We start from the raw sequence: 288,358 nt of genomic DNA on the forward strand, positions 1-288,358 counted from the left end.
AGTTTTCTTTTTGTTTACATTTGCATGTAATATTCTTTTCCATCCTTTTACTCTCAGCCTATGTGTATTTTTAGATCTGAAGTAAGCCTGTGATAGGCAACACAGAGATGGGTCTGGGTTGTTTGTTTTTTTTTTTTAATCCATTCAGCCACCCTACGTCTTTCGATTGCATCATTTAGTTCATTTTAAAGTAATTATTGATAGGTATTATTTATTGACATTGTGTTAATTGTTTTTTGGTTGTTTTTGAGGTTCTCTGTTCCTTCCTTCTTCTCTTGGTCTTTTTGTGGTTTGATGGTTTTCAGTGGTTTGTGTTTTTTTTTTTTTTTTTGCTGTGTTTTTTCTGTCCCTATTATAGGTGTTTGTTTTGTGGTTATAATGGTATATATATACATATATATGTATACATATACCTATACACACACACACACACACACACACACACACACATATGGCAATCTATTTTAAGCTGATGGTTATTTAAGTTCAAATGCATTCCAAAAGTATGGGACCCTTCATGAATTTGCATGTCATCCTTGTGCAGGGGCCATATTAATCTTCTCAGTATCATTCCAATTCCAAAGTGAAAACTTGATCAGTTATTGTCAAAAATGACAACCCTGAGTGAAAAGTACATTTTATAATAGGACCCAATATAAATTTAATTTATATATTTTATTTTAATTGAATAATTATAGTATGTACATTAAATCACTATACTGAAGTACAAAATTTTATAAAACAGTACTTACCCTTACTACCAGCAATATGCTTCTTTTCTCTCTCTTTCTATTGCTGACGGTTGTGAGATTAATTTCATGACCTGCTAAGCGGGTCACAGTGCACAGTTTAAAATCTCTGATCTATATCATTAATCCATTTAAAAGTATTTATTCAACACTAGCATGTACCAGGTTGCTAGGCATTGTTCTAAGTACAGCAGAGAACTAAAAAGAAATTTCTTGTCCCCATAGAGCTTACATTCTGGAAGTGGGAATACACACAGACACACACACACACATGCTATAATATGTGATAACATATGATATATCTCTATAAACTATATGGTATGTCAGATGGTATAGCAGATATTGGTGCTGTACTCATAACCCTGAATACCATATCGTATTATCACTTTGGTGTGCATCTTCCTATTCCAGGAGCCAAGACCTGCATGTCTTTGCTTTGAGACTTTTTCCAAAGTCACCAAAAGCTTATTTGTCCACCTTGAGTAAAGCAGAAATTAATATTTCATCCTCAAGAAGCCTACAGCCAATGACTAATGGAAGTTAGGATAAAAATACCCCAGCTTCTTCTGCACTTGAGTGGTGTAACTTTGAGTGGTGTAACATCTCCCAAGGAACCACTTACCCTTGAAATCTTGGCACAATGTCTACTTCTGGGGTAACTCAAAACTGTGAAAGAAGATGATACATGTAGTGATAAAAAATTAAATAGGAAAAGAGGTTAGGGAGGTCCATAGGGGATAATTTCAAATGGGGAGATCTGGGAAGGCCTCACTGATAAGAAACCAGTGCTATTTGAGGAAAGGTCTGAAGACGGGAAGGGAGAAAATATGTGGATATGGAAGAGAGAGTATGTTTCAGACAAGGAACAACAAATGTAAAGGCCCAGAAACAAGAATAAGGAGACCAGTGCAAGGACTAGACGTTCGTATCATCTCAAATTCATACGATGAAGCCTTAATTTTCAACCTGATGGTATTTGGAGATGGGCCTTTGGGAGGTAAATTGGTTTAAATGAAGTCATGAAAGTGGATCTTCCATGATGAGATCAATGCCCTTTCAATGAGAAGAAGGCAACCAGTCCTCTTTCAGTCATGTAGGGATACAGCAAGAAGACAGCCACCTAAAAATGAGGAAGAGAGCTCTCACCAGAACCTGACCATGGTGATACCCCAATCTTAGACATCCAGCTTCTGGAACCAGAAGAAATAAATTTCTGTTCACACCACCCATAATATCTAGGTTATTTTGTTAGAGCTGCCCTAATTAACTAAGATGACCAATGGAATGACAATAGGAAAAGACAGGAGATTCATGGTAGAGGTCTGAGATATAGGAGGCATATCTAAGTAGTCGCTTTTAACCTCACTATTTTTTTTTTCTGTTGATGTATTACTGATTGAGGGTTGTACATCTAGAAATCTGATTCAAAAGTATAGCATGTTATTTAAAGTCAGGAAATGTAGTAATAGCAGGCAGGCAGAGATGCTGACAGAGGTGTCAGGGGTTGTGTGGGAACATTTCAGAACTTCTACCAACACTCATATATGTTTATTTTTTTAAGCAAGCTTTCTAAAAATAAAGAATAAAGTAAGCTTTCTATATTGACTTGCATGGTTTCCCATTATTAATTAGGTCTTACTGCCAGGCTTTAGGCGTGCCCTGGAAGCTTTCACATTTCCAGTCATTAGATGATCTGGACTTTTTCACTGGCTGCTCTTGGCACAATGCAATTGTCTTTCAGCAATAGTTTTCTCATCTAAAAAATGCTTTACCAGCCTTGAGCACTACTGACACCATCACACCTCTTTGGAAAACACTCATTTGTTCCCTTAAGGAAGGGGAGGGGTCAAAAAAACAGTAAGAAAATAAAGGGGGATGAGAAATAACTTTGGGGTTGTTATGGGGAAAAAGGACTCCTCCAACTTTTTTATAGTCCATTTTAGAGAAGGGAATCCCTTTTATGCTAATCCAAACAGAGAGCCCATCTTTGCTTAAACTCTTTCAGTGATAGACAGCTCACTGATTTGCAAAATGGTCATTCCAATTCTCATGCCCCATTGATTATATTAAAGTTCTCCATTATTTTTAATTAAGCTCCAAAGAACTTTCTAAACAATTCAGAAGACTCTCTTTCATGTGACAATCATTTTTATGATTGAATAAAGCCAACCAGTTGTCTCGTTTTTCCTCTGCCAAACATCATCAGTTCTATAAGACATTCCATAAATGATTGCAAGCACTTGAACATAACTTAGGTGGTTGACTTGTCAACGGTTATACTAACCATAAACATTACCACACACCCAATGTTGTTCTAAGTGCTTTTAGTTCAATTACCTCATTTAACATTCAAGCAGTCCTGAGAGGTAAATACAATTATGATTCCTATTTTATAGAAAAGGACAATATGAAATATAGGAGGTAAATAATTTACCTAATTATATATAACCAATAAATTGTAGAGCCACACACTCAAACTTACTAGTTTGACTCTAGAGCTCATATTGTTCCCTCATTCTGTTCTACCACCTATCAGAAGTTCAGAAGTAACAGAAGTAAAACCAGTGAATCACTGAAGTACTACCTAGTAAAAGTTAATTGTGCACTCACCAAAAAGACAATTTGCAAACCAGGAGCACTCAAACCAAAGCATGGAAAGAGGCTCAAGAGTACACTGTTATAAAGCAACTTATATCATGGGAAAGCTGTGGTTTTATTCTTCACAGTTATTGGTTATAATATTAGAATTTTCTTAAATAATGAGAAATTGGTCAACGGTTACCTTATATCCACCTTGAGAAACAGTTTAAGTTTTGCTTGTGATTTTTAGAGGCACAAGCAAAAAATGACCCAGGTCAAGTTAGTCTTGCAAAAATAAACCAAGTTAAGTTTTGTATGACTTAACTGGTTTTGTCTACTCAGGGAATTTTCAAAGCAAGTATCTGTTTTTTTAATTTTAACACACCTATTCACTAACAAACCCATGGTTGGTTAGTATGAGTCCAGTCTAAGATTCAGACCTTCTGGCTCCTCATCCAATGCTCTTTTCGCCATGTCACTTTATCCTGAGTGTGGATGGAATGCCCTTGGGAGAAAGTAAGGGAGTTCAGGGGAGTGAGAACTGGGTATGGAATTTCCAAATCTGAATCCCCAGAAGAACTGGTTATCTGTTGATCTTTCACTTCAGTTACCAAAAATAACCTTCCCTATTTCTGAATTTAGTTGGGAAAAGTACACATTGGCAAAGACAAAAAGGTAGTCTTGCTCTGGAAAAAACTTCCAAGATTCTGCCTAATTCTCACACCTTTGTCCCCAGTGAAGACAAAGATCAGGGAAGTCTTCACTTCTAACCAGGAAGGAAGCAGTGGCCTCTAGCCACAGATCCTTGTCACCTGAGGCTGTGGAGATGGTGAAAATTCAGTGGTGAAAGCTTCTTTTGTGTGGTGTTTTCCTTCTTCCCCAAAGAGCTAAGAGGTGGAATAAGGTGAAAGGGATGGCCTCAGCTTATAAAGCTGCATCTGAAAGATTTCATCAAGAAAGGGAACTCTCAGGAAGGGCTCATGAAACAAAATCTCAGAGAAAGGAACCAGGGAAGGAGACCGAGATGACAATTGTCAATAGCGTAATTAGTTGTCAATAGCACATGGCAGCAGGCACAGTGATCTACCCAACGTGAAAGTCAGCTCAAGCTATGTTGCTCAATGTCCCAGTGGCTTCCCTCTTCCCTCCCAACAAGACACTTAATTCAGAAAGGCATCGCCGAGTCCTCATTCAGAACTCTGCTGAACTTACATGACCAGAGAGGGTCCTCTGACTTAATTCAAATTCTCTCTATCCCATTTCTCTGCTTTGTTTTACTTCTTAGCATATACCACGACCCTGACATAGGGTTTGTTTGTTTTTAGTCTCTCCTCCCCCCAACTCCAGAATATAATTCTATGGAAGACATCTCAGACTGAGTCTAATTTTTTTTTCCTGCTATAATCCAGCATTTAAAACTGAAACTGGTAATTGTTGATGGATGAATGAATGAATGAATGAATGAATAAAATGAATGAACAAAACTCGGAGGAAAAAATGAAAGATAAGTCAAGAGAATAGCAAAAAGATGAACGATTTCTATAGTAAGGAGACCTGAAAAGTGAAGTTTGTAACCTAAATGTGGAACAGGAAGATAAGACAAGATGAGAGGAACTGAATGAGTCTTTAAGGGTTTAAAAAATAGGAATGTTCATCTTGTCTGCAAACCAACCAAAGGCCTATTTTAATAGCTTTTTCTCTGATCTCACACATACAAAAATGATTCCAATAGTTTTTACTGAGTACTTATTACTTAGAGCCAGACATATGACCTGTATTAGCTCCAGTCTTCACAGTGACCCTGAGAGCAAGGAATTATTATCCCCACTTTGCAGATGAGGAAAGTGGGGGCAAAAAGTTAAGTAATTTATTCACAATAACCAAAAGTTGAACACCACTCAAATGTCCATCAATGGATAAATGGGTAAATAAAATATATATTATTCTATCATAGAAAGGAATGAAATATTGATACATGGATATAACAAAAAAAAAAAAAAACTATGTGAAAGTAGCCAGACAAAGAATGTCACCCATTGTACGATTCTGTTAAGATGAAATAAACAGAATAAATAAATCCATAGGAACAGAAAGCAGATTGGTTGCCAAGGACTGGGAGGAGAGGGATGGGTGCTTAATAGGTATATATGGGTTCTCTTTTGGGGATGATAAAAATGTTTTGGAGCTAGATGATAAAAATGTTTTGGAGCTGGGGCTTAATGGGTGTATATGGGTTCTCTTTTGGGGATGATAAAGATGTTTTGAAGCTGTAATGGTTGCACACATTATGAATTTAATAAATGACACTGTGTTGTACACTTTAGAATAGTTTATTTTATGTTCACCTCAGTAATTAAGTTAAATTAAATTAAATGGTTAGTAATATGCACAGTGTTAAAGTGAGTTCCTCAAGTTTAAATGAAAGGACCTCAAACAGCAATAGGAAAACATAAAAAAGTATAGAATTCATTGGTAAAAGTAATTATACAGGTGAATACACAATACAGTAATAATGGAATGGCAGCATGTAAATAATTTTTTATTTTAATATAAAAGTTTAGGGATTAGTATTAAGAGAAGTATAACCACAAATATTTGGATACACAAATAAATGGATATACAATATAAAAAGATGTGAATTGTCATGATAAAGCATATGGGGGGAGAGGTCAAAGTGTAGAGTTTTTATATACTATAGAAGTAATGTTGTTATCTGTTTAAAATACTCATAGCTATAAAATGTTTTATGTAAGCCTCATGGTAACCACAAAAAAATACCTATAAAAGATAAACAAAGAGAGGGGCCCCTGCGTGGCTCAGTGGGTCAAAGCCTCTGCCTTCGGCTCAGGTCATGATCCCAGGGTCCTGGGATCGAGCCCAGCATCGGGCTCTCTGCTCAGCAGGGAGCCTGCTTCCCCTTCTCTCTCTGTCTGTCTCTCTGCCTACTTGTGATCTCTGTCTGTCAAATATAAATAAAATCTTAAAAAAAAAGGTTTAAAAAAAAGATAAAGAGAAAGAAATCAAACATATTACCACAAAAACCCCCAACAAAATACAAAAGGAAGAAAACAAAAGAAAAATCACGGAACAAAAGAACTACAAAACAGACAAAAACATGGCAAAATGTCAATAATAAATTCTTTCACATCAATAATTACCTTAACATAAATGAATTAGACTCCCGAATCAAAAGGATGAATAAATTAATACAAAAAAGATAGAGAGAGAGAGAGAGAGAACCAACTATATGCTATTGACAACAGACTCACTTTAGCTTTAAGGATAAACGGGCTAAAAATGAAGAGATGATAAAGATAGGCCATAAAAATGGTTAAAAAAAAAAGAGCAGAGATGGCCAAACTTATATCAGACAAAATAGACTTTAAGTAAAATGTCACTAAAGGCAAAGAAGGACATTATGTAATGACAAAAGGACCATTTCATCAAGATATAACAATTATAAATATATATTCACCTGATAAGAGAGCACCTAAATAAATAAAGCAAATATTGACAGATCTGAAGGGAAAAACAGACAGTAACATAATAATAGTAAAAGATCTCAATAACCCACTTTCAATAATGGACAGAATATCCAGACAGAAGAGCAGTAAGGAAACAGGGGACTGGACAACACTAAAGACCAGGTGAACCTAACAGAAACAGACAGAACATTCCACTCAACAGCAGTAAAATACACATTTTCTTCAGTCATACATGGAACATTCTCCAGGAAAAAGCACTTTAGGTCACAAAACAAGTCTTAATTTCAAAGGTAAGAATATTGAAATCACACCAATTAGCACTTCAAAAGCAAAGTGGAATGAAACCAGAAATCAATAAGAGAAGGAAAACTAGAAAATTCACAAATATGTGGAAGTTAAATAACACACTCTTGAACACCATTGAGTCAGAGAAGATATCAAAAGGGAAACCAGAAAATTACTTGAGACAAATAAAAACAAAAGTATAACATACAAAAACATATGGGATACAGTGAAAGGAGAACCAGGAGGGAAGTTTAAGTGATAAACACCTACATTAAAGAAGAAAGATCTAAAAACAAAACCCAATCTTAAACCCCAAGAAACTTGAAAAAAATAAGAAAAAAAAAGCCAAAACTTAACTGAAAGAGTAAACAATAGAGATTAGAGAAGAAATCAATGAAATAGAGAACGGAAAAACAAATAGAAAAAAATCAACAAAATCAAGTTATTTTTTTTAAAGAAAGAACAGACAAATCTTTCACAGACTAAGAAAAATTAGAAGAATCAAATAAATAATATCGTAAGTGAAAGGGGAAATATTACATCTGACAGGAGAGAATAAAATGGATCATAAGGGACTACACAAGAGAACTCTTGCGTGCTGTTGCTAGGAATTCAAAATAGTGTAGCCGCTTATGGAAAATACTATGAAGGTTCCACAAAAATTAAAAATAGAATTAACATATGATCCAGCAATCCCACTTTGAATATATATTCTTGAAATTGATGTTAGGATCTCAAAGAGATTATCTGTGCTCTCAAGCTCATTGCAGTATTAGTCACAATAGCCAAGATAGGGAAACCTAAGTATCCATGGACAGATGAGTGGATAAAGAAAATGGATATCCACACAATGGGACACTATTCAGCCTTTGAAAAAGGAAATCCTGCCATAGGAGAAAACATGGATGAACGTGGAGGACATGATTCTAGGAGACATAATCCAGCCACAGAAAGACAAATACTGCATGCTTTTACTTCCATTTGGTATCTAAAATAGTCAAGTTCACAGGGATGCCTGGGTGCCTCAGTCAGTTAAGAATCTGACTCTTGATTTTGGCTCAGGTCTTGATCCCAGGGTCTTGGGATCCAGCCCCATACTGGGTTCCATGATCTGTGGGTAATCTGCCTGAGACTCTCCCTTTCTCTTACCCCGCCCCTTGCACATGCACGTGCACACGTATGTGCGCGTGCATGTGTATATGCATTCTCTCTTTCTCTCTCAAATCGATCAACCAATCAATCTCTAAAAAATAAAATAGTCAAACTCATAAAAGCAGAAAGTAGAATGGTAATTCCTAGGGACTGGAGGAAGGAGAAAATGAAAAGTTATTGTTCAAGAGGCGTAAAATTTCAGTTCTACAAAAAGAATAAGTTCTAGGAGAGCTACTGTACAACATTGGGGCTATAGTTAACAACATATTATATATAGCACACTTAAAATTTTGTTAAGAGAATAGATCTCATGTTAAGTGTTCTTACTGCAATTTAACATAAAATAAAATAAACCAATATTCATCCTGTATCAGAAATGCAGTTGGAAATTCATCTGACAGCATGTTTCCAATCATAGGATTTCTCGGTTTTACAATCTGGGAAGTGGAATTTGCAACACCCGGTTGTCCTTACATTTCCCTCCATCCCTTCCCAAATACACAAACAAGATAGAGATGGAAAAAGCATGTAAGTCAAAGTCAATTTTTCCCCCTGGGACCAGTCAGGCACTTCAGGAGGAACACTCCTTTTACTGTCCCTTGGGCTTTACAAACTCTAGTCCTGAAGCAGCAGATAGTATCAAAATACAAAGTCAGATTCAGAAGGTATAGGTAGAGTCTGAGATCTTGCACTTCTAGCAAGTTCCCAGGTGATGCCAATGCAGCTCATCTAGGGACCACACTTTGGTTAGTAAGAAGCCCATGCTTCTACGGAAGAGACTGACAACAGTTGCATTTTATTCAACATTCTCAGTTTCCCTCTTTGAGGTTAGGAGACATGGATCCTCATCAGCCAAGAGAGCAACTCTCTTGGCATCTTCCACCTGGAGAAAAATATTCCCATTCCCACAATGATAAAGGCTGATTGTACTTAGCCTAACTGTTTATCCACTGGTGAGGGTTTCCTTGGAAGGAAGAAAATATTATCTAATAATAGTAGTGCCTTATATTTACACTTGGTTTATAATTTACCAAATGTACTCACATATGTCAGTTCCTATCAGCCTCACAATGATTCTTAGAGGTAGAACAGAGGAGTATATTTTAAACCAACTTGACAGAAGCAAACCGATAGAAGCAACTGCCTTCAGAGTTGGAGCTTTCTGGGAAAACTTTTAGAAGAAAGTGACTTTGAATATGAAGATGAGAAATGGGTACAGTTTTGAGTAGGTGAGGACTGGGGGCAATAACATGCCAAGAAGGGAAGATGGTATTCAAACACACTATAAATATTTATTGAGCTACTACTCCCCAAACCAGTAAGGTCAGCAGAAGCAAAGACATTTTAACTTTAGTCCCGGGGAAGTAGGCACCATTAAAGAATTTTGATTCAGGGAGTAATCGAATCAGATTCTGTGTGGGAGCATTTGAGTTTCACACAGCCAAGGCTGGTGAGAGTGAGGCCATCCAGCAGGGGGCTACGAAGGGAAGAAGTAAGAAATGATGAAGGCGTGACCTCCAGCATTAGCCGTGGAAAGGGATCAAAAGCTTTTGTGCCTGATTGGATGTAGATTGTGACAGAGGGAACAGTAACAGGTGAAGGCTTCAGAAAGATAAGCTTTTATATCTCAAGGACCATAAAAATGTGCATGCCCTTTGACTTAATTACGTCTCACTGGGATTCTGGACTGAAGAAGTAAATTCCCCAAAGGCAAAATGTCTTTTTACAGACATGTTCATTGTAATATTATTTGTAACAGTGAAAGTTTGGGAACAACTGAAATGTTCGTAAGATGGTATGATTAAGTAAATTATTGTGCAAAATGACATTTAAGATTAAAGAAAAAATTGAAGAATATTTTTAAAAGACCTAAATAAACACAGACATATTTCCTGGGTGGAAGAATTAATGTTTCAATGCTATAATTTTTTTTTCAAATTAATAAATAAGTGCTATGTATGCCAAAGAAATTTTTTCTAATTTGAATAAGTTGATTCTAAAATTTTATGAAAAATACATATATCACATTTATCAAGAAAATTTTTAAAGGAAAGGCTATTATAAAATACTTGCACCAATAGGTATTATATTATGTGATTTTTATAATACAGTTATCAATTATTTTTGTAATTTTTATAATACAATTATCAATTGTGTATTATTGGCATGCAAACAGAACAGAATAGTACTCAGAATAGATATAAATATATATGTAAATGTAACATATGATATTGACATTAGAAATCATTGGCAAAATCATGGTTTTTCAGTAAAGGGTAATGGGATAACTGACTATGCATTCAGAAGAAAGTTAATATTTATAATATTTATAAATAAAATATATAATTATATTTAATGTAATTCACATATATTTAATATACTAATATGTTAATTAATATATTGTTTGATCACATTTTGATTTAAATATATTATAGTTAAATATCAATTATGGGGCGCCTGGGTGGCTCAATGGGTTAAAATCTCTGCCTTCAGCTCAGGTCATGATCTCAGCATCCTGGGATCGAGCAGGGAGCCTGCTTCCTCCTCTCTCTCTGCCTGCCTCTCTGCCTAGTTGTGATTTCTCTCTGTCAAATAAATAAAATATTTTAAATAAATAAATATCAATTATGTAGTTAATATATGTGATATTTGTATTTATAACAGCTATAAATACAATATAAAATATAATAAATGTAATGTTTATAATATTTTTTTAGAATTCCTAGGATGATTAAAAATCTACTGTTAAAAAATTAACAGTATTAGAAGCAAAGAAGCAATAGAGAAAACCCAGAGCCTTAATCGAGAATATAATGGACAGATTTGACAAGGTGAAAAATCAAAACTTACGTGCATTAAAATAGTCCATAAACAAAATCAAGAGAAATAGGACAGAGAAATGTTTACAATAGATTTCACTAGGTGTTAATGTGTATCATAGAAACAGAACCGCAAAATTGATTTTTAAAAAGACAAGCATACCAGAAGAAAAATAGGCATAGGATTGAACGTCACAGCATAAAAAAAAAATCAAATAATAAACATATGGACTCAACCTCCCAAGAATTAAAGCAATAAGACACCATATTTTGCCTCCCAGGCTGGCAACAATCAGACTGATAAAACCCAGTGGCTGTAAGAATGTGAGAAAACATCCTTGGTAGGAGGGTATATCAGTAAGAAAGTATATTGCTAAATATTTGGGGAATAGTTACCTACTTTATGATTCAGTAATCTCACTTCCAGGATTTTCTTCTATAACAGTTTTGGAGAGCAAACTTGGCAGTGTTCAGTTCTCATTCCCTCTGACCCAAAAATGCCATTTCTAAATGTCTATCCCAAGGTACATGCAAAGATAATCATGGCAGCATTTTTTACAATAAAAAGCTGAAATTACTGAAGATCTAACAAAGGAAGAATGATAGAATAAATTACAAACTAGACAGCCCTTAAAAAGAGTGAGCTAAGTCTGTAGCTAATAAAACCTAGAATGTATAATTGCACTAAACTTAAAAAAGACACGTCACAAAAATTGTTACATTTTTAGTTTAAAGAATATTTGCATATGCATATGGAGACCTGACAACACACATGTAGGAAAGGGAGGAAAGGGATAGATATGCTCAAATCTGTTCATGGCAGTCACCTCTAGAGATGAGATCAGAGGAAAGGAGGACGGTGTGTGATCTGAGAAGGTTATATCTGACTTTAGAGATACAGATTTTTTTTTAACAGTGCTGTGATGTGAGTGATTTTTTTTCACCCTTGTTTTGTTTTTAGCATTTTTCTTTTCCTTTGTTTTTTTTATTTTTGAGAAAGAAATATAATCCTCAAAGAAGAAAGATGGAGAACCAAAGGGAAGGTCTATTCCCAGCCATGAAGGAGGAGAAAGAAGAGAGACATGGCAAAAGGCAATCCAGAGAAGTCAGAGACAGAAAAGATCTGGGGAGGGCAGGGGCTGAGAATCAAGGAAGGACAGCTTCAGGAGGAGGGAGGGAAGGAGGCAGTGTTGCCAGTCGGGGTGCAAACGGGGATCAGGCAGCGGTGTTCCACTCTGCCTGTGCATCTCTGGAGAGACAGAGAATCAGGGCCTCCTCCTAAACCTCCTGAATTAGAAGCCTTTCAAGGGACACCCAGACACAGTAGCTTTGAAACATGCTCCACACGCCCCCACCATGATGGTGGTGTGCGGTCAAGGTTGACAACCACTGACTGAAGGCACTGAAAGGGTAGTGAGTCAGGGAAGCAAAGGAGTGTAGTTTATTCTTTCCCACTAATTTTGACAGGTGCAGAAAGGAGTGAAATTTAAATTAATAAAAGTTAATGAGAACATGGTAAAGCACAAACGGGTCACCAGGGTCAAGGACGATAGGAGCACGTTGTAGGCTAAGATGAAGCAGCCCATGGACAGAAGAGATTAAATATTCGAGGAAGGTGGTAAAAAAAAGAAAGAAGAAGAGGGGGAAAAAAGAATTTGTTTCTAGGCTTTCTGTTATTTGTCAGATATTTTACATATGATATCACCATTATTATTTCTTTTACTGGTGATTAGTAACCAGCATCATTATTATTCTTTTTGAGGCCCGTTTTACTGTATCCTAGTATTTACAGTGAGGCAACTGAAGCTTAGGAAATGCATATGAAGAGCAAGGACTCAAACTCACACCCAAGGCAATCAGCCACAGAGCAGGGTCTTGGAGGCACGGTGACTGCTGGTGGCTTAGGGACAGGGTCTGTGCACCGCACCACGGAACAGAAAGCCAGCCTTGCCTTTCTCTCCTGGTGAGAGGCCCACTAGTCACTCAACAACCAATCTGTCACCTACTAGAAGCCAGGAGCACAGCTGAGAGGACCGGCCTGCAGCTGACTGGGAACCCCAAGAAGAAAAGTGAGGTCCCCACCTTCCAAGAACTGACAGTCCAGACTTACCTAGTGTGCTCTTTTTCACCAACTGTGAAAACTGTCTGACTAGAACAACTCCAAGAAAACAGAGTAATCCTTTGCCTTGCAAAGGTCATATAGAAATATTCTGTCATCGACGATCTCATGTCACCCAGCGGTTCAGGAAATAAATAGGAGTTGCATGCTTTTGTGATCCCCAGGAGCAGAGGCAAACGTATCTGGAGTATCACGGGAAGCATGAAAGATGCATCTCTCCCTGGACCCAGAGAACAAGATGGACTCTCTGGCCATGTTACTGAACAGGAAGCATCAGGTCATGTCTGTGGGCTTCGGGTCCAAAAAGATCACCAAAGCATCCTGGGATTTTCAGCATCTTCCTGAGACCTGGCAAGTGGCTGCCAATGAATATATTATTTGCCAGTTACTCTGGGGTGACAGGAAAAGTGGCATCAAAGGGGGAAAGCCCAATGTTCCCATAACTTTTTATTTCTGAAACTCGAGAGGCTTTGTTTAGAATATCTCCTTGATACCCACTCTGGATTAGGATGCAATCAGCTGCAGCAGTAATCAAGGGCATCAAACACATTAGCCACTTAGTAATCGGTGATAACTGTTTGATTCAGACAGTTACTACAGGTTTCAGTACTTTTTTGCAAGAGAAAAAGTTGCAGTTGTACATGGTTTTGTTATGACCAAATTAAAAAAAAAACCTATTAGAAAAAACAAACAAACAAAAAAAATTCTGCATTTGCAGAAAATAAGAAAAGGGTGCCCCTACCACTGTTTCTGTTTTATTCGAGCTGTGGAAACACTGCACCCTGGAAATTTTGGGCTTTGGGGTATCATAAAAGAAAGCGAAACCCTACTCAGATCACTGACTATTTTCTTTTGCCCCTTTCACTCTGACCCCTCCTTCTTGTCAGAGAAGGGGAGATTCAACTCCCTGGAGCCCCCATCAAATGTTGTCAAGCTGTTGTTATTCAGAAATAAGGAAAGAAATTTGACATGGGGAAGCTCCCTATCTTGACTGCCGGGAGGAATATCATCTTCGAGGCGATTCGATGTATTAAGCCATTTTTATGATTGTTTTGCCTCTGTGTTTTCTGGAGCAGTCTCCGTGGAAGCTGTGTGGCCCGATCATGCGAAACCAGTCTGGGATGATCAGTTATCTCCAGGTCTGCGGGGTGTTCCAGCTCCCCCAAGCACCTCCCTCACCTTGCAACCCTGGCAGGCTCTGGACATTTTGCATGCTGAAGAAAATCACTGTTTTGCCTCCAGCAAGGAACATAAATGTTGCAACACTGACTCCTCCTCTAATGAAGAAAGAGTGAACAAGTGCACCGAGTTGAGCTTCTCAGAGAGCCACCAGGCTGGAGACCGTGGCGCTCGGGCAGCTACTGAGAGCCCAGGGTCTGCTGGTCTGCAGGGCTTCCCCCACCCCGCCCCCGCCCGCGCCCCCGCCCCCGGCGCTTTCCCTCCTAGTGGATCCACTCTCTGTCTGGATTTTACCCGCTGTCCGCCAAACAGCTTTACACACAATGGATCTCCACGTCCTTTTGCAGGAAGTGCTGACGGACTGATATGGCAGACTTCGCTCCCAGGCAAAAGTGAGTAGCCACCGCCGGGCTGGGCCTGTGGCAGACTCGGGGGCTGCGGGTTCGAGGCCCGCTAGGCGCGCGACGCTGGGGGCTGCGGGTTCCAGGCCGGCCAGGCGCGGGGGGCTGCGGGTTCGAGACCAGCCAGGCGCTGAGGGTTGCGGGTTCGAGGCCGGGCTGCGACGCGGGCTGCGGCTCCCGGAAAGCACCAGAACACAGCCTGAGCGGGCAGAGCCGCTGCCGGGTGGCGGCCGCAGGTGCGAAACCCGGGGCTCTGACCGCAGGCATCAATGCTGCCCCCTCGGAGAGAAACTAAAAGTGCCCCCTCCCCCCATACAGAGGCACACCTTGGTCTTTTGTAAAGGCGTCGTCGGATGCGCCCTGGAGAGTGAGTTTCGGCGTGACCGTGGCATTCTCGCAATGTAAATTATTTACGTGAAACTGAAAAGAAAATATAGCGGGAAGGGGCTCGGGCAGGTGAGGTGATGCCCGCGGACTCGCGGGGCCTCCCGGCGGCGGCGCCGCGGACTCCCGGGCAGCGGGTGGGGAAAGTTGAGTGTCGCGGGTGCTGGCCCGAAAGGCGGGGCTCCCGCGCGAAGGCAGTGATTGCAGCGGCAGGTCCGAGGCTCCCGCGGGAACCGTAGCCCCTAGCGGGAGCGGGAGGGAGGCCTTCCAGCCCGGGAGGCAGCGGCGAGCCGAGCCCGCCCGCGGCGAGCGGCACACTCGCGGGGCCGCGGAGCCCGGCGCCGTGCGGGGGACAGCAGGGCGCGAGTGCCAGCCCTTCCAGCAGGAGCATATCATTGTAGTGACCTCTACCTGTGTCCTGGGGAAGCCGCGCACCTTGCCCTAATAAGCAATTTAGGGTTTTCTATGATCGGACTTGAAAACGGTTGCAAAATAGTATTATTAATCTGGAGAGATTCGTTTGTTTTCATTCATCGCGTTGGCTGGTAAAGATTCTCCCCCAGTCTCCTGCTTCTTGGTCAGCGGAGTGCTGCTATTCCTAGCCGTGCCTCTGGCTGTGCAAACTCGGTCAAGGCTGTGATCCTCTCTGGGCCTCTGTCTTCCTTGCAATATTTAAGCAAATTAATCACCCCATATATAGATATACATATATACACGTATGTATATATATATATATGTGTGTGTGTGTGTGTGTGTGTGTGTGTATGTATCATTAAACATAATATGTGTATATACATAGTGTATTTTATACATAATTATATATACTATATACTATACATTATACAATGTATATATTCTATATTATATATAATATATAGGGTAAATATGTTGGATGGTATAAGGAAGAAGCAGATGAAATTTTTAATTTTAGTGGTTCTTAAAAATTGGGACTCATGGGTCCTTTTGAGAATTAGATGTGAGTCTTCTCCCAAGAGGGAAAAATGTTCTTATGTAATGTACATAAAGTTTTGCAAGCAATCCCTCGGGGTTTGTGGACGCTCCCTGAAGACCCTGCCTTGAACCCCAGATAAACATTCATTTCCTTCCTTCTGAGGACCTTTTGTATTAAGACCACCCAGCTAAACCTCTGCTGGCCGCTGGGTGGGCTCTGGAAGTAATCTATAGCCCTCCCTTGGGGTCTGGAGCCAGCCATGCTGCTGAAGGAGAAAGCACTCCTGTCATGAGTAAGCTCCTGGGATACTGTTTCTCAAAGGTTTCACCAATCTCTGCCTCCTGGGGAACCTTCCTCATAAACTCTTTTCATGACTTTCCAAAGGTGAGGTCCTCAACCCTGGAGTTTTCAGTCCTGTGCACAAGACTCAAGGGCCACCTGTAGAAAGTGACGGTCTCAAAGATAGATCTTCAGGTCACCTAGCTGGATGTCAAACAGTGAAGCCAAAGCTTTGTTTTGGAACAGAGCGCTGTTCACTCCCCTGTGTGTAGTAAGGATAGTAATCGTGTTCTTTTGGACCTATGCACTTTTTTTTTTTTTTTTTAAGATTTTATTTGTTCATTTGACAGAGAGAGAGATCACAAGTAGGCAGAGAGGCAGGCAGAGAGAGAGGAGGAAGCAGGCTCCCTGCGGAGCAGAGAGCCCGATGCGGGGCTCGATCCCAGGACCCTGGGATCATGACCCGAGCCGAAGGCAGCGGCCTAATCCACTGAGCCACCCAGGCGCCCCTGCACTTTTCTTTTAAAGTACTAAGGACTTGTATTGGGGTACCTGGGTGCTCAGTTGGTGAAGGGTTCGACTTAATTTTGTCAGTGCTGGGCATGGAGCCTGCTCAAGATTCTTGCTCTCTCCTTCTGCCCCTTACCTCTCAAAAAGAAAAAAATAATTAAGAAAAATAAAATTAAGTACTAAGGACTCCTGTGTTGTGGGACCCAAGTCTTTCATTGCCAGTGCCAGCAGGGTACAGCAGAGGACACACGGAGCTTTGGAATCCGACAGACTGGGCTTCAAATCTTGGCGCCCACACTTGGGCAAGTCACTGAACTACTCTAAGCCTGTTTGTAAAAGGGGAACAATACTGTCTTTCTGGCACACTTATTAGGAAAATGGAAAACGAGAACTGGAAATGCCTGGCTTATAGACAGTAGGAAGCTGGTAGTATTAATGTTGACGTGAAGTTATCAGTAAGTGTTAAATAGTTTTATGCTTTCCTAGAGCAACTTACTCGTCCATGGGGCTTATGTCAGCAAGAGAAGGAGTGAAGTCAGTTCTGCTCTAATTATTCTCAGAGATGAGGGGTGGGTTCAGAATACACAGTTGGCTTTACTGCTTCACCTGTGTCAAGCAGAGCACTCTGTGTGGCCAGCAAATAAAGTGTGTCTAGACTGACGTGTGTTCTCGACCCTTCCTCCCAATTCTCTTTTGGCTCGTAATCTTGAACATGACATAGGTAGCTCTCTACTTGTAGTGACAGATACTGCTGCGTGGACACTGGAGAGGTCTCATGGTTGCATTCATCCCCAGATACCCTAGAGACTGTCTCTGTACAGAAAATCGTCTTCACTGTCAGTGTTCGAAGGGTGGCATAGATATAGCCAATTCAGTTTACCCGGTCTCTCCATCTCTCTCCACGTCTCTTTCTCTCACTTTGGTACTGGCCTTTTGGTTGCAAGAAGCTGGATGACATTGAGATGTAGGAAAGAAGTATCAGAATCCTAAAAGGAAATCGGATACCCTCAAAGTGGCCATTCCAAAGATGGACCAGGATATTCTGGCAAGGCAAAGATGACTATACTGATACCAACTTTCCATCAAGCCTTCAAGATGGACTAAGCAGTTCGCTATATGATCTCAATTAATTCTCATAGCAACGCTGCAGGGTATGAGTTATCATGTAAAGCTTTACAGATACACTGAGACTTTAAAAAGTGTACACAACTTGTCCAATCTGCATAGCTGCTAAAAGACAGAAGAACCAGGATCCAAACCCCAGGCCTGTGGGACTTGGACGCTCACTCTTTTTGCACTGCCTAGTGCCCCCAAGCTCCCTGGCATCAGAAGGTTGCCTCATGCCAGTTGGGTCCCAACCCAGTTCTTCTTCTTCAGAGCGTTTAGAGCAGGAATAACCGAATCTTCTAGATGATTTAAGCGGAGTGAACATACACTTTGCATGCGATACATATTAACAGGCAGCGACAATGAAATGGCCTATGAAGAAGTATGTTCCCAAGCCTTTCCAGACCGAGCTGGGTCAAGTTAGGCAACACCAGGCCTCAGCAGGCAAGGCTGGCTCCCAGCCACTAACTCCCGAGCCTCTCTTTTAGATTGAAAAGAGCTCTGTAATGTTCACTCTTTACTACTTTGAGAATCAGGACACTATTTACAGTTACCTCCCCATGTGAAGTATTTATTCATTCATTTATTCATTTAACAAACACTTGCTGAGCTCTGAATAAGGCAGACAAGGTCCCAGCTCCTGTGGAGCTTCTGGGGTAGAGAGAGTGACAGATCAGAGGCAGGTGAGCAAATGCAGAAATAAGATAATTGCAGATACCGAGAAATGCCATGAAGAAAGTAAAGAGAGGCCGGGGGCTCAAGAGAGCGGGGCCTGGAGGCAACTTGAGAGGCCAGGGGCTCAAGAGAGCGGGGCCTGGAGGCAACTTGAATAGGGCAGCCGAGACGATGTCCACAGAGAGGTCACTCTTGAACTTAAACCTGTATAAAAAGAGGGAGCCAGCCTGATGACGGTCTGGGGAAAGGGCTGTCTTAGCAGAAAAACCTCCAGAGAAAGAGCTGGAAGTGGAATCAATGAGACATTAGAGCCTCAAAGATAGTGAGATGGAGACTTGGAAATCAGTTTGAGTTTTATGTAGGAGAAATTCTTCATGGACTGCCTATCGCACTCTTCGTGGCTGTGCTGTGGACTTACCTCCTATCTTATTTAACCTCCCCAACCATCTGGCAAGTTAGCTATTTTTGTCTTGATTTGATAGTGGAGGAAACCAAGATTCAAAAAATGTAAGCAGCTGGGGCGCCTGGGTAGCTCAGTGGGTTAAGCTGCTGCCTTCGGCTCAGGTCATGATCTCGGGGTCCTGGGATCGAGTCCCGCATCGGGCTCTCTGCTCAGCAGGAAGCCAGCTTCCCCCTCTCTCTCTGCCTGTCTCTGCCTATAAATAAATAAAATCTTAAAAAAAAAAAATGTAAGCAGCTAGCACAAGGTCACAAAGCTGGTCTTGGAACCCGACAGTCTGTTTTGCTCCAAAGCCTAAAACCTTTTGCTAACACAGCATGTGGCCTTTGAGATAATCTCTTCCAGAAGATAGCAAGGAGCTAATAGAAGGAAAGCGTCAAAAGTGAATTAGGCGACTAAATGCTGACAGGAGATTTGTATCTCATGCCCCAAATTCCAGTGAGTGTGTCTAAACTTGCTCAGTGCTGCACACTAGCCCTAGCCACGAGTGATGACTGAAAAGTTGAAATGTGATTAGTCCAATCTGAGAAGAGCTGTAAGTGTAAAAATACACCCCAGGTTTCAAAGACCTAGGTGGGGGGGGGACCCACCTCATTAATTCTTACACTGATCATATGTTAGAATGGTAACATTTTGCATGCATTGGTTTAGATGAAATATACTATTAAAATTAATTTCATCTGTTTCCTTTTAATTTCTTAATGCAATTAATAGGAAAACTTAAATTGCACATATAATTTGCATTATATTTGCATTTAACACAACGGGTATAGACCAATGAGTTGACAAATATATGATAGGAAACTTTCCTCCCTTCTTTCTAACATCATTTCTTCTCATTTTTGGCTCAGACTTCTCAAGTCTTACCCATTGGGCAAATCTCAAGAAGCTTTCTAACATCCTCAGACCAAAGAGTCATTTTGAATCTAAATTTAGATTTACCTTAAAGTTACTTCCCAGGACAATGTCTTTGTCATTCTGGCACTCCTAAAATCAAATTAGGAGATAGCTAGGGCTTCATGTTTGTGTGCAAATCCCATCAAATAAGAGGTCTCACTGGGGTGATGTTTCTTCCTCTCTTCCTTTCGCTTAAAGCAGCCTGAACAACATGCAGTCCCAGTTTCCAGAAGGACTGCTCCAAGAATATAACAGAAGGCCATTTTGGTTTTTTTTGTCTGCTAGCTAAAGTGGCCCTTCAAGATCATATCACCAAAGTAAAGATGTGTTTTTTTCTTGCAGTTTCGTGTATGCCTAAAGGAGAGCAGTCCGATTTCTGAAGTTGTTAGAGGATATCTAACTTGAGCTATCAGAGGCCTGGGTTCTACTTTGTCTACTGGTTTGTGTGTTAGCCCTCACCCTGCTTCCCCCAGCAATACTGTAGGAAGTTCAGAGATGATGAGATAATGCCACATAAAATGCTCATGAAGAAATGAGCTGTACAGATGTTGGCCATGGATACCGCTGATGACATGAGGACTGTAGGCATTCATCCATGGGGAAAAGATTCCTTTCTGTAGCTTGAGCGAAGCACTATATGAGATGTTCTGGGACGCCTGGGTGATCAGTCGGTTAAGCATCTGCCTTCGGCTCAGGTCATGATCCCAGAGTCCAGGGATCAAGTCCCGCTTCTGGCTCCTTTCTCAGCAGGAAGTCTGCTTTTCCCTCTGCCTGCTTCTCCCTCTGCCTACCTCTTCCCCAGTTGTGCTCTTTCTTTCTGACAAATAAATAAATAAAATCTCAAAAAAAAAAAAAAAAAAAAAAAAGAAGAAGAAGAGATGTTCTTTCGGATATCCAAACAGTGTGTGTTCATTTTCACTTGAAATCTAAATCTGGGGGTGGGAGGATGACAATGTGAGGCTGAGCACAAGTGAATTTTAGTATATCTACATCAACAGCAGCCGCATCTTTCAGCATCTTCTAAGCCAAGAAGTCTGTGCCAGACTCCATAGGGAAAATAACAGAGCAAAACAGGGGTCCTTGCTCTGGGGAAGCAGGTTATCTTGTTGAGAAGATGGGCATAAACAGAAAAACAAACACCAGGAGCAACGTCAGACAATATTCTCCAAGTGTTATGTGAATAAAAAAGAATTTGGAGATTCCAGAGGGCAGTGTGCCTGAGAAAGAGAAGGTATGAGATGGATGTCGAAGAACATAAACTGAGGCTAAAGACAAATGGAGCTGGGGAGAGAGGGTATTTCCAGTAAGAAAACATGTAGGTAGTCCCATGTCCCATGTAGGCCCATGACAATAGGAATGTGCAGGGAGGTTTTGGCATTGTGAAAAAGAACAAGTGGCATCGCTGGAGAAACTTTTACAACATACTGATGCCTCAACGCACTCCCACAGTTTTCATTTAATCAGTTTAGGAGTGGGGACTATTGTTAGGTATTATTGTTGTTTTGTTTTGTTTTTAATTTAAAAAAATTTTTTTAAATTTTTTTTAATTCTTCAGAATATTCTAAAATGAATATTCTGAGTCAGAGTTGAAAACCACTGAGCAAAAAACACAGGTTTTTAGATCATAGTCATAGGAAATAAAATTTAAAGGGTAATATTTTAAAGGGGAGTCAATGGACAATCAAGAATTGTGGTCTTTATGGAAATTGACATACATGTATATTTCTTTTTTTTTTTTTTTCCTTTTCTAAGTAAGCTCCATGCCTAGTATGGAGCCCAGCACGGGGCTTGAACTCATGACGCTGAGATTAAGACCTGAGCTGAGATCAAGAGTCTGATGCTAACCAACTGAGCCACCCAGGTGCCCCTATATATGTATATTTCTATGTAGTCTTTTTAATTCACTAGTAAATGTTATCCATAGTGATCCTATCCACTTGGGAGTGGCTAAAAGTTGTAATTCGCTCCCTATTACCTTACTCTATATGTTCTTGCAGTGTCCTGGAGTCAGTCCTAGCTAAGTGTGTGACAGCTGGTATGTCACAGCTGCTCAGATCCACCCGGCTTGGTGTAATCTTTGCAAAGGGCTTTGTCATCATGCCCAATTGTGCCCCCAGTAGCTAATTTTACAATAATCTGTACACTTCCCTCACCTCTCCAACTTGACAAATTGGGCAATAGAGTTTAATTACTTGCCTTGGGCCTTGAGGCTAACTGGCAACGGAGGTGAAATTAGAATTCTCAGCCACTGCATTCCCCATATCTTATTTGGCTCCTAAAGCAAGGCAGCCCAGCCTTCTGCTGCTGTTAGAATACTGTGTCCCGGCAATGCTGTTTCTTCAATGAATGAGCCAGTGTTACAGATCAGTAAGTGAAAGATGACAGGTTGGCCCGAGCTGCAGCACTGGGATGATGAGTATCAGCAGAGGCAGAGACAGCCACAGCAGTCTCCGGAGGACCATTCCTATGATGTGGGAGTTCCTATTCCAGTGAAAGTCTGGCCAGGCCTATGATAGCAATTCCAGCTCTACCTTTGTGTAGTGAAGTCTCCTGGGTCCCATAGTTTGTGGGCTATTCTAATTCCTCTCCAGAGCTCCCATTCACTGAAAGGATATTGATTTTTGTTACACACCTGAAAAGAAGAGAAGAAAGCCCAGCCACTTTTACAGCTGCATTTTTAAAGGAATTCTTTATGTGTTTTGGGAACTTCTGGGTTTATTGGCAATGGTGAGGCTGGGCTTCTTTATGAAAAGTAGCAGAAAAAAGCTAGAGTCTGAGCACTAGACTCTTTCGAACAAGAAGAGCAGTTAATTTTGCACCCTCCCCCTATGGTTATTTCCTTTTCCATCTCCAAGTCCATTACTGATTTAAGAACAATTTCCAGTATCTTCTGTTATAGCAAAAAAAAAAAAAAAAAAAGTCTCTAAAACAGTAGTCCTCAGCACCGATTCCTTGTGACAGGCTTCTCGGAGCTTTAAGAATACAGATTCCAGGCCTCACCCATAGACCCATTGAATCGCGATTCCAGGAATGGAGCCGGGGCATCTGTATTTATTTACAATCCTCCAGGTGACTATAATGTGCATCAGTATGAGGTGATCTTACTGTGCAGCTAAAATCCAAATCTTAATTTCTTATTTGTATTTCTCCTTTTGTCTTATTTTAGATCACATGACCCTAGAGAATCATCCAAACTATATCTGGGTTGTCATTCTGCTCTTTGGGAAACATGGTTTCCACCATAATATTAAGTCTTCTACCTATCTAAACTAACTCCAAACTCCGAATGCCCAGCATAGCCTCATGACGAAAATTTCTGTTAAGTGCATTTGGGAGATCAGATTGCCAGAAGCTTGATAACTATGAGATTGAGAGGTAGAGGTTAAACATCCCTGCCACCCATGCATTAAATTGCCCAATTGCTATGTTGATCTTTAGCAATACTTGCTTTCCTCTCTCAGCCATTTCAAAGCCAATTAACTCCATTCTTGTTCACACCCTTATTAAAAATATAATTACAACAGTATTCTCTAGGGATTATCATTGGATAGACTTTACAACGTGAAATGGCCAAGAACTAACTAGGTTGTGTAAACCGTCTCGGCCCCGAGAAATCATATGGGATGCAGGGGACTCCCAGCCCCAGGGTAGGCTAGGTGAGTCATGAATTTTAGTGTGGAAAGAAACAGTTACAAGTCACCCAAATATAGCATAACCTAGGATACAGAAAATGGGTGTGGAATCAATCTGAGAATAATTATTTGAGAATAATTATCCAGGGTCTAATTAACCATTCTCAGAAGGTTGTATTAATGCCAAAAAGCAGCCAAGTTTTGGGCGCCTGGATGGCTCAGTCAGTTAAGCACCTGCCATTGGCTCAGGTCATGATCCCAGAGTCTCGGGATTGAGCCCCACACTGGACTCGCTGCTCAACGGGGAGTCTGCTTCTCCCTCTGCCTCTCACCCTGCCCATGCTCACTCTCCCTCCCTCTCCCAAATAAAAAATGGTTAAAAAAAAGAAGCAACCAAGTTTTTATACTAGATTTGGAGGGAAGGAAAGAAAGGGAGTGATGTACCATTGTAGTTTTCTGGAGTGTTGAGGTTGCAGAGTTAGAAGATAAGAAATTGTGAAGGAGGATGCAGAGAGTAGGGTCAGCAGAGCCCTCCTGGGAGCCAAGCATCATGGATGGAAGTTTTCATTCACTCAACTTTGATGGAGGTCCCACTACAGCCAGAGACTGCTACATGACCTAGAAGGAGAGTGATAAAGTTCCTGCTCACATGGAATTTATACTCCAGTGAGAGGAAACAGATACTCCACATTGAGAAGCCAATAAGTAAAATCCAGTAAGTTGGTTAATGCTTTGCGGACAAAGGAAGAAAGGTAAAGGGCATGGCGTCTGATGAGGGCTGCTTTGAATAGGATCACAAGAGGTGTGCTCTCTGATGTGGTGGCCTCTGAGCTCACACATCAGTGTCAAAGCAATACAGAGGTCAGGAAGAAAGAAGGCCAGGTAGAGGGAACAACAAGATGCCCTGAGGTTGGAAAAGGATTGTCACGTTCAGGAAACAGAAAGGAGACCAGTATGGCTGGATCTCGTAGAGGAAGAAATAGAGTGTTAGGCGGGGAAACAGTCCAGAGGGTGGAGGTCATGGGATGAAGTTAGGATTTTAAGTGCTTTAAAGAAATCATTGGGAGATTTTAAGGAGAGGAGTGATGTATTCTTTTTTAAATTCAATTAATTAACATATAGTGTGTTATAACATACCTTATAACATGTATTATTAACACAGAGTATAGTTTCAGAGGTAGAATTTAGTGATTCATTAGTTGCATATAACACCCAGTGCTCATCACATCATGTGCCCCCCCTTAGTGCCCGTCACCCAGTGACCCCATCGCCCCCACCTCCCCTTCAGTGACCCTCAGTTTGTTTCCTAGAGTTAAGCGTCTCTTAGGGTTTGTCTCTAGAGAGTATTATGCTAAGCGAAATAAGTCCGTCAGAGAAAGACAATTATCGTAAGATCTCACTCATATTTGGAATTTAAGAAGCAAAACAGATGATTATAGGGGAAGGGAGGGAAAATAAAATAAGACAAAATCAAGTGTAATGTGTTCTACGTTGCATTTTTAGAGCTCTCTTGGGCTTCTGGGTAGAGAATGCAGGGTAGACTGGAAGCAGAGAGGAATGTGGCAGGTACAACAGGAAAGGATGGATCAGCTAAGGCGGGAGCAGGCGAGTAGAAGAAGGATGGGATTCAGGAGTGATTCTGGAGTTAGGGTCAGCATGCCTTCTTGGTGGATAAGGCCAGCAACCGTAATGGCAGACCTAGTCCTGTCTGAGATCATTGCTCCCACCCCATCCCTACTCAGGTCGTTGATTTTGAGCCAAAATGGAGTAACATCTAATGCTATTTAGAAACATTAGGGATTTTACCTTAGCTTATTTAGGCAGGAAAAAAAAATCAAATTCCTGTCCAGGGGGAAATTTGTTTGCTGCTTTTTACCTCCTAACGCTTAAAATGTCATCCTGTCTCATAAGACCGTTTTGTTGATTACTGTACTTTCTGTAAAGGCTAGAAAAGTCACATTCACATTCCTAAGTTTATCTTTTTTCCAAGTATTTTGAGACTCTGGTTGCATTTACTGAATTCTTCATGCCATCAGACATGTACACATGGCTTTTGCCGTTGGTCAGTTTCCCCAAGTAAATGCTGACATCATAATAGCAAGCATGTAATGAGCACTTACAATATCTAAGGCATTGTTTTAAGAATTTCACATTTATTCTTCCCAGCCACCCTTTGAGTCAGTATTCTTATTACTATCACTTTATAAAATGAAGAAACTGAGGCAAAAAAAAAAAAAAAAGAGATAAAGTCACCTGCCTAAGTTCACACAGCTGGTAAGTCACAAAGCCAGGTCTTGCACAAGTCTGGAAGCAGAGTCCCAGGTTCTCAGTCACTAAGCTGTGCTGCTTTCCCTCTATCTCCTTTTCGCTCTTTCCTATGTAACTGAAGCTGCTACCTTCAGAATCAGACTTGTTTCTCCTGCAAAAACCCTCATGTGCCACTAAGAGGCACTTTGGTGAGGGCAGGGCTTCTGAAAGCGGAACTGGAGAGGCTGGATGATTCCAGCTTCTGGAAGCAGAACTGGAGAGGCTGGATGATTCAGCCACTCTCCCTCCAGGAGGACTCTGCATTTAAGCCATCCAGCCAAGGTGGGAAGAGAAACCCCCCGCCCCAGGGAGCTGCTGGACAAATGCCCCCTCTTCTCCCTACCTCATCTTCTGCTAACCACTCAGTTCCTGTGTTGTGCCCACCTACTGGTCCCTTCCCAAAAGATGAAAGAACTCAAAGTTTCTCAATAAGTTGTGTGACAAATTCTGGTTGCTCCTCAAGATCATCTGTGGCTTGCCTTTAGAAACTAACAACAGCAAGGGTGTCATCAGATGTAATGCTCAATAATTTACCAGTAATTTACCAGTTGCATATAACACCCAGTGCTCATCACATCACATGCCCCCCTTAATCCCCGTCACCCAGTTACCTCACCCCCCTACCCACCTCCCCTCCAGCATTCCTCAGTTTATTTCCTATAGTTAAGTGTCTCTCATGGTTTTTCTCCCTCTCAGATGACTTCTCATTCAGTTTTCCCTCCCTTCCCTTGTGATCCTCTGCATTGTTTCTTATATTCCACATAGGAGTGAAACCAAATCATAATTGTGTTTCTCTGACTGACTTAGTTTGCTCAGCATAATACTCCCCAGTTCCATCCATGGCAATGTAAATGGTAGATATTCATCCTTTCTGATGGCTGAGTAATATCTCATTGTATATATGAAACACATCTTCTTTATCCATTCATCCGTCGATGGACATCTAGGCTCTTTCTAGTTTGGCTATGGTAGACATTTTTGCTATGAACATTGCAGTGCAGGTGCCCCTTCAAATCAATACATTTGTATCTTTGGGGTAGATACCTAATAGTGGAATTGTAAACTCATGGGGTAGCTCTATTCTTTTTTTTTTTTTTTAAGATTTTATTTATTCGACAGAGAGAAATCACAAGAGAGGCAGGCAGAGAGAGAGGAAGGGAAGCAGGCTCTCCGCTGAGCAGAGAGCCGGATGCGGGACTTGATCCCAGGACCCTGAGATCATGACCTGAGCCGAAGGCAGCGGCTTAACCCACTGAGCCACCCAGGCGCCTGGGGTAGCTCTATTCTTAACATCTTGAGGAACCTCTATACTATTTTCCAAAGTGACTGTACCAGCTTGCATTCCCACCAGCAGTGTAAAAGTGTTCCCCTTTCTCTACATCCTTGTCAGCATTTGTTTTTTCCTGTCTCATTAATTTTAGCCATTCTGACTGGTGTGAGGTGGTATCTCATTGTCATTTTGATTTGTATTTCCCTGATGCCAAGTGATGTGGAGCATTTTTTCACGTGTCTGTTGGCGATTTGTATGTCTTCTTTGGAAAAATATCTGTTCATGCCTACTGCCCATTTCTTGACTGGATTATTTGGGGTTTGAGGGTTGAGTTTGTTAAGTTCTTCATAGATCTTGGATACTAGTTCTTTATCTAATGTGTCATTTGCAGATATCTTCTCCCGTTTCATAGGTTGCCTTTTAGTTTTATTGACCATTTCCTTTGCTGTGAAGAAGATTTTTATTTTGATGAAGTCCCAATTGTTCATTTTTGCTCTTGGTTCCCTTTCCTTTGGAGATGTGTCTAGCAAGAAGTTGCCTTTGGAGACGTGTCTAGCAAGAAGCCTAGATCAAAGAGGTTGTAGTCTATGTTCTTTTCTAGGATTTTGATGGATTCCTATCTCACATTTAGATCTTATATCCATTTTGAGTTTATCTTTGTGTATGGTCTAAGAAAATGGTCCACTTTCATTTTTCTACATGCGGTTGTCCTAGCAATCAGACAACAAAAAGAAATAAAAGGCATTTAAATTGGCAAAGAAGAAGTCAAACTCTCTCTTTTTGCAGATGACTGATACTTTGTGTTACCACATTTTTACTTTAAAAATATTGAAGATTCTCTCCACAGTTTCATTATTATAAGTGAAATAAGCCTGAGGAACACAGTAGTCCATACTATTTTCTCTACCCTCCATTGCATACCTTCTTCCAGAAAATTCTCTCAAGTTACTTGGTTTTCCAATAATCAGCATGAAAGTAACAGACCTTCCTCCTTTCCTAATGGTAGTATCAGCAATGAATTTAACAGAATTGACATTTATACAAAGAAATGTATTAAAGTTTATCCCTTTAGTGAATTCTTCAACAATAACTATAGAGGCAGTAATTGTAAAAATTCATCTTCTATGATGGAAGTTTTCATTTATTACATATTTCAGTTAAATAGAAGGCATTTTTTTTGCTCCATTTGCCATAGTGTAATTTTCTGTAGAAACTGACATGCATTCATTAGAAGTGTTGAATTTATGTAATCAAGTCATTGAGCTGTTCATTCAATTGTTTGATTTTCAATAGAAGTATTATTTTAAAATGTTATACAATGTGTGTCAGATATTTCCTATGGTTATAATAACTTCCAAATTCCAAAGTACAAAGGAAAAAGAGAACTATAGTTATAGTTGCATTAGACTTTCATCTTATTTAAGTTAGACTGCAGTGAGACACCAATTAATTTAAAAAGTTTGAAAGCCATTTGAAGTCTTTGAATATCTTCCAGATAGCTTAGAACCCTATAGATAGCTTCACTTAAAAGAATTCATCTTCAGGGGCACCTGGGTGGCTCAGTGGGTTAAAGCCTCTGCCTTTGGCTCAGGTCATGATCTCAGGTTCCTGGGATAGAGCCCCGCATCAGGCTTTCTGCTCAGCAGGAAACCTGCTTCTCCCCCCAAACCCCCCGCAACCTCTGCCTGCCTCTCTGCCTACTTGTGATCTCTGTTTGTCAAATAAATAAATAAAATCTTTTTTAAAAAATTCATCTTCAAACCAATAAGGTAATTTCAAACCAAAAAGGTAATCCTCTTTTATTGGACAGATTTGACTAAGAACTCAGCAAAAAGTGTAAGTGAATATGTACTAATGTGGATATGTCTGGAAACCAAGTTATTCAAATATCAGAGCAATGTGATGGGAGCTGTTCAATCACAAGTGTGACTCCATCCATCATCTCATTCACGGTTTGACTAGAAGTTTTATTTCTCTCTTAGTGAACTTTTCTGATTTTACTTTTCAAAGGACATCACTGAAATCATAACACTGTTCAGATCTGTGACTTTTAAAACTCCATTTATTTTTGTACATGGTTTAAAATTCAAGGTACAGGGGGACCTGAGTGGCTCAGTGGTTAAAGCCTCTGCCTTCGGCTCAGGTCATGATCTCAGGGTCCTGGGATAGAGCCCCGAGTTGGGCTCTCTGCTCAGCAGGAAGCCTGCTTCCCCCTCTCTCTCTCTGCCTGCCTCTCTGCCTATTTGTGATCTCTGTCAAATAAATAAATAAAATCTTTTAAAAAATAAAATAAAATTCAAGGTATGAAAGAATGTTCATTGAAAAATACTTCTCTCTCCTATGTCACAGCCACCCATTGCCTCCATGGGCAATCACTCTTAGTGGATAATTATCAAAAATATGCCGTCTTTTATGAAGATACACTAGCTATATAAATATGGACTTTTTTTTAGTTATTTCATAATTGAGATGCTGTGATCCCTTGAAACCAGAGCCTGCTTTCTATTGCAGACCTCCCAGTCCTACTAATACTGATTCTGTATTGGTCCCAGAACTTCCTGTCTAAACTCAAGTGTATCATTCAGTGTGGCTAATAGAGGTTGAATTTTTGGAGACGGGCTCATCCAACAAGTACAGAGGAGGAGATGAAATTACATAAGATGCCCATGTGTGGGTATTGGGAGGCATATGCTTTCAAAGGTGACTTTACAAATAATTCAGATGGAGTTGTTAAGTATTAGAGTGAGAGTTATCTCTCTGTGCCTTACTCTTTCATCTCTACCATCAAGACACAAATACATCCATTCCACAGTTGCTGGGAGAGTAAGACAGGAAGAGAGTATGTAGAACCCTTGGCACCAAGAAAGCACTCCATTCATGGGAGTCATTAATTTCACCTTCATCAAAGAACCCATGACTTAATGGAGAGACCAGCAAGTGTGTGGTCAGTGAGAAAAAATTCCAAGGGCACGGACTCAGTGTGGAGTCTGAGCTTAGCATGATTAATGAGGCTGTAAGTCTCTCAAAAATCCCATCTGTGCCGTTCAGTTCAACCATTTCCCTTCCTTCCTGCATTTCGCCAGCAGACCAATGTGGCCCCTCTATTTGGCAGTCCTTATAAAAGAATTTACCTGCATACAAAAGCAGCATATTCCTTATTTCTGCTGAGTCTTGTTCAAAGTCATGCCACTAGGAAAGATCCATAGAAAGTTTGCTAAACCTCTCTTAAGCTTCAGGGTTCTTATTGGTGAAAACAGAGATGATAGTGCCTACATTCCAGAACTGTTTTGAGGATGGAGTACAATAGTGGATGACATACACCTTCTCTATCCTTGGCCCTCAAAATGAGACTGAGCCCTTCTCCCGTGACCCCATGTATTCGGATGGTTAGAGCAGCACATAGCACATAGAAGAAAGGCTCAGGGATGACAGTAGTTTGTTGATTTGGTGACTTGCACACCCAGCCCCAAATGGTGCACTTTCAGGCCCGTGCTTATAGCCAGATACTTAATTATTTGGAGTTCATGGGCCTTTGGAACCCAAATCTGATAAGTATTCAAGAAAACTCCTCAAGAGAGATGAAGCTCAGAGATTAGCTAAATACACTTTCTCCAGCTGCCCTACATTTGATGCCAGTAGGCAGATCAGAGCTGGTCGGGCAATGTGCAATTCTGAGAAATGAGGGAAGTGAATAAGCACCTGTTCTTCCTCCAGTAAAGCCAAAGCAAATGGAAAAGCTCAGAAATAGGTTGTACCTTTGCAAGCACAATGGGGAAGGTTTGAAATGTGCTGCAGAAATCACATTGCTGGTGAAAACATGGCTTCTCTCTCATGCTAGAGACCATGTCAGGCTGGCCTCAGACCAGACAAAGGCCTGAATGGCCAGGGGCTGGATGCTTCTAGGAGAACTGGGCCCCAGGCATCCGGGATGGAAAAACCAACCTAACAAAGCATGTCTGTTTCCATTTGTGAGAGATGAAATGATATGGGTTTTGTGGAAAACCAAACAATTACAAGGGCCAAAACTGCCTGCTTTCCTGTGACCCCATGGTGGGGACCTCAGATTTGGTGGCTGTGTGGCACTAGTTTGTGGACTGCACCAGAAGAAACTATTAGGTTTAGATGCTTGTGGTTGTTTTCAGTTTAATTTTTATTCTTTCCATATATTTCTTTTTTTTTTTAATTTTTTTTTATATTTATTTTTATTCTAATTCCTTAAACACAATTATGTCTGATGGTATGAAAAGGACACTTCCATTTGTGAACGAAGCGTGTAGTAAGAATCCAACAGCAAAAATCTGCAAAAGACTAAAGCAGGTATAGGAACAGCAGTAAAAAGGGCTCCAAATATCCTGTGTTGTATTGTTAAGGTGAGAATCAGTAATATCCTGATTCTCACTACTGAGAATCAGTAATGTCCAAGGGGAATACTTGGAAACCTAGGGCACAATCCCTGTGTAACCACATAAAAGGTTGTGGGTTTCTTTTAAAATCAAAATCACATATGGCGACTTAGGGAAATCTTCAAGTGGAACATAAGGAATGCTTATGGATTCTCAACAAAGTTCTCGGGAAACTGAGTAAGAACAGGTCAAATGCAAAACCACTTCCCACAGTGGTATTTCATGGAGACCCACTTTACAAAAGCAGACATTGACTGGGAACTTTTCACTGATAAGTTGGACATTGACTGGGAAATTTTCACTTTGGAAGCAATGAGTTTCCAATAGGACACGATTATCATACACTGTGATAGGTAGTTCTGATTATCCAAGGACCTAGGACATTATTCAGAGGCAAAGCATTAAGCTTCTCCAGAAATATTTCTTCTATGCAGGTAGGCAGGTGCTATGGAGACCTCTATTTTGTGGGTGAATTTGCCGAGCACATGGCAGATATTCAGTGGGAGAGGAAGGATGACACTGATTATTGATGATGATGGTTAAAAATGAAATCACCTTAATGAATCTCATACTTGGACTTGGGGACTGAGTCACAGCCATAATTCTGTGCATGAAATGCTCAAACATCATGTCTCAAAGTCGAAATCTTGATCACGAACTGCTGGGGCTTTTCTCCCCTTGGTTTTGACAGAAAATTTTAATTCTCTAAGGGATTTGATGCTTTAGAAAATAGGAAAGGATTTTAATATTGCCAACCCCAAAATAACAACACCCTGCCTTCGGCTGGTATCAGTTTATCACATGGGAACTGCATTCAACTACAAGCTCCAGCTTTAACAATGGTCTCAATATTCTGGGCACTACTTTCAGAAGAGAGATCAATTTTTCAACAAAACTTCATTATCAAAAATAGTCAAGGGGTCAGATTTGGCCCACAAGCTTTATTTTGCTGATCCCTGTTCTGGACTGTCTTGGTGCCTCAGCGTCCACCTGTTGTCATAACACACATTTAATTTAGACTAAATTCTGTTTAACATATTAACGTTTTAGTTAATGTTATATAATACATTATGAAACTAATGTCACACCGTATGTGATTGTATCCAAATTTTTGTTTGATCTATTAATATTTAAACAATATTACATCATAAATATGTTGTCATATGTGAATTTTTAAAAATCTTTGTTTATTCTATCAATATTTGTAGTCAATAACAAACACGACTTGAGCTAACAAGTCTCTTAACTGTCTAATGGATAATGTAGTAAATCCTCTTCCCCTTCTTTAACTCTTTCTGATCAAAGAGATTTTAGGTAATAACAGTATTAGGAATAAATCTTTTTACCCTAGCCCTATGTCTCTTGCTATTAACCATATCCTATGATAGCTTTTTATCTTTGTAGACTGAATTGATATAATCTTCATGATTTGTCCTTCAATGACCCCCTCCCTCATATCCTTGATCACTATACGCCTTCATCACTGAGTCTCTTTGGGCTTTGGGGGGTCCTTGTAGTGTAGTGACTAGACTGGAACAGAGGGTTTCAGTTTGGTCACATCATCTCTCCCTAAAGCTGCCCAGTTGTACCTTTTGCCTGCAGCAAGCAGTAAACAAAGTAAAAAGAAAAAAAAAAGTGACAGTGGGGAAGAAATTGAGAAAACCCAGAGGATTTTTTGGAAGAGCAAAGTGGACCACATGAAAAGGAAACGTTGACTCTTGCAAAACACTCTGAACTGATTATTGATGCATTCCATAATTCCTTTAAATCTTAGCTGTGGACCACACTTAAGCTTTCTGGAGGGTTGAAAGCGTGAAAGCAAAACTAACATCCTGTAGAAATTTAAAGTGAAGAACTCTGGTAAGAGCTTGTCTGTGATGGAAACCAACCAAGCAGAGTTTACACAAATGACATTTCTATGAGGGGAGAAAATTCGGGACATACTTCAGCACAATGGGCTGAACAAATCGGGAATGAGCTCTGCTGCCCTGACAGGATTACACTACTCATCTGGGAACATCTACCTTTGCATTGAATTCTCTCCTCTGCCCTCCTGACCCAGTGGGAAAAGTTAACCTGATTAGTGAGATCAGTTATAGAGGGACTATGTGGTCTTTAGAAGTCTTGTGCAGGGACATCTGAATGGCTCAGTTGGTTAACCTTTTGACCCTTGATTTCGGTTCAGGTCATGATCTCAGGGTTGTGAGATCCATCCCCGCATTGGAAGAAAAGAAAAAGTTCTGTGCCGAAGTTCAAATTAAAATTTATCATAATCATCCTTGTGAGTAACTGCAAAATTCATGATACAAATATATCAAACTATTTTGATAATATGCCAAGGGCTGGAGAAATAATAGTGAGCAGAATGGTCTCTTCCCATGCAGAGCTTACAATATAATGAGGAAATAGAGCCAATCAAATTTGCACCGGGAGAAAAACTGTTTTTAGATCATTGGAGTCTGAGAAAGTTTGATTTTATTTGATACTTTAAGGAGATAAAATGAGGTAATTTTGCATAAAAACATAAATGTTTGCAGTTCAGCATATCATAGAGTATGTGAGGAGTCAGTGAATGGTTAAAAAAATGGATTTTTATACGGGCTTAAAATTTTAATTACTTTTTTCTGGCATTATAGAGTGAAATAAAGAAAATTGTTATCACCCATATTCTACCACCTAGAAAAAATTACTGTTTACATATGGTAAATTTTCCCCTTTCTCATTAATATATATTAATTAATTAATATATCATATATTAATTTATATGATATATTAATATATACTATCAATATATAATAATATTTTTTCAAAACTTCTTTTTTAAACTTAATGTTACATGATAATCAATTATATGTTTCTGAAAACATGTTTTTGAAGCCGTCCTAACATTCCATCATAGGAATATACTGAGTTTGCCAATTTGATAAGTCTAAAATAATATTAACTTTCATTTCTTTGATCACTAGGCATAATTATCTTTTTCTGACATTTACCACCCTTCATATGTCTTCTTTTATGAATTACTTTTTATGTCCATTATCAAGATTTCTATTTGTTTCTCAACAATTGTCGTAATTTTTAAAAAATGAACTCTTTATATTTTAAGGGTATTAACCTATTTTCTATAATATTTATTATACATATTTTTACCCAGTTTGGTCTTTGTCTTCTAATTCTGTGTAAAGTATTTTTGGTAAACACACTTGTAGATTTTTATGGCTTGAAAGCTGTCCCTGCTTTCCTTTGTTACACCTTTGTAGCTGTTTATTCAACAATACTTCATGAATGTTATGTCTCAGGCAGAAAGCATCATACTGGGAGTAAAACAGAACAAGACAGGGATGGCTTTGGCTTCTCAGAGCTTATAGTCTAATGAGGAAGACAGACAGGAGCCGGGCACATTATATTACACTTTATGTATAACATGGCACATTATAAGCTCTGTGAGAGGAAGTACAGGGTGGTGTGAGGCACCTAATCTGGGCGTTGAGTTAAGAGAAGGCGTCTGGAATGAAGCAACTTTCTAGCTGAGGATAAAGAGACAGTGTGATGTCAGTTGGGGCAGAGAAAAACAGTATGTGCAAAAGTTAGTGTTGGTGACCTAAATGCTAAATGTCCCCTGTGCGTACTACAACGCGGAGTGTGTACGTGCCAGAGGGGAGGGGAGTGATGGCAGAGGATGTGAACAAGAGCCCACTGGGGAGCCCACTGTTTACAGTAGTTCAGGGAGAGAGAATGATGATGGGCAAGGAATATGCTGCATCAGTACCCGCTTTTCCCTGAATGAATTACTTATTCAGTTCTTAGGCATATCCTAGTGTCTACTGAAGAATAATTTACTTAGTTTTATTGCCATATGTCAGTCAGTTTGGGGGCCAGCACCATACTGGTTTTGAGTTTTATGAAACATTTAAACTGTTAGGACACGTATCCTCTCATCACTTTTCACTTCCAAAATTAATTTATCTACTCTCGTCAGTGTGTTCTGGGTAAACTCTAAAATGATTTTGACAAGTCAGAAAAGCATGTGTGTGTGTGTGTGTGTGTGTGCATGTGTAAATATATATATATATGTATGTATGTATATGCATGTGTACACACAATCTCTCATTGGTAATTGGATAATGTGTTAAGCCTGTTGATCAGTTACAAAAGAACTGACAATCTTTTTTTAAAAAATTTATTTATCTGACAGAGAGAGAGATAGTGAGAGAAGGAACAGAAGCAGGGGGAGTGGAAGAGGGAGAAGCAGGCTTCCCGCTGAGCAGGGAGCCCGATATGGGGCTCGATCCCAGGACCCCAGGATCATGACCTGAGCCAAAGGCAGATGCTTAATGACTGAGTCACCCAGGTGCCCCAAAACTGACAATATTTTTATTTTTTTTAAAAGATTTTGTTTATTCATTTGAGAGATAGAGATCACAAGTAGGCAGAGAGGTAGGCAGAGAGAGGAAGGGAAGCAGGCTCCCTGCTGAGCAGAGAGCCCGATGTGGGGCTTGATCCCAGGACTCTGAGATTATGACCTGAGCCGAAGGCAGAGGCTTTAACCCACCGAGCCACCCAGGCGCCCCCCGACAATCTTTTTTTTTTTTAAATTTATTTATTTATTTTTTCAGCGAAACAGTATTCATTGTTTTTGCACAACACCCAGTGCTCCATGCAATACATGCCCTCCCTAACACCCATTACCTGGTTCCCCTAACCTCCCACCCCCGCCCCTTCAAAACCCTCAGGTTGTTTTTCAGAGTCCATAGCCTGACAATCTTTTTAATAGAGTCGGCCCATTAGGAAGCATTGAACATTTACCAATGTACTTGAGTTTTCTCTTACATTTCTTATTAAAATGTTATAGTTTTACTCCAATAGGTTATTCTTTTTGTTAGAGTTATTCTTGTGTATCTTATAATTTTAGTTTTTTCTTATGAATGGACCTTTTTCCATATCTTCTCTCTGATATTGCTGTACTAAAAGAAAAATACTAATGTACATATATTTTCTTTTTATCTAACTAACTCTCAATTGATTATAAGAATTTTTACTTGATAATAAGAGTTTGTAATCATGGTGTCCATTAATGGTCATTTTCTTCCTTCCAATAGTTGCCCATCCAATTTTTATTTGATGTCTTCTAGCATTGATTACAACATCTATTAAATAGTCATGATAATAGTGAACACCATTAGTATCAATTTTAAGAAGAGTGTCTGTTATTTAACATTTTTTAAAAAGTATATTCAATGAGAGCTAATAAAACAAGCATGGGAAGTGTTACAAATGAAATCCTCTCTCCCAAGGATTAATAATTCATATTCACAAATTAATGGTGTGAGATCTTTAATAAAGAAACTAGCTGAACTGAGTTGAACCCAACATTTCTTAAACATATTTGACCACAGAATACTTTTTCTTTCATTTGGAAATTTACACCAATCATAACAGTCAAAATTAATACTTATTTGATCCTACTTTTTTCAGTTTTTCTGTGCACCCTTGTCTTTTTTTTTTTTTTTTAATCTATTGCCACATGGACTATGGTTTGGTTTTGCTTTTATTTTTTCCAATAATTTAGAAGACAGTTATCCTCTTTTTATTCTATGAGTGATTGCACTTAAAGTTTTTCACACACTTGCCCGTGTATTTTATACTTAAGTCACAGAGATCATCTGCTTTTATAATTAAGTTCAGAATGAAAGGATACACTTGAATAGCCCTATTAAAGATGAGACATTCAATCCATTTCACTTCCTTTCAACCATTTCTCAGCATTTGTAAGAATAATTTGACATTTTTTTTCAGGTTACGGTCAGTTACACATTTTATATTATTTTACTTCTCTTTATGAATTTTTTTACTTATTCAATAGCAATGCAATCATATTTACAATACATTCTGGGATAGTTACTAGTTTCTGTGTACGTAGTTATTGGCCATTTACACTATAAATTTCTTATTTTTGACTCATTTTAATTAGTCTCTCAGGCAGCTAATGAGATCTTTAAGAGTTATTATGGAGGGCATGTATTGCATAGAGCACTGGATGTGGTGTATAAACAATGGACTTTGGAACACTGAAAAAAAATTTTTTTAAAAAATGGTTATTGTAAGTGAAGCAAGAGCATCATATTTTTTGAATCCTTTGATCTGTTTAAACAAACCTCTGGTTTTTTGAACATAAGGAATGATTTTACTGTGTATAAAATTCTTGTCTCAAACATCTTTCTTGCCTTTTACATTTAGTCACGTGATGGAAAAATCTGAGATGATTCATATTTTTGTTTCTTCATAATTTTTTCCCCTGGGACTTATAGGTTTTACTTTCCAATTCAAATATTTTGTCATAACACATCTAGGTGTGAGGTTTTTTTTTGGATTTTAATAGAATGTGCTGAATCACGACAATTTCCAGAATCAGACTTTTCGTTAGCCCTGGGAAGTTTTCTATTTTCAAAACTTCTTTTGTGATTTTTGAATGTTTCTTCAGTTTCTTCAGTTATTTATCCTCTTTTTTAAAAAATTTGATTTGATTTGATTTTTTTCAGTGTTCCAAAATTCATTGTTTATGCACCCAGTGCTCCATGCAATATGTGCCCTCCATAATATTTCCTCTTTTTAAAAATACATTCTTAAAATTTGAATGCTTTTTTGTAGACATGTAACTTAACATCCACTGAAATACAAAGACCCTATGTGTTTGGCCAAACTCATATATCCGAGTAACCCACATCCCTGTCAATCCCTAGCGAACATTCCCATCACAGAATTTTCTCATACCCCTTCCCGGGGAATCCCAATCCCAGAAGCAACCCCTGATCTGATTTCTATCACTTAAGATTTTTTTTACTTGTTCTGAATATAATATAAATGGAATTATACAATAATATTATGTATGAGACTTCTGGCATGAATTTTTTAGATTTTTAAACATTTTTTTATTCAGATTACTGTCAGTTACGTATTTTGTATTCTTTCACTTCTCTGTCATGATTTTGTCTCTTCAGCAATGTAATCATATTTACAATGCATTCTTGGATAGTTACATGGTTATCTGTTTCTGTGCATGTGGTTATTGTCCGTGTTGTTGCTTGTGTCACTGATTCATTTCATGTGTTGCTGAGTGCTATTCTGTCATATGGATACCCTCTGATTTGTTGATAGATTTTCCTATTTTTGGTTACCTGGGCTATTTTCAGTTCAGGGCTATTATAAATAAAGTGGCTATTGACATTCTTTTTAGGTTTGTCATGAATGTAGTCTTATTTTTCTTTTCCTTTTTTTTTTTTTTTTTTATATTTCTGTAGGGGTGGGATCTGGAGGTCAAAGACTGAGAATATATTTAACTGCTAAGAAACTGACAACAGTTTTCCAGAGTGCTTGTTGCCATTTTACATGCCTCCCAGCAATTTAGGAGTTTCAGGTGCTCTGTATCCCTGGTGGCACTGGCCTTGTCACTCTGTCATTTAGCCCTCCCGGGAGGCATGTAACACTATTTCATGGTGATCACTGGTCCCTTTTTCATGAGTATAAAGTAGCCCTAATTTGCCTGTGTGCCTCACTTTATGTATCTAGCATCTCATCTCATGGCTTCCTTTTAAGGAGAGCAATGTAGGGCCTCTGTATTTTAAGAAGTATCTGATTCTGCGTCCTGTAGTGTCAGTCTTACCTCTTACTGCCTTCAGTGGACATACTAATATGATTATTAACACTATTCATTTTTTGGTTTCCCTACCATCCTCCTGGTCTTCCCCAGCCTTTTATCTCATAACAGCTACCTGTCCACTTCCACGGTGTCTTTTTGTTACAACAACTGAGAATGAGAAATGGTTTTCTAAAATTGTCTTTGAGAGGATGTTTCAGTTTCCTTGTTATATACTTTACCTACTGTCTGTGCTATTTGTTTTTCATGTTTACTCATCCAGGAACGAAACGGAATCCACCTGGACTCAATATTTGTGAACACATGGCAATGTGCAATGTGTTCTGGGACCTGCTCAGTATGTACCAGGCTATGAGTTTTCTGGTTCACAGCTGGAGGGCAGAATGACATGTCCTAGTTCAGTATCAGTATCTAACAGGAATGCCGCTGGTGTAGTTTTGTGTATTGCGGGAAGATCTTCTCTTCCTGCACCACCTGTTCTCCTACCCTAAACACAGGAACCACAAAAATTCATTGTCTTTGAGATGCCTTTCTTCCAGGACTCTTCCCCCTTCCCCCCACAGTCTTTACCTGTCGGATATATGTTCCAGGATCCAATGTGCCACTGCCTGTTCTTGTAATATCCCAATTCACTATTTCCTGAAGGTTGAGATTTTCTTTTTCTTTTTTTTTTTAAGATTTTATTTATTTATTAGACAGAGATCATAAGTAGGCAGAGAAGCAGGCAGAGAGAGAGGAGGAAGCAGGCTCCCTGCTGAGCAGAGAGCCCGATGCAGGACTCGATCCCAGGACCCTGGGACCATGCCCTGAGCCAAGGGAGAAGCTTTAACCCACTGAACCACCCAGGTGCCCCAAAGGTTGAGATTTTCTTATGGATATAGAGGGGATGTTCTGCTGGGTTGAAGACAGTTGCATTCAGCAAAAAGGTAGCTGAACAGTTTTCAGGAAGGGAGTGAACTATCTGCCTGTATTCTTTGAAGCCAAAGGTTTGGTTTTGTTTTCAGCAGCAAATTATATGTTTATTAGTAATTGGGACTCACCTCTCAGTGCCAGGGGTCACATTAGTCCTCACGTTTCCTTGGAGTTTCTGGTGCCAGTGTGACCATAGGTCTTGGTTTTTTTTAATATTGTCTAGACCTTTTCTTCTCTTCCTTCCTCCAACCCATGTCTATTTAAGTAGTCAAAAATAGATACTTGTTTCCAGAAATCTAATAAATGTCTTCTTATGTCCTTTTAAGTTTTAAAATTTTATCATTCTGCACATTTCCCCCATGAATCTTGGCTAACTTTCTCACTTAATCCAGTCCAAGTTTGTGTGAACAACTATCATGTTTCTCTATTTTGCATGATGAATTCTCTATCATTCTTTAGCATTTTGAAGTGCTATCTCAACAAGAGAAACCTCTCACAGGGGACCAAATATCCTGGGGGAGAAGGGTGACAGAAATCTAATTAATCCTATTTCTGTTATTTTCTTAAAAGGATGATTAGGTGTATGTCTTCAAAGATGTGGCATTATTATCTCTGAGTGGCATCTGAATGCAAGACAATGAATGCTTACTGAGGTCCTATGATGTATCAGGAACTGTACTTAAAAAAAAAATATATATATATATATATATATATATACTTAAAAGATATATAGAGTTATAGAAGACAAGATTTCTTGCATTGGGGAATTCAAGGTCTTCTTCCTATTTCTACCATTGTTACATGCAGGACTGGTGAGTCCAGCCTTTGGATTTTGGAAGTCACCTGTGTTGTTTAGAAATATTTTAACTAGGGATGCCTGGGTTACTCAGTCATGAAGTGTCTGCCTTTGGCTCAAATCATGATCCCATGGTCCTGGACCGAGTCCTGCATCAGGCTCCTTGCTCAGCAGGAAGCCTGCTTCTCTCTCTGACTGCTGCTTCCCCTCCTTGTTCTCTCTCTCTCTCTCTCTCTCTGGCAAATAAATAAAAATATCTATTTTTCCTCTTAGGAGTATATTCATTATGTCTCTCAAGAAAGTTCTTGGCTCTGGAATTATATTACATTGTTATCTAGGGGTACTAAGACTAGTGAGGTGAGAGTCTTTGAAGAATAATACAGGAACTAAGACTGAGGCTTCAGTGCACCTCTCAAGGCATCCTGTAGGAACCCTCTGCTACATACAATGAAAATCACAAACCCTGCTCCCTCAGGAAATAGGCTTATCCTAGTCATAAGATTCAAAACATAGCTATTATTTTATCATCATACATAAGCATGTGTTATACACAGGATCCTTTTCTAATAAAGAAGTGAGGCAACAAAGTTAAATTATAATCTTTTTTTGAGAGAAAAGTTTCACACAATTAGCCTTGGAAATATATTCCTTAAAGTACCGTGAAAACATTTCCCCATAAACAGTGCTTCTAAGAAACACATACAACCCTGCCCTTGATTTTTCTTATCACCACCAATAAAAATAAGAGCTAGGTTGTTCTCTTCATGGCCCTCAAAAAACAAAACAAAACAAAAAAAACACCAGTCTTGACTTTCTCAATCTTGACTTGCAACCCCAAGGATACCAAACAAAGATAAAGGTTCAAGGAGGAAAAGATCAGCTACCTGCTCAAAATATTTCACACAGCAATTCTGAGCTTTTAATAAAGACTCAAAATTCCTATGTTTGTCCACTAGATGAAAAAAGGAGCTTTGTTATTAAGAAGCCACATTTAAGAAGTAAGGTAGCCCCACTAACACTTTTCCTGCTCCATTATGAATTATTGGTCTCTTTACACATATATTTGACAAGTTCTTAGCAGAGCTTTGTTAAACTACCACAGAGCCCAAAGAGATCTGTACTAATAGCCACTGAACCATCACTTAGTAGATTTCTGCTCCCTTTTATGCCATGAGTGGTAGATAATACTTCAGACCACAAATGGGCAGAACATGTTGAATCCGAAGTTTTGGCATGACAGGATGCTGTCTGCCTTCTTGTGATGATTTCAGACTCAATGGAATGACCCTGGCCATGGTACGAACTCAAGAAATCTTGGTTCATCATTTCTTTTCTTCCATCCAGTGGGTCTTGTTAGTTATGCACTCAGCAGAATGTCCCTCTGAGTGTGGCATCTCCTGAAGCTACTGTCCCCTCTGGCGAAACCACATGTTAGAGAGCTAAAGGATTTTTTTAACTATATTTTGCCAGGATCCCAAATTCCATAGCACTAGACTCCATTCGCTTTTCTACTGCCTGTAGAGAAGGACAGCTCAGTCTTTCTGAAAGGATTGTTCTCAAACAGGGGAGCATTTGAGGCAACACATCAACAAGGTAACCTGGTAATTGGTGTTCCTTCCAAAGCCAGATGAAAGATGTGGGGTGGGCTCAGATCATCTTCCTTCCCACTATGGAGCAAAATCTACCAAGGACACAGCTGACACCGAGACACCATCAGGGATTTGTAACATGTTTAAGAATGAGGCCAGGAGTTAGGGTCATTATACAAAATCCCCTATTTGATTGCATTAAAAGAGGAATTTCCACTGACATTTTCAAAGGCACGTAAAATAATTGCCAGCTTTCTCAGGAGCAGAGAAATGACCTAAGGCTATATTGCTTTCGTATCATGTCTTTTGTTAATATATCTTGTATTATTAGTTTGCTTTCAAACAGATGTCCTGACATATTTTTCTAAAGTCATATTATGATCATCCTTCTTAAAAGAATTACCTGAAAGATATGCATTTAATCTCTCAATCATTTTCGAACTTCTATTTCTTGCCCATTTTGTGCTGGATATGATCTAAGGCACCAAGATGAAAAGGGGACCATTTTCCACCCTCAAAAAATGCGCAAGTCTGGTGGAGGAAAGAGCTGTGATAGAGTCATGGATGGGGTTGGAGGCAGTTACTGAACAAGCAGAAGAAGAGAGTAAGGAGGAGATTTTATAGAGAAAATAACACACACAAACTTAACAGCACGTCACATGTTCCTGAGATCTGGAGCAGTTGCAAGTAGCCTGATGGGCAAAACACACGAAGAAGAAGTAGGAAAGAACAGCAAATATAGCTGAGAAAAACAGGTTGGGTCAGACTGTAAAGAGCTGAATACTGAGCTCAGTGCTTTCTTCTGTGATGCATGGGAGTCACCATTAGTAGAAGACTTGAAGTCAGATCTCTTGATTCATAGGCATGGTTTTCTCTGCAAGATTACATTCGTCCCTCCAAAAGCAAACGACCACTACATTGGATTTGACCAAAGATCACTGAGTGCAAATATATAAATTGTCTGGCAGAAGCAATCAGTGAGTTTTCTTATTATTATCTCCATCTAACAAATGAGGAATGTAAAGTATGAAGAGTTAGGTTAGGTGATCCCAGGCAACCTGGCTTCAGAGTCTCTAGCCTTAACTACAGCACATATCCCCCCTTGGATCTAGAGAGCTTCATGCATTTGTGTGTTCTACTGCGGTGAGTGTTGGTAAGGACAGGCTCCCTTTCAGAATAGATCTGATAACTGGCTAAGTTTGAAACCGAAAGGATGAATGGTCTGTAACACAGGTCTTGGGATCGAGGTACGAAAGGTACACCTGGTCATGTCTCCAGGTATCTTTTTCTTTACCCTTTCCTCACTTTTTGAAACCAGGCATCTGGGACTGGGCAGCCTCGTCCTGTTAAGAGCCATGAAGCACTAGAAGGAAGCTACTCTGAGACGTTACTAACACTGCAACTGTCCTCACTACCCGAGACTTTGAAAGTTAAATCCTGCAAATCAGAGAGATGGATTTTGCCCTTGATTAGTACAGGTTGTTTGGTTTTGTTTAAATATTCATGAAGAGAATGGCAAAGAAATTGAAATGTAAGTTGAAGTTGAACCAGGACAGACAGGCCCTACAAGGTTTTCCCTTTATGCAATGATATTAATAACATCCAAATAGGACTGAAGGCTGTGTTCTTACTTTGTACTTACTGAAGGAGTAAGATATCATTTTCCTTGGAAGCTTAACTGTTAAGTGTACTCCACAATATGATTCAGATATCGTCGTCTTAAAAGTCACCTCCTGTGTTTTGAATGTCTGTAGCCTTTGATACCTTATTAGGAGTCAGTATTTGCTGGAAGTTTAACATCGAAGATCCATTGTGTGGGAGGGAGGAGGCAGAGTTCCTCTGAAACACAGAACCAGTACAATGGACACTGTTAGAGCAGGACATATCTAAGAGTTTAAAGAAAAGCTTTCAATTTACTAGTATGGAACTTCCTCGATTTACAATGAGGTCACGTCCCAGTGCACCCATGGTCAGTTGAAAATATTGTTAAGTTGAAAATGCATTTAGGACACCTAACCTATCGAACATTATACCTTAGGCTATAATGTGCTCAGAACACTTCCATGAGCCTCCAGTTGGTCCAATCATCTAACAAAAAGCCCATTTTATAATGAAGGGTTCACTCTCACGTAATCTATGTGGCATTGTACTGAAAGGAAAAATAGCTTGGTTGTCTGTAGACAGAAGGTTGTAAGTGCACCATTTGTTCACTCTCATAATGGCTCTTTGCCACTGCTCAGGCTCTTCGCACGTATCCCTAACCCAGGAAAAGATCAAAAATCACAATCCAAAGTATGATTTCTACTAAACGCATATTGCTTTAACATCACCTTAAATTGGGAAAATCTTAAGTCAAAAACCGTGGTTAAGTTGGAGACCATCTGCCAGTGCTACCCTGCAACTACTATGTGAAGTAGTGATCTCCATTGACCCAGATATGTTTGAGCAAAGATTGAATAACTGTCGGAGGGTGATGCTAAGCTGGAATAAAAGCATGATGTCTAACGCTGAGCTAGAATGGCCTACGAAGGTTCCTCCAGCTCTAAAGTGTTACGAAATAATTTGCAGTTACTGGCCTGCACAAAGACATTAGTATTCCATTTTATCATAGTTACACATTCCATATGGAAAGGATATTCAGTCCATGTTTTGGAAATCATTGTCATCTTCATGTTCATTCTTATATCTCTGAAATTTTAATATGTTGAGCAGATATTATATGTTATATGTTATATATTCATATATTATATACCTATGTGGAAATATGTAGATCTATGTATCTGTGTGTATATGTATATGACATATGCACATAGGCACATATGTGTATGTGTATATGCATATGGCACATGCCTATAGCAGCATTTCCTTAATCCTCTGGCCATTTTGCAGGGTAGAACATAAGAGGTATTTCTATGATTATAGTGCAGATGAAAAAACATGGGCCCAGGATCTTCCCACATTCTCCTGCTTCTGTTGCTTGTTTGGTAGTGGCCCTTTGAATAGAGTCCTTTATTTTATGTATGGCTATTTTGTTCATTTTTAATTACAACAAAAACTACATAAGGGAGGGGCCCTAAGAGATTTGGATAGCTTTCTGTGGAGAGATCTTATCTTTTGTTTTGCTGTTAGACTGTGTTGTTCCTGGTCTAAGATTTCCCCTCCTCACACGTAGTTAATATTTAAGAAGCACATGTTAAATTGAGCTGTCACATTAGCACTTTTCCAGTCTCGGGTTAGAGCAAAAGGAGGCTATGCACAGCTTACATCTGATGAGACGGCTACAAGTCAAAGCATCCTGACAACAGGGCAAATCTCAGGTAATGTGATGCTCCCGGGATTAATGTCGAAGTAGCAAGATAAACATGTATGGGTGGCCAAACAAGACTTCCCTCCATAAATCAGTGCCTGCCTGCGTCACATGATAAATTTCTCAGAGTTATTTGTAAACGTGTCCCCAGCTTCTGTTACCTTAGGAAGGCTGTAAAAGCAGAGATAACTGCTAGACTGAAAGGAGAATTGGTTTGTTTTCCTGTTGGGATGTTGAGAGGCAGGGGTGGTTGTTTGGCTAGACCCTGCCAGAGAGTCCAAAAAAGGATTCAAAGTCCTCAACTTGGAAATAAGGAGTCAAATTTTTCTTTCTCTTTTTTCTTTAAAATTTATTTTATTTTAGAGAGAGAAAGAGAAAGGGGAAAGGGTGAGGGAGAGACTCTTCAAGCAGACCCCCTGAGGTCAGTTCTACGACCCATGAGATCATAACCTGAGCTGAAACCCAGAGTCTGATGCTCAATGACTGAGCTACACAGGCTTCCCTGAACATCTTTCTGCTTTGGTTTTGTATAAGAAATCTCACTCAAGGATCAACTACGTATTTCTATAAGGTCATGGTTTTGAAAGACACTGGACTGTGTTTCCCCAAGCCAGTGGTTTCACTGAGAACTGAGTGTCGTCTTAGAATTGCCAACGTTTCTGAGGCATCTCGATAGACACTAAATCAAATAAGCCCACTCCCTAAGGCTGGTCTGTGTTCCAAGCCAATACAGGTGTTATTCTCTCTTGCCATAAAGATTCCTTTGCAGTACTCATTAGTCATTCTCCAAGCTTTGAACTGAGGCAAGCATGGATCAGTGTCACATGCTTTTCTTTTTCTCTATTGGGGTGCCCTCAAAAAGCTGACCTGTCCCAACTGGTGAAAATTCCACCTTTATTTTTCTTGTCCAGCTGAATTATTACTTCTTCCCTTTCATCTTATCCCTTTGCCCCAAAGCAGTGTTTGGTATGCTTATGCCCCTTTCATTATGGATTCTGAAGATGGCACCAGGAGGGTGAGCGATTGAACTTCGACCTCTGCTTAATGCAGTTTCCCGGAGTCATAGAAGGTGGATCCATGTTTTTCGCCACCGTCATGAAATAGAAGATTCTTCGGCAACATACTTCATTACAAAAAAAGAGGGAGAGAAAGTGTCCAGTAGAGGGATTTCTGCCCACTCTTGCACATCACTTTGGCTTTGCAGAATACGTCCAGGGATTTATTTTTCATTCCACTCTCACAGACACTCAGGAGGTATATATTATCAGTCTCGTTTTTCAGAGATAAAAAGAGTAAGGCAAAATGGTGAAGTGGTGTGCTCTTAGCCATACGGTTGAGAAGCAGCCAGGCTAGGGCTTGGGCACAGGTTTTCTGACACATTTTGTATCTAAGCCTCTTCTTTCTCCTTCATGGCTGCCTTCCCAGTTTCATGGAAAGAACCCAGGCCTGGAAGGATAAATAGCAACAACAAGAGTAAAATTAAGGATCAGCTTTTTAACATTTGCCGTGTGCTAGATACCATATTAATAACTTCAGGCACCATATTGCTTCTACCCTTTTATAATTTTCGAGGGCCACCATCTTCATCCCCACTGAAAGAAAAAACTCAGTTTCATATAGCAGAAGTGACTTGCTCAAAGGTATGGGTTGATGGAGACAGAACCCATCCCCAGGTATTGAACCATGGAATTTTCTAGATCCATAAAGTAAAAATTTGAGGGAAGGAAAAAACCAAAAGCAAAAAAATAAAAACAACAACAACAACAACAAAAACAAAAACAAAACAACAGGGCCTGTGAACAGAATCCTGAGTAAAGAAGCATAAAAGATCTGAAAAATCTGAGTCCAAGTTCTAAATCTGCTACTATCCCTCTGTGAGATCTCTGACGAAGCTGTTGATTCTTTGGACTGTTTGTTTATTATAAAATGGGGCTGGTACTGTTTGGCTTGATGTCTCAGAGAGGAGGATCCAATCAGACCAGACAAGCCTAGAGTCTCTGGAAGCTGGAGAGCACTGTACAAAGAGAAGCTGGGCTCTTCCCTCAGTTCTGTGTTCCCTCCATAGCTGCAGATCAAGCTTGGTTAAGAAGAGCTTCATTCTCAGAGAATGTGTCCGTAAGAGTATCTCCATGTCCTTATAGTATGAAAATTTATTGAGTGAGATTAAGCTACCCTATACAAACGTGTATTATTTTTCAAAGATGTTATTTATTTATTTGACAGAGAGAGAGTGTGAGCAGGAGAAGTGGCAGAGGGAGAGAGAGAAGCAGGCTCCCCATGGAGCAAAGACCGCCCCCCCCCACCGCGCGCCAATGTGGGACTTGATCCCAGGACCCCGGGATCATGACCCAAGCTGAAAGCAGATGTTTAACCGACTGAGCCACCCAGGCTTCCCCAAAACAGTATATTCTTGAGCAGTCTCTTCCTCTTCTGGGCAAAGCCATTGTCAGTTAACAAATTACATTGTCAGTCACTGCCTGGAAGGTGTTTATATTCTGAGAATGACTTACAGTCTTCTCTTACCCTGGAGCAAGTATGGCTTTCAGATGGAAGAACCTAGGGCATCTTGTGGCCAAGGCCAAGATGAACTGAATTGCTCTTGTGTCCAGGGTTGTTGACCATCATGATAGTTGCCATTTACCTATTGTCTCCTATGGGATGGTGCTTTAATATATTATTTCTTCCAGCTGCCCTGTGAAGTATTTTTATCCCCAATTTCCAATGGAAAAAAAGTGAGATTCTGGGAGAAATACTCCTAGAGCTAGTAAGTTTTATGCTGGTCTTCCTGTCCTGTCATCCATCCCCTGTCACCTCAACAATTACTCAAGTTCCCAGTTTCCTGCCCCTCCTCCCTGGCAGTCTCCCTTCCTGCCAGTCATCAGAACCATTCAGGGCTTAAAGGACCATGCTTGCAGGAAAGAAACTGCATTTTCTGAAATTCACACCCACGCTTTGGGTTGGGTCTGGAGTAGGACCACTGCCCTCTGTCTCTACCTTTTCTTTTGCAGGGAGGAGGGGGAGGACTTTATCAAAGCCTTTGTTTTTCTTCTATTCGTTCAGTCCTGGGTTTCTGTTTAGTTGTTATGACAGATAAAATATTTTTGGAAATTTTGCTGCCTTGGAATACAAATTTGGAATTTATGACAATTGAGGAAACTACAAACTATAGCAGGGGTTAAAGTATGCCAAATGCTAGTTTTCAGTCTCCTTTACAGGTCTATAGCACCTTATTTGGGAATATCAAAATAAGTTATATGGTTATTGCGTTGCTCATGTAATAACTAGATTTTATTTAAAATAAACCAGATTTTATTTAAAGATTTTATTTATTTATTTATTTAAAGATTTTATTTATTTTATTTATGTCCTATAAAGGACAGTGTAAAGAGGGGAGGATATATGTTGGACAACTTTTTCTTTTTTCAATTTTCAACTTTTAAAGGAAGGTTTTTAGACAATATTTTAGAAGTTTCCTAAATTTCACTCCCTTTAAGGTAAACTTACAGCTGGAAGAATGATGCCTTAAAAACCTTTCTGTCCTTATCTGATTCACAGGAAATTGCTGGAAATTTTTACTAGTAGTCATATAGAATCGCAAAGTAGATCACAACTCTTCCTTTCAGAAAATAACATTTTCAACTAGATATGTTATCTGTCTCATAAAAGTAACCATTTTCACCTCTGGGAGATCTTAAGCTGGTTATGTCCCCAAGTCATGCAGCCTGGCTGGGGGTGGAAGGGAAGGGGGAGGGGGGAGTCAGGGGATCCTGCTTCAGAGGAAAAGAAGCCCCATTCCCTCTGACCCTGGGGTTTCCTGCAATGGGACTGCCTCTGCTTTCTCTGTGGCCAGCTCTGGAGAACCAGAAATCCAGCCTACTGGGGACAGCCAGCTGACCTCACAGGCAGAGGACATGTAATTAGCTCCTTTGAACTTTGCTATTATTGTAATGGTGGTGGTTGTTTAGGGCCAGAGAGTTCAAGGAGGGACAGATTAGCAGGCTGGGAAAGTGGCAGTCTCATTGGACTACAGGCTTGCTTGTAGAGTGTCTGCATCTCACTGAGGACAACGCCGTCAGAGCTGCAGTAAACACAGTCTAAGTGACTGATTTTAGAACCTAAACCAGGTAGGTGTTACATGCATTTTAGTCGTAAAGCAGGGGTGGGGAAGAAGGAGAGAACAAAGACCCAAGTGGTGGAATTTAGGAATAAAAACAAAGCAAGAAACCAGAAAAATGTTTCTTTCGACAGCCAGCATATTTTCTGTTTAGAGAACAGCTATCCCCTCCTTAACCACAAATAACAAAGAGTAAAATAAATCAGGGCACCTGGATGGTGCAGTGAGTTTAGCAGTCGACTCTTGATTTCAAGAGTGGTCTCCGGGTCCTAGGATCGAGCCCCATGTCCAGTTCCACAGTCAGTGTGGAGTCTGCTTAAGATTCTCTCTCCCTCCCCTCCACTCCTCTCCACCATGCTGTCTTTTTCTCACTCTATCTCAATAAATCTTTAAAAGAAAAAAAAAAGAATAAAATAAATTAAGATTAAATGGCCAGTTACTCAATAGGGACAGGGAAATTAGAGTTGGGAATTTCCGCCTTGTCTTTGAGAAAGGAGCAAGGCAAAGAGAAGATAAAAATGTCATTGTCTGTTCTGTAAAATAGAGAGACTTCTGTAAGCATCTTGCAGAAACATGCCTTCTGTCTGATGCCAGGTTATCAGCTTTGTAGCCTCCCTAGGGGCTCCATAGAGTCAGGCATGAATAATAAAGGATTCTGTTTGGGTACTTTGGCAGGTGTGAGCAGGAAAAAGGAATCCTTCTCTGGGATAAGGTTTTATCAACCCTCCTGCTCTCAGAGGGGCCCTGAGATGGATCCAGGAGGAGTATACAATTTGTCAGCATCATTGACAAATTCCTTAAGTGGATCCGGACTACCTGGAAAACTGCTCCATCACTGGGGGAACTGAGTGGGGAGGGGTGCGAAGGATGTCGTAAGAGGAATTGAAGGGCCGGCTAGAGAAACGGTCACATACACCCCTCCACTGCAATGCCCAGAACAGCTGCACAACTTCAGGGCAGGGCTTCTCCGCCTGTCTGTCTCGTCCGCATGCTTTTGCATGCCCAAGGAGCATCCCCAGGGGCTGAGGCAGATCCAAGTTGGCAAACTCAAGTGGTAAGGAAGCCCTGAGCCTTGGATTCTGATAGCTTTGTTCCAGTCCACAAATTGAGCAAGGATGTGTGCTCAGAGAAGCACTTACTGGTGACAGAAGCTTACTAAAGGGGGTGGGTCTCAGCCCAGCCTCAGAATTGTCTCCCAGGGATGTTGCCGAATTAGCGCACTGGTCTACCTCCAGCTGCCATCTACATTTACACCCTGTAGGTCCTTCTGTCCAGCCTCAGGACTGAATGGCTGGGATGAGAGGACGAGCAGTCATGGTGGTTGGGAGGGATAGTAGGAAGCTGAGCTGAGTGGGGAGGCAGGGATACAAACTCAACCTGGGCCCTAGCCCCATAGTCCCAGATCTGAGCCAGGAGGGAGTCAGCCCACAGGGAAGCCCAGTGGTTGGGGAAGCAGCCAGAGGGGGAGGACTCGACCCTCTCATTAAGTGGTGTTCAAAGACAGAAAAGAGAAGAGTGAAGAATTGATTATACCTTTAAACACTTCCATTGAGTCTATGAATCCCTCCAGGTCCTAGAGCAAAGCACATGGGGAGAGCTGGCCTCACCCTCTTCCTTTCCCATGTGTGACTTATTTCTCTTCATGACTAAAGTTCTTGGCAAAATGATTTACCTTGGATAAGAAAAATTGGGATCAGAGAGGAAAGTGGTACCCAAGGACCTTCACACCCTTGCCCCCGAGATACATTCCCTTGGAAAGGGCTTGATTGGTCCCCACTTAGTCCATTTACAAACACACTGGAGTCTCTTTGCCAGTGGCTTTAGCCTGCTGTTGAGGCTCCTGATCAGGAGCTCCATGCCCTACCCCTCTTCCTGTGCAGTGGTCCTCATGCCTTAGCCCAGGGAGCGAGGAAGATTATTTCAACAGAAGCAATTCTCTTGAGGAGACAAGCCCTGCTAGGTGAGGTTTGTTCTGCTTTTGTTCATGGAGGTCCCGCCTACACTCTACCCTTCATTCACTTTTCTTCTAACCCCCTGGCAGATAGTATTACCCTCTACCAAGCAAGACTCCTTCACCTTCGTGCCAAGACCAGAACCCCTGTCATATTTCAGAATGTGACTTCATAAGAAATTCCAACTAGGGAGTTTGTCAACCTCCTCAAAGGAATAAGAGGTCTTCTCTTCTCCTAACTGCCATTGCAATGGTTTCCTTTGGGGGCCAGAGCCATGGGCGGTCAGAACACATTGAACATCTCTATTCTGATAAGCAAAACTGAGTTGACTTCTTCTCTTTCCTATTTTTCCCTCAAAGATCCAGGGAATTGCTAAATGTGTCCCACAACCCTGACATGTCTTCTTCAGAAAACTTGGAGACATTCTTCCAAAGGTGTAACAGTTTGCTATGCCCTGGGCACTTTCTCATGCTGGAGGAGGCAGTAGAAAAGAAATGTATGGCTTTCATACCACCACTTCCACACCCAGCTTTCCTGGGTGCTGTAATCCTTAATGCAAACAGAGGACAAGGGGTAGGATGTTCCAGAAGAAAATGGTTGGCATAGTCAGTTTGAAAGAGATTATTCTGAAGCTGTGGCTCCAATTTTATACAGGCATTTCTTCACCTAGTGTTTATTGAGCACATACTGTGCACCAGGGTTCTAGCGCTATAAGGTGAATGAAAGATGGTACTATTGCAAAACCTGGGGAGTTGAGTCTAGGGTAGACCCTCAGAGCCAGTGAGGATTCTAAACTCAGGGCAGATGTTCCTTGGCCCCAGCTAGCTTCTGCTGTGGGGGACTGCTTACTTACTGGCTTCTTCTGGTGGAAAGAAGTGATAAGGTAGAAGGAGCAAGGGTCTAAGAAGGTGCTTCTCCTCAGGGAGTCAGGCTTTGGAGAATTCTTACAAGGGTTTCAGTGAGCCTTAAGTAACCCAAAATGTGCTTGCCCCTATAAGAGCTGCCCATTCTTCATGTGTCCAATTTCTGAACAGGCAGACAGCACGTGAACAAGAACCTTAAAAGAGGACTATTCTCTCACTCTTTTTGCTTTTTCTTTATGTAAGTTCCTCTCTTTGCTTCCTTTCCTTTTATCCTGTCCTACTCTTGGCACCTCCCCAGAAGCTTAGTGGCTCCTCCCTGCCTACAGGATTGAGTTCAGACTTCTCAGCTTGCCAGGCTCAGTATAGGACTGTTGAGTATGCTATCCAAAAGAACCATTCTCTTCGTCTTTTTTAGCACCTCTATTTCACAGGAGTTGATGGGCTGTTTTTTCTGGGAACGTGAGGATTAATATTTTCCCCTTAAAATCAACTTTATCTTCTGCTTAGAGCTTGTGAAAGACAAAGGTCTTCTCCCCACCCCTGAGCCAGCAAAACCCAGTAGACATAGGTGAACAAGCCTTCCCCTGACCCCATGCTCTGACCCTTGGAACGAGCTGAAACAAAAGCCCTCATGTTTTTCAGCAACAGGTTTTCTTACCTGCCCTATCCCCATTACTGAGCAATGATTACAAACCTCTGTACTTTAGTATGTAGATAAATTATTAACAGTGGGTTGTACCTTTTCCCAGGTTGTAAAAGGATGACTGGTTAGAGTCCCAATGTTCTCCTTATCCATGTAGGAAATGTAGGGGAGGATGACATCTCAGACCACTTGTCTCTAAGGCTCGTAACAAAGATGTGGCAGGCTCCAGCTAGAAGTGTGAGTGGGGTGACAGGCAGCAGAAATGTCACAGGTGAGCCTTGGTGACTTTCACCTTTCTTTGTCAATTTTGATTCTTTTTTTTCCCCCTCTTTCTCTTGGGGGATTGAGAATGGGCAGGGGGCAGGAAGTATGACTAGGATCTCAGTGGTTGTACAAAGTCTTAGGGAAAAGTCTGTTTTGATATGAAATTGTTAAGGACACTCTGTGTTAAGATAAAGACCAACATGAAGGCCCATCGTGGAGCCCAGGTATTCCAAGAGGAAAGTGTGGCACACTTCACTGGGCCTGGGCACAAAGATCTAAAGTCCAGCGTGGCAATATACTAGCATGATCATATGACAGATCTGTTCGTCCTAGGGGAGTGGGAAGGGGCAAACTGGGGTAGGGCAGGAGGAACTAAAAGATGCGAGTCAAGGATTCATTGCCTTGATATGGAGTTGGAAACATTTCCAGATCCAGCTGGAAAGTAGAGAGACAAGGAGAGGCCAGCCAGTGAGCTATGCAGAGCCATTGGAGCCCAAGCTTGCCAGGTTCAAATTGGAGTGACTGGGCTCAGGTGTTTTGTTTTGTTTCTTTTAACAGATGTCATGTTTTAGAGCAGTCTTAAGTTTACAGAAAAATTGCAAAGAAAATACAGAGGGTTCCAGTGTCTCCCAGTGTCTCCCAGTCTTCCCTACCTACAAATTCCTCTACTATTAACACCTTGCATTCGTGTGCTACATTTACTACAATGATGAACTGATATGTATGCATTAGTATTAACTCAAGTCTGTAGCTTACATTAGGGTTCACTGTTTGTGTTGTACAGTTCTGTGGGTTTTGACCGACGCCTAATGTCAGGTATCCACCATTACAGTGTTACATGGAACCATTTCACTGCCCTAAAATCCCAGCTCCCTCTATCCTCCTTTCTCCCAAACCATCAGCAGACACTGAGCTTTTTACTGTCTATATTGTGTGCTTTCCACGATGTCATATAACCAGAATCATATAGAATGTAGCCTTTTCAGATTGCCTTCTTTCCCTTAGCAAATATGCGTTTAAGCTTCTTCCACATCTTTTCATGGCTTGATGGGTCATTTCTTTTCAGCTCTGAATAATATCCCATTGTAGGGATGTGCCACAGCCTATTTATCCATTCGAGCAGACTTTTCAGTGAGTTAAAGGGCAAAAGAAAAGGATGGCTGGGTGACTCAGTCGGTTAAGTGTCTGCCTTCAGCTCAGGTCATGATCCCAGGTTCCTGGGATTGAGTCCCATGTCGGGCTCCCTGCTCAGCGAGGAGTCTGCTTCCCTCTCTCTCTCTCTCTCTGCCCTCCCCACCCCCACCCCTGGCATGTACGCTTTTACTCTCTCGTGGTGTGTGTGTGTGTGTGTGTGTGTGCACATGCATGCTCATGCGCGGGTGCACATGCACACACAAGCCCTCTCTCTTTCAAATACGTAAAGTCTTTTTTAAAAAATGGCAAAAGCAATGAAAAGAGTGGATGAAGAGAAAGTAGCAAGGGCCTCAAGGTGTGAAAGAAGAAAAAGGTTTGGAGAAGTGGAATAACAAACTTGAGTGCAGAGGCCTGAAGCAGCCTAAGGCAAGGTTCTTGAAACCTGTATTCAGGCCAGCGCCTCGCTGACTCCCACCAGGCCTCCCCTGCTTTTATAGACAGGAAGTTTTATAGAAACTTCCTAAGGGCAGGAATCATGCCAGCCTCAACCTGAGAGCCCAACATGTGGCAGATAGGCAATAAATAATTGTTAAGCCATCTAAACCTCCAGAATCTTTTCTAAAGAGGAACCTTGCCGAATCACCAGAAGGCCTGAAGCCCCTGAGACTGGCCCGTCATCTCAGGTGGGTCTCAGCTGCCCACTTGGCTGAGACCCCTTTGCCACAGGGTAAGGCAAAGTATACCTGGGATGTTCACCTTCTGCACTGGGAATGCATCTCTCTTGCCACCATCTTCACCTGCCTTGTGAGATGTTGTGTGGACACAAGCAAAACAAACTGTAGGGAGGCAGGAGAACCAAGGGAGATATGGACCGACCTAACATAACAGGTTAAAAAAAAAAAAAAAAAAAGCATTCTTGCCATAGGATTGGAATCCAGCTTTCTACGCACTCATTTTTCAAACCAATCACATGCCAGTAGAATTAGCCCACACAGCTTCTGTAGAACAGAAGGAATAAGCAGGGTGATTCAGGTGATAAGAAACAGCTATGAGAGCAAGATGAGCCATCTACTCGGAAAAGATGCTCCCATGTGGGAGCAAAGTCTCTGCCACACTAGTCATGGTCCATGGGTGGGAATGGTTGGAGCCCAGCCAGGGGAGTGCAGCTGAGTGAAAGGGGTTGCTCTCCAAGGGAGCTGGTAAGTCAGGTCAAAAATTACAGGACAATGTGCCTGTTATGAATTACTAGCTCCATAGTGCTCCCTGGGCAAAAGAGTGTATCACTCAGATGTGATGTGCTGGTGCAAGGTCATTGCTTAAAATCTGGTCGTCTCCTAGGGCGTGGCATTGGTGTTCCTTGGTACCCATATCACTTTCTCTCAGTGTAATAAAAAGGGTAAATGAGGCCAGAAAGACAATGATGGTATTTGGCTTGGGATCCGGTCCTGTTCTACCCACATGCATCCCCATGTGTCTTGCATGGTGACCACACCCAGTGGAGAACGCTTGAGAATTTTGTATCTATGAAAAAGAAAGTAGTGGCTATTTGGCCCAAAGGCTGTCCTGAACAGTGGGGCTCCTTCAGAGACACACAATGACTCCTCGTCCCCACTGTTATGTAACTAGAGGAGGCAGAGTTACTGTGGGCAGTTAGAGGGCAGAGATAGAAACATCGGGTAGAGTGAGGAAGAGCTGCCTTCCCACCTTGAAGTACCAAAATGGCAATCCCCTGAGGAAGGAAGACGTGTCTGCAAGGTGGACAGTCCAATGTTGATTCTGCATGTTCCTGGAGGGGCAGCAAGAGCAGCCCAAACTTCTCCGTGTAATCAAAAACACAAGCAGAGGAGAGTCAAGCTCAAACCACAGCAGATGGTCAGTCTTGGGGACAGCTGGCCTCTCCTTGTGCCACAGCATCTGGCCCCTTCTGCTGCACCTGGCTGGTGTCTGGGGCATTGCTTGCACATGCAGAACACCCCCATTTACCCCCACCCTGGAACTGCAACAGAGTTTTCCATATCCAAAATTTCTGTGAGAAGATAGTGTCTGCGCCTCACCAGCACCTGTTTTCTTAAGGTATCTGCAATTTAGATGCTTCCTAGCACAGAATTTTTGCCCTAATTTCTTGCTCATTTACTTTTGTCTTCACACGGAGGGCCTGCCTGGAAATCCAGGGCACAGTCCACCATTTGGCAATAGTGGCAAAGAGACGGTATGAGCTTAGGTTACTCTGCCCTGGGAGTACACATCACTATGACACTTCCCATTCTCTCTTCCCATTCATGCTTTTCCTACCTGGCTTTCCAGAAAATTCTTCAGACTTGTCTCCTTCCATCCTAGTCTATGCCCTTCCTTCCTACCCATCCTGTTTGTTAGCCACTGACATGGAAGCCCCTTTGAATATCCACCCATAACCAAGGTAAAAGCTAAGCACGGGTCTCATAGTCCCCAGGAAATTGGGAGGTAGGGGAAAGAGAGGGTCACAGAGCTGCGAATGGCAGGCAGAGGTAGGCTCTGGCTCTTTCACAAGGAGCCCCGAATTCCCAGGGCCATTAAAAACAGACATTTATGACAGAGCCCAGAGCCATGTACTTACTGTTTATAACGAAATTACAGGTCACTCCCTTACTCATGTGTTCTCAGCGCAAATGCTGACTGAGCACCAGTCATATAACAGGGTAGGCCTGGAACAGGAAGATACCCGAAATATAGTCCTTGTGCCCAAGAAGCTTCTGAGGAACACAGACACCTGGACCCATAATGTGGTAAAAAAAGTGTTAAGTCTGGGCTCCTAAAAGATACCTGGGACAGTGGGTCTGCATGAGGAGCTGGGATCCCATCTGAGCTGATCTGGGAAGAAGTCCTAAGGACTTGACACCTGAACTGAGATGAGGAGGTCACTGAATAGCATGTTCCCAACAGGAGCCAGTGCAGGGGCAAGGGCATCAAGCAAGCAAGGAGGTCACTGGGATTAAAGTGGCTGGAGACCTGAGTGCGTGGCCCAGAGAGAGTGAGACCAGAGAAGGCAGAGCTGGCTCAGGAGGGACACTGAGGTCTTTGCATGAGAGGACAGTGGACCAGAGAGGTGTGCAATCAGATTTATACTTCCAGAAGGAAAGCCTGGCTGAAATGTGGAGAATAGTTTAGAAGGGACAAGATAGTAAACACAGAGAATGCATTGGAGTCTGTTACAATATAATTGGCTGGAAATGATACCCTTGGAAGACTTTCTTCACACCTGTCCTCTTTGGGTTTCTGGTCAGAAGGGAATGCAAGCTGGAGAAAAGGGCTTGTAGGCAACTCATTCATTGTCTCATTGTCTTTATGCTGCTGGTGGCTGTAATGGCCTTGTTTTACAGTCACCATCTTGTCAAATCACCATCACGTGACTGTTCCCCTCCGGTGAAAGCTAGCCTCCAGAAGTGAGAGACAGCAGATGTCAGATGTTGAAGCCACCCAGCTTGCAGTCCTCTGTCCCCAAAGCTCCAGCAGCTAATACCAGCAAGTGGTCTCACAATCCCCTGTGGAGGATACAGAGGCAAGAACCTAAGGGCTCCTTTGAGTGAAGATGAGACACACCCTCTATATCTCGAAGAGCTTTCCAGGGCGAGTCCAGGTTATGTTCTAGTCTGCATGCTGGGCAGCCCAGCCAGTACGACAGTGTGGCGCCATGGGAGAGCCCTGAAGCCAAGTTATCAGTACTCAAGACACCGACACTGCCCAGGAGAAATACAGAGCACTAATGTGCTTGGGAGAACTTTCTCACGCTTCCCAGTATTTTAACAGAAAGAGATTCCGCCAAATATCATCCTAACTTTCTCCTCCCCCACCCAGCCTCTCACCACAAGTACTCAACAGGCTTCTCTAAGAGCAACAGACACGTGGTCAGAGCGGAGACAACTGTTCTTGCTCCTTGATAAGCCTCCAGCTCTCTTCCCCATCAGTGCACATGTAGAAATTCCACCAGGGCACCGCTCCTGCTAGGAGTCCAGAGATAATTATTAACAACCAACCAAATCCATAGTGAGCGCAAATTCATTCTTGTTGCAAGGCTCATGCATTTTCCAGAAGCACATTTCCAGGAGGACTTCACCCTCACTGCAGGACAGAGAGACAGACAAACATCAGGTCTGTGGTTTCAGCCAGAAGAGACACAAGCCTCCAAGCCTGAAACCTATGGAAACTCACTTGCAAGGTTTTCCTAGGAAAGTGGAATTCCCTATTTGACATCTCCAAACAGGTGTTTGGAGGGAATAAAAATCACATTACCTTAGAAGGAACTGACTTGGGGATTATTTAGAGAGAACATCATTCAGAGTACAAAATAACTCTAAATGATGATGAACTGTTAGGAGAATTTGACTCATTGCCTATATACACCCACCATGAAATGAAATTTTGGAATTTAGGTCGGAAGGGAGGTGGGAATTCATTTTGCTCTTTCTCGGTATATGGATGAGGCTTCTGTAATTAAAGGTTTCCCATGTCTAGAGAGCAAGACTGTTGCCTCCTAGGTCAGTTTGCTTCCTGCCAAGGAAATCTGAAGGCCTGGGATGCTTCAAAATGCCCTGTAATCGATGTTTCTCTAATGTTCCTACATTTTTTTAATGTGAAATAGAACTTTTTATTGCTGTAATACAGAAGTAGATCTTGGCCCGAATCATGCCGAAATCTCATCACTCTCAACTGGTAGTAACCCTACATTTGCTTAGCATTTGTGATACATGTAGTACTAGGGTGAACTGTAAAGAGTAAATCAGATGACTTACCTTTTAGATGCTTCATGGATACTTACGTTATTTGGAAGGTTGACTAAATACACGCAAAGTGCTTAGAACTGCACTGCAGCCTCAGTGTGTCCCTGCTCTGTGTGTACTTGGCTTTGACCAAGTACAACCAAGCCCTGTGAGAAAGGGAAGGAGGTAGGGTGTGGGCCAAGTTGACCTTATCTGTAAATACAATAGGTGGGCATACATGCATTGCAGGGGTCCCCATGCCCACGTCTAATTCATTCTAGTCCACCAAGTTCTCACTGTTTTGTAATCTTAAAGGTTAAGGGTGCCTCAATTAAAGGTAAATAACTCTTCTGAGGGATATCATTTTAATCAGCGAACCATTATCAAGAATTCTTTTACATCTTCCCACGAACCTAAAAGAGCCAATCTTCTGATGAGAGAGAATTCAGACCATCAGGATGGATCCACTCCATAGTGACTTTTTCTGTAAGAATAGATTCAGGGTTTAGTGGGTTGCCTACTTGCAAGTAGGAAAAATATTTTGAAAACTCTTATGACAAAAGAAGGTGGCAGAGTGCTTCAGATACAGTGCCTATTTTGTTTTCCCCAGATGTGTATCCATCCAGACCCTGAGGTCTTAATATTCCACTCAGTTCTGGGCTCTCTATCTAAAAGCAAAGGGTCATAGGCCAACATGTGTGTCTACAGCTGACCACAGTGCAGTACCAGGATTTCTTTTGAACTGTGTGGCCTCTCTCCATGTGTGAAGTAAAGGGAAAAGCACATGGACCCTAAGGGGACCCCATTTTCCATACATTAGAGACTCTTGGCCTGGATTAAATTAAATTAAGCAAATGGCATGGGATCTGTAGGAGAGAGGCACAGAACCTGGCATTAGGCCACACTTTCTGGATATGGAAGGCATGCCATGGGCCTGCCAGCTCTATTGGAGAACACAAGGATTAAGGGCAGGACACATCAGGAATCCTGTGTTCAATTCTGTGACATGCCTTTGACCAGGGGCATTGGCAACTTAACAGATTGTCCAGTGGACGGCAACAAGGAGACAGACTGATGACACCATAGAAATGTGAAAGATGGGAGTCTCTTTCCCAAAGGGATATGGTGACTATCTATTCTTCAAAGGACTGTCATATGGAAGAAGGATTCTTCTTTGCCCCAAATGATAAAAGTAGGGCCAGGGGAAGGAGGTTATAGGATAACCAAGTTTTTCTAGCAATTAGAGTTGTCTGGAGTGGAGAAGCATTGTGCAGACTGATGCCTTACTTGGTGTTTGATGCATTGTTTCAGTGGTGGGGGCATGTTGTGGGGGAAGGGCAGAGGGAACACCAGTCAGAGAGGTTGAAGAGGAAATGCCTTCCCTTGGGCAGAAGACTGGACTCATTGTTGCTAACTGTAAAAATGATTTTTTAAGTGGATGAACAATAAAGTGGGTGTGTGTTCTTTGTATCCCACAAACTTTGATTTTCTGTGTCAACTATTTCAGGCACAGAAAACCTGAGAAGCAGGGAAGCTAAGAAGGTAGTGAGATATTTTTAAAAATACCTTGGATCACAAATGGCAGGAGCATAGTGTGGGCAAGAGCATGGGCTGTGGAAGACACGGCCACAGGTATTCAGGTCCTGCCTCTCCCCCCATTGAGCTTCGTGACCTTGAATGGATTAACCAACTTAGATATGCCTTCACTTTTGTATCTGTAAGGTGGAAATAATATGTGACTTCTTCTGTTGTTGTGAGTCAGTTACTGCACCTAAAACTTGAGAACTCTGTCTGGCACATGGTGAGCCCTCAGTAAATGTTAATGATTGTGGTCACAGAAGGAGAAATCATCATGATTTCTTAAGTCCATGAGAGAATTTAAACAGCACAGCATTGCTTTCAATAGAAAGCATACATGTTCCAAGTGATTAATTCTGTAAGTGGAGTGAATGACAGCTAGTCCCATGAAGAAATAGAAAAACGGAGCCTGGTGATTTTGGGGGGGTAGTGAAGCCCAAGGAGAATGGAAGGGTAGCCAAGTTCCTAGGATTTCCCTAGACTGTTTCCTTGGACTGTGATATGGCTTCTTGGTTCCCTAAGAGAGAAAAAAGTCAAAGCTTCATTCCAATTACTCAGCTACCCCAGTGTTGACAGTGCAGTAACATCTGATTGACAACTTAATTATCTCTACTCTAAACTTTTTTTCTTATCATGAAAGACGTGTATGACCAGGGGAAAGTGGAGAAAAAGACACAAGAGGGCTTAGTTTCTCATCTTGATAATTGCCTGAAAGGGCTTGTTGCGGGTCTGGGAGCCCTTCTTCCCAACTTTGGTCCTCTGAATTTCCCAGACTCTAATCACTTTGCTAAACTGGCAGCTAATGAAAAGAAAGGAGAAAGATCTTGATTGTCCTTCTCAGGACATATTATATGGCTCTTGAGATTCTCCCTTCTTAGTTGTCCAGATGAAATAGATCCCTGGGGAAACAACAAAAGTCTTCTGCTGTTGAGAAAAATGTTTTCCAGTCTTGGGAGTTACACCACTTTGGTTCTATGTGAAATAAGGCTGCTCTGTCCTAACAAAATGATCAATTGCATATGATGGAGTGAGTTTATTCTTCATGCTCTCAATAAATGCAACTCTGGATGTTCTCTTCGGAAACTGTATGGTGCCAAGAACAGGAATTTAAATTGGTTCCTTTCTCCTTGGGTTGTGTATAAAACCAACATTATTAAAAATAATAAGAATTATTTTGATTCATTAGTGTGCTCTGGGGCATGATTCAGTGCTTGGGGATAATATGCACTAATCATCCTCTAATCAAGCCCATCTTCTAGGACTCTCCCAACTGGTATGTTCATGCTTCCCCTGAAGTTTTGAGTAAGGATGAAACAGTGGCTAGAATCAAGTGTGAGATGAAAATTATTTCTCCTGATTTCCTTGTTCTTTATTATTTATTTCATTATTATTTTATTTAGTTATTATTTTTTATTTCTTCCTCTTTCTTGTACTTTTTATGATACTAGCCATAAAATCTATCCGCAAGAAGATCTGTCCATTACACAGAAGGTTACATAACCCCATTTATGGAGGGAAAATTATTTCTGGCAATAGTATCACTTTGGCCAACTAACTGTGGGATGAAGAGTTAGGCATAGTCATAGGTTTCTTTAGGTTGGCAATTACAAGCTATTCTTTATTTGACCTAGCATATATGTTGATGGTGGTTAAACTCAGCAAACCTTTCTTCACAAAGGTTTCACTTGTCCAAAATGTTTTATCCACTAAGCTGTAAAGAATGCCCACAAAACCCATTGGTATGAGAACATAGGCTACAGGTTAGATTCTCCCAGATAGAAAATATGTCTTCAAAAAATTTAGTGGATTATGGTAGAACAGGGGTCAGATGTAAGTGTGACATGCTCTAAGTCTGCTCTCAGCCATGTGCAACAACTTATCAACTCTACCAAACAACAGTTGGAGACCTTACCATTGCTATTGGACTCCACAAAAGATCTCCAGAAAGCAAAAGGTGGAGAAATATTTAAATGTGTGTGGACAAAGGAAGAGGGCAACGTGGACAACTTGTACCTTCTATTCGCATGCACAGAGCCTGAGTAATTGCCCCTGGTCTCCTTCCCTCCTAAAAGCCTTTCTGTTTAAGAAGGCTTTAGGATCTATTCCCCTTAATCATAAAAAAGGAATTCACTGGGTTGGAAAATTTTAGCCTCCACTTTATTCCTTACTTCACAAAGAATTGCACTTAATCTGTAAATGAGTTCTGATGTTAGAGAATTGGATGGTGCAAATTGGTATTATTAAACTTAATAAGAGAGGAGAAGGACTCTTTTAGAAGAAAAACGTAATGTGAGGGAGATCTCTCACTTATTAGGGATCTGCCCAGAGATGTTTCTGAACTTAACAGTTACATTAAATAATTCAAAATTACCATAAGTGCAGAGCTCTTTCCTCCCACAATCTTACTGAAATTAAGGGTGCCAAATCATTCTCTCATTATTACTTCGCAGTGGAAAGGTATGGCTCCTCCCGCTATTAGGCTAACTAGACTCTAATGCCTAACTAATTAATGTACAACAATACCAGGATTATGAGGCACCTGGGTGGCTCAGTGGGTTAAGCTTCTGCCTTTGGCTCAGGTCATGATCTCAGAGTCCTGGGATCAAGCCCCACATCAGGCTCTCTGCTCAGCAGGGAGCCTGCTTCCCTGTCTCTTCCTGCCGGCCTCTTGCTTACTTGTGATCTTTGTCTGTCAAATAAATAAATAAAATCTTTGAAAAAAAAAAAAAAACAATGCCAGGATTAGTAAGCATGACTTCAATTGACTTTAGCCCTAAGAAGATCACCCTTGGTTACATAAGCAGAATGACCAGTGGAATTCCTATGTAAATATTGTTGGCTGGTTTTGGACATTCAACGACATATCCCAGTAGAATTATTATGACACATTTTCATCCCTATGAAACCTCAAGAATTGAACATTTTAGGATTTAACTGAATGTATTGCTCATTACTTTTGTCCAAGGACATACTAACCAATGATACATTTTTAAATACCTACTATATACCACTTCCAGTCTTGGATTGAGGAGGGAGGAGATATTTATCTTCAGAAAGAAATTCACTAACTGTACAGAACTGTACACAATAAATGTCAAAACAATAAGCATAGAGAAGGGCTGTGTGAAATTACTCTGTGACCCTCCCAGGCTAATGTAGGCACTCTGTAAACACTTACAGTGGTAGATAGTTCTTTATCTGTGCACTTGCATGTTAATGTCCCACTATGCTGGACTGGAAGCTTCATAAGGGCAGGGCCCATAGCTCATTATTATACCACCTGTCTCACCTGGTCTGTAACTAGCAATCAGTAAAAGATTATAGCACGGAGGAAACTACATAAAGAAAGTAGGGCAAAGGATGGGCAGAACTTGAATAGATATGGGTGTTTAAAGGCTGAATGAACGCATAAGCCAAGACAGGAAGCAAGAATTAGCATGGCAAATATATCCTTTCACTGTCTCAGTAAACATTTACGGATCCTTCCCCATCTGCTAGAGACTGTGTGGGCAATATAGGTACAAAGGTGAAGAAGCATCATTCCCATGGGCTGAGAAGAGATTTTCAGACCAACCTGGATGATGTGAGGTAGGAGAGGCTGGCTGGGATTAGAAGTGGTTAGGATTGGAGAGCTGTGAAGAATATTTGGTGTGAAACACCATGGGACCTTCATCTTGATGACAGTGAAAACCAGCACAAAAAAAAAAAAAATTAATTAAGGAAGGTTAAAAAGTCATTGGAAAGGTCACAAAAGTCACCATGACATCATTGTTAGGAGAAGGTTTGTTACCAATGGAAACTTTAGTTGCAACACCAAGAACTCAATACTTTAGGAAAAGTGAGATATATATTCACACAGGCAGAAATTTTCAGGACTGGGTAATATTTGCATTTTTATTGTTTAATTTTTACCTAATACCTAATGAGTATATTAATATTATTAACAGTGTTTTATAATTTTTTCATAAATACAACTTATTTCCTTAAATATTACACTTTTTTAAAAAGATTTTATTTATTTATTTGACAGACAGAGACCACAAGTAGGCAGAGAGGCAGAGAGAGAGGGGGAAGCAGGCTCCCTTCTGAGCAGAGAGCCTGATGCGGGACTCAATCCCAGGACCCTGAGATCATGACCTGAGCCGAAGGCAGAGGCTTAACCCACTGAGCCACACAGGCGCCCCAAATATTACATTCTTAAAAAGCTTCAGTGTCTTGTTAAAATGCAGTTTTAGTATATTCGTAGATAAAAATCTTTTCTAGCCAACTGCCTTTTTTTTTTATGATATACTTCAATGGAGTGATGGGACTTGCTCATACTAAGTTCATAGAGAAACTTCGCTAGAATATATCTGCTCTGTGACCTTTCTGTAGGGCCAGAGAGTGTTACAACTAACATCAGTAACTAACCTACCTCTTCAACATAATGTTTCCCATGGAGCATGCAGTGAATATTTTGCATTTTGCATACGCATCCAGATTTTAATAATGTATATCTGGTCGCAAGCTAGTTCTTTCACAGGGTGTGTAACGATCTTCAGACCCCATAAATAATGCAAACCACAGCCAGTGGCACAGATGTCAACTTATAATAAGGAGTGTTTATGACATGTAAGAGCCAAGCATATTCAGCTTCTAAGGACAAGTGGGAAGACAAAGAAGATCTGAGTGTAGAAATGCACCTTAACATCATCTTTCACAAAGGCCTACTTTGCAACTGAGTGACAAAAATCCGTATTTGAAAGGGTTAAATTTGGTATGGTATAAAGACAAATAACCTAATTAAAAATAGGCACAGGATCTGAATAAGCACATCTCTGTAAAAGATATCCAAATGGCCAGTAAGCACATGAAAAGATGCTCACCATGGTTACTTACTCACTAGAGGGAGACAAATCAAAACCACAATGAGATACCACGTCACACACACAAGAATGGCTATAATTAAGATGAGAGGCAATAACAAGTGTTAGTGAGGATGCGAAGAAATTAAAACCCTCACACTCCGCTGATGGACATATCGCAATGGTGCAGCCACTTCAGAAAACAGTTTGGCAGTCCCTCAAAAAGTTAAACATAAAGTGACTACATGATCCAGCAATTCCAATGCTATGTCTCTATTCCCCCAACTTGAAAACAGATACTCCAACAAAGACTTGTACGCAAATGTTCATAAGTGCCCTATTCACACTCTCTAGCAGAAACAACCCAGGTGTCCATCAACAGGTTTGTGGATAAACAAAATTTTATAATCTGTACAATGGAATATCATTCCATGGAAGGGACTGAAGTAGTGGTTGACAAGTTAGGACAGAAACAAACCTCAGAAACATTATGCAAACTGAAAGGATCTAATCAGCAAAGACCATGTATTTGATGATTCCATTTATATAAAGTGTCCAGAATAGGGAAATCCACAGAGATAAACAGTAGATCAGTGGTTGCCAGGGGCTGGGGGAGGGACCATAGGAAATGACTGTTAATGTTACAGGGTTTCTTCTGGGGGTGATAAAAATATTCTGAAATTGGTTGTGCGGATGGATGTTCAACCTTAAAAACATACCAAAAAAAATTGGCAAGGAAGAAGTCAAACTCTCTCTCTTCACAGATGACATGATTCTTTATATGGAAAACCCCAAAGACTCCACCCCCAAACTACTAGAACTCATACAGCAATTCAGTAACGTGGCAGGATACAAAGTCAATGTACAGAAATCAGTGGCTTTCTTATACACCAACAATGAAAATACAGAAAGGGAAATTAGAGAATCGATTCCATTTACTATAGCACCAAGAACCATAAGATACCTGGGCATAAACCTAACCAAAGAAGTAAAGGACCTATACTCGAGGAACTACAGAACACTCATGAAAGTAATTGAAGAAGACACAAAAAGATGGAAGACTGTTCCATGCTCTTGGATTGGAAGAATAAACATTGTTAAAATGTCTATACTGCCTAGAGCAACCTATACTTTTAATGCCATTCCGATCAAAATTCCACCGATATTTTTCAAAGAGCTGGAGCAAATAATCCTAAAATTTGTATGGAGCCAGAAGAGACCCCGAATTGCTAAGGAAATGTTGAAAAACAAAAACAAAACTGGCGGCATCACGTTACCCGATTTCAAGCTTTACTACAAAGCTGTGATCACCAAGACAGCGTGGTACTGGCATAAAAACAGACACATAGACCAGTGGAACAGAGTGGAGAGCCCAGATATGGACCCTCAACTCTATGGTCAAATAATCTTTGACAAAACAGGAAAAAATATTCAATGGAAAAAAGACAGTCTCTTCAATAAATGGTGCTGGGAAAACTGGACAGCTATATGTAGAAGAATGAAACTTGACCATTCTCTTACACCGTACACAAAGATAAACTCGAAATGGATAAAAGACCTCAACATGAGAGAGGAATCTATCAGAATCCTAGAGGAGAACATAGGCAGTAACCTCTTCGATATCAGCCACAGCAACTTCTTTCAAGATATGTCTCCAAAGGCCAAGGAAACAAAAGTGAAAATGAACTTTTGGGACTTCATCAAGATCGAAAGCTTCTGCACAGCAAAGGAAACAGTCAACAAAACAAAGAGGCAACCCACGGAATGGGAGAAGATATTTGCAAATGACAGTACAGACAAAAGGTTGATATCCAGGATCTATAAAGAACTTCTCAAACTCAACACACGCAAAACAGATAATCATATCAAAAAATGGGCAGAAGATATGAACAGACACTTCTCCAATGAAGACATACAAATGGCTATCAGACACATGAAAAAATGTTCATTATCACTAGCCATCAGGGAGATTCAAATTAAAACAACATTGAGATACCACCTAACACCAGTTAGAATGGCCAAAATTAGCAAGACAGGAAACAACGTGTGTTGGAGAGGATGTGGAGAAAGGGGAACCCTCTTACACTGTTGGTGGGAATGCAAGTTAGTGCAGCCACTTTGGAGAACAGTGTGGAGATTCCTGAAGAAATTAAAAATAGAGCTTCCCTATGACCCTGCAATTGCACTGCTGGGTATTTACCCCAAAGATACAGATGTAGTGAAAAGAAGGGCCATTTGTACCCCAATGTTTATTGCAGCAATGGCTACGGTCGCCAAACTGTGGAAAGAACCAAGATGCCCTTCAACGGATGAATGGATAAGGAAGATGTGGTCCATATACACAATGGAGTATTATGCCTCCATCAGAAAGGACGAATACCCAACTTTTGTAGCAACATGGACGGGACTGGAAGAAATTATGCTGAGCGAAATAAGTCAAGCAGAGAGAGTCAAGTATCATATGGTCTCACTTATTTGTGGAGCATAACAAATAACATGGAGGACATGGGGAGATGGAGAGGAGAGGGTGTTGAGGGAAACTGGAAGGGGAGATGAACCATGAGAGACTATGGAATCTGAAAAACAACCAGAGGGTTATGAAGGGGCGGCAGGGGGGCGGGGGGGGGTGGGAGTTTGAGGAACCAGGTGGTGGGTAATAGGGAGGGCTCGTACTGCATGGATCACTGGGTGTGATGCCAAAACAATGAACACTGTTATGCTGTAAATAAACAAATAAAAATAAATATTTAAAAAAAAATACCAAAAGCTCCCTGAGTCGTACAGTTTGAAATGATGAATTTTATGGCCTGTGAATTATTTCTCAATTAAAAAAAAGTTTTTAAAGGAAGGCAAAAAAAAGATGAAATTTGGAATTATTGATTTTTTTTAAGCCATTTGGTATGTAGTAAAATTAGTCCTTGATCTGAAGAAAGCCATGGGGGGGGGAGTATAATTGGGAGAAGTCATAAACAGAGAAATGGATGACTCAAGAAAATTAGGGGAGAATTAAATGATAACAAGAAACAGTCCACAGAGATTAAATTGTGGTTTCTGAAAACAATCAGGCAGATGTACATGGGGGCCACAGTGCATATTGTGTGTATTTGTAATATATACATGTAAATATGTTTAATATTTTAGCATATGTAATACATAATACTATATATTATAATATACATATACTTTATTATATGTTATATATATTATGTAATTATATATATATTCACATGGGAAAGATTCTCAGAGAATAGACGACTAAATGTTAACAATAATTGTTTCTATTTCAAGGTGATTTAAATCTTTTTCTTGCTTTTCCTTCTCAGTATTCTCTTACTTTGTGTGCAATCATATAGTAATTGAATAAGAAGAAGAAAGTGGGAGGCACCTGGCTGGCTCAGTCAGTTGAGCATGCAACTCTTGATCTCAGGATTGCAAGTTCAAGTCCCACATTGGGTGTAGAGATTACTTAAAAATAAAATCTTAAAGAAAAAAAAGTGGGTGTGGTAGGATGTCTCTTGAGAAAGTGTACTCTCTGATCAGATGAAGAAAATAGGAGCAGTTTTTAAAGTCTTAACAGAAAAAAAAAAAATGTCCTCCTTGAGGAGACTTGCCTTTGGGAAGACATTGGGAGAAAATCACATAAAGTGGCATCACTCACTGTTGCTTAGTAAACTTAATCTTAAAAACTCTGAAAGCAGAGTCTACAAAAGGCCTTTTCCCCTGGCTTAAAAGATTCTCCCTCAGGTTGAGGCATCCACATGTATAATCTACATAGTCACTAGGTACTATCAGAGATCTATCATCTCTCTCTCTATCCAGCCATGTATCTCTATCGATCGATCAACTGATCAATCTATCTTTAATTGGGATGTCTAAAAGGCAGTCGTAAACATAATGAAAATTCCTTTGCTAAGTCACAAAATAACTTAAAAATCACTGTTAAGATTATACCACGTGCCAGACCCCTCACCTGAGCTGAGCACATGCCACTGACTAAGTCAGACACGTTCTTGCCTCTGAGCTTGCCTCTGAGGCTGGCAGGAGCCAGGAAGAAGTCATTCGGGGTAGGACAAGCCCCACAGGCTTTGTGACGCTCAGGGTAAGGCTCTTACCCATAATTTCCAGTCTGAAACTGGAGGACAGAGACAAGAATCCCATCCTCGAAGAGTTCCGAAGAGGAAAGCTAAGGTGGCAGGTCCCAAAACATTCAGAAACAAGGGTCCAGTCAGACAATAGGAGCCAAGACATGGAGCCCAAACAGAGTGGTTTGGATGTGGGGCAGGAAAAAATGGGGTTCACTGGAAAACTAGGTGAAGGAAAGGGAGGGGTGGTGGATGGAGAAAAGTGGCAAAGTGTCTGCATTGGTGCCTGGCATCAGCCTAGAGAACATTCACAGCAGCATTGTTTGCGAGAGAAAACAGTTACCATCGACAGGAGTGAACAAGTTAATTGTGTGGTATTCAAATAATCACATTTTCTGCTAGAAAATTAATTAGCTGGAGTGGTATGTGTCAACACAGAAAATGAAGAACAGCAAAAAACTACTCTTCAAAGGACTGCATGTTAACAACTGCTTCTTCCCTTCACGATTTGTGTGCTGAATCATCGTTTGGAGTGTCTTTCAATTGAATGTGACATATCTTTTTGAAGGGGTAAGAGGCAAAAAAGTTTCAGTTGCCAAAATTAAAAGAGAAACTGGGAAGAATTTAACTTCTGAACTAGAAGGCCACTCTTGCCAGAGGCCTTTGAGGAGGGCAACATTCTGCATTTTGTTTCCTAGTGTTTTTCCTTAAATAAAGGGTTGTGGACTTCAGGCCAATCTTGTCACTTGAGCTCCTTAGTGATTGTGCCAGATCCCTTAGAATTGAGCTCTGTAGGGTCCAGCAGACCTACTCTGGCTGCCTCGTCACAGGAAATATGCTTCCCAGGGAACAGGATCAGGGCTGTGGAAGAGGAAAAAGCAGGTGATGACTGGATCCTTGTCCAGAATAATAACTTGATTTTCTCTGCCTGCCACTGTACCGTCACAATGAAGGCCTTCTAGACTGCAAGAAACTCTCATAAAAATGAACCCACATCTGAAAGGTATTGAATTTTATCAGCCAATAGCTGTACAGAAAATCCCTAGAGAACAAGACCTTAATAAATGACACCACAGACGGGATGGGGTTCCCGTCCAAACGAGGAGTAGGAGAAGGTGAGAATAAGGATGAAAGGGGTGAAGAGTATGGAGTCAAAGGATAGGGATAAGACATGCTTTACCTACCAGACAAGATTTTTCAAGGCTGAGGCATCTGGGTGGCTTAGTCGGTTAAGCATCCGACTCTGCATTTTCGACTCTGGGTTTCGGCTCAGGTCATGATCTCAGGCTTGTGGGATCAAGCCCCGTGTTGGGCTCCCTGCTCAGCAGAAAGTCAACTTGAGATTCTCTCTCCCGTCCCTCCTTCCCTGCCCCTCCAACCACCCCACTGCATTCCCACTCTCTCTAAAATAAATAAATAAATCTTTTTAAAAAATGAACAATCACAATAACAAAACCCACAGAAACAAAACAAAACAAAATCTGTATCTATATTTATATTTAAGAAAAAATAACCCGACAAGTATCAAAAACTTTCTTCTCATCCACAAGTTTGAAGCAAAAATGAATTTATTGCATTTTTCACCAAGCAGAACTCATTTCTGCTTAAATAAAAATATTAACACTTTCCTTGAAACAAATGAAGTGCTATCCGTTTCTCTGGGCGAGAAAGCACCTCCAGCAGGAAAGCAGACACCAGGTCTCCACTGTGGTTCTGGGGAAGGGAAGCGGGTCCCCTACAGTGTGAAGAGAGGGACCTCACTCTGCCCCAGGAACTGGCAGGAGATTGGAGCTGCCTCAGCTAACATCGGGTCCCTATAGGAACGGAGCAATTTGAGACGGCTTGGATAATGGAACTCCTTCCAAAGGTGTGAGTCGAGTATTCAGGACAGAAGTTGGTATCAGGGTTGGCAAGCACAGGACAGCCTCTGGCCATGGGGGCAAGGGGCAGGGACAGTTCTACCTGCCCTCTGGAAGGGCCCTGGTGTTGAAAGCTCTGCCTTGAGGGAAGCAGTGGCCTTATTAGGTCAGTCAGCCCACGGTGACCTCCCAGCAAGGCAGCAAGGGGATAAATGCCCCAGCCACACTCCTGACCTCCCTTGTTCTCCTGTGGGACTAATTCATCCTGGAGGTCTGAAGGCAAGTGAACCATAGAAGAAGTTCAGACAGGGCAGGGCAGGGAGGAGGTGGGGTGGACAGTCTGGGTAGTAGACACTGAGCATGCTCCAGGTCCAGGTAGTATAGTGGGAGCCCGCCCTTTCTCCCAGTTGTGAGCACGAAGCATGCCTCTGGGTTACAGAGCCTTGAGTCTGGAGGAACATGCCTGAGCTTTCTGAAACCCAGAGTGCTGGTACCTCTCCATCAGGTTAGCTATTTTAGGAGTTTGTTTCTCCAACCTGCCCCAGCCCTCATGTTAAACAATCTGCTGTGGCTCAGGGAAAAAATAATAATTATTAGCTTGACATAGCTTACTGAATACATAGTACAGTTTTGCTCTGGTTTAAAAAGCCCTGCTATTTCAAAACACTCATTTAGGTGAGATTATTTGCATCACACACACACACACACACACACACACACACACAATTCTATACTTTTTCAAAAAGTAAGATTTCTTTAAAAGATACCTCCAAGGGGCGCCTGGGTGGCTCAGTGGGCTAAAGCCTCTGCCTTCGGCTCAGGTCATGACCCCAGGATCCTGGGATCGAGCCCCATATCTGGCTCTCTGCTCAGCAGGGAGCCTGCTTCCTTCCCCTCTCTCTCTCTGCCTGCCTCTCTGCCTACTTGTGATCTCTCTCTGTCAAATAAATAAACAAAATCTTAAAAAAAAAAAAAAAAAGATACCTCCTAGAAGAGTAGAACTAAGAGCTCATTTAGAAACCATGGCGGTCTCTAGGGAAGACATTTTAAGGGTTTGAGCTCAAGCAGTTCCCAAACCCTGATCTGTGTCCTACAACCCCAGCTGACATTCATACACCTTTAAGGTCATACCTTAAATTTGTTGAAATACTTCCTCTTCCGGTAGACAAATACCCACTGCCTTAGACCCTGGGCTTCCTCCACTGCTGTTCCAGCTGCCCTAGTCCTTTATTCCTGGTCCCTTCCACATTATCAGGGACCCCAATATCCAGTGATAAAAAGGTCTCCCTCTTCCTATCCAGCACAGCCGAGTGCATCTGTTCTGAGTAGTCAGTGCCCAGGATGCACCTGTTGCTAGAGAGTGTGGACATTACCCCTATTGACACAAGAGTTACTTGGGTAACACTCCTCACCTACTGAGAGAATAAATAGTCCCCCTCCCCATTTAGAAGCAATCAGCTCTTATTTTGGCCATATGCCTCCGCAGGCCACCACATCATCCGTTGTTAAGATTCAGCACACTGAGTAACACATCTTCCCATGGCTGTCAGTGGAAGTATTCATAAATTTCTCTGGAGTGAATTTGGAATGCTCCTCTGAGGACAGATACTGCAGCGTTCAAGTTGTTATGTGTGCCGGGGTTGCTATCATTCTTGTTTCTTTATTTTTTGATTCCCTGTGTGGCTTTTTGTTTGAGATCTTAGAGTTGTCTGCTATGGTTTCTCAGAGCAGTTGTAATACCAGTTAAAGAATTATTGCTCATGGCCATTTAGTTCCATCATTAAACATGATCTGGGGATAAAAGTGAGCTTTCCTTTATGAGCAAACACAAGGAAAAAACAAACAAGTAAACAGAAAACAAACTGGAAAAGAGGAAACTAAATCCACTCTCAGATCTAGTAAGCACTTTCCCTCTCCCGTCAAATTATAGACTTTCTCAAGAGCAGGGACTATGTCCGTTTGTTTATTACATTATTCTGAGTACCTGTAATAGTGTCTGATACACAGTTGATACTTAATACGTATTTATCTAATTAATTGACCCAATAAATTAGCTCAGACCTTGCTTCTGGTGCTAACCCTGTGCTTCCAGTAGCTGTTGTAGGATCTAGTAAATTTTGAGGTCAGTTCATCTACTTCTGGCATTTATAGGCAAGGAGGCTTTTATTTCTATTTTGAAACAAACAAGCCAATGCTACCAAATAAGAGTGGAGAGACCTGTCCTCCACTCGTGGCTGTCCACTAGCAGTGGTGGTTTAAGCCTCACAGTGGTTTCTTTTCACTTCATGCATGTGATGAACCTCCAATGAGGTTTGAAGTATATTGTCATCAACATGATGTTCCTCGTTTTCAAATTTTGCAATCCAAAGCCACAGCATACACACTGCAGACTATATGGCGGCACAGACCATCCATCCTACCATGTCAGTTTGGGTGGTTTCTTACGTGATGCATTATGGGATGACAATCATATGTTCTCAACAGAGCCTCTTGACTGAGCTAAAATTTACATTTTTATAAACCTCTGTGAACAGTCTTCCTTAGTGACAATCTCTACTGCCATGTCCTAGGAAATTAAAAGGTAACATCTTAAAGAACTACACTCCCAGTCACAGAGACCCAACCTTTCCCAAACTATAGGCAGCGCACAGGAAACTCATGCTGTAGATGGACTCAGAGAGGTGCCTCAGGCTGCTTGCATTCACAAAAGCAGGGGCACCTGGGTGGCTCAGTCAGCTGAGCATCCAACTTTTTATCTCAGCTCAGGTCTTGATCTCAGGGTTGTGAGTTCAAACCCTGCACTGGGCTCCACACTGAGCGTGGATCCTACTGAGAAAATAAGTCTTTAAAAGTGCAAAAAGCAGACGATGAAAGCAAAATGACCACCATAAGAGATCATGGTGTATGGAAATGGAGAGCATTGCATAGCACCTGATGATTTTGGTTATCCAGTTAATAATTAAGTGATGTCTAGGAGTTGTGTGATAATTCAGAGAGTCTAGGGTAAGAAGCAAGATGGAAGCCAATTCTTGTGGTGGTAATAAATCAATAATTGATTAGTGATCTTCCACAAATTTCCTCATAAGGATCGCTGCTAAAAGTTGTTGCAGTGATTACACGGCCTTCTAAGATTGCAGTGTTCTCTTGAAAACAAGATTGCAAACAGGGTGTACTGTTGAAGTGGTTATCTATTTTACAGTATCATGATTTCATCTTGTCAATATTAATTCACATCATTAGGATACCCACTGTTCCAAAGGAATTTTCTTGAGATTTCCTAGACCGTTCTCAGGAACCAAAAGCTGGTATGCAGAAATTAATATTTTTATATTGGCCCAACTACCACACCAAGATATTTATATGCATGAAATGTATTTTTGCCTTACTGATAAAATAATAAAGAAGACCTTAATATCTAATAAAATAAGGCCTTCCACAAGCTATACACAGAGAGAGATTAAGCAGAGTGAAATGGTCAGGTAGAGAATCCAAAATACTATCAGTCTACATCTTACAAATGTCCATGTCCTGTCTTGAGTAATTCAGTGTCTTGTTGTTCTTGTTAGAAGGAAAGTCTATGTAAAACTCAGCATTAATCAAACAAATATGAAACTGATTAATCACAATACAACTGTAGGAAATCAGACTGATCAGGGGAATTTTAATCAATTATTGATTCACCACAACCCACCAGAATTGGTTTCTTCATCATCATTTGATGAAGAGTCTCAGTTAAGCACTTGAGAAGAATTTATTCTGCCTTTGCTATCATCCAGAGCTTCCAGGATTTGAGATGCCTCTTCTTGATTTGCTGATAACCTAGTAGGATATGAATAGAGGACAAACTTGTGAGCTTGAAGTCCTATATCAATATTATACATCAATTGAATAAGAGAAATGTAAAATTAGAACATGTAGCATCATTTTATCAAATCTGCAAATGTGATATAGTCACACCATAAATTAAACAAGATTTCAGTATTCCCAGGACTACTTAATTCTGCCATAGTTTTCTTTCAGGAAGGACAACCCTAGCCCTTTCATTGGCTTAGTCTTTTCATTGCTTCTCTTGGAATGAAATACTTACATTATAATTCAGTTCAATATATTTTCTAATTTCCATTATGATTTTTTCTTAGACCTGTAGGCTTGTCAAAATTATATTGCTTAATTTACAAACATTTGGGGGATTTTCTAGTTCCTCTGATACTAATTCCTAATTTAATTCTGTGGTCAGAAAGTATACTCTGGGACTTCAACCCTTTGAAATTTGCTGAAATTTGTTTTATGATGTAGTGTGTGGTCTATTTTAATGACTAGTCCAAGTGCATTTGAAAAGAACATGCATTCTACAGTTGTTGGCTATAGTGTTCTATAAATGTCAGTTAAGTTTTTAATCATGTTATACAAACCATCTATGTATATACTTATTAATTTTTATTTGCATGTTCAATTTCACATGAGAATGGTATATTAACATCTCCTATGATTGTGTATTTGTCTCTTTTTCCTTTCAGTTCTGGAAATTTTTGCCTAATATATTTTGAGGGTATGTAATTACATGAGCATAGATTTTTACTTTCCTGATGAGTGGATCTTCTATCATTATGAAGTGTCACTGTTTTTATCTACTACTACTACTTTTATCTACTACTACTACTTCATCTGATATTAGGTATAACTGTAACAACTTTCTTTTTGATTAGTATTTTGATGATGTGTCTTTTTCCATACCTTTATTTTCAAACTTTCTGTGTCCTTACAATCTTATAATTGAAGTATTTAACCCATTTATGTTTGATGTTATTACTGAATTATTTGAATTTAAATATGCTATCTTAATGTATGTTTTCCTTTTGTCCATCTATTTTTTGTTCCCTGATTAATCCCTTCTTGCCTTTTTAAAAATTTTGATCAATGACAATTTCTTTTTTTCTTTTTTTTTAGGTATCTACTATTGATATAATATTTTTAATGTATATTTTAAAATCTCAAAGATAAACCTATTTTTAAATTTAATAACATCTGCAGAAAATATATTGTCCATATATTTCCCTTGATCACAATTCTTTTTTTTCCATGATTTTAAATTTTTTATTTATTTCTTATTTTTTTATAAACTTATAATGTATTTTTATCCCCAGGGGTACAGGTCTGTGAATTGCCAGGTTTACACACTTCACAGCACAGACCATAGCACATACCCTCCCCAATGTCCATAACCCCACCCCCCTCTCCCAACCCCACCTCCCCCCAGCAACCCTCAGTTTGTTTTGTGAGATTAAGAGTCACTTATGGTTTGTCTCCCTCCCAATCTCATCTTGCTTCATTTATTCTTCTCCTAACCCCCTAACCTCCCATGTTGCATCTCCACATTCTCATATCAGGGAGATCATATGATAGTTGTCTTTCTCCAATTAACTTATTTCACGAAGCATGATACCCTCTATTTCTATCCACGTTGTCGCAAATGGCAAGCTTCATTTCTTTTGATGGCTGCATAGTATTCCATTGTGTATATATACCACTTCTTTATCCATTCATCTGTTGATGGACATCTAGGTTCTTTCCATAGTTTGGCTATCGTAGACATTGCTCCTATAAACATTCGGGTGCATGTGCCCCTTCGGATCACTATGTTTGTAAATTTTGGGTAAATACCCAGTAGTGCAATTGCTGGATCATAGCTTAGTTCTATTTTCAACATTTTGAGGAACCTCCATGCTGTTTTCCAGAGTGGTTGCACCAGCTTACATTCCCACCAATAGTGTAAGAGGGTTCCCCTTTCTCCGCATCCTCGCCAGCATCTGTCATTTCCTGAATTGTTAATTTTAGCCATTCTGACTGGTGTGAGGTGATATCTCATTGTGGTTTTGATTTGTATTTCCCTGATGCCGAGTGATGTGGAGCACTTTTTCATGTGTCTGTTGGCCATCTGGATGTCTTCTTTGCAGAAATGTCTGTTCATGTCCTCTGCCCATTTCTTGATTGGATTGTTTGTTCCTTGGGTGTTGAGTTTGCTAAGTTCCTTATAGATTTTGGATACTAGCCCTTTATCTGATATGTCATTTGCAAATATCTTCTCCCATTCTGTCAGTTGTCTTTTGGTTTTGTTAACTGTTTCCTTTGCTGTGCAAAAGCTTTTGATCTTGATGAAGTCCCAATAGTTCATTTTTGCCCTTGCTTTCCTTGCCTTTGCCGATGTTCCTAGGAAGATGTTGCTGCGGCTGAGGTCGAAGAGGTTGCTGCCTGCGTTCTCCTCAAGGATTTTGATGGATTCCTTTCTCACATTGAGGTCCTTCATCCATTTTGAGTCTATTTTCGTGTGTGGTGTAAGGAAGTGGTCCAATTTCATTTTTCTGCATGTGGCTGTCCAGTTTTCCCAGCACCATTTATTGAAGAGGCTATCTTTTTTCCATTGGACATTCTTTCCTGCTTTGTCGAAGATTAGTTGACCATAGAGTTGAGGGTCTATTTCTGGACTCTCTATTCTGTTCCATTGATCTATGTGTCTGTTTTTGTGCCAGTACCATGCTGTCTTGATGATGACAGCTTTGTAGTAGAGCTTGAAGACCGGAATTGTGATGCCACCTACATTGGCTTTCTTTTTCAATATTACTTTGGCTATTCGAGGTCTTTTCTGGTTCCATATAAATTTTAGGATTATTTGTTCCATTTCTTTGAAAAAAATGGATGGTAATTTGATAGGGATTGCATTAAATGTGTAGATTGCTTTAGGTAGCATAGACATTTTCACAATATTTATTCTTCTAATCCAGGAGCATGGAACATTTTTCCATTTCTTTGTGTCTTCCTCAATTTCTTTCATGAGTTTTTATAGTTTTCTGCATATAGATTCTTTGCCTCTTTGGTTAGGTTTATTCCTAGGTATCTTATAGTTTTGGGTGCAATTGTAAATGGGATTGATTCCTTAATTTCTCTTTCCTCCGTCTTGTTGTTTGTGTACAGAAATGCAACTGATTTCTGTGCATTGATTTTATATCTGGACAATTTACTGAATTCCTGTACAAGATCTAGCAGTTTTGGAGTGGAGTCTTTTGGGTTTTCCACATACAGTATCATATCATCTGCAAAGAGTGATAGTTTGACTTCTTCTTTGCTGATTTGGATGCCTTTAATTTCCTTTTGTTGTCTGATTGCTGAGGCCAGGACTTCTAGTACTATGTTGAATAGCAGTGGTGATAATGGACATCCCTGCCGTGTTCCTGACCTTAGAGGAAAAGCTTTCAGTTTTTCTCCATTGAGAATGATATTTGTGGTGGGTTTTTCATAGATGGCTTTGATAATATTGAGGTATGTGCCCTCTATCCCTCCACTTTGAAGGGTTTTGATCAGGAAGGGATGCTGTACTTTGTCAAATGCTTTTTCAGCATCTATGGAGAGTATCATATGGTTCTTGTTCTTTCTTTTATTAATGTGTTGTATCACATTGATTGATTTGCGGATGTTGAACCAACCCTGCAGCCCTGGAATAAATCCCACTTGGTCGTCGTGAATAATCCTTTTAATGTACTGTTGAATCCTATTGGCTAGTGTTTTGGTGAGAATTTTTGCATCTGTGTTCATCAAGGATATTGGTCTGTAGTTCTCTTTTTTGTTGGGATCCTTGTAAGGTTTTGGGATCAAGGTGATGCTTGCCTCATAAAATGAGTTTGGAAGTTTTCCTTCCATTTCTATTTTTTGGAACAGTTTCAGGAGAATAGGAATTAGTTCTTTAAATGTTTGGTAGAATTCCCCTGGGAAGCCGTCTGGTCCTGGGCTTTTATTTGTTTGGAGATTTTTGATGACTGTTTCAATCTCCTTACTGGTTATGGGCCTGTTCAGGTTTTCTATTTCTTCCTGGTTCAGTTGTGGTAGTTTATATGTCTCTAGGAATGCATCCATTTCTTCCAGATTGTCAAATTTGTTGGCGTAGAGTTGCTCATAGTATGTTCTTATAATTGTCTGTATTTCTTTGGTGTTAGTTGTGATCTCTCCTCTTTCATTCATGATTTTATTTATTTGGGTCCTTCCTCTTTTCTTTTTGATAAGTCTGGCCAGGGGTTTATCAATCTTATTGATTTTTTTCAAAGAACCAGCTCCTAGTTTCATTGATTTGTTCTATTGATTTTTTGGTTTCTATTTCATTGATTTCTGCTCTGATCTTTATTATCTCTCTTCTCCTGCTGGGTTTAGGGTTTCTTTCTTGTTCTTTCTCCAGCTCCTTTAGGTGTAGGGTTAGACTGTGTACTTGAGACCTTTCATGTTTCTTGAGAAAGGCTTGTACCGCTATATATTTTCCTCTCAGGACTGCCTTTGCTGTGTCCCACAGATTTTGAACCATTGTGTTTTCATTATCATTTGTTTCCATGAATTTTTTTAATTCTTCTTTAATGTCCTGCTTGACCCATTTATTCTGTAGAAGGATGCTCTTTAGTCTCCATGTATTTGGGTTCTTTCCAGCTTTCTTCTTGTGATTGAGTTCTAGCTTCAGAGCATTGTGGTCTGAAAATATACAGGGAATGATCCTAATCTTTTGATACCGGTTGAGACCTGATTTAGGACCCAGGATGTGATCTATTCTGGAGAATGTTCCATGTGCACTAGAGAAGAATGTGTATTCTGTTGCTTTGGGATGAAATGTTCTGAATATATCTGTAATGTCCATCTGGTCCAGTGTGTCATTTAAGGCCTTTATTTCCTTGTTGATCTTTTGCTTGGATGATCTGTCCATTTCAGTGAGGGGAGTGTTAAAGTCCCCTACTATTATTGTATTATTATTGATGTGTTTCTTTGATTTTGTTATTAATTGGTTTATATAGTTGGCTGCTTCCACATTAGGGGCATAGATATTTAAAATTGTTAGATCTTCTTGTTGGACAGACCCTTTGAGTATGATATAGTGTCCTTCCTCATCTCTTATTATAGTCTTTGGCTTAAAATCTAATTGATATGATATAAGGATTGCCACCCCAGCTTTCTTCTGATGCCCATTAGCATGGTACATTGTTTTCCACCCCCTCACTTTAAAACTGGAGGTGTCTTCGCATCTAAAATGAGTTTCTTGTAGGCAACATATAGATGGGTTTTGTTTTTTTATCCATTCTGATACCCTGTGTCTTTTGATTGGGGCATTTAGCCCATTAACTTTCAGGGTAACTATTGAGAGATATGAATTTAGTGCCATTATTAGCCTGTAAGGTGACTGTTTCTGTGTATTGTCTCTGTTCCTTTCTGATCTACTACTTTTAGGCTCTCTCTTTGCTTAGAGGACCCCTTTCAATATTTCCTGTAGAGCTGGTTTGGTGTTTGCAAATTCTTTCAGTTTTTGTTTGTCCTGAAAGCTTTTTATCTCTCCTTCTATTTTCAATGATAGCCTAGATGGATATAGTATTCTTGGCTGCATGTTTTTCTGGTTTAGTGCTCTGAATATATCATGCCAGCTCTTTCTGGCCTGCCAGGTCTCTGTGGATATGTCTGCTGCCAATGTAATATTTTTACCATTGTATGTTACAGACTTCTTTTCCCGGGCTGCTTTCAGGATTTTCTCTTTGTCACTAAGACTTGTAAATTTTACTATTAGGTGACGGGGTGTGGGCCTATTCTTGTTGATTTTGAGGGGGCTTCTCTGCACCTCCTGGATTTTGATGCTTCTTCCCTTTGCCATATTAGGGAAATTCTCTCCAATAATTCTCTCCAATAGACCTTCTGCTCCCCTCTCTCTTTCTTCTTCTTCTGGAATCCCAATTATTCTAATGTTGTTTTGTCTTATGGTGTCGCTTATCTCTCAAATTCTCCCCTCGTGGTCCATTAGCTGTTTGTCCCTCTTTTGCCCAGCTTCTTTATTCTCTGTCATTTGGTCTTCTAGATCACTAATTCTTTCTTCTGCCTCATTTATCCTAGCAGTGAGAGCCTCCATTTTTGATTGCACCTCATTAATAGCTTTTTCTATTTCAACTTGGTTAGATTTTAGTTCTTTAATTTCTCCAGAAAGGGCTTTTATATCTCCAGAGAGGGTTTCTCTAATATCTCCATGCCTTTTTCAAGCCTGGCTAGAACCTTCAGAATCGTCATTCTGAACTCTAGATCTGACATATTACCAATGTCTGTGTTGATTAGGTCCCTAGCCTTCGGTACTGCCTCTTGTTCTTTTCTTTGTGGTGATTTTTTCCGCCTTGTCATTTTGTCCAGATAAGAGGATATGAAGGATCAAATAAAATGCTAAAAGGGTGGCAAAGACCCCAGAAAAATGCGCTGTAACCAAATCAGAAGAGACCCCAAATTGTGGGGGGGGGGGGGGGAAGGGGGATAAAAAGAGGTTCAGAAAAAAAAGGAAAAAAATTTAAAAAATAAAACAAAAAATATAAAAAAGAAAGAAAAATTATATTTTTGATAAAGTAGTCAAAAAACGTTAAAAAAGAAAAGGGTAAAAGTTTTAAAAAAATTTAGTACAAGAAGAAGAAAGAAAGAAAAAAAATTATAAAAAAAATTGAATTAACCACAAGACTAAAGAATCATGGGGAGGAAGCCATGTGTTCCGTGCTTTGCTTTCTCCTCCTCTGGAATTCCGCTGCTGTCCTAGGTATTGAACCTGCTTTCCTTGATAGATGAACTTCATCCTGGCTGGATATTTTGTTGATCTTCTGGGGGAGGGGCCTGTTGTAGTGACTCAAGTGTCTTTGCCCAAGGCGGAATTGTACCGCCCTTACCGGGGACCGGACTAAGTAATCCGCTCAGGTTCGCTTTCAGGGAGCTTTGCTTCCCTGAATGCTTTCCGTAGAGTTGGGGAGGACAGGAATGAAAATGGCGGCCTCCCAGTCTCCGGCCGGAGGAGCCGAGAGCCCAGGGCCCCACTCCTCATTGTGCCCCCAGAGGACAGCACCCAATCACTCCCGCATCCCTAGCCTCCAGCTGCGCTCCGAGCCCACCCAGCCCGCGACCGGCTCAAGGTAACCCCGAGCTGAGAGTTCAGTCCTCGGCTCTGTCTCCGTAGCCGGCGTCTCCGTTCTAATACCTGTGAGCTCTGTGACACTCCGACACCCCCAATCCTTCTGTGACCCTGCAGGACCTGGGGCCACGCTGATCCTGCATGGGCTTCACCCCGGTTTAGCCTCTGGAGCAATGTCCCTCAGTGGAACAGACTTTTTAAAGTCCTGATTTTGTGCTCCGTTGCTCTGCCGCTTGCCGGAAGCCAGCCCCTCCCCCCGCCGTCTATCTTCCCTTTGTTTTGGATTCACTTCTCCGCCAGTCCTACCTTTCAGAAAGTGGTTGATTTTCTGTTTCTAGAATTGCTGTTCTTCTCTTCAATCTCCCGTTGGATTTGTAGGTGTTTGCAATGTTTAGATAAGCTATCGAGCTGATCTCCTGCTACCTGATGTAGTCTCAGCCTGCTACTTCTCCGCCATCTTGACTCCTCCAATCACAATTCTTTAAGAGCTTTGTAATTAGAAATTTAATGTGGGTCTCATGAGACTAAAATCAAAGCAGCTGTAAGGCTGCTTTCCTTTCTGGCGGCTCAAGGACAGAACGTTTCCTTACCACTTCCAGTTTCTAGAGACTGCATATTTTCTTCGTTTTCATGACACTTTCCCACCATTCTCAAACCCAGCAACACTGAGAGTCTCTGACCCAATGACAATTTCTAAATTACTCCATTTGTTCTTTTTATTACCTTGTTAAGTAGTCCTCTGTTATAACTGTTTTAGTAGCTACTCAAGGGTTATAGCATGCATCTTTCACTTAATTTCAGTCTACTTTGCTAGTATTTTAATACCTTCTGAGATCATGCAAGTAGCTTACAAAAAATGTCATTTATAACTTTCAGCCTTTTGTGTTATTGTTATGCATTTTGATTCTACATATATTGATAAACCATAAGACATCATTGTTGTTTTAAATAGGCTGATATTTATTTAGATTTACCCGATATTTGCTTTTCCTAGTGATCTTTGTTCTTTTCTGCATTACCATGCCTCTGTCTGTGATCATGTTCCTACTGCCTGTAGAATTTATGCTAGTATTTCTTTGAGTTCAGAGCTCCTGTTTGTGTATTTTCTCAGTTTTGTTTGGACTCACTTCTCTGTGGTCCCCTCCTTCTTCAGTATTGCCTTTCAAGACTCAGTCACCTTGGCAGCTCTTTGCCTGGTGAGACTCCAATCCCAGGACATTTTATGCTAGTCCACATCTATTCCTTGCCCCCAAATTTGCAAATGCCTTAAGAGGAAAAGAGCAGAGACCAATGTGAGAATTGCCTCAGTGGGCTTCCATTATCCCTGGGATCTTGTACCCTCTGGTTGACTCCAGTACCTTTAAGAACTTGGTAATAGAGATAGATAGAAAGATAGATAGCTAGATAGATATGGATAGGTAGATAAACTGATAGGAAGAAGGAAAAAATATATGTATCTTTATTATGTATTATATCTTTAATATATATTTGTATTGTATTTATTAATATTACATATATGTGTAGTATATAAATACATAGTTGTTCTTAGCATATTAGTGGGAGTAGTGTGAAGCAAACTACTCTATCTTTAGTAGAGGTAAGGTGGAACTTCTCACTTAAAGAGTAGGGAAAAGGATTTTATAACATTGAATTTACCATCATAAAGACATTCTCAAATGTCAGGCTGTGTGGATTCCCAAAACTCTTTAGCACACACAGCAGTCAGAAATCTGATCTTAAGAGAAAGGGTCTCAACTTTTCCCCATTGAGAATGATATTTGCTGTGGACTTCTCATAAATGGATTTCATGACATTGAGGAATATTCTCTCTATCCCTATACTCTGAAGAGTTTTAATTAGGAACGGATTCTGTATTTTGTCATTTGCTTTTTTTCTTCATCAATTGAGAGGACCATGTGATTCTTCTCTCTTCTCTTATTAATTTGTTCTATCACATTGATTGATCTGAGAATGTTGAACCATCCTTAATCCCAGGGATATATCCCACCTGGTTGTGGTGAATAATCTCTTTAATGTACTGTTTGATCCTATTAGCTAGTATCTTGTTGAGAATCTTGGCATTTTCATCAGGGATATTGGTCTGAAATTCTCCTTTTTGATGGGGTCTTTGCCTGGTTTGGGGACCAATGTGTTGCTGACCTCATAGAAACAGTCTGGAAGTTTTCCTTCTGTTTTTATCTTTTGAAACAGCTTCTGGAGAATAGGTGTTATTTCTTCTTTGAATGTTTGGTAGAATTCCCCAGGGAATCCACCAGATTCAGGACTCTTGTTCTTTGGGAGGTTTTTGATCACTGCTTCAATCTCGTTACTAGTTATTGGTCTATTCAGGTTGTCAATTTCTCCCTCTTTTAGTCTTGGAAGTTTATAGATTTCTAGGAATGCATCCATTTCTTCTTGATTGCTTATCTTACTGGTATATAGCTGTTGATAATGATTTCTGATGATTGTTTCTACTTACTTGGTGTTAGTTGTGATCTCTTTCCTTTTATTCATAATTTTACTAATTTGGGTCCTTTCTCTTTTCTTTTGGATTAGTCTAGCCAGTGGTTTATCTATCTTATTAATTCTTTCAAAGAACCAGTTTCCCCTTTCATTGATGTGTTCTACTGTATCTCTGGTTTCTAATTCATTGATATCTGCTCTAATCTTAATTATTTCCCTTCTTGTGCATGGGGTAGGCTTAATTTGTTGTTGACTCTCCAGTTCTTTAAGGTGTAAAGAGGGTTTGTGTATTCGGACAGAACATAGGCAGTAACTCTTTGACATCAGCCACAGCAACTTCTTTCAAGACACATCTCCAAAGGCAAAGGAAACAAAAGTGAAAATGAACTTTTGGGACTTCATCAAGATAAAAAACTCCTGCACAGCAAAGGAAACAGTCAACAAAACAAAGAGGTAACCCACAGAATGGGAGAAGATATTTGCAATGATACTACAGACAAAGGCTGATAGCCAAGATCCATAAAGAACTTCTCATACTCAACACCTAAAAAGACAGATTACCAAGTCAAAAAATGGGCAGAAGAAATGAAGAGACACTTGTCCAAAGACATAAAAAAGGCTAACAGACACATGAAAAAGTGTTCATCATCATTAGCCATCCAGGGAAATTCAAATCAAAACCACATTAAGATACCACCATACACCAATTAGAATGGCAAAAATTAACAAAGCAAGAAATAACAAATGTTGGAGAGGATGTGGAGAAAGGGGAACCCTCTTACGTTGTTGGTGGGAATGCAAGTTGATGCAGCCCCTTTGGAAAGCAGGGTGGAGATTCCTCAGAAAATTAAAAATAGAGCTACCCTATGACCCAGCAATTGCACTACTGGGTATTTACTCCAAATATACAGATGTAGTAAAAAGAAGGGCCATATGCACCACAGTGTTCATAGCAACAATGTCCACAATAGCCAAACTGTAGAAAGAGCCAAGATGCTCTTCAACAGACTAATGGATAAAGAAGATGTGGCCCATATATACAGTGGAATATTACTCAGCCATCAGAAATGATGAATACTGTACTTTTGCATCAACATGGTTGGGACTGCAGGAGATTATTCTGAGTTAAAGAAGTCAATTATCATATGGTTTCACTTACCTGTGGAACATAAGGAATAGCATGGAGGAATTCAGAGTGGGAGATGAACCATGAGAGACTGTGGACTCCAAGAAACAAACTGAGGTTTATAGAGGGGTGGGACTGGAGGGATGGGTTGGCCTGGTGATGGTTATTAAGGAGGCCACATATTGCATGGAACACTGGGTGTTATATGTAAGCAATGAATCTTGGAACACTGCATCAAAAGCTAATGATGCACTACATAGTGAATAACATAATATAACAAAAAATAATAATAATTTTTTTAAAAGTCAGAAACCACTATTTCTAGTTATATGTTTAAGAATGTGTGATGGGAGTCAAGCTTAGCCACAAACTGCCAGATGACACTGAGATATAAATGATTACTACTCAAAAAAATTAGTATTAAAAAAACAACATAATCCACAGGGGGAAACAAACACAATCAGTTGATGAAAAGATTGCTACTTTTACTGCAGGGACTACAAGAGTTCTACAATACAAGCATTATATTTATGCCTCACAACTTGTCCTCATTGAAGTCCTCTTTTGAGAATCTTTAAGAATAAGTCTACTCCCATTTTTATGCCTATAAACATAAAATATCAGATCTTTGTCTCATATTTCTCTTCAAGACTGATAGGAGAACGTTGAATGCTAATGCTCTGAACATCTGCAGTAACACTGCAGAAACTTGGCTAAATCCACTCAGACTCACCCATCCAAGTTGATTAAGTCACTTGGTTAACTCTGCAGACTACCAAATCTAACTGAGCATGGAAGAGGAAGAAAGTTGAGAAAAATTGAGATTATAATTAAGAAAGCATGATATTCCACAGTTATTATCTTGAGTTCTTTGTTCCTACAGTGTCTTTTATGGACATTGTTATTACAAAACCCAAGTGTTAACATTTACAGGTCCTGCTGCCCCAAACAGAACTGGTTATGGCTCTAAGTTTATCCCGATATTGAAAAGATTCAAGAAGACTATAAAACATGCCATACTACTTAGAATACCCCCCCCCCATGGAATATGACCATGAAGCCATGGACAAAAATTCATACTCATTGTGAAGGATTATCCTAAAACAAATTAAAAAGAAATGATTGTGGAGGATTCCATCTTAAAATGTCCCAAAACATACCTTGTTTTGTCTCAACAATCAAAGCTCTGGATATTATTTGCAACACATGAATGCTCAACAGTATTATTTCCCACCATGTACCCACATGTATTCAAGTTGTACATCAGAAATGTGTGGATGGAAATCATTATTGTCAAGCAAACGGTCATGTTGCAAAGATTGTCATGATGGAGTTGGTCCAAGGAGACTGACCATTAAAAAGGACCAGTGTTCTCTCAGAGTGTGATTCTGTCACATGTTCACCAGGAGGATTTGGTTCTGCTCATGGAGCTGCACTATCTTAATTTGTCTTAGCCATTTCCCCCGATACTTTCATATAGGTTCATCAGAGAGTCAGTAGTAGGCAGCTGCATGGGATGCAGGTGTGTATGCTGATGTTTTTACCCCTTTTGTTTTCTTGTTAGTTTTTTGTTCCTGTAGTAAAACGTTGCAGTGATTTGGGCAAGGAGCAAGATGATGGTTGGAGAAGAGAGGAACACATGGAGGAAGTCATTCTGAGTAGGGTTTTGCCCCACGAAAAGACTGTGACTAATGTCTCTGAGTCTCTAAGTCCTTACATTGAATAGAACTGCTTAAGTAAGAAGTAAGTCAGGAAATGTGGGGGTTGTGAAAGCTTCATAGGTCATCCATTAACTGACATTTCAAACATACATATACAAAGTGATCTTATTTCTCTCTCCCTAGTAAGTGAACCATCCTCAACCCAGGTTCAAACCAGAAATTTACAGATTATCGTATATTATACTTTTCCACCCCCCTATGCATTAGCAAGTCTTATTATCTTTATCTCAAAGATCTGTCTCTAATCCCATCTCTCTTCCCATCTCAGTTCTACTGTTTCCATGCTGGTCATAAGTTCATCACCTCTGAGCTGTACTTAATCCTCTAGTAGCCTCCTCCAGAAGCCTGATTCCATCATTCTTTCCACCCTGTCTCTCCACTCACATTTTCCACAGAGTTGCCAAAATTATCCAGGAAAAAAGCTATATCGTATACTAAATATTGGGTAGCTTCTCAGTGTACTTTGACTAGAAACCAAACTTCTAGACCCTGAGGCATCAGTCCCTATCTGCTTCCTTAATCTTCTTTAAGACTCCTTTTGCCATACACTTGAGCCATACTGGCTTCTTGAGTACCTCAAGCAACCCCAGTGCTCTCACAGCTCAGGGCTTTTTGCACCTGCTATTTCCTCTGCTGATGAGACTTTTTCTCTGGCTCTCAAGCAGTTGACTTCTCCATTTCTTATGCTGAGCTTACATAGTTCATATTCAGAGAGCCCTTCACTGGCCACACATTAGTAAACTGTCATTGGCTTCATGGGTTGTCACCATACTACATTTATTTTCTCCTTAAACTTTATCATTGTCTATCACTGTTGTATTTATCAGCAGTTTTTATTTTTATTTTTTTAAGATTTTATTTATTTATTTGACAGAGATCACAAGTAGTCAGAGAGGCAGACAGAGAGAGAGAGGGAGAAGCAGGCTCCCTGCCAAGCAGAGAACTCGATGCGGGGCTTGATCCCAGGACTCTGAGATCATGACCTGAGCCAAAGGCAGAGGCTTTAACCCACTGAACCACCCAGGCGCCCCAGCAGTTTTTATTTTTTAATAAAATAGTTGTCTCTTACTTGTTTCTTGTCTTGGCTCAAAATATGTCTCATTTCATCTCAAATCTCAGCTTCAATAAGCAGAGCTCCTGGCCAGATATCTGAAGCATATGGATTGTTGACCCTCCTGACAAGTCGTAATACAGTGTCTATATTTACTGAACTGTATTTAAGCAGTGACCAAGTCTATCTATTCATCACCATGTTCCCTAGTACAGTGCTTTTATATAGTAAGCAATCAGTTAGTATTTAACACAGCCATAAATGAATGAATGAACTTTTTCAGGAATGCTGGAGCCAGAGAAACTTGAAGTTTGAAAAGTTAAGAAATTTTGGCACTTGAAGAGCATGAGAAAATTGACATAAACCTTCTTTTATATTACTATGGAATATGTGATTCACTTTACATGCAAGATTTCAGAAATACACTGGCTTCCTCTAGTGAAGGTGACATGTCAGACTCTGCCTTACAAATTTGACTGTGAGAGGGCCAGCCTTGAGCAGAACTGAAAGGAGAGACAGCCCCCACTCCTTCAGGGCATTTCGTGTTCATGTGGCCTAAATGTCAGTTTCCTTGGTCATTATCTTGTGTCCTTGTTCTTCCTCAGGAAGTAGTGTTCATCTGGATACATTGAGTCCCAGTGTTCAGGCAAAAGAAATCCTGCATCATTCTAGCAGACTTGCCAGGAGGCTCAGGCCTTTGCTGCCTGAAAGTTACAAATAATAACAGAGAACTCACAGTTGTAGAGGAAAATATAATCCAAAGAGACTCACTGCTAGAGAATATAGGCATGTTCACTCTAGGTGTCGAATGGAATATATCAGTGTACCCTCTTTCCACTCACATGGCGGTAACTCTTAAAAATAGAGGTAGGTGAGGGAATGGGTGAAAAGATAAAGGGGTGTGGTGCATAAACAATGAATTCTGGAACACTGAAAAGAAACTAAAAAATAAAATAAAAGAGTACACTCATCTTGATAAGCACTGAGAAATTATAGAATTGTTAAAGCATTCTAATTGTATACCTGAATAGAAACTAATATAGCACTGTATGTTAATTATACTTGAGTAAAAAAAAACACTGCCACAACAACAACAACAACAACAAAACAGTTAATCATTTCCATTTAGAGCTGTCAAAATGGAGATGGGGTAGAGGAAACTTCCTGGTAGATGCAGAGACTAAACATATGGAAAAATAGAATCTGAATCCAGACCTACAACCAGTGTTCCCCTTGGGCAGGTCACTGCCCCCCCTGCAGCCTCCCTCTCTTCATCTGAGATATGAAACCACTGAACCAGATCATCTCATTCAGCTCTCTCGGCTCTGACTCTTTGATTTGAGAAATCTTGTAGTCTGAAACTGTAGTCTCAAGCAATAATCTTCTCAACGGGTTGTATTTATAATTATATACTTACTGTTCTCACAAAGTTTCATAAAATAAGAATCCAGTGAAATTATTTTTATGCTACTTTTGTATTCCTGCTTATTTTGAATAGAAAAATCCTTGTGTATATTTCCCAAAACATGGAAGAAAAAAATGAAATATGCACCCTGGAGGTCTACATGTTTCTTTGGTCAAAGACAAGGTTGGATACAGTGAATCTGGGCTGCTTGAACTCTGTGGTTTGTTATCGGAGCTAATCTTGAATTTAAGCTCTTGTGTAATCAATCAGAAAGCTAAAGGAAATTGAAGTTTACAAAATACTGATGCTAAGATAGATACCTTTTATTTCCTGCCATAGGGCTGCTTTTACCGCAACCACTAATAAGCCTTTTTTTACTGGGAAGGATAAAAGGTTGGCAGGTCTTGACACAGTCATAAAGAAGAATGAAATCTTGCCATTTGCAATGACATGGATAGAGTTAGAGTATTATGCTAAGGGAAATAAGTCAGAGCAAGACAAATAACACATGGTTTCACTATTAGGTGGAATTTAAGAAACAAACAAAAAAAAAAATGAGCGTAAGGAAATAAAGAGAGAGAGAGGCAAACCAAGAAACAGACTCTTAACTATGAAGAACACATTGGTAGTTTCCAGAGGGGAGGCAAGTGAGGCGGATGGGTGAAATAGGTGATGGGGATTAGGGAGTGCACCTGTTGTGATGAGCCCCAGGTGTTGCGTGGAAGTGTTGAATCACTATATTGTAACCTGAAACTAATATTACACTATATGTTAACCTAACTGGAATTTAAATTTAAAAATTTTTAAAGTTATTCATGTTTCTGTTAGCCATTTGTATGTCTTCTTTGGAGAAGTGTCTGTTCATTTCTTCTGCCCATTTTTTAAAGATTTTATTTGTTTATTTGACAGAGAGAGAGAGATCACAAGCATGCAGAGAGGCATGCAGAGAGAGGGGGAAGCAGGCTGCCTGCTGAGCAGAGAGGCCAATGCGGGGCTCTATCCCAGGATCCTGAAATCATGACCTGAGCCGAAGGCAGAGGCTTAACCCACTGAGCCACCCAGGTGCCCCCTGCCCATTTTTTGACTTGATTATCTGTTTTTTGGGTGTTGAGTTTGAGGAGATCTTTATAGATCTTAGATATCAACCCTTTGTCTGTAATGTCATTTGCAAATATCTTCTCCCATTCTGTGGGTTGCCTCTTTGTTTTGTTGACTGTTTCCTTTGCTGTGCAGAAGGTTTTTATCTTGATGAAGTCGCAAAAGTTCATTTTCGCTTTTGTTTCCTTTGCTTTCGGAGACATGTCTGGAAAGAAGTTGCTGTGGCCGATGTCAAAGAGGTTACTGCCTGTGTTCTTCTCTAGGATATTGATAGATTCCTGCCTAACATTGAGGTCTTTTATCCATTTCCAGTTTATCTTTGTGTATGGTGTAAGAGAATGGTCGAGTTTCATTCTTCTATAAGTGACTGTCCAATTTTCCCAGCACCATTTATTGAAGAGACTGTCTTTTTTCCACTGTATATTTTTTTCCTGCTTTGTCAAAGATTATTTGACCATAGAGTTGCGGGTCCATATCTGGACTCTCTACTCTATTCCACTGGTCTATATATATAATGGAACATTATGCCTCCATCAGAAATGATGAATACCGTACTTTTGCATCAACATGGGTGGGACTGGAGGAGATTATGCTGAGTGAAATAAGTCAAGCAGAGAAAGTCAATTATCATATGGTTTCACTTACTTTTGGAGCATAAAGAATAACATGGAGGACATTAGGAGAAGGAAAGGATAAGTGAATTGGGGGAAATTGGAGGGGGAGATGAATCATGAGAGACTGTGGACTCTGAGAAACAAACTGTGGGTTTCGGAAGGGAGGGGGTTGGAAGAATGGGTGAGCCTGGTGGTGGGTATTAAGGAGGGCAAGTATTGCATGGAGGACTGGGTGTGGTGCATAAACAATGAATCTCTGGAGACTAAAAAATAAAACGAAATTTAAAAAAAAATTTTAAAGTTTAAATAAGTAAAATATATAAAAGTTTACATACAAAAAAAAAAAAAAAAAAGAAAGGTCTCTAGACAAATGTTAGAATTAAATGCCCAGAACTTGTCTTCATGCATAAGACTCACTGAGTAAGTGACAGCCCTTTATTGCGACCATGTATAACATCCACAGAAGAATATGATGAGATGCTAAATCCCCAGCAGTTCAAGGTTTTGTTTTGTTTTATTTTGTTTTGTTTTGTTTTGTTTTAATTGAAGTATGTTTGGCACAATGTTACATTAGTTCCAGGTGTACAGCAGAGAGAGGGACAAGACTATAGCTCATGCTATGCTCACTTTAAGTGTGGTTATCATCTGTGACCATACACTGCTACTACAATTCCATTGACTATGTTCCCTATGTCTTACCTTTCACCCCTGTGACTTACTCCTTCTATATAACTGGACTCCTGTAGCTTCCACTCCCCTTCACCCATTTTGCCCAATCTCCCCCGCCCAGTCTGGCAGCCATCAGACTGCTCTCTGTATTTATGGGTCTACTTCTGCTTTTGTTTGTTTGTTCCTTTGTTGTTGTTTTTCAGATTCCATATAAAAGTGAAATCATGGGGCGCCTGGGTGGCTCAGTGGGTTAAAGCCTCTGCCTTTCACTCAGGTCATGATCGCAGGGTCCTGGGATCGAGCCCCGCATCAGGCTCTCTGCTTGGCAGGGAGCCTGCTTCCTCCTCTCTCTCTCTCTCTGCCCGCCTCTCTGCCTACTTGTGATCTCCGTCTGTCACAGAGATAAATCTTAAAATAAGATTTTAAATAAATAATTAATAAATCTTAAATAAAGATTTATTTATTTATTTGACAGAGTGGGAGAGAGATCATAAATAGGCAGAGAGGCCGGTGGGGTGGGGGGGGGTGAGCAGGCTCCCCGTTGAGCAGAGATTCCCCATGCGGGACTCGATCCCAGAACTCTGAGATCATGACCTGAGTTGAAGGCAGATGCTTAATCCACTGAGCCACCCAGGTGCCCCAGCAAAAAGTATCACCTGTAACACTTCTAGCTTTCCTTTCTCACAAGAATTTTAAGGTAGGACTAAGGTTACAGGTATTTCAAGGCTCTCAAGGAAAAGATGTTATTGCTTGGAAAATTATCCTCTGTGAAGCTTGAGTTTCCAACATGGATCTGCCTGCACGACCAAGTGTGCAGGCTCTGGCTGGGTCTTCATCGGCCTAGTCAAGAGGACAGTGGAGGCATGTATGCAGATAATCCCACATCAGCACTATTCCCCTCGGAAAATGAAAAGAAGCTTGCCTGATAAAGTGAGGAGCCTTGAGAATTAGATAAACAGTGTATCTTCTATGACTTATGCCAAGTCAGATATTTTAAGGATAAAGCCTTTGGTGAGTCAGATACCGTTCAGCCAGTTCTTTCAATTTTCCACTGCACTTTGCTTCTGTAATTATGGCCACAGTTTTGAAAATAACTTTATTATGACTTATGTGGGTAAAGTTGTATCTTTAGGGATCAGAATCCCTCTGAGGAATAATACCATGTTCGTTGGTAGAATGATGATCCTACAGAGGTCACTTTCCTAACAGTAATCTGTGGTCTTGATGAAGGGGCATCCAAACCATCTAGTTCATCCCTTTGCAACCAGCATTAGGCCTCTGTGGGGTCAAATAATTTCAGAGCAGTAATCAGCTCTGTAAGAGAAGACAAGAGCAGGGAAGCAAGGCCCTACCAGGAGTTAAATCACTTTCTAGGGTCACAGAGGGGGCAGGGCTTGAAGCCGGGATGAGAATTGGTGGATCTCTCATTGAATCATTATGCTTCTCTGATGGCTAGCAAGGGAGAGCAACATAAGGCATAGCCTTGGAAGAAAGACCTTTGTCAGGTAGGGGTGAGCAAACTATTTTTGTAAGATACTGGATAGTCAAATATTTTTGGCTTTGCAGGTCAAATGGTCTTTGTCGCAACCACCTGACTCCATTACTGTAGCATTAAAGCAGCCAGACAATACGTAATGGAATAGGTGTGACTGTATGCCAATAAAACTTTATTAATGAACACTGAAGTATGAATTTCAGTTACCACATGTCACAAACTATTGTTTCAATTTGGATTTTTTTTCAATTATTTAAAAATGAAAAACCAGGGGCATCTGGGTGGTGCAGTCGGTTGAGTGGCCGACTCTTGATTTTGGCTGAGATCATGATCTCAGGCTTGTGAAACTGAGACCCACATTGGCTCTGTACTCAGTGTGGAGTCTGCTTGTCCCCCTCACTCCCCCGCCCTCCTCCTCCCACTCCCCACCCCTTCACTATGAGTGTGCTCTGGCTCAGGCATTCTCTCTCTCGCTCTCTCAAATACATACATACATACATACATACAATCTTTAAAAATGTAAAAAACACTCTTAGCTCATGGTGGGCTAGATTTGGCCTGGGGCAGGAGCTGCCTACCTATGGTAGAGTAACATATCTCAGCCCAGGAGAAAACTGATCCTTTATCCTAGAGGATACCCATCCTCTCTTGCTCCACTCCACACCCAAGAACCTTAAATCTCACTCATTTGTCCTCTGCAGAGGTGCTGTCACATTAAACTGTGAAGTTAAGTCACTTTACATTTCTTCTATGAAGTGTCTCTTATTATATAAAAGTCAACCTAAGTATGACAAAGGTCATTGGACTTACTTAGAAAAGGACAGAAGGGAAGAATTCCTTCTGACAGACAACCCAGCCACAAATGCCAATTCTGTTGTCAGTGAGTGGTACTGGTTTGGATCGAACCTAATAACGTCAGTCAAAAGAGAGCATGATGTTGCCTGTTGGCATGGATTTCGTGGAAAATACAGAAAATACCCCCAGACTCCTTGCTAACATCACTGACTGCATGTTTGCCATGAAAGGAAATACTTGGGTTTATATGTAAATAACTGCCTCAAGAAATCTGCCACCTTCCTTGGATCAGTGGGAGTTCTAGTGGCCCATTCCTTGGACAGGCCTGGTTTGTTTGCTTGCTTAGCATTCCAGCCAAGAATTCTCTTCAACTCCAAGGGCTTTCTCTGCTACTAACACTGTTTGTATCAGAAGGGTGGAAAGTCCTCTAGTGACTTGTTTTTTCTGGGTTGAGATTAAGCAGATGCAGGACTTGGATGATGGCAGTAGGTCTAAACTAAGGTAATAATGCTTTTTGCTCTTTTTCCTTTTTTGACTGGAGTGCCCTCGAGGAAAAGAGTGATTCAAGAAAGTTTTCTGGAAGCCAAAAGAAAACTAAAGGATATCACATCAGTTACTTGCCACAATGGTGACTTTTGGCTGGAACCACCACAAATGAAAGGATTTAGGTGGATCTCTAGAGCTATATTCCAGACCCCTACCATGGGCTAAAAGGCCTTGAGGACCACTAATCCACAGTGCTCTTGCAATCTTTTCACACATAATACTACCTCACAAGAATTACTAATGCTGGTTTAATGTTGCCTATTTTTATGTTTATGGTCATTAAGACTTTTTGGTGGCAAGTGATGGAACCCAACTCAAACTGATCAAAAATAAATACACACAAAAAATAAGTACTATTAGCTCAGAAGTCTGAAAAAACTATAGTTTGATCTTTAGACATAACTGTATCCACTATTTAAGAAACAAATATCAGGGGTGCCTGGGTGGCTCAGTTGTTAAGCATCTGCCTTCGGCTCAGGTCATGGTCCCAGGATCCTGGGATTGAGCCCCGCATTGGACTCCTTGCTCAGTGGGAAGCCTGCTTCTTCCTCTCCCTCTCCCCCTGCTTGTGTTCCCTCTCTCAGTGGGTCTCTGTCAAATAAATAAATAAGATCTTTAAAAAAGAAGGAGGAGGAGGTGGAGAGGAAGAAAAAGAAAAGGAAGAAGAGGAAGAGGAAAGAAGGAGGAGATGGAGGAGGAGGAGGAAGTAGTAGTCGAAGAAGAAGAAGACAGCATCATCTCTCCTTTCCTTCTTTGTCTTATCTCTGCTTTCATCTGTGCTGTCTTCATCCTCTGACAGGCTTTCTCTTCATGTACAGAAAGCTGGATGCTGGCATTTCCAGACTCACAGGGTCTTTGCAACTCACAGTCTCAAAAGGAAAGAGCGTCTCCTCCAGCATCTATTTCTGTTTCTGTGAAAAGACCTCAATTGTCCCTGCTTCAGTCACACGTTCACCCTTGGACTTAACAATGAGTCTGGTGGGATGAAATACTCTGATCGGCTAGCGTAGGCCAGATAGTCACCTGTTCAGTGTTACTAGAATCTTGTGGAGTGAGCAGGAGGAGGTTTTGATAATGGAAGAATGGGGGACAGACACAAAACAAAAAGCTGTGCACTACACTGATAAATTACTCATTTGCATTTAGCAAGAACATTGTTTTCATAAAGAGCAGGCAAATCAGAAGCTACCTGGTGAATCATTAGTTATCTCTAGATATTTCTTTATTCTCTCTCCGTTCCCTGGTGGTCTTTCTTTCCATGAGCTGAAGAAATGCAAATGAAAGGGACTCTATCTTGCTCTCATTACTCTTGTGCTCTAGTTCAGGAGGACAGCACATAAACAGCAAGGTGCAAGTAACTGCAGTGGGCTGTGAGTCTTGCTCGAGGGGCTGGTGATCCACTCACTGTAGGCCAAAAACAACAGGGAGAAAGGAGTTCATCTTCCTCTGCTATCATGAGGATTTAGACAGGGCAAAGACTTTGATGCCAGTCCTACCATCACTGCCTTAGAGAAGCCTGCCTCAATTCTGATAAAAGGATCATCATTTTTGGCACAACCCACAGGTTCCCTAAATACCGAAAGTGTAAAGCTAGCAAATATATGGCTTGCTGAGGAAACCTCATACCATGGCAAGAACATAGCGAGAAAATAATACATTTTTAATCAATTTTAATAGAAAATTAATCAGTAGATTCCTCAGCTGGCAAGGAGCTATTAAAGAGAACACACACATAAAAAGTATTTTCAAGGAAGGTTCCCTTTAAAAACTGCCAAAACTTACCCAAAGTAATGTTAAAATAGGAAGGCAGGTGACTCTTCAAGAGGAGAAATTATAGTCTCTAGGAGAAAACAAGGATAAAATCATCAGGATTTCACTCCTTTGGATCTTTCCTTATTTTCTTTAAGCTTTCCAGTGGTTTTTAAGACATGAGGCTATGTGTGCTCAGAGTAGAAGCCTGAGGGTTTTAGAACCCCAGACTCCCATGAGTAAAATGAGGTGTTTGGTTTAATGGGACCCATGGTTCTGTCCAGCGTGGACATGTAGTAATCCTGTGCCCACCTTTCTGATCTATATTCTGAGCTTATACGAAATGTGGCATAGCAACCCCTGTGAATCCCCAAGAGGTACTGTTAAGGGAAGAGTACAAGTCCTCCCCGTGGTGAGACATCTGATCAATCAGGAAGTGGTTAGTCAAACTGGATATGATAGTAACTGTACTTCAGCCTCCCAGGAGTATCCCTGAGGTGCCCCCAAAATTCATGCCTTGCATAGGAAGTCTAAAAGATACTGTGCTGATAAAAATTTGGATAGCCCATGAGAGTTCTGCCCCCCATACTTGGAGAAGAAGTACATATTTCAGATCCTAGGTGTTGCCCTCGGCCCAGCTACAGAAAGTTCTCTTTAGGGAACAATAAAGGAATTAATGGTTTTGACATTTGGAAGAAAGCTGACCCAGACCATCTTAGATGTTGTTTCTTTTACACCTGCCCTCTGAGATTGTCACCGCCGGTGCGACAAATCGTCCAGGAAACGTGAGGGTAAGAGGACGGTGAAAAGAAGTTAAAGAGACAAAGAGATGGGGGCAGGAGGAACACTGAGGAGGATGTCCAACAGTGCCGAGTTTATTAGGGGCATTATGGCCATATATATAGTAGTTATACAATAAGAGAAGCAGTACACCCGTGTCTAGTTAAACAACCACAAATTCCCATAATCAGTTCCCCTAATCAGTCTTGTAAATGGTTATGCACAGACTTCACAACTCCAAAAGGCTGGAGCTAAGACCTTGTTTCAATATTGATTCAAGAAGTAACAACAATCCCGAGAGTAAATCTACAAGTTTGTGCTGGGACAGCAAGGACCAGTTAAGAATTTACAACCCCGTCGGAATTGTATTCAAAGCTAACTGCATGTGGGAAGTCACGTGGGCGAGCGCACAACACATAGCACAGACCCTTTCTCAGTGCAACTCAACTCCATTATCTTCTGTCTTTAATCAGCCAGTTAGACAAAAGTCAGGGCCTGGTTTGGTTCTCGTCTCGAGCCTTATCGCGGCCTCCCACATCTCCCCCTTCCTTTTTAAATAAGTCAAGTATATGAATTTGTGCTTGAATATTTAGTCGTTGCAGTCCTGCACGAAACGAGGGAACAGCCCAGCCAACAAGCAGAGCAGCAAGTATCACAAAGATTATTACAAAGATCCAAAAGCAATATTTCATTACATTGCCTGGATTGAATCCCTGAAGATCTCCTAAAATTTTTGCCACTACATCAGCAGGATTTTCTAGTTCTAGTTGTGCATATCCTATATTAGTTATTTCCTTTTGCAATTCAGCAAGATCCAGGCTTACATTATTATGAAACCATACCCCCTGTAAGTGATGCTTAACTGCATCCCAAGAATAATTGGATGCAGGGGAGTAACACATATATGATGAAATCCTCCGTGGCAAGTCAAAGACAATTGCATCCTTAAGGCAGATAGCTGTCCCCCCAAATATTCGACAGCTTCCTCCAGGCCTTCTAATCGACTTAAAATTTTTCATCTATGTGCTCTTGGGTGGCCAATGCAAGTGAAATGTTTTTAGCTAGAGAATTAACGTGTGTAGCAGTTTGTACAGATTGCGAGAGAGCTACGGCAGAGAGGGTAGCAGTAGCAATCAAAGAGACTAATACAGTTATTCCAGCTGTCAACAACCCTAAGAAGCGTTTAACCCTGTTGATTTGTTTTTGTAACTCTATACCTAATTGGTACCCGTAATTAGCATACCAGGGATCCTCAACCTCCACTGGTAATAGTACATAAGGAGGTTGCATAACCAGAAAAATCATAACAGGGGAGTCCCCAAAAATCGGAGAAGTAAGAGGTAGACAATTAGTTAGTACACATCCATCACATTCAATTTGATAGGTAGGAAAACGTCCCTTGGATCCCTCATAAACCTGTGGATAAAGAGTACCAGGGCCTACAATTAGGAGAAAAGGACGAGGGACACAAGCCTTAATGGAAATATCCACCCGAGCAGCTTGCTCAAGATTATGATCCCCTATCCTAACAGAAATCGGGCCCAAAGCTGTCACTAACTTCCATAGTTCAGAATGGACCATGCTTTTTGTGGTGAAAAGTCCTCCTGGGATAGTCACATTGTGAAACTGTAGACAAGGTGTATGAAGTCCTCCTGGACAAAGGCTGCGTCTTCGGAATGAATACTTAGGCTTCTTTGACCAGTCAGTGATAATGAACCCAGGGATTCCGGCGGGCGTTATAAGCCATGGCATCTCTTGTATACATTCACTCCATATAGGACCTGAAAGGGAGGCAGACGTCGCCTTCGTCTCTACTGATTTCTGGGATTCAAGGCCAGCATCTCAATGCGTTGTCGTAGTGGGGGAGGAGTCGGCACCCCCTTTCCGGGAGCCAACGCCAGGTATCCTCTCCTGTGGAAAAATACAAACAAAACCTCGCCCTTTACGGAGTACTGGATCTGGGCCTTTCCATACTCTGATCAGGGGATCCTTCCACTGGTCGTATGGAAGTGGAGAAAAGTCAGGATGCCAAAATTACTTGGCAGCTCTCCGGCCTATATCATCAACATTCAAAAAATTTAAAACATATAAAGTTAAATTTAAATGCATATGTGGGGAGTATTTCACTTTTCCCTGTAGTATCTCCCCCTCTTTTAATTTTTTAAGACAGGATTTAAGGGTGCAATTTGCACGCTCCACAATGGCTTGACCTTGAGAATTATATGGAATCCCTGTGGAATGTGCTATTTGAAAAATCGCACAGAAAGTTTGAAAAGCTTGGGACGTATAAGCAGACCCATCATCTGTTCTGATTGCCTCTGGCGTGCCTAGGATGGCAAATGCTGAAAGTAAATGATTTTGAACATCAGTGAAAGATTCTCTAGAATGTGCTGTAGCGTGCATAAATCCAGAAAAGGTATCAATAGAAACATGGAGGTACTTAAGTTTTCCAAACGGGGGAAAGATAGCTACATCCATTTGCCATAAATGATTAGTCATTAGGCCTCGAGGATTTACAGCGTAAGTTGGCTGAGGATGATGAATAGGGCAAGTAGAACAATTTTTAACTATTTGCTGAGCTTCTTCCCTGGTCAACAGAATTGCTTGCACAGGGCAGCTGCATTTTGGTGAAATCGGGCTTGACTTTGAGTAGCTTGATCAAGTTTAGTGATCATTGCTAATTGTACATGGGTTAAAGCATCCGTGATAGCATTGCCTTCAGCTAAGGGCCCAGGCAGATTAGTATGTGCCCGGATGTGTGAAATGTATATGGGATTAGTTCTCTTATTTAATAATTGTTGAATATTTGTGAAGAGGTAAAGAAGCTCTTCATCATTAGTAAGGATATAAGCAGTAGGCAACACTGGGACGGCACGTGCCACGTAATGACTGTCACTATATAAATTACACGGTTCAGGAAAATTTTCCAGGACCAGCAGTACTGCTTTTAACTCCGCCCTCTGAACTGACTTAGTAGCATAGAATGCTTGAAAGGACTCATGACCAGAGCGGGAAGATTTATGAATGCCAATATGCCCCCTTTTATCTGCATCCACGAAGACATTGATAGCAGAAGCGAGGGGAAGTGTCTGAACAGGATTATTCGCCATAGTAGGGGTAGTGGAAAGAAATTGTAATAATTTATCCGCTGGCAAGTGATACTTGAGTTGCCCTGGATAATTAGAGCTATTTGCCAGTCAAGATTAAAGCTAAATAACGTTTGCACACGCTTAGTAGTTAACATTGGTAGGACCAAGAATTCAGGTTCCTTACCTGTAATATGAATAATCCTCTGATGACCCCGGGTAATCAGATGTGTTAATAACTCCACCTGCCCAGTGATGACATGTAGTTGGTATAAAGCTAAGTGAATCCACTCCAAAGGCCCATGAACTTGTCATATAACTGCTAAAGGTAACCTGGATGGCATTAATAGGATTAGATATATTGGCATGGCAGGATCATACTGACAGAGCTGTGCTTAGTGATAGTTTATCATTAACTAGTTGTAACGCTGCTTTAGCGCTCTCATTCAAAGTTTGAGGAGAGGATGGGGAACTATCCCCTTTTAGGATATCAAATAAGGGCTTCATGTCATCAGCTGCTAGATGTAAAAAGGGTCTAATCCAGTTAATATCTCCTAATAATTTCTGAAAATCATTTAAAGTATGTAAAGACTGTGTTCGCAAAGAAATTTTTTGAGGATGTATTCTTTTATTCTCAATAATATATCCCAAATATTCAAAAGACTCCATTTTCTGCACCTTTTCAGGGGCAACTACTAAATTATATTGCTACAATTGAGCAACTAAAAAGGCAAAGGCTCATTGTAAAATTTCCTCTGTTTCAGTGGCTAAAAGAATATCATCCATATAGTGTTTACAGTAAACCATCGGCTCAAATTGTGTACAAAATGGGGAAATTGCAGGAGAAACAAATTTCTGGCATAGATAGGACTATTAGCCATGCCCTGAGGCAGGACCTGCCACTGATAACGTTTAGCAGGTTCCTTATGATTAGTACTGGGGAATGTAAAGGCAAATCGCTCACAATCTTGGGGGGCTAGCGGAATGGTAAAAAAAAAAAAATCCTTTAGATCTAATATAATCAGCTTGTATTGAAGAGGAATGGCCGATGGTGTAGGTAATCCAGGTTGAAGGGCCCCCATAGGCTTCATAGTAGCATTTACTGCCCTCAGATCTTGTAAAAGTCTCCACTTTCCTGATTTCTTTTTAATTACAAATATAGGAATATTCCAAGGGCTAAAAGATTCCTTTAAATGACCCCAAAACAGCTGTTCTTCCATTAAAGTCGCTGCTGCTGCCAATTTTCTCTGCAGGAAAGGGCCACTGATCCACCCATACAGGGTCATTAGATTTCCATTCGATAGGCAGCAGCGCATGACGGGATTTCAGTGGCCCTGAGGAAAACCCAAACCAGCCTTAGAATGCTGCGATTGTATCTGGAGTGGATCGGGCTTTCCATGTAAAGTCTTTCTTAAACCTTTGCCTTGTGTATATCCCATCTTTTTCATAAGGGCCATTGCAACCAAGGGCTGTTTATCCCTGGGAATAGGGGCTGTTGTTAAAGAAACGCCCTTGTCTGTTAAAACACCATAGATTAAGGTCAATTTGTAATACAAAGGGCTGGAACACTCCCATGGCCCTCAGCAGTAGACCAATTTAGAAAATTTGCACTTAACTTAGGAGCGCTAGCTTGTCCCACACCCCTAATGGAAGTATCCAAATCCACAAGAGGCCAATTTTTAGGCCAGTGTTGGGAAGCAATCACCAAAACATCCGCTCCTGTGTCGACTAACCCCAAAAAGGCTCGGCCCTGAATTATCAGAGTCAAGTAAGGTTTATCTGCAGAAATTAATTGGGCCCAACATATATCAGTCGAGCCAAAACCTCCAGTTCCTCTCTTGCCTTTTACAGCTGGATTATTAGTTTCCATTCGTAGCATAATAATTAATTGAGCAATGGGGACTTGAGGTTACAAGGAGAGCACTCCTTCCTTCAAGGTAGCCATAATTTTAATTTCTCCTGTATAATCTTCATCTTACAAAATAATTAAAACAATTACAAATGACAAAAACTCAGAATAGATATGGTTAAATTACCAGGTGATGACTTTATCAAAACATTATAACTTTAGGAAATGTATAGAACCCTTAGAGTATTTACAGCACTTACCCAAATGCAACTCAAGGTTTATTATTGGTTTAGCAATACTTACTGAGTAACTTCACATACCAAGGAAAAGCCTGAGTTAAAGAGATCTCATTTACAATTTAAATCTTGTCAACAATTGCTAAAACCTTAGAAAGTTTTAAAACACTTGCCTAAGTATAATTAGGGAGGTTAAATACCTGATAAAACAAAACATAGAAACTGAATTTTCTGGGCAGGCAAAGAGAAAATCATAACATTTTTTTTTTAACAGATCAATTAACCTAAGAAAACTTTGCTCTTTTAAACAGAGAGAAAACCAGCTTTTTTATACCAGTGTGTTTCCTTCTTTTTTTCTTCCTAAGATAGTGAGTTTTCAGGGTTTCCCTCCCATAGTAAATGATGTTGCAGACAAAGGGAGGGGGATCTTTCAGATGCTGTCCTGCTCGCGTCCCTCGCGGGAACTTAGGAGCGTCTTAGCTAAGGTCTGTCTGTATAAACCCCAGACCAGGCTACTCCGTGGAGTAAACGACCGTTATGCCATATGACGCCCCACAAGACTCAGGGTGCAGCCCACTCAGACTCCGCAGCCGAAGCGGTGGAGCCACACAGACACTTTCACACAGTCAGGCACTCTACAGATTCAGACAGGTTGGACACCCTCCCTCTGGGTATCCCTGGCTAATAGGAGGTGATCAGTCTCCCCTTCCATTCTTATGAATGAGTCTAGCTCAGACAGTGGCCCCTGGGCTGTTGCAACAGAATTCAGTTAAGCACAAAAGATATTTACCAACACATTTCAAAAGCACAAACCTAGTTCCAGTAACCAGCGCTCTAGCATTTTATCCCATTTGGTTTAAAGTTTCAGGTTAGCAAAGACTTTGAAAGCTATTTTAACAATTACCCATTAAACTTTGAGACAAACAATTAACCATCAGTTTAGTCATCGCTTTGCTAACAAATTTTAACAAATAACATGAGCTTATTTGACCTTCAGTAAACTTTGATAGAATAAAAGCTTCACATTTACTGCTGTAACTTCAAAGACATGTCTATCTTAATTAAACCACCAAACCCAACTTAGGGTTAAGCAGTCCAAGTCAGGCTAGAGAAAGCAGGGAACTTCCCCGAAACAGAGAGTTTTGGCAGCTGATTGGGAATATTCCCTAAGGTCTCTGTCCCGAGTTAAACCAACCTCAGATGGCTCCAGTTTCAGCCTTTAACACACGAAATGGGTGAGGGAGAAGCCCCACATCTATTAGGAGGAACAGAGAGATGAAAGAGTCCCCTTACTCTCTGCTTGCCTCATTTCTCCAAACCTCATTTCTCCAAACACAATAACAACGCAACAGACAACAAAAAGACAGGACAAAGACAACCGCAGGCCTAGCGGCCCTCCCGGGGCCATCCAACATTAAAGGATGGCCATTCAGACATGCAGAAAGTCCGAAACTTTCCCTTTCGTATGTCCGTGCTCAGGTTATGAGCTCTTTCCCTAATGTCCGAGAAGTGGTCAATCATCAGACACAGAGGAGTTGTCTGCGTCTGTCCCATCACGTCCTCAGTCCACAACAAGACAAATACACTTACGACAGTTGACAAAAACACACAAAGACAAACAATCCCATGTGGCCGCGATCCAACTAAACTAGCGATTAACTCAGGAGAGGGAAGGGGAATATCTGCATCCAAACTCATGGTTCCTACTTTGGGGAACCATGGGCACAATTCTGAGACTGTACAAAAAATTTGCTGCAAGACCTTCTTAAAGACCTTGGACCCTTTCTGCTTCAAAAGGGCCTGCAATGCTGTGACAAAAAGATCCTGTTCCAAAGACTGAGAATGCCCCATATTGTTTTACTCCTGCTGTGGCCCGTCAACCCAGGCTCCTCTTACCTGACTGTCGGTAACTACTTACCTGTATGTGCACTCCCCTGAAATGTGCTCATGGTCCCTTTTCGGGCGCCACTTGTCGCGGCTGGTGCGACAAATCGACCAGGAAACGTGAGGGTAAGAGGATGGTGAAAAGAAGTTAAAGAGACAAAGAGTTGGGGGCAGGAGGAACACTGAGGAGGATGTCCAACAGTGCCGAGTTTATTAGGGGCATTATGGCCATATATATAGTAGTTATACAATAAGAGAAGCAATACACCCATGTCTAGTTAACCACAAATTCCCATAATTATTTCCCCTAATCAATCTTGTAAATGATTATGCACAGACTTCAGGACTCCAAAAGGCTGGAGCTAAGACATTGTTTCAATATTGATTCAAGAAGTAACAACAATCCCGAGAGTAATCTACAAGTTTGCACTGGGACAGCAAGGACCAGTTAAGAATTTACAACCCCGTCGGAATTGTATTCAAAGCTAACTGCATGTGGGAAGTCACGTGGGCGAGCGCACAACACATAGCACAGACCCTTTCTCAGTGCTACTCAACTCCATTATCTTCTGTCTTTAATCAGCCAGTTAGACAATAGAGGAGACACAAGTCAGGGCCTGGTTTGGTTCTTGTCTCGAACCTTATCGCGGCCTCCCACATGAGACTACACTTTAAAATGGAAATAATAGTGGAATTTTTTTATAGTAGGCCCGTAGGGTTAGTTAAATTTAAATGGCATGACACATGTAAAATGGTAGGTGCTTATTAGAGGATAGCCATCAACCACTCATCCATTCAACAGATGTTTATTGAGTTACCTACCATGTGCAGGAGCTATTCTTAATGCTAGGGATAGCAACAAACAACACCGTGAAAGGAAATTATGTTTTCTGTATAGGAGATAAACTAAACAAATAGTATGTCAGATGGTGATAAGTGCTAAAGAGAGAAATAAAAAGAAAGGAGGAGTATGATGGAGTGTCCATGGGAGAAGAAACAATTGCAAATAGAGCAGTCGTGGAAGAGTAGACACACCTCTAGTATGTGTAAGGCATGGGGGAAAGATATAAAAAGATATAAATAAAGAACTCTCTGCTATATACCTAAATACTTGATAAACTATGAAATCAGTCATAGACTGTCTTCACATCTTGACCTGATACCTTCATTACATCTTGGAAGGTCATGCTCAGATTTGGAGTTTTTAAATCCTCAGAGTGCTGCCCTAGAATGTGAAGTGTTTTGCCTCTAGCCAGTGTCCCTCCCCATTCCCACCTGTTCTCTTCTTACCTAAAACAAGGTCCTATACCATAAAGGTTCTCAAACACATGTGAGTGGACACAATGCTCCAGCCCAGAAGTCCCAGTTCCATGCACATACCCCATAAACAGCTGCATCTCAGCCCTCCTCTCAGGCTTAGGCATATGGCACTGGCAGCATGGTGTTAGAAGTAGGGTTGGGCTATTGGGGCCGGGAACTCTGACTACTGAGAATGTTCTCTAGGAGTTGGAGAGTGAGTAGGCACCTCACTTTAGTCCTGCATACTCCTTGCCTCTCTAAAGAGGGAGTTCTGGGACAGCTTACCTGGGTCCAAGGAAAGAACCTGTGAAGAACCCACTGACATGGTAATTTTGAGCAAAGACCCAAAGAAGCTGAGAGAGCAGTCCATGGAGGATATTTGAGGAAAGAATATTGTGAATGGTAGAAGTGGCGAGTGCAAAGTCCTGAAGGAGGAACATGCATAATGTGTTCCGGAGCATCAAGGAGACCAGAGAGGCTAGAGGGGCACACATGAAGGAAGTGGTGATCTCAGAGAGAGGTCTGGAGGCCAGATCCTGAAACATCTTATAGGTCATTGTAATGACTTGGACTTTCATTTGAGCAAGATGGGAAGTCACTGGCAAAGTTTAAATAGAGAGGTGGGAGGATCTAACTTAAGTTTTATTTAAAATATTAAAAATTCAATTAGCCAACATATAGTACATCATTTGTTCAGATGTACTGTCCAATAATTCATCAGTTGTGCATAACACCCAGTGCTCATCACACCATGTACCCTCCTCAATGCCCATCACCCAATTACCCCATCTCCCCACCCACAGCCCTTCCAGCAACCCTCAGTTTGTTTCCCAGTGTTAAGAGTCTCTTGTGGTTTTTCTCCCTCTCTGATTTCTTCCCATTCAGTTTCCCTCCATTCTCTTATGATCCTCTGCATTGTTTCTTACAATCCACATATGAGTTAAACCATACAATTGTCTTTCTCTGATTGACTTATTTCACTTAGCATAATACCCTCCAGTCTCATCCACATTTATGCAAATGGTAAGTATTCATCCTTTCTGATGGCTGAGTAATAGTCCAGTGTGTGCGTGTGTGTGCATGTGTGTGCGTGTGCATGTGTGCGTGTACACACATCTACTTATCTTTCATCTGTTGATGGACTCTCAGCTCCTTCCACAGTTTGGCTATTGTGGACATTGCTGCTATGAACATTGGGGTGCAGGTGCCCCTTCATTTCACTACATTTGTATCTTAGGGGCAATATCTAGTAGTGCAATTTCTAGGTCATAGAGTAGCCCTATTTTTAATGTCTTGAGGAAACTCCATACTGTTTTCCAGAATGGTTGCACCAGCTTGTATTCCCACCAAGAGTGTAGGAGGGTTCCCCCTTCTCCACATCCTCACTAACGTTTTTTGTTCAGTCTTTTTAATTTTAGCCATTCTGACTGGTGTGAGGTGGTACGCCATTGTGGTTTTGACTTGTATTTCCCTGATAACATGTGATGTGGAGCATTTTTTCATGTTCTATTGGCCACTTGGATGTCTTCTTTGGAGAATTGTCTGTTTATGTCTTTCAGATCTGACTTATGTTTAAAAAAAATCATACTGGCTGGTGCTGGAACTAGACGACAAGGGGCAAAGACAGAGGTGGGAGGCCAGCCAGAAGGCTCACATAATCAACCAGGCAAAGCGCAACCGCTTTACCCAAAGTGGTGGCAGTGAAGGAAATAAAAAGAGGTTTCATTTTTAAATCTCATTTAAAGGTAGAGTTAACAGGATTTGCCAGTGGTTTGGCTGTGGAGGGAAAAGAGAGAAGAGTCCAGGATGACTCCAGAGAATTTTTGGCTTGAGCAACCCCAGAGATGAAGTCAAAAGTTTTATTTTCTTTGTTTATCCATAACATAGGAGTGAACATAATTATAAACCATATTACTGGGAGCAATCTATAAAAACCTCTGGATGATTTGAAGTGCAATTAGAGCAAAAGGTTAAAATAAGAAGGGAGGTAATTTGTATTGTCCTATACAAGCAGTGTGCAAAACTGCATACACGTGTGTATTTTTTGTACACTAAAAAATATTCATAGCTGGACAGAACTTGTTTGCAAAATCATAAATGTCTTTTTTTTTTTTATTTGTTTATTTACAGCATAACAGTGTTCATTGTTTTGGCATCACACCCAGTGCTCCATGCAGTACGTGCCCTCCCTATTACCCACCACCTGGTCCCTCAACCTCACAACCCCCCACTCCCCAGCCGCCCCTTCATAACCCTCTAGTTGTTTTTCAGAGTACATAGTCTCTCATGGTTCATCTCCCCTTCCAGTTTCCCTCAACTCCCTCTCCTCTCCATCTCCCCATGTCCTCCATGTTATTTGTTATGCTCCACAAATAAGTGAGACCATATGATACTTGACTCTCTCTGCTTGACTTATTTCGCTCAGCATAATTTCTTCCAGTCCCGTCCATGTTGCTACAAAAGTTGGGTATTCGTCCTTTCTGATGGAGGCATAATACTCCATTGTGTATATGGACCACATCTTCCTTATCCATTCATCCGTTGAAGGGCATCTTGGTTCTTTCCACAGTTTGGCGACCGTAGCCATTGCTGCAATAAACATTGGGGTACAAATGGCCCTTCTTTTCACTACATCTGTATCTTTGGGGTAAATACCCAGCAGTGCAATTGCAGGGTCATAGGGAAGCTCTATTCTTAATTTCTTAAGGAATCTCCACACTGTTCTCCAAAGTGGCTGCACTAACTTGCATTCCCACCAACAGTGTAAGAGGGTTCCTCTTTCTCCACATCCTCTCCAACACACGTTGTTTCCTGTCTTGCTAATTTTGGCCATTCTAACTGGTGTCAGGTGGTATCTCAATGTGGTTTTAATTTGAATCTCCCTGATGGCTAGTGATGATGAACATTTTTTCATGTGTCTGATAGCCATTTGTATGTCTTCGTTGGAGAAGTGTCTGTTCATATCTTCTGCCCATTTTTTGATATGATTATCTGTTTTGTGTGTGTTGAGTTTGAGAAGTTCTTTATAGATCCTGGATATCAACCTTTTGTCTGTACTGTCATTTGCAAATATCTTCTCCCATTCCGTGGGTTGCCTCTTTGTTTTGTTGACTGTTTCCTTTGCTGTGCAGAAGCTTTTGATCTTGAGGAAGTCCCAAAAGTTCATTTTTGCTTTTGTTTCCTTGGCCTTTGGAGACATATCTTGAAAAAAGTTGCTGTGGCTGATATCGAAGAGGTTACTGCCTACGTTCTCCTCTAGGATTCTGATAGATTCCTGTCTCACGTTGAGGTCTTTTATCCATTTCGAGTTTATCTTTGTGTACGGTGTAAGAGAATGGTCGAGTTTCATTCTTCTACATATCGCTGTCCAGTTTTCCCAGCACCATTTATTGAAGAGACTGTCTTTTTTCCATTGAATATTTTTTCCTGTTTTGTCGAAGATTATTTGACCATAGAGTTGAGGGTCCATATCTGGGCTCTCCACTCTGTTCCACTGGTCTATGTGTCTGTTTTTATGCCAGTACCACGCTGTCTTGGTGATCACAGCTTTGTAGTAAAGCTTGAAATCGGGTAACGTGATGCCGCCAGTTTTGTTTTTGTTTTTCAACATTTCCTTAGCAATTCGGGGTCTCTTCTGGCTCCATACAAATTTTAGGATTATTTGCTCCAGCTCTTTGAAAAATATCGGTGGAATTTTGATCGGAATGGCATTAAAAGTATAGATTGCTCTAGGCAGTATAGACATTTTAACAATGTTTATTCTTCCAATCCAAGAGCATGGAACAGTCTTCCATCTTTTTGTGTCTTCTTCAATTTCTTTCATGAGTGTTCTGTAGTTCCTCGAGTATAGGTCCTTTACTTCTTTGGTTAGGTTTATGCCCAGGTATCTTATGGTTCTTGGTGCTATAGTAAATGGAATCGATTCTCTAATTTCCCTTTCTGTATTTTCATTGTTGGTGTATAAAAAAGCCACTGATTTCTGTACATTGACTTTGTATCCTGCCACGTTACTGAATTGCTGTATGAGTTCTAGTAGTTTGGGGGTGGAGTCTTTGGGGTTTTCCATATAAAGAATCATGTCATCTGCGAAGAGAGAGAGTTTGACTTCTTCCTTGCCAATTTGGATACCTTTGATTTCTCTTTGTTGTCTGATTGCCGTTGCTAGAACTTCTAATACTATGTTGAACAAGAGTGGTGAGAGTGGGCATCCTTGTCGTGTTCCTGATCTCAACGGGAAGGCTGCAAGCTTTTTCCCATTGAAGATGATATTTGCTGTGGGTCTTTCATAGATAGATTTTATGAAGTTCAGGAATGTTCCCTCTATCCCTATACTTTGAAGCGTTTTCATCAGGAACGGATGCTGGATTTTGTCAAATGCTTTTTCTGCATCAATTGAGAGGACCATGTGGTTCTTCTCTCTTCTCTTATTGATGTGTTCTATCACACTGATTGATTTGCGAATGTTGAACCAACCTTGCAACCCAGGGATGAATCCCACCTGGTCATGGTGGATAATCTTTTTAATGCGCTGCTGGATCCTGTTTGCTAGGATCTTGTTGAGAATCTTTGCATCCATATTCATCAGTGATATTGGTCTGAAATTCTCTTTTTTGGTAGGGTCTTTGCCTGGTTTGGGGATCAGGGTAATGCTGGCTTCCTAAAAAGAGTCTGGAAGTTTTCCTTCTGCTTCAATTTTTTGGAACAGCTTCAGGAGAATTGGTGTTATTTCTTCTTTGAAAGTTTGGTAGAATTCCCCAGGGAATCCGTCAGGTCCTGGGCTCTTGTTTTTTGGGAGGTTTTTGATCACTGCTTCAATCTCATTGCTAGATATCAGTCTATTCAGGTTGTCAATTTCTTCCTGGTTCAATTTTGGGAGTTTGTAGCTTTCCAGGAATGCATCCATTTCATCTAGGTTGCTTAGCTTATTGGCATATAACTGTTGGTAATAATTTCTGATGATTGTTTCTATTTCCTTGGTGTTAGTTGTGATCTCTCCCTTTTCATTCATAATTTTATTAATTTGGGCTTTCTCTCTTTTCTTTTGGATTAGTGTGGCCAATGGTTTATCGATCTTATTGATTCTTTCAAAAAACCAGCTTCTAGTTTCATTGATACGTTCTACTGTATCTCTCGTTTCTACCTCATTGATCTCTGCTCTAATCTTGATTATTTCCCTTCTTGCATGTGGAGTTGGTTTGATTTGTTGTTGATTCTCCAGTTCTTTAAGGTGTAGAGACAGCTGGTGTATTCTGGATTTTTCAATGTTTTTGAGGGAGGCTTGGATGGCTATGTATTTCCCCCTTAGAACCGCCTTTGCTGTATCCCATAGGTTTTGGACCGAGGTGTCTTCATTCTCATTGGTTTCCATGAATTGTTTAAGTTCGTCTTTGATCTCCTGGTTGATCCAAGCATTCTTAAGCAAGGTGGTCTTTAGCTTCCAGGTGTTTGAGTTCCTTCTGAACTTTTCCTGTGATTGAGCTCCAGTTTCAAAGCATTGTGATCGGAGAATATGCAGGGAATAATGTCAGTCTTTTGGTATCGGTTGAGACCTGCTTTGTGACCCAGTATGTGGTCTATTCTGGAGAAGGTTCCATGTGCACTTGAGAAGAATGAGTATTCTGTTGTTTTAGGGTGGAATGTTCTATATACGTCGATGAGGTCCATCTGGTCCAATGTTTCATTCAATGCTCTTATTTCTTTATTAATTTTCTGCCTCGATGATCTGTCTATTTCTGAGAGAGGCGTATTAAGATCTCCTACTATTATTGTATTCATATCAATATGACTCTTTATCTTGATTAATAGTTTTCTTATGTAATTGGGTGCTCCCATATTGGGGGCATAGATATTCACAATTGTTACATCGTCTTGTCGGATAGTCCCTTTAAGAATTATGTAGTGTCCTTCTGTATCTCTGACTACAGTCTTTAGTTTAAAATCTAATTTATCTGATATGAGAATCGCTACTCCGGCCTTCTTTTGAGGCCCATTGGCATGAAAGATGCTTCTCCATCCCTTCACTTTCAGTCTGGGTGTATCCTTAGGTTCAAAATGGGTCTCTTGTAGACAACATATGGATGGGTCCTTTCGTTTTTCATAAATGTCTTTTGTTTGAACTTCATTTTATGCCTTTAATCAAAAGGGCAGTCCCTGAAATTACTGCGGTACTGTAGAATGAGCCCTTGGTCCTTTCGTCAGCCCTGGGCGTGGCCCCTCTTAGCTTTGGGATCTCCAGCAAGACCTTTAATTTTTCAAGCCTCAGTGCCCACATCTTAAAAACGTGGATGACGGTTGCCCATTTCGTCAGCCCCGAAACAGCATCCAAATCCCAGGTGTCATTAAATATTAATGGTCTCCACTTAAGCAAAAGTTTAAACAAATACTTGGTCCTACCCATATTATAATTTATTTTCTTGTTCATTGTTCTTTCTTGCTCTGAGCAGTTGATGACAGGGTGCTTTTTTTTAGCTGTGATTTATGTGATCAAAGAAGTAAAACCAGTTAGCTCATTTGGTTATATGCTGAAATTCATGAGATGCTTTTTGTGTGTGTGTTCACCAATTAGCTCCACTCTGTTTCTTGGTCACACACATCACCTCAGCTTCATATATGCATGGAATTGATTGCAACATGGATCGGACCAGAGAGTATAAATCTATCACTCCTGTTGAGAAAACAGCTCAAGAAATAAGCATCCCTACTGATAGTTATACTGTCTTCATATTTGAAGGACACAACCTTGAATCCCTTGTGATCGTGGCAAAGAATAAACACGTACATAAGCAAATAAATACAATATAGGAAGGACCATATAAGACTAAGTAACTGTAAAGTTTAAAAATGTCTCATGAAATATTTGGGCACTAAAAGAGTTGAGACATTATTTCATAGCCTCCCAGAATTTCTACACCTTAAACTGTTGGAGCTTCCAGTTTGAGCTCTCAGAATCTTTGCTTCCTCAAATGCAAACCAAGAAGTTGGACGCCTTTACCTCAAAAACATCTTCTGGCTTAAGAGATCAGTAGTTCTCTGAGTCTTCTTCCTGGAAACGGTTCCTTCCAGCTGGCACAGTAAATATATTCACATGCATTTTATTTAATCCTACACTTCAGGATCCAGTTCTGGTGAACTACAGTGATTTGAAGGTGTCAGCAAATCCTCTGGCATCTGAGAAAATTATTATCCAAACCAATTAATGGAGTTGTCAACCCTGTGTGATTGATTTTGAAATCTATCAACAGGGCTCTCTCTGGAAGAAAGGAATCTCAGTGGCAGGGTTTGCCATAAGGGTGAACCAACCTGGAATGACATCTGGGATTTAGCTACTGTTTCAGACTTAACCAAATGGGCAGTATTTATCCTCAGGACAGATACAGGACAGCTGTCTTCCTTGTAGCCTTGCAGAAATAATAATGGGTGTGTGTGTGTGCATGTGTGTGTGTGTGTGTGTGTGTGTGTGTGTGTGTGTGTGTGTGAAGGGGTAGAAGGATGGGGGGCAGCTGGCAGAGACATGAGGGAGAAATGGGAGGGGAAAAGACAATCACAAAGACAGCAACCCACCCTGAGCAAATGAAAGAATTTTGTAGAATGCAACTCTGGCTGTGTGTGTGAATAATTGGCTGGAAAATCATTTCCTTCATTTGTTATATAAAAATGGTCATTTCAGTGTTGATGATGAAAGCCCAGAAGGAAATGAGGGCTTACTGGTTAGTTCTGCATATGGCTTTTGTGTAGAATAAAGCTTCATACATGGGGTTCTAAATCTCTGGCCCACAGGCCTGAACTGACAGATTTGAGACTGGTCATTACCTAATTTTTGAGAGCCAAAATCTCTGATGAGTTGGCCCCAGGAGCAAAAGGAAGGGCAAAACCAGAGGACCTTCCAAAGCCTTTGCCTATCTCCAAATCACAGTTCTCTCGGCAAATTACGGAGAAGCAACAAACTCCAAAGATTAATGCGTGTGGCTTTTGTTGGAGGGGTTTCTGCTAATTATCTTTCTTATTGAAATATGACGACCACCCTTTATTAAGTGCTCACAATATACTAGGCATTTTATACATATGTTACCCCTCCTCAAAATAATTCTGCATGATGGATATTATTCTGCATATATTAAAGGTAAGAAAACTGAGACCTAGGAAAGTTATTAGCTCGGAGTCAAATAACAAGTTAACAGAGAAGCTATGATTTAATTCCCAGTCTTGCCAGTAGCAAGTTCTATGCCCTTTTCCATACTGTAGCTTGCCTCTATTTGATTGTCTGCTGACTTGGCAAATGTGCCCATCACCTTAGTGAGCCTTTATATACTTCTCTCCATTCTGTCAGTCTTATTGCTGTGAGTGAGATATGGATTACAGGAAATCATAATATACATCATTGTCATCAGCATATAGTTGGTTCCTTGTTCTGCTTTGGTTTCCTCCCTTGTTGCAATATTTATTTTGCCTTTGCTACAAACTAACAATATAAATTTTGTATTTTCTTTGGGATACATCTCTCCCAACATATTATGAATAATGAAAATTGGCTTAAAATGTTTAATTAAGAAGCTGTAAAATAGACCTTAGTTAGACAATACTTGCATTAGCCTGGATTCATGGCATCCCTTTGTCCCTAGAGCTATAGAACCTTCAAGTTAAGCTAATCAGTACTATTGTTATGTGCAACGTTGGCACTTTTATTCTCTGCTTTTCCATTCCTGGCATCTGTGCTTCTAAATATAATGTGATGTGAACTCCTAAGTTGTTCTAGTGGTTTTGTTAAATTTGGGGAGGCTAATAACTTGAAGGGGAAGAGCGATATATACTAAGAAGTGTCCCAACTTACATGACAGTATCTGAAGCTTACATGTAATATACTAACAGCTTAGATGCTGGTCCTGAAGTAGCAATCATTCCAAAATTTGAGCTTTCCAGTTTTCTGCATAGCATTTTATCATGTGTAAATATTTTCCAATGTACCATTTGTTTTCTGGAGGTACAAAAGGATACAGCTATTTACAGAATATATCTCACCTGGATGAAACAAGAAAAATTGCTATGCACCAGTAAATTGCTTATTAAGCCTTGCATACATGAGTGAGGTACTGGGAATGTGGTCTATAGTTAAGGAGAATGGATCAGATTACAGATTAAGCCTGTAAAACTTCCCTATTATGGTGGTATCATTTGGGCATTATTAGCAAAAACTGAAAATGTCATTTTTTATCTTACTTTGTTATTTATGTTTTTGGACTTAAAAAAAAACAACCTTTGTATTAAAATGAGCTAAATTACAGTGCGGCCACAAACAAACTCCATCAGTATGTTCTAGTTACCGGTTGCTTTATGACAAACTGTCCCAACCTAGCAGTATAAAATAACAATCACATTAATCATGCTCACAAATTCTGCACATCAGGAAATCTGACACAACATAAGGGTGATGTCTTGTGTCTGCTGCGTAGCACTTGGGGTCTTGGCTGGGAACACTCAAATGGCTTGGGGGCTGAAATCATCTAGAAGTTTCTTCACTCATGTATCGGGTGCCTGGCTGGGCTAACTCAGACTCACTGGGATGCGTAACAAGAGCACCTTCCTGTGAACTGTCTATGCAGCTTTGGGTCTGGGGTGGCCAGGTTCGGAGAAGGAGCATGCAGCAGCCAGTGTTCCAAAAGAGTCTCTTCTGACCTAGTTTCCATAGTTGTGAAGCATCACTTCAGACCTTCAGCTCAGAGGGAGAGAGGAGAAATAGAGTCCTTCCAGGAGAATGGTAAAGTCACGTGGAAGAAGAACATGTTGGATGAGCAATATTATGGGCCACCATGATCGTCTTTGGCACATACCATCTGCCATGCATCGGTTTACAACAAGGGCTTATTTCACGCTCAGAGTCTGCTGTGGATCCAGGCAGTTCTCCAGAGTGGATTGTGGGTCTAGCAATCCAGGCTGCTGCTTCCAACTCACAGCTTCTCCTCTTCACTCATGACTCCCCCAGCACTTCTGCAGGGGAAGAGCAGCGTGGAAAAATCCCATACCAGCTCTTAGAGGCACCACCTGGAAGGAACATAAGTGACTTCTGCTCACATTTTACGGCTCACATAGCCATGCCTACATTTAACAGAACAAGCAAGTGTGGTCTTCCTGTGTGCCTGCCAAAAAAATAGAGCTAGAAATGCTGGCAAATAGCAATTGTAATATTTACCACAGCTTCAGACATCTTGCCCGAGTGGTAAAATCCTGTAATTCCCACCAATGCTGGTTTCTGTATGTCAAATTCATTCATTCCTTCATCCATAACAAATATGTGTTTGATGCCTACTATGCGCAGCACATCAGTGGCTGGTTCCCAGAAAGAATTCAGGAGTCAGCTGCCTGCAAAAACATATGATTTTACTCCAGAAAACCAATTAAAATTTCAGTGGCTGGGCGCCTGGGTGGCTCAGTGGTTTAAGCCGCTGCCTTCCGCTCGGGTCATGATCTCAGGGTCCTGGGATCGAGTCCCGCATCGGGCTCTCTGCTCCACGGGGAGCCTGCTTCCCTCTCTCTCTCTCTGCCTGCCTCTCTGCCTACTTGTGATCTCTCTCTGTCAAATAAATAAATAAAATCTTAAAAAAAAAAAAAATTTCAGTTGCTTTGTTGTTGATTCCTTTGTTGGGGTGTGGGGGTTGGCTACACTGTCCTGCCCCCTCCAAGGACTATGACATAAGTCTTTTTTCTCTCCTTACCTCCCATGATAGCGATTTTATCATTTTTATACACCATTATAGTCAAAACGCTTTTCTTCAGTATTCATCATCTATCTCCCCTTTTGTGGCCATAATTTCATGACAGACTATTGGGGATGCAGCTGTATTTCCAGAAAATGCAGATGGTGGCTATTAAATTAGACACTGCCATGGCAATAAATTGTGTGATAAATTAAATGGCTTTAATCCAGTTTCGAGTAATCATGCATCATTAGTCTGACAGCCTGATTCTATAGCCCAGTTCCATTTGTTGTTGTTTTAAAAGGAGATTTAGAGGCTGCAAACTGTAGATAAGTCTGGACAGAAGTCTCCTCTATTTTCCGAAAGCAGAGCTTGTAACCACATTTCAACAATGAAAGGAACGAAAACCAGCAGGAACTCTGTTTGGGGCCCGTTTGTTTTCAGTCTTCAGTTAGAAAACTGTCTTTCTAATGGAAAACCATAGGACAATCCTCACTCCCTGATGAGAAAGAATGATGAGGAAGAAATGAGCTCTATGATAGACTGAAGTAATGATACTGTGGTTTTGCCTGGGTAGCTGTCTTCTTAAGTGACTTTGGGTGTGTAGAAAATCACTCTTAACCTTGGTTTATCCAATGCACCAAATCTTCCAATGGAATTTTCTAAATTATTATGAACTTAGGACAAGTTCTTATTTAAAATCAAATAATAGGAAATACAAACAATGGAAATCATTGGAGGTACGTACTAAAAATATCTTCAAGATGAGTTTAAGTCAATGTGTAGCTGGTAAAATTAAAACTCAGGATTAATAAATCTCTTCAATGAGATCCTTAACTTTTGAAGTGCACCCACAGTGACAAGAACCCCTGTGAGAAATTGTATAAGAAACTTACTGGTCTGCTAGCCTATCTCAGTATCTTATGTGTATGCAGGCAAAAACTGGAATTTATAGAATTATTATCATGGGTTTTAGTTTGTTACAGCTATATGCCTTTGTGAAGTTTTACAAACTAGGTCAACCAGTCAGCCCTCAGATCTCACATACCATATTTGGCTGAGCCAAAAGGAACAAGCAGATACTATCAAAACCACAAGCCAAACTGTCAATGGGTCTTCTGATGATAACTTTACCTTTTAATGAAATCTCAGGCCTTTTAAGGTGAGTCAGATGTAAACTAAACTGGAAGATGATTGTACTAAAAGGAAAGTTACTTAGCAGCACAACATTTTGAATTCCAAGAATTTTAGTTACATCATGGTAACCAACTTCACTTACTTGGAGCTTTGGAGTTCAAAGCAGTTATTCTCAAGTTCATCTTCTGACATTCTTCTAAACTTTTGAAACCTCACCGGTCCTTAAAAATTCAAGAAACTCACGTATTACCTGGAGGTGTGGTACAAAAACAGTGAATACTGTTATGCTGAAAAGAAATTAAAAAATAAAGAAATAATAAAATAAAATAAAGAAACTCTGTATGGATGTTTAAGTATTATGTGTTTGTCTTGCATCTTTAAAATTCTACATGTATGTGTACTTCTTATATCCCTCAATGTACATGCTATCAATGTATTTCTTTTCCATGCTTAAGTACAAATAATGGCATTTTTTAAAAGATTATTTATTTATTTATTTGACAGACAGAAATCACAAGCAGGCAGAGAGACAGGCAGACAGAGAGGAGGAAGCAGGCTCCCTGCTGAGCAGAAAGCCTAATGCAGGCTTGATCCCAGCACCCTGGGATCATGACCGAAGCTGAAGGCAAAGGCTTTAACCCACTGAGCCACCCAGGCGTCCCCAAATAATGACATTTTTGAATGTGAAATTGGGGATTCCCTTGCTGGCAATATCAAATGCCTTTAAACTGTTAATTTAAAGAATTTTCTCCTTTAAAATCAAGGTTTGAGGGGCACCTGGGTGGCTGAGTGGGTTAAAGCCTCTGCCTTCGCCTCAGGTCATGATCCCAGGGTCCTGGGATCGAGCCCCGTATCGGGCTCCCTGCTCGGCAGGGAGCCTGCTTCCTCTTCTCTCTCTCTGCCTGCCTCTCTGCCTACTTGTGATCTCTGTCAAATAAATAAATAAAATCTTAAAAAAAAAAAATCAAGGTTTGAACTAAATGGCATCTAAAATCTCTCCCTTCTCTGAGAGAAGGAAAGGAACTAGTATTTATTGGACATGTACCATGTACCCTCCATGCTTACATACAGTGTCTTATTTAATCCTCACAACAAAGCCATCAGGTAAATGTTACTAGTCTTCTCTTACAAATGAAAACCCCAACTTCCTAAAAATCAGTTTGTGCAAATTGACGTGACCAGTCAGCCCTGAGGCTGGACTTCTACTCCAAATCTGTCCAGCATCACCCACTGTCTCCCATCCTTGCCCCTCCTCACTTTACATGCTATTTGGCAGTAAGCAATGACTATCTACCCCACATAACACTGAGCCTTCCTTTTTTTTTTTTCTTTTTCTTTTTAACTCAAGAGAGGTCAGAGCCAAACCTTCTACTCCGTTTACTGGCATCATAAAAAGTTTCACAAATAAACGCAATAACAACAATGGCAAAAACCTATACCCTGGAAATTCATCCTAAATTGAATGGTTGGAATATTATTACATCTAATTGTTTACACAAAGTGAAGTTGAAATTAGAAACATTTTCTAATTAATTAAGGTCAAAATAATTGCTATTAAGGAAAAAAACAGCTTGAACTATTTAAGAGAATGGGTAATAAAATTTTCCAACTTAAATTAGTGCCATATACTTAGAGAATTTAATCAAAACACGTTTCCAAATTTATTCCTATAAAAATGAGTGGAGGAGCACCTGCATGGCTTAGTTGGTTAAGTGTCTGCCTTTGGCTCAGGTCGTGATCTCAGGGTCCTGGGATCAAGCCCCGCTCAGGCTCCCTGCTCTAGAAGAATCTGCTTCTCCCTCTCCCTCCACCTCTCTCCCATGCTTCAGCTCTATCTCTCTTTTTCTCAAATAAATAAATAAAATCTTTTTAAAAAAGAGAGAGAGGGCGCCTGGGTGGCTCAGTGGGTTAAGCTGCTGCCTTCGGCTCAGGTCATGATCTCAGGGTTCTAGGATCGAGTCCTGCATCAGGCTCTCTGCTCAGCAGGGAGCCTGCTTCCCTCTCTCTCTCTCTGCCTGCTTCTCTGTCTACTTGTGATCTCTCTCTGTCAAATAACTAAAAAAAATCTTAAAAAAAAAAAGAGAGAGAGAGAGAGGAAAAATTAAACCTATGATTGATTTTATGTTACTTATCCACTTTGTAAGCATAAATGTATTTTACATATTTTTCTCATGAGGTCTTATTTTTTAGTATCATGTTTTTATTTGTTTTTTTAAGTTTTTATTTTAAGACCAGTTAGTTAGTGTTATGTTATTTTCAAATGTACAGTACAGTAATTTATTGCCTTGTGCTCACCACAAGTGCACTCCTTAATCCCCATCACCTATTTCACCCATCCTCCCACCCACCTCCCCTCTGGTTACCATCAGTTTTTCCTCTATAGTTAAGAATCTGTTTCTTGGTTTGTTTCTCTCTCTATCTCTCTCTCTCTTTTTTTCTTCCCTTTTGCTTATTTGCTTTGTTTCTTAAATTTTACATATGAGTGAAATTGTATGTTATTTGTCTTTCTCTGACTTACTCATTTCACTTAGCATAATACTCTCTAGTTCCATCCACATGGTTGGAAATAGCAAGATTTCATTTTTTATGGCGGAGTAATACTCCACTGTGTGTGCATTTGTGTGTGTGTGTGGTGTATACACCACAGCTTCTTTATTCATTCATCAGTGAAATGAATGAAATGGTGGGCTGTTTCCACAGTTTGGCTATTATAGATAATGTGGCTATAAATATCAGGAGGCATATATCCCTTTGAATTAATGTTTTGTATTCTTTGGGTAAATACCTAGTAGCATAAATGTGGATCGTAGGGTAGTTCTATTTTTGACTTTACGAGGAACCTCCATACTATTTTCCAGAGTGGCTGCAGTGGTTTGCATTCCTTCCAGCAGTGCAAGAGGGTTCCCCTTTCTCCACATCCCTGCCAAGGCCTGTTGTTTCTTGTGTTGTTGGATTTAGCCATTCTGAAAGGAATGAGGTGATATCTCATTATCTCATTGTAATTTTGATTTGCACTTCCCTGATAATGAGTGACGTTGAGCATATTTTCACGTGTCTGTTAGGCATCTAAATACCTTCTTTGGGAAAACGTCTATTCGTGTCTTCTGACCATTTTTATTGGGATTATTCATTTTTTGGTGTTGAGTTTTATAAGTTCTTTATATATTTTGGATAATAACCATTTATCAGATATATAATTTGCAAATATCTTCTCCCATTCTCTAGGTTGCCTGTTGGTTTTGTTGATGGTTTCCTTTGCTGGGCAGAAGCTTTTTATTTTAATGAAGTCCCAATGGTTTATTTTTGCTTTTGTTTCTATTGCCTCAGGAGACATACCTAGAAAGAAGTTGCTGCAGCTAATGTCAAAGAGGTTACTGCCTGTGTTCTCCTGTAGGATTTTTATGGTTTCAGATTTCAAATTTAGGCCTTTCATCCATTTTGAATTTATTTTTGTGTTTGGTATAAGCAAGCGGCCCAGTTTCGTTCTTTTGCCTTTTGCTATCCAGGTTTCCCAGCACCGTGTATTGAAGAGACTGTCTTTTTTCCCCTTGCATATACTTTCCTGCTTTGCCAAAGATTAATGGACGATATAGTTATAGGTTCATTTCTGTGTTTTCTATTGTTCTATGATCAATGATCTTGATGACTACAACTTTGTAATATAACTTGAGGTCAGGAATTGTGATACCTCCAGCTTTGCTTTGCTTTTTCAAAGTTCCTTTGGCTATTTGGAGTCTTTCATAGTTCCACACAAATTTTAGGATTGTTTGTTTTAGTTCTGTGAAAAATGCTGTTGGTATTTTGATAAGGATTACATTAAATGTCTAGATCACGTTGGGTAATACATTTTAACAATATTCCTCCATCTAATCCATGAACATGGAATGCCTTTCCATTTCTTTGTGTCTTCTTCAATTTCTTTCACCAGTGTTTTATAATTTTAGTGTACAGGTCCTTCATCTCTTCGGTTAGGTTCATTCCTGGGTATCTTATTGTTTGTGGTGCAATTGTAAATGGGATTAATTCCTTAATTTCTCTTTCTGCTGCTTCATTATTGGTGTATAGAAATGCAACAGATTTCTGTGCATTGATTTTGTATCCTGCAACCTTACTGAATTTGTGTATCTCTAATAGAGATATGCTGCTCTAGCAGTTTTTTTGGTGGAGTTTTTCTGGTTTTCTATATAAAGTATCAAATAATCTGCAAAGAGTAGAAGTTTACATTCTTCCTTGCTGATTTGGATGCCTTTTATTTCTTTTTGATGTCTGATTGCAAGAACTTCCAGGGCTCTGTTAAATCAGGGTGAAACATATTCCTGTCCTGTTCTTGATCATAGAGGAAAAGCTCTCAGTTTTCCCTCATTAAGGATATTAGTTGTGGATTTTTCATGTATGGACTTTATTATGGTGAGGTCGGTTCCCTCGAAACCAGCTTTGTTGAGGGCTTTTATCATGAATGGGAGTTGTACTTTGCCAAATGCTTTTCCTGCATCTGTTGAAATGATCATATGGTTCTTATCCTTTCTTTTTTTAATGTAGTATATCGTGTTGATTGATCTGTGAATATTGAACTATCCTGGGAACCCAGGAGTAAATCCCACTTGATTGTGGTGAATGATTCTTTTAATGTATTGGCAGATTTGGTTTGCCAGTATTTTGTTGAGAATTTTTGCTTCCATGTTCATCAGGAATATTGGCTTGTAGTTCTCTTTTTTAGTGGAGACTTTATCTCCACTAAAAAGGTTTTGGGATCTGGCCTCATAGAATGAATTTGCAATCTTTCCTTCCTTTTCTGTTTTTTGGAATAGTTTGAGAAGAATAGGTATCAACTTTCTAAATGTTGCCTTTGAAACCGTCTGGCCCTGAACTGGTTTTTTTTTGGGGGGGGGGGTTATTATTAATTCAGTTTCTTTGCTAGGTATTTGTCTGTTCAAGTTTTCTATTTCTTTCCATTTCAGTTTTGGTAGTTTATATGTTTCCATGAATTTATCCATTGCTTCCAGATTGTCCAATCTGTTGGCATATAGTTTTTCATAATATTCTCTTATAATTGTTTTTATTTCTGTGGTGTTCATTGTTACTTCTCCTCTCCCTTTTTTAATTTTTATTTATTTGGGTCCTTTCTCTTTTCTTTTTGATAAGTCTGGCTGGAGGTTTATCAGTTTTACAATTTTTTTCAAAGAACCACCTCCTGGTTTCCTTGATCTGTTCTATTGCTTTTGTAGTTTCTACATCATTTATTTCTGCTCTAACCTTTATTATTTCCTCCCTTCTGCTGGCTTTATGCTTCATTTGTTTTTCTTTTTCTAGCTCCTGTAGGTGTAAGGTTAGGTTGTTTTTTTGAGATTTTTCTTGCTTCTTGAGGTAGATCTGTATTGCTATATACTTCCCTCTTAGGATTGCTTTTGCTACATCCCAAAGATTTTGGACTGTTGTTTTCATTTTCATTTGTTCCCTTTTTTTTTTTAATTTCTTCTTTGGTTTCCCAGTTGACCCCTTCAGTTTTAGTAGCATACTGTTTAACTTAAATGTATTTGCGGTCTTTCCAAATTTTGTCTTGTGGTTGACTTCTAGCTTCATAACACTGTGATCAAAAAAGACATATGGTATACTTTCAGTCATTTTGTATTTGTTGAGGGCTTTTTTCTGACCTGGTATGTAATGTGTTTTGCAGAATGTTCCATGTGCACTTGAAAAGAATGTGCATTCTGTTGTTTTAGGATGGAATGTTCTGACTGTATCTGTTAAGTCCATCTGGTCCAGTGTGTCTTTCAAAGCCATTGTTTCTTTGTTGATTTTCGGTTTAGGTGATCTGTCTGTTGATATAAGTGGGGTGTTAATGTTCCCTACCATTATAGTGTTATTATCAATTAGTTCCTTTATATTTGTTGTCAACTGTTTTACATATTGAGGTGCTTCCATATTGGGTGCATAAAATTTAAAATTGTTATATCTTCTTGTTAGATTGTCCCCTTTATGATTATATAATAGCTTTCTTTGTCTCTTTTTACAGTCTTTGTTTCAAAATCTACCTTGTTCAATACAAGTCTTACTACTCCAGCTTTCTTTGACATCCATTCGTGTGATGTTTCTACACCCTTACTTTCAATCTGCATGTGTCTTTAGGTCTAAAATGTGTTTTGTAAGTAGCGTATAGATGGGTCTTGCCTTTTTATTCATTCTGACATCATATATCTTTTCATGGGAGCATTTAATCCATCTACATTCAAACTAATTATTGATAGATATGTATTTATTGCCATTTTATTATCATTTTATTATGGTTTCTGGAGATCTTCTTGTCTTTGTCACTTTTGGTCTCTCTTTTGCATTCAAAGAGTCCCCCTTTAATATTTTTTACAGGGTCAATTTAGTGGTCACAAACTTCTTTAGTTTTTGTTTGTCTGAGAAGCTCTTTATCTCTCCTTCTATTCTGAATGACAGCCTTGCTGAATAGAGTATTCTTGGCTGCAGATTTTTCCCATTTAGCACTTTGAATATATCATGCCACTCCCTTCTGACTTGCCAAGTCTCTGTTGAGAAATCTCCAGCTAGCTTTGTGGGCCTTCCTGTGTGAGTTAAGGACTTCTTTTGTCTTTCTTCTTCTAAGACTTTTTCTTCATCACTTTGCAAATTTAATTAAAATATGTCTTTGTATTGGCCTGATTTTGTTCATTTTGGTGGAAATTTTCTGTACCTCCTGGATCTGGATGTTTGTTTCCTTCCCCAGATTAGGGAAGTTTTCAGCTGTTATTTCTTCAAAAAGATTTTCTGCCCCTTTTTCTCTCTCTTCTGGGACTCCTATAATGCAAATGTTATTGTTTTATGGAGTCACTGAGTTCCCTAAGTCTGTTCTTGTGTTCCATAACACTTTCTCTTTTTGTTCAACTTCATTATTTTCCATTATTTTGTCTTTTAGGTGACTAATTCATTCCTCCACTTCTTCCAGCCTTCTGTTCATTGCATCAAGCCTGTTTCCAATCTCATATGTTGCAGTCTTCATCTCTGATTGATTCTTTTTTAACTCTTTTTTCTCTGTGGTAAGGGCCTCACTGATGTCTTCTAGTCTTTTCTCAAGCCCAGTGAGTATCCTTATGATTTTTGCTTTAAATTCTCCATCAGGTTTGTTACCTAGATCAGTTTTGCTTAGATATCTAGCCGTGGCCTTATCTTATTCTTTCATTTGGGATAAATTCCTCTGTACTGGCATTTTGTCTAAGTCTCTGTCTTCTCTGTGTCAGAAAAACCATGTCTTCTGCTCCTGAAAGCAATGGCTTTATGAAGAAGAGGTGAGTGTCCAGGTAGTGTCCAGGGCCAGTTTGTTTCCAGTGTGTGCTGTATGTGCTCTGCTGTTGTGTTTTGACTGCTCTGTACTTCAGGCCAGTCATCTGCAGAGGCTCTCCTTGCCTGCAGTGGGCAGTGTTTGGTCTCTGGCCTGAATGTGGTGAGTTTTATCTAGGTGTGCTCTGCTTGGCTTGTGAAATGAGACCTGATACCATCTCCACCAGAACTGAGGCCCTTTCCCCCTAGTTGGGAAACATATGGGCAGAGATTTATGCTAGTCTTCTGGGGGAGTGGACTGCCACACTGGAACTATGACCGAGAAGGGCAGTCTTGCTAGACTACACAGGAGTAGGGCTTGGTGTAAACAAGTTAGGCAAACAGTGTCAGTGCTGTACTGCTTCCTGCAGGTAGCTCTGTGTTTATTTCCTTATTATGAAGGAAATGGGGTGCCAGCCAGCTCCTTATTCTCAGAGAGGCATCTCCACCAATGCTGCCTGTCAGGGTCACACTCTGAGAAGAGCAGAGCAGTCTCACCATTCTGTACCCAAGGCATTCCCCAGATCTTCATTTCCATGCTGTTTATCCCTGTTGTTTGCCTGACTTCTCTCAGGAGCAGTGTGTAATGCTGTCTGGATTCTATCCTAGCCAAGCTGCTGACCTTTAAAACTCCAGGCTTTATGGCCTACTACTTGCAAGAACTCACACAATTTAGCCCCTCTTATTTTCCAAGCCAGTGGCTTTGGGAAAATGTTCTCCTTGAGCATTCCCCTGTGTGTTCCTCTCTCTCTCTCTCTCACTTTTCTGCTACCATGGCTCCTTCCCTCCACAGTAGCCACAGTCTGTTTCTGCCCTAAACCATTCCTCCTCACTTTCTACCTTCTTTGATATGGCCTTTTTTCTCCCTTCAGTTATGGTGTTTGTTCTGTCAGTCTTCAGGTTGATTGTTGGGGTATTTAGAATGATTTGATAGTTATCTAGTTGCATTCACAGACAAAAGGAGCTAGCATCCTCCTACCATAGCACCATCTTCTTCTCCTTCCTCTCATATTTTAAAAAGCAAGTTTCTTGCAATTCCACCATAATAAATGCATTTACATATCCCACTTGTGACAATTTTTTGTTCAGTTGGCTCCATACATACATATTTGACAAATCTTTGGGTTTTGTTTCTCTTTTTGCCACATTTTATTGTCTCTCTCTCTCTCTCTCTCTCTGTCTTTTTTTTTTTTTTTAGTGTAGTTGACACACGATGTTACATTACTTTCAGGTGTACAACATAGTGATTTGACAGGTTTATACATTATGCTATGCTCACCACAAGTGTAGTACCAATTGTCCCCATACACCACTATTACAATATCATTGACTATATTCCTTATGTTGTGCCTTCTATATTCTGATTCTGATTGTTGTTTTAAGTTTGCCTCTTCTGATTTGGAATTTATCCTTTATTTCTGGCCCTGATTTTTTTTTTCAAAGATTTATTTGTTTATTTTAGAGGGGGAGAGAGAGAGAGCAGGGAGGTGGGAAGGGACAGAGGGAGAGAGAGAATCCTGAAATAGACTCCCTGCTGAGCACAGAGCCGAACGCGGGGCTTGATCCCAGGACCTTGAGATCATGGGATGAACTGAAATCAAAAATCAGCTGTTTAATCAACTGAGTCACCCAGGCGCCCTGGCCCTGATATCTACAAAAGCATTTTTTTCCAATTAACCCTGAGTAACCATATAGTCACAGCTTTTAACTATCATGAGTCCCATTACCATTCAGCCTCAGTTAAACTCTGCCTCCCAAGACATGGATTCTCATTGTCAACATCTACTTGAGTGAAAAATGATGAACTGTCTTCTTCATTACATTTCAACCAAGAAAGAAATCTTTTTAAAACTTTGGTTTAAAACCTTTGGGTTTGGTTTATCCTTGAAATGGGAATGATAACAGACTCCCATGAATCTGAGAAAACATTTCATGCTTCCAGAAATGAAGCAATGATGTCACTCAGGCACAGTTGGAAGCAGTGCCACTAGAGCAAGGAGTAAATCTCAGGCAAATTGAGCAATGAAGGAACTGACAGCAGAAAAGTGGGTCTCCTGGGATCAGAAACAATTGTAAACCTTTCCCAGTTGTGGTTGTGCTTTCTAGCTAGGTTAATATAAGAAGTTGTGAAACCAAAAACTATATGAAAAATCAATGATGTATAGTGGAACAAAAGGGACTGGCTTTAAGTGGTTTGGCAGATGGGGTAGTGTTGGGAAGAGGGTCTGGCATCACTATCCTACTCTTCTAACCCCAACATCCATTCCTATTCTAGGTTCCCAGAACTTTAGAGATAGGAGTGTGTGTGTGTGTGTGTGTGTGTGTGTGTGTGTGCATGCATTGAAGCAATTGGAGGTTCTTTCCTATTCTCAAGCCAGTTGGATGTCTCCGCTTCCCTCTTCTTTTCTTTTTCTTCCACTCCTTTCCAAAAGAATGAAAGAAGTCATGCTTCAGGCAGGCTTAGGGGGACTAAATAAGGACATGATTTAGATCTGCAAATAAAGCCAACTCAATTGCCTTGGTTAAGTAAATAGTTGTTCTGTCAAAAGCACTGCTCTCAGAGAAGTTCTGAGGCTGCCTTTCACCACTCTAAGCCTATATATCTGGGTCTCCATCCTTTCCTGCAGAGAGAGGAATTAAATTTCACACTCTTAAACCATTGACAGCATGTGTAGTACCCCACCTTGTACATGTGTGCCTGGTTTCATATTCTTAGGAGGAGTTATAATGATGGCAAACACCTAGGGGGAGACATTGAAGCATTCCCAACCCTTAATCAGGAAATAATGTTGCCACCCATATATGAATACAGTGGTGTTTAAGAAAACCCTCTGTTAAAGTGTTTCTTCTAGATTATTGAGTAATTTGGTATATAATAGCTCATAATGGTCTTTATGGTCCTTTACCTTTCTGTGGTATCACTTGTAATGTCTCCTTATTTTATTTGAGTCTTTAATCTTTTTTCTTAATTAGTCTATGTATGGGTTTATTAATTTTGTTGATCTTTTCCAAAAACCAGTTCTTAGTTTCATTAATTTTTCTGTTTTTCTATTTTGTATTTCATTTATTTCTACTCTAATCTTTGTTATTTCTTTTCTTCTGCACATTGTTTTATTATAACAAAGATAAGTTCCTCCCACAAAGCCCTTTTTATTCATAAGAAGAAATTGATAAATTCCTAAAACCACACAATCTACCAACACTATATTTTTTCTAGTTATTTTTATTTAAATTCAATTAGGCAACATATAGTACATCATTAGTTTTTGCTGTATGTTCAATAATTCATTAGTTGCATATATAACACCGGCTGCTCATCACATCATGTGCCTTCCTCAATGCCCATCACCCAATTACTCCATCCTCCTACCTACCTCCCCCTTCCACAACCCTCAGTCTGTTTTCCAGAGTCAAGAGTCTGTCGTGGTTTGTCTCCCTTTCTGATTTCTTCCTATTCAGTTTCCCTCCCTTCCTTTATGATCCTATACACTGTTTTTTTTATGTCCCACATATGAGTGAAACCATGTTATAATTGCCTTTCTCTAACTGACTTATTTCATTTAATATAATATCCTCCAGTTCCACCTATACCAATGTAAATGGTACATATTCATCCTTTCTGATGGCTGAGTAATATTCCATTGTATATATGATCTACATCTTCTTTATCCATTCATCTGTTGTAGGACATCTTGACTTCTTCCACAGTTTGGCTATGGTGGACATTGCTGCTGTATGAACATTGGGGTTCAGGTGCTCCTTCTTTTCCCTATATCTGTATCTTTGGAGTCAATACCCAGTAGTGCAATTGCTGGGTCATAGGGTAGCTCTATTTTTAACATCTTGAGGAACCTCCATATATCCAGAGTGGCTATACCAGCTTACATTCCCACCAACAGTGTAATATTTCTCTACATCTTCTCCAACATTTGTTGTTCCCTGTCTTGTTAATCTACCAAGACTATATTATAAAGAAATCAAAAGATTAAACACACATATAACTGGCATGGATATCAAATCAGTATTCAAAAACTACCCAACAAATAGGACCAGATGGCTTCACGGTGAATTCTATCAAACATTTAAAGAATTAGTGGCAATTTTTCCTCACACTCCTCTAAAAATTTAAAGAGAATCGAACACTTCCAAACTCATGTTATGAGGCCAGCATCACCGTGACACCAAAGACACCAGCAAACACCACAAAAAAAAAAAGTACTATAGGCCAATATCCCTGATGAGTGCAGATGTAAAAATCTTCAACAAAATACTAGCAGACCAAATCCGGTAACACATTAAAAGGATCATACACCATGGCCAAGTGGATTTGTTGCTGGAATACAAAAGATGTCTCAATATATGCAAATTAGTTAATGAAAATCACATCATTATTTCAATACACGCAGAAAAAGCAGTTGACAGAATTTAGCATCCTCTCAGATAAAAACTCTCAACAAACTAGGAATAAAAGGGAAACCTCAACATCATAAAAGCTGTACATGAAAAACCCAAGGCTAACTTCATATTCAAAGGTTTAAAAAAAAAAAGCTATCTTTTACTCCAAGATCAGGAAAAAGACAAGGATGCCCACTCTCAACACTTCTATTCAACATAGTACTAGAAGTCCTAGGGAGAACAGTTAGGCAAGGAAAAGTAATAAAAGGCATCTAAATTGGAAAGAAAGAGATAGAAATATCCCTCTTTGGAAGTGACATGATCTTACATATAGGAAATTCTAAAGGCTCCATAAAAATACTTTTAGAACTAATATATGAAATCAGTAGAGTGCAAGATTAAAAATAAACATAAAAATTAGTTGCATTTCTATACACAAACAACAGACTATCTAAAGAGGAAATGAGAAAAAAAATTTACAATAGCAACAAAAAGAATAAAATACATTGGAGTTAACTTAACCAAAGAGGTTAAAGTCTTATATACTAAAAACTACAAAACACTGAAGAAAGAAATCAAAAAACTCATGAAACAATGGAAAGATCCCCCATTTTCATGGATTAGAAGATTTAATATTGTTAAAATGTCCATACTGCCAGAAGCAATCTCCAGATTCAATGCAATCTCTGTCAAAATTCCAATAACATTTTTTACAGAAATAACAAACACAGTTCTACAATTCCTATGGAACCACAAAGGACCGTGAACAATGAAATCAATCTTAAGAAGGAAAAACAAAGCTGAAGACATCACCCTTGCTGATTTTGAAATACACTACAAAGGTCACAATAATCAAAACAGTATGATACTGGCATAAAGAGGCATATTGACCAATAGACCTGAATAGAGAAACCAGAAATAAATCCAAGAATATATATGGTCAACCAATCTTCAGAAGGGTTCTAAGAATACACAATGAGAAAAAGGACAGTCTCTTCAACAAATAGCCCTGGGACAATGGGATGTCCACATGTGAAAGAATGAAATTGGACCCTTAACTTACAACATACACAAAAATCAACTCAAAATGGTTTAAAGACTTAAATGTAAGACCTAAAACTATACCACTAAAAGAATGCCAATGAAAACCTTCATGACATTGGTCTTGTCAGTGATTTCATGGATATGACACCAAAAACACAGGTAACAAAATAAAAATAAACAAGTAATACTACATCAAACTAAACACTTCTACACAACAAAGGAATCAATAAACAGAATAACAGAGCAACCTAATGAAAGGGATAAAATATTTGAAACCATATATCTGATAAGAAATTAATATCCAGGGGCGCTTGGGTGGCTCAGTGGGTTGAGCCTCTGCCTTCAGCTCAGGTCATGATCTCAGGGTCCTGGGGTCGAGCCCTGCATCAGGCTCTCTGCTCAGCAGGGAACCTGCTTCCCCCTCTCTCTCTGCCTGCCTCTCTACCTACTTATAATCTCTGCCTGTCAAATAAATAAATAAAATCTTTAAAAAAAGAAATTAATATCCAAAATTCAGGCAGAACTCTTATGACTTGATACCAAGAAACTCCAAAACAAACAAAAAACTAATAACCTAAATTTAAAATTTAAAACTAATAACCTAAATTTTAAAATGGGCTAAGGTTTTCAGTAGACATTTCTCCAAATGAAGACATACAAATTGCCAAAAGATCTGGGGGGAAAAACCTCATCATCATTTGTAGTCAGGGAAATGTAAATCAAAACCACAGTGAGATAGCACTTCATAACTGTCAGCATGGCTGTTATAAAAACGCAAAAACAAAAACAAACACCCCCCTCCAAAAAAAAAAGTGTTGTGAAGAATGTAGAAAACCGGGACCCTTGCATGCTGTTGGTGGGACTGCAAAATGGTGCAGCTGCTATGGAAAATAATATAGAGATTTCTCAAAAAATTAAGAATAGGATTACCATATGATTCAGCAATCCCACTTCTGGATATATATCCAAAAGAATGGAAATCAGGATCTCTAAGAGATATTAGCACTCCCATTTTATCACATCACTGTTCGCAATAACCATGATATGCAAACATTAACAGATGAATGGTTAATGAATGGATAAAAATGTAGTATATACATACAATGGAATACTATTCAGCCTTTTTAAAAAAGGAAATTAGACAGTATGTAAGAACATTGATAAACTCTGAAGACATTATGCTAAGTGATATAAGGTAGTCACAGAAAGACAAATGTGGCATGATTCTGTTTATCTAAAATAGTCAAATTCATAGAATCAAAAAATGGAATGATGGTTGCCATTGCCTGGGAAAAGGAGGATTGGGGAGTTAATGATCAATGGGCATAAAGTTTTAGCTAAGCAAGATTAATAACTTCTACATGTCTGGTCTTAGTCAGATGTAATATCCTGCACCCTTTGAAATTTTTTTTTTTTCCCTTTGAAATTTTTAAGAGATAGATCTCATGTGACGTGTTCTTATACAATAAGTTTTTTAAAAAAATATGTCAAGTATTCTTGGGGGGAGGGGAGTTCTTTCTTATTTATTCCCCTATCTTAATTCCAGTTGCCTTAGTTATTGATAAATAGAAATGTAGCCTCTTTCTTATGTTTTTTACACATTTTATAAAGAAGATGCTTCTAAGTAAAGAGAAGTGAGTTTTGTTTCACGTAGCATTAAACTTTTGTTTATTGTTTCATTCAGTCAGCAAACATTTGTTGTGAACCTGCGGTGAGCCAGGCACTCAGCCATGTTTCGGAGATCCAGGGGTGAAGTAAGATCCCTGTCTTCAAAATGCTCTTCCTGGGCAAAGCAAGCACATCTTCTCTGAGTTGCAAAGTAATAGTTGTGTGCCAAGTAAGAACAGATGCATAGGGCAAGTGATAGAAATGCTCAAGGAGAGCTCAAAAAATTGTTTAATATAGAGTAAACCACAGAAAGGCTCCTACAGGATGCCTTTGATAAAAATGGGAAACCTCAAAGATTCCTCCAGCCCCAGAGTTCTTACTAACAACTTTGTCAAGTAGAGACTTGTTCCCTTAACAGGAAGGAAGGAAGGCAGACATTTACCGTGTAGTTGACATAAGTTAGGTGTTGTCCACTTCTCTTGCCATGATTCCACCAAATGGAATTGCGGACCCTGAAGAGCAACATTTCTCTTCTTGTCTTTGGTTTTTGTTTTCGTTTTTGTTTTTTCAAAAATCACCCACAGGGTAACTGGATGCTCCAGCAATAGGTGTTAGAAAAAAACAGGTAGGCATTTCTGTGCAGTCAGAAGGAGTCTGTACTCTGTTAACACAAAACGTTTATGAAATCAATTTTCGGTACCTGCTGGATCAGGCTGATGTGTGAACTAGCTTCCCACAGCCCATCTTAATCATTCCTGGGTGATTTGCCAAGGCTGATATTTTAACACGAATACAAAGGGGATGAGCACTGTTCTCCTAATATATTCATTACTTGCCACACCATGCTGGTAAATAATATGCATATGATAATTTGAGAGACACAGTGTTCCCATTGCTCTTTTTTTATTCCTGGAACTCTGCCTTTTATAAATGCTGCAAAAATCAGAGGCAAAATTACCCAAAATCTGATTTTACATTTCTCCTAGTCACCCTTCCTGGTACCCACACAACACAGATAGTACATTCTTCATTTGGCCAGTGATTTTAGACAGAACAGCCCCTTCTGTTCATACTCTCATTTGTTCTAGAATAACTCAATGAAGACTCATTCATTTGTTTACTTACAAATATTTTTAAGCACCTACCATGTGCCTGGAATTATGCTAAACCTATGTTGTGTTTAATAGAACAATGGAAAAGATGGAAGCATCTGAATCAGGCACTGTTGGGGGTTTTTCCCCAAACTTATCCAAAATTTGTGGCATCATAAAAAGACAAAAGAGAACATGAAATGTATATTCTAAATAAATGATTAATAATGAATGAGAGAACTCAAAAGCTCTCCAGAACGCATATTTCAATGGACAGCCATGAGTAAATTGATAAGCTGAAAAACCAGCATGATAGGGCCCTTGGATTTGGGGGTGAAAGCCCCATTTATAGACTTGGCATTTTGAAAGCAGATGCATAGATCAGTTTTCCTAGAATTAAGTGAACACATTAGTGTTTTACTGAGAGTAGAGATTTATTTATGGGTATTTAAACTATCAGAATGTTTTAGTCCTTGTGGTCAGTAATTCTTCCACTCACTCATTTAACAAATATTTATTGACCCACTACTGTGGATCCATCAGATGTTGTTGTAGGCACTGGGAATTAAGAGTCCTACGTTCCTTGAGTTTACTTTTGACCCAGAGTAGGATGAAAATAAATAAATGGACAAACAAATATACCAGCTGTTAGAACTTGTGATATGTGCTATAAAGAAGACAAATGGTGTGTATAAGAACGTGTGTGTGTGTGTGTGTGTGCATGTGCGCAGAAGGGTCATTTACATACGATGATTAGGTGGAGCCAATCATGCAAATAGGAGAAGAAAAGAATTTCAGGCAGAAAACAATATTTATTTCTTGTTTCCAAAAGATAGCTCTGCCTGAACAAAAGCAATATACAATTATCTTAATCAGAGATTGGCAAATCCCACCTACCATCTGTATTTACAAATAAAATTTTAGTTCTGTTTTGATAAGTGAAGTGTTTTTTCAACACGGCTATGCCTGTCTTTTCATGTTGTTGTTGTTTTCACAGTGTCTATGGCTGCTTTCATACTGCAACCTCTGTAAAGGCAACAAAGGCACTATGTTTTTCAGCAATGTTGAAAATATTTACTATCTGGCTCCTTATAGAAAAAGTTACCAACCAACCCCTGATAAATCAGCAGTTTTCGTAATCATTGCATTTGTTGTCTTTTTTATTCTGTTGTCTTTAACCCTGTGAGATTAAACAAATAGTTTATAGGAGGACTCTGCTAAAATGCACCTAATGAAGATAGTTGATATTTGTTAAGTGAAATTAAGTCCCAGGCACCCTTTAAAGCACTTGGGCTCACAATAGCCCTGTACGGCGGGAACAGTTACCACTCTGGCTTAGAGATGAAAAAATTTAGACACAGAGAAGTTAAGTAATTTACTTGATGCTGCACAGCAAGTAAGTGGTGGCATCAAGATTCAAAACCAGACAGTCTGGGTTGTAAACACTATCTTAAACTGATTTTGTGATTTAACAGTGTGCCTTTCCACTACCATAACAGACCCATTACTGAAAACTGTCTGTTCCTAATTTGCGCAAATAAACAGACATCTTGCTCAAGAATTTAGAACTTGCTTTGGAGGCAATTTTTACAGCTATTCCTTGATTAGCACTGAGAATGTAATGAAGGCTTCCATGTGATTGCCTCTTAGACTTTATTGAGAAGTGTGGGCAAACAATTCATGCTTTCAGAAATGGCCCGGCCCATACTGGAAATCTAGACTGCTATTTAATTACCCAGATGTCCTCACTATTAAATGTACTAGATTATTCTGCAACTTCTCCCTTGTCTTGGCTGTAAGACATGCCATTAGAGCTAATATCACCATCCTCTTCTTATTTTCTAAGGATCCAATGTGACTTCTGCATCCTCTCCCAGATTGCTTGGTGATCTCCCCTAAAACCCTGGGAATACTTGGTACAGCCGTGTGTAAACTCACCTGAAATCCCCAATTCTGTGGTGCCCAGTTCAATCTAGATTTCTAGATTCTAGACTTCTATTCCTGAAACTGTATATGCTAATCTCTAGGAAAGATGTCTGTATTTCTTGATCTTTTTTTTTTTTACCAGCATGTTCATTTCTTTTTTTTAAATTATGTTATATTAGTCACCATATAGGACATCATTAGTTTTTGATGTCGTGTTCCGGGATTCATTGTTTACGTAGAACACTCAGTGTGTCGGGCATATTTCATTTCTGAAGAAATTCACACAGGTTGGTATAAGCTTCCAAAAGTAGCTTATACTTAAGCACACATCCCATGTAAACACTGAACATTAGAGAGATTACCTATTTTGCTAAGTTCAAGTGTGGGCTACGAATTGTTATTGAGTAACCACAAAGTGCTAAACAGTGCCCAGTCACACGGTAGACACTATCCCTATCCTTGTGGAATGGTGGGGACAAGGACCACTAAAGAGAAAATGAACATACAACATAGCAAGCATTACAATGAACAAAGTGCAGGATGATACAGTCCAGGGTCTTGGCACCTACATAGGACTTGGGGTTGGAGAGCATGGTCAAGCAGCTCTCTGTAAATGTGTGTGTGTGTGTGTGTGTGTGTGTGTGTGTGCGCGCGCGTACGCACACGTGCAAGATTTTCATTTATAAAATAGGGTTAGACATTTTAATATTTTAACACTTTCATATTTTAAAATGTTTCTTACTGGTTGGCTCCCCACAAAAGGGAGTATGTCTCCTTCCATTACAGGATCTGATACAATTCAGTAATTGCTTCTGTGTCTCTTTTCTTTTGCCTTGTTATTTAAGGAGTGTAGACTTCTTTGAAGTCAGAGAATAGCCTTTCATGATACGCATTCAAACGTGTAGATGAATCAGATAACTACATCCTTGATGAAGGAGATTGTTTTAAAGTATATAAACCAGTGGGAAGGCAAAAGTGTGTAAGACAAAGGTTTTCTTACTGGATTTCTAAGAGTCCCAGACCTCTGTGAGGGTGCCTCCAAAGGGGCCTTATGGTGCAAACAGGAGGCCACATGGATGGGACTGGTCCATGTGTTTTCTTATCTTCTTTCAGCTAGTCTTATCTATATTTTGCAATCCCATATAGATTTTCCAGAAAGAAAAGAAAGTTACACTGCTTTTAAAAAGTCTCATGAAGTAGCAATTCAGACTTTCTATTTAACAGGTCTGGGTTGAAATTACAGGGCAGTCCCTTAAAATCTGTGTGTCTTTAAACCCATCATTACCCCTGCCAGCCTCCTTTTATTTAGGAGTAAAATGAGGACAGTAATAGCTATTGTTCTCTCCAAGTCACCGTAAGGATTTTTTAAAAAGTGTTAAGTGTACCTCACAGTAAGTTTGCATTGTTAAATTGTTAAATGCTCGTGGATAGTACCCTGCACCAGCACTCACGGGGTACTGAACAAAGCTGATTCACAGCCATTGATGTGATCTCACTTTATCTTTTCAGTCCGCGTCCTTCCTCCCAACTGCCTCTGCTCTCAGAGCTCAAGGAGACTCTTAGGCAGCTATTTTCCTGCCCCCACTCTGGAAGGCAGTAGTTTTCAAAGCATTGACCTTGGATCAACCACATCCATATCACCTGAGAAATTAATAGAAATGTAAAATATCAGGGCCTTCCCCAAATCTATGAATCAGAAACTGTGGGGTGCAGTTTAGCAATCTGTGATTTAACAAGCCTTCTAGGTGATTCTGATGTGCACTGAAGATGGAGAACCACGATGAAGAAGAGACATGTGTGGAAAGGCCATTACAGGGAAAGCCAGCAAAGTTCAGGGTGGGCCCATCAGTAGCAGAGACAGAGTCTAGTAAGAACTGGATCACTCAAGGACTGGACACGAGATCCACGTTGAGTTCCAAGGATGTCTCCAGTTAGTGTTCATAGGTCTTCACCCTGGTGCTGCCTTTCCCATGAATCAGTGACCTTCCAGGGCCGTGGTTTTCAACCAGAGGCCGTTCTGCCTCCCAGGGGTATTTGGCAATATCTGGAGACATTTTTTATGGTCATGACTAGGCAGTTAGAACTGGCATCTAATAAGTTGAGTCCAGGGATGCTACAAAACATCCTGCAAAACACAGGACAGCCCCACAGCAACAAACTACCCAGCCAAAGCATCAATAGTGCCAAGATTGAGAAAAATAACACAAAACTGCTCTGGAGATCTTCCTCCTGATCTACTTGTCTCTCTTCCCACAGTCAACTCACTTCTTTACCTTGTACCCTGCAAGCTCTTTCACTGGCTTCCATGAACCTGAAGGAGGTTCAGGGACCTCCAGGAGTCCATCAAGTCCCAAAATAATATACAAAATTTATACATATGACATACATATATAGTTTCCATGTCTGTTATTTATTTGGGGGGAGGGGCAACATTTGGGAAAGGATGCTGCATGGCTTTCATCAAATTCCCAGAAGTTTTTTTCTATGTTATGCTTTCTGTGTATGTTTTTATGTTCTGCATATTCACCATTTTGGTTTGCTGGATGGTTTCCGTTCCCTCTAGAATCACGGCTACTCTGCTGTCTTTGTACTTTATAGCTTCTCAACTTCTACTCTTCCTGCTGCTTTCTTTTTCTTGTTACATTTCCCCATTCAAATCCCCAAGATGAGGAGCCTGATGATCTCTGCTCTCCCCACTTCAGGAAGAGCTTTTCACACCAGACACCCTCCTAGGCCCAACAGTCCGGCGTAATAGCTGCCCTGGGATCCTGGTCAAAGCACAGGTGCATGGAGAAGGCCAGTGCGGTGAGGGGGTGGGGGGCAATGTCCTGTACAAAATACGGCCGTCCAGGGCAGACTTCCTCAGAATGGGCACAGGTTGGGGCAGGCACCACAATTGCCACGTCTAACAAAGAGAAGGATAAAATCCAGGGATTGGGTTCTGGCTAGAGAAGCCACAGGCCATCTAGAAAACAGGCAGAGCATGGCATCCCTCTTAAGCAGAAGGCAGAGTAGAGTGACAAGCTGACATTCAGAAGCCTGGGATGAGGTTCATGGAGTTGAGTGGGAAAGGTGATCCAGGACAAGGAAGAAGGGTCAGGACTCAAGGGCTCCACATAATCAAGACAGAACAAGAACAGAAGCAGAAACAGAAATGAACCGATAAAATGGAACAGATCAGCCGAAGCGTGGCAACTGCGTCTCCCTCTCATTGCCTTTACGCTCCTCCTTTCTCACCAGACACCCATTTACCCAAAAACCCTGCTGAGAGGCTTATTGGACAAGACAGCCAGAAATGCTGGATGCATGTGCTGAGGAAGATGAGGGGCCTGGACAGCAAGCAGCTCTGAGCTTTGATTTGCCCTCTGGGCCTCTCTTCCAAATGCTTCTCTCTGTCCCTCTCTCCCAATGTTTGCTTTTCCCTAGCTCATTTCACCAGGATAGAATTAGTTTGTTTTTCTGACCAAATAGTAAGGAAGTACTTGTTTCCTGAGTCTTAATTTTAAAAGCAACAGAATAAATGCTAAGGAAAAATAACACAAAACCCTAAACCACACTAAATTGTATTATTCTTTATGTAGGCTTAAATGGGTTGCTCTTCTTTGGATCCACAGATTCAAGGAAAAAAAAAAAAGTTCCTTGACCCTAAGTTATATACATGGGTTAGGTGACTAGAATGTATCACCCCAGACTCAAGAAGTACCTTAGAACTGTGGTCCTCAAACTTTGTCATACATTAGAATTCTAATGTTCAGGTGGCCCCTCCGTTAAATCAGAATGTTTGGGGCATGGGAGCCAGGAATCAGTATGTTTTTAGGTTTCCTGGTGATTCCAATATGCAACAGATTGTGGGGAACCACTGTCTTAGTGGTTGTATTAGTAAGCCCCCGAACCTGGCTGGCTGCTGTCTTGCCTCTTGACTTTTCATCAAAAAGTAGAATGTGAGAGAAAGCACATTTTTTTCAGTTAATTGAATTAAACCCCAGTTAACTGAAGTTGTGTTGTAATTTATTGCCAGGAGGCAACCAGAAGGGGAGTTGCTTACTTCAGTGAAAACAGCAGCCAGACTGGCATTTTGGCATCCTGTCATCAAAATAATTGATTTATTCACTGATTTTTGGTTGTCAGTTTAATCTTCAACTTTGTAACCTGGTGTTTTAATTTATCCAGATACAACTTTGGACCCTGTGGATTTTCCAACTCATTCACCACCTTGTTCTCCAGAGTCAGTTGAGAACAATAAACTCTCCACAGCGCCAGATCTTTGTGTGATAATCCAAGGAGAAAATACCCATCAGGACACCTCCAGCAAAACCTCATCATCTCAGTAAACATTTCCAGAGCTCGCCCAATTCCAGCTCTGTCTCAGCTCCCTTGTTTCTTTTCCATCTTCAAATGGGAAGGGTTTTGTGGTTTGTTTTTTCATAAAGATAGTTTGAAAGACCATAGGGCCTTGTGTCTGAGCACATTCTATTTTGAAGGCATGTTCTCCTATTTGGCAAAAATGAGTATGAGCTCTTTGGAGCAAGACCTTTACATGCTTCCACCCACTTTGTGCTTCTGTAGCCCAGATACCCTCATCTGCTGGTGCAGATGAGCCTGGAATGAGAGAAAGCAAACCCTGTGAGCAAGAGATCAGACTCAGGGCTGCTCAGTCTCTAGGAAGGGCCTAACACACAACTTAGTGATGGTCCTGAAGGCATGCTGGATTAGTAAACAGAAAATTCAGGATGTGCCTGGGTGGCTCAGTCCAGTAAGTATCCAACTCTTGGTTTCTCAGCGTTGTGAGATGGAACTTCAGGTGGGGCTCCACACTCAGCATGGAGACTGCTTGACATTCTCTTTCTCCCTCTTTCTGCTCTGCCTGCGCTCACTCACTAACATGCTTGTTCTTTCTCTCTCTCTCTCTCAAATAAATAAAATAGACCTTGAAAAAAAAAAGAAAGAAAATTCAGGCTAGTTGGACTCTATTGCCACAGAAGAAACAAGATTAAAATGCAGTTAACTGGACGTTTAGTGATCCAGAGACAGTAACTCCAAAATTGAATAACAGATTTGCTTACTAAGAAAGCCTGTGGCAACTCCATTCCTGGAGAAACAGTCTGCTATGGGATGGGGATCAGAGAACTGGGTCACATCCTACCTTGGTCTCTAACTTGCCATATAACCATGCATGTTACATGACTTTTCAGGACTTCCATGTTCCCATCTGCCAAGTGAAAAGTTGAGCTGAGTGATCACCAGAGTCCCTTATTATGTACCAACATTTTATATTATATATAAAAACAGGACAAGTAGCCTTCTGTCTCGAGTGTGTATTGATAACAGTTACTTATCTGAGGTTCCTTCCAACTCAAGAATTTACAGACTATTAGTTTCTTTCCTATTTTGAATTTCAAAAATACAACCAGATTCATATTAGATGATACCGAATAATTATTATTAATTATATTAGGTATGAAAATAACACTATGGTTATGTAAGGATATGGTCACAATTGCTAGATTTAATACTGAAATGGGTAGGGATAAAGTAACCTGATGTCTGGGATTTGCTTTTTAAAAAAATAATAGAACAGTGTATCCAGTAATCTATCCAGATCTCACAAGATGGCTTTTGGGTTGGTACACTTTCTGAATATGGAGTCTGTGTTCTAAAAAAAGGAGTCAAGGGCTAGGGGTATGCAGATGTTCAGGGTCTTAAGTGTTCTGGGCATAGAGCCAAGGGACTAAAAGCTTTAGAGACTGCACAAAGTCTTTGTAAAAAACTGAGATGTGGAGGTTGAGTTAATTTTCCTTCCTCCATCTTGTATGGATAGGTTGGTAAACCGAAAGCAGTTTCCTCTGAAAGGGAAAATGGAAGTCCTGAGAGGTTTTAGTGACCTTGCTGGGGACACATACTAACAGCAACATCAAAGGCAGAATGAAGATTGAAGGCTGAGGTTCCATGACTACCTCTCTCCCACACTTCCTTCCACTCTTGCTGGGGAAGTTCCAGAAGTGTAAATATGCTTTGGGCCCCTACTTGTCCGTGCAGGTTTTGCATTTGTCCAGTATCCACATCTCTCTAATCATTCTTAAAACTCCTTCCAATGGTCAGAGCTCTTCTTTCAAAAAATTCATAAGATCTCAGAGCAGTGAGCTGAGAACACCATCCCTGGCTTCTTACAGGACATTAGCAACTTTCCCACCAGAATAAGCAGAGATGCTACACTAGAATAAGAATGTGCTGCTCCATAGTAGTCAGGAGGACCAAATCCTGTACATTCTACCTACTTTCACTAGTTAAAAATACTCTCAGGTTTTAAATTGGCTCATAAAAGAAGTATGAACTGGTCACAGAAAGATGTTGATATAAACACACCAGCCCACTCAGACACAAACCATCTGTATTAGTTTCTTGGGGTTTCCATGACACAGGGCCACCGCCAGCTGGCTTAAAACAACATGTATTTTCTCACGCTCCTGGAAGGTGGAAGTCTGTAATCAAAGTTTCAACAGGGCCAGGTTGCCTCTCAGACTCTGGGTCTGAGAGGAATACTTCCTCACCTCTTGTGACCGTCTGGTGGTGGCCACTAGCCCTGACCTTCCTTGGCTTGCAAGCTGCGCCCTTCCACTCTCTGTCTCCATCATTACATGTGTGTGCGTGTCTCTTCTTGACTTCTTATGAGAACACCAGTAGTGGTTGGTTAAGGGCCCACTGTTACCAGGATGACCTCATCTTAACTAATGTATCTCCAGTGACCCTATTTCCAAATAAGGTCACATTCTGAGGGGGGATCTTACCCTCTCCTTTGTGGGGGATACAGAATACTAGTTCCCCTCATAATATGGTCCAAGCAAATAACATTGTGAGAAGGTTTCCATCTGCACACACTTTTGTGACTAGGCTCCTGACTTTACACTGTGTTAGAGCTAAAATTCCCTTTCTGTCTGGAAAGTTATTTTTGGCAAGAAGGATTGAGAAAACAGTCCATGCTCTATGGCCAGGACCAGTTCCCTCAGAAACCCATGTTCCATCCTGTGTGACATGACCCACAGAACCCAAGTGAAACCAGGTGTGCCAACACAATAATGGCTGGGGAGAGCCAGGCTTGCCATGGGAAGGACTGCTCAGGGTTCATGGCTCACCCCCTACAGTTTGCTCTGCTGCATTGGCCTTCACCCCTCAGGTCTTCCCCCTCTTCCGGCTCATTCACTCTGCTTTGCTAAAACCACAGCTGCTTCAAATGTAGCCATTTTAATTCTGTTGCACATGAGCTATAAACCAAAAAAGTCAAACCATACAAATCCAACCACCACCACAAGCAAGTTATCCATTTACTGGGCTTTTTTTTAGATGGGGACATGGGGCATTGGGGCCTTATCTGCCTGCAGAGTCAGCTTGCTGAAGAGTAATCATCCAACAGTGAGTGCTCATCAGAATTGCACAGGCTGGGGCGCCTGGGTGGCTCAGTGGGTTAAAGCCTCTGCCTTCGGCTCAGGTCATGATCTCAGGGTCCTGGGATCGAGCCCCGCATCGGGTTCTCTGCTCAGCAGGGAGCCTGCTTCCTCCTCTCTCTCTCTCTGCCTACTTGAAATCTCTGTCTGTCCAATAAATAAATAAAATCTAAAAAAAAAAAAAAAAGAATTGCACAGACTGGTCATCGAGGATGTTCAGATCCACAAACAGATCCTACCAGGCACCCTTAGTGACCCTAGCAAGCTCTGCCTTCACCATCAGCACTGTAAAGCAAACAACCAAACTTTGCATGGTTGCAAATGGTCAGAGTAAATCACTGGGCTTCTTGGATTCTGGTAGATGTCCTGGTGCCACAGGCTCTGCTCTTCTCTTCTCTTCTCTGCTCTTCTCTTCTCTTCTCCTCCCCCCACCCCCCACCATGAGGAACAGGGAGATGGTGGGACAGTGAAAGTGTATTTACAGAATCAAAGCTCTGTACCGATTCCTACCCCACTGCTTGTATTAACTGCCTTCTGGGCAAATGGTACACAGAAGATGGAAGGTACAGAAAGAAGAAGAAACAAGAAGAAAGAGGAAATCGATGTCAAAGCAGGAAGAAAACATTAATCTTGGGTAAAGCTATCAAGACTTAGGTGATGTGGTGATCTCTGAATGTTGAACTGGATGTAGCCAAGGTGCTGGAATCTTTCCAGACTGCAGGGCCTCCTAAAATCCTGTGAAAACCAGTTAAACCCCAACTTTTCTTAAAACCCATTAAGCCCCAGCTCCTCATTTACCATGGTTGATTACTCGACCTTTGCCTAAATCCTCCCTGTCCTGAAGACACGTAACAGAGTCAGGAGTCTGTCGGAGTGGCCAGCTCCACTGAGGCTCATCTCCAGACAGCTCAGTTAGGCACACAGGAAAGCTGAGTGGAAAATAAGCCTCCCAGTCTCTAGAAACTGGATTGGGATCTCGATCCAAAGGAATAGTTTGCCATTGATTTGTGGCTTGAACAGCATGTGGGACAAATCTAGGACACTCTGAAGAAAACTTTTTTTCCTTCCATCCCTAAAGGTCAACCATAATTTTTCTGAGTTCTCTCAGTCAGTACCCCTGCTCTAGTGGAACTTCTATTGTGATGTCCACTCTTGAAATCAAGGCTGCATGCATGGCCACCACCACCATCCAGAAAGCAGAGAATGTGCCACCAACTTTTTTCTTTCCATCAGTTTTTATCTCTCCTGCTTTGTGTTTATAAACGATAGTTCCGGTTCCCTTTGCACCTGGAGCCACAGAGGCCTTGCTCTGGGTCCGTTCCAATAAAACTGAGTCCTCAGCAGTGAGGTTTTGGAAGGAAAAGAAAGGCAACACAGGGTAGGGCCAGAGATGGAGGCAGATTTGAAGTTGCACAGTTATCTCTAGAACTCTGACTTCCTAGTAGTCAAATACTTGACAGACAGGTTACAAGTGAGGATAAGATTAATTATGAGGCTTTCTAGAGGTGGGGAGAGGAAAAGGGGGAATAAGTGCTTTCATATTCGTCCCTGTTTATCCAAAAAGGACTATTGCTGATAATGAGGGCTGCTGACCATGAAAAACTATCATTTTTGCAAGGAAGTGGGGGAAATAAAACACTAACATTTCTTTTGAACATCTTCATTGTGGTACCATATACATACCACAAAATTGACCTGTTTAAAGTTACAGTTCAGTGGTTTCTAGTATATTTAGAGTTCTGCAACCATTTTCAAAATTTGATTTGAAAGCATTTCATCACCTCAAAAAGGAACTGATTACACATTAACAGTAAATCCCCAGTCTCCTTCTCCCCTCCCCCACAACCCCTGACAACCATGAATCTACTTTGTGTCTCTGTGGATTTGCCTTTTCTGACAAGTCACAGAAATGGAATCATATACTTTATGAAGTCTTTTGTTGCGGGCTTCTTTCTCCTAGGATAATGTTCCTGAGCTCTGTCCATGTTGTAGCAAGTGTTAGTACATCATTCCCTTTGTACTGCCGAACAATATTCCATGATACAGATATATGATATTTTGTGTATCCCTTCATCAATTGATGGACAACACACTACGTATTTTAATTAAAAGACAAATTGCGGGGCGCCTGGGTGGCTCAGTGGATTAAACCCCTGCCTTCGGCTCAGGTCATGATCTCAGGGTTCTGGGATCGAGCCCCGCATCGGGCTCTCTGCTCTGCAGGGAGCCTGCTTCCTCCTCTCTCTCTGCCTGCCTCTCTGCCTATTTGTGATCTCTCTCTCTGTCAAATAAATAAATAAAATCTTTAAAAAAAAAATAAATAAATAAATAAAAGACAAATTGCTATGATCTCTGTAATTGGCATTGGGCGCCTTTTTAGCTGTAGGTATGTGCAGGAACTGTTTTATAAGCTCATACCTACAGCTGAAAAGGCACCCAATGCCGATGTATTGACACTTGCTACAGCATGGACAGGCAACCTTCTAGCCATGTGAACTCAAGGATGACCTAAATTCCTTAAATCTGAATTTCTTCATCTGAGAAGTGGGAATATCATTAGCTATCTCTTTAGATTGCTGTGGAGATTCGATGCTCAGTATCCAAAAATAGCAAGTAATGAATACATGCTAATGATATTAACAGTTAACATTGATAGCACATCGGTATGTTCCAGGAATTATGGAAATCCTCAAAGCATCTCTGGGAAATAAGAACTATTATCTTCTCTTTGCTGATGAGAATGAGACAGGTTAAATACTTGCCCAACATCCAAAAGCTAGGAAATGGCCACACCAGATTTCCAGGGGCTTCAGTCTGGCCACAACTCCCCACATAAGGGGAACAGACAGCAAGAGTGTCATAACCTCAGGGAGGAACTGCCTGAATATGGATTCAAGGGCACCAGCTAAGACCTGAGGAACCTCTTTGCTCCCTGTCCCTCTGCTTTTCCATGTCTCCTCATTCATACCTGAGCCAGAAGCAGGGAAAGAGAGTGACACACTAGATAGGGGGGTACAACCAGCGGACACCTAGGAGACCAGCTAGAGTGCTCAGCCTCACACTCAGCCGTAAACTTGTAGGCAGGTGCCGCTTTCTGTGTTGGCATCATTGACAAGATTTCATACAGTCTAAAGTTATTTTATTAGAAGGGAGGGGTGAACACTTTTTAGATACAGATCCATTCTATCAAGAGAATTAAAAAACACAAATAAAAATATAATCTAATTATGCTATCATCCTTAGGTCAACCTGCAGACATCCACAGCCACAAACTTAAATAGAAATCATTTTTTGCTATTGATACTAAGTTCCCTTAAATCCTCTAGGTCACATGGCTAGAAGGTTGCCTGAGTCACATCTTTATGGCTTTCAGTCTGGTTCTAAATTTTGTACATATCCATTAGACTGTCTCACCAAAATGCAATGTGCTGTGCTAGCGAATATGCTGTATGGAGGGACATCACCATGATAGCACACACACTAATTTGTTTTCATAATGAATGATTGATGCAATAAGACCACTTTGGAAAATGACGCCAAAACCCATACGGAAAAAACAGAAGTAGAATCCTGGGATGAAGCTGTTGGAACAAATGCATGGCTTAAGAAACCTCAAAGTAAAGCAAATTGTCTGGCTAGATGCTATGGCCTCCTCAGTATGGGGATCCAGGCCCCTTGGTTTATGGGACTAGGAGAAGCTGCACAGGGCACCCTCCAGCTAAAGTTAACATGTTGACTCATTCCCATTAGCTAAGGAATTAGCCTCTTGTGCCCATGTTGACATTTCAGGTCTCAGATTAATGGTTTCAGATGTCCCCATTACCATCACCACTCACCCACCATCAGCACTTTTAAATTAGGATTAGGAACAGAGGACTAAACAGAAGCACAGCCCAGCCTTCCACCAAATTCAACTACCCCCCCCCAAAAAAGGGAACATCTGATAGTCAAAAAAACAACTAGATAGAAAAACACATTTATGTCAGCATTGACACAGGCTAGTTATTTGTTACTCCATGAGGGTCATTAGCTATGCTGCTCTAAGAGGTGATGGAGAAAACATTTCAAGGCTAGAGGCAAATAGCATTTCGATGGTCCCCAACTGGCTGAAGTCACAAGAAAACTAACACAGATTTTCCTTCTAACATTCCTCTCTCAACAATCTCCTTGATTATACAGTATAAAATAGAAACAATTTTGGCTACTAATCCTAAATAATCCTAAACCTTGGATACTAAAACCAGGAACTATTTATTCTCTTATACTTCTAGGTAGGAAGGTGTTCTCCACTCATATTACCACAATCATAACAATCTGCTCTTTTAATTAAAAGGGTATGTTCTCTCCCACTTACAGTATTAATGCTTCACGTGCATAAAGGACCTTTTTATAAACCCACTCATGGGGATTTAGAGATCAGGATGGAGGTAATATTTTTTAAATGTTCTTAATATTGCAATCAATTAGGGATTATTTTTTTAAGCCAATTCCTTGAAAATTCTGGATAATGTCTTTTCATCAGTTGTTTTTTATTGTCCTTTTAGTTAGGAATATAACCCTAGCTTGCAGATACTCTAAGCTTCTTCAGGAAGGGGGATTTACACTTGCAGTCTCTGAGCTAAAATAAGCAGGAAGCCATTTTGTTTAGGCACACAGCTGATGGCCACTTCATCCCTGCCTCCATCTGTTGTCGCCCCAATCAAGATGATCACTGGCCCATTTGTGCAGACTCATATTTTTGCCATGGTTCTTCACTGGACTGGAAAAACTACTCTGCTTTCTGGTGATCACAAGCTGATGTTGTCATGCTTGTAAAATCCAGCTCTAAACTCTACCCTTCCATTAGTCAATCAAGGACACCTGGACTTTGGTCTTTTTAAATTATCACTGATACTCTTTATTTACTTTGCACTCACTCCCAGAAGGATTCGAAGTAAATTGCTTTAGGCACAGTTCTGCTCTACTGTGACCTTGGGCAGATTGTAACAGTCATAAAAGTTCTAACCTTTCATAGTGCTGCACTGTTAGAAAGCCTTCTCCAACCCTTCCCTGGTTAAAGTTATTACCCTCCGAGAATACCAGTTGACCCATATGTTTCTGGTGGAGCTAGCAGGTGGGAAACGCTTTGGAAAACAAGGGCAGTGGACAAATGCAAGGGTCTCCCTCTTAATCTACAGACTGGTGGGACTAGAGTTTCAGTATGTTGTCCAACTTTGGCTTCAGTTCTGGCCTCCAGAGAAGTTTCCATCCTGGATATTTGTCAAGAACAAGAGGGCAGAAATGCCAAGACCAGGGGGGTCAGGGTGGATAACCTGCCAAGGATCCATACAAGGAACTTCTTGGAAAAATACAAATTGAGGAATTTGGCCTGAATATCAGTAGCTGGAAAGGGGCCTTGAATTTTCCTAGCAGATGATTTCAGGAATATCTAAATTCTGGAGTTTAAGGATTATGGACTACAGCTTAAATTATAAGTCCACAGTCTCTAAATCACAGCATTTCAGAATTGAAATCAGTCCCATTACTGATCTTCCAGCCCTGATCCAAGTGCCCAACCCTTCCAGCGTTTCATATGGTTTCTGCTTAGGGAGCTTGCCTCTTATCAGATACCTCACATCATGCTTGGGACACAATAATCATTAAACAGTTACTCTTCTTCTTGGGGCCATGCCTTCTGCCTTCTAACATGACCCATTCATTGTGGTTCTCCCCAGTAATGAGCATGTGGATGGTCCCATGAGGCATTTTACTCCTTTTTTGTTAACTCAAATATGCTTCCATGTGATTTTCTCCAGGTAGAGGATTGCTCTTCCTATGCTTTTGGATATACTTTCTCAGCAGTCACAGAAGCCCTGAATGATTTCAGAAACAAGGCACAAAGCCTGTGAGAGCTGGCACATCTTCCTTTTTACTCCCAAGTTCCCCTTGTCCTCTATGTCTCTTCCTTTTCCTCTGGTATTTGCACCCAGCTCTCTCATAATTCTTCAGGAAATTAAACATAAACTCATACACAGAAGGCAGAAGTTTCCAGTGGAAAGAGAAGAGGAACTGGGTTCAAACCCTGACAAACATTCACCTCTGAAGCTTTATAATAAATATTACTATTTACCTGATGGGGGTGGGAGTATAACAATAGAATACAAGTGAATGTTCATTATAAATTGCAATGTACTATGAAGTTACTGAATTCTTTAATGTTAAATTCTAGAAGATCTCAAGCATCATGTGGTCCTGGCTTCTTGTTTTACACTAGGACATTAAACTGAGGAAAAAAAAGTGATATGTCCAAGGACCACAACACCAGCTAAAGACAGAGATAGAAATGGAAGCCTGATTTTCCGACTCACAACCCTTTGCTCCTTCTCCTGCCTCTCTGTGGAATGATGAAATCAAAATAGTCATCCATGCACAGACCCCTAAACAGTACCCAACGCATATTAGGTGCTCAATAATGAATGGCTGAAGAAACTTATGAGTAAATGAATCAATGAATGACTAATATTCCTTTATAAGGATGACATTCTATAGTTTCCCTCAAATGTCACTTCTGTTTTTAATCATTTTTTAATTAAGAGTCTGTTAAGGAGCTCAGTGCTCCAAATGGACTTGTGAAGATTATGTGAAACAATGTGTGAAAGTCCTTAAAAGCTGTGTCTGGCAGTCAGTAAATGTTAACTAATTACTATTGTACTGTTTTCTGGCCATTGTTCCAAAAAGACTATGCTAATGCTCTAAAAACTCACTAATCTGAAAATCACTTTGCAGTCTACTAACCAAAGGAACTGCAAAAGTATTACTACGACTTGTTGACTCCTATCCTGTGCCTTTAACTATGCCATCCATGTGTGCCTCTCGTTGGCACCCAAAAAGACACAAAGTTCCACACTCTCTAACTTCCTTCTCTGGGCTCGTGTTTACTTAGTTCCTGACCCTTGGGCTCTGTCCCCATTCCCAGTCAGTACTTGCCTCTTAGACTTGACAAGTTGTTTGGCTTTACCCTATTTTACCCATCACACTCTTGCTCCCTCTCCTTCAATCTCAATCACAATCAAAATTCTGGAACTTCCCTTGGTTCCCTGAACTCCCAGGCATCCTGGCAGCTCTGTTCCCCCTAAACAAGGCCCTCTCACTTGACCCAGATTTTGACATGTCTGCCTCTGCATTATATGTAGGTCAGACACTTTCTGGTTTGTAGCATTTGTTAGAAATGGTGATTTTTAATACTTGGGTCTGGAGGGTAGACTCAGGCTCTTCATCTTTCTGTGTTTCAGAGAAGAAGAATACAAATTATTTTTCTTCCTTTTTTTCCAACTTTTTATTGAAATTCCAGTATAGTCAACATACAGTGTAATATTAGTTTCAGTTGTACAATATAGTGATTCAACATTTCGATACAATGCTCCTTGTTCGTCACAAGTGTACTCCTTAATCCCCATCACCCATTTCATGCCCCCCACTCACCTCCCCTCAGTTTGTTCTCTATAGTTACGAGTCTGGTTTATGGTTTGCCTCTTTCTCTCCCCTCACCCACATTCATTTGTTTAGTTTCTTAAATGCCACACATGAGTGAAATCATATGGCATTTTTCTTTCTCTATTTTCCTTAACATAACACACTCTAGTTCCATCCACATTGTTCCATTGCAAATGGCAAGATTTCATTCTTTTTTATAGCTGAGTAATGTCCATTACACACACACACACACACACACACACACACACACATACATACACACCACATTTTCTTTATCCATTCATCAGTCAATGGACATTTCATCTCTATAAATGTTGGTGTGCATGTATCCCTTTGAATTAGTATTTTTGTAGTCTTTGGGTAAATACCTAGAAATGCAATTGCTGGATTGTAGGGTAGCTCTATTTTTAACTTTATGAGAAATCTCCATACTGTTCTTCTGAGTGGCTGCTCCAGTTTGCATTCCCACGAACAACACAAGAGGCTTTCTTTTTCTCCACATCCTTGCCAATACCTGTTGTGTCCTACATTGTTAATTTTAGCCATTCTGACAGGTGCAAGGTGATATCTCACTGCAGTTTTGATTTGCATTTCCCCGATGAGTGATATTGAGCATCTTTTCATAGGTCTGTTGGCCATCTGTATGAATTCCTTGAGAAACCGTCTATTCATGTCTTCTACCCATTTTTTATTAATTATTTTTATTAACATGTAGTGTATTATTTGCCCTAGGGGTACAGGTCTGTGAATCGCCAGGTTTACACACTTCACAGCACTCACAATAGCACATACCCTCCCCAATGTCCATAACCCAACCACCCTGTCCCAGCAACCCTGTTTGTTTTGTGAGATTACAAGTCTCTTACAGTAGGTCTCCCTCTAGATCCCATCTTGTTTCATTTTTTCCTTCCATTCCCTACAAACCCCCCACTCTGACTCTCAAATTCCTCATATCAGAGAGATCATATGATAATTATCTTTCTCTGATTGACTTATTTCACTCAGCATAATACCCTCTAGTTCCATCCACGTCATTGCAAATGGGAAGATTTCATTTCTTTTGATGGCTGCATAGTAGTCCATTGTGTGTGTGTGTGTGTGTGTGTGTGTGTGTGTGTGTGTGTGTGTGTGTGTGTATACACCACCTCTTCTTTATCCATTCATCTGTTGATGGACATCTAGGTTCTTTCCATAGTTTGGCTATTGTGGACATTGCTGCTATAAACATTTGGGTGCATGTGCCCCTTCAGATCACTACATTTGTATCTTTAGGGTAAATACCCAGTAGTGTGATTGCTGGGTCATAGGGTGGCTCTATTTTCAACTCTTTGAGAAACCTTCATACTGTTTTCCAGAGTGGCAGCACCAGCTTGCATTCCCACCAACAGTGGAGGAGGGTTCCCCTTTCTCTGCAGCCTCGCCAGCATCTGTCATTTCCTGACTTGTTAATTTTAGCCATTCTGACTGGTGTGAGGTGGTATCTCATTGTGGTTTTGATTTGTATTTCCCTGATGCCAAGTGATGTGGAGCATTTTTTCATGTTGGCCATCTGGATGTCCTCTTTGCAGAAATGTCTGTTCATGTCCTCTGCCCGTTTCTTGATTGGATTATTTGTTCTTTGGGTGTTGAGTTTGATAAGATCTTTATAGATGTTGGATACTAGATTGATATAGTTTGCAAGTATCTTCTCCCATTCTGTCAGTTGTCTTTTGGTTTTGTTGACTGTTTCCTTTGCTGTGCAAAAGCTTTTGATCTTGATGAAGTCCCAATAGTTCATTTTTACACTTGCTTCCCCTGCCTTTGGTGATGTTTCTAGGAAGAAGTTGCTGCGGCTGAGTTCAAAGACATTGCTGCCTGTGTTCTCCTCAAGGATTTTGATGGATTCCTTTCTCACATTGAGGCCTTTCCTCCATTTGGAGTCTATTTTCATGTGTGATGTAAGGAAATGGTCCAGTTTCATTTTTCTACATGTGGCTGTCCAATTTTCCCAACACCATTTGTTGAAGAGACTGTCTTTTTTCCACTGGACCTTCTTTCCTGCTTTGTTGAAGATTGGTTGACCATAGAGTTGAGGGTCTATTTCTTAGCTCTCTATTCTGTTCCATTGATCTATGTGTCTGTTTTTGTGCCAGTACCATACTGTCTCGATGATGACATCTTTGTAATAGAGCTTGAAGTCTGAAATTGTGATGCCACCCACTTTGGATTTCTTTTTCAACATTCCTCTGGCTATTCAAGGTCTTGTCTGGTTCCATATAAATTTTAGGATTATTTGTTCCTTTTCTTTGAAAAAAAAAGGATGGTATTTTGATAGGGATTGCATTAAATATGTAGATTGCTTTAGGTATCAAAGACATTTTCACAATATTTGTTCTTCCAATCCATGAGCATGGAACACTTTTCCATTTCTTTGTGTCTTCCTCAATTTCTTTCAGGAATACTTTATAGTTTTCTGAATACAGATTCTTTGCCTCTTTGATGAGGTTTATTCCTAGGTATCTTATGTACCTAGGAATAAATGGGATCGACTCCTTAATTTCTCTTTCTTCTGTCTTGTTGTTGGTGTATAGAAATGCAACTGATTTCTGTGCATTGATTTTAAATCCTGACACTTTACTGAATTCCTGTACGAGTTCTAGCATCTTTGGAGTGGAGTCTTTTGGGTTTTCCACATAAAGTATCATATCATCTGCAAAGAGTAAGAGTTTGACTTCTTCTTTGCCAATCGGATGCCTTTAATCTCTTTCTGTTGTCTGATTGCTGAGGCTAGGACTTCTAGTACTATGTTGAATAGCAGTGGTGATAATGGACATCCCTGCCGTGTTCCTGACCTTAGAGGAAAAGCTTTCAGCTTTTCCCCATTGAGAATGATATTCACTATGGGTTCTTCATAGATGGCCTTTAATGATAGTGAAGTACATCCCTCTATCCCTACACTTTGCAGAGTTTTGATCAAGAAAGGATGCTGTACTTTGTCAAATACTTTTTCAGCATCTATTGAGAGTATCATATGGTTCTTATTCTTTCTTTTATTAATGTATTGTATCATAAATATTTTATTGTATCATTAATAATGTATTGATTTGCAGCTGTTGAAACAAACTTGCAGCCTGGGAATAAATCCCACTTTGTTGTGGTGAATAATCCTTTTAATGTACTGTTGGATACTATTGCTAGTATTTTGGTGAGAATTTTCACATCTGTGTTCATCATGGATATTGGTCTGTAATTCTCTTTTTTGATGGGGTCTTTGTCTGGTTTTGGGATCAAGGTAATGCTGGCCTTATAAAATGAGTTTGGAAGTTTTCCTTCCATTTCTATTTTTTGGAACAGTTTCAGGAGAATAGGTATTAGTTCTTCTTTAAATGTTTGGTAGAATTCCACTGGGAAGCCATCTGACCCTGGGCTCTTGTTTGTTGAGATATTTTTGATGACTGCTTCAATTTCCTTACTGGTTATGGGTCTGTTCAAGTTTTCTATTTCTTCCTGGCTCAGTTTTGGTAGTTTATATGTCTCTAGAAATGCATCTATTTCTTCCAGATTGTCACATTTGCTGGAGTATAGTTGCTCATAATATGTTCTTATAATTGTATGTATTTCTTTGGTGTTGGTTGTGATCTCTCCTCTTTCATTCATGATTATATTTATTTGGGTCCTTTCTCTTTTCTTTTGGATAAGTCTGGCCAGAGGTTTATCAATCTTATTGATTCTTTCAGAGAACCAGCCCTTAGTTCTGTTGATTTGTTCTACTGTCCTTTTGGTTTCTATTTCATTGATTTCTGCTCTGATCTTTATGATTTCTCTTCTCCTGCTGGGTTTAGGCTTTCTTTGCTGTTCTTTCTCCAGCTCCTTTAGGTGTACGGTAGGTTGTGTACTTTAGACTTTTCTTGTTTCTTGAGAAAGGCTTGTATGGCTATATACTTTCCTCTCAGGACCACCTTTGTTGTGTCCCACAGATTTTGAACAGTTGTGTTTTCATTATCATTTGTTTCCATGGATTTTTTTTTTCAATTCTTCTTTAATTTCCTGGTTGACCCATTCATTCTGTAGAAGGATGTTGTTTAGTCTCCATGTATTTGGGTTCTTTCCAACTTTCCTCTTGTGATTGAGTTTTAGTTTCAGAGCATTGTGGTCTGAAAATATGCAGGGAATGATCCCAATCTTTTGGTACTATTTGAGACCTGATTTGTGACCCAGGATGTGATCTATTCTAGAGAATGTTGCATGTCCACTAGAGAAGAATGTGTATTCTGTTGTTTTGAGATGGAATGTTCTGAATATATCTGTGATGTCCATCTGGTCCAGTGTGTCATTTAAGGCCTTTATTTCCTTGTTGATCTTTTGTTTGGATGGTCTGTCCATTTCAGTGAGGGGGGTGTTAAAGTCCCCTACTATTATTGTATGATTGTCGATGTGTTTCTTTGATTTTGTTATTAATGGGTTTATGTAGTTGGCTGCTCCCACGTTAGGGGCATAGATTTTTAAGATTGTTAGATCTTCTTGTTGGACAGACCCTTTGAGTAGGATATAGTGTCCTTCCTCATCTCTTATTATAGTCTTTGCTTAAAATCTAATTGATCTGATATAAGGATTGCCACCCCAGCTCTCTTTTGATGTCCATTAGCATGATAAATTGTTTTCCACCGCCTCACTTTAAATTCTACCCATTTTTAAACTGGTTTATTTTTCTTCTTTACTTTTGTGTTAACCAAACTAGCTCTTTCTTTTTTTTTTTTTTTTTTTTTTTTTTTTTTTTTTTTTTTTTTTTTCAAACTAGCTCTTTCAACCCCTTTCCATCTGTTGCCTCTGGTCGCCCATTTTATGGTGCTCAGATTCTACCTGCCCATGAAGTATGATTCTTAAGTGCTTTATTGGGTTATTTTCCCTTTGTGGACTTCATATACATATCACACACACACATATATATATACACATTGCCATATATGATCTGCATCATTTTCTAGGATGCTTGAAACTTCCTTCTTAATATCTGAGTGTATCTGACACTTTATCAAGACCAAAGACTGAACTTGGGGTAATGTCAGTAGACAAGAAAGAGCTTTGGTAAATTCATAAATAGGGAATTATCCCTGAAGTTCTGGTATGGACAAGACTTATTCATTATCTTTCTAATCTCTATGTCTCTTCATGAATTACCACTTAATATCTTCTCATTTAATGGTGCATCTACCCTTGCTATAATCCCAGCCTAAATATAAGTTCCTACAGAGCATGGACTTGAACTGTTTATATTCACAGCTCTGTCTTCAGAACCTAAGAAACAGTACTTGGCGAATAGCAGGCAACCAATCAATGTTTGTTAAATAATGAATGAATGAATGAATGAACAAATGAATGAGAAGCAGGATGGAATTGTGGTTGGACCATAGCATTAGACATCAGAGAGATCCCTTTTCTGGCGAAGTCACTTCCCAGCTATGAGACTTCTCTGAATTTTCTTCTCTGAATTAGTTGCATCTGTAAAATAGGATGGTAATGGTACACCCCTCATAGGTTTGGGAGATAGTTAAATAAGAGAATGCCTATTAAAGTTCTTAGAACAGTAGCTGGCATATTTTCAGAACTCGATAAATGTTGACTGTTACAGCCATTATTTTCAGTGAAAATCCTCAACTATTGAAGCTTATTAAAGATAAAGGAACTAATTTAATATGACTCGTAGTGATGACTGTACTAAAGACAAATTAGTTTCATTCAACTGTCAGCAAGATGTTACTTAGAGAGCCAAGTTGACAAAACATGTATTAGTCACACCTGCCATGTTTAAAATACTATACTAGGATTTCAGGAGTGGGCAAGATACAAGAATAAGAATGACAGAGTCTCTCCTCCAGGGACAGAAAATCTATAGGAGCTTCTATGTAGGCAGTACTATGCTGAGTATATATGAATACTAGGAGCTATTCCCTCCCACATCATCTGACTTCTTGTGCTTTGCAGAAAATTATTCTCCAACACTTAGCCTTCTTTTAAACCCTTACAATAAACAACCCGCTCACTGCCTCATGAAACATCTCATTCTACTTGGGAATGGTAGTCACAATTAGAAAGGTTTTCCTTAAAATTAGCACAGATCTATTTTTCTGTGATTTCTATACATTGATCTAACTTCTGCCTTATGAAGGGGATGATTTTTTCCCTAAATATCAGAAGTCAGCTAAGTAAGACCTGCAGGCCCAATGCAACTACCCATTTATTTTTGTAAATAAAGTTTATTAGAACACAGTCAAGCCTGCTTATTTATCTATTGTCTGTGGCTGCTTTTGCACAATAGCAGACTAGTTGCAGCAAAGAACTTATGGCCTACAAAGTCAAAGATATTTATTATTTGTCCCTTGTAGGAAAGTTTTTGACCTCTGCTGTATATGGCAGGATTTGAAACACTTACAATTAATATGTGGGAGGCCCAAAACTGTGGCTAGAACTGTAGGTGGAACCTAATTGAGGCAGAATAAAAGCACAGTATCACCTCTCTTGTCCTGGACACCATACTTCTAATGATGTGGCCAGAGATTAGGTTGATCTTTGACTGATATGTAATCCTAGAGTGAATAAAGGACTACATCTCTGAGATTATTTTCCCTAGGAGCTTCTGTTAAATTCTGCCTCCCCACACTTCACTGCTGTAGCTTAGTGTTAGAAACTATGTCCAAAACTTTACATCTTTCCAGCCTGTCCAAAGCCATCTGAAAACAATTGAGCATATATTAAAGGACTGCATTGGTCAGGGTCAGACCGGATGATGATATGCCCAAGCTAAGATTGTTTTAAGAGAATATAATCAAGAACCCATTGACATACCTGTGGGCAAGGTTGAAAGAACTAACAAGGGAATTTGTGACCACCCCTTCCCCATAGAGGGGGATGGCAGGGAGGGATTTTGCTGGGACCCAGTGAGAGCTGGAGCCATGGAAGAAGGGCTTCCCAGCTGGAACTGTGGTAGTAGAGACATGACCACTGTCAGCACTGAGCCACGAGGAAGGCAGGGAGGAAGGAAAATATTACCCTGATGTGCTCTGCTCCCACCCTCTGCCTCTTGCGAGTGGAGCCCAAGCTGAAGCTGAAGGGCAGGAGCTGAAGCCACCTCCACAAGGCACAGGGCAGGCCTGAGAAGAGTTGCAGAAGTTGGGAGAAAGAATGACAGGGCTAAATGATGTGCCAGGCACTTAAATGCTGAGTGAATAAACAGATGGATGAATGAAGTGAGCTCAAGGCCAGTTGTTCAGTTAATGTTTGTCAGACTGCAGAAATGAGTGTTGGGGCCGTGATCTCCTTTATGATCTCTTGCCCCAGAGTCATCACTGCTACAGCTTAGCCTTCCAGACTGTCTACCCTTAGTGGAGGCCTTGTCCTGTACCCTACACCCCTGCACCCTTCCCTAGCCTCGGCTGACGCCACGGGGTTTCCTGCAAGAGGGTAAAAGAAGTCTGGATTCTTCTGAACAGAGCCAGGACATTATAAAAGAGAGGGCTTTAAGTCCTGAAGTTATTCTCAGAATCTAAAATGCATTCTAGAATGTTTGGAGTCTTAAAAAAAAAAAAAAAAAAATATTGCTGTACTGTATGAAGAGCAATTGGTGGCTTTTAAGAGAACTGCCCCAGACATTTGTCTTACAGGTTCTGGATTTGCCAGACACCTCATTATCAGGTGTCTTTGGGCTAGCTGTCTCATGTCCAAATGGCTGTCAACACATCATGGGCTTTTATCGCAAAGATGTCTGGACTCTACATTCCTTTGGACAGTTGTAGTAATGCTGAGATAGGGGCGTGTGTAAGAGAGATCCTCAGTGGCCCGCTTGTCACTCTCTCCTCCATCAGTTGAGTCAGCCCGGAAAGTATTCAACACTTGATTCCCCAGGGGATGTCTTAAGGATTCTGAATTTTGAAGACATAAAACCAATCTAGCTACTTTAGCTAGATTGTTTTAGCATGGAATGCACAAGACAAAATCGGGCACTGAATTAGGAATTGTGTGGTGCATAAAAAATGAATCTTGGAACACTGAAAAAATAAAATAAAATTTTTTAAAAAAGCAAATTTTAAAAAAATAACTGCGGACATCGATGGACCAATTTTGATTCGAGTCCTGGAATCATTTTTGTTCTAACTCAGAGCCGTACTACTGGCAGTTGTCAACCTTGTACCTCCCAGACTCAGGCCAGTCAATTTCCAGGGTTTAGAATGTCCTATACAAAACGCAGGGCCAGATACACTGGAAGGAGCAAAGTGGGAACCGTGATTTCTGATGGGCACGGCCCAAGTGATGTAAGCCCACACCCGACAGCCCAGTGAACAACCTTATCCTCACCAAAAGTTAGTACCACTTGGAAAAGCATTCTTCTGCTAAGGCTCACATGAACCCATGAGACAGCGTCAAATCTGAGCTTCAGGTGAGCGCAGTCAAACACCAGAAATTCAGCCACAGCCATGATGGGATTTGTCAATAAACCTCACTCAAGGTCTCAAGGACCAAATTTTATTAAATCTAGTCCCAATTAGGATGACTGACAAAATTTGAGTAAGATCTACAGATATATAGTAGTACTATGTCACTGTTAATTTCCTGATCTTAATCATTGTACTGTTAAGTGTAAGTGTAAATTAAGGGTTAAGGTAGGAGAATGCCCGTAGTCTTGGGAAAGCATATGGAAAAATTTAGGGGTTAAGAGGCATCATGACTGCAACTTATTCTCAAGTGATTCAGAAAAATAATGATTTGCCTATACGGGGAAGAAAATGATAAATTAAATATAGTAAATTATTAACTGTTAGGGTATCTGAGTGTAGGCTTTTTTTTATGATTTTTTGCAACTTTTCTCTAAGTTTGAAATTACTTCATAATAAAGTTGCCAGGAAACTAATTCCAAAAAACAAGGGCCATCAAATGCCTATCACTGAAGGGCAATGATTGCGGTCACACAGGTGCTGAGAAGTGAGTCAGAAATGATCTCCCCTCTTTGTCATCCTTCAGCTAAAATCAGTCATTTTGTCTTTCAGCTAACGAACCTTTCTATTCATGGAGGTGAGCGCTACGGAAGCTTTCCACATGAATCCTGAAGGTAAGGGCAACCTGATCACATGTCCCTCTGTCATACCTCCCTCTGTCCTGCTGTCCATTTCAACCAGGCAAGGGTGGGGACTCGCCTGTCTTGGCTCGCAGAGAAAATAATTCCAAACTGGTCAATGTCCACATTGTCTCATTCTGCTGTTCTCAAAGACCTTTTCAATCTTCCAGCCCTTCGTGCTCAAAACCTTCCATTTCTCTAAAAGAAAATACCAAAACTGGGGCACCTGGGTGGCTCAGTGGGTTAAAGCCTCTGCCTTCGGCTCAGGTCATGATCCCAGGGTCCTGGGATCGAGCCCCGCATCGGGCTCTCTGCTCTGCAGGGAGCCTGCTTCCTCCTCTCTCTCTGCCTGCCTCTCTGCCTAGTTGTGATTTCTCTCTGTCAAATAAATAAAATATTAAAAAAAAAAAAAAAGAAAATACCAAAACTATTAATAGCTGATATCTCTTTGTGGTGCAATTATGAGAGATTTTTATTTTCTTCTTATGTTTTTTTCTGTCCTTGAGAGATTTTCAACAATGACTGTGTTACTTTCAAATCAGGAAAAGAAATACTGTTTGTTCTTATTTTCCCAAGCACCTCAATGTGAATTTTTGCCATAGCTTTCTGTGCCCTCCTCAACTCCCTAATGTCATCACTGCCTTGTGTCTCCATCTTCCCAGCCCAATGACAGACCTTCTGGAAAGACTCAGAGGTGAAAGGCCCTGGATTTTATCCTTCTACCATTGGCAAGCAAAATCATTTTATGGCCCCATTGCCCACTGAGTCCCAGGCACAATCTTCTGGCTGGGATCTCACAAACTATTGGTTGCCTCTCCTCAATTACAGTATCCTGTTGCCATTTTGGTGTTGGAATTGGGTAGAAGTACTTAACTCACATTTTCCCCCTTCCTCCCAACTCAAATACCATGGCCCTATTCCACCTCCCTAGGATGCCAGGCCCAGCTGACAAATCAGTAATATGAAGTATCAAGACTCCATTTCCCAATGGAGAAACCAAGCCATATGGCCTTCCTCTGTATATACCATAGTAAAATGGGCTCTAGACCCACTGAGACCAATGTGACTGTGTAAACCTGAGAATGCACTCCACCTTTCAGAAGTTAAGGGCTCTTGAAGATATGAAACTGACTGGGTCATTGGTAGAAGAAAATTGTGGGCCAAAATTGTCCTAGGCTATATTTACTAGTCTTCCAAAATTGAAAAAGTAATAGCTCTTTGAGGCTCAGCCCAACAAGAATTCCTGTTTTTTCATGCAAATGAGCTAAATGTATGTACTCAGACAGAAGTTGCCAAAATCCTCTGGCACAGCAGGACCCTGGGGACATAATATAGCCTGCCCAAGAGTATTAGGTAACAGTGCAACTGGTGAGCCAACCTAGCCAGATAACTAGCAGCCTCTCTGGGTTTCTGCCCCTTGATGCCAAATGCCTCTGACATTTTGTTTCAAATGGAATGGAAAACAAAAAAGAACAGGATAGCACTGGATACTGTGAGTAGTCCTTCCATTCAGGAGGACAGAGAGTTCCAGAAAAACTTTGTGTAGTCTGAACTGTGTTGCAAAGCACCAGGGGGATTTGGCTGCTATTTTTATTTTATGTACCACACTATTGTACTAAAGATTTGGGATTCATAAAATTTGATATTTTTAAACAATAAGACACCCATTCTTGGCAGTGGTTTGGCTGGAAATCCCTTTTTCCATGGCTCAGAGAGTGTAGAGCAGGTGAGGCTGTGGGAGCAGATCTACCTGTGGTACCAACTGGTGAGTCAAGGCCCAAGAGTAAATCCCAAGGTGCTAGGATTGGTACACGCTCTTCCTGCTCATCTCCAAGTGTGCCTCTTTTGTTCCTGGTCCATCTCTCTTCCCTGCACCCACCTCCCATGTTCCTCCACCCTTTGCTCAACCTAGTGTTTGGTTTGAAATGCTGCCTCTGCTGCCCATGAGTATCTATGAAAACACAGGCAAGAATTCGAGAACATTTCCATGGTCATCCAAGAGAAACAGAAAGGCAGCTCAGTTTCAGGGTGAAAGGAACAACCAAAAAGCAATGTTCATAAAGGAATTCAGAGGGGAAAATCTCCCTAGAAGAGAGGATTAAAATTAAGCCTGGCATCCCAGTGCCTTGCCAAGACTCCACAAAAGTGCCACAGTCCATTTTGTGGCCTTGAATCTGGTGTCTGGTCTCTTTGACTTAACTTTCAGCCCTTCAATCTTGCCCCAGTGTTCTCCCTAACAATCCCTCCCTGGCATTTTCTCCTGAGGGTGGAACAGAACACCACTCAGACTGGCACACCACGTTTTTTAACAAAATCTTAGCATCCTCTCGACTCTGCCTATTTCAACTCTCCACCTCCAGCCTTTTCCCAAGCTCCCATCTGGATGAGTCTGACCTTAAATTTTCCAGACAGTAAGGGATTTAGAAGCAGCCCAGAGAACTGGGGGTGGGGGGTGGAATATGCCCCCCACAGAGTATGCTTTGAAACGTGTCTGAAACTCTATGCCTATAATCTTTTCACCCACCATGTTTGCCGCCAAAGTCCTTCAGTCCTATCATTTGAGCCTCTGCTTTCACTAATGTATGGCATTGATCAAAAGCAATGCACTGACCTATAAGGGTAAGACCTTAATTTATAAATAATTTACCAGAGTAGCTTATTGGTACTTCTTTAAGACGAGGGCCTTGGAATTCGGACACAGGACAAGGTCATTGGATTGCTGCTACAGAGAGATTGAAATGATGGAGGTCTTGAACTCCAGACCCACACTGTCCAATACACTATTAGCCCTATGTGGCACTTTACATGTAAGTTCACTGATAATAAATAACTTTTAAAATTCAGTTCCTCAGTCACACTGGCTACATTTCAAATGTTCACAAGTGCCTACTGACTACCATATTGGACAGAGCAGTTAGAGAAAAATTTCATCATCATAGAAAGTTTCATTAGGCAGCACTCCTCTAGCCTGAGGCTGTTATTGGCAATGGGGAATTCTAGAGAGGAACCCTAAAATCCCCAGTTAGGTAGGAAGGAGTAAAGAAGAGTAGAAGGAACAAAATTCCAAAGGGAAGGTGAAAGGGGATGAAAGGCAAATTTTGGATGCTTTACCAAGGGCCCAACCCTGACCAAAGATGCTTCCACTCTGTCAAAAGCTCTCTATGTTGACACCTGCAAATAAAGGAGTGACTGGGGTCAGCTTTGGGCCCCATTTCCTCCATTGTTTGGCCCCTCAATTCCGTGTGCTCCTTTTGAAGCAAGAGATCCTATCCCAAATCCTAAAGCACTCACACACAAAGTCACTGGGCTTCTAGCCGAAGGGAAATCACCACCCCAGTTAGCATAAGGCATCCATCCATTCAGTATCCAAGAGTCCAAATCCAAAGACATCCAGGGGAGGGCGCCTGGGTGGCTCAGTGGTTTAAGCCGCTGCCTTCGGCTCAGGTCATGATCTCAGGGTCCTGGGATCGAGTCCCACATCGGGCTCTCTGCTCAGCAGGGAGCCTGCTTCCCTCTCACTCTCTCTGCCTGCCTCTCTGCCTACTTATGATCTCTCTCTGTCAAATAAAAAAAAAAAAAAATCAAAGACATCCAGGGGAAAAGGAATGACTTCTCTATCTGGAATTAGACCTCCAGAGAGTCTGGGGGACATGGTGGATCCAAAGAGCAATTATCATCCTTTATTTATAACGGCAGTTCACACCTGCATGGCACTTGCCATCGTGTGGAGCATACTAATCCAGCTCATCCTCACAATAATTGGCTGAGGAAAGCAAGGCAAATGTACTGTCTCATCACTTTCTATTAGAAGAAATTCACAGAGAAAGCCATGTGCCACAGTTGATCAACTGCTAACTGGCAGATACAACTTTGGAAACTATCCTCCCCCACTCTGTGGTTCCTGTCACCTCTCTCAGGTGATGAAGTTTATTTTGTATCTGTCCAAATCCTCACATGTGTCAGCCCCAAAGGGTGTGACCTTGCCTCAGATCATGACTCCAATTTGTGTCCAACCTCAAGCCAACAACAGAGCCCCTAGTAGCCCCGTGGACCCTTCATTCCCAGTGACCCACGCAAGCTGCCAAGCGAGAGGGCAAAGTGAACTCGTGTCTAGAACGAACACACGGATAGGACTTTTCTCAGAAGACCCCTTCTAGACAACTGCTGATATCCAGAAAATGGCAGAATGGGAATTGTGTTCATGGCAGCCTCTTTACCATTCTTCCCGAATCTGCTTTCCTGTGCACGAGACACAGGCAAGTACTGTTTTCCTGAGTCCCCAAATTCCAAGTCTGCTGTGGTAAACATGCCAGTGGCTTTTGCTTGCTAGAAAAAGATCCAATAACCTGAATCAGATTAGTCCATGTATTGGACTTTCAATAGTTTGTGCCAAATATTTATAACTTCTTTTCAGATTTGAAAGAATTTCTCACTGTATGGGAGCCATTTACATACATGTCTAAATGGCAGATGAGATTCTGTATTTTCCTTTGACAGTAGCATGTACAGAAATAAACAAGTATGTGGGGTAATTATTGGACTTTTGCTTCTGGTGAGCTCTACTACTAAATTAGCCATTGTCCAGAGAACCAGAAAGTAAAAATCAAAAGGGTAAGGATAATTAAATAGATACAACCATAAGGATAGTGACAAAATAAACAATTACTTTAAATCTGCCCAATAAAGCAATAATCCTAGCGACAACATACTGTTTTATTGCTTCCCTTTTACAGCAACATACAGATACTTCTCAAGGTCTGCCTAGCTCTACCTCTAAGCCACAGAGTTAAAACATACCCATGGGCTCAGTGGATATTTGTTGAGAGATGGATTGATGAGTGGATGGATAGATGGACAGATGGTTGGATGGATAGATGTTCCAGCCACTAAACTAGGTAGACCTTGTCTTTTTCTGAAAATGTATTAAACAGGGCTGAATCATGGTTTTCCTTCCTCCTCCCCATTCTCACTTACTGCAACTGCCCTGGGAGTATTTACCATTCCACCCCCAGGCCCAGCCAAACTCAAGGACCTTGACCATGACATCTTTGATTGGACAAGTGTCTTCTTGTTAAGAAAGAGCTTCTTCCCAGGGAGGCTGAGTGAAGGGAAAAGAGAAAGGAGGGACTATAAGCCCATAAGAGAGACAAGTAATTATCTTGCTGCATAAGTAGTTCACGTGTTTTGAAGGAAGAAGCAAGTTTGAAGAACATGTTGTACACAACTGAGAAAGGGTGATTAAATCCAGTAGAGACAGGATGTGCTTATACAAGATGTGGAGCAAAGTGAGGCAAGAGAGGGGGATTTGGGGACTGGTAGTGGTTTCAAGTCTGGGCAACAAGGAAGGAGGTGGGGCTTGAACTCTGGAGCCCACAGACTGTCCCACCTCCTCATCAAGCTTTGAACTTCCAGATCCTCCTGCTCTGCGTATCACAGATGAACAGAGGCTGAGGGGCCAGGATAAAGCCAGTGGCCAGCTCCTGAGAGAGAACCCTACCGAACTTCTTAAACTCCTCTCGAATAAGATGACCCCACCCTTCTCTGAGGCTCTGAAAAAACAGATTTCCCATGAAATTGCCTTTCACCCACTTGTCAGAAGCTTAATAACAAATAATGGCTAGTTACCCCCTGGGTATTTTAAAGAACTCTCAGGTGGACACAGTAATGGAATTCAGACAAGTAGAGGGAATTCTTAAAAACAAGGGAGCAGGCAAGGGGACGTCAAGATCCTTTTTACTGCATGGGGTGGGGGGCGGGGGACAGGATGCCAGCTTTGCCAAACACTGATTAACACAGGGAACTTGGCTGTCACCCACTGCTTAAAATTTCATCACAACCCAAATAAGCAGTTTCTGTAGTCCCCAAATGGGGACATTTTCCATGTATTTACACCATGAAAGGCCAGCTTTTTATTAGGAGACTCTTTTTGCAGTGTTAAAAAATTTATTATGACTTTTTCCTCCTCAACGACAAACGTGATAACTTTTTAAGTATTTTAGGAATATTTTATTTTATTTCAAAATTAATCATTATTTTTTATTTTATTTTTTTAAGGATTTTTATTTATTTGACAGAGATCACAAGTAGGCAGAGAAGCAGGCAGAGAGAGAGAAAGGGAAGCAGTCTCCCTGCTGAGCAGAGGGCCCGATGTGGGGCTCGGTCCCAGATCCCAGGACGCTGGGATCATGACCTGAGCCAAAGGCAAAGACTTTAACCCATTGAGCCACCCAGGCGCCCCTATTTTTTTATTTTAAAGTCATCCTCCTAGAGAGAACTACTGTGAATATATTGGTGTATATATTTGCTAGTCTTTCTTCTGTGCACATAAAATATAGAGAGATACAGATATTAGGATTGAGGTCAAAGACATTTACTTTTCATACCCAGTCTTCTTTTTCCTTTGCACAGGTTTCTATATCATTAAATTTTTTATTACATTTTTTAAAGATTAGCTAGTACTTTATTGTAGGACTATACCATGATCTAGTTAAATAATCCCTTATCATTTGATATTTTGATTTCTCTCAGTGTTCTCTTTTTACAAATAATGTTGGGGGGATCTTTTGAGGGGGGTATGGAATTGTTCTTGCACATCTCTGTTCATTTGGAACAAATTTCTAGAAGTGTATTTTTCAATTCAAAGTGTATCTACATTCACAAGACTTTTAATATATATTACCAAAAGGATTATACCAATTTAAACTCAGAAGACAAAGTGTCAGTCCAACTATGCTTGAGCAGCCAGAAGTGTTTCCAAACTCAGCTGTTGATACCATCCTGAAATATTACAAGGGTGGGAGAAGAATAAAATAAAATATTTTACATGAAGATACTTCAAAAATTGAAAATTCCATGAAAACGCATGTTGCCTTTATTATCAATTTTTAAACCACCCAAGGTGGAAAAGTCGTTACCTCTCTCAACCACATATTCCAATGATTAATAGCACTTTATTTTTTTTTATTTCTTTTCAGTGTACCAGAACTCATTGTTTATGTACCACACCCAATGTTCCATGCAATACGTGCCTTCCATAATACCCACCACCAGGCTCACCCAACCTCCCACTCCCACCCCTTCAAAACCCTCAGATTGTTTTTCAGAGTCCACAGTTTCTCATGATTCATCTCCCCCTCCAATTTCCCCCAACATGCTTCTCCTCTCCATCTCCCCATATCCTCCATGTTATTTCTTATACTCCATAAATAAGTGAAACCATATGATAACTGACTCTCTCTGCTTGACTTATTTCACTCATCATAATCTCTTCCAGTCCCATCCATGTTGATACAGAAGTTGGGTATTCATCCTTTCTAATGGAGGCATAATACTCCATAGTGTATATGGACATCTTACTTACCCATTCGTCCATTTAAGGGCATCTTGGTTCTTTCCAGTTTGGCAACTGTGGCCATTGCTGCTATGCACATTGGGTACAGATGGCCCTTCTTCTCACTGCATCTGTGTCTTTGGGGTAAATACCCAGTAGTGCAATTGCAGGGTCATAGGGAAGCTCTATTTTTTAATTTCTTAAGGAATCTCCACACTGTTTTGCAAAGTGGCTGTTCCCACCAACAGTGCAAGAGGGTTCCCCTTTCTCCACATCCTCTCCAACACACGTTATTTACTGTCTTAACAGCACTTTAAAAGATAAAATCCTTCTCAACTTCCCTCTACATGCAGCTAATACCCAATAAATTCCATTTATTGAGCCCTTTTATGCATCGAGCTTTGCATTAAGTTTGAGGAATATAGAAGAAAAATAAACACAGTTCTTGACATCAGTGAGCTTCTAGCCTTGGTAGATAGAGGGAGAAAGAAGGGTAAATTGGGATTCATCATCAGGTCCTAGATGTTCTAGGTGGGGCTTCCCCCATTTGGTGGCATCCAAGGAATTCCCTGTCTGGAGGAAGGAAAGATGAAACTGATGGTAAGGAGGCAGGTGAGTTTTGGTTGGGTGGCCCTGTGCCAATCCTCACTCTTTCTGAAACAATATGGAGAAACCACATTGAACTAGCAACTATATTCCTACACAGAAAGGGAGCTCTTTCCGGGGGTGAGGACTTTATTAAGCCACATGCGGGAAGGCTATGACCCCCATGGGGGTATACTTTGAGGAACACTGGATAGATAGAATTTCTCTAGAACTCAGCCTGGCATTTTTAGTCAGTGAGGCAGGAGAGCAGAAACTGAGAATAGAATTGCTTGGGACTGTAGAGGGGATTTTAGAGAGGTCTGGAGGAAGATGAAATGGGTGAGATACAGCATTGGGGGAAAGGAACTTTGGAGGGGAAGACAGAGATGCCTTATAAGGACTTTTGCCAAGTGACTGTTGTGAAGTGTGCTACCTGTCTACCCCCCAAATCCTTGCTCTTGTGAATACATAAAGGGAGATAGGGCTGTGTGTGGTCTCCAGATGGGTGGAGAGTGAGAACAAAGGCTGCCTGTTGGAGGCTGCCACACCTGGTTTATTCCTCTTTCATTCTGTAGGCATCTGAGCACTCCTCTGTGCTCAGAAGACTTCTGTGAAGCAGGAAAGCCCTCTTCTGAACTGCACAGAATATTAAAGTGAATGTTATCCTCTGTTCCTCTCATCCTGGCTCAGCGGGCTCACTAGGGTTCCATGTGCCTGGCACATATACAGAACTTTAAAAAAGAGGCTGGGATTGCAGTGGGGTCTTTTAGGCAATCAAGGACATTTAGAAATGCAAACCAGAAATCCAGGTGTGTATCAACCCCTCTGCTTAAGCAAACCCATGAAACTCATCCCAAGTCATTATATTTTTACTTGTGCATAAATTGGCAATTAAAAGAACTTTAAAAAAAAAAAAAGAACTTTGAGTATCAGCAAAACAGCAACTTTCCCTTTCAAATCATATTGTTCTTGGTCATATTAAAATTAATTTCTGTCCTAAAACTGAGTTGAGAAGCATGGGAATGTAACAATAGGATGTCTGCTAGGTCAAGGATAAAAATCATTATGGATAATCTCCCAAGAAGAGTGTTTACAAAGATAGGGAGAAATTGACTAGCCTTTTGAATATTGACTTCTTCATCTTTTTTTTTCCCCCTTTGGTGGTCTCAGGGTTGTCTGGAAAGCACAGCATCAATTACATATTGTGCAAAGAGGTGATGTTATTATTGTAAAGTAATGAGTCAGCAATGATTTACTGGATTCTACTAAGCCAAGGTCATGGTGGCCAAGTATGCAGACATTTGCATAGGCCCACTCTACTTCTGTGAGCAAGTGCATTGGTACAGGAAGCCTAGCAACCAATTGGGAGTTGAACCTACTGTTTGTTGTTGTGCTAATGGTCTGGTAGACTTACTAAGAAATACAGGGAGAGATCCTTTTATAATTGACAATAGCATTTGCTTTTTAAGCTGTTAAGCATATTTTAGCATATTTTTCTAAGTGCATTGTCTTACTTTGGAATACAGAAATGCATCAATATTCAAAGCACACTTATTAGGCAACCACATCTTAGCTAGCTTTGTTACCCATCTGTCCTTGAGTTCAAATTAATATACATGAACAGCTTTATTGGAAGAATCGGTAAGGTCTCATGTTCCTCAGTAATAGGAAGGGCCTATTGATTAATGGGAAGAATGGTTTTCAGAGCTCAAGTTCAAGTGTTCTTTCAGTGGGTCCATGAATCAGAATAATTTCCTACCTATGGCCTTATAAACTATTCAGTCAACCAGTAATCCAACAGGTGTTATTGAACACCATGAACATGCATAAATGTGACAGTATGTGGGAGTGGAAAATGTAGAGGAAGCAAGACAGGTTACTTGAGAGTTTGATGAATGGTATTCAGGATGGAACAGTGACAGTAGGCCACATGTCAGAGATTTCCCACTTAGTCACAGGTCTTCTGCTTGGTTAAATATAGTAGTTACCATCTAAACTAAGCTGCACTGACTCTCCCTGGATTAACCAAGCTAAGTAAAACTAGCTGTATAATACCCAGTCTCTCTATATCTTGGAAACTTGATAACCAAGGGTTTACTTGTCACCCAAGTCACAGTTCATTAGGCATCAACAGGGGATGCAGGATCCTTCCATCTATTGGCTATGCTTGGCTCTTAAGACCCTCAAGTCCTTAAGTTCATCTTCCTCTGGCCAGTAATGGATGAGAGAGAGAGAGAGAATGAATGAACAAGAGAATGTATGAAAAGTTTCAAACACCCTGACCAGATTAGAAGTATATCATTTTTGCTTACTTTCAGACACTACAACTTAATCACCTGATCCCATCTAATTACAAGGGAGTCAGTCCTATGATCTTTAAATCTATGCCCAGAAAGAAAAGGAGAACCAAATTTCTGATGGACAACCTAAGTTTTTACCACTCCTATGAATGGTCTCTCAGGATTCTAAGATGATAGGAAAAAGCAGGAAATAAGGAGGAAAAATGCTTTTGACACATTCTTGAGTTCTTCTTAGACATGTTAACTTTCTCATATGTGCACAAAGCCCACTCTTAATGTTTTAAAAATTCTCCCATCAGGCACTTGGCCAGTACACTTCATTTTTCCAGACCTTAGTTGCCCCATATAGAAAAGTGAGAGATTGGATCAGAATCCTTTCAAGTCTTTTGGTTCCTTCACATCCAAAATTCTAGAACTCCTGCTCTGCATTTCCTCCTGAGACAAGTAAGCTGGGAGCCAGGGAAGTAATGCCACTGGGTCAATAATTTATTTTTTATTTTAATTTCAACTTCTCGTCTTACTTCCTAAGGCCAGATTTCTACAAATCGAAACTATACATAATAGACAAGGTTGTTACCAATATCATATTGATTTTTTATTTATGGCAAAGTGAAGTCGTTTTGTGAATGGGTAAATAACACACACACACATAACGTCCACAAAGATCCTTCTGTGAGAAAATAATCTTGTTTGAAGAGTCTTGCAAAACATGTTCTCCTCCTACTCTCCTGTCCAGTATTAGTTTCACGGAGGTAACGAACAGTGCTATCTCAGTGCCATAGGGCAGCTCACCCTGCAAAAGGACAGCCCAGCAGCTGCAGGTCGATAGTGGCTTGCTAGGCTTGAGTGGCCTCTGCTGGGCTCATCTAGGTTGCACCTGTGTTCTTGTTCAAGAATCCAGACTAAGGGAGCAGCTCTTATCTGGGACATCTGGAGACCAAGTGGAGAACAATCACAAGAAGCCTTAAGCAAAACTGTTCCATTGTATTTCAGGCTTCTGTTGGGACACAGCAAAAAGAACCACCACCATTCACATTCCATTGGCCAAAGCTTTTCACATGGCCAAGTCCAAAGTCAATGAAACGGAATGTGTATTCATACCACAGGGTGTAGTATTCTGTTCAATGACAATGGATGACGATAATGCAGTCCTGTGACTGGGCGAGAACGGATATTTGAGGAGTATAACCCAGTCTTCGTACACACCAGAGATGGGTGACAGACATGAGGGAGCCAGAGATGACAGGCAGAGCTAATAGAATTACAGAGCCATGAGCAAATGAGAAGGTGTGAAGCCTTTGGTGATGTGCAGAGATTAAACCCAGCTGATACCAAGAATGCAAGAGGAGAAGCAATATCTGCTTTCCTGCTCTCTGACTCTCTAGGAATGAGAGGGTTCAGATCAGGAGGAGCCAGGACCTGCAAACCAGTCATGCCCCCAAGAAGAGCAGGGGAGTGGAGAAGGAGGAGGAGAGGGATTGCACTAGAGGGAAGGAGGCAGGCAGCCAGATGAGCTGTGATGCCTGGGCATTGGAGAGAGATCCAGGACCTGCTGGGCCAGCTCATGGGAGAACTAGGGTCTTCACAGTGGACAGCAGAATTACAGGACCAGGGCCCTGGGTGGGACCCATGCAAGACTTCCTTTGGGCTTCTCTCACTGATGGACATTTGTCCCAGCACCTACAGACAGGTCTCCAAGGGCTCCAGCCATGGAAACCTGTGAGTAGAGGTTTCCAGATTAGGGCACTCTTCAGGCTAAACTAAAACATTCCATCGCAGAAGCCCCAGGCTAGGTAGGAGGCATGCTTCGGAGAGTCAAGTTAGGCTGAGGCTTTTTTTTTTTTTCCCCATTTCTTTAGGTTAGGGTTAGGTTGTTGTGTTTGTTTTGGTTTGTGTACCATATTTAGAAAACTGATTAAAGAGTCTGTACCCCCCATCTCAGATGCAGTTGTCAGCCGGAGGAACAAAATAATACTTTGAAGCATTAACATACAGAGCCAGCAATGGGCAGGGCCCAAGCAGAAGCCCAGGAGGGCCCTCTGACATCAGCACAGGAGAGGGGTTGGAAGAGGAAGAAGGGGAACCATCTCCACTAGAGGAAGTGGAGGAAGGGAACGAGTCTGGGCTCATGGGTTATCTCCCAGTCAGAGGGCAGTGTCTGCAAACTTGCATGAAGTTTGACTCTCATGTTCTCCTCTTATGTGGGAGACCATGGAGTCCTGGGAGCTGGACCCTCGTTAAGGGTGTGCTGGAAATGTCATAACTGCCCTGAGAAAAAGAGAAGAAACAAGAAACCCTGGTTTTTCGCATTTGCCAGTTCCTGTGGTACAGACAGTCTTGCTGTGCCTAATCTCAGGCTACCAACAGGAAGCCACCAGGCCTATAGCACTCCTGAAGATGAACAATTGCCTCCTGGTCAGAGTCGGCCTCGGCGCACCCTGCGGAGAGTCCTCTTGATGTCACAGCTCCTGAAATACTGAGCTCTCCTCACGGGAAGTTCCCTGAGCATGCCCCGGCTCAGATGTTTGCTCGGGGAAAGGCCGTGTCTGGGTCCAGCGGGTGGAGAAGCAGCCAATTCCACCTTCACATCTTCCTTCCCCACCTCTTTGCCCAAGAACCACCTAAGTGTTCACTGAAATGCCCCTTCCGTAGAAGGCACAACATAGGGCATCTGGTCAGTGGTATTCTCATAGCAGCCCACGGTGACACATGGTAGCTACCCTCGTGCTGAGCGTAGGTGACACACAGAGAGAGGTTGAATCCCTGTGGTGTCCACCTGAAACTAATGGAATATTGTGTGGCAACCCTAGTCAAGTGAAAAATATTTTTGAAAGCATAAAGCGTTTAAAAATGCCCCTTCTACTACGAACTCGCAGCCAGTAGAGAACTAAGTCCTAGAGACCTAATGCAGAGCACGGTGACTATAGATGACAATGCTGTTAGCAACTTTAGGGCGGCTAAGAGACTGGATCTTACGTATTCCCATCAATGGCAGGTGATGGAGACGTTAATACTAAGGTGGTAATCCTATTGCAATATTTAAGTGTAGCAAATCAACATGATGTTCACCTTGAACTTAGACAGTGTTTTATGCCAATGATACTTCAATAAAACTTTTTAAAAAAATTTTAAATGCCACTTGCTAGGCCCTGCCCTCCACAACTTCTGACTCATACTATCTGGGATGGGCAGTGGTGCTTAGAGCACTCTAGAAGCAGGGCTCTAGGAACACCCACTGCTATTGAGGCACCATGCCTGCGTCCCCATAGCACCCAGCCCCAGAGCCCCCTCTGCGTAAGGGAAGTGCACTGAGGGAACCCTTTATCAGGTAGAGGGCCCCTTTTAGGAGCTCAGAGCACACCACCCCAAGGGCCTCTGGGAGCCATGGCCCGGTGGTTAACAATACAGATCTCAGAGCCCAACGGCTGAGCTCGTCCCCTTCCATACAGTGCTCACTGGCTGTGAGACCTTAGACAACTCATGGAGCCCTTCTGGGCCCGAGTGTCCTCATCTGTAAAATGGACATGTTATTAACAGTGCTTGCATCTCAGGCTTGTTGTGAGGAGGAGAGCTGTAGCATGTCCTGTGTAAGGGTTTGCCAGTTTTCTCACCACACATTTTTGAGCACACTGGAGGCTTTTAAGATAACATTGGCTTAAACCACTTACCCCTCTGAGCTTCAGTATTCTCATCTCGGAAATGGGAGCAATGATGTCGCGGTAGTAACAGCAGTAGGAGGAGTAGGAGGAGTAACAATTCCCTGCCCACTGCCTGGTGTTGTAAAAATAAAATGTGACAATTGTGAGAAAGTGCAAAGTGCTTTGCTAACTGTGACTCACCGTGTAGACAAGAGGTTTGTCGTTTGCTCTTTGGTGTTGTTGTTAATTTGAGACAGGGCTCAGAGTCTAAAGACTGGGTTCCCATTTTTGCTCTGCCTTCTACCTGGAGTGATGACAGACAGAGCCCGTTACCTCTCAGAGCCTCAGTTTCCTCTCCTATCAAACGGAGACTCTTAGCAGAGGTGTGACCTGTGTCAGATGACACTGTGGCAGTTAGTACTGCCCCACTTTCATTTCACACTGGAATGTTCTGGAAGGCCGCTTAAAAATGCCTGCATACCGGTGGCTCCAACCCTCAATTAGGCAGAATCTCTAGGCAGAAGTCACAGGAATGGGTACTTTTTAAAATTTTTTTATTAATTTTTTAATGAATATATAATGTATATTTATTCCCAGGGGTACAGGTCTGTGAATCGCCAGGTTTACACACTTCACAGCACTCACCATAACACATACCCTCCCCAATGTCCATAAGCCCACTCCCCCTCTCCCAACCCCCCCCCAGCAACCCTCAGTTTGTTTTGTGAGATTAAGAGTCACTTATGGTTTGTCTCCCTCCCAATCCCATCTTGTTTCATTTATTCTTCTCCTACCCCCCTAACCCCCATGTTCCATCTCCATGTCCTCATATAAGGAAGATCATATGATAGTTGTCTTTCTCCTCTTGACTTATTTCACTAAGCATGATACCCTCTAGTTCCATCCACGTCATCGCAAGTGGCAAGATTTCATTTTTTGATGGCTGCGTAGTATTCCATTGTGTATATACACCACCTCTTCTTTATCCATTCATCTGTTGATGGACATCTAGGTTCTTTCCACAGTTTGGCTATTGTAGACATTGCTGCTATAAACATTCGGGTGCACATGCCCCTTAGGATCACTACATTTGTATCTTTAGGGTAAATACCCAGAAGTGCAATTCCTGGGTCATAGGGTAGTTCTATTTTCAACATTTTGAGGAAACTCCATGCTGTTTTCCAGAGTGGTTGCACCAGCTTGCATTCCCACCAATAGTGTAGGAGGATTCCCCTTTCTCCGCATCCTCACCAGCATCTGTCATTTCCTGACTTGTTAATTTTAGCCATTCTGACTGGTGTGAAGTGATATCTCATTGTGGTTTTGATTTGTATTTCCCTGATGCCGAGTGACATGGAGCACTTTTTCATGTGTCTGTTGGCCATCTGGATGTCTTCTTTGCAGAAATGTCTGTTCATGTCCTCTACCCATTTCTTGATTGGATTGTTTGTTCTTTGGGTGTTGAGTTTGCTAAGTTCCTTATAGATTTTGGACACTAGCCCTTTATCTGATATGTCGTTTGCAAATATCTTCTCCCATTCTGTCAGTTGTCTTTTGGTTTTGTTAACTGTTTCCTTTGCTGTGCAAAAGCTTTTGATCTTGATGAAATCCCAATAGTTGATTTTTGCCCTTGCTTCCCTTGCCTTTGCCGTTGTTCCTAGGACGATGTTGCTGCGGCTGAGGTCGAAGAGGTTGCTGCCTGCGTTCTCCTCAAGGATTTTGATGGATTCCTTTCTCACATTAAGGCCTTCATCCATTTTGAGTCTATTTTCGTGTGTGGTGTAAGGAAGTGGTCCAATTTCATTTTTCTGCATGTGGCTGTCCAATTTTCCCAGCACCATTTATTGAAGAGGCTGTCTTTTTTCCATTGGACATTCTTTCGTGCTTTGTCAAAGATCAGTTGACCATAGAGTTGAGGGTCTATTTATGGGCTCTCTATTCTGTTCCATTGATCTATGTGTCTGTTTTTGTGCCAGTATCATGCTGTTTTGATGATGACAGCTTTGTAATAGAGCTTGAAGTTCGGAATTGTGATGCCACCCACTTTGGCTTTCTTTTTCAATATTCCTTTGGCTATTCGAGGTCTTTTCCGGTTCCATATAAATTTTAGGATTATTTATTCCATTTCTTTGAAAAAAATGGATGGTATTTTATTACAGATTGCATTAAATGTGTAGATTGCTTTAGGTAGCATAGACATTTTCACAATATTTATTCTTCCAATCCAGGAGCATGGAACATTTTTCCATTTCTTTGTGTCTTCCTCAATTTCTTTCATGAATACTTTATAGTTTTCTGCGTATAGCTTCTTAGCCTCTTTGGTTAGGTTTATTCCTAAGTATCTTATAGTTTTGTGTGCAATTGTAAATGGGATTGACTCCTTAATTTCTCTTTCTTCTGTCTTGTTGTTGGTGTACAGAAATGCAACTGATTTCTGTGCATTGATTTTATATTCTGACACTTGACTGAATTCCTGTACAAGTTCTAGCAGTTTTGGAGTGGGGTCTTTTGGGTTTTCCACATATAGTATCATATCGTCTGTGAAGAGTGATAGTTTGACTTCTTTGCTGATTTGGATGCCTTTAATTTCCTTTTGTTGTCTGATTGCTGAGGCCAGGACTTCTAGTACTATGTTGAATAGCGGTGGTGCTAATGGACATCCCTGCCGTGTTCCTGACCTTAGAGGAAAAGCTTTCAGTTTTTCTCCATTGAGAATGTTATTTGCGGTGGGTTTTTCATAGATGGCTTTGATAATATTGAGGTATGTGCCCTCTATCCCTCCACTTTGAAGAGTTTCGATCAGGAAGGGATGCTGTACTTTGTCAAATGCTTTTTCAGCATCTATGGAGAGTATCATATGGTTCTTGTTCTTTCTTTTATTAATGTGTTGTATCACATTGATTGATTTGCGGATGTTGAACCAACCTTGCAGCCCTGGAATAAATCCCACTTGATCGTGGTGAATAATCCTTTTAATGTACTGTTGAATCCTATTGGCTAGTATTTTGGTGAAAATTTTTGCATCTGTGTTCATCAAAGATATTGGTCTGTAGTTCTCTTTTTTGGTGGGATCCTTGTCTGGTTTTGGGATCAAGGTGATGCTGGCCTCATAAAATGAGTTTGGAAGTTTTCCTTCCATTTCTATTTTTTGGAACAGTTTCAGGAGAATAGAAATTAGTTCTTCTTTAAATGTTTGGTAGAATTCCGCTGGGAAGCCATCTGGTCCTGGGCTTTTTTTTGTTTGGAGATTTTTGATGACTGTTTCAATCTCCTTACAGGTTATGGGCCTGTTCAGGTTTTCTGTTTCTTCCTGGTTCAGTTGTGGTAGTTTATATGTCTCTAGGAATGCATCCATTTCTTCCAGATTGTCAAATTTGTTGGCGTAGAGTTGCTCATAGTATGTTCTTATAATTGTCTATTTCTTTGGTGTTAGTTGTGATCTCTCCTCTTTCATTCATTATTTTATTGATTTGGGTCCTTCCTCTTTTCTTTTTGATAAGTCTGGCCAGGGGTTTATCAATCTTATTAATTCTTTCAAAGAACCAGCTCCTAGTTTCATTGATTTGTTCTATTGTTTTTTGGTTTCTATTTCATTGATTTCTGCTCTGATCTTTATGATTTCTCTTCTCCTGCTGGGTTTAGGCTTTCTTTTCTGTTCTTTCTCCAGCTCCTTTAGGTGTATGGTTAGATTGTGTACTTGAAACTTTTCTTGTTTCTTGAGAAAGGCTTGTACCGCTATATATTTTCCTTTCAGGACTGCCTTTGCTGTGTCCCACAGATTTTGAACCGTTGTGTTTTCATTATCATTTGTTTCCATGAATTTTTTCAATTCTTCTTTAATTTCCTGGTTGACCCATTCATTCTTTAGAGGGATGCTGTTTAGTCTCTATGTATTTGGGTTCTTTCCAAATTTCCTCTTGTAATTGAGTTCTAGCTTCAGAGCACTGTGGTCTGAATATATGCAGGGAATGATCCCAATCTTTTGATACCAGTTGAGACCTGATTTGTGACCCAGGATGTGATCTATTCTGGAGACTGTTCCATGTGCACTAGAGAAGAATGTGTGTTCTGTTGCTTTGGGAGGAAATGTTCTGAATATATCTGTGATGTCCATCTGGTCCAGTGTGTCATTTAAGGCCTTTATTTTCTTGTTGATCTTTTGCTTGGATGATCTGTCCATTTCAGTGAGGGGAGTGTTAAAGTCCCCTACTATTATTGTATTATTATTGATGTGTTTCTTTGATTTTGTTATTAATTGGTTGATATAGTTGGCTGCTCCCACATTAGGGGCATAGATATTTAAAATTGTTAGATCTTCTTGTTGGACAGACCCTTTGAGTATGATATAGTGTCCTTCCTCATCTCTTATTATAGTCTTTGGCTTAAAATCTAATTGATCTGATATAAGGATTGCCACCCCAGCTTTCTTCTGATGTCCATTAGCATGGTACATTGTTTTCCACCCCCTCACTTTAAATCTGGAGGTGTCTTCGGGTCTAAAATGAGTTTCTTGTAGGCAAAATATAGATGGGTTTTTTGTTTTTTTTTTTATCCATTCTGATACCTTGTGTCTTGATTGGGACATTTAGCCCATTTACATTCAGGATAACTATTGAAAGATCTGAATTTAGTGCCGTTGTATTGCCTGTAAGGTGACTGTTACTCTGTATCGTCTCTGTTCCTTTCTGATCTACTACTTTTAGGCTCTCTCTTTGCTTAGAGGACCCCTTTCAATATTTCCTGTAGAGCTGGTTTGATGTTTGCAAATTCTTTCAGTTTTTGTTTGTCCTGAAAGCTTTTTATCTCTCCTTCTATTTTCAATGATAGCCTAGCTGGATATAGTATTCTTGCCTGCATGTTTTTCTCATTTAGTGCTCTGAATATATCATGCCAGCTCTTTCTGGCCTGCCAGGTTTCTGTGGATAAGTCTGCTGCCAATCTAATATTTTTACCATTGTATGTTACACACTTCTTTTCCTGGGCTGCTTTCAGGATTTTCTCTTTGTCACTAAGACTTGTAAATTTTACTATTAGGTGATGGGGTGTGGGCCTATTCTTGTTTATTTTGAGGGGGCTTCTCTGCACCTCCTGGATTTTGATGCTTGTTCCTTTTGCTATATTAGGGAAATTCTCTCCAAAAATTCTCTCCAATAGACCTTCTGCTCCCCTCTTTCTTTCTTCTTTCTGGAATCCCAATTATTCTAATGTTGTTTCATCTTATGGTGTCGCTTATCTCTCAAATTCTCCCCTTGTGGTCCAGGAGCATTTGGTCCCTCTTTTACTCAGCTTCTTTATTCTCTGTCATTTGGTCTTCTAGATGACTAATTCTTTCTTCTTCCTCATTTATCCTAGCAGTGAGAGCCTCCATTTTTTTTTTATATTCTTTTTTTTTAATTTATTTATTTTTATTTGTTTATTTACAGCATAACAGTGTTCATTGTTTTGGCATCACACCCAGTGCTCCATGCAGTACGTGCCCTCCCTATTACCCACCACCTGGTTCCTCAACCTCCCACCCCCCCACCCCCCCCCACCCCCGCCGCCCCTTCATAACCCTCTGGTTGTTTTTCAGAGTCCATAGTCTCTCATGGTTCATCTCCCCTTCCAGTTTCCCTCAACTCCCTCTCCTCTCCATCTCCCCATGTCCTCCATGTTATTTGTTATGCTCCACAAATAAGTGAGACCATATGATACTTGACTCTCTCTGCTTGACTTATTTCGCTCAGCATAATTTCTTCCAGTCCCGTCCATGTTGCTACAAAAGTTGGGTATTCGTCCTTTCTGATGGAGGCATAATACTCCATTGTGTATATGGACCACATCTTCCTTATCCATTCATCCGTTGAAGGGCATCTTGGTTCTTTCCACAGTTTGGCGACCGTAGCCATTGCTGCAATAAACATTGGGGTACAAATGGCCCTTCTTTTCACTACATCTGTATCTTTGGGGTAAATACCCAGCAGTGCAATTGCAGGGTCATAGGGAAGCTCTATTTTTAATTTCTTCAGGAATCTCCACACTGTTCTCCAAAGTGGCTGCACTAACTTGCATTCCCACCAACAGTGTAAGAGGGTTCCCCTTTCTCCACATCCTCTCCAACACACGTTGTTTCCTGTCTTGCTAATTTTGGCCATTCTAACTGGTGTTAGGTGGTATCTCAATGTTGTTTTAATTTGAATCTCCCTGATGGCTAGTGATGATGAACATTTTTTCATGTGTCTGATAGCCATTTGTATGTCTTCGTTGGAGAAGTGTCTGTTCATATCTTCTGCCCATTTTTTGATATGATTATCTGTTTTGTGTGTGTTGAGTTTGAGAAGTTCTTTATAGATCCTGGATATCAACCTTTTGTCTGTACTGTCATTTGCAAATATCTTCTCCCATTCCGTGGGTTGCCTCTTTGTTTTGTTGACTGTTTCCTTTGCTGTGCAGAAGCTTTTGATCTTGAGGAAGTCCCAAAAGTTCATTTTTGCTTTTGTTTCCTTGGCCTTTGGAGACATATCTTGAAAGAAGTTGCTGTGGCTGATATCGAAGAGGTTACTGCCTATGTTCTCCTCTAGGATTCTGATAGATTCCTGTCTCACGTTGAGGTCTTTTATCCATTTCGAGTTTATCTTTGTGTACAGTGTAAGAGAATGGTCGAGTTTCATTCTTCTACATATCGCTGTCCAGTTTTCCCAGCACCATTTATTGAAGAGACTGTCTTTTTTCCATTGAATATTTTTTCCTGTTTTGTCAAAGATTATTTGACCATAGAGTTGAGGGTCCATATCTGGGCTCTCTACTCTGTTCCACTGGTCTATGTGTCTGTTTTTATGCCAGTACCACGCTGTCTTGGTGATCACAGCTTTGTAGTAAAGCTTGAAATCGGGTAACGTGATGCCGCCAGTTTTGTTTTTGTTTTTCAACATTTCCTTAGCAATTCGGGGTCTCTTCTGGCTCCATACAAATTTTAGGATTATTTGCTCCAGCTCTTTGAAAAATATTGGTGGAATTTTGATCGGAATGGCATTAAAAGTATAGATTGCTCTAGGCAGTATAGACATTTTAACAATGTTTATTCTTCCAATCCAAGAGCATGGAACGGTCTTCCATCTTTTTGTGTCTTCTTCAATTTCTTTCATGAGTGTTCTGTAGTTCCTCGAGTATAGGTCCTTTACCTCTTTGGTTAGGTTTATGCCCAGGTATCTTATGGTTCTTGGTGCTATAGTAAATGGAATCGATTCTCTAATTTCCCTTTCTGTATTTTCATTGTTGGTGTATAAGAAAGCCACTGATTTCTGTACATTGACTTTGTATCCTGCCACATTACTGAATTGCTGTATGAGTTCTAGTAGTTTGGGGGTGGAGTCTTTGGGGTTTTCCATATAAAGAATCATGTCATCTGCGAAGAGAGAGAGTTTGACTTCTTCCTTGCCAATTTGGATACCTTTTATTTCTCTTTGTTGTCTGATTGCTGTTGCTAGGACTTCTAATACTATGTTGAACAAGAGTGGTGAGAGTGGGCATCCTTGTCGTGTTCCTGATCTCAACGGGAAGGCTGCAAGCTTTTTCCCATTGAAGATGATATTTGCTGTGGGTCTTTCATAGATAGATTTTATGAAGTTCAGGAATGTTCCCTCTATCCCTATACTTTGAAGCGTTTTCATCAGGAACGGATGCTGGATTTTGTCAAATGCTTTTTCTGCATCAATTGAGAGGACCATGTGGTTCTTCTCTCTTCTCTTATTGATGTGTTCTATCACACTGATTGATTTGCAAATGTTGAACCAACCTTGCAACCCAGGGATGAATCCCACCTGGTCATGGTGGATAATCTTTTTAATGTGCTGCTGGATCCTGTTTGCTAGGATCTTGTTGAGAATCTTTGCATCCATATTCATCAGTGATATTGGTCTGAAATTCTCTTTTTTGGTAGGGTCTTTGCCTGGTTTGGGGATCAGGGTAATGCTGGCTTCCTAAAAAGAGTCTGGAAGTTTTCCTTCTGCTTCAGTTTTTTGGAACAGCTTCAGGAGAATTGGTGTTATTTCTTCTTTGAAAGTTTGGTAGAATTCCCCAGGGAATCTGTCAGGTCCTGGGCTCTTGTTTTTTGGGAGGTTTTTGATCACTGCTTCAATCTCATTACTAGATATCGGTCTATTCAGGTTGTCAATTTCTTCCTGGTTCAATTTTGGGAGTTTGTAGCTTTCCAGGAATGCATCCATTTCATCTAGGTTGCTTAGCTTATTGGCATATAACTGTTGGTAATAATTTCTGATGATTGTTTCTATTTCCTTGGTGTTAGTTGTGATCTCTCCCTTTTCATTCATAATTTTATTAATTTGGGCTTTCTCTCTTTTCTTTTGGATTAGTGTGGCCAATGGTTTATCGATCTTATTGATTCTTTCAAAAAACCAGCTTCTAGTTTCATTGATACGTTCTACTGTATCTCTCGTTTCTACCTCATTGATCTCTGGAGAGCCTCCATTTTTTATTGCACCTTATTAATAGCTTTTTTTATTTCAACTTGGTTAGATTTTAGTTCTTCTACTTCTCCAGAAAGGGCTTTTATCTCTCCAGAGAGGGTTTCTCTAATATCTTCCATGCCATTTTCGAGCCCGGCTAGAACCTTGAAAATCGTCATTCTGAACTCTAGATCTGACATATTACCAATGTCTGTATTGATTAGGTCCCTAGCCTTCAGTACTGCCTCTTGTTCTTTATTTTTTGGTGAATTTTTCAGCCTTGTCATTTTGTCCAGATAAGAGTATATGAAGAAGCAAGTAAAATACTAAAGTGTGGCAAAGACCCCAGGAAAATGCACTTTAACCAAATCAGAAGAGACCCCAAATCGTGGGGTGGGGAGAAAGGGGATAAAAAGAAGTTCAGAAAAAAAATGAAAACAAATAAAGAAAAATATAAAAAAGAAATATATATATATATATTAGATAAACTAGTTTAAAACGTTAAAAAAGAAAAGGGTAAAAGTTAAAAAAAATTCGCAGAAGAAGAAAAGAAAAATTGAAAAAAAAATTAAATTAACCACAAGACTAAAGAATCATGGGGAGAAAACCATGAGTTCGTGCTTTGCTTTCTCTTCCTCTGGAATTCCACTGCTGTCCTTGTTATTGAATCTGCTCTCCTTGGTAGGTGAACTTGGTCCTGGCTGGATATTTTGTTGATCTTCTGGGGGAGGAGCCTGTTGTAGTGACTCTCAAGTGTCTTTGCCCGAGGCGGAATTGCACCGCCCTTACCAGGGGGCCGGGCTAAGTAATCTGCTCGGGTTCACTTTCGGGAGCTTTTGTTCCCTGAACACTTTCCGTAGAGTTCAGGAGGATGGGAATGAAAATGGCGGCCTCCCAGTCTCCGGCCCGGAGGAGCCAAGAGCCCGGGCCCCACTACTCAGTGCGCCCCCAGAGAACAGCACCCAATCACTCCCGTATCCCCGGCCTCCAGCCGCGCTCTGAGCTCACCCAGCCTGCAACCGGTTCAAGGTAACCCCGAGCTGATAGCTCACTCCTCGGCTTTGTCTCTGTAGCCGGCATCTCCATTCTAATACCTGCAAGCTCTGCAACACTCTGACACCCCCAATCCTTCTGTGACCCTGCGGGACCTGGGGCCACGCTGACCCCACGTGGGCTTCACCCCGGTTTAGCCTCTGGAGCAATGTCCCTCAGTGGAACAGACTTTTTAAAGTCCCGATTTTGTGCTCCGTTGCTCTGCCGCTTTCTGGGAGCCGGCCCCTCCCCCCACGGTCTATCTTCCCGTCGCTTTGGATTCACTTCTCCGCCAGTCCTACCATTCAGAAAGTGGTTGATTTTCTGTTTCTAGAATTGCTGTTCTTCTTCTCTTCAATCTCTCGTTGGATTTGTTGGTGTTTGCAATGTTTAGATAAGCTATCTAGCTGATTTCCTGCTACCTGATATAGTTTCAGCCTGCTACTTCTCCGCCATCTTCACTCCTCTCTGGAATGGGTACTTTTAAGAAGTTGCCTATGTGGGGGTGCCTGGGTGGCTCACTGGGTTAAAGCCTCTGCCTTCCGCTCAGGTCATGATCCCAGGGTCCTGGGATGGAGCCCCGCATCAGGCTCTCTGCTCAGCAGGGAGCCTGCTTCTCCCTTCCTCTCTCTCTCTTTGCCTGCCTCTCTGTCTACTTGTGGTTTCTGTCTGTCAAATAAATAGATAAAATCTTTAAAAAAAAAAAAAAGAAGAAGAAGTTGCCTATGTTGTCCTAACCTGCCGGTCTCCCAGTACAGTCTCCACGAAGTGCCCCCTCAGTGCCCCCTCTGGGGGTCCTGGGAGAGGAGGGAGAGAGGGTGTCTGGAATCAGAGGTGGACAGTTTACATCAGCCTCTGTATTATTTCTAGTAACTTCCACACAACCATGGTGTTCAGACCACACCGCTGGGCTCTCCTGGATGGTCATTTTATATAAAAGTGGTTCCCTTGTGGAAAGTGCCAGATGTTTCCCACCGAAGGATGTCTCACAGTAGGGAATGGACAACTGTTGGAGAAGGAATAAAATGTACACTTGATCACTGCAGTGATAAAAAGTTGTAATAACGGATGGTCACATGCGCAAGGGTCCTGCGGTGAAGGCTCACTGACAAATGGGTAAAATTGCTGTCCGGGCCAGACACAGAAACAGGTCGTTGTTGCAGGCACCTGTTTGCCAACATCCCAGGGAGGGCTAGAGCCTCCCCTCCCCTCCATTTCCTCTCCCCGAGCACCATACCCCCAGCTTTCCCTGTCTGTGTCAAAGAGCAGCTGCCCCGTTCTCCTTAAAACCTCTTCCCTCGCCTCTCAAAGACAGAAAACTAAGCTGGCTCCACATCTAGTGTCGGATAAGATGAACACAGGGCCAGTTCTCTCGCATGCAGAGTTTCATTCCATATCTTATCAGATTCTTTTGGGGCTTTGTCACCTTGACGGCTTCACGGATTCACTTTCTCATGCTACAGGCAGTCACTGACCATATATAAACATTTGGGCAAAGTTTATATAATGCTCTTAATCTTGAGACTTAATCTCAGGCTTCTGCTGCTCTCCCCACTCTGAGCAGATTACGGCTTCGGTTTTCCAGACTGAACACTGGCATTCTGTATTGGAACGACCAGCCAGACTCCTGGAAATCAAAGGGTATCTATGGGGTTCTCTCTCCCTGTTATTTTAGCCTCAGCCCATCTAACCAGGGTGGAAGAGCAGGTAAGGGGACCCGGTGGCCAGAGAACCCCAAACAGGTAGACCCCAAAGGAAGCACCTAATACAGTTCCTAACTCTTAAAGCAGGGATTAATACATGTAAAATTTGTTTACAAGAAATAAGACTTTTTTACATTTTTAGGAAAAGAGAGACATTTGAATTTGATTTGCATTCATAGTCAGGAAATGTGGCAGGCGGTGTCCTCACCATTGATGTTGGGAAACTCAAGCTGCAGAGGAATGCAAGAAGATTTGAGGAGTTTGGGGCTTCCCCACTGTCTGAGTCTTGATTGTTTTTGTTGTTGTTGTTGTTTTTTATAACGTCCTGTATTCTTTTTTTTTTTTAAGATTTTATTTATTTATTTGACAGACAGAGATCACAAGTAGGCAGAGAGGCAGGCAGAGAGAGAGGGGGAAGCAGGGTCCCTGCTGAGCAGAGAGCCCGATGTGGGGCTCAATCCCAGGACCCTGGGATTATGACCTGAGCTGAAGGCAGAGGCTTTAACCCACTGAGCCACCCAGGCACCACCAATGTCCTGTACTCTTATTCAAAGTTTCTTCATTCCGAAGTGTTGAAATTTGCAACTGATTCTTACCCACATTTTTAATTGTGAAAATATGCAACATTCTTAATTGTGAAAATACTCTTTATGACATATCAAATAAGCTCAGAAAAATACAACATATGGGTGACATTTTATGTTCCAATTTCTTTCTTATTGAAAAATGTAAATATTTAAGGTCACTAATTGTAATAGGTCTTGTATTTTTGTCTCCATTCAGAATAACTTCCTTGAAACACATTTTATACAACAAAACTCATCAGGTCATTTGTTCTTATTTATTACTCTTTTTATTGTTTCAGCAAATTTATATGCTGCAAAATTGTAGCATATAAATTTCTTTCCTTTTTGGTAAGTAATGTAAATTTATCCACTTAAACCTGGGAGCTTCATCAAATTTTTTTTAATTTCATGTGTCTTTTATTCAATTTATTTAAAAAAACAAATAAGAAAAAAACAGTTCACCCATTTTTCCCTTCCCCCCCAACCCGTCTGCCTCTGACAACCATCATATCTATGAGCTTAGTTTTATATATATAGATTGGCAATAGATAGATTTCTATTTTAGGTTCCACATATAAGAGAAGTCACACAGTATCTGTCCTGCCATCTGAGTCTTGATCAATCTTATCAAAATCCACAGTTTACCAAAACCTGGAAATGACTCAAATGTCTATCAAGAGTAGGACGGATAGGGGCGCCTGGGTGGCTCAGTGGGTTAAGCCGCTGCCTTCAGCCCAGGTCATGATCTCAGGTCCTGGGATTGAGTCCCGCATCGGGCTCTCTGCTCAGCAGGGAGCCTGCTTCCCTCTCTCTCTCTCTCTGCCTGCCTCTCTATATCCCTGTGATCTCTCTCTGTCAAATAAGTAAATAAAATCTTAAAAAAAAAAAAAGAGTAGGACGGATAGATAATGGTCTTTCATTCAATATAATATGAAACAAGATAAATGAGATGAATTGAAAATGAACTTCGTAGAACTGCATGTAGAAAGATGAGTCATAGAGCAGTGTGGGATTAAGGAAGCCAGACACACGAGCTCATAAAGGCATGCTGTATGATTCCATTTCTATAAAGTACAAAAGTAGGCAAGAGTAATCTGTTGTGTTAGAAATCAGAAGAATGGTTTCTATTGGGTGGGGTAGAGATCGGGGGGAGACACCAGGGGGATGTTGGGGACATCGTTAGTGTTCTGTTTGTTGACCTGGTCATAACATGGGCATATCCGTTTTGCAGTAATTCATTAAACATAATACTTACAATTTGTGATTATCTTATGTGTGATGGTCTTGAAAGAAATCCAAATCTTGGGGCATCTGGGTGGTTCAGTCAGTTAAGTGTCAGCTCTTGGTTTTGACTCAAGTCACAATCTCGTGAGTTATGGGATTGAGCTGCTCATCAGGCGCCCTGCTCAGCAGGGAGTCTGATTGAAGGTTCTCTTCCTCTGGCTCTCCCTCTTCTCTCTCTCTCTCTCTCTTCTAAATAAATCTTTAAAAGGAAGGGAGGGAGGGAGAAAAGAAATCCAAATCTTGACTTGGGCCCTGCTTATCCATCAGAAATTGAGCTTGCCATAGCTAGGTAGGTCCTCAGAGTCACTGCCTAACATACTAGGTCCATTTCTAGAGTCAAGGGAACTGTGTCAAAAATCTGATTAGAACATTGGAGCAGTAGGGACAGATGAGGCAGGACATGGTAGGGACTGCTCTCACTTAGGGGATCTCCAGGTTTGGGGAGCAAGTCACACAAGATGGTAGAGCTGAGATCCCTGGCATTCAGAATTGTTCTGGGCTGGAGTGGGCTGGAGTATGCAGATGGTGGGCACACAGTGGGTCTGCCAGTGGGTAGACAGTGGGGAGTGGTGTGTTGGGAGCTCAGATCTGTTACTTCTTACTTCCCTGAACCACACTGCCTCCCCTCCTATGGTTGACCCTTTCCACTGTGGGTAGTGGGATCAGCACACACTGTGGGACCATGGCCCTGATTTTCCATCCAGGAAAAGTAGCTCTTATTTCCTTGAAAAGCAAGCTGTGAGGCATAAATTTCCCTTTTTCAACTCTTGACCTCTGTAGAAAAGACTTGGCTTAATGGAAGAGGGTGATGAAGGGAAGCTTTTGGAAAGGAGGGCCTGGGCAGGATCAGCATGATGCAGCATGAAATGGGGAAGTAGGAGGATTTTATGGAGATCATACCACAGTGGGACATAGCACTGTGGGAACGTATATTTGAATAAGATATGGGAGGACCACAAAGTTGGGGGTGGGGAGGTCTCTGAGGATTTAGAAGCAAGGCAGCTGATCACCGGCCAGGTGCTGACTTCCTACAAATCTGCTCTTCAGTCCGGAGTCTTGCATGTTTAAACCACAATCACGCCCAGGTAGCTGGTGAGGACTGAAGCCAAGATAATTGTCCTGAACTGAGGTATGGGGCTGACTTTTTCCTAATTGAAGTCCAAATATTTGGAGCAATTTGCCCCCATAACCATCACTGAAAGCAGGCTGTGGGCAAGGAGGCCTTTGATCAAGATCTCACTTGCAGTGGGGGCTGGGTAGCCAGGGGGAGGCTTAAAGAAACAAAAAACAAATTTATCCCTAGCCTAGTATTCACCAGCCCTAAACATTGGTCAGTGGACAAGCAGGTGGTATGCTTGGTTCTGGAAGAAAGCACAATACGTGACCCCGGTTAACATCCAGCATAGCTCCCTCCGGAGTTAGCAGTCACGATCATCTTTCTCCGTGAAGGTTTACCTAGCCCACTGCGTTTGACCTGCTGGGGGCTAAGATGCAGCATGAGTTGAGAAATCACTGCTGAAACACAGGAACACCACCACTAGATCTAATTCCCTGGCACGGGGATTTCAAGGCACCAGAAAGTGCATGGTGGTTATTAACCAGATTCCAAGACAGCGCAGGAAATCCCCTGCAGAAATGGGGTTTTGGTTTTGTTTTGTTTTGTTTTGTTTTGTTTTTTAGCTCATAAAATACTTCCTAAAAGCATTCTTATAGGAAAACTCTGTTCAAGAGAGTTTCTTTGAGCCTGGGCCAGCACACCAGGAAGCACGAGCAATGATAATGCCTGCTTTTCCCGCCCCCACCCTGCTCTCCCCATCTAGCCATTTCTTTTGCAAAACTTGTACAGCCCGGATTTGGTAGAGCTGTCCAGACAGCATCTCACCTTGCCTAAAAATTGTGATTTACAGCATGTTGATCTCAAGCATTTTGAGGCAATGCCCAAAAGAGCAGGGAAGTCTCAATAAAAGGATATTCTAGAACTTCTTTAGCCATGGGGCCAAATCCCATCCCTAAGCCAGGATGAGGTCATCAGATCTCCAAGACAAAGAAGACTTCCAGGGCTGTATAGACCTAATGAAGTCAGATTTGTGGGAGCAAAGTTTCTGAGAGCCCCAGACATATATAGGACTGGCAGCTGAGGTGAATTCTCTGAGCTCCGGCTCTCCTGACTCTATGCCTGCTCAAGGCCTGGCATGCTGTTCCCTCAGGTCTGGGTCCATTGCTGTTGTCTCCATTCTCCACTCCCCCCGCCCCCCCCCCCAAGGAGGAGGGATCATTGCACTGTCCATCACAGTCTGCAAATCAAGATTATTCTCAGATGTTCTCAGATTCACTGCATTTCTCTCTCCCATTGGCATGGGACTGACAATTCACTAACCCTCTCTGGGCTTCAAGATCCTCACCTCTTCAGGGGTGAGGGGAGGTAATAGTCTGTTCCACTCATGGGGCTATCAGGAGGGCTGAATGGAAGCGAACAATGAGGACACTTAGCACAGTCTGGCACGTAGTAAATGTTCCAGACACCGTAAGCATGATTACACCCCTGGTGATCCTTTAGCAATTTGATTTAAATTGAATGACCTAAGGGATTAGATGGCTCAAGTAGTTTAGAGACTGCAACCTGGAGAGGAGGAGGCGTTTGGAAGGATTCCTGGAAGAGCAACTAGAAGGTTCCCAGAGAACAACATCCTGGCTTCCTCACAGGAGCCCAATAGAGGAGAGGACTTGATGGTGTCTTGTTGCCCCAAGTCTCTGTTGTCACTAAGATTTCTATTTCCAAGTAGGTCTCAGAAGGGGTGGTAGCAGGTAGAGAAGGCCTTCTCGAAACTGTCCATGAGGCGGTGTCTACCTGGGACATGGGGAACCAGATGTGGCCAAGAGGGATGGGCAAAGGTGGTCTCTTCAGGGCTCATCAAACAACACCCAGCCGTTTCAGATGTCTCAAGAAGAGCAGCCTTGCCTCTGGATGGTCTTCCCTTGAGTTATAAAAATAGGATTTAAAAGAAAATATATGCCATGTGTTTCCAAGAATTTATACTTAGTTCATCAAATCTGTTGTTTTCTGAGAGTTTTTTGAAGTCCAACAAGACTAATGAGTCTTTTTCAAATGTCTTTTAAAAATGTTTTCTTCTCAAAAGGACACTTGAGGCTTTGAAATTGGTTCCAAGGGTAAAAATAATAGTATTAGTAATAAATTGTTCAAAACTCTCAACCCCCGCAGGTTGAAAATTTACTTAATGCTCCAAAACCAGGGACTTGAATTATTACTGGGGTTTGTCATTGGTTGAAAAAGGAGAAAGAAAGCACATGGAGGTTCACCGGAGTTCACTGTGTGGTTCACAGTTATGCCCAGAGCCCAGCAAATTTCTTGCTCAGCCTACGTTTTCAGAGGAACACAGCCCTTCCCCCCCCCCACACTTGGCATCCATGAGACCAGGTTGAATTCATACTGAGGCTACTTACAGAGTCTGTGGACTTATTTTTGGCTGTTGGATCAAAGCCCTCCCAGAATGGTTTTCTTATAGGGCATGCAATCTGTGTCGCATAAAATGGGTGATATATGGTTAAGTGACCAAAGGGTGGAAAGAGGACAATTTTTCTTGGGGGTCTGCAAGCTGGAGCGACTGCCCCGCGGCTGCCCTTGAACATTGTCATCTGATGACCTCTGGTGGTAGAATTTTTCCTAGCATGTGTGCACGGGTGCGCCTGAGCCAAGCCATTCAACCATGTTACATTTTCCTACATTCCTTTCCTCCTGTTTTGTCATTCACATTAAGCAAGGAGCAAGGATCAGTTGCAAACACCCAGAGTAAAGTAGTGCATGTGCCTGGCCAGCCTGTTGCTTTACAAAAGTTGCCCGGTGCGTTCTTTTTCAGCAAACGTCTGATACATTTCCTGTAGAAAGAGAAAGGAGCCAAAATGAAGGAAAGTGTGGCATCCACCGTTGTTTTCATTTTGCTACTTTTTCTCAACACCGGTCTTCTGAATGGTAAGTAAGGAACTGTCCTGCTCTCTCTAATTCCCTGGGGTGTTTTTCGAGAGGATGGGGAGTCCAGCTAGCCCTGCAGTTACAAGCAATGAAAATGTCACTTGCTGCTGTTAAATTATTTGCAATATTTTTGGCATTAAAATCAATGCAGAAATTAATGCAAAAGAATGAAGGCAATGAATGTAAAAGCGTGTCTCTGTGCTCTGCCTTATATCCTCACTCCGGGAGTTCAGGGAAGCAGCTTGTATGAACGACAAGACCAGACTCTGGGTCCAGCTTCTGTCAGCTACTACTGGCTATGTGACCTTGAGCCAATCACCTAATCTCTCTGGGTTTCCACATTTTCAAAGTGAGGACAAAGATGTTCCCTCCACCTCCAATGAAGTGATGTATGTGGAAAATCTTTGAAGAACAGTAAAGAGATAAAAGGGATCGTTGTTTTATGATGGGAAACATATAGCTAACTCTATTATCCGTGCTAATGGGAGAGATGAAGTTCACAACTAGAGCGTGCATGCTGGCATATGTACATTTCTGTGCGCCCACCTCTGTGTATTTTTGGGTATATAATCCTATGTGTACTAACTTTTCCATGTGTATCTGATTGCAAATGCTTCCCTGTGTATACCAGTGTGAGAATCCATCTGTGAGTGTATCCCTGTGCACCAGTATATTTCCATGTATTTTCCAAATGGGCTTCCTAGTATGCAGCTGCATATATGTGGGGGCGGGGGCTGTCTGTGTGTTTGTGAGGTGGGCTCTAATGTGGACATACATATGGACCTGTGGGTACGGTATCTAGTGGTTGTCCTTCTGTCAGTGTGCGTTTTATAAGAATAGTGAGACAGTCCATTCATTTTCACTCTCCCTGCTAAAGTGCGTGAAAGGAACATTTAATTAATTGTAATTTCACAACTGTGCTCTCTTCTCCTGAATGTCCTAGAGGTACTATGAATAACCAGTGAAATGTGAGATAAGCTTCCAGAGAGAAAAAGGACGGCAGAGATCAGCATAATCCATAGGGAAACTTGAAGTACTCAAATAATCAACAGTTGCCTTAATTGGCTTCTGCGGATGCTCATTATTGAGCCATAGGGTTTGGGGTTTTTAAAAAAAGAAAAAAAAAATGTTCTGCCCCACTTGCTCATCCCCAGCCACAAAAACAAACAAAAATAAAAAAAAACAAAAAAACAACAAAAAAAAACCCCACACACACAACAAACAAATCACTTCAACCTATGAGATTATCCTAAAGAAATTTTCCCTGGAGCATAAACAATGTTACAGATTTTGGCCAACCCAACCCCAGGCTGGCTGGCATGGAGTTTTAAGATTTCTTATAATCCTTTGATGGTTTTCAGGGTAGCTGGGAGCTAGAGGGTAGCTTAGCTCCCACTGACAAGATGCTGTCCTCAGCCCCAGCCTGTGCACTGGGTCATACCATTCCATGAACTTCTTCTTTCTGGCCAGTTTTGCCTGGGGTCCCCTCTTCCCATGCATGTTCTCCTCCAGACTTGATCTTTCTGATCCGGTGCGCAGAGAGAACTTGTGGCCTAGGAGCCAGTGGTCGGGGACAGGGGGGACAAGTATAAGAGAAAACGGAGAAAAACCCCTGCTCTGAATTGCTGAGACTGACACCTTTCAAAAACTCTCCTCTCTGCTGCTGATCTTCTTGAACGGAACAGTCAGGCATCCAGTTCGACCAAGAAGAAGATCGCCTGGGGTTAGTTATGTGGATGGGCCCAGTGGGGCTGCTGCCTAGTGGGAGGCACAAGGCAAAGGCCCAGGGCCACCCTCTTCCTCTTTGGACCTGACAGACAAGGAAGGGGGTCAAGGCAGTTGACCAAGAGCTTTGGGGATTAAGCAACTGAAAAACCCCGTTCTCTTGACATTGTATTTTCCACATCACCTTCTAGCTTCCAACTGGGGTCAGGTATGGCTCTTGGATAATAATGGTCGCTGGTAACCAGGAGAGCAGCGAGTCACGGCACCGCCTCCTACCATGCCTCCCACCCCGAAAAGAGTCTTAGAACTGCAAGGAAGCCCTTTGCCGCCTCACCACAAAAAGACCGAAGAGAGACGGGGGGAAATAAAGACAAAAGGGACTAAAACACGAGAATCAGAAATGGGGGCAGGAGAATGAGGAGACAGACGAGACTGGGTCAGAGATCAAAGCCAAATGGAGTCAAGGGAAAGTGAAGGGAAACGGGAAGGAAAAGAGAAGATGGGGCGGGGGGGAAGCAGCCAAAGGAGTGTCAGAGATGCAGAGAAGAAAACAGAAGGTCCTGGATTGAGTTAATTGTGTGGGAATGGCAGAAGGATGGAGAAGTGCTAGAGAGCAGTGTGTCAGCAAAGTGTCCCAGGATGCTGTGCCTGCGGCAGAATGCTTTTCGTGGTCACCCTTCCACTATAGGAAGATGTCAACTGCATAGACTCTGGGTTCATGGAGGGCCACATACCCTTCAGTCCACACGTATCCAGCTCACCCTTGATGTTCATCCTGTTGGAATTTTACAGTTAGTCACCGGTCCTGTTTAGTGGCCATCTCTGCCTCACAGGACACACACACACACGGACACACATACATGCACACATATACACACGCAGCTCTCGCACGCTCTCTCTCTCTCTCTCTCTCTCTCTCTCTCAGTCCTGCCAACATCAGGGCAGCCCACAGAAGAATGCTGCTGGTATATCTGAGCCCCCCACCCCTAGTCCTCCTCACCCCAAACTTCATCACTTCATCACTGACCTGGTCCCATCACTCTGCTTCTGTCACCAGTAGGAGGATCTGTTGAATGCACCTTATTCTCAAATGATTTCTGGCTCCTTTTAGGACAATCACCTCCTGGAAAACCTGTGATCTCTAAATGTCGTTCTCCTGAAAAGGAAACATTCACCTGCTGGTGGAAACCTGGGAAAGATGGAGGACTTCCCACTAATTACACGCTGACGTACCACAAGGAAGGGTAAGAAGTTTACTTCTCTCCTATCAACCCCCACATGACTGCTCTCAATCTGGGGGCCCAAAGTTAGTTACCACACTTCCCTGGATTGGTACGAGTAAGGCTCCTACCACCCAGGAAAGAACTCCACTGCCTGTGTCTAAAGTCTCTGGTTAATGTCCTTGAGGAGCTCTCTCCATGAGTATAAGGTCATCCAACACCCCAGCAATACAACACAGCATTATTCCTAGTGTCTGTCCCAAGCTCAGGTTGTAGCCCAAGGTCACATATGGATCTTTCCTAAAGGCTAGTCATTTGTGGATGTAAATCTTGGGCCGTTTTTTACTTGCACAGTCTCAGAGGATTATCGTGTAATCCGTAACCACCACGGTACATTAGGTTTTCAGACTTGTTCCGTGACCAAGAAAGTAAAGAGCCCTATAAGCGAAGGGAGATAAGGATTTTTCCTTAGCATTTGCTGAGCCAGGATCTCTGATCTTCCAGAGGGCATATGTGGACCTAGGGTGGCGGCAGGGGCTAAGCAAGGGTATCTCTGGGCGGGATTTTGCTTTATTCACAATGAAACCATCCTGGAAAGCCCAGGAGGGCTGTATGCTTCCCCAAAGAAAAAAACACTGGTTGCAAGAGCTGGCCCACATCCCAAAGATAGCACTTGGTTGTACGCAACACTGTCGTCCCTTGTGGGACCCAGAGAGGTATCGTGTAAATTGAGTTCAGGGACTCAAACTGTCAACAAGACAAAGTAAGCCTTCACACCTCATGCTGTGTCTTGCGTTGAAGTCCTGAAGTCTACATGGGGGCAGCCTAAGGAGGCCTCCTGGTCCTGAAACAGCCCTTTCTTAGTCATGTTACTCTGTTGTTGACTTGAGGCCGTCTGAAATAGACCGACAAAAATGTTTACCCTCTTTCATCTTCTTTAAGTGAAATGTAATTCAACACATGTGCGTGGTAAATGCCGCATTGTGCACTGCCCCCCCCCCGCCCCGGTGTATGTACAGGGGAGGGTCACGTTTCCTGACCTGACCAGTGGCCATTCCCTGGGCAGGGCGGGACCGTGGCCATTGAGAGCTCAAGCACTTATTGGCAGGGGGCATATAGCACAAAGCCCGCAAAAACCTATGGAAGGGAGATGTCAATGAGTAGCAGAGTTGTTGAGGATCTAACATAACCCTTCTTCCATCTCCAGCACCCTCTCCCCTGTCACCCTCAGCTGACATGGGCCGGACACAGACGTTTGGGGAGCTGTTCCTCAGCTCTGGTTCTTGCATTTCAAATGTCTGATCCCCAAAAGCCAGTGTTACTGATCTACTCAGAAAGAGACTAAACTCTGTTGACTGCTTCCTTATTTGCTGCTAATGCACTACTCATTGCAGAGAAACAACCACACATGAATGTCCAGACTACATAACCAGTGGCCCCAATTCCTGTTACTTCAACAAGAAGCACACCTCCATATGGACGATGTACATCATCACAATAAATGCCACAAACCAGATGGGAAGCAGTTCCTCAGATCCACGTTATGTGGACGTGACTTACATAGGTAAGGCGAAAGGTGACGATGGGTAAGGAATGGGTTACACTTTACGGATTTACCTGTGGTGGGACTCAGCTTGAGTCTTCTTGGCTTTTGGAGAAAAGAAAGAAAGGAGAAAATTTTCAATATCTTTCTCAACTGGTTTTTCAAACCCATTTTTATCAAGTCATTCATGGGAGTAGGACTGGGACTTGGGATCCTTATGTTTCTGTGCCTTCCCTTGAGCCTTCTTCTCATCCTCTTGTATCCAGAAGGAATGTTCTATTTATGCATCCCTTATCATTCCTTCCCTCCAGCCCTCCTGCCACAGCTAATGTCCCCTTCTCCCTGACTTTCTCTTTCCCCATGGAACACAGAGCTCCTGCAAGGAGTAGAGCTCCTAGAAGGCGTTCATTTGCTTCAGCACCCACAGGGATTGTGCCAACCCATTTGCCCCAAATTCAGTCTTCAATATACAGGTGCTTCTTAGTAACTTCTTAGTAACTGGAGCCATTATTTTAAAAATAATTTGGGGAGTAAATACTACTACTTGAACAGCAGTTTGAAGGCCAAGATTGCAAGTACAATGTTTGGAGACGTCATTAACAAAGTCAACCCAAACGCTGCTTCTGGCTTTGCACAATCAACCGTGAGCTGCAGGGTAATTAGACATCACCGCTGTGGCCTGGACAGTGGGGCAGGGCTGACAAAGGGAATCTTGGAACAAGAGATGGCTTGGCCAGGCTAGGGTTCAGCCCTCTTCTTGCATCATAATCTAGGGAGTAGCTAATTAGGTTCATGGTTACCCAAGTCTTCCGGATTTACCTAACACAACTCAGTAAGGAAAATCAGATTAGGATTCTCAAGTGTTCACTTGCATATCATCCCAATGGCATGTTATCAGTGGTTTATCCTTAAAAACTGGAAAAGCTTCCAACGCCAACCAGTACACACTTGAATATTTTCTCTTGCAGCAAATCACTAGAATGAGCCTGAGGGTGGAAACTGAATTTGAGCTTAGTTTAAGAAACTCAGAAAGGCAACTCCAGTGGCAAGTAGGAATAAAATAAATTCTGGTCATAGAAATTACTTGAGATTCAAAGTTTTTAAGATGCTAAATGCCAAGTAATTCCTTTGTCTCAGGCTCTCTCTTGTGGATTTAACATAAGAGGGCAAAACAGCAAAGGCAAAAGAAGTTCTGGAAGGAGCCATTGCTACAATGAAAGTAGTCACTCACACACTCACACACGCACACATGCACACATGCATGCACAAAAACAGAATCACTAAAGAGTAGTGCATTTAAAAAGTGAAATTGATGAGGGCACCAATTTCACATGAACTCTGGGAAACAACTTCTCTGGTGAAAAAGTGCTGGGCCCTATTTCCAAAAAAATCGGAGAGTTTATGGAACTCTCATATGACCCTACAGCTCAAAGTGTTGGTGACAAGCCATAGAATTCATTTAATAATCAGTTCTGGGCGCCTGGGTGGCTCAGTCAAGTTGAATGTCGGACTCTTGATTTCAGCTAGGTCATGATCTCAGGGTTGTGAGATCGAGCTCCATGTCAGGCTCTGAGCTGGGTGTGGCACCAGCTTATTTTTTAAATCATTATTAACCACAGTACCTTCTCAATCAGCCAGGGATAACCAGAATGTTCAGAATGACAATATTGGCAGATAATCTCTCAGAAATAGATTTTGTTATTGTTCTTGTTGCTACTGCTTTTGAATTACATTTAGCAATGTTGAAGATGGTTGAAAGCAGTGATTCTCAACTCGGGGCTGTGTTGTCTTCCCCAGGATATTTAGCAATGACAGGAAACCTCTCCAATGATTGCAACCTAGTGGGGCAGGCTCGGGGTATTGCTGACATTTAATGGGTAGAGGCCAGAAACACTGCAAGGCACACTAGAGAGCTCAGGACAGCATCCCACCCACTGACCCCAACGTGCCAATGGATAAGTGTCTGGTCCAAAATGCATAGTGCCAAGGTTGAGAAACTTTGCTCTAAAGTATTTAGCCTAAACATTTTGCTGGCAGTTTTGTACCCGTAGTTTTTGATCAAAGGCATTTCTCAGGTTGGTTTAGTAAGTACATATAAAATGATTTTTCGTAGGTATTTACTTAGTGACATATAAGCATTGGGATTAGTGGCAGAGTTTCTGAAGTCCACTTTTCTAGGCAACTGTAGGTTATAATGCCCAATACACTACAATCACACTCACATCACCCCTGGCATGGAGACTTATTTGAGGAGGTAATAAATGAAGCAAGAAAATACTACTGACCAGCAGAACTGAAATTAGGGCAAGACAAGCTGGTACCCAAGGCACTCTTCAGGGGATAGTCACACAGCTGTACTTACAGGAACCTGAAAGTAAGTGTCTCCTTATTTCTGTGTATGTGTGTGGCATAATACACATAACATAAAATTCACCATCTTAGCCATTTTAAGATGTGTGATCCGGTGGTATTAGTTCATTCACACATTATGCACCCTTCACTATCTAGTTCCAGAACATGTTCGTCACTCCAGATGGTAGCTGCACACTGATTAACCAGTTACTCTGGAATCCCTGCTTTATCCCAGCCCCAGAACAACCACTAGTCTGCTTTCTGTCTCTAAAGGTTTGCCTATTCTGCATACTCCAAGTATATGGAATCATAGAGTATGGGGCCTTTTGTGTCTGGCTTCTTTCACTTCGCATAATGTTCTCAAGATTCTTCTATGTTCTAGCATGTATCAGTACTTCCTTCCCTCTAATGATTGAATCATGTCCCATGATATGGATATTATTTATCCATTCATCCACTGGTGGACATTTGGGGACAAGTGGCCACAAGAGGTTCCCACCTCTTGGCTACTGTAAATAGTGTACTATGAGCAACCAGGTACAAGTTTTTGTTTGAACACCTGCTTTCAGTTCTTTTGGGTAGAGACATTAGAGTGAAATTGATGGGTGACATGGTAATAGCACATTTAACTTTCTAAGGAATATCCAGACTTTTTTCTACAGTGGCTGTACCACTTTACATTCCCATCAGCAACATACGAGGGTTCCACTTTCTCCAGTGTTCCCACCAACACTTAGTATTTTTTGCTTTTTGAATTCTAGCCATCCTAGCATGTATGAGACGGTATCTCATTGTAGTTTTGACTTTCGTTTCTCAATGACTTTTGAGCCTCTTTCCTGTCCTTGTTGGTCATGTGTGCTTTCTTAAATTTTGCATTGTACTTGCTTCAACCTAACCCCAGTTCTGCTGACCAGCACCTGATACCAAATGCCAAGAGTCTCATAACCACTGTGGAGTGAAACAGTAGAGAGAGCCCCCTCTAAGACATGTCATTCTGTGTTCAGATACCACTTTTACTAAATATGGAGTTTCTTTCCTGTCTACAGTTGAACCAGACCCTCCTGTGAACCTAACTTTGGAATTAAAACAACCAGAAGACAAAAAAACATACCTGTGGATGAAATGGTACCCACCCACCCTGGTTGATGTTAGATCTGGTTGGCTCACACTCCAGTATGAAATTCGGTTAAAACCCGAGAAAGCAACTGAGTGGGAGGTGAGTCAACTAGAAGGTTTTAGAAAGAACCTGGTCCTTGGCAAAGGTGAAGCCCTCACGTTGAGAGTAGGTCTATGTTCCTCCTAATTTTTGGGTAACCCTATTGCCCTCTCAATGCTGATGTGACCCACCCTGGCATGGATGGTCCTCCTCCCCTCCACTGGAATTAATGAAGGTCATCTCCATACTCTCCCAGGGCTAGCTAGCTCCTTGCACTGAACAGCGTCCTTCACCCGATCTCCAACCCACGTCCTTCAGGATATCTTAGTTTAAGATACTTGTGAGTGTACTTACGTGGCACTAAGTAGGAGGAAAAAGTCTCAGTGTAACCAGTCCATGATCAATGGCATTTTTATTCACTTGCTAATACTTCAATGTAAAGAAGAAATAATACAGTAAATTATAGGCATTATAATAGTCTACTCTTAAATATTTTATAGTATTATAATACTATATAATATTTTAGTCTGTGTCTCTTTTATTTTATTTTCTTATTTTTTATTATTATGTTCAATTAGCCAGCATATAGTACATCATTAGTTTTTGATGTAGTCTCCAACGGTTCATTAGTTGCACTATAACACCCAGTGTTCATCACAACACGTGCCTCCTTAATCACCCATTTACCCCATCTGCCCATCGCGCCCTTCCATAGCCCTCAGTTTGTTTCCCAGAATCCAGAGTCTCTCATGGTTTGTCTCCTTCTCTGATTTCTTCCAATTCAGTTTTTCCTCCCTTTCCCTGTATATTCTCTTTTAAAATGGAACATTTGAGGGATATCTGGCTGGCTCAAGCAGTGAAGTGTGTGACTCTTAATCTCAGGGTTGTGAGTTCTAGCCCCACACTGAGTATGGAACCTACTTAAAATCTAAAAAGAAAAAAAAAGGAACATTTGGTTTCACTCATATGTGGAATTTAAAAACAAAACAAATGAATGAAGAACAAAGAGATAAACAAAAAAACAGACTCTCAAATACAGAGAACAAACTGGTGGTTGCCAGAGGGCAGGTGGATGGGAGGATGGATGAAATAGGTGAAGGGGGTTAAGAGTACACTTATTGTGATGAACACTGAGTTATGTATAGAATTGTTGAACCACTATATTGAACACCTGAAACTAATGTAACACCTCTATGTTAATTATGCTTCAATTTAAAAAAAGATACTCTCAAACCCATTAGTGATGATAGCAATATAAAATTTTTAAAAAGGGAACATTTCCAAACATAGCCAAAATAATAAGACTACACAAAGAAAATTAATTAAAGTTCCTTAAAAACATTTAATAGCCAGTCCCTATTTTAATTCCCCCAATTACTTCCAGAAATACCTTTAACAGCTATTTTGTCCAAACCAGAATCCACTCCAAGACCACACGTGGCTGGTTGTTCTGTCGCTTCCATCTCAACATACTCGGGAAAGTAGGTCATTTGTCCTATAGAATGGCCCACCTTCTGCATTTGTCTGATGAGTTCTCTGTGAGGTCATTTGGCTAATTTCTCTGGCCCTGTATTTCCTGTAACCAGACAATTAGATCTAGAAATTCGATCAGCTTCAGGTTGAACAATTTTTAGCAGGAATACTTCAGAGGTGATTGTAGGTGCCTCATGCCGAGAGATGGAAATCATCTGGTTAACCCACCAGAAATGATGCTAAGGCTGACTCTGGGATCTGAGAGATGACAACTTCATCCCTTAATTGTTTTGCTTGTATGCTATTGTTTCAACAAACTTGAAGGCCCCATTCTCTTTCACCTAGGGGCTTTAGCTAATTGGTAATATTGAATCAATAGAGTCATTAGGGTTGACAAAATAGCCACTTTTCAATTGTATTCGCTGGTTGTCTTCCATAAAGTAGAATTTAGAAGTGGGTAGAGGATAGGGAACAGAATATTTGACTCTATGTCAATAGAGTTCCCCATGAAGAGGTAGAAAACCCATTAATTTTTGTGTGAGCCATGTGAAGAGGAAAAGATGAGCTAGAAGTGTGGAATGGTAAGACGAACAGAGATTTATCTACAAAATTGAATCTGCTGGCCTCGGTTCTCCAATAGTTTATTATCTAGGGGAATGACTTCTATCTTCCTTTTTTGTCCCTAGACTCATTTTGCTGGACAGCAGACTCAGTTTAAGATTCTCAGCTTATACCCAGGACAGAAATACCTTGTCCAGGTTCGCTGCAAGCCAGACCATGGATTCTGGAGTGAGTGGAGCCCAGAGAGCTCTATCCAGATACCTAATGGTGAGTGTCTTGGCTCCCTTTTGCATATTCTCCAAAATATTCTAAAACAAAATAAATTCAGTAAGTTTGCATGTAGTAACTACTAACAGAAAAACTATTTTAAGCCTTGGCCAGAAGAATAAAGAGAGGTGGGTTTATCATCTCTCCATCTAGTACCAAGATAACTGGAAATGTAGCACTGCTCCCTGGGTCACTGTCAGTGAGGACCTATTTCTAAGATAAGACTACAAACATGGGTTTGGCATGTCTCAAAGGGTTTGATGGTCAGTCATTCTTCCCTCTCCATTTGCTCAAGGTCACCATCTAGTTGTCCCAAAACTTATAAGGTGGTATGCCATTTCAAAGGCATGAACCAATTTTCAGTCCATGATGTCAATTACATCTTGACCCTTGTATGAAGGTACAGTATGAAAGAGACACCCAATTCTAAGTGCCATTAAACATGATGGCTTGTGCTCCACAAGAGAATGATTCATCTTGCATTTCTAAAATACATTATGGTTTATAAAGTCTTGACCTTGCTTGCCCTTTCCAACCTTCTCAGGTCTTCAGAGAGAATAGGATTAGCATTAGGAATCAAAAATGAGGAAAATGAAGCTCAGTGAAGTTAGAGATCTTACCCAGAACCACATGGCAAAGCCTAGTTCTTCTACCAACTCGTCCGGCCAAAGCACAAAGCTTTCATTGGCTTGGCATTGAAACAGCCCTGAATTGTGGGTCATAAGATTCATATGTGCATCCAGTTCAGCCTTGGATCTTATTAATTAAATAAAAGCACAATGTCTACAGGCAGAAGGTCCAGGTTCAAATCCCAACAGTAGTTTATAGTTTACATGTTCGTGGGGAAATCGCTCTTTGAGCCTCCATGTCCTGATCTTTATATACCAGGCAGTGTATATAAAGAGTTTAGCACCCCTGATGTCTTTAGCAAGAACTTAATACATGACGGCCTTTATTATTATTACCGCAATGGACCATGTGACCTTGAATTTCCTCTTAAAGGATCAAATAAAATAATATGTAAAAGGATTTTGAAGTTAGTAGAGTACTGTAAAAATATATGCAACATACTAAGATTTAATAATAAAAATTAAATGTGTCACTGATGCTACTCTCTTTGGATTGCTATTCAAATCAAAAGAGGTATAGGGAAGCGGGGGGAACTGTTTTGTTCATAACTTCTGCTTATTCATTGTGTTTTTTTGTTTTTAATGGTGGTTTGATGTGATCAAAGGTTTCTGACTGTTTGCTTTTTAGATGTCTCCATGAAAGATACCATTGTGTGGATCTTTGTGGCCGTTCTCTCTGCAGTCATCTGTCTGATTATGGTCGCAGCCGTGGCTCTGAAAGGCCATAGGTACTTCACTGTCTGTCAACCCTCCTCCCAATCATGGCTATCAGGAATTGCAGCAAAAAGGATAATGCAAAGATGTTGGAAACCTACAGATATGTCAAGCACACTTCCTTTGAGTCATTCATTACAGTGTGTTTGCCCATAGAAAATCTTTTATCAGTGTTAGCAAAAGGAACAGGATGGACTCCTTTGAAACTGGTGCTCTTTCCAGCAAACTGAGACTCCCAGTGGTGCATCAGTTAAATCCCATTAAGAGCAGCTCCAATCAAGAGAAGCAAGTAGTCCCAATAATCTACTCATTTCGGCATCAGCCTCCTCTAGGAGCCAGAACTAATTACGATGTCAGCCCCTAAAATTATTAATTGTCTTTGCCATTGATCTTTAGTCTCATGGAGCTCCAGAAATCTAACTCCTGTCCACCATAGCCCATGTAACAAGTAGTTAAAGAATATTGATCTTTCAAAAATTACAAAGTGAGAAAGTGAGTCATCTAATTCTTTTTCACAAATTATTTTATAGCATGATCACCTGCATCCTTCCACCAGTTCCTGGGCCAAAAATAAAGGGATTTGATACTCATCTGCTGGAGGTAAGTAGCAGAGGTGGAGAAGGTAGCATGACTCACTGCTTTGTAATCACGACCTGGACACTTGCGCACACAACTGCCAGCCTGGCAGGCTCAGTCCCTGCCCAGCTTACCTTGCTCCTTGGCACACGTGTTTGCAGAAAGATGGCTGGAGGTGTGAGGGTCCTTACCTTCAGACGCTAGACGTCAGAGGGCAAGGAGAGAAAGCCAAGAAAACATGAAAACACATAGTAATACTTGCAAGGTAAGTATTACTTATGAACAGAACAGGTCTGTTCATAAGCACAGAAATAAACATTTTGTGCAAATAACCAATTTAGAAAGAGGGTGAATATTTTGATTAATATGAAACAGGGACCCACCACCACCTCCTTTGTCATACTTCTATTAAAGTTTTCACTTGAGCGTTCTTTGCGCAATTGCAGTATCCTATTGTAATTGTTGCTCACTGTGAGGACTCAGTAGAGACTGGATCAGTCCAGGGGGCTGCTGTTTGCCCACTTAGGCTGATTCAAGAGGGATTTAAATTCAACTGTTTTGAATGAAAAGAGGGGTTAGGACATTTTATGTTTCTGTCCAGATGGAAATAAAAGGTTTCAGTTTGACTTCAGCTTAACAATGCTGTATCTAAAAGAAATGGCCTGCACATTACCTCCCTTGACCCAGCCATTGTGAAGCTAACAACACAGCAAGAATGTGAAAAGTGAGTCCCAGGGAATTTGGCTTGACTACACTCAGTTTCATTGCAAGTATTGGAGCTGGGATTAGAACCCCAGAACTTGGGCTCCTGGTCCAGTGCTCTTACCCTACTACCCGTCTCTAGTACTGACCTTCATAGAGCCAGCACGAACATCTTAACTAAGTAAATTAAATACTGTCTAGCTCAAAATTTGATCCTGTAGCCACAAAGACCTAATAATAAAATAACTACTGTTTGTGTCACACACACACACACAAGTTTTCATATTTTTTTTTTTAGGTTTTATTTGACAGACAGAGATCACAAGTAGGCAGAGAGGCAGGCAGAGAGAGAGGGGGAAGCAGGCTCCCTGCAGAGCAGAGAACCTGATGCAGGGCTCGATACCAGGACCCTGATACCATGACCAGAGCCAAAGGCAGAGGCTTAACCCTCTGAGCCACCCAGGCGCCCCAAGTTTTCATATTCTTAATCACATTTACCTCTCATCTTCAAAAGAACTCTCACAGATGGGTACTGTTATTCCCATTTTACAGATGGAGAAAGTAAGGACCATAGAGAAGCCCATCCAAAGTCAGTACCCTTTAAAAAGTGACAGAGTCAAGATTTGGGTACCAGTACCTGGCCAAAGTCAAGGGATCAGGAAGAAAAGTGGAAAACAAGAGGCAAGGAGGAAGGGAGAAGGAGGAGAACAAAAAGGAGGAGAGGAAGGAAACTGGGACAGCAGGGAGAGAGGGGGAAGTAAGAGAAGGGATAGGAAATGGAGCATAAGGAAAGGAAAGAGTAGGGTAGGAGGAGAAGGGAGGAGTAAGGAAGAAGTAGGAAGAGGAAGAGTTGAGAAAGAAGGAAGAGACAAGAATCTGCTGACCACTGCCAGACTCCAGAAGGTGATGGAGTTGGTTAGGAGACCAGCAACCAGATCTCAGGGCCAGCAGGTCCCAAAACACCAAATGCAGGCATGAGCACTGTAGTTTTTGATGTTTCACAAACTTCATATTTGATAGGTATATGTTTATTATTTGTGCATATACTACCAGCCCATTAAACTCATAATCATGACTGCTTAGGACACTAAGTCACAATCATGAATTGACTGAAAGAAAAATATGGGATGTGTAGTAGTCGGGGAGGTGGTTATAGATAGCCTCGTACCAACATGTCTGACATTTGGGAAACTCTGGGAGACCATTAGCACATCCCACACACCCTTTGTCAAGACTGCGGGCTTGGCTGTGATGCAAATGTGGAATGGTAGGAAGCTAACAGCAGTCTCTCCTTTTACTAGAAGGGCAAGTCTGAAGAACTGCTGAGTGCCCTGGGGTGCCAAGACTTCCCTCCCACTTCCGACTGTGAGGACTTGCTGGTGGAGTTTTTGGAAGTGGATGACAGCGAGGACCAGCAGCTGATGCCGGCCCATTCAAAAGAACAGCCGGGGCAAAATAAGAAGCCCACATCCCTGGATCCAGACAGTGACTCTGGCCGAGGCAGCTGTGACAGCCCTTCCCTTTTGTCTAAAAAGTGTGAGGAAGCCCGGGCAAATCCCTCCACATTTAACACTCCTGAGGGCATCGAGAAGCCAGAGAATCCCCAAACAAAGGTTACCCACACTCGGGACGCCCAGAGCGCACGCTTAGAAGGCAAAATCCCCTATTTCCCTGCTGACGGCTCCAAATCTTCAACATGGCCTTTACCACAACCCCCCAGCCAGCACAGCCCCAGATCTTCTTACCACAACATCGCTGACGTGTGTAAGCTGGCCCTGGGCGTGAAGGGGATGTCGGCCATCTTGTTGGACAAAACAGACACACATGCTTTAAGATCTTCAAAAACCACCAAGACTGGAGGGGAGGAAAAGGCGGCTGAGCAGAAGGAAGTGGAAAGCTTCCATACCAAGACTGACCAAGGCACAGCATGGCTGTTGCCCCAGGAGAAAACCCCTTTTATCTCTGTGAAACCCTTGGATTATGTGGAGATTCACAAGGTTAACAAAGACGGAGCACTATCACTGCTCCCAAAACAGAAAGAGAACAGCCACCAGACAGAGAAGCCCAGTACTTGTGAAGGCAGTAAGGAGTATGCCAAGGTGTCCAGGGTGATGGATAACAACATCCTAGTGTTAGTGCAGGATCCGCGAGCTCAGAACCTGGCTACGTTTGAAGAACCAGCCAAGGAGGCTCCACCATCTCTTCAGCAGAATCCAGCCAGAGAAGAACTGGCCTCCTTCTCCTCGGCCCCAAGCAGCTGTGGACTCCAGCTGGGTGGGTTGGATTACCTGGATCCCACGTGTTTTATGCACTCCTTCCAGTGATAGCTTGATTCACGGAATGATTGGTTAAAATGTGATTTTTTTTTTCAGGTAACACTACAGAGTATGGGAAATGCACCCTACTAGAGAATGCTGGAGAATGTGGTTAGAATGACACTATACAGCCCATAGTTCTCTCCTCATGCTCCATTTTCAATCAGCTGCCTCTTTCTCCAACAGCTGATTCCAGAACAAATCGTTTTGTCTCCTGTGATTTGTAGATTGACTTTTTTTTTTTTGCTGTTAGTTATAAAATTATGTGTTCAATGAGATAAAAGCACACCGTTTAGTATTCTTGAGGGACAGCACCATTAACTATGTCCTCTGGAAGGGGCTTTCATGGTTTGACATGTGACAGAAGGAAATGAAATACTCACAGTTGTTTACCACAGGAAGATGATAGATGTGAGAAAAATGCCATGAAAACCACTTTTGAAAACCAACAAACCTTTGCTTGACCTTTGCTTAACTTTTGCACTCTTTCATTTTATTCGGAATAACCAAATATGACCCATTTGAAGAAAGAATGCATTCCAGAACACTGGACACGTTGTTTACATTGGTTCCTATCCCCTTAGTGATACATTTGCCAATATGCAAGCCAAAATGATGCCTCCGGTTTTTTCTTAAAATGGTTTGAGTTTGTTAATAAGTATGGATTTTTTTTTCCTCCCCCTAAATTGTATTTTATTCTGAAGCCTCTAGAGAAAATGGTTTTGGAAAGTGAAATTTTCTAATGTGGCAGGTAAATGAGTTTCACGTGGTAAATTCTTCTAAAATGTTTTCCTGTTTCATTTCAGCATAAGAGATCATTTATTATACACCCTAGTCTCCTGTTAGGTTTAAAAAAAAAAAAACAAATCCCCAAAGATTAATTTTGAAAGATAATCACAGCAGGATGCTAATGGAAATACTGCCTTACTGTACATACAAATTCTACTTTAATATAAACCCGGAAGTTTCACAATGTATTTTTGAAGACTATTTTTCTATCACTTAGGTAAAATAAAAGACTATTTTCTATCTTCCCAGTACAGCTGTTTACGTATTTAGTGGGTACGGTATTTTCTGAGGTTATAATGAGTATTAGCAGTACGTAGTAGTATATGCCGTCCCTGTTTGTGGAGTAAAACGCCATAGCAACCCAAAGCCCGTTGAGGAATAGGAAGTATATTCAATTTCCAGCACAGCATACTATAATTTATCTGATTCTTTTTATCTCTGTGATACTTTGAACAATCGCCAGCCTAGAAGTTTAGGGCTTTCCACAGACTAGAAATCACTTCTGTCATTTTAGGGCTATTCTGGGGCTTCTGCTCTTCTCTGGGTAAATAGTCATAAAGTCACCATGAAAAGGTGAGCCATGACCTTAGAGAGAGGGTTTTTTTGGTTTGGGTGTTCTGAGAAATTCTGGGCAGCCAAGAAAATGTAAGGAAAGCCAGGAGTTCGTATCTCTCTGAAGTAGATCCATTTGCGAAACCTTGGCAAAGGCAGAGACAGGACTCACCCCAGAAGCGTTCAAATACAAGTTCTAAGGAGGCAGGCATCTGTGGAGTGGTGGCAACAGCTACAAAGGCAGGGTCTGGTAGCAAGAATCCCCACGTCAGTTCCAAGGGCAGCCTTCCAGAGAGAGAAGGAGGGCATTCAAACGCCCAGATCTCCATTTTAAAAGAGAGCATTCATGACTCATCAAACTGCTTCCCTCTGTTTTTCATTTCATCTAATGGCAAAGCCATTCTCTGTGTTTACTCACTAGCCGGACGTAGGGAATAGGAACTCCCCTCTGGGAGTTAAATAGCCACCCCCCAGCAAGCCCGTGCTGACAGGAACCGGACTCTGCTATGGCCCTCATGTTTGCAAGTGAATACATCACTAGGGCTTCCAGAAATGCCAGAGTAAATCCATCTGAGTTCTCTTCTCCCAATATAGACCAGCATTAAGAGTGAGGGGAACATTTGGGAAAGTTGCCTGAGTTCATCCAGTGCCCTAGGTCCTTCCTACTCAAAGTAGGCCCTGAGGACCAGCTGTCTCAGCATCGCCTGACCCTGCCTGGAAATGCAGAGTCTCTGCTTTCCTGCCCCAGACCTAAAGAATCCCAATCTGTCTCTGACCATGGTCCTCAGATGATTCAAGGGAGTTTGAGAAGCACTGTCCCAGGTGACCACTTCCGCTAAAGGTGTGTTAGTGCCCAGAAACAATCGTCTCTCGGAGATACGGGTCAAGTCTCACTTGTACACAGTGACCCTCTATGTAAGGAGAAGGCACACTTTTTGAAAAATTCATCTAGGGTTCAAATTTACAGTGATAGATGATGACTTTGCAAAAGTACGTACAACTCCAAGAGGGCTAGGGAATATACTCCACCTGGGATAGACTCTGCCAAAACTCTGCCTTTCCAAGCCGGTCCAGACCAAATTTCTCCCAAAATAGTCCATTTTCCTCCAAAATGTACATCAGTCACTCTGATAATTTGAAAATTCAAAAATAACCTGTTTGGCATATGACTTGGCATACGTGGGGGAAAAAAATGTTATGGTGAAAGACCCACCTTGAAGTAAATCCCCCAAACACCCCAGTTAGCCACTTACTAAGTAAGCCAAGGTTACAATTCCATGGTCAATTAACACCCTTTATTCAAATCAAGTGGGATTTTTTTTTTTCATCTTCTGGCATATTTCCTATCAAGAAGACAGATGGTACAGTGGAAGGATCCAGACGTGGGGGTCAAGAGACCCGGGTTCCAGTCCTGGCTCTGTTGCCTTCGACAGAACAATTGCCTTTCCTGGGCCTCAGTTTCCTCTGAAGGAAATGTCAGGCCAATCATCTCTACTATCCTTTCAAACTCTGGCTTCTTGATTCCATGACTCATTGAATATTTTCCAGCAAAGATAATTTACCCAGTGCTTTGATCGTAAGTAAGCTAACTAATCATTGCCTTTCATCAGAGACACACAAGCACTCTCCAGGGATGGGCTCTTCTGATTTCACTTTTAAATCATCAGTTCTAGTCGATCTTAACATATGACACAAGCATGCTATAAATTATGTAGATACAGCATCAGTGTCTAAGATGACATGTAAGTATGTGTGTAGAGGGAAGATGCATGAGCTGTTGTTGTTTTTTTTAAGACATACTGAATGAGCCTCTGATTTTTAGAAAAAAATAGCTTCTGGTTTTTATTTCTTTCTAATGAATTATAAACCACTATTGCATGGTTGGTTTTTACCGAGCCATACGCTCTGAATTATAAAAAGTCATGGTTTTATAAACAAACACCTAAATATTCAAATTACAAAGCACATAGAGACAGTCTAGCCAATGGGTGATTTATGGAAGCTTCTAACCCCAACCACAAAATGTTCTCTGGTCAGTTTTAACGAATGGGTTTAAGGTACCTTGGCGTGAACCCAAGTTATTATCAGCTGTGTCCCTGACATTTAACAGAATGTCCATTTCCCTAAGTGCCTAAGGCCAATCCTGGTAGGTGGGTAAGTACAAAAAACTTGCTTTTGCTGGTTTGGTCCAACATGGGTCAGTCCCTTACCACCTGAATCAGACCAAGGGGTTTGACCCCTTGTCCTGTGGTGCCCAACTGAATCAGAGAAGCCAGGAGTTCAAGAGCTCCGGGATGTGGTTTGGCTGTGGAGGAGACCTGGCCCTTTCTGGAGATTCTCCATGGCTGTAGTCACTTGCAGAAAGCCTTGGCCTTGCCTTTATTGTCTTCTCTATCTCCTTAGTATAGACAAGAAAGAAACAGATTTGTATATAGTTTACAAAGTGCCTTTCTTTACTTTTATTAAAAAAAAAAAAAAAAGAGTTCTGTTTTTGCAAGAAAAGAGTATCGATTAGAAAGTAAATTTTACTTGTTTTATGTAAAAGGATGGAGAAACCAGAAAGGGAATGACAAAATGATCTGAGGTCCAACCAGCAACTGTTCCGCAGATTTTTGTATTTATTGCTTAACTGAATTACCATAGAGCTGATGTGAATAGTGTAACTTATTTTGTCTAATGAGAAATTGCTAGGATTTAAGGAGATGCCAGCTCCCGCACCCCGTGATTCGAGACTCCTCAATTTAAAAACATATTGATATGCTTTTGAAAGGCTTCAAATCGCATGCCTGGGCCTAAAAAGGACCATGAATGCACAGTGGAAGCTTGTATGCATATAGAAAAATGCAAATGACTCTGTATTACCCTTCCCAGTGTCACTGACGTAGATTTCCCACTGATGAAAGCCTTGTGTGTGCTTCAGTGGACAAATTTCTTGTTTTGCCTTTTCGGCTCAAGCACAATAGTAAAATCCAAGGTTTCAAAGACACGGGTGCAATGCAGGAAAGTATTGCTGACATGCCCTTAACCTGATAACGTGCAGTGTCACAAAGCTTAAGAGAACAATAGACCTCTGTTGGTCCAAGTCGGGTTGATTTGCTCAAACATCTGGGCTGCTTCTTCTCTTCTTAGCTTTCTGTACTTGTAGGCTTTTTGCTCATCTGCTCTAGGGCCTGTATTTTTTCCTGAGAGTCAATTATGTACACTAGCAACCATAGGATCCACGAAAAACTAAGTCATTCATCAACAATGACCTTGGCCCCCTCAGAGGACGAGGTCAGATGTTAAATCAGCCACGCAGATACCACGTTGTACATTGACAGTCATTAGTCACCTCATTAGAGATTTGCATAGTTAGAAATTACTAACTCAATTCATTAACTGCTTCATTAATTCAAAGGCCATAAATGTATACCGATGACTCAGTTCTGGAAGTCTTAAGTAGAAATTTAAAAATACAAGATAATTGCTCGAGAACCTATGCTGTAACCAGAAGTTCTATTTATAATTAAGACCTGGATTTAATCCATGATTACCAGATACAATCCAAATCGAATAGTTCTCTCCCTAGGCTTGTGTCTTTCAGTAAGGTGATTAGGGGTCTGAGATCATCATGGTATCTACTTCAATAAAATGAAAAAAATAGGAAATAGACATTTCCAGAGGTCTGGGCATCTCAGGATTCCACAAAATGCCAACAGTAGCCTGTTAAACCCAAATTTTTATTAGGCAAAGTGAATCTGTAATCTATTCAGTGTTCTGAGTTTATGGCTAAGAGATGTACATAACACACAACACCACATGCCCTTTATTGTCTTATCCACTTCCATTCCTTTGATTTCTGCTCTGATCTCAAGAAGTACTGAGATGTGTAAAGTGGAAAAACATATCCTGTTTATGTGACTGTGGTCAATGAATACAGAGACCCTTAGACAATGGTATTCTATTAATTAACTTTTTAGCTGCTCCTGATTAAATAAAAGAGCAAGAACCCTAAAAACCTTTGCTGAGGGAAGGAGTAACATCAAAAATAACATTTAATAATTACATTTAAATTATGCTTCGCCTGGATAAACTTCAAAACACCATCTGAGGTTCTCCATGTAAATTTCACAAATTCTGAAGAAAAAAAATTCTTGTTAATAAGTTAATCTGATGTCAAATATCTGTATGGCAAAGATACCTCTGAAAAATAATTTGTTTTATAAAATTTCTGGTAAGATGTCTTTGAATTTTCAGAAGTAACTACCTCCCCTTCTTGTCCTATGGTCCTTTCTCCAAAGCTGCTTATTGTTTAGAAATGAAAGATACCTACCGCATCTCATGCTTTGACTGTCTTTCAGTGGCATATTGGATGTACTGGCCATGTGACGTTCCTGACTTTAATGTAACTGTTATATTATTTTATATTTTACTGCTTTACGTGGTTCCAAACTGTCTGATGCATTAAAACAGATAATCCGTGTATCGTGGAACTCATCATGTAATACAAAAGAAAATAATTATGTAATGACTTATAATCTGTCTTGTGGATTTCAGTTTGATTGTGTCTATGTTTGTAAAATGAGATGAAAAAAATGTAATCATATATTTCTGTTGAGATTGCGAATGTATGCATTTTTTCCTTACCCTTTGTCTGGAAGTAGTATCCTATGCTGTTGTGCAACTGATCCGAGGTGTTAAGTGTTTAGAGTATAATCCAACCACTGTTTCAAAGTCAACCACTCAGCTTTGCTTCATGTGACTTCTGAGAACTTCTTGAGTGTTATTTGCATCATGAGGCTTGCTTTTGGGCTCGATCGTTCATTTTAAACAATTTCATAAGAGTCTCATGTGGAAACCAAAGCAATCTAGAACCAGCCTGTTGTGTGACCTGTGTCTTCTTGTAAAGCCATATTGAAGCAAAGACTATGTGAAAGCAAGTTTCCATATTTTCGGATCTCTCACTACCTCTCTCCCTAGGAAATACCAAGCAAAATTCTTCAACATGAAGTGGGAAATTAGAAGTGATTGTTATAATAAGTTGCTGGGGGTTGGTTTTGGTTTGGTTTTTTTGTTTTATTTTGTTTTGTTTTTACATAAGAATATACCTTCTAATTCACCACTTTGTGGGTTTATGCTAGGTTTTCTCAGTAACCACTTCTACATTTTATAAAAACTGGCTGACAAATAAAGGCCAGAAGGAAAACTTAGTAAATCACCAGAGGAAAGACCAACAAAACCAGAGTGCAGATTTCTTTCCAAACGATAAGTCACCTCGAGGTGGTTACCCAAAGCCATGATAATGATATTTCTCACAATTTGACTTCCCTAACACCCCTAGAAATAAATATTTTCCTTATTTGATTTTAGCCATCAAATATCTAATGGTATAGGAGAAGTCAGCCATATATAAGAAATAGTCTTGTTTCAATTTAAAAACACATTTCTACTTGTATTTAGTGTAATGCCTACTTTTTCCTTTCTAGCTTAAAAGAATTTTAGAGGACTATAGTTGTCTGATTTATCTTGAATTTTTAATTCTGTAAGAATTCGGTTATTGCACATTGTACTTTCTGTTTTCCGTGGCTTTATTTGTTTGCCTCCTTCCGTTTCGAGGGGACAACCTGGACCATTAAATCCTTGCCAGTAGTATGGGAGATTAAGCTAACTGCTATTGTCATACATCCTCACTTTTACTGCACGCCAAAAACAATGCTTGCCAAACAAAATCGTAGACATCCCCGTATGATATGGTCGTTATATTTCTATTCATGTTATTGACAATATCCAGTCCAGTGCCTGGCTCAATAAATGTTTATTTCCCTTGCCTACCCTTCCTTTATTTTTATTTGATGGATACATAAGCAGAATAACATGTGTGTGTCTGAAACAATTTTCTGGAAGCATTTTTGCTGCTAAGGGATCTATAATCTGGCAACTGTTGGTATATGTTGAACCAAAACAATTTCCTCCTTTGTCTTTGTCTTTCCATATGATTGCAAAATACACTTTCCTTCCTCCACCCCATCACTTTTACAAGAGAAGCTGCTAAAAATAAAGTGAGATGGAATGAGCAACATGAGAAATTCTCTTAAATATTGTGAAACAAAGGAAAGACCAAACCATTTTTAAAAATGGAATCCTTTTGAATGGATGATTTGTCCACATTACTAACAATCGTTTCTGACAAAATCATCATATTAAGTGTAAAATGATAACCTTTTCTTTTTAATGGGTCTAGATCTAGAAACCTTCACCTACTGTCCATGTTTGTGTGAAGAATTACGGAACAGTGTAGGGGTCTGCTTTACAGATTCTTCTCTGCCTCCTAATTCTTTCATACCATGTCTCACAAGAACAATGAGGAGTTTCGTATGTGAGTAGCACCCTCCAAAATGGCCTCTACTGAAGAACGACAGACCATGCTTATGTTGGTAACACATGCTTTAATTCTTGGGCACACTTTTACTTCTAAATGAAAAATTTGGGGGGCGCCTGGGTAGCTCAGTGGATCAAGCCGCTGCCTTCGGCTCAGGTCATGATCTCAGGGTCCTGGGATCGAGCCCTGCATCGGGCTCTCTGCTCAGCAGGAAACCTGCTTCCCCCTCTCTCTCTGCCTGCCTCTCTGCCTACTAGTGATCTCTCTCTCTCTCTCTGTCAAATAAATAAATAAAATCTTAAAAAAAAAAAGAAAAAGAAAAATTTGGAGTGTCGGTCACCAGACACAACATTTATATAATTAGTGATGAGCAGGAGAAGAAATATGTAGCCAATTTCCCAGGATTATGGAATGCAAGTCCTGCAAGAAAACAAATTATATTTTGCCACTTCTAGTCAGAATCCCATCTGAAAGTTTAACCTCACCAGACTTCTACAATTTACTAACCAAGTGGTATACATTCTACATCTTCCCTATCTTTTAGAGACAGAGAGATAGAGCTTCCATTTAATAACAATCTTGAAGGGTTGGGGGAAGGGTGGGAAGAAGCAGGGATATAGGAAATAGGTTGATTGAAAGGGCCCAAAAAAAGACCTCACAGGCCAGGAAAGCAGATTCCTGTTGCATTTACCTCTGAGAGTCCCTCCAAACCATGCAGGTGAGAATGAACCCATTCTTGAGATTGGAAAAGCATGTTCTACTTTGGAGATCTCGACACCTACAGTGGAATTCTTTTACTTACAACCTCCCCCTCCTATCCCACCTCACCCCTGGAGTTGTGCTGCCAGGGTAAGTCTCAGCATTTTTCTCTTATTGTGATCAGGTTCACATTCAAACTTAGGCTGACAAACAGATTTGAAGCACAGATATTTTTACGAATGTGATTTTTTTTTTTTTAAGGAAAGTCTAGAAGCCATTGGTCGAATAAAACACTACATGGATATGGGTTGGTGAACACTGGGATAAGAAAAGGGGGCACAGAAATTTTTATTACTGTGTTTATAAAAGTGTTTGAAAAAAATTATAAAATGTCACAGGTGTTTTTTAAGGTAACACCCATTCACTCCGTAAATTATTAAAAACTCCAAGATAAGCTTAGATGACACTTGCCGGTAGTTTTACTTAACATGATCAATATTGATATTGTTACTGAACTACGTAGCCTTATGGTGTATTTTTCTATCTCTCTTTAGAGCAACTGCTTTTGCAATGGTAATGATGGTTAGTTTAAACCAAATCAATAAATTACTTCCTGAGCAACGGTTTTGGAGGGTCTTTCTATATACATGTCAAACATGTATTTTATGAAAATACAACTTGAAGAAGTTTTTCCTTTGCTTCAACACATTTTGTTAGGATGTCTTTTTTTTTTTTAAGATTTTTTTTTTATTTGAGAGAGAGAAAGAAAGCACGAGTGGTGGGAAGCAGAAGAGGGAGAAGCAGGCTCCCTGCTGAGCAGGGAGTCTGATGCGGGGCTCCATCCCAGGACCCTGGGATCATGACCTGAGCCGAGGGCAGAGGCTTAACCCACTGAGCCACCCAGGCACTCCAGGATGTGGTTTTTTTTTTTATTTGTTTATTTTCAGCATAACAGTGTTCATTGTTTTTGCATCACACCCAGTGCTCCATGCAGTACGTGCCCTCCCTATTACCCACCACCTGGTTCCTCAACCTCCCACCCCCCCGGCCCCTTCAAAACCCTCTGGTTGTTTTTCAGAGTCCATAGTCTCTCATGGTTCATCTCCCCTTCCAGTTTCCCTCAACTCCCTCTCCTCTCCATCTCCCCATGTCCTCCGTGTTCTTTGTTAAGCTCCACAAATAAGTGAGACCATATGATACTTGACTCTCTCTGCTTGACTTATTTCACTCAGCGTAATCTCTTCCAGTCCCGTCCATGTTGCTACAAAAGTTGGGTATTCATCCTTTCTGATGGAGGCATAATACTCCATTGTGTATATGTACCACATCTTCCTTATCCATTCGTCTGTTGAAGGGCATCTTGGTTCTTTCCACAGTTTGGCGACCGTGGCCATTGCTGCAATAAACATTGGGGTACAGATGGCCTTTCTTTTCACTGCATCTGTATCTTTGGGGTAAATACCCAGCAGTGCAATTGCAGGGTCATAGGGAAGCTCTATTCTTAATTTCTTCAGGAATATCCACACTGTTCTCCAAAGTGGCTGCACCAACTTGCATTCCCACCAACAGTGGAAGAGGGTTCCCCTTTCTCCACATCCTCTCCAACACACGTTGTTTCCTGTCTTGCTAATTTTGGCCATTCTAACTGGTGTCAGGTGGTATCTCAATGTGGTTTTAATTTGAATCTCCCTGATGGCTAGTGATGATGAACATTTTTTCATGTGTCTGATAGCCATTTGTATGTCTTCATTGGAGAAGTGTCTGTTCATATCTTCTGCCCATTTTTTGACATGATTATCCATTTTGTGTGTGTTGAGTTTGAGAAGTTCTTTATAGATCCTGGATATCAGTCTTTTGTCTGTACTGTAATTTGCAAATATCTTCTCCCATTCTGTGGGTTGCCTCTTTGTTTTGTTGACTGTTTCCTTTGCTGTGCAGAAGCTTTTGATCTTGATGAAGTCCCAAAAGTTCATTTTCGCTTTTGTTTCCTTGGCCTTTGGAGACATATCTTGAAAGAAGGACCTGTATTCGAGGAACTACAGAACACTCATGAAAGAAATTGAAGAAGACACAAAAAGATGGAAGACATTCCATGTTCTTGGATTGGAAGAATAAACATTGTTAAAATGTCTATACTGCCTAGAGCAATCTATACTTTTAATGCTATTCCGATCAAAATTCCACCGGTATTTTTCAAAGAGCTGGAGCAAATAATCCTAAAATTTGTATGGAATCAGAAGAGACCCCGATTTGCTAAGGAAATGTTGAAAAACAGAAACTAAACTGGTGGCATCACGTTACCCGATTTCAAGCTTTACTACTAAGCTGTGATCACCAAGACAGCGTGGTACTGGCATAAAAACAGACACATAGACCAGTGGAACAGAGTGGAGAGCCCAGATATGGACCCTCAACTCTATAGTCAAATAATCTTCGACAAAACAGGAAAAAATATACAATGGAAAAAAGACAGTCTCTTCAATAAATGGTGCTGGGAAAACTGGACAGCTATATGTAGAAGAATGATACTCGACCATTCTCTTACACTGTACACAAAGATAAACTCAAAATGGATTAAAGACCTCAACGTGAGACAGGAATCCATCAGAATCCTAGAGGAGAACATAGGCAGTAACCACTTCGATATCAGCCACAGCAACTTCTTTCAGGATGTGTTTTTTTAAAAGAAGGGGAAAGGGCACATGGGTGGCTCAGTCGATTAAGCCTGCAACTCCTGATTTTAGCTCAGGTCCTGATTTCAGCTCAGGTCTTAATCTCAGGGTTGTGAGATCCAGCCCCAAATTCAGCAGAGAATCTGCTGGAGATTCTCTCTCCCCCTCTTCCTCTGCTCCTGTCCTCTCTCTCAAAACAATAAAGAAACAAACAAAGGGGAAAATGTCATGCTAAGTACTTCTGGAAATAAAACACATAGTCATATGCTGCAATATTTGTCTTAGAACACTCTTCAAAGACATTTACTTCGGGCATGCTTATCTTTCAACATCTCTGTATTTTTTTTAATAAATCTAAATCAAAATTGACATCTTGCTTCCAACTCAGCTAAGTACTACATCTTCCTTTTCCACTGCCCTCAAGATCACCCAGTCTTTATTCATGTGCCAGACCAGAGCCTAAAAAATGCAAATATGCTTGGAAACATTCAGAAGTTCCTTGGGCCTTCTGGGAACAACCAAGAATGATCAAAAGGAGAGTTCCCAAGTCTGATACACAATCAACTTTCCCAAATGAAGCTTAAACCACAAATCTCAATGCCCCAAATCTGCATTTTCTTTTGTTTGATTCCTCCTACCTAGAATTATCCTGTCTTCACCTAAAACTTCAGCTATGATTTAATCTCCCACTTATCATCTTCTATTGATTGCATACAATAGTTCATACACACTTGAAAGTTACAGAGGGGGATATAACAAAGACACATTTACCAACACCCAAATTTCACAAATACTAACATTTTACTCTATCTGTTCCTGACCTTAAAAAAAAATAAAGCAAAACATCACAGATGTAATAGTACATATCTCTTAGTAACCAAATTCTCTACCGCTCCCTCTCCAGGGGCAACTACAATCCTGCAATTGTGTACCCTTTCTGGCCATTTTAAAAATGCATTTACTGCATATATATGCATGCATAAATATACATATATATAAATATATATTTACAAATATATAATTATCCTGGGTGCTTATGAATTTTACATAGATAACAACATATACCATTATGCACCTTGATTTTTTTTTCATTCAGCATTGGGTTTATGAAATCCAAATAGCTCCAGTTTGTTGGTTTTATTGGCTATATGATTGTATACATATATATAATTTATTTGCTAATCCCGATATTAATCAACTTTCCATTTCTATTATTACCAATGACTCTGCAAGGAATATTTTTTTTAAAGTTTTTTTTTCTTTTTTTATTTATTTATTTGACAGAGAGAGATCACAAGTAGGCAGAGAGGCAGGCAGAGAGAGAGGAGGAAGCAGGCTCCCTGCGGAGCAAAGAGCCCAATGTGGGGCTCGATCCCAGGACCCTGAGATCATGACCTGAGCCGAAGGCAGCGGCTTAATCCACTGAGCCACCCAGGTGCCCTGCAAGGAACATTTTATGCAAGCTTCACTTTTTAGGAATTTGCCATATTTTCTCTAGGCTATACATCTAGGGGTGTAATTGTTGGGTCATATGGAACATACATCTTGACATTTTCTCACTATTGATAAATTGTTCTCCAAAGCAGGTGTACCCATATACATCACCAACAGCTGTGTGGATGATTTCATTCCTTCCTTAATCATTACCTGATATTTTCAGATATTTGACAATTTGATGAGCATTCAATGATACACTGTTGCTGTTTTAATTTTCATTGTCCTAATTAATTCGTTCTGTACCTGCTTATCTTTTATGTCGTCTTTGTCATCTCCAAGTTTCTACATATGTCTGAATCTTCCATCTAGACTTTTGTTCCAGCCCAATGGTTGGTTCATCTGTCTCTGCCCTGATGTTTCCTGTTTTAAGTACCCCAGTTTTATGCAGTCTTGTTATCTGGTAAATTAATTCCTATACCCCCATCTCTTCTTTGGGATTTTTCTGGCTGTTCTTGACATTTATTCATCATGTGAATTTTGAAGTAAGCTTATCAACTTTTAAAAAAAATTGTGTTAGGAATTAGATTTTGTTAATTGAATTTTTGTGTTAATTCTGGAAGAAGTGAGACCTTTATACTATTGTGTCCTAATCATGAACATGGTTTACCGCTCCATTGTCTGCGGTATATACTAAAGTTTTATGCTATCCTTCAAAAATATCTGCTTGTGTTTTAGTAGATTCATTCATAGGCACTATAAAATTTTTGTTGCTATTGTAAATGGTATCTTTTTTAAATTATTTTAAATAAATTAAAGAAGTTGTTGTTTATATATAGAAACCACCATTTTTAAATATCGATTCTGAGTCATGAAACCTCATTGAACTCTAATTATTAGTTCTTGTAGTTTGTAAGTTTTCTTGGGTTTTCCATTTTTACAACTATGGTATTGTACAAATATCATCAGAATGTTAACAACTTTGTTTCTTCTTTTCCAGTATATACATCTCTTGTATCTTCTTCCTGATCCATTTCTTGGGGTTAGATTTCTGGTAGGATGTTGAACGTAGTGGATATTCTTTCTTGTTCCTGACTTTAAAGAGAATTTTACCATTCTCTTTTAAAGTTTGCCGTTAAGTATAGGGTTTCCTATATATTTTTACAGATACTCTCAGATATATTAAGGAAATTCCTTTCTATTCCTAATTTGGTATGGATTTCATATCTCAAATTGGTGTTAAAAGCTCTACATCCACTGATAATTATTTTTCTACACCTAGTGCTACAAAAATGTGGCTTTCCCCTTTTATTTGGTTAATATATAAATTATTACATAATTAATTTGGAGAAAGGCTTTAATGCTAAATTAGTCTCATGTTCTTGGAATGAATTCTACTTCATTATGATGTATTTTTACAAACTTTGCTTTATCCAACTTGCTAAAATTTTATTTAAGATTTTTGTGTTCATAAGATTCATCTCTTTTGCTACTTGAGATATAATTTTTTGAGGTGATTTGTAAGTAAGTTACAATTATCTAGGATTATATAAATTCCCCTTTCTCTTTGTAATTCTATCAGTTTTTGTTTTGAGGCTATATTATTAGGTATATATAAATTTAAATGTTCAATCTTCCTAATGAATTATGTCTATCATTGTTAAATATGATGGTTCTTTGTCCTTAATGATGTTTTGTCTCTTTTTGATATTAATATTTCTCCACTAGCTTTCTTTCCACTGGTTAATTCTATTGTGGGTCTCTTTCCATCTTCTTACTTTCAATTGTTCAGAGTCACTATGTTTTAAGTGCATCTTATAAACAGCAAATAGCTAGACTTTGTTTTTTCATTCTATTTGAGAATTTTTTCCTATAGGTGATAAGTCAGTTCCTTTTGCTCTTCTGGAAACTTTCCTTTGTTTTTCTTTTGCAACGTGAATCAATTTGTAATTTGCAATTTTAGTCAGCCAATTTTGTAATAATCATTATAAGAACAGGATATAAATAAAAGGTCCTGGTTAGATAATTCACTGTATCTGAATGCCTATATATAGGCACTCAGCCTTCTCCCAGCTCTTCTCTCAGTCAGGAGCAAGCCCAGTTATGGGGAGCCAAATTCTACTCTGAAACTCATTCTGCTACAACTGGAAGAGACATTATCCTCTGGTTACAACATTCAAGGGAATGAGCAACTGGAGAAGTCCGGCTGCTAAGGGACCTAGGCAAAATACATATATATAAAATATCTACCATACATTTAACTGAAAAGACATTAATTTGGATGTTCAAGACCCACCTTTTTTTTTTTAAGATTTATTTATGTATTTGAGAGAGTGAGCATGGGCATGCAGATGGGGAAGCTGGGAGAGGGGCAGAGGGAGGGAGAGAGAGAGAGAGAGAGAGAGAGAAGCAGACTCCCTGCTGAGCATGGAGCCCAAATCATGGCTCCACCCCAGGATCCTGAGATCAAGACCTGGCCCAAAGTCAAGAGTGGGTTGTTAACCGACTGAGCCACCCACGTGCCCCAAGATCTTCCTTTTAAATAGATCTTCCTCAACTACCTGTCAATTATTGGACCAGACCCATTACCAAGTGATGCTTGACAGGCACTGTGTGCCAGGCACCATGCCAAGATACAGGAATCCTTATGATGAACTCTCTGTCCTCCTGGAAAGCTGAGGTAACCATTGTGTGTCCTGCTCTCCAGACTGACTTTTAAAAATATTAAGTCTAATAATTCCAAATGAGCCTGGTCCAAACAGTTCATCCTAATAAACAACTTAAAGGAATTTGAATTTTCAGAAGTAACTACCTCCCCTTCTTGTCCTACGGTCCTTTCTCCAAAGCTGCTTCTTGTCTAGAAATGAAAGATGCCTACTGCATCTCATACCTTGACTGTCTTTCAGTGGCATATTGGATGTACTGGCCATGTGACATTCCTGACTTTAACGTAACGTAACTGTTATATTATTTTATATTATACTGCTTTACGTGGTTCCAAACTGTCTGATGCATTAAAACAGATAATCCGTGTATCATGAAACTCATCATGTAATACAAAAGAAAATAATTATATAATGACTTATAATCTGTCCTTGTGGATTTCAGTTTGATTGTGTCTATGTTTGTAAAACGAGATGAAAAAAATGTAATCATATATTTCTGTTGAGACTGCGAATGTATGCATTTTTTCCTTACCCTTTGTCTGGAAGTAGTATCCTATGCCATTGTGCAGCTGATCTGAGGTGTTAAGTGTTTAAAGTATAATCCAACCACTGTTTCAAAGTCAACCGCTCAGCTCTGCTTCATGTGACTTCCGAGAACTTCTTGAGTGTTTTCAAGAAAATCAGTGCTATATGAAACGCTAAGGGTTATAGTACCGGAGCACATTTCTGTGCAGTTGTTCTCTTTGAACTCACCTGCCGTCTCTTTACTTCATTCTGAGCACTCTATCCCTGCCCTCCTTCACAGTCCATTCACTGTGAAATAGGATACCTGAAATACGAGGTTTCCGGTGCACTGGGTGTTATCTGAAATCCTTCCAGAATTTTCCCTTTCCTTCCACTCCAGGACTCCTAAGCAAGTTAGGAAAGAGAAAGGATCCCTTCAGAAAAGTATTATTTATTCTCAGTAATTCTGATGGACCCTGCTCTGTCACTGGCAGAAGTACTAGGATCAAAGAGCAAACTCAGACTTAACTGATAAATCATTAGCAAACCTGAGCACGCAAAAAAAAAAAAAAAAATCAATTCCCCGTAATTATTAACTTGACGACAGATTTTGTCAGGTTTATAATTTTCCCCATGGCTCTCCCATTGTTTCCAAATTTATCAGTTACCTTTCTCGAGGGGAGATTCCAATATTTTCCTACCTGATAAAACATATTAAGCTTGAAAATAATTCATTGTATGAGCAATAGAGATGGCAAGCCTCTTAACTGACATCCTGCCCCTCTTAGTCACCAGTCATGTGAACTGGGGTCCTTTCTCATCTTCTCCAGTCCCATATATAATGGAGAAAATTATACCTAATCCGTGTGAAGGAAAAAGAAAAAGATCCAGAGCAGATGTCCCTAATGACTCAGAGATAACTACTGTTTATTATTTTTTTAAGATTTCATTTATTTTTTTATTTGTAAGAGTCAGAGAGAGAGAGAGAGAGAGAACAAGCAGAGGGAGCAGCCGCCAGAGGCAGAGGGAAAAACCCAATGTGGGATTCAATCCCAAAACCCTGGGATCATGACCTGAGCCAAAGACAGATGCTTAACTGACTAAGCCACCCAGGGGTCCCTGAGATAACATCTGTCTAATAGTAATTTTGCCTGTGAACCTCGGGTCAGATCTTAGATTGCTATTTCAAGTGACTCTCAGACAGAGGACGAAGATCTAAGGCAGTCTAAGCTTGTATCCTCATCCAGCTTTCAGAATCGGTGGGTATCACTGCAATCCCGAAGTGGTCAAAAAGACCCACCATCTTGGAAAACAGTCTTGTGCTGTGTTAGTTGATGCCTTCTTACTGGAATGCGTTTTAAATGTACAGATGTTCTCACCTGGAAAGCCCTCTTCAAGGATTTATCCAAAATGGGAACTAGTTCATTTAGAGCACAAAATTCTATGTCCTAGGATATGCAATAAATACAGCTGTCTGTCGATAGGGACTTACTAAGTAAAATATATGGAGACTTCCAACTTTCTCTTCAGCATATAGCTGAACCATAAACATCCTTACAAGAAGAAGCTGAACAAAGGGAAAAATGAATGAATTTTCTTGAACCTCTTAGGGAATCGAAGTTGCTGGGTGACTTGTCACTGTGAAATCTGGGGATACAGATTTCAAGACAAATCTTGAAAGTCACAGCCTAGACCTTCTTTACCTGGAACAGAAGCCACTGGAGCCATAACTGGAAGAAACACTAAAACAGCAGTTTGGACAAATTGCTGAGTGTGGACTAGCTTGAGAACCAGAAGCTCCTGTTTCTAGAGTCACTGGAGGCCCCCAAGAGTGTTAGGAGCCATACCTACAGGAGGAATATCATTAAGTTGTTGTTGTAAAGCTCCCTTCATTGTTCTAGCTGGGAAAGGGGAAGAATAATCATTCACTTTAGTGAAGATCTCTTCTCTGGGGGAAATGACCAGATCAGAGCCCTGTGCCTGCTGCGTGAAGGGCATTTCTCCCTCTCCAACCCTGTCTCTGTTTCCTACCTCACACGAGAGAGAAATAAAGAAGAAAGTCAAGGTTTCAAGGAAATAGATTGGGAAAACTAAGGCCAGGAAAGACAGTAGAGGGTAGGAGGTTTTAAAAATATATATTTTTTTTCACACTGGAGAAACACTTGTGGCAGTCCCAGTCCAGAGACATAGACCCACTAAAAGACTGAGATCTGATCATAATATTTTAAGTTTCCTGTGTAATGATGGTGAATTACAACTCAAAGAGGTGCTAGATCTTGACCCCATTTATGGAGTTTTTAAGGGAAGCCCTAAGACAACAGGAAATCCAAAAATAAGGACACTACAGGAATTTGACTCCTTTGGCACTTACAGCTACAGCAAATGTTAAACACATCCCAACTTGTAACCATATTAACATAAAACCTCACACCAAAGACTTATTCGCCAGAGATCCTATTACCCAATGCAACATGTCCAGCTTCCAGCAGAAAGTTACAAGAGATGCTGAACTGACAGGAAAAAAAAAAATACAGTTTTAGAGACAAAGTAAGAAGTAGAGTCAGACTCAGATACAACACACATTTTGGAATTATCGGACAATTTAAAGTAAAAATGATTAATATGTTAAGGGCTCTAACGGAAAAGGCAGACATGACATGGTATCAAATGGATAATGTAAGCAGAGAGAAGAAAGCGCTCAGAAAGAATCGAAAGGAAAGGTTAGGAATCCAAAGCACTGTAACAGAAATGAAGACTGTCTCCAATGGGCTCATGAGCAGACGGGACCCTGCTGAGGAAAGAATCCGTGAGCTTGAAGAGGAGTAATAGAAACTTGCTGGATTAAAACACAGTGAGAAAAAAGGGGGTGGGGGAACATAACAGAACCTCTGAGAACTGTGGCACAATTACAAAGGGTGTAATATATGTGCAATTGAAATCTCATCAGGAGAAGAAATACTGAAATGATCATGGCCAAAGAATTTTCCAAAATCAAATAAAACAAGTGACAGCATATTGTGAAAGTAGGAATCGTGACTCGGATCTATGGTTTTTGCATAAAAGGCTGTATTATTGACTATACGCAGGTTATGAAATGAAATGGTTTGTGTAAACACAGGTGTACACGTGTAATAAAGGATTTCTGGAAGACTCTTTACTGAAATATAATGGTCAGATCTGTTGAGGTTTTTCCTTTCTTCCTTGGGCTTTTCTAGACTTGAGTCTGTTTTCACAAAGAACGCGTCCTGTATTATGATAATCAGAATAAATGTTTTCACTTAAAAAAATTTTTTTCCCTTTATGTTTTTCAAGATTTATTTATTTATTTGAGAAAGAGAGAGAGAGCACGCACGCATGAGTGGCAGAGGGGTAGAAGGAGAGACTCTCCATCAGACTCCCTACTGAGCAGGGAGCCCGAGGAGGGCTGAGAGGGGGGCCTGCAGTCAAATGCTCTACCCCCTGAGCTATACCCCCATGAGAGGGGGGCCTGAACTAAAACCAAGAACTTGATGCTTAACTGACTGACCCACCCAGGCGCCCGTTTTTCCTTTTAAATAATGAAGGTGTAACTTCCCAATTTGAAGTCAGGGAGCATGCGGCGTTTGGCTTCCCCACCCAAGGCAGCGCCAAATGGTGTTGGGTGCCTCTCACCACAACAGTCTCTAAGCTGACAACCCAAGAAAAATCTTAAGTCAAAGGAGCTTGCAGCCTACAGTGTTCACAAGCACAAAACCCATCACAGCCCAGTGGAGCTGAAGACTCCAGACTTCAGCAACTCAACATGTCCTCACTTCTGGCCGAGGCACGACAGTCTGGCCACCCTCAGTACGGGCTTGTCTCCATGGCCGTTGGCCAGCCAGCTGCCCTAGCCACTCCTGAGAGCCCGCAAGGCAGAATAGCCTGGGAGCTGGGAGCCCATGCCGAAGGGGACAATTCACAACGAACTTGAGACACTTTCTGTGCTTATCTGGGGCCCTCACCTCTTCTGGGCATTTGGGGTAAAATGTTGTTTCCTAGATGTCTGTGGAGAACATGACCAAGCCAGATGGCCTCACTGCGGGGTGATGCAAGACATCCCCTTGTATGGTGTGCACCCAACCACTGTGGCAGGAGGTCATCTAGAGGATGGGACCGCCTGCGGCCCTCAGAGCTGGACCCCGGCGCTTAGAAGCTCCTCATCCCTCCTTTGTCCTAGAAAGTATGTTCTGCTCACCTTTCCCACACTGAGAGCTGTTCCAAAGACTCTGCCTGGAGAGAGTATGGTTGGAACCCTCTGTATGGTCTACCCCAGAGGTAGAATCTCTAAGAAAGAATCCAGTTAACCTAGTTAAGTCCTCTATATAAACTGGGAAGATTCTAGGACCGCATAGAGATGTACTTGGCCTGTGGCTGCCCCCAAGAAAAGCCTCAGAAGCTCTGCTGCTTTTTAGAGCCCCCCTCAGCCCCGATTCCTGCCACCACTCTCCCATCCCACTATTCCTCCCCCACCACCCCCCACCCCACCCCCACCCTCCAGCAATCCAGAGCAGCCTGCCTTTCTCTTCGGCCCTCTGTACCCTCCACGTACAGGACCGTCCCCCACCAAGTTCCAAATGCCTTTGTCGCTGTCCCCCTTAGGCCCTGCCACGCATAGGCGCACTGACCCTCAGTCTGCCACAGTACTGAGAACAACCTGGATGAGTCTTAAAACCATGGCTCTGAGCAAAAGAGAAAGGACTTATTTATAGAAATTAAGAACACATCCACGCCCCACAATACAAGTTTTATAAGAAGACATGCCAACCAAAAGATACATATTAAATATGTGAAATAGTCGCCTATGGAGATAGTAGGGGTGGGGGACGCAGGAGGGACAAATGGGAATGTTAGCAATTAAAACATAAGGATAAAGCACCCTGACTCCTCAGGTCTCAACTTCTTGCCCTACTCAGATACACCGTTGTCCAGAGCCTTCCTAGCTATTTTGTGCCCCTTCTCCCTCCCCAGAGAGCAGTACCCTCTTCCCATAATCTCCTTCTCCTCCTCAGAGACCCTCCATACCCACAGCAATTTCTTCATTCACTCACTTCGTACACATCCTCCTTTATCTCTCGGGTTTGCACGCCTCATTTCTCAGTCTCTGACCTCTTCAACTGTTTCTGGAACCTCCCCCTCCCCCACACAGCCACCACCACCCTCACAGACAGATGCTCCTCCTAACAAGAAACTGCTGGAACAGATAACTAACCAAACTCCTCCAGAAGGCCTTGACTTTGTTTGCCTGTCTTCTTTCTCTTTTCTCTCTTCTACCTTCTTTTCTTTTCTCTCCCCTAAGGCACAGACTGGGAACTTTTCTCCCTGAGGTCTTGCCCTAGGAGCTCTGGGACTTGTCCCGAGTGAAGGCAGTAACCACTCCAGGACCCCCTTCCCCCCTCCTCCCCGGAGCTCCACCCCTTCCATACTAAACTCAAAGTCCATCTGGCCCATGAGCAGTTGGAGCCCTTCCTCTGACCTGCTTCACCAGGGGCTCACTCTCTGACTGGGAAAGATGACTCCAGCCTGGAGACACCTGCTGAGAGCTTGGTACCTGCAGACCTCCTCTTCCAGGATCCCCAAGATGTGCCCTTCCTTGAGCCGTGAGTGGAAACCAGGGGCACGTGGGTCAGCTGAGGGTTGGCCAGAGGGTCTGGGCTAAGCTCAGAACCTGTTGCCTGGGGCTCTGGGATTAAGCCTGCGTGGGGGCTTGGAGAGAGGCCATCTGACACCGCGGTCCTCACCCTGGCAGATTCATTGCCCTGTTCGAGCCCAACATTTTGCTACACCCCCATCCCGCCCCTTGCCTGAACGGAAATCCACGGATAATAAAACCCAAGGATGCACAATTTCCAAATGAAACAACGTGGTAACTTAGCTGTATTATAAAGGAGAAATAAAAGGAAAGCCATTCATGATTAACTATTAACTGCAATAAATAGATACTCAAGGCCAATGACTTTGGAAGGAATTAAGCCTCCTCATGAAGCCCCCCACCCCCCGCCATGCCCCCAGGAGGTGGTACCATCACCTCAAGCAATGACAAGGAAATAGACTCAGAGGAATGCAGCCATTTCCTCAGAGACACCCAAGAGCTAGGACTAGACCCTGAGCCCTCTCTTTCCACTCAGACTCTCTCTCCAGCAGGGACACAAAGTGTGAGAAGACCCGGGGTCACCAGCCTTTGGTGGCTTTATGTATTCTCTCTTCTGTGCTCGTGATTTTCCCTGAACCTCTCCTCCTCCGCAATTTCCCTCCCACAAATGGGAGTGTAAGCAGCTGTCTGCAGGTTTCCGTGTGCTCACAGGCCCGAATCAGGTACAGGAAATCCTCCTCCATCCCCCATTATGATCAATGCGATCCTCATTTTCTCATCTTTCCCTTTTTTCTCTCCTTCCTTCCTCTCCTACTTGCTTTGTATCCACCCAACAGTCGCTCTTCTTTCAAATTTCGTACTTCTCATGCTTCAGAGGATTATCTCCTTTCATCTTCAACCTAAACTTTTTAGTGAGTATTATTAATCCATTTCACAGCTCAGGAGACAGAAGAGTAAAAGCAATTAAGAAAGTTGGTCAAAGACAGAAACACAGAAGTGACAACTTGCCATCGAAACCCAGGTCTGTCTGACTCTAAGTCAGAATGATTCTACCAGGCCCCTCCTTCCCTACACTTCTTCCAACCCTACCTGGGCTTCTCTTTTCCTCAGTCATGGGATTTTGCCAGAATATCATTTCACCCTGTCATTTTCTGAGAAGGAGCTAGAATTATACCCAGAGTCTTGTGCTCCATAAGGAGGATACTACTTTGCAAGTACCAGCTGCTGACGAAGCAGGAAAGAATGCCCTCTCTGCCCCCTTTCCCCTTTCCTAACCTAACTCCTGACCCTTGCGAAGCTGGGCTGATGGTGGTAGCAGGTGAAGCTTGTAGGTGAAATCTTCTTGACCAAGTCCTGGAGACTCCTTAATATAGCTGCACCGAGAAACTACAGAGGGAAAGTCCTCTTGCAAGCGTACGCCACATAGACATGAACGCCATGCTCTACCTGCCCTTTCAAGAAACTCTGGGCCTTTATTTCTACTTTCTGACCTATTGTACCTAGATACATGCCTGCTTGGGTTTGTTCATTCCAACGCACACTCACTGGCCACCCCCTTCTTAGGAACACACTCTGTGCAAGATACACATGCAAGCAAAGTATCTGAGTGCCTACTAGGGACCCACATGTGGACAGAGCTGGGGGTGGGGTGGCAAAAAGCCATGGTTTTGTTTTGTATCCCAGTAGGGGAGACAGAGCACAAAGCAACAGATAAATATGTAGAAAACACCCAGTAGAGATACACATGATGAATAAAACCAAATGAAGGTGGGAAGATGGAAAATTAAAATGGGAGAGGAGGGAGGCAGAGTCTGGTTTAGATGGGGAGATCATCAGGTGTTAAGTGTGGCCAGGCAGGCGAAAATAAATATGTCACCGTCCTTGTACAACACCTGCATATAGTCTGTATGACATACGTGTGGGTCAAGGACTCAGCCTTGCCTCTGTCTGATATGCACGGGTACTTGGGGCTAAACATGTGCACAGAGTTATAGGAGAAACTTGTTTCAAGATAAAAGAAGAGAAAAAATATCTCTGAGGTGCCTTCTTCCTTACTAATGATAGTCGTTAAGTGTATATCATCTCTAGGGAGATGGGCTGTGTGCTTGAAAGTACCATTTTCCCATATCTGCCTACTTTGCCACAAGGAAGGGTGTGCCAGAGGGCAGATGGATGGCAAATGGTGCCCATTTCCAGCTGAGAAACTTCCCAAGACTCCTGCAAAGACTTTTCTAAGAAAAGTATTAAAATGTGCCCTAAAGGGAGGTCTCCCGCCCCCTGGCAGTCCTTGCTGCCATCTGCAGAACTGATTGAACCCCTAAAAAGGTCCAGGAGGGGCAGGCCTGCTCCCAAAAGTGCCGAGAGGAGGGATGGACCCACCAGCCTCGGATTCGGGCAGACCTCTTGCTTGTGGACACCAGCAATCACCCTGTCTCACTTAAGGAAAAGACCCCAGTGGGAAAGATATGGAGGGAGGGAACTGAAAGAACCAGCAGGAGGGTGAGGAGGTGGGCAGGAATGGATGTGAAGAGACATCAGCAGGGCCTAGCGGGTACAGCACCCCTCCTTGCAGGAACAGTCTTGGAAGCAGGTCTTGCTCTGATGAGGGCCTGCAGCCATTCCCCCCAATGCGGGGCATCTGCTCAAGACGTCACATCCTAAAAAGGGGACACCTTGTTCATCCTTTGGAGCTCTTGTGCCCACCCCCGGCCTCACTGGTGGGAGGCAGGCACCTGATGTGAGTATCTGTCACTGAGAGCACACAGTTCAGAGAGACCTAGTGCTCTAGCTCAATGCCAAGTGTACCCTGTAACTTCCTGCAGAATGTGGAACAGTTTACAAAGGAAAAGGATCCCCTCTTGGGTCTGGAAACAGATGACATGACGTTTCTCCCCCACCAACCACAGTCCCGCAGTCATCCAGACTTCAACATGGTCTCAACACGCTTCCGTGGGAGATAGCCTCTCTAGCCCTCAGCCCTACCAAGGTCTCTCGAAACTGCAAGTGTCCCTTATGTAATCTTCCCTCCCTTGGCCCTTAGGTGAATAAGATCTTCCTTTCTTAATTCATTGGCTATCCTATGAAAATGAGATATCTCGAGGGACACGTTTCTTGTTTTTTTGTGGTTTTTTTAGATTTTTATTTATTTATTTGACAGAGAGAGGCACAGCAAGAGAGGGAACACAAACGGGGGGAGTGGGAGAGGTAGAAGCAGGCTTCCCACCGAGCAGGGAACCAGATGTGGGGCTCGATTCCAGGACCCTGGGATCCTAAGGCAGATGCTTAACAACTGAGCCTCCCAGGTGCCCTGAGTGACAAGTTTTTTTAAAGTTACCTAATATGCTATGCAGAAATAAGGCATAGTTAGCATTTTAATAAATCACCTTAATGTTCTGCAAGCAATGTTCATGGTGTATTGCAAAATAATTTATACCTTTTTTAATTTGAAGGGGTAGGAAGATTTTATTAAATACCCCCTGCATTGGAAATTGGTTATGAATGTTAGAAAACTCTTTACCATTACAGAGAGACTTTCTGCCCAGAATTTTCAAATGCCCACAAAAATTCATCTCCTCCCTTATCTTGCCTCAATAGATTTTCACTGTTTGATACTATGATCATAGTATTTTGATACTTTGGGGAAAGAAAACCAAGTTAATGTGACTTTGTTGTGGAACTCTGTGAGAATTAAGTAGCTGGAAAATTAAACCCAACTACCCATTTATAATTTGCATTTCTTATACAATGGCAGTGGTGTTCTACAAAGAGAATTCCACCTTTAAATGTCTTGGGTTGTCCAGGTGAACTGGAGAGAAAATTGGTGAATTGGATGAAAATCATTAACTGTCATCAGTATTTAGCATCAGGCCTAAAAGGGCAACATTAGATCAGCTAAAACAACAAAAAAGCTCAAAAAAAAAAAAAATGCCTATATAGAAATAGATCAATTCTATTGCAATTCCATTTTATGACCCCAGACGTCTGTTATCCCTTCCCCCACCTCTCTTGGGTCTGTCTCCCCCACACACACACATAGCCCCCATGTGTGTATGTGCTCACCAACAATCTCCCAGAACCCGGAAGTTTATTAACCCTCAACTCTTGTGTCATCCTCAAAACAGAGGCTATTTTGAACAAAGAATGCAGGCAAATATCCAGATATTTAGACTTTGCATTTTTTTTCTAGCAAATAATGAAAACCAAATAATGAAAAGCCTTTGGTTTCTTTATGTCCATCAGCTATTATCATTACTATAAGTTTTGAGTTGGGATTGTTTGGTGAGAGGGGAGCTATGAAAGACAATAGACTTAGATGTTATCTAGATTGACTTCATTATTGACTAATTCCTTTCCTTCTTGCTTCCTTCCTCCTTTCCTCCTTTCCAAATATTCCTTCCTCCCTTCCTTCTTTTCTCCCTTCCTTCCTTCTTTCCTTCCTCCTTCCCACTTTCTCTCTTTCCTTCCTTCCTTCCTTTTTCCCTCCTCCTTCCCACTTTCCCTTCTTCTCTCCTTTCCTCCCTCCCTCCCTTCCCTCCTTTCTTTTCCTCCTTCCTTCCCCCTTTCCCACCTTTGGTCCTTCCTTTCTTCCTTTTTTTCCTTTTTCCCTTCTTTCTTTCCTCCTTCCCACTTTCCCTCCTACCTTCCCTCCCTCCCTCCTACCTTCCTTCCTTCCCCCTTCCCACTTACCGTCCCTCCTCCCTCCGTTCCTTCCTTCCTTCTTTCCTTCTTTCCCTCTCCTTCCACTTTCCCTCCTTCCCTCCTTCCTTCCTTTTTCTTTCCTCCTTCCCACTTTCCCTCCTTCCCTCTCTTCCTCTTCTTTCCTTCCTCCCTTCCGTCCTTCCTTCCAACAGGATTTTATGTATTTCATTTGGATCCCTCACTCCACTATCACATTCCTATCAGTCTGGTGAAAAAAGAACTGAATAAACCTGCCCTGACTGTTTGAAATTTGGGCTCTTGTTTATCAAATCCTTCTCCCCAACTCTGCCCCACCCCCAGCTAACTTTCATAATCCCTATAGATTTGGAGTCAAGAGAACTTAGAGTCTTCTCAATGGGCAGCTCTAATTGTGCAGGTAGAGAAAAAGGACTGAAAGAGTGAAGGGAATTTGAATTCTTAGAAACACTCAGAATATTATTTTCCATTTCAAAAGAGTAACTAATGCAGAGATACACAATGAAAAGCTTTTCAAAAGGTGAAATTCCCAGAAAACTTAAACTGTTATATTTTTTTCTTGTTGTAATACATGGATAGCCTAAAGTCACTTGTTGTTAAGGTAAGAGCAAATTAATGACATTAGTGATTATTTAGAGGACAAAAGTGAATGAGATCTCTTGGAAGAAAAACATATTCAGAGCTGTTACTTTCCAGCTTCATTTAAAAACACAAATGCTCATTGTGTTGTTCGGGACTGTGACTTCATCACTACACAAAACACCAACATCTCATCTATGGTTTCAAACCTTCATGCTGAATAAGAGGCATGATTTTCTCAGCTCTCTCCACCTGTAGAATGATCTTGATACTGACCTTGAATCTTCAAAAGTAGCAGTATTCTTTTCTAAGAGTACTTACAAGGTCTCTAGACATCTCTTCCAAACTATGAGATTCTGTAACTCCATTTTCCCATCCCACTGCTAACGACAGGTCAAAACCTGTGCTGGAAAGGAGAGGTGAAGGTGACCAATGAATGAGAAAAAGAGAAGTAGGCTGGGAGCAAGATATTTGAAGTTTCATTCTTGTTCTGCCTCTAACTAGCTTGGTGAACTTAAGCAATTAATTTACCACTTGGGGCTGGTTTCCTCATCTATAAAGTGAGCATTTTACCAACAACAACAAAAATCTGAGGCCCCTTCTAGCTCCAAATATTAAGTGATTCCCCTGGATCTTATCTTGGCTTTGCCATGGTCTGATCTTGTGTTGTCATGGTCTTTGTGTTGGGTTTTAGAGGAAGGTTTTTGTCTTCTGGACCTTTTTGTGTGTATTTGTTATTATACTACATTGCCGAACACCTATCTCTCCTCATTCTCTACAAGGATAGTCCACAGCCACTCATGCCTTGTTTACTGAAGTCCAATCTGGTATCAGGAACTGGGATTGACACCAGGATTTGGGCACTATGCCACTCAAAGCTTAGAAAGTGCCTCTATTAACAAAGAAGATCTATTCCAGGAATGCACAGAAGTTTGGTGGACAGTAGAGAGAAATGTCATCCCTTGTGCAGGGTGTGGAGGAGCTCATGAGGGACCACAGTGGGGAAAAGGAGGACTTCCCTCAATACCCTCCATGCTTTTGTGGACTAGATTTGAAAGAAACTCTCCTTTTCTTCCTCCCAATAACTTGTTTTTAAATCCAAACTAAATGTTGATTTGAGTTATTCTTTTAAACTAAGGAATAAATAAAGTTGCCTACAGACCTTGGTTCAGATTGTGTACACATACAGGTGATTTTTCCAAACAGGCATGTTTGAGGTTTAATTGAGGATCCTAACTCATTTCACCTTTAATAGGTGCTTTCCGGACATCTGTGACCAAGCTTGGTCTTCATACAAAACACAGAATGCCTCCCTGTGACTTCACACCTGAAAAATACCAGGTAAGAGTCAGAATTTTAGGAAAACCTAAGAAAGTGGTTCTTCTTGAAAGGGCTAGATTAATTCTTTTCTCAAGAAAGACAGACAGATGGCCCTGCTACTGAGCCCTCACATCCTAGATATTCTATCCCTTAAGTCACTGGGAGGGTCTGAACTCTCTTACTCCGTTCAGTGATGTTATGTGAATTGTGCATGTGCAGGACACAGCGGAGACAGACCAAGACTACAAGAAGGAGATTATTTCTATTTGTAACAGGGATATAAGTATAGATAGACACACACAAAGACATATATCACAAAGGTGATACTATATATTTTCTTCTAAAATGTTGTTTTGAAGTGTGCCTGGGTGGCTCAGTCGTTAAGCATCTACCTTTAGCTCAGGTCATGATCCCAGGGTCCGGGGATCCAGCCCCATATCAGGCTGTGGGAAGTCTGCTTCTCCCTCTCCCACTCCCCCTGCTTGTGTGCCCTCTCTTGTTGTCTCTCTGACCAATAAATAAATTTAAAAATCTTTTAAAAGGTAAAAAAATTAAAAATAAGTAAAATGTTGTTTTGACTGTCATACAGCAATGCATGATCTGACCTTCAGGAGTCCTTCCATCCAAAATATAAAATTATAATTTTGCTCTCAGACTAAGAAATATTGGGCTTCTCTTTCTTTTTCTCTCCCTCCCTCCCTCTTTCCCTCTCTAACTCCTCTTTCCCTCTCTCCCTCCCTTCCTCCCTTTCTTCTTTTCCATCCACTTTATTCTACATAATACTCATAGGTTAGAAATTGTAGAGTCAATAGTCAGGAGGTACCAATAAGAAGAGAAGGATAGGAGAAAGTTTGGGAAAGATATAAACACCACCAGCACTTCACTTTCTTTTCATTCAAAAAGGAAACAAACAAAAAAACAAACAAACAAAAACAAAAACAAAACTGGGCCCCAGGTGGCTCAGATGATTAAGCATCTGCCTTCAGCTCAGGTCATGATCCCAGGGTCTTGGGATTAAGTCCTTCATCGGGCTCCCTGCTCAGCTGGATATCTGCTTCTCTCTCTGCCTCTGCTTCCCTCTCTCTCTCTGTCTCTCATGAATAAATAAATAAAATCTTAAAAAAAAAAACTGCAGGAAAACAGGAAGGAACGGAAAGAAGGGAGAAAGAAAGAGAGAGAGAGAGAAAGGGAGGAAGGAAGGAAGGAAGGAAGGGAGAGAAGGAGGGAGGGAGGGTGGGAGGGAGGAACATTACCACAGACATTTACTTCTAAAGTCCTTATATTTTTTTCTACAGCTAACATGAATTCAAAGACAAGGCTTTCCACTGAAAGGTAGAAAATTTCAGCCTCCTTCTTCTTATTTGATCTAGAAAGGGATCAAAGGGCCGCATTAATAATTTCCTGTACTGGAGAGGAAGGAAGGACCTTGGGCAAGGAGCACATGGGGCAAATACCCCCAGGTATGGGCACAGGACTGCAGCCTATGCTCGGTCAGCATAGAGGCGAAACACTCATTAGGCCCTGCTGTTGATCTTGTAAGAAATGTGAAGATGAGGAAAAAAGCGATCATAAACCCTTAAATCTTGCCTATCTACAGTCCCTCGCCTATGAACGTGTCCTGGAGATCCACAGTCAACACCTTGCTCCCATGTCGACGGCGTATTTCCCGAAGCCTTTGTTGCTTCACCAGGGTCACATGGAATGGCTGTTTGATTATGAGGGAAACAGATACCTGGATTTCTTTTCTGGGATTGTCACTGTCAGTGTTGGTCACTGCCACCCGTGAGTATCCTTAAAATTCCGGCATTTTCACTCCTGAAGAATATATGGAGACCAGGCTAATGATTGCGTTAGTGATTCAGAACTCTGGTTACAAATTCTCTCTCCTTAGGTGTATCTGGTTTATGGCCACCATGCTCCCTATTTCCTGGGTAACAAAAAAATCTTAACACTGCCCTTTTTGTTTTCTCGACAATGCAAGGTTTATTCATTCTCATGCCATGAGGTGTGTGCCACGTGATTGGAGTGTGGTTGTGTATGTGTGTACTTGTCCTCACTAGTGACAGCTTTCCAGAGAGAGGCAAAGTACTGAGGGAAAGGCAAACAGTTCTCATAAACCTGTGGGGCGGCTGAGTGTCGGGTGTGGGATGATGAATCGAGAAATCACTTCTAGCCTAAGGATCTTCCTCACCTCTGACTGATGGCTGGATGGATGAGGAAAGAAAGGATGCTAAGAGATGAGTAATCAGAGCTGGAAATTTATATTAGAAATGCGTGGATCCGTTAATTCTGTGATTCTCTGGACCCTGTCATCAACCCACTCACACAAATACCCTGGGCAGGTTCTTCTACAGTTCTTTAATTTTTGATGCCACTCTCTCATTTTCCTGCCTATTCACTCTTGCCTTTAATCATCCATCCAACAAAGCTCTCTTCAAGTAAGATCAGAATACAGCAGCAAGCTGCAATCAAGTGAGTAAGTTTGGGTCCTTCTGTCAAAGTAGGAGTGAAGGTCTTCCCCTCCAGCAGCTGCCAGGTGGGAGGAGCGAGTTTTACCTCCAGGGTCTAGGCTCACCTCTTCCTCCCACAGCCTTCTCCTTCCTGCCTCTGTCTCCTGCCTCACATCCCATGTGAGGTCCAAAGGAGCTTGTAAAATAAAATTCAGAGGCAGTCTAAAATATGTGATAAGCCCCCATGAAAGAAGGAAAGAAAAACAAAGGAAAGAAAAATTTTGATTTCATTAATAATCTTAGATGTTGTCCCTGTTAGTCGACCACTCAATGGTGTTCATGACCTTTGTGCTTCTCCTGATCTCCCTCTCACCCTGACCCCCTGACCCTTTCCTTAGCCTTCTGCTCTTCTGTCTATAACCTTCTCATGTCTTATTATTTCCCCCACAGAATGGGGCCATTCTTGGTCAGTGAGTGACCCTTCCCGCAGCCTTTCCCAGTTCTGTCTCTTCCACCTTGACCCCTCACCAAGATACTATTATAACTCCAATAAACCCAGAGTGGGCATTAGGATGCCCCACATTTCCCACAGCATCTAGGATATCCCCACCCCTCTCCATGATAGTCCACCATCAGCTGAAGTTCAGCCTTACCGAGGCCAAACCCATCATACCCTCCACTATACTGCTTCTACTTGCATATTCATTTATTCAAGGCACACACATGAGCCTCCCAATCTGCAAAGATCCTCTGCCAGGAGCTGGCAGCCACTGGCTGCATCTCTTGACTAATCCTGGAGTTTCCCTGACATTACAGGCAAGAATGGTGAGGTCATCTTTGACTCATCCCTGCCTTTCACTCCTCTTAGCCCACCTGATTCCAAAGTCTAGCTTTCCCTCTGCTGAAATGCCTCTCTCACTGGCCCCCCCACTAATTCCCACTAATTTCCCCACTAATTTCCACAGGTACCCCACTAATTCCCGGCCTCCTAGGAGTTTTCCTCCTCCCACACCTGGAAGGCCACCTTGCCCTCCTGGCTGGCCTCACCATTACCAGACTTCCCCTATCTATCCTACCCTCATATGGCTCACATGTTTATTTTGTTGAACAACACTTTTATCCATTACCTCTTCTGTTTAAGAGTTCATTAATACTCTGCAATTTTCTAAAGTGAGTCATGGAACCCCGATTTCAGGAGAGGTCAGTTGGTAAAGTTCCTTCTGGGGAGAAACAGTGGGTATTTGGCCAACAAATGCACTGGCAAGTCCTACAGTAAAGAAATCTGTCTGATCTGGTATTTCTCAAATTATTTTTTTTTTAATTCTTCATTATTTATTTATTTATTTAGCCCCGAATGTGTGTGTGTGTGTGTGTGTGTGTGTGTGAACAACTATTACTAACAAATAGAACTGGTGTGTTAACTCTAGCCATTGCTGTCCTTTGGATCAAGTTCAAACATCCTGGCCTATCTCTTCAAGGCATTCCTAGTCAGGTCCTACATACGCTCAACCTGAGCCCTCTGATCCTTGACAGAGTATGGTTTCAGAGTCACAAAATGTCCATCAACATTGCCCACTATTAGGAATCAGATACTTGACTCTCCTTTGAAGAAAGAAATGTGGTCGTTATATACATGTGCATGATGGATCTATAACTCTTTAGAAAAGTAAATGAAAAGACACTCAGTCTTACACCTAGTCATCTCTAGTTTCCAAACTGTTCGGGTATTTAATAAGGAAACCTAATTAAAAGAGAGTCTACGTCCTGAAGTAGGAGTTTCTTTTCTACAATCCCTGCGAGATTGTCATCTGGTCTCCTTTGGAACACCTCCCATGGTAAAGAACCCACAACATTTCAAGGCCACCCATCCCATTGCCAGATAGCTCTACTGGTTAACCAGCTCTGCTGGTTAGAGTTCTTCCCACGTGTGGATGAAACCAGCCTCTTGAAACTATTTGAGAAGTAGACTCATATTTGGGTTCAATGGCCAATGTGTGCCTGTTGGGGGGAACATGGCCACCAGCAGCATGGGGAACTCTGGTTTCCTGTTGCTCCAGGAAGGTGAACGCAGTGGCGCAAAAGCAGCTGGGCCGCCTGTGGCACACAAGTTCCCTCTTCTTCCACTCTCCAATCCACGAGTTTGCAGAGAAGCTTTCGGCACTTCTTCCTGAGCCTCTAAAGGTACAATGCTCTTCAAAGGAACAGGAGTCTCATGATCCCAGGGAAGCAGGAATATGAACAGGGAATCTGGTCCATGCTTTGAGCATCTGAAATAGTAAGGTGATAGCCATATCAGAAAGGCATCAAGAAGACAGGGACTTAAGAATCGCTGGTGAAGCCTGCCAGTGTTCACCCATCACCTCCCAGCCTCTGCCTGTCCTTGGCGCCATGGGTCTGCAAAAGTCATTTCACAGAAGCCCAGCCCTCCTCCCTGGACACTCTCCTCTATGTTCCTAGGGAAGGAGGGAGTTCCTTCTCTTGGCTCCAGGGCCCCTCTACAAAGTCATTTGCATGGCTCATTTCACAAAGTGGAGCCATTTTTAACTAAAATTAAATCCCATTCAGTCCATTCAATCTAGGAGTCACTGAGATAGTTTTGCTAAATAAGATGTTTTTCTGCATCCAAAATGACTGAATAGGTCTCTTTTTAACTGAACTGAGATGTTGAAGTGTTGGCCAAGATTTGCATTTCCAGATTCATTGAACTAAAATATATGTCGTACATAGAACAGTGCCCAGCACCCAGGGTTGACTTTTAGGATTATTTTCTGTATTCTCTAGATTCTCTAGTTACTATAGAGCTGAAGAAAGCTGGACCAGTTGCAACCTAAGTACAGCCCAGTCATGTTCATGGAGAAGCAAAAGTAGGGACGTTAACAGGGGCGCAGGCCCTGAGCCCGCAGGACCCAGGTGCCCTCACTTCTCCCTTTTCTTCTAACCAGGAGGAGCTGCACTTTTTCTTCATTTGCTTGCTTTTTCAATATTCACACACACTGAATAGACAGGCTAGGACATCCCGTAGGGCTGTAGAGTCAAGGGGCCTGCCTTGCCCCAGCCTTCAAAACTCAGGTGGTTGAAATTCAAGAGCTAAGCGAGCCAGTCCTCAGATACACTCACCCACTAACCATTCCATACCCTGTCGTGGGTCTCCCCATCTTGGCATTTTGCAGAACATTGATGAGAGCCAGTGAAAGCCTGGAATGTTTCACAATCGGGATGATCCCTTGGCCATTTTTGTAACTCTAGCACTTAGCAGCTTATTCAGTGAAAAGCTGTAGAGTTAACATAGTAATCCAGGGATGGGACTCCTTGTCTACAGGAAACTTGCCTTAATAATTAGAGGCTGGGCCACACAGTCTTTAGCAATTTCAGATTAAGTGGGTAATAAGGAAATAAATGAACGTATGAGGTCATGTGTCTTCTGTTTCCCTCCAGGTCATTTTCTTGGTGAATAGTGGTTCAGAGGCCAATGATCTAGCCATGCTGATGGCCAGAGCACACTCAAACAGCACAGACATTATTTCCTTCAGGTAATCACGCCCTGAAATATTCAACCTCAATAACATTGACTTATTCCAATACTACATGGCATCTTTAAAACATAGCCTGGAGGGGAAGGGGGCTTTCCCAGGAGTATTGCTCTAATTTTACGTGTTAGGGAAGAATCGGTCCAGTGAATTTTATGACTGGATAAACCCATCTAAACTGGCCTGATCCAAGGTAGGGGTCCCTGACTGGGGTAACAAACAGCTTGGAGTACTAGTTATGTCATAGATCTTCCTATAAATTTAAAGAGATAGTCAAAAGGCATAGTCAGTTGCTTTTGTTTTTTTTTTTACTTTGAAGGTATGGTATTAACCAGGACAAATGCCGAGTAGTGAATGACTGGTCAACACCCACAGATGCTCATGGCTTTAACTTTATTCTCTTGAAGTGCAGAGGATGCATATTTAACCTGTACATTTCTCCTTCTTTGGGTGACTTTTGAAACTGATAATTTAATAACTTCATGATAAACCCTTGGCAGCTCTACTAGCGTTAAAATAATAGAAAATTAAGCATTTTGTTTGCAGTTGTGTCCTCTGGGTAATTTTATATAGCACATTGAAACAGGCTCTTATAATAAGGTTTATGTCAAAGAGCAACTTATACTCAAAGTAGGTGGAATGAAGAGGTGGTCCTGGTCTGTCACCTGTCTGGCCATAATTTCTGTCTCCATTGAAAAGAGGATTGAATACCACAGCATGTCCAATACTGCATATTACGTATAAAACGCTCATGTAGTAACTAAGGAAACATTTGTTAACAAAGAAACATGGCAAGAAAAGAAAAAGTGATTGATGTTTTACCCAAATAAACATCCCAGAATATACATGTCCAGATAAGTGTTGATCTATTCAAAACAGTCATGTGTTACTGGGGTTCAACACACGTTCATGTCTCCTCCTTCAAGACAGATGACCATCCTTTTGAATGGTCTTAATAGTTGTAAATCCTCGTGTCAGGGTGACTTTGATTTGGGGAACCATCAAAACCGCTTTGAAGCCAAGACTGGTGATGAGGATGATATGGACAAAATATGATAGTCTTGGGTTCAAAAAGAAACAAAACCTGTGATCTTTATATGCCAAATAAAGTGGCTTCTGAGGCATTTGTGAAGCAGCCGCATCTCAGGAACTAATACTTGGCTTCTCAAGGTGACTACCTTGAAGACTAATGCTAATCTCTGGCATGTTGCTGAAAGATGGGTCTCATTACTGTAGAGGAATCCAGTAGGGCATCAGTTAAGGTCAGAGTTCCTGCCCAGATGTTCTCCAAAGCTTCCTTTCACCATTTCAAATCTCTGACCCCAGGAGAAAAGACAAACAAGTAAATTCTCCTGGCAGAGCCTTAGAAGATTTCTAAGAAATCACTGGAGTTGCACGTCAATGGTGTTCTACTGAATTGAAGAAAAATGAATTTAACCTCATCTTCTCACTGTTTCTTCTCTGTAGAGGAGGCTACCATGGGTGCAGTCCTTACACACTTGGCCTGACCAATGTAGGGCCCTACAAGATGGAGCTCCCCTGTGGGACGGGCTGCCAATCAGTGAGTTCTGGGATTTTTATCTTGTTTCTCAAAAGCCTGCTGGGTAGGTGCTATGATTGATCAGATTGTCCAGGTATTAGGATTCGAAATGAATACAAAGCCTATCGTTAATCAGGGGCTGAATTTGATTTAGTGGAACCAAAGCCCACTTGGAGGAAATGTTCATTAGAAAGGCCTTCAGAGTCTGAGTAATAATTAGTGATAGAGATTTTTAAAGTTTGTTTTGCTTTTAAACAAAATCAAGTAAACTACCAATAAATGCATTGAAACTAGTTCTCAGAGACTTGAGTGCCTAAGATTTCTATAGAACCATCATCCCTGTACTCCCCTTCTGTCCTCACTTGCTATATATACCCACCTCAGCAGAAGACTCAGATACCTAATTATTCCTATTCTTTCAGATGCCCTTACTCTCCAGACTCTTGAGGGAGTTCTTTCCAGGCTGACACTGAAATCAGCTTCCTTTGTAAAGTGCCCACATAACTGATTTCTAAGAAAAAAATTGTCTTTTCAAACCAAAATATTAGAGTTTCATCCGAGGTGGGAGGGGAGCAAGGGAGGAATCTCAGGATCAAACTAAGAAGCCCTCTTACCATGACCCACATCACATTCTCCTTCAAATTGGCTACTTTGTCTTCCCGGTTTGCCAAATTCCTTCTTTTGTCACTTGCAGACAATGTGCCCAGATGTTTTCCGTGGCCCTTGGGGAGGAAGCCACTGTCGAGATTCGCCGGTGCAAACAATTAGGAAATGCAGCTGTGCACCAGGTTCATGGGGTCAGGGAAGGTGGTGGGTGGTGGAAGGTCAGGAAGGGCAAGGAAACTAGAGAAAGGCTGAACCATTCCTAAGTGAACAGATGGCGGGGTGGGGGGGCGATGGAAACGGGAGAGGTCAAAGGAAACAAAACTGGAAAGCCACCCCACCCCACCCCCACCCCCACAGAATCAGCATTTCCCATGCCTCCCACCACGGTGCTGTCTGGCTATGAGGAAAAGCATCTCACACTATCAGAGCTGGGCTGAACAGACAATCACTTGGTACTTCATTAAAGGGGCTCTGTTAGCTCTATTAGCAACAGCTCTGCTATCAATTTTAAAAGAAAATAAGGCTGGTAGAATTGTTTACCAATTCCCAGTGGGGAAGGGTGGGGGAGAATACTTTTTGCAATCTCTTGAAATGCCAGACAAGAAGCGCACCCCCCACCCCAGGGATTCAGAATGCCAGCCAAAATGACAGCTGTCAAAGCTTAAGGCCATTTCCAAAGGCTGCTGATGTCTCTTGCAAGTTTTAAAGGCGTTCTCAAAAGGAAAGCTGTCACTTACCCATGGCGTTTTTAGGGACATTCTTTACCTATTCTTATCCTGAGAGGAGGCTTGGAAGCAGACTCTCTTCTTTGCTAATCAACAGGTCTCCCCTGGTGCCTGTTGGCACAGTTCAAGACTTTTCAATTGCGGCTTCTAAGTAGTGCTGAAAGAAAGAGCTAAATGCTTCTGCGGAAGGTATTTGACGAAGTAGTCTAGCTCACGGGGTTGAGAAAAAGAATGCAAATGGAAGTCTTTAAAAAAAATGAGCTTTGAAAGGAAGAAAAATCCCTGTCTCCTTAAAGTTCAGATGGGATAATGACAAAATGGAAGTTGGAGGATAAAAGAATGAGCATTGAAACAGGATGCTGTGGTCCCAGAACTGAAAACTGTAAGGAGACTCTGTGTGTGTGTGTGTGTGTGTGTGTGTGTAAACTCTCCATTTTTAAAAATGAAGAAACCAAGGCCCACAGTGGGGAGGCTGGGGAGCTAGGACTTCACCCTAAGCCTTCAGACTCCAAACCAGTGCTCCCAGCCTATGGCCATCTTTGTTCACACTAACATTCCAGCAGGATGAACCCAGGCTTGACAATAATTCCCATTCTGCTGGCCAGACTTAGGAGACCCGTGAAGTCAGCAGACCAGGAGTCCACTCCCAGCCCCGGTTGGTTCAGCTATGAGCAAAGGCTCCACCTATTCTGTCTTTTTTCTCATTTGGAAGATAGAGATAATAGCACCTGTATCCGTCCCTCATTACCAGGCTTCATGAGATCAAGGGAAGAGAGCTTTCTGTATAGGGAGGGAGATAATAGCAATGTCAAGTGTACCCACAGAGCCAGACCTGTGGATCCAACCTAAATGGCATCAAGAACTACAATTGGTTTCATGTACCTCATGGACTTCAACCCAACCACAAAACCATGAGCATGGAACCTAGCAGGCAGAAGTGCTCAAGAGATAGCTCTTGCCTTCCCTCCCCACACTGGGTTCCTCTCCCTTTCCATCCTCTCTACCTCCTCCTTCTTTGAGACCTTCTGGGCTCCAAGCCAACTTGAAAATGCTAGAAACCCATGGTTATCTCTCTAGTGGCATCCGGAGGGTAAATGATAGTGACAGAATCCATTTCTGCTTCTCTGGACTGTTGTCTTTGGCATATCTGATGTCAGCTGTTTTCTTAACTCATATCTTCAAGAGACACCGCTGATATATATTTAAATGGACTAGGAATACAAAAAAGGACTTCAGTCTCCTCCAGGGCTTTGGGAAGCTGAGAAGTGTTTGGTGCTTGTTGTAAAATGGCAGATTCATAAGTTTGCAGAAGCAAACCAACGTATAAAATAGTTTGAGTATAGAAGATTCCAGTTCTCAATTCCTCTTAGGGTTTGTTCACTAGGCACATACAGGTGCCAATCTTGGTAGAAGTTCTTTCGTCTCAGGATTATGTCCTCACGGTCCACATGGGCATAAGCATGGTCCATGTTGTGAACCTGATCTAGTCGCTGCTGTGGGAGATTTCATTACCTTCCTCTATCCTTTTGTCAGGATTTTGTCTTTCCAAGTGTTCATTCCAGACCCTGAACTTCAGAAGTCACCCATGATGACATTCACCTCCTAAAATCCACAACCCTCGGACACCCCAAACCTTGTACCTTTCATGTCATTCTTCCCCACCTTTTACAAAATAAGTTTCCTTTTCCTTAAGAATTGTTCTTTCTTGGCCTTTCACTCCATTTAACAGTTTCTACCCTAGCAGCTAAAGTAAAAATGTTTCCGTCTCTACTCTGTTGCTCGCGTGGTCTCCAGGAGAACATCCACTCTTTACACCCTTGGTGTTGTCATGGTGATGCCACTGCACCCCATCCCTCTCCAGAAGCAGCCTGACCTGGAGTTACAGCAATGAGCTCAGGAAGGAAATGTGAAATGTGACATGAAATAAGAAGCTGATTACAGCAGGTGAACCCTCTCATCACCGAACTTGTGGGCAGTGGGGGACAAATCATGAAAGGTCTATCACTGGTTTAAGCAAAACCTTCTCTCGGTTTGGTTTTGTCCAAATGTAAGCCATTCGGGTTGATTTTGCTCCACCTTCTGATCTCTCTCTTTATATCTCTGCTTGCTAAATGTCCACATTGTATCTTTTGGACATATATTCCACCCTTTAGAGTCATCTTTGACTGTTTTCTCTTCCTTTCTTACTAAGAATTTGAAAATTCATTCTCTAGAGGCATAGGTTTATTTGTCTAGCATATCCTGTTCATCAAACAACTTCAGCGATGACAAAAAAATAAATAAATAAATGTGCTTTCTGGGCTTGATTCCCTTTCCATTACTTCCTTCTTCACACTTCTAGTCCCCAACTCCAACTAACCAAAGATGTCAGGTACCCTGGTCGAGCCAGCTCTCCCACATGTACCTTAAAATATGTTTGGGACCAGGGAGGGTTCTTTCCCATTTTTAAAAGAAGAGCTGAAGTATAAAATATAATTTGTGCCTCCGTGTTGATGATGATGATGGAAGTCTTCTGTCCCTTTTCTCTAGACGTCAGGAGATAAGACAACCTCCCCGCATTTCAGCAAGTGCTGGGATGGCAGGTGGTGGCTCTCCTCCCAGACTGTTTTTACTGTCACTGGGGCTGGGGTTCTGCCACATCCACACCTCCCTCTGCACCCTTCTGCTGTCCATGGATATGGGCTGTGTGGTGCTGTTTAGAATCAAATTAGAGGCGTAGATAAAAATTCTGAAGGTTCGGTCGTGTATGGATGCAGTCACTCTGTATGGATGCAAGGCTTCCTGCCCCTTGCTACCATGGGTAAACATTATCGGACTCCAGTACTTTCCTCTTTAGACTAGATTCTATTTGTTCTATAAACATATTTATTAACTCTAAAGACCGAGACACTCTATAGCTTTAAAATGGTACATCAGTTTAAGAGGCAATAAAAGGTAAATAGAGTTATTTTCAAATAGATGAAATCCACACTCCAATTACATTTGAATTAAATCTAACCAGTTGAGAGGATAGGCATTCTTGGGTGAAATAGCTCTGTATTCCAGACTTTGTGATACTTTGGGGCATTTCTTCCCTGAGACAGAAGGGACTGAAGTAGTTTGTGTATGTTTTTATAGCTCTCCTACTCTCTTTGCTCAAACTAAAGTGCAAGTTGTTCCAAAAGAATGTCCCCCCTTTAGAATTCTATGCCCTCATTTCCTGTTTACTGTATTCTAAGGTTTCTAATCAATCTACTCATCCTCTTTTCTTTTTTTCTGTTTTCCCCCATTCTACTGAATGCCATTCTCACATCTTCAAATGCTATGTTTTGTGTGTTTGTTTGTTTGTTTGTTTGTTGGTGGTTCTTGTTTTTTGCAGACTGCTGCCAAGCGAAAGACCAGTATATTGAACAGTTCAAAGATACTCTGAACACTTCTGTGGCCAAATCAATTGCTGGATTTTTTGCAGAGCCAATTCAAGTGGGTATATTGACCTTAGACATTAATTGGCTGACTTTTAAATTATCAGAGAGTTTTAACTCAGATATTCTAGAGAATTCGAAAATATTTAAGTGACCATTGCTGTGTCCCTCTCCAAATTCAATTCATTCTCTTGGTCTCCTTGAAAAAATGAGGCCCCTGATTTTCTACTGACCTTCAAAAATTCCTGCATTACTGGGTTGAACAGATAGATGAAACTACTGAATTCCTAAAATTCTGAAGAAATGGAAACCCCAGCAAACTTTAGTTGTTTAATACCCACACTGCCAGGGGGAGTATCTCGTCAATTTTACCAAATCCCCTTCATCCACTTTGTTTCTAATCTCAGAAATAAGCATTTGCTTCATTTTCCCCAAAGGAATGGCATAGAGTAATGGTCCCTCTCTTCACCCACGGTTGGACCTGTTCTAAAGATCATTTTAAAAATTTCTAGTATTACTAATACTACTGATGATAATGATCTAGCTTCTTTTTATCTTCTTAATAGTTTCAAAGGACTATGCTGTTCTTAGAGGACACCCTGGTTTGGTCTTTTGCAGGGTGTAAATGGAGTCATCCAGTATCCAAAGGGGTTTCTACAGGAAGCGTTCAAGTTGGTGCGGGAGCGGGGAGGCGTGTGCATCGCAGATGAGGTGAGCTGTGGACCGGCTGTGGGTAGAGAGCCAGGGCAGGAAAGGCACAGGGAGAAACTTCTTTGAACCTCCCTCCACAATCCAAGACAAAAGCATCTCCTGTGGGAATTCCAGGGTGAGGGTATGAATTAATGATGCCTTTGCTAGTGGACTGGTTGGTTAGTGGCTTATTTGGTCCATTTAACAAGCACAACAGAACTTAAATATCCAAATTGGAGTCTATAAAATGAGTGGCTAGCAGGCACTTTCTACGTTCTCATGTGGGGACTGTGTCAGGGGTAGCTCAAAAACCACACAGGAAATTTAATCTCATAACCAAGTTTTCATCCTAATTTTGCCAAAATAGTATTAACCAGTCTGGCAGCATTCATCTTACCTTAATTAAAAAAAAAAACTTGTTTGGAAAAGATATTAAAAGGAAAAAAGTGCACAGGGCTCCTGGGTGGCTCAGTAGATTAAGCATCTGACTCTTGATTTCGACTCAGGTCACCATCTTAGCCTCGTGAGATCAAGCCCCAGCTCGGGCTCTGCGCTGGGCATGGAGCCTGCTTAAGATTCTCTCTGTCTCTCCCTCTGCCCCTCCCCCCACAAAAGAAAAAGATGCAGCCCCTAAGAAAGGAGAGGGCCACCATTCCAGATATTTAAAAACGAGTTCCAAAAAAATTCTGAAATAGCTGAAGTTAAGATATCATTGGAGGAATAAGCATACAGTAGCACCAAGGGGACACTCCAAAGAGAACAAAATTCATCAACTCTGCAAGCTTTAGCTTGTGTCTTTTTTAAAGGTAACAATTTCATCATAATGACACCTCATATTAGGGTATATCGAAGACAGTAGTCTTTTGTCTGCTGAGAATAGCAACAGAGGTCAAAGTACCAGAGGATGGTCCCCAGGACCACAGAGAGCCCCTGGCTCATTCCTGGGTGACTGAGATTCTCTCTCTCCCTCAGCCCCTCCATGAGATGTAGAATCTCAGTCATGAGATTCTCAATCTCAGTCATGATTCTACAAACAAGTACTTCCACCCACCAAGAACAGGTGGGCTCTTGTGACTATGTTTCCCACCTGTTTCAGTCCTGCTGTTTTCCACCTGAACATTTTTGCTCAACTAAACATTCCCTATGGCAGTCTTTGGGCTGTCCCCTCTGCAATTTTTTTTTTGGTAATTTCCTCATGTGCAGCCAGGTTTTTGATAACCCCAGTGGCCGGGATGGCCCCCCAGAGTACTGCACACATACACACGGCCAAACCACCCCACCTCCTTCCCTGACCTGCTGCTGGGAGTTTAGGGAATGTAAACCAATCATAGTCCTGAAGAAAGTTAACTGCTATTAAAAAGAAGAAGAAGAAGAAGAAGATTTACAATTTGCTACATCAGCAAGAGAATCAGTTTTAACCTTTGGAATCAGCACTTAGTGAAGCTGCCACAGTTGGACTAATAATGAGAGAAAGTAGATTGAATTTTAAAAATATATGACTTTCAGAATTTTCTAAGATGGGTCTTTATCACTGTTTTTTTTGAAGATTTATTTATTAATTTGAGAGAGAGTGAGTGAAAGCATGATTGTGGGGAGGGGCTGAGGGAGAGAGAGAATCTCAAGTAGACTCCCTGTTGAGAATGGAGCTCCACCCGGGCTCAAACCTAGGACCCCAAGATCACAAACCCAGCCGAAACCAAGAGTCAGCGGGCCAACTGACTGAGCCAACTCGTGCCCCGATTTTATCAGGCAGCAGCCATACCAACCCCAATCCCCTCCCTATAACTGCAGCTTCTCCCCTGCTGCCTTACCCACTGGAGATCCTTATTAAGGATTGATAATCAGAATGTTCCTTTCATGTGCCTTACTAATCTGACCCTCACAGCAGCCCTGCGATGTATTGCTATTACTATTTCTACTTAACAGAGTTTACATAGGTTCAGAGGACTTCAGAAATATGTCCAAAATCCCACAAAGCTAGTAAATGTGTTCTGATAACTGAAAGCTCAGACACAGATTAAGTGTTGTGTCCATGATCTTACAAAGATCGTGATGCTGATGACTGGCAGTGATGATACAGAAGAGGAAGAGGAAGAGAGGGAAGTGATCACAGTCAGAAAAGCCATCATTTCTTGAAAGATTTCCAATGATTTGGCATTTATTTCCATCAGGTGCAGACAGGATTTGGAAGACTGGGCTCTCACTTCTGGGGCTTCCAAACCCATGGCATCCTGCCAGACATTGTCACCATGGCTAAAGGGATTGGGAATGGCTTTCCCATGGCAGCAGTTGTGACAAGCCCAGGTAGGGCCAACAGGGAAGTTGCATTTTCTTCTGGGTCTCTCCCATCAGCGATGGTAGAAAACAGGTGTTTCAGAACTTGTGTGTGTTGAAGACAGTGGTGAGAACTCTACATGCATTTCCGAAGCGATAATAAAGAGAGACAGTCTGCCAGATCGTGGAAGAGATGGAAGAAAGCCAGTCCTTTTTGCTCTTGCTGGAAGCAAGATTAATTCTCCCATGCCCACAATGCAAGCCAGGGTTCTCACACTCCAACAAAGTATAGGAAATCGTGCCACAAAAACAAAACCCACACAAGAGACCCTTTTTAACCAACCTGAAGCTAACTGTGAAATTTCCAAGGGAATCATGTTTTGAGGGAGAATCTTCCTTGGGTTTGCTATTCCCATATGTTATAAAGTTAGGGTCCAGAGTGGACAGTTTACTCTGTTTCTGTCTCATCAACAAAGCAGCCAAATATAATACATCTCACTTAGTCAGAATATTCTATAAAATGAACATAAGAATAAACCTTATTTTCAGTTGTAGTGAAGTTGTACAGAAAATGATTTTTATGAACTGTTTATCATTAAAAGTCTTTAAACCATTTTGCTCTTCCCACCAGGAGGAAGCACACTTTAAAGATACTAAAGGATAATTAAGTGCTCTGATATTTCAGTGTTTTTATGGAATGAATAAAGCTCCTTCTGCTCTCCACACAACAGGCCAATAATTTGAGAGGCGAGATTGGGGGCACAAAAACCAGGAAACTGAGGAGATGGTAGATTATCATCCTAAGGAGTGTCTCCCCTGGGCAGGAAGTCTAAACTCCTTGTTTGTTAGCAAAAGAGGGAAGCACAAAGGGGCTGGAGACAAAGGTGACCTATGTCTGTAGACATCTGAGAAAGCTCTTGTAACTTCTTTGTCCTTGGTCAGTTGCTCTTTGTCTACAGGAATCTGGTGGTGTCGTGTACCTTTTTTTTTTTTTTTTAAGATTTTTATTTATTTATTTGAAAGAGAGGGAAAGAGAACACAAAGGAAGAAGTAGAAGCAGACTCCGCTCTAAGCAGAGAGCAGGGAGCCCTGATGCAGGGCTCCATCCCAGGACCCTGAGATCATGACTTGAACCGAAGGGAGACTTAGCCCACTGAGCCACCCATGTGCCCCCCATTCCTGTAAATCTTAAACATAACATTGGCATTTCTGTTTGTACTTCCTTATCTCCTCAACTGATGTAGGTTTCAGGTAAAAAAAACAAACCAAAAAAAAACCAGTTTATGCAAATCTCAGCTATAAGCAAAATTCCTTCAGTGATTAGCACTTCTACATGTAGGGTGAAGCAGGAGTTTCTAAGCTATAGGTCACAACAACAAGGGAAAATGAAGCAATATGTAATCAGACATGCTGTGTTTCTACCTGTTACAGATATTAAAACGTGGGTGTAGAAAGTAAAGTATAATGAACCAAATATATGCTCACCCAGAAACAATCCAGAAATTATGTTACAAAATCCTTGATGTTGTTTTAAAAAAGAAAAAATTTTCCTTCTTAGTCCCAAGAGTATAATATAGAAAGAAAGATTAATAATGAAGATCCCATGTAAATTCTCATAAATCAAACATTAAGGTACTTTTCAACTCATATAACACATACAGATTTTGTTATCACACTTCTCATTGAGTGAATAAGCCATTTTTCCCGATCCACTGTAGGGCTACCCTATCAAGAAACCACACACTGGGTGGCTTAAACAGCAGATATTTATTTTCTTATAGTTCTGGAAGCTGGAATCCAAGATCAAGGGCCCATCAAAGTTGATTTCTGGTGAGATCTCTCTTGCCAATGGCCAACTTCTTGCTGTGTCCTTACATGTCCTTTTCCTCAGAGAAAGAGAGAGAGAGAGCTCTACTGTCTCTTTCTCTTCTTAGAAAGACACCAGTGCTATAGAGGCCCCCATCCTTGTGACTTCATTTAACCTTAATTACTTCATTAAAGTCCCCATCTCCAAATATATCCACATTGGGCATAGGACTTCAACATCTGAAGAGGGGTCAGTAGGGCAGGGAGACATGTAATTCCATCCATAACCTCCACTCTCTGGTGAACGAAGAATGCGTTGGATATGATGCCATGAAATACATTATTAATACAATCCAAAAGTCAATATAATTCAAATGGTGTGATGGGAGATGATAGGTAGGAACATCTCACTCTCTACTCACCTTTTATCTTCTCCCCCTAGAGATTGCCAAGTCTCTGGCTACACGCCTTTTTCACTTCAACACCTTTGGAGGGAACCCCATGGCCTGTGCCATTGGGTCAGCGGTGCTCGAGGTATGTTCCAACAGCCACATCAACATCTCTCATGTCACAGAATGGCTACTTCAAAACCACACACACACACACACACACACACACACACACACACACACACACACAATCTGAGCTCTGTCACATCACATTATTCAAGTGAAGAGGTAATTACCAGTCCATGCATTTAAGTTCAATTTCCAGTTGATTATTCTGCCCCTTCACTCCTTTTTAAAGTTCTACTTTGGTGCTTGAAGTATGAGATACAAAATAATTTATAATCAACCTCATATGCATAGGAAATAGAAGAAAAGGTCACTAGCTGAGAGCACTGAAATTTCTTTTTATTTGAGTGCTGTGTGATGGATAGTCACCAACTGCTATCCTTGAATTCAGGTTAATTTTGGCCTGACCTTATATTGTCTTCCTTCCTTTGGTGGTACAGTCATAAAGAGAAACTGCATTCAGCGGGACCAATGAGGTAATTCAGCTGTTGTTCAGACCATCTCCCTCAATTTCCCTGCTGACTCCTCTGATAAATGCCCTTGCTAACGTGCATAATAAGAGCATTTGCTGAAGTACGTGCAGGGTATCACTGGAAGAACGCCCAAGAAACGACTCTCTGTGGTTGTTTGTGGGGAGGGAGACTTGGTGTTTGGGGGACGGGAGTCATTGAGGACCACTCTACTGCGTACACTTTCATACATTCTGATTTTTGAACGAGGCACATGATTCACCGATTTAAAAATTTTGAGTATATCTAAATAAAATTAAGTAAGTAAAAGCTTCCCTTGCTGATTAAAAAGTTTTTTTCAAATAGGATAGAATCACAAAATGAAAAGTAGGGGGAGGAGTGTTTCATTTACTTCATTTGATAGACATTGCCAACTTTTTGTTTAAGTGTTGCGTCCCCACAACCCGGTAGAGAGGATTTAGGTGAATAAGCAGGTCTTAAGTCATGTAATTATTATCAGCTAAATATAAATGTGGTATATTGTGTGTAGGAGATAAAAATCACAGGTGTCTCCCATGAGTGGAAGTAGATGAAAATTTTTTCATATCTTCAGGGCCCTGACTCTGGGCCCACACAGGGCTTCACTCAGTCTGTCAGGCCACTGCCCTGTAGTGGGACACTCAAGCAATGACAGTGTGTGCCTGGCTGAGGGCCACTCCACAGAGACCAGTAAGCCCCCAGTAGCACGAGAATCTGTGACAGGTCTCCCCTCAGAGCACTGTCTTCTTCACGACTATATCCTACTTCTCAGCCAGGCCGGGCAATAATGAACCTCAGGATAATGGCATCGGCGTTATAGACTGCATTGAGATATGTCTTTACTCTTTCCTAAATTTCTAATCACCCCGGAAGATGAGGAGGGTTTGGGGACCATATCTGCTATATCAAGCCTCTTTTTTCTCCTTACAGCAAAGCTCTTTGTTGTACAGGACCTGGTCCCATTAGAATTTCATTCCAAATATCTGGTCAAGTTTCTATAAAGAAGGTCATACACATTTATCTCTCGATGCTTCTCAGTCAATATTAGAATTTGTTTTTTTTTTTTTTTAATGCAAGGCCATTTGCGACTTTCTCTAAACAGGTGATTAAAGAAGAAAAGCTACAGGAAAACAGTCATGAAGTTGGCACCTACATGCTACAGAAGTTTGCTGAGCTGCGGGATGAGTTTGAGATTGTTGGAGATGTCCGAGGCAAAGGCCTCATGATGGGAATAGAAATGGTGAAGGACAAGGTAGGTTCTGATCTGCCGTGCTCCCTGTGACTTCTTGGGGTTGGGAAGAATTAAAGTAAGAAGCATGAGCCACAGGGTCACTTCATTCATTCTCAGGGAGAGCACACAAGGCCAGAGAGACTCAGCAAAGCCCAGCAAAGACAAGTGGGGAGTGCCAAAAGCCAGCAGGTCAAGAGTCTAGAAGAGTGAGGGAGGGCATTTAGAACAGGGAGCTGGTATTTTTCCTGCCGCTCAAGGCAAAGAATATTGGTGACAACTGAATATTTAGAATCAGACATATGGATATGGAGAAGGGAGGAAGTTACTTGGGGAGTGGCTGGTGGCCCAGAGAACTCATGGAAGTGAGGGAGAAGGCCAGGAGAGAGTTGTGAGGATGTTATGGGGTGAGGACATTAAGGATTTATAGGATTTTGAATGTTTCTCTTTGTGAATATTTTTCAATCTCCAAGTAACCAGGCAGGGTGTGACTTTCTGATGACATTTCCCACTGTGACCTCAAATTCAGAATGACAACAATTGAACTTGGCTTTTTCCTCCAAACCAGTTATTCCTCCAAGTTCGCGGTTTCGGTTTCTCACCCTCCACTCTTCTCCCAATTATCCAGCCTCCACACCAGAAAACAACTTGAAAATCCTTCTCTCCTTGTTTCTAGTGTCAAGTTCTGTGGATCCTGTTTCTGCCAAGTCTCTCAAATCCTTCCCTGTGTCTCCATGGCTGTCCCTGCAGCCTGTGTCCCTCCCCTTCATAAAAGCAAAGCCTAGACCCACTGAGGGGAGCAACAGGGGAGAATCTTGGCACCAGGCTAACAAAGTCAGACTAACTAACCCCTTCACCCTAACTGTTATCCAACTTTCTCTTAAGTGTTTTCTTGCTATTTGATCTTAACACAGCATCCTAGTTGAGAAGGGTTAATGCTCAATTATTTTAGGACTCAGACCAGACTATGGATATAAGACTCTTCCACTAACGCCACACAGCAGAGCCAGTACAAAACTGGAATGTTTAAACAAGATTTTAAAGCTAAGGGAAGAGAACAACAAAATAAGAGTAACATGAGAGGAGGCCTTCTGGCTCATAAGCCACAAATACTCATCTTCAGCTTGTGGTCCAATCCAGAGCTGTTTTAAGGCTCAGAAGAGTCCATCCTAGTCCCCAACGCAGGAGCTCCCCCAAAGAATCTATGCTTTAAAGTCGAGACACCACAGAGGAAAACCCAACGAGAGAGAAAGTGTTCCTGTCTTTCCCGCTGTTCCAAACCCAGTTTCTGCATACTCAGAGACAAATGGGCAAAATGTTCACCAGGACCTCATCATTCATGATTAAACCTCAGCATCCTCCTCATGGCCACAAGCCAAACTGTGGTACATCCATCCCACAATGGCAGAGTTACATGTTCATTGGAAAGACGTGCAAACTGTGTGACAGAAAAAATAAAACTGGCTATCAAATAGAATCTACTGAATGAGCTCTGCCATTTGGTAATATTAAACACGGGCTCCAAAGACTGACCACCCAGCTTTACATCCCAGCTTGTCCATTCCTTATTCAACATCCATTCAATGCCATTCACTTCCCTACATCCAATGCCACTCGAACCTTTCCCCAGCCATGGACCACAATACTCTCCTGTTTGTATCTACCTGTGGGAGTCCTAGCCTTCTTCCAGATCTAACTCTTCATCAACTCCTCCCTATCTTGTTTGTGTCTCCCCTAGACTGGGGCTCCAGGCCTCAGAGAACCCCTCTAGCACCCATTCCCTAAAAAGCTCCTCTGAAAAGATCTTTCAAAACCATGTATTTGTTGATGGAGGTTTCATATAGAAATATTTTACTTTCCTAAATAAGTTATACACCTTTGAGGCCAGGAATCATGCAGATGGTAAGTACTTTAAAAGTGTGTGTTGACTGAGCTCAGGTCCCTGCAGCAATTCAGACCATGCTCGCATAATTATGACAGCTCAGAACTTGCCTATAACACTGTCCGCCATAACCCAGAATTAAAGCTCCCATTTGCTGTCGGTGAGGACATGTATCGGTACAGCCCTTTACACCGCAATTTGCCTGCATCTATCAACATTTTAAATGTATGCATTTGACCTAGCGATTCCACTTCTAAAAATATGCCCAAAATAAATACTGATAGACGTTTGAAAGATATAGATGAGCAGGGATGTTTGTGGCATTGTTTATAATCATAAAAAATTGGAAACAACAAAAATATCCAACAACAGAAAATTAAACAAATTACCAACAAACTATGAAATAGCTGGTAACCTTTAAGAAGATGAGGTCCAGTTGGGGAGGTATGTGCCATGGTGAGTGCTGTGAAGTCTGTAAACCTGGTGATTCACAGACCTGGACCGCTGGGACTAATAATATATTATATGTTTAAAAAAATTAAAAATTAAATTTTAAAAAAAGAAGATGAGGTCCAAATACAATGACATGCAAAGATGTCTAAGATAGACTGTAAATTGTTATGACCAAATTGAAAACCATTGCAAAGTAGGACTCATTTTTCTGGATATGTATATAGATGTATTTGCACAATAGAAAAAGTGTCTGTTCACATGAAATTATCAACAAGGAGTAAACCTAGGAGTAAGATTGGGGGAGAGAAAACTTTCCACTTCATGCACCTCCATTTCAGTTTAAGGTTTTTTCTCAGTAACTATGGATTATTTTATTTAACTGCAAATCTATGGGGGAGGACAGGAAAAAGGTAAACATGAAGGGACATTTACACACCCACCCAGGGGGCAGTTAGAACTTCCCCACTCGATTATCAAGCAGCTGGGACACAGGCTTGAGCACAGGGCCTGAGCAGCTGTCCTGGGGCTGTCCCTCAGAGTTTTCTGCCCTGTTCTTCTCTGTGGAATGCATACAAGATGTTCAATGAGTCACAGCAGTTGAGGCTAGGGGATGATAAAATGGGCAAGGGAGCAGGGTGGGTGCTGGCCCAGTCCAGAGTGAAGCCAGACTCCACCTGTGCAGACCCTCACTCTCCAGCAAGGCCCCACCAACTCAACTTTCCCTAGGGAAACCTTTCCAGAGGGTGCTGAATGCCCTCTGACCTCTCACTGATCTCCACACCGTATCTGACCACTTGACGGCTCTCACAGTTTACCTCAATTATTTTGTCATAGTTCAGTCTTCCCTGTCTACTTGAAGAGAATGTCAAGAGCAAGCAGGAATGCATGATGACATTTTAGGATCAGTGAGAAGATCCTGGTCTCATCCCCCAGCCCAGGTCCTCATCATCTTGCAATCTGAAAGTCTGAATTTTATTTTCCTTATCTCAAAGCTTTAAGACAGACAACAATGCGATATCTCTGAGAGGTCCAGTCTTATTCTGTGCTGAGACACTGAGATCTAAGCAGGAAGGCAGGGTTGGGGCATGAGTTGGGGGATGGGAAAGGATACTGAAGCCTAGAGGGAGGGTGGGTAGAAGCCCTGAGAAGGACAAAGCTGGGACCCCTAGAGGAGGTCCTCCTGTGTCTCACAAGGATGACAGGGGCTCGCCCAGGAGCCAGGTTCATGCCTCCTTCTCCATGTGAACCAGAGAGCCAGACCTGTGTTGACGCTACCACAGCCATGTGTCACAGAAGACAAACCCTTGCTCAAGACAGGATCACAGCAGCAATTCCCACACAGGCACCTGCCAGGCATTTCACCAATCAAGATGCCCCGGCCTGCCCCAAGCCTTCTCATTCCATAGGCCGATCATGAGCCCCAAATATCTGTAGTTTGGAAAGGCTTCCGGGGTGTGCAGACACACAGCCAGACTTGAAATGACTAAGTCAGAGGGAGGCATCTGTACTCAGGCTCTGAAGACAGGAGATACACAGAAAAGGTGCCGGCCCCCAGCCCAGTGCCACCAAAGGGGAAGTGGCATGTCTGGACCCCCAGGGAGAGACAACCTCTGATGCCTGGTAACCTGAAACCGCCTCTGATCACCCTCCCTACCACCACCCCCACCCTTCCAACACCATTCCACCCCTACCCCTCAGCCAAGGGCTTACTTTTCCTAACCCTGGAGGATTAAGTCTTGGGGAAGAAAGAGCAAATTCCACAAGCCAGGGAGAAGAGGACAGCCAGCACCACCCCAGCTGTCCTAGCCACGCTATGGCCCAGGGAAGGCCTGGATCATTCATGCCCTTGTGTAACTTTGGAACCATTTCCTGGACTTTGAAATGAGCCCTTTACATGAGCAAAACAAAGTGAACAGTTGAGAATTACCACATCAATAAAGCCGACTCCAAATTTGGCTAGGAAAGAACCAAATTCCCAGGATAGCCATTGGCAGAGCCAAGATTCCCTGGCTATCTGCATTCAACTTCATTTTTTCTTTAGGCATTTGGAATGAATTGGGATAAAAACAAATATTTTTAATAACACCACCCCCAAAAAGACTTCATCCAGCAATTAACAGTTTTATTTTTCTTTCTTTCTTTTTTTTTTTTTTTTAGTTTTTATTTATTTATTTTGAGAGAGGGAGGGAGAGAGAGAGAGAAGAGCATGAGAGGTGGGAGGGTCAGAGAGAAAAGCGGACTCCCCGTTGAGCAGAGAGCCTGATGGGGGATTTGATCCTGGGATTCCAGGATCATGACCTGAGCGGAAGGCAGTCGCCCAACCAACTGTGCCACCCAGGTGCCCTAGAAAATATATTTTAAATGTATTTGCAGGTGAGCTGCCAGCCTCTTCCCCGGGAAGAAGTCAATGAAATCCATGACGATTGCAAACGCATGGGGCTTCTAATTGGCCGAGGCGGCATTTTTGCCCAGGTAAGAGAAAGGCTGGTCTTTCCCTGTGTCTTTCGGTAGGCGCTTCCCTGACGTCTCAGCGCTGGTCTCTTTCCTTCGCGGCCCAGCCCCACTTTCTATGGGCATAATGCTCAGATATTTTCCTGAAAACGGTGCAGTGAGGCCTGAAGACCACGAGGGGGCGCTGTGTTCCAATTGTTTAGTTAACCTAGGTCTAGGAAGACCGTCTAACAAAAGCATACCAAGAGATATATAACCAACCAGATGATTTACAGTACAGGTCACAGTCATGCAGTGACTAATTTCTCTCAAGTATGAATTAATTCTAACCCTGTGAAAGCAATTCCAGTCGGGAGGAACCTAACAGTGCTGGCCGACCCAGGTGACCCTTCAGGAGAGGTGGGAGACGACCCTGGCTGGGTCCCTAATGAGAACCCCAAATCAGCCACTCCCAGCGCCCTTCACCCAGGCAGAGTCCAGCTCTCCCTGCTCCCTCCTGGAAAGGCCAGGGATAGCCCCAGCAGGTGTAGTCCTGGGACAGCTCTGCGCCGTGGGTGCTGTGGGCGAGCGCTGATCCTGCTAGGAAAGCCCTCTCCCCAGATCCCTCACACCAGCAGGACCCTCCTCCTGAAGTGATTCCAGGGCAGACATGTAAGATTTAGGGTAGCGTCTGCTCCTCCCCTAATTTGTTCTTGTTCCTTGTCATCTTTCTTTCCCATTTTAAATGTCGGTCCTTCTTCCCGGTTTCCCTGCTCCCTTCTTGCCCCGCGTTCTAGTTGAGTGAAGCCTCCTACTTCTCGGAGAACACAGAAGCTCTTAAATAAGATCTCTATGTAAACTCATCTGTTCCCCACATCCTTTCTTACTTCCTTTCTTGAAGATTCAGGGAATGATCTGTATTGTCAGATCTGGATTGACGATCTTAACTCCCGACACTCTCTACCTTTGTTCAAGGGAACATCACTCTGTTCTCTTGTATCTGTAAATTTTCCTCAACCTCCCCTCACCCTGTTAAGGAATAAGCTTAAAGCTCTCCCAGCCCAAACCAAACCACCTCAAACAAAACCAAAATGAGCACTTTTGGTGGGATATCCTCGAGGAGTTATTTCTAGTCCCGGTCACAAATATTTTTTCTCTACAAATTAATGATTAAAAATCCTGTAACTTATAAAAACATGAAACGATTGTTTACTTACTTAGTTATTTCTTAGTTATCTGGAAAATATTCAAGCGCTAGGCAGCATTTGCTATGCTAGAACTAATGTGAAAATGATAAGATCCCGTCCCTCCCTTCTCTGAACTGGCAGGAAAGAAAGACATATAAACAGCCAATTAGAATACAATGTAGCAAGCTCATCTACAGCTATAATAAAGGGGTATCACAGGAGGAAAGAGAAGGGACTCCTGGCCCAGATTTTCTAACCAGGCTGAGCCTTACACAATGAAATAAACACCAAAGCTTGGGTAGAAATGTTGCAGAGTGTGAAGAGCTACACGCTCACCAGTGTGGCTGAGCCATAAGGCTTGAGGCACTGAGTGGAATAATACAAAATCTTAATGCTGGTCAGGCACTGTTTTAAACATCTTGCATTGACTCATTTAATGCTTTCAACAAGCCTATGAAATAAATACTGCTATTGTTCCAATTTTACAGATAAAGAAAGAGGCACAGAGGGGTTACGTAAATTGTCCAAGTCACACAGCTAGAGTTAGTGGCAGAACCAGGATCCAAGCTCAGGCAGCCTGATTTCTGAGTCTATCCTCTGGAAAGAACAAACCTGAGGGGCCAAGACAGGGAGCAGAGAGTGGGTGGGGGGTGGGAGGGCTGATGGTGCTGTTTGAACTCACTCCACCGTGGTGGGATTAAGGGGACATTCAGAGAACAACTCCAGGAGTGTGGAGTGTACAGACTGGGATGCGAAGCCGAGGGAGAGTCGAGGACCAAGCCTCATGTCTAACTTGGTTGAGACATGGCCAGGATGAACGCTGCTTTGAACATGCTCCGGCTGAGGAGTTTATGGACATCTGTTTCTGCAGACAAGTTGGTAGCTCAGAGGAGAGAATTGGGGCCAAGTCACGATTTTTTGAGTCGTCAGCCTCTCAGCGGTGAGAGGAGGAAGTCTGGGAGGTGGGGTGGGGGGGGAGGCTTCATGGGAAACTCAGGGAGAGCAGGACACACACTTGAGGGGCACCAGTGTTTACAGGACCGGTGGGAGGCAAGATGCCCAGATGGAAGAAATGCAAGGGCAGAGGTGCCTGGAGATTTAGCAAGCCCCAGAATCACGAGGTGGGTGGGGGCAGGTTCAAGGGGAGGGAGGGACTCAGGTGCCCCAGACAGTGTCCCTGTGGGGAGGGTGAGGACTGAAAAATGCCTACCACCCAGGCTCCCCACTTAACAGCTCACTGGCGGCTGTGGTGAGAGTGGCGTCAGAAGGCTGATGGAGCAGAGCCCATCCGGGCTGCCCTGGGTTGGGATGCGAAGAGATGAGGGCAGAGTGAACAGTAATGGCCAATAAGCCCCAACCCCCTTTTTTAGTCAGTTTGGGTAAAAGGAGACAACAGCATTTCTTTGGTGGCTAGAAGTCGGGGGGGGGGGGCAGGGGGGGAGGCGACAGCTTTTTGTTTGGTGTGGTTTGAATTTGGGCTGGCAGACCTTTAAGTCTCCTTGTTTGCATACTGAGTTTAGGGAAGTGGGGAGAGGGCTTGTGGAGTCACAGCGATCAGGAAACTGAGAAGCTAGTTTGTAGGGTTATATACCCAGACGTGGAGGCCAGCCTCAACACTCGCAGAAATGAAGTGTAGCTAAGGTGCCCGAGACCTCAGTGGAGGTGGTGGAAAGACCAAGAGGTGAGCAGATGGCAATAAAGGAAGAGGGGCAGAGCCAGATGGCACCAGAATTGTTAGACTAGAAGGGAAATGGCCTGGGTGCAGCATCGGGGAGAGAGGAGACCAACCCAGGAGGGAAATATAAGACATGTCATAAAAATAAGGTAAGAGTCTTAGCTTAGTGCATTTTCTCAAAGCAATATTTGATTCTATGATGATCTGTTGCTCTGTTTCCCTTTGTCTCCTCAGACATTCCGCATCGCACCCTCCATGTGCATCACTAAACCAGATGTTCATTTTGCAGTGGAAGTATTTCGGTCTGCCTTAATCCAACACATGGAGAGAAGAGCTAAATAAAATGTTTAAAAATAAAATCCATGAGCTTCAAGAACTTCCCACTTCTGTTCAAGGGTTAATTTGAGGAATTCCATTAGATAATTAGTGTAAGTTGTATCGGACATGGTTGACTGCTCACCAGCCAAATGTGTTACCAGAGACCCCATTATCTTGAGAAACCCATTCTTCAAGAAAGGATCTTTAGCCCTAACTCAGAAAATAAATCCTAATTATTCTAGGTTGGTTATGGTCATTTAGTTCCCCTTGCCAGCGATTGGTTGATGCATCATGTGTGACGATAATAGCAGTAATGAGGATTTGGTTGGGGACAACGAATACTGAAAGAAAATATTTTGGTGGAGATGCCTTAAGGTGAAGGTGTGTTTACTCTTCATTCTTCATCACCAGAAGACATATCTTCTTGCTCAAACTATGTCAGCCATTTTGAGACCATGAAGACAAAGCTTCTTTGCTGGGGTTGGAAGGTAGAAGGAAGCTGAGTCCTTAGTAAGGTCAATAAGCCTCTGACTTAACCAATCCTAGATTCTTACCTTGGAGCTTCTTGTTATATGAGATAATAAACTCTGTGTATTGCACAGCCTTTTTGATTGAAGCTTATTATCTGTGGTTGCAGCCATAAGCCTCCTAAGAAATGATGCAGAAAATACCCCAGGTAGATAACTGTCCCCTTCTTTTTTAACTCCCTTAAAATATCCATCAGAACCTTCTTCTCAATTTCCGCTTCCATCACCTCACCTGGAACTAAATCCTCATTACAGCTATTGCAATAGCCTCCAAGACTAGAATTTTCCAAACTTTAGTTATTAGAATGCACATTCCTAGTGGTTTTTTCCCACATGGATACACCACCCGTCTTAGAATTGCCTTAACATCTTTCCTTAGTTTAACTTGTTTCATTTAGATGTATTTGATAGTAACCTTTCTATAATAATAAGAAATGGGAAATCAGTACTTCTGGTGATACTGGAAAGTACTCATACAAATAAAATAAACGCAAAGCAACGTGATTCATTTCTAGCGAGACAACATTGCTTGTAGAAGTTCCCAGTCTGAGGCTTGTTCTCTTCGTTCAAAAGGGGATTAGAGAGTATTTGAAGCGTGTCAAAAACTACCAGCAAACTGATGCCCTCTCCTAAACACTAACAGAAGAGGGTCCACAGAATTGAAAGGGAAACGACTTTCTCAGAATGCAGTTAGATGTTTATTTGAACGGTGTCCAGTTTGATGTCATGTTCCTGTGGCCTACCCCCTGGGGTTTCTGTTCCACTAACACATGCTGCACCTCACTGCCAAATCTGTCTCCCGTGGGTATCGACTCGAACATGGCATTCCCTTGTACGAAACCTTCCAGTTGCTCCCCACTGCACCCTGGATAAGATCAAAACCCCTTTGGGGTGCCTGGGTGGCTCAGTGGGTTAAAGCCTCTGCCTTCAGCTCAGGTCATGATCCTGGGGTCCTGGGATCGAGTCCCGCATTGGGATCGAGTCCCGCATTGGGATCTCTGCTCAGCGGGGAGCCTGCTTCCCCCTCCCCCACCTCTCTCTGCCTGCCTCTCTGCCTACTTGTGATCTCTGTCAAATAAATAAATAAAATATTTTAAAAAAATAAAAATAGAAGATCAAAACCCCTTTAACAAGGAGCGCCATGCCCTCCTGTAACCAGCTTCCAAACAGAGCAAACATTTCCGCAGCGCTCTGTTTTGACAAGTGGAAAGATCATTGAACCGAGAGCCAAATGACCTGATTCTAAGCCCAGTTCTCCCACCACTTATTTGCTCTAGATGACGATGGGTGAGCCTTCTAACCAACTTTTGAACCTCATTTTGTTCCCAGGCTTATCAATACTTGCCTTTCCCACCTCCTGAGTTGTTGGGAATCAAGTAAGCTACTGAATGCAAAAGCACTTTGAACTATGCAAATAGAAATTCTCCCCTTCAAGCTACATTTCTCTTCTTCCCTTTACTACCAAAACTCCCAAGAACTATTGTTGTGCTTCAGTGATCCTTCCTTGTCTCCTGCCCATGTCTCAATGACTAGGATTTCACTGGTGCCTCTCATTCCTTGGAAACGGTCTTGTCAAAAGGCCATCAGTGACTTCCTCATGGCCAAAATTTAATGTTTCCTTTGAATGTTCTTCTTTTTTTTCTTTTATTTAATTATTTGAAAGAGAGAGAAAGCACAAACAGGGGAAACCATAGAGAGAGAGGGAGAAGCAGGCTCACCACTGAGCAGGGAGCCGGAAGCAGGGCTCGATCCCGGAACCCTGGGCTCATGACCTGGGCCGAAGGCAGACGCTTTGATCAATTAAGCCACCCAGGCATCCCAGAATGTTCTTTCTAAACAACTGCTCCTTCTTGAATACAATTTTCTTGGCTTCTACAGTGTGGTCCTTCTAACTCGGATGGCTCCGCCTAAGTCTCCTTCCTGGCAACTCTTCCACTTCAAGGTTTCATCCTGGGTCTGTCCTGGGCCATCGCTTCTTCCATGCTATACTCTCTCCTCTAAGTAGAATAGGGAATTTCCCAGGACAGGGAAAATTCCCAGGACAAGGAATTTCACCTGTCCTCACTATGCTGATGACTTCCAAATATTCATCTTCCATCTCCTCCTTTATCCTGAGCCCCAACCCCAAGATTCTATCTGTCTAGACACCTTCATGTGGATGTCACAAGGACACTTCAAATTCAGCATATCTGACGTAAAACACACTGAATATCTCTCCTCCAAGGAACCCCTTCTGGATTTGTGATAACTTTTGGTCTGGGCCTCAAACCTTAAGGCATTATTTTCTTTCAAGTTATCTTTTTGCCCTTCATATGACTAAGTCTCTTGAATATGTTCTCCAACATAGTTTTTCTTAACCAATCCTAGATTGGTTATATGTCCATTTATACCGAAACTGCCTTAATTTGGGCCATCATTCTCTCTTCTAAACGATTTAAACTCCTCCTAACTGGTATTCTGGACTCCTTCCCAATCCATTCTCCACACTGATACCAGAGCCACCTGTCTGAGCAATAAATATGATCACATCTCTCATCTCCTGAAGACTTTGAGGGTTCCCTATTGTCCGTGGAACAAAGTCCAAACTCCCAACTATTATGACATTCAAAGGCCCTCACAATTTGCACCCAAACCACCTTTTTGAGCTTTACTCTTGCTGTGCCTTCCATGTTATGCACATAGGTTCTTTGAGCCTGTAGTTCCCTCTACCTGGAATGTTATTCCTCTCTTCCTTGTCCAAGGAAATTGTGGGGTCAGGGGGATTGGACAAAGAAACCAAGACTTACTTCTTTGTTCTTCCTCAAAGCCTTCCCACTTTCAACACTCATTTTCTTTAAAAATAAAGCAAAAGGTAAGAACACTGAAAATAAAGTTTATGATAACCATTAGAAATTTAGCAAAATGTGCAGAGGAAACAATAAAGCACAAATTTAAATAAAACCAAAGCAAAACAAAATGTTCCCATACTCTAGTCCAGGTCCCTGCCAATGCTAGTACATCATCTCCTGGAAGAAATGGTCTAAAGGAATTTAGTTGTTCAGATAAATTCCTAAAACCTATTCCCTGTGGCTTCCTGAGTCTTACAGGATCCTGCGTTCGCCTAACGGTGCACGGTTACTCTCTCACCTCCAGGGGTCACTCTAGAGTAAAATCTGGCAATGGAATTCTGCCCGGTAAGGGGGTCCTGGGCCTCATTCCCTGACTATGACGGTTGCATGGCTCTGAGTGCCTATTGGTCGGGAGAAGCTGCTCCTCTTTCTTGAAGAGCATCTGGGGACGTAAGATGCATAAACCATCAGAGGCATGAAGCAGAAAGGGCAAAAATGATGGCCTCTGAGCCTGGATGGTCATTCACTTCTCTCACGAGTTTATAAACATGATGGAATCCTATTTCTTTCCATTTGGAGCCGTGGGCAGGAGCTTCGCACCCCCATTTTCCCCCTTCCATTTTCTGCTCTACCCACAGGAGGTGGGAGGTAAGCCAGCTTACATAAGGCAAGGAGCCCACATTCGTGCCAAGCTCTTTTTTATTTCCTTCCTTGTTAAAACGGTCTAGAGTGAAGATAATGAACACTCAACTCCAGTAAACTTTTTTCCACACAAGGAACATATCGACAGTTCATCATGTGATTAGAATAAAACAGTAAAATGTTGGCAGCTCTTTAAACATTCAATGCCAATCCACGCAGGAGGGAGTAATTAAAATTAAAAAGAAAAAAAAAAAAACAAGGACCCCATCAAATCAATCTTTGGTTATACCATTATTAATGATTATAAAGAGATGCAAAATAACACTATAAAGAGATAACAGAAGAACAAACTATGCTCTTATTTGTTTTATAAAACTCCGTTGTTTTATATCAGTGTAGTTTTTGACTTTCGGCTAATTCAAGCTAACCTCAGAAGGTATCTCTAAACTATGGGGGGACTTAATTCTTCTACCTTTTGAATCCCACTTAAATCTTCCCTTTCTTGTAAAGAAACATGAAAGAATAATAAAAAAAAAATCACAACATTTGCCACTCGGTCATCAGAATGCCAACCCCAGAGCATCGTTGTCACAGGCAGAGCAGGTAGAAGGCTGCGGGGCCCCGCGTCAGCCCATCGCTCTGGGCTCATTAAAGCTGAAGGCTCCCTTCCTACTGGGCACAAGCAGTAGAAACAGGTCAAAGCTTTGCCCCACTAAAAACGGGCACAGCCGAATACAGCTCCACAAAGTATCTCAACAAAAACAAGGGTCCTCCTTGTTCAGTAAGAGCGAAGGTGCAGAAACAAAGGCTTCTTTGTCCAGACGCAGGAAGTGTTTGGCACAACGCAACGTGTCATGCTAGCGTCCGTGATGAAGGAGCAGCCACACAAAGAGATGTCAAGAACACAATCTAATTAAGAACTGGGTGGGGAGGGTCACTGCCACTGGCAGCTCAGGCAAACACGAACTTTTAATTAGTCGGAGGAACACGATGCGAGAGAGTGAGCCTGCACCCTCTCCCCATTTGCTTTATTTCTAGCAAATTTCCCTCTCAGTGCTGAAGCTTCCCCTGTCCAGAGAATAATACAACCTCGTGGGACCCGTGTGAGGATTAAATAAGATAATACACGGACAGCTGCTCAATTCATGTTAACTCTTTCCTTGGCGTCCCTTGCCTTTTGACACAGAACTGCCTTGGTCCGTGCTTGGCCTCACCACCTTGGGCTAACGTTTATTCTACCATATACAACTCCTCTCCCTATCAGACTTGACGCTACTTGGCAGGTGACCTCGTCTTCTCCATCCTCATGGGCCTGCCTAACAGCAGTGCACCTCACAGAAAGGCAAGAAGCAACTCTGCTTTTTATCCATAGACGCTGCAATGTCACCAACGGTTGAAGAGAGCAGTTAGTCCATCTGAAATAAACAAGGAGCCATCTGATACAGGCTTATGTGTATGCGTGTTCAGAAACCTATATGTTTAGAAATACATATAATACATATTCTTAAACATGTGGAATATATAATTAGAAACATATATAACATAGAAAGATGTATTTGGAAATGTATTACATAAGTACAGAGTTTCACGTAACGAAGTACCTATGATTATTTTATTTGTTTGTTTGTTTCTTTACGTTTTATTTATTTAAGTGATTCTACACCTAACAGAGGGCTCCAGCTCAGAATCCTAAGTTCACGAGTCCCGTGCTCTTTGAAGTGAGCCAGCCAGGTGCCCCTGGGATTATTTTAGAAAGTAAGGAAGCCGCCCTTGGATGAATTGTGAGAAGACCATATATCCACACAAGGAATTGAAAGGGCTCCCAGATACCTCTCCTACCTTCTCCAAGGGGATGTCCCAATTCTTAGCAGTCTCCTGGGGTCCCCAGTTCACATCCCTGCTGTGCTCACACTGGTATCCCCCTCCCAGGACCTGTGCTCACCCTCCTGTGCTCCCCCCACATTGCTGCCCCCGCCACGCCCACAGGCTTTCCCACCCACCTCTTCCTCATCCTTCATGAGCCCACAGCCACGTTCAGGGACAGGTTGTTATTTCACAGAAACCTTTGTTCTCTCCCCCTCAATCACTCCGTGTTCTCTAGGATCTTGCTGCATAAATTGTTCATTCTCTGCTGGATTTTCCCCTTCTACGTTCTTCTTCCTTCTTCCCCTCAACCTATAAAGGCACTTCTCTGTCCTATAGAAAAAAAACTTTCTTTAAGCCCATCTCCTCTTCTTAAAAGTGATGTTGCTCTGAAGAAATTGTGAGGTGCGGCTCCAAACTTTCCTCCTTCCCACCTCCTCGGTGTCCTGCAGGCTGGCTCCTGGAAACGTGTTCTTTTAAAAGTCACCAGTAACTAGGGGGTGCAGATGGTTCAGTAGGCTCAGCGTCCAACTCTTGGTTTCAGCTCAGGCCATGGTCTCAGGGTTGTGAGATCGAGTCCACATCGGGCTCCATGGTCAGTGCAGAGTCTGCCTGAGATTCTCTCTCTCCCTCTGCCCCCTTTCAAACCCACACTCGCTCTCTAGTTATTTTGTTTTCTCTCTCTCTCTCTCTCTCTCTCTCTCTCTCAAACAAGTAAATAAATCTTTGAAATTCCCCTGGAACCCCTGTAAGGGTCATTCTTATGTGGCTACATGACCGGCCATGAGATTTTTCCAGATTTCTTACTAACTCTTCTTTCTGGGTGTGTCTATCAGGGTGATTCCAAAAGAGATTAGCATTTGGATTTGTGGACTGTGGAAAGCAGATGGACCTCCCCAGCCCGCGTGGGCATCCCGCCATTTGCTGAGGGCCTGACTAGAACAAAAAGGTGGAGGAAGACTGGATGTGCCCTGTCTCTGTCTGACCAGCTGAGAAATCGATCTCCTCCTGCCCAGCATCCCTGGTTCTCAAGCCTTCAGCCCCAGGCTGGAATGTGTACCTTTGTCTCCTCTCCTGGCCAACTGTAGCTGGCCAGTTTCCAGCCTGCAGACAACAGACTGTGGGACTTCCCAGCCTCCCTAATCATGTGATCTGATAACTTACAATAAATCTCTTTCTAGATATAGCTATATATCTCTCTACATAGATATATATACATATGGAAAATCTATTTACATAGATAGAGGGCTTACTATCTAGATAGCTAGATCTTATTGGTTCTTTTATTTTTAAGATTTTCTTTTTAAGTAATCATTACACCCAGTATAAGGCTCCAACTCACAACCTCAAGATCAAGAGTTGTATGTTCTACCAACCAAGCCGTCCAGGGACCCCAGTTCTATTGGTTCTGCTTCTCTGGAGAGCGCTGACTAACACACCCCCTGACCTGCTAAACTCAACAGAATGTCTTCAGCGCTCACCTTACTTGGCGTCTCTGTGGCTATTGGTCACATTCTTCTTCTAGAAATTCTCTTCCTCTAGTTTTTTTTCATAATGGCTCCATACTCTCCCACCATCTAACCACCTCTTGAGTTTTTTGCTTTCTTATACACTGGTTTTTGTTTAGTTTGCTCCCAGATGCTGTTATACCCCAGCGATTTTTAGCTTAAGCTCTTTTTTCCCCCTCTCTGTATACTTCATCTGAGTGATTTCATCCATGAGCCATGATGTCAGGCTTTTGACTATCTAGATGCTGAGGATTCCCAAAAATACCTCCAGAACAATGTCCTCATGGGTTAGAGACTCGTGCTGTCAGCAACAGCTTGAACGTTCCCCCTAAATGCCTCCTGCCTTCTCTTCCTCCTTCCTGGAATGCAGGTTGATCCGGCCCCCTTCTTCCTCTAAGTTCCTGGTACCAGTAATTCCCCACCCACCCAGCCCAAATTTCCAACTCTGGCTTGCCTCCCTGCCATCCCTTTGTGCTGCCCCATACCTGCTGGCCCCAGCTTCCTCATCTCCTCTAACTGCCCCACCCCTGGCGGTCATGGCTAGTTGGGAGTGTTTCAGCAATGGCCCTGGGTACATTTGGACCTTCTTTGTCTTGCTAATTACCCTGTTCCTTCCTTTTGGCATGGCCCACCCAGCCAGTCATCCCCATCCTCACCCATGCAAGAGTTAAACCATTGGTGGTTCCTGTTATCTAACTATTTCTCTGTTCTAGCTCAGAGCCTCAGTGTGCAAGCATCATTGATTGCCACTTGGAGCAAAATTTTAAAAAGCAAAAGGTAGGAGGAGAGAATGAAATTATGCCAGGAATAAAATATTTTTAGGATTTTTTTTCTTCCTCTGATGGTACTAGGGTACCATCAATATAGTAAGTGAACTTTAGCAGAGGTGTCATTAAAAACCACTCTTCTAGCAAGTTCCATTCGGCACTGCCCCCCACCAGGACCTGGCTCCGGGACTTGATCCATGCTCTTCTAGGGTTCCTGATCCCGTTCCACCAACCTGGGCTGGACGGCCCTCTTCATCCTTGGTAACAGCCCTGGAGTCAACTCCTAGACACACCTTCCTTCTTATTAGCAATATTCTACCCTCCATCTTCTTTTTAGGAGGAAGCTTTTTCCCTTCCCAGAAGCATTGCCTTCCCCTACATGTAGGCCTCTCTTTGTGCTTTTTGAAGTAGAATCTTTACCCCTAGAATCAACTCCTCCCTTACTCATCTAACCCATCGGGAAGGATTGTGGGAGGAGGTGGTGGGTTTGAGTAGAAGGAAGCAAGATGTATCTTCACTTAATCCTTTTAGTGAAGCAAAGAAAAAGCAAAACACCATTTCATTTCTGTGTCAAAGTTTTGAAAATTCAGATTTTGCCACTCTTGAAAATATCTTTTAGAACTGCATACTGTCCCAATGCACCATTTTAAAAGAATATATTTGAACAAGAAGAACAAAACTGAAGGATTTGATATTTGAAAACATTTCCTGTTTTTAAAACTGATTATGAAGCTCCAGTAATCAGAACAGTGTGGTATTGGAATGAAGACACACTTTAAGACCAATAGGATAAAATAGAAAGCCCACAAATAAACTCTCTTGTAAATGGTCAGTTAGTTTTTGAAAAGGGTGCCAAGACCATTCAATGGAGAAAGCATGGTTTTCAACAAATGGTATTGGGGAAACCGGATACCTATATGCAAAAGAACAAAGCTGGACCGTTTCCTTACAACATACACAAAAATTAACCAAAATGGACTGAAGACTTAAATATTGAACTAAAACTTTAAAAGTTTAGAAGAAAACACAAAAAAATCTTCATGCCATTGGATTTGACAATGATTTCTTGGATAAGGCAACAAAAGAAAAAGCAGGTAAATTGGGGTTATCCGGAATTAAAAGTTTTTGTGCATCAAGAACAGTATTGAGAGAGTGAAAAGATAGCTCATGGGATGGGGTAATATGTTTACAAATCATATGTCTGATAAGGACTAGGAATCGAGAATATATCAGAACTCCTACAACTCAACAACAAAACAGCCCAACTCAAAAATGGGCAAAGGACTTCCCTAGCCATTTCTCCAAAGATAATATACAAATGATCAATAAGCACGTTGGGGGGAAAAAAAAAAAAAAAAAGCTCAACGTCACTAGTCATTAGGGAGATACAAATCAAAACTGCAATGAGATATCACTTATACCTGTTAGGATGGTTATTACCCAAACATACAGACACGAACAGACACAGAGTAACAAGTATCGGGAGGACATATGTAGATATTGGAAAGCTTGTACATTGCTGGTGGGAATGTTTTCCATTATGGAAGCAGTGTGATAGTTCCCCCAAAAGTGAAACACACAGAATTACCATACAGTCTAGCAGTTCCACTTCTGGGTACATTTCCAAAAGAATTGAAAGCAGGGATCTGGGAGCGCCTGGGTGGCTCAGTGGGTTAAGCCTCTGCTTTCAGCTCAGGTCATGGTCTCAGGGTCCTGGGATGAGCCCCACATGGGGTGGGGCCGGGGGGGGGTGTCTCTGCTCAGCAGCGAGCCTGCTTCCCCCAGCCCCACCTGCCTCTCTGCCTACTTATAATCCCTGTCTGTCAAATAAATAAATAAAATCTTAAAAAAAAAACAGGGATTTGAACAGATATTTGTACAATTGTGTTTGTAGCAGCCAAATTCAGAGGAGTCAGACGGTGGAAATTACCAAGTGCTTTCTGGATGAATGGATAAACAAACTGCGGCTTATGCATAACGATGGAATAGTTATTCAGTCTTAAAAAGGAAGGAAGTCCTGTCACGTGCTCCCTCCTGCCTGAACCTGGAAAACATGACGCTAAGTGAAATAAGCCAGCCACAAAACGACAGCTACTCTATGGGTCTGCTCGTGTGAGGAACCCAGACCAGCACATTCTTAGACAAAGAAAGTAGAATAGAGGTTAGCAAGGGTTGGGGGAGGAGGGAGTGGGAAATTATTGGTTAGCAGGCCCAGGGTGGGGTGGAAGAAAAATGGGTAGATAGATAGCGATGATGGTCGTGCAACACTGTGAATGTGCTTAACACCACTGACTTGTGCACTTGGAAATGACAGAAACAGTAAATTTTACAAGCTTAAACATTTTTGCAAAGAAGATACTCATGTGTCGGGAACATTTTCTCCAGCAAGCACAGAATCCAGGATTAACATAGAGATTTGGATTACATAAAGCAATGCAGTGACACAGGGAATCCGTTGCTTTAAAGCCAGAGGATTTAAAGCCACTTCTCCGTATCTGGTTGCGAAAAAAAATGTTCACTGGTGCACAGAGGACACGTGACTTCTCTTTGTGTCTGGGTTTCTCAATACCGGACCCTGGGTCTGCGGGAGCTCTTGGAACTTTACCACTGCAAGTAGATGTAAATACCAGCAGCCCTGAAGCATGTGCTCTCCTGGGTAAAACGAGCAGGTTGAACTAGATAGATAAACTCTAAGATCCATATCGGCCCTAGCATTTTGCTGGTCGCTGAAATTTTAAACAAGCAGCAGGTACATTGAGAGGGCTGCGGTATAGTTTTTCCTAGAAACAGAGCTGAAGTGGACTTTTGAAGGATCTGGGCTCGGTGACTTCGGGATGTGCTTGTCACAGACTTGCTCAGTCCGGTGTCCCAAGGTCTCCTGGAGAGCAGGCATGTTTCTAAGTGGCTATGGATGTGAGTGGCGCTACCGATGTGGGAAATTGGAAAGACCCGAGAATGTGGACTATGGAAGACTTTCTTTCCTTGAAGGTGTCAGGAAATGCCTTAGGCTTCCCTTGACGGCTTCCCTCCATGAATCTGCACTGACTGGGGCGTCTCGGCATCCCCCGAGCCAGTCTGCTCTCAGGTCACACTGTTTTCCATCCTGTGATGAAGCTGGCACAAGAGGAAAGTGTCAAATGATAATCGATCAAGAGATTGGGAGATTGTGCTTCATAAGGTAAACCATGTATTAAAAAAATAACAATGGGGGCACCTGGGTGGCTCAGTGGGTTAAGTCTCCGCCTTCTCAGCTCAGGTCATGATCTCAGGGTCCTGGGATCGAGCCCCACGTCGGGCTCTCTGCTCGGCAGGGAGTCTGCTTCCCTATCTCTCTGCCTGACTCTCTGCCTACTTGTGCTCTCTGTCAAATAAATTTAAAAAAAAAAAAAATAAATAACAATGAAGTTTGGATGTTAAGGCTTCCACAGAAGTAAAAAATCAACCCCTAAAATTCCAAAATAGACTATTTAAAAATGTATAATGTTATTATCAGCACCCCTCAAAGGGTGATAATGGGGAGAGGTCATTACTTCATCCTCTCAGGAAGCAAGCTGTGCTAATACTGACGAGGACAAAGAATGAAACTAAATGCTAATTAAATTTTAAAGAAAATAAGACCTGGGTCTAATTTAAAACCGGGCTGAAGTTTCCATTCGGAAATGGACTAGAGGATCAGAACAGACAACAGCCCTCCCTGAGTATTTCTGCTAGCCTTGGGCAGGGTGACTTCAGGAGGCGGCTTCCTGGCAGTGGTGAATGGAGGGTACCCTTCCGAAAGTCCACTGTTTGGCTCTGGAGGAAGAATGTAAGTGTCAGATGGCAGAGGAATTCAGAGGAAGAAAAACTTTGACTGAGGAGATACTGGAGAAGCTTCATGGAAAAGGAGTCATTTAAACACCATGGCTCCAAAGCAACGTTAGGTGCAGCCCCCCCCCCCCCCCGCTACCATCACCCGCCACCCCCCCACCCCCCGCCAGGAGATGGTTGTAAGCGTTTAGGAGGAACTTGGAAAAGGGTCCTGGGACTGTCTACACAACGCTGGAGAGTGCTGAGGCTGGGAAGACAGGGGCATGAGAAGTCAGGGGTCAGGGTCAGGGATCAGGTGTCCCCATGCCACCCTCCCTGGTAGGGAATGCAAGGAATCCGAGGACTCAAAACCTGAACCTGACCTTTTGGGTCATTATAAAGTTATAATTAGCAGGGTAGGAGGATAAAGCATATTTAACTTAATAGTTTGTTAGCTTGATTTATAACTTTGAAATATTTTGACATCTGGTATGTGGGTCCCCATTTGTTCTCCTCTCCCAGGTCCCCAAAATTCAACGGTGTGCTGAATTCTAAGTGCAAAAGGTATCGTTGCACTTTTGAGCCTAAGGGGGACCCACGATATAGTATTCTTTTTCCCAACTGAGAGAAAATGGACCAAAGCAAATGAGCATCAAAATATCAGCTCTATTATCCATCTGTGGAAGGTGTGTGGTTACAGTGGCTTCCTATCACTGAAGCCCAGAGGGAGACCGAGACCACCCAATCACAGCTGCACTCACAGCCACGGGCCTCGCCACCACCCCACCCACACTCCCTGCCGACTACCCCGTGGGAGCAGAGCCCTTGCTGCTTGGCTGCCCTCACTGTGGACCTGGATCAGACCAGAACATTCCCACTCCACAGGGACACCAGCCAACCCAAAGAGGAAGAGGCGCAAAGGGCCAAGCCACCCACACCCACTTCCTCTGCCAAACCCACCCATCAAATAACCATACACTCTCCTCTAGCGCGAGGATAGGAGCCGAGAGAGGCTGGACAGTTACGCTCAGCCGGATCGAGAGAACAGTAAATCACAGAAACACACACACACACACCCCTCCCCCCCGCCCTGTCCCCTGAGATTGCTGCGTATAATGCTGCGTTGAGTCTGTCTCCTACAAAGAATAGGAGGGTTTGAGAAAAATATTAGGAAGCTGGTAAATTTCAAATTAAAAAAAAAATGGACTCTTTTGCTTCCAAAAAACCCCAAGCTGCACGTGATTTCACTTTAGAAGGGCCGTGGCGGTACTGATGGAGGAAATGCATTCAGTCCCCAGGTGGTGGAGAACTCCAGCCTAGTGCAAATCTCCGCCTGGCCTGGCTGTTCAGGGGGATTCAATGGCTCCACTTCTCATCACGTGTGAATGGAGAGCCAGTGAGGGTCTGCCTGTGGGGCTGGAGGGCAGAGCTGTCTCCCTGGATGGTTTTGTGTTCAGGCTGAATGCCTAGAGCTTCCTGCCTCGAGGACAGGACTGCTTGGATCTCTGCTGCAGCGCTGAGCTCGGGGTCTGTGGCAGGCAGCACGACGTGTTCCACTCCCCCCGCACCAAGACATCTACCTCCCCATGCCTGAACCCATGCCTACGTGTATTCATATGGGAAAAGGGACCTGGCAGGGGTGAGGGAAGATCTGGAGATGGGCAATCATCCGGGAGGTGGGCCTGTAATTACAAGGGTTTTTATAAAGGGAAGAAGGTCAGAGTCAGAGGAGATGAGAGAAGTGGCCATTGCTGACTCTGAAATTGGTAGGGGCCACAAGCCAAGAATGCAGGCGGCCTCTAGAAGCTGGAAAACCAAGCACACAGACGCTTCCCTGGAGATCCAGAAGGGGCCAGCCTTGCGGACTGATGCCTTGACTCCAACCGAAGGAGACCCACTACAGACTCCGGCTTTGAGAATCTTAAGGTAATAAATGTGTTTTGTTCCTAGTTACCAAGTTTGTGGTGATGTATTACAGCAGAAGAAGAAACTAATATGATACCCTCACCCTCCTTTTACAGATGGGGGAGCACTCAAGGTCACATAGCCAGTGAGAGGCAATGCGGGGATTCAAACCTGCCTGTGTTTCCTTGCAGAGCCCAGGCTCTCGGAAGCACACCGTCCTCCATCCGATACAGAACAGTTCAGTAAATTATAGACGACACACGGCAGCCACACTCCAAGCATTCCAGTAAAAGAGACATTTCGTGGCTTTCACATATGCCTGTTCTCAGCCGAGGATCCCAAGGAATTGCTGACATTTCCAGAGCAAAAGAGCTTCGCGGTCTCCAGTGGGAGGAGAGGGCCCCCATTTTCGATGTGTTTCTGTCATGCTCATCCCCTTTGGGGGGCCAATGAGGAAGAGAACTTGGAGTCCCAGGACTGGAGGTAGTGGTGACTGCCCCTGGCAGTGGCCCCAGGACACTGAGAACTCATGAAATCAAGGTCATGGTTCTGCCTCCCCATAAAATAGCAACATATGGAGATCCAGGAAAGAAAGCACCCTGTTCAGGGAACTCTGGGAGCAAATTGATTGGCAATAAGATCTGTGATCCTCAGGGCCCTCCAGGGCACGGGGATGGGACCGGGAAGCAGGGTTCACGGACAGGTGCGTACCATGCACTCTGCTAGCCCATTCGTAGATGGGATGTCGTGATTTTAACCACTAAGCTAGGACATAGCAGCCATCATTTCTATTTTACTCTGAGGTTAACAGGCTCAAAACTTGACATGATGTCCCATTGTTAACAAACCTTGTAAAGTCTGGAGCTGAGATCTCCCACGTGGCCCTAACTTGCATACCCATCCCCTCTCCAATCTGATCCTCCGTGAAGGAAATAGCTATCCCCACCTTTTGGTTTTGAGGTGCCTCAAAAGGATGCTTGCCTCCCTGCCTTGATTCTCAAATTGTCACCGTCTCTGAGGATCTCCTCACTGTTATCCAGGACACGAGGAAGGCAGGGTCCCTGGGCAGCCCCCGGCAGCAGGGCGAGGTGGGACCCATGAGGGACATACCAGGATTAGGGAGTGGACACTGGATCCCAGGCCCACGTCCAGCTCCCTGAGGGGGTCGAACACTGGAAATCAAGGGGCCTGAGGTCAAGGAACCTCCAGAGAGTGGAAGGGAGGGCACCGAGGATGTGTCTGTCCAGCTGCACAACCTTCTCTCAGGCTGACCCAGATCACAGAACACACTCAGTTCATCTACGGATTAGCTGAGCAGACGGGCCTGCCCACCTTGGGTGAGGGGATTTCTCCTCAAAACTCCTTGCAGCGATTTGCCATCTTCCTCCACGCTACCTTTCCAAAACATGATTTGTGACTGAGGAGAAAGCCGATGCATGAAGTACTGTGTGATCACCCGCCCCTTTCCAGGAGACCCAGGTGCATCGCCGGCCTCTTCCGCAGGGAAGCTTCCTGCGAAGTGAGATGCTCCACTGAAGGGACTGCTCAAAGCAGAACCACCGGGACCTCAAGAGAGTTTGTCCACACTGGCTGATGCCGCCTTGCTTTTTGTTCCAGGAAGGTCCCAAGACATACCAAAAATAAGCAGATCAAAAGCAGAAACGATTAAGATCTCTCCTCATCCGTGAGAACTCTGAAATTACATTAAATGCCTACATATTTGGGTGGTCTTGGGTGTGAGAGCCGTGTCTGTGAGCCTGGGTGCAGCCATGTCACCCCCTGCTGTGAGAACATGCCACCCGCCCAACTCCCAGCCACAGGCCAACGGTGGCTGTCACAGAGGAAAATGACTTCACTCAAAACGTTCAACTCTTTCACTCAGTTTCTGTTTAAGATATGTTGTGGACGTCGGAATGGGAGAAGATATTTGTAAATGACAGTACAGACAAAAGGTTGATATCCAGGATCTACAAAGAACTTCTCAAACTCAACATACACAAAACAGATAATCATATCAAAAAATGGGCAGAAGATATGAATAGACACTTCTCCAACGAAGACATACAAATGGCTATCAGACACATGAAAAAATGTTCATCATCACTAGCCATCAGGGAGATTCAAATTAAAACAACATTGAGATACCACCTAACACCAGTTAGAATGGCCAAAATTAGCAAGACAGGAAACAACGTGTGCTGGAGAGGATGTGGAGAAAGGGGAACCCTCTTACACTATTGGTGGGAATGCAAGTTAGTGCAGCCACTTTGGAGAACAGTGTGGAGATTCCTGAAGAAATTAAAAATAGAGCTTCCCTATGACCCTGCAATTGCACTGCTGGGTATTTACCCCAAAGATACAGATGTAGTGAAAAGAAGGGCCATTTGTACCCCAATGTTTATTGCAGCAATGGCTACGGTTGCCAAACTGTGGAAAGAACCAAGATGCCCTTCAACGGATGAATGGATAAGGAAGATGTGGTCCATATACACAATGGAGTATTATGCCTCCATCAGAAAGGACGAATACCCAACTTTTGTAGGAACATGGACAGGACTGGAAGAAATTATGCTGAGCGAAATAAGTCAAGCAGAGAGAGTCAAGTATCATATGGTCTCACTTATTTGTGGAGCATAACAAATAACATGGAGGACATGGGGAGATGGAAAGGAGAGGGAGTTGAGGGAAACTGGAAGGGGAGATGAACCATGAGAGACTATGGACTCTGAAAAACAACCAGAGGGTTATGAAGGGGCGGCGGGAGGGGGTGGGGTGGGGTGGGAGGTTGAGGAACCAGGTGGTGGGTAATAGGGAGGGCACGTACTGCATGGAGCACTGGGTGTGATGCCAAAACAATGAACACTGTTATGCTGTAAATAAGCAAATAAAAATAAATTAATTAAAAAAAAATCATTTTCTACCTAAATGCTTATCCTGTGTTTACCCTTTAAATAAATAATCTTGTTTCATCAGGAAAAAAAAAAAAAAAAAAAAAAAAAAAAAGATATGTTGTGGACGTTTCTGTGGTTTGGCCTGGCCATGTTATCCTCTGACGCACTGTGAAGAGAACAAGCAGATAGCCTTTTGGGGGAAGGTCGCCCAGGAATGCGGGCCAACGTTTTCAGCGGGTAAGCCCTTAGACTCAGCATTTCCCCTTCCAGGAGCTTATCCGAAGGGGAAAAATACAAGCAGCATAAAGGTAAGTTTAAAAATAGCCTTCAGAGTGTCGTGGTGAACAATTTTAAGACCTAAATGATCAGGGACGCCTGGGTGGCTCAGTGGGTTAAGCCTCTGCCTTCAGCTCAGGTCATGATCCCAGGGTCCTGGGATCGAGCCCCGCATCGGGCTCTCTGCTTGGCTGGGAGCCTGCTTCCTCCTCTCTCTCTCTCTGCCTGCCTCTCTGCCTACTTGTAATCTCTATCTGTCAAATAAATAAATCTTTAAAAAAAAAAAAAAGACCTAAATGATCAGTTCCATCAACCATATGTAATCCTATCGTGCAGTCTTTGACATAATACACAATAGTTGACATAGGGCATGTCTGTAAGTGGGGAGGAAGTTACAAAACTGTATTGAGAGGACAAGTTTAGTTCTTACGTATCTTTATCTGCCTGGAAATAGTCTTGGGAGTGTTCGTTAAAATGTTGATATGTGTGGGATTCCAGGTGACATCTGCCTTCCTTTTAGCATTCTGGGGATGTTTTTTAAGCAGCCTTTCCTCATCCTATGCCTAAAACACCCTAGTTTCAAACACTTTCTGGAAAACTGTTGCTCCTTTCTGAAAAAATGCAGATTCAACTCCAAAACAGAAATACAACTTGTCCCTGGAGGTCTTGCCAGCAAGAGCATAACTTGCAAGCCATTCAAAAAGTACTTCCCACCTGGTCAGCTGGCAGGTTAGAACAAAAGTGTCGTTTCGGGAATCAAGAACAATAAAATTAGTGCCAACAGAGGTGCCATGAAAACAAGACATTTCTGAGAGTGAGTTCTGTTAGAAATTCTGCTTCATAACATGCTGAGACCACTGTTACCTTTGGACTCACAAGAGCAGGAGTTCTTACTACATTTGAATAAAAGTACCTGAAGAGATTATACAAACTGTATACCATGTTATCCAAATGCTAAGAGATACCATGATCTTTTCATTTTTAGAAATGGTTAGCAGGGGCGCCTGGGTGGCTCAGTGGGTTAAGCCGCTGCCTTCGGCTCAGGTCATGATCTCAGGGTCCTGGGATCGAGTCCCGCATCGGGCTCTCTGCTCAACAGGGGGCCTGCTTCCCTCTCTCTCTCTGCTTGCCTCTCTGCCTACTTGTGATCTCTTTCTGTCAAGTAAATAAATAAAAAAAATCTTTAAAAAAAAACAAAAAAGAAATGGTTAGCAGCTTTCTCTAAGAGGGACATTCAAATATTCCACAGTGCGAAGGATAATGTGAGCCTTTTCTATTTTCAGAAGGCACATTGTATCTGAAAGGACATTAGTGATGTTGGGGCCCTGAGTGGCTTCAATGGCAATTATGTGTACAAATGCGCCAAGCCTTCTAACATAATTAAGATCACTGATCTGTGAAACAGTTTCCCTTGGTGTCACACCACCACACCGAAAAAGCATATTTCCAGCTTCAGCCTATACAGATTCTGTTGCAGTTAGGCAGGAATCTTAACATATACAATAGTACTTTTTTAATACACTGTAGGATCAATATACTCACGGATTTCGCTCCACGTCATCACGTCACTGTTCGGATTATTCCAGAAATCAAAGTAAATAGCTGAAGCAGGAAAATTTCTAGCAGAAGAGATGATTCAAAGTAAGTGAAATCTGAGTTACTGAATGCCTACCCTGTGCAGGCACTGTGCTCACACCTGAAGACTTTAACCTTTACAGTTCTGCAAGGTTGGTCTCACATCTTTCACAGATTTTTTTTTTTTGATAAAGATTTTTATTTATTTGATAGAGAGGGAGAACAAGCAGGGGAAGCGGCAGAGGGAGAAGGAGAAGCAGACTCCCCCTTGAGCAGGGAGCCCAAGGTGGGGCTCGATCCCCAGACCCTGGGATTATGACCTGAGCTGAAGGCAGACACTTAACCGACTGAACCCCCCAGCTGTCCCTATTTTATAGATGAAGGAAAAAGAAAAGGCTTGAAGAGTTTGAATGACTTGCCCCAATTCGTCTAGTTAATGCTGGCGCTGGAATTTCATGGGAGATCTCTGAGTTCAGAGCCCACGTCCTTGGCACTGCTGAAGCCACACCTCTCATTCAGGTAACCATGCACATCCTGAATCAGGGCTTGAGCCACCTGGGACCCTGAGCACAGAATGGAGGCTTTGGTGACATGGGAGTCTGAGTTCTCTGGGGTGCAGAGGGAGCTGGTCTAGGGCCTGCAGGGTGTTCTCTGATGTGTCAAGAACAGAGGCTGCTGTGCTCCTGTTGCTCAGCCCTGGGAGGACGCAGGGTCCCAGACTCGGGCCAGAGTTCCAGCCGCCACCTCTTCGCTTAAGCGGCCAGAGTAAAGGATAAGGACAGCCCACATCTTTAAGGACATTTCCCGAAAGTCAGTCAAGTCACTGATCAGAAGTGACCCCGACTGCCATGGCGGCCTGGAAGGTAATCACATTCTAAATGGCTTTGTGCCCAGATCAGAGTTGAGGGAAGAAGGGGACTGAGACACTCGTGATGGCCTGTGCAACCATGTCCTTACAGGACACGCCAGGGATCAGATGAACATCCTAAACCCTTTAAAATTCCCTTTTCATTTTTAGAAATGGTGTATCTTGCTGGCAAGAAGGGAAACATTAACCCGTATTTCTCTGGATGTTTATTTCATGAAAACCAGTAACAAACCCTCCCTACCCAGCATCCAGAATGAACAAACAAATGCCAACCTTTTCCTTCGGGTCTTAAAAGCAAGTGGACTCCGACGAGGCCGCTCCTGCCCGCACACCCCGCTTCCGTTGCGCTCCCTCCCTTTCTGGAGGCCATTACTTTTTGGAACAATGTTTCCCAGTGAGGCTACCCTGCTTTCTCTTCACCAATAACAACAGTACTTTTTAAAATTCATAAATGGCATATTTCATCTTCTGACAGCTTGTTTTCATCCAATTTTTTTTTTCCCACAACAGCTATCCACTGATACTACAGATCAAGTTCACTCGTTTTAACTGCTCCGTTGTCTGCCATCTTAAAATGGGCCGTAATTGCTCCATTTTCTTGTTCATGGATGTTGAGGCTGTTTCCCACTTTTCCTAGATACCAACAATTCAGCTGCGAGCATCCATGTAATAAGGCTGGCACACAAGTACTGGCGTTCTGGACAGTCCTGCTTCTCAGGCTTTAAGGAGCAGATGAATCACCTCAGAAATCTTAACCACAGACTCTCACTGGGCAAGTCCAGGGTGGGACCTGAGCACCGCCTTCAGGAACGAGTTCCCAGGGGAAGGCCAGGCTGCTGCGGTGTGGGCACTGGGAGGGAGACTCTAGTCCTGTGCCTCAGGTTACAGAGCCCAAGGTCAGAGGCTATACTATTTATCTTCAACTTTCACACACATCATCAAATTCAATTGATTTTACTCCAAAAGAAATGAGTGTGTCATTTCTTCATCCTCACCAACATTCCTTCTTGACCTTGTGAGACGTTTTGCGTTCTGCCAGTCTGCAAGCACAGAACAATTATTTAGTCTTATTTCCCTGGTTATCAGTAACAATGATCATCTTTTCATTGTTTAACTATTCCAGCTTTTTTTGATGTCTTACCCATTTTTCTAATGTAGTCAATCTGACTGTAGTCTGGGAGACCCAGAATGACTCACAAAGTCCTTCCTTTTCCAGTTTCCTACCCAGATGAGGCTCCATTTTCTTCATATACTTTAACCAAACACGGAACAACAGACTGATTGCAGAAGCCGACATGAGAGTCTTTAATTTCATTAAGCTAGACAAAGAAGCTTTCAAAAACGTGAAATGATGGGGCTGCCTAGGTGGCTCAGTTTGTTGACTTTTACTCAGGTGATGGTCCCAGGGTCCTGGGATTGAGCCCCACCGTCAGGGAGCCTGCTTCTCCCTCTCCCCCAAGTTGTGTTCGCTAATAAGTATTTTTAAAAATGTGAAACAATACCTCTCTTCTCATTAAACTTTCATTTTGGAAGTTATTTTTCATATTCGTTACTTAACATGTATTCTTTTTTTAATAAATACTCCAAATCCACTTTGATTTCTAAAAGTAAATATCAATAAATAGAAGCCATACCCACAAATACTATCTGGCGTTTTCCATTTTTGAGAGTGTGAAGGGGTCTTGTGACCAAAAAGTTTGAGAACTGCTCTACTAATGCATGTCTGTCATTTGCTCCTTGATTTGCAGGAGGTACTTCTTCAAGTCTTCGGGATGCTAATCCTGTCCATTATATAAATATTGCAAACCATTTCTTCCAGGCTGAAGCTTTCTACTTAGGGTGGCTGTTGTCCTACAAAAGCTTTAATTTTGGACGCAGTCCTGTTCTCCTCTAGTGCACTTCTGCTAAGGATACTGCTCCTGTTTTGAGACCGAAGTCTCACCGGGCTTTCTAGGGAAGCCCAGCTCTGGCACCGCTGAACACAGTGCAGAGAGAAGACGGGATTTCCCCTCAGCCTCTCCTGGCAGAGCCCGCCCTCCCTGCATCTTCCACAGCTCGGCTTCCTTCAGTCCGGATGGCGCTCACCACTGACCCCGAATGAGGTCAGTGTAAAACATGTGCTCACGTATTTTAGACTATTCTGTTTTGCTTCAGACAAACGAAATCGAATGTCTGTGATTCACCAAACATATTTTACCTTCAGCATAATACATGTTTCTGTTTCCCTCTTCAGAAGTGGATGAGGAAGGACATTCCTATAAAAACTTAATACACGTTTAATTTAACATGTACACTTCAGTCTGCAAGTATCTTAACTGAAAAAGATTCAAGTCATTTAAATTCAACATTCTGAATAAAGCTTTCTTTTTCTTTTTTTTTTTATTTATTAATTTTGACAGAGAGAGATCACAAGTAGGCAGAGAGGCAGGCAGAGAGAGTGAGAGGGAAGCAGGCTCCCTTCAGTGCAGAGAGCCCGACGCGGGACTCGATCCCAGGACCCTGAGATCATGACCCGAGCCGAAAGCAGCGGCCTAAACCACTGAGCCACCCAGGCGCCCCGAGCTTTCATATTTAAAAAGCACTTTCGTAATACTATTTTGCCCGGGGCACCTGGCTGGCTCTGATTGCACAGCTCTTGATCTTGGGGTCATGAGTACGAGCCCCATGATGGGTACAGAGTTTAATACTGCTATTTTAGCTGCCCTTCGTGATAATCCTGTGTGATAAACAGAAACAATACGATGCTGAGAACTGTGTTAGAGATAAGGAGAAAGAAATTGAGAGAAGTTAAACGACTTGTCGGCATTATATATGCGCAGGACTACAGTCACAACTGTAGCTTTCAGTCACAACTGATGAAGATCCTTTCAAAATATGGTTGAGTTTTGTGATTCAGAATAAAAGCGACCGGTAACCCCAATCAATCTGCACATGAAGCAGAAACTAACCACCTGCCTGGTGGGTACGAGGGAAAGCAAGGACAATCTCTGCCTGTCCAGAGGACTTCATAATTCTCCTGTACAATAATATGTGATCAGTATGCACTCTTGTTGATAAGTACTCCTATTTTTTTTTAAGATTTTATTTACTTATTTGACACAGAGAGAGATCACAAGTAGGCAGAGAGGTAGGCAGAGATAGGGGTAAGTAGACTCCCTACTGAGAAGAGAGCCAGATGCAGGGCTCGATCCCAGGACCCTGAGATCATGTCCTGAGCCAAAGGCAGCGGCTTAACCCACTAAGCCACCCAGGGGCCCCCAGTACTCCTATTCTTATTACAGCCAATTCACCTAGTTCTAATTAACAGAGGGTGGCAACTTTTCAGACCAAGCCTGGGAGGAAGAGCCTAAAGAACTGGCTCTATTTCCCCTGAAGGGACAAGAAAGGGACGGGGGGGGGGGGGGGGGGTGCACGACAATTAGGAGGAATTAGTGAAAGAGGGTAGAGAAACAGAAAGGAAGATGATAAAGAAAACTTAAGGGGTGCCTGGGTGGCTCAGTTGGTTAAGCGTCTGCCTTTGGCTCAGGTCATGAATGGGTGTCCTGGGATCAAGCCCTGTGTCGGGCTCCCTGCTCAGTGGGGAGCCTGCTTCTCCCTCTGCCCCTCCCCCACTTGTGCTCTGTCTCTCTCTCAAAAAATAAAATCTTTTAAAAAATCTACTAATATCTCTAAATGAAGAAAAAATTAAAATACAAATGCATATTTTCAAGTCAATCACACAGCGTGATCCCCACGCTCAGTACTATCCACGAGGCGTTCAGGAAAGTCTCTGCCAAAGGACTCAAGTATTAGAGCCCATAACTAACTGGAGATTCCTTCGCTTGAAGATTCAAGGATATAAGGCGAGAGCTTCACTAAACACGGAGTATGTATTTAAAGCCGCTGAGTTCAAAGTTACTCTCAAGACCGAGGGTAAGAATTGCCTATTTAATCCAGCCTCACCCTAAAAACCGACTCATCACTGATCCACACACTTGACCACACTCCCTTTCAACTGTTCTGTTTTTCGAGTTAATATTCATCTTTGCTACAGAATGGATGGCATAAATGCCAGCCCTATGAAAACACTTTTATTCAAAAAGTTGTTTTCCAGTAAAGGATGAAAAAAACAAAAGTAAAAACTTCTGAAAATAGTGAAGGAAAAAAGCCTAAGGCAGAATATCCTTTGTTAAAGAGTCAGTACAAATTCTGCGCCACTCGCCCCGGTTCCGTCATGCTTCACGGCCGTCACCGCGCCAAGGAGGAAGTGCCACACAGTGATTTGCTTCCACCTCCACAATGTACATCAGGGCAAAACACCAAAAGATGCATCTTATTGAGAATTACCTATAAAGTCTCAAATCACCATGGTTATACCTTGAGATACGAGTCTTGAAACATAACCATATATGTCAAATTAGCTTCTTCCTACTCTTGTCCTTGAGGAAAAAAAAATACAGTGATCAAAGACAGGCTATTTAGAAATGATTTTAAAAGCAGAACTGGAGTCATGGTATCAGGTAAGAAAAAAAACTATGATTTTAAAACTGAGTCTTTGACAGATCATGAAACTTAGTTAACAGAATACAAAAGCACTATATAAAAAATACTATGTGAAATCCCCAAAATAAAACAGAAAGGAGCATTTGTATGTGTTAAAATAATTTAATTCTCCCTGTACATTTCTGTCCATGTGAGCCAACAGAAGTCAAGAACGCATACTTTACAATATGTACCTGTTTTGAAACATTCAAGTCAATCCAGATGGCAAAGTAGAATTCAATCACTAATGAAATGTTTAAAAAATATATATTAAACAAAAAAATGTTTTTACAAGATAAAAAATAATCTTCCACAATGCAAGAAATTGCAGATCACTGAAATTTTAACTCTTTAGATGACTTCAGTTCAGTTTTTGGTTTCAAAATCTAGAGACAATCAAAAAGAAAAGAACGTTGGCAGGATTTCTATCTGTTTTTACGTTTCTCTTTCTTGCTTCGACTACTCGTTACACTGTTTAAAGAACATGATGAAGGTGCTCTTGCATGACCTGTGGCTTTCAGATGGTCAAAAAGTTTATTCCGGGATGGAAATTCACTATGGCAGGTTGCACAGCTGATAAGAACATCACTCTGAAGAGGGAAAAAAAATATATCAGTAAGAGCGAATGTTATTCCCTGAGAGCAATAATTTGGGTTTTCATGTTGAGATTTAGTATCAAATAATTCAAAAAAAAAAAACAACCTTTTAACAAAATGACCACCACTCAGGCTCAAAAGAGTGAGAAGTTAAGTCCCATCAACCAAAAGCATCAACGTTAAGAGTCCCGAGTCACTCCACGATATGCACCGTATGGACTAGAGCGACGTTTCAGTTTGCAAAGTAATGGAAAACAGAGCAGTAGCTGTTCTGTTGGATCTGGTATTCCCACTGTGCCTTTTACTTCAAAGAACAACAGGGACAGCAGCACAGATATAAATTCTACATCCATCAAGAAAAACTGTTGACAGACCCACGCCTATTCAGTAGGTGCACAAGGGCTCACCAAAGATGGCTTTAGAATCAGAATTAAGAACTTGGATGATATTGCTGAAAGTAGTTCCACTGAAAAATGTCAGTATGATTTTGACCTACCACTGTCTGCGGTTCAGCAGGTACTTTGACAGATTTTTTCATGTCTTTGGCTTTCTTCCCTTTGGGTTTAGGAGCACTGGAAAACAAATTATAGAGTTCTTACAATCCAATAATAATGTATCCCTTTTAATTGTTATTTTGCTCCCAAGAAGACTCAAGTGAAAGTCTAATTCATTAATTTTAATGGCCAATCTAATTAATTTTCACATCTCAAATGAATAGCTTTCCAGAGCAACTTTAAAGACCACAGTAGATGTTAAATGTGACACAAAAACTAACGCATTTACTTAAAACTGTTGAAACACAAGCTACAACACCTTACAGGATTGCACATGTCCTTGCCCTCCTTCCCCAGAGCTACAGGCCTACCCTAGGCCTCCATCACGGTGTTTCCCTCAGCATCTAAACCCCTAAGGGCACTGCCCCACCCCTTCGCTCTGCTCCAATGCTAAATGCTGGCAATGCAGACACGCACTTGACTCTGTTGTTTGAACTCCTTCTTATGGTCCTAGACAGGGAGGCTACTCACTGTTCAGATTTTCCCTCAAGGAATAAGAAATTACTCTCTGCTCTAGAGGAGCAGAGGAGGCCAGAGACAAGAGAGTAAGACATGGCAGGAAGGAGAGGACCAGGAATGCTCTCTCCGCTGAAAGAGACCTTCCTCTGGCCAGCCACTATGACCCTATGCGGCACCACATTCGAGGCTCCTGCCAGCAGGAAGGCCCCTGGGTGTGGAAGCAGATCTTGGTGACCTGCACTGAGGGGCCCAACACAGGATGACAGCCCTGAGCATGGACACACGGTCCCGGACGCTCCAGGAAAATGGGGTGCAGCCTCATCAGGAGATTTGTTCTTGGATTCCTTGTTTGAGAATTACTGATCAAGGATAAAATAAGGACCTCAACAGGATAGAAACTGGGTCAAAATTCTGATTTGGGCCATGTTGCTGAAATGTCCGTTAGCACCTTCCTCCGGCATCCTCTTCCCAACACGCTTTGTCTGTATTACGGTGGGACATCTGTTTGGATAAATCTGTACAGGTCACCGAGAGACCTGTTCTGCTTCATCAACCGTGGCAAAGATGTTATTTGAGATCCGAAAAGATATTCTTCCTACCAACAGTAATTAGAAATCGCCATCAACCTGACTTACTTCTTAGCTTCACTTTTTGGATCATCACAGAGTTCGACAGTCTCAGTGACACTGATACGTTCTTGGGGACTCCCATCGAATTCTTTGGCACGGTCTTGATTTAAGTTGGTATCTTCTGATTCAACCTTTACTTCTTCTCCAGTTCCATTCTCATTGAAATTATCATCATACTTCTAGGTAATAAAACATGTATTCATTACAAAATAATTATAGTAACAACCCCAGCTTCTTAGGATACCAAGTAATTATACTAAACAATTATAATGTCAGGTAGGCTTTGAATGAGGAGACCTTCAGGAAGTAAAAAGAAAAAGCAAATAATAATTTAAGAACACAAATACTCATTACAGAAACATTTGAGTAAGAAAAAAAGTGGAAACAATCTATATGTTCAATAAATGAATGGTTGAATTATGAAGGGAATTATGAAGCTCTTAAAAATCATGTTTGCAAAGATACTGGTTCAATTCTGTGGAACAGTACTTACAAATTATTAGCTAAAATATAAAAGAAAATTACACATGATGTCTGATTACAATCTAATTCAATACTAAGTAGTATCTACAGGCAGAATGAGGGGTGATATTTATAGTTCTCCATGTTTTCCAAATGATCAGCAATGAGCACCTTCTACTTTTATAGTAGGAAAAAAAAAAGGGCAAATAAGCATTATGAAAAAGGCAAAGCTTGGCCAACATACCTATGTGAAGAGTGTTTATTTTTGTTGGTTTGGGTTGGGGCAATATTTTGCCACATTTGCTTTCCCTTCCCTTCCTCCCTCTTCTCTGCACACACACCCTGCCCCCAAGCCTGGAAGGATGAACATAAATTGCAGGCAGATATCATGACGCTTCCCCATGTGTCTCCTAAGAACAAAAACATGCTCCTAGATCCCCACAATGCCCTGATTGTACTCAAGAATTTAACGCTGATGTGACCAGCTCCATAATCCATATTCACAACCCAGTAACAACCTCTCCTTGGGGGCCCTGACAGGTGTGACAAATCAAGGACC

The 288,358-nt window shown here is 41.6% G+C and overlaps 3 protein-coding genes and 1 non-coding gene across 7 annotated transcripts in view; 2 read left to right on the forward strand and 2 right to left on the reverse strand.

Annotated features, from left to right (window-relative positions):
• Positions 1-499: 499 nt before the first annotated feature.
• LOC123939489 lies at positions 500-602 on the reverse strand. The gene has a single exon (XR_006817870.1). It is a non-coding gene; the product is annotated as a U6 spliceosomal RNA (small nuclear RNA).
• A 14,009-nt stretch (positions 603-14,611) lies between these two features.
• On the forward strand, positions 14,612-213,241 carry PRLR (prolactin receptor). Of its 3 annotated transcripts, XM_045999509.1 has the most exons (12): positions 53,649-53,746; positions 159,922-159,983; positions 167,842-167,931; positions 190,747-190,859; positions 193,696-193,828; positions 195,199-195,368; positions 198,746-198,915; positions 201,015-201,156; positions 202,414-202,513; positions 203,030-203,099; positions 205,079-206,051; positions 206,150-213,241. In XM_045999509.1, the coding sequence occupies exons 4-12, from the start codon at positions 190,790-190,792 to the stop codon at positions 206,206-206,208; spliced, it is 1,887 nt and encodes a 628-aa protein (XP_045855465.1). In that variant the 5' UTR covers positions 53,649-53,746; positions 159,922-159,983; positions 167,842-167,931; positions 190,747-190,789; the 3' UTR covers positions 206,209-213,241. The 3 variants fall into 3 exon arrangements, with proteins under 3 accessions (XP_045855464.1, XP_045855465.1, XP_045855463.1); XM_045999508.1 differs by lacking the exons at positions 53,649-53,746; positions 167,842-167,931 and adding an exon at positions 14,612-14,760; XM_045999507.1 differs by lacking the exon at positions 167,842-167,931.
• A 14,005-nt stretch (positions 213,242-227,246) lies between these two features.
• AGXT2 (alanine--glyoxylate aminotransferase 2) lies at positions 227,247-261,846 on the forward strand. Of its 2 annotated transcripts, XM_046000826.1 has the most exons (14): positions 227,247-227,381; positions 233,883-233,968; positions 235,545-235,729; positions 238,455-238,578; positions 239,833-239,927; positions 241,392-241,485; positions 242,159-242,252; positions 246,154-246,254; positions 246,815-246,907; positions 249,058-249,190; positions 251,409-251,500; positions 253,072-253,221; positions 257,906-258,004; positions 261,059-261,846. In XM_046000826.1, exons 1-14 carry the CDS (start codon positions 227,294-227,296, stop codon positions 261,164-261,166), a joined length of 1,542 nt encoding a protein of 513 aa, XP_045856782.1. In that variant the 5' UTR covers positions 227,247-227,293; the 3' UTR covers positions 261,167-261,846. The 2 variants fall into 2 exon arrangements, with proteins under 2 accessions (XP_045856782.1, XP_045856783.1); XM_046000827.1 differs by lacking the exon at positions 233,883-233,968 and having other exon boundaries at positions 227,274-227,381.
• A 23,360-nt stretch (positions 261,847-285,206) lies between these two features.
• Positions 285,207-288,358, reverse strand: part of DNAJC21 (DnaJ heat shock protein family (Hsp40) member C21) — a 21,199-nt gene continuing 18,047 nt past the window's right edge. Inside the window, exons 10-12 of the mRNA XM_046000319.1 lie at positions 287,344-287,516; positions 286,192-286,267; positions 285,207-285,689 (exon numbers count right to left, since the gene is read on the reverse strand). Coding sequence (XP_045856275.1) covers positions 285,525-285,689; positions 286,192-286,267; positions 287,344-287,516 — 414 coding nt within the window. The 3' untranslated portion in view covers positions 285,207-285,524. The remainder of the gene's footprint in view (positions 285,690-286,191; positions 286,268-287,343; positions 287,517-288,358) is intronic.

The sequence above is a fragment of the Meles meles genome, chromosome 3 (genome assembly GCF_922984935.1).
Source record: "Meles meles chromosome 3, mMelMel3.1 paternal haplotype, whole genome shotgun sequence".
Lineage (NCBI taxonomy): Eukaryota > Metazoa > Chordata > Mammalia > Carnivora > Mustelidae > Meles > Meles meles.

Coding starts and splice junctions, on each gene's coding strand:
- PRLR (XM_045999508.1), top strand. CDS start 190,790: ATGAAGGAAAGTGTGGCATCCACCGTTGTTTTCATTTTGCTACTTTTT. Junction 198,916..201,014: donor AGAAAGCAACTGAGTGGGAG/GTGAGTCAACTA, acceptor TTTTGTCCCTAG/ACTCATTTTGCTGGACAGCA. Junction 206,052..206,149: donor CAGCTGTGGACTCCAGCTGG/GTGGGTTGGATT, acceptor TTTTTTTTTCAG/GTAACACTACAGAGTATGGG.
- AGXT2 (XM_046000826.1), top strand. CDS start 227,294: ATGACTCCAGCCTGGAGACACCTGCTGAGAGCTTGGTACCTGCAGACC. Junction 233,969..235,544: donor TCACACCTGAAAAATACCAG/GTAAGAGTCAGA, acceptor GCCTATCTACAG/TCCCTCGCCTATGAACGTGT. Junction 239,928..241,391: donor ACAGACATTATTTCCTTCAG/GTAATCACGCCC, acceptor TCTTCTCTGTAG/AGGAGGCTACCATGGGTGCA.